The sequence below is a fragment of the Vipera berus genome, assembly GCF_964194415.1.
Source record: "Vipera berus genome assembly, chromosome: 2".
In the NCBI taxonomy this organism is placed as follows: domain Eukaryota; kingdom Metazoa; phylum Chordata; class Lepidosauria; order Squamata; family Viperidae; genus Vipera; species Vipera berus.
Genome location: NC_138203.1, coordinates 190,976,762 through 191,265,119, shown reverse-complemented (window position 1 = coordinate 191,265,119; position 288,358 = coordinate 190,976,762). Strand labels below are relative to the sequence as shown.

Here is a 288,358-nt window from a genome sequence, read left to right as displayed (position 1 = left end):
CATTATGTCACATTCTGGCATTATAACATCAAGCGTACTAACCCCACAGCATTTCTGGATATGCCTCACCTCTTCCAACATTGTTCAACAATGTGTTTCTTCTGTACTATTAGGGCCCAGCTCACATGAAAGCCAGCATGCATACAATACAAATGCTTTTCTCCTACACACATCTGAGCATAATCCATGCCTGCTGGAGCAATATTATAGAGGCAGGCGGCTGGGTGGGTTGAATAGGACTGGTGTGCATGTTCTCTTGTAGTCCGTAATCAGAACCCTGCATGTATTCAGTATTCAAAATATGAACATCTTCCAAACAGAGTGCCTGTATGTTTACATCCTACCGAATACACTAGTCTCAGCAGATGCCTGCCTTCCCTGGTGGATTTCCTTTACTGAACTGGGGTGGCCACATTTAGTTAAAGTTAATGAGACAAAGGAGAGATTAATTCAGATGTTAATTCCGCTGTTTCTCTCCAGGCTAGGCAAACTTGAACCGGCTTGTCATGATTGTTAATGCAGCACTTTCTCACTGGAAATTGAAAAGGCATAATCAGTATCAGAATAAAACCAAGTCTTCTTTTCTCCCTTCTGTATTTTCAATGTTTTGTTCTAATGCCATTGGGGGGGCATTCAACCCACATCCATGCCATATTATGTGTTGCATCTCTTCCTTTCTCTTTCTCTTCTTATAAAGGTAAAGGTAAAGGTTCCCTTGCACATGCGTGCTAGTCGTTTCCGACTCTAGGGGCCGGTGCTCATCTCCATTTCAAAGCCGAAGAGCCAGCGCTTGTCCGAGGACATCTCCATGGTCATGTGGCCGGCATGACTAGATGCCAAAGGCACACAGAACACTGTTACCTTCCCACCGGAGTGGTCCCTATTGTTCTACTTGCATTTTTAAGTGCTTTTGAACTGCTAGGTTGGCAGAAGCTGGGACGAGTAACAGGCGCTCACTCTGCTACGCGGCACTCGGGATTTGACCTGCCAAACTGCCGACCTTCTGATCAACAAGCTCAGCATCCTAACCCACTTGAGTTAATTCTGCAAGGAGTAAGAATGAGATGCTTAGGGAGATGAGAGACTTGGCACTTTGCAGGTTCAGCTCTTCGAGTCCTTCTCCCAAAGTCATAAGAAGTTGGAATGTTTTGGGACATTTTAAATTTCCAAAACCATCAGCAGCTTTCGCAAAAGGTGGCTTAAAGGTCCATGAAACTGTTTTATTAAACTGTATTTCAGGCACCGGTTGAATAATTATAATTCTATCAATAAGGTGACGAGCTCTAAGCTATTTTTTAGTTTAAGCAATCATGGGAAAGTTCTCCTCTGCCAACAGGCAGTATTAACTAAAAAACAAAGAGGTGTTAAATATTTACTTAGTTTTGCTCTCAATAATAAGCTGAATGTAATTCTCATACTGGGCCACTCTACGCCCATTTCATACCAAAGAATCACCTACCATATTTTACACCATCTACAAATCATTGCAGCAGGGGAGCCAGCATAGTACCGTGGATGCATCTGATGAAGTGGACTGCAGCTCACAAAAACTGCTTTTTAATAAAATGTGTACTTGTAAAAAGTGACCTTCTGACCATCTACAATCAAAATTCTTCCCAAGAAACAGAAGTATCAATAACCCCAACTGAAAGTGTTTTCCATATCTAAGTTAAGCTTGATATTGCAGTTATTCCTTCTGCTTTCCTTTCCATTATGAACTAGGCTATAGACAAATTCTAACAGCAGAGGGCAGCACTAAATCCCACCCTTGCTGAAGCAGAGAAATGAGCTGGAACTTAGTGTCTACCAGTGACTCTTATGTTTACATATATCTGTAGTATTCAGAGGGCTGGAAGAAATTGCACAGAGAAGGAAAAGCAGTCACTCTGACAGCGTGAAGTGAGGCTGACTGGCCCTATAATGTAAAGTAAGAAGATAAACTAAAACCTTAGGGCTGAGCAAAAGATTTTGTTATATCTTTTCCAGTCTATAGATACAAACTGGGGAGTTTACATCAGCACTGACACAGCAGGACAGCCTTAAAATGCTGGCTGGTTTTGAAGGATGAGGATTGTTCCCTCCTTCAGTTCTGCTGCAGTTTATCTGAAACAGAAGCAAAGCTGGTGCTTTCTTTGCAATGCTACAGCTCATTCTTGTCAGAGGTCCATTTTCTCTTTGGTGGGTGCTCTTGATTAATGTTCACTCCCTATTCCTGATCTCAAGCCAGCCTCTCCCCCATCCCTAGAGAGGTTCAACTGCTGAGGCATTGTGCTGAAATGTTACTATTTCTTTTAGGTGCAAAAGAAGGATAGTGCCGTGGCAACTTTGATGGCCCTGCTTGCAGCATCTGTCCTGTTTCGTGAAGAAAACCAAGTTGAGGTGGATGATAATTCAAGGCAGGCCAGAAATCGATTGTCTTTTAAAAACGTGCTGCTCATTTAAAGCATGTCACCCCTTCCAGGTAAACCTGACAGGAAACACAACCGTTAGATGAGCTAAGTCTACTTTATCGTAAGGCTACATTCACAGAACCTTGCCAGTCTGAAAATACAAGTCTGCCGCCCTCACATTCAACAATCTGATATGTTAAGGCAGATCCTTTTATAGTTTTGCCTCTCTTTTTTTGCCCCTTGAACATGTGTGGGCTCCTCCCTCTTTTATCTGATCGTTCCCTGGGTAGCATCTCTTCCCCTCCTCCCTCAAGGTTATCCCCATATTCCATTTCAGAGGGAATGGCTCAATGTTCTCAGCCATTTCCAGAGTTTCAAAGCTAACAAATACAAAGATGATAGCTGCTGGGCTTCAAAATGCTTGGCAGGGATAATTGAGTGGCCCTGATGGCAATGTGGACATTCATCTTGTTATGTATCCAGTTGAAGAGAACACATACCACTTACATAGCAGTCACCACCAGGGGGTGTTGAACTGTAACTGTTTTGGCGGGAACACAGTTTTGGCGGGAAACAGAGGTTCAAACCGATTGGCCGGCTGCTCACCTGGCCAGGTATAAAAGGAGGGCAGGTAACCCCTAGTCCCCAGTACAGTCACTTCCACCTAATAAAGATTTGCCATGCTGTACTCATCGTCTCAGCATCCTTCCTGCTCTCCAGAACCCACTACACAATACATCTCATCTGTAAAGAGTAGACTAGATTGGAGGTTATGGGCTAGCCTATGGGGAACAAGAGACTTGCCTTTCAAGAGAGAGGAAAGGTTAAGAGACTGGCTAGGAGAAATGTCACTGCTGTCCACCCCTGAGGTGCTTTACTTGATGACAGAGGCCTGGGAAATCCCAGAAAGCTGCATTTGAAGCTTCTGGGTGGCACACAAGATTAAAAAAAGCAGAAAGAACACTGTTGCTGCCTTTTCAAAATGGTCACGCATCAGTGAGAGGGGTTGTATGATCAGGGACAAAAGTGTTATTTAAAACTTAGTTTATACCCAAAAACAGACATAAACATTTGGGATGGATGGGATAAATGACCAATAAACAGGATATGTAACTGAAAATTAAGGTAATCATGGATAATTATGTACCAAGCAAGGATTTATCCTGGAGACCCCAGTCAGCCCTTCAGATTGTCCATAAAGGAAGAATTGTCTAGATCTATTATTTCATCCTTTACTCCTCTTTCCCTCCCCTCCCAGTTAATCCATTAACCCCTTTACCCCCTTCTCTCTGGCAAGCAAGATGTCAAGTTTGTCCAGCAAGAAACAAGAGCAGTGAAGAGAAAGGTTGGAGGCAGATGGGCTTTCTAGGATGGTTGGGGCGTTTCAGCATAGGGATGTTTGGATGATCTGGCAACCCTATTCCCATACTAGATCAGTTCATAGAAAACACTGCAATTGAGTGCTTTCTGCTTCTTGCAGGCTGTCCTAAAAATGACATTTAGAGAAGCACTGCACACTGAGTACAGACACAAAATACTGATGTCTTGGCCCTTGGCCAGGCAACACATTAACTCAGCATTTCTCACTGATTTGTAAACCACTTCCCTTTTCCTCATCTTTCCTCTGCTTGTGGTCGGGTGTAGGTGCTTGTCCAGCCACAGTCATCTTTCCTGAAGTTTAGATAAGCAAGTACCGGTAGCGGAGTCTGTCTGGTGCAGTATTTAGGTTGCATAACTGAGAGTGGAAACTGGGTTCAAGTCTCGATTGGGAAATTCACTACGTGAAAGTTTAATGGAAGCACGTATTCTATTCTTATCTCCTTGAACAAGTCAACATTACATTTTCTATGCATCCATCCAAGAATGATCCTTGTTCAACGTGTATCTTTCTAGGTGACTTTAGATCAGTCATCTTATTACAGGCTTTTATGTTGTTGGACTCCAGCTTTTCTCACTCCCGATTATGGCTCTGCTAGATGGAGCAACAGGATTTGTTGTTCAACATTACCAGGAGAATTTAGTTTATCTCTTCCTATAAACAATCCTGAAGGGTTATTGCAAATTAAAAATTGATAACACCACTTTCATGTTGTTCCAAGTCCTTGGGGACATTAAAAAAATGAATGTCACAAAATGTGAGAATGTATGTGTGCACGGATGTATCTATTTCTGGGTGAGATGCTATCTGATATAAAGGATACTGTCCTCATGTAATAAATTTGAATGAATGAATGAATTCTCTTGCCACACTCACAGGCATTTAAAAGGTTATCCCTGTAAAGGGAGGCATACTGTGATTTTCCCTTTCACACTAATCTTTGGAGACCCATCAACCCATGTAACAAGGAGATGCATTGGCACCACAGAGAGAAGCGTGCTTGCGGCTATTGAAATCAACAGAAGTAAGGTGGCCTAATTTGGCAGTGAAGAATGCCCTTTAGAAGGGATGCAATCCAATTTATTTTTGATGAACCTTCTAAGTAGGCTGATACATTTACCAAAAACTTTTTTTCCCTCTGCTTCCAATCACTTTATATGCTGTAGTCAATTTATCTTTGTATCCTATTTGGGAGATACTCCCTAGAGATAAATTCTTAAGGAGCATTTAATGCAGAATTTTAACAGCAGCAATACTTTGTGCCAATGATACAATGAAGCTGGACACATTCACGGACCTGCACTAGCTTCTTTGCTCTACATTGATCTGGGACTTCTTTGCTGTGGTACAGAAAATGATCACACATTTACATCTACGCAGGTGAATAATTCCTCCAGGCTCATGAGATAATAGACTCAGAAAAGGACTAGGGTGTGTAAAAGTAATTGATTCCTCTTGGCGGTGAATAGAAAAGCACTGCTGGGAAAATTTAAATGCGTTGAATGTGTGATCCAAGCAAAATGAGGAACTTTTTCTAAATTATGTAGAAAGCTTGAAAGTATAGATAAATGTAACTTTTAGAAGAGAAATAATAAAAGACCAATGAACACCACTTGGATTTAACTGTCTAACTCTCTAGGGTGATCATCAGAAAAGTGAACAAACAGATTCTCAAATGGGCTGTAAGGCATCTGATGAATAAGTAATCAGGTGTGGCTTAGTTGGGTGACAGGGCATCCATCAATGGAATGCAGGGTGAGGACACATTTCCATGTTGACAAAAAGTTAGGGAGGAATGAGAGGCAGAGAGAGGGGACTTGGAAAATGGGAACTGTAGAACTTTTATCTTTTTCAAGAGCCACAGCAAACATGAATTCTCCTATAAACATATGTACACAGATGTGACTTCAAAAATTAAATATCACCACGCTGAGCAAACTTCTCTCTCTTTTTATTGAATTGTTTGTGCTTATTTGCACAGCAGCTAGACTGGAAGAAGGCTCAGTTTGCAGAATCACTGGGAGAAAGAATATCGTCCTATGAAATTCAGTCAACAAATAGAAATTTCAAGTACATTCAAGGAAGCAGAAACCACTGCCAGTACCTATTGGACCACATCTTTTTTCCAAGGTGATATGTACTGTTTCTTTTTCCCAGGCCTGAAGGAAAGCTCCTTAATTTCCATGCAAGCATAAAGGTGGTCTCAGATAGGACCCAGTCCAAAATATTCTTTTACAATATATGGGCAGTGTTACTGTGAGTTGCCCATATTGCCACTGTTCTCCTCCTCCTCCTCCTCCTCCTCCTCCTCCTCCTCCTCCTCCTCCCTCTTCTGATAGATGATAGATATAGATTCACAAACACACACATACACACACACACACACACACACACACACCATAGGAGGAAGGTTGACCAATGGATTTTCTAACTTTGTAGGTCATGGAGTGACACCTCTGATTTTTCTCTATGCTCCCAATTTAATAAAATAACATGTTGGATATTTTTATTCCATACTCAGATGAGTTAGGAATGAAAGCATGAAAAACCTGCAAGTATTGTTAATTTAATGAGATTTGGGGTGATTTGGTTTGAGGGGAGATGAGAAAGCAGACCATCCAGCAAGGAAGGTTTCTGCTTTATGAACAACTGTGCATAGCTTCATGGAGCTGACTGATCTCTGATCACTGGAGCATTCTTTGCTTCAATGCAGTCTTGCTGTGGAAAAGCAACGCATTTGGCCTCAGCGTGAAGGCAGGCCACCGTCTTTGGCCAGATGCTTTGCTTGATGGAAATGTCTTTTGCATCTGGGTCTTCTGTTCCAAACACCTAGAACAGGGGTCTTCAAACTTGGCCCTTTTATGACTTGTGGACTTCAACTCACTGAATTTCTGAGCCAGGCATGCTGGCTGAGGAATTCTGGGAGTTGAAGTCCACAAGTCATAAAAGGGCCAAGTTTGAAGACCCCTGACCTAGTAGCAGGGAGCTGTTTTATAGAACCACATCAAAGGGAAACATCACTGAAGCTTTGATCTAAGTCAAGTGATCTTTTGAATAGACCTGGTAGCAGGCAAGCTATGTTAGTCTAAGGTAGCAATACATCAGAAGGATTTTGTTTGCTGCAGGTCATAAAAACTTAAGCCTTTTAATAACATTTGTTAGGCAGAAAAGTTCCTGATTTTTTTTTAATAGAAAGTGGCCTATTCTCCAGACTCTGACTATTTGTAGGCACTGCTGAAGTATACACTAGGTTTTCACATCTGTTTTTCATGATTTATAGCATTAGGAAACAGAGCTGAGGTAATCAGAACAACACAGCTAATAGCTAGGAGGCAGTCTGGCTACTGGCTGAGTAGATGAAGCCTGCCCAATGTGAGAGAACTTTGAATTGTGGTTTTAAAATGAAATAGAAAAAAGCATGCAGGGTGTAGCTTCCCAACTCTTTCCAGCTGTGGTCATTGCAAGTATCCCTATTTGATTCCATGTAGCAGAATAACGTGTTATGACTGTTTGGGTATTTTCCTGTTTCTTTTGAGGGAGTAATCTGGATATTTACATACCTGCACTGTGTATGTTGCCTCTATGTCTGTGGGTGTGGGTGTGAGGGAAGGGTGGGGTCCAAAAGGGGAAGGTACATATGAGTTTTTTTTCTGTGTCCCGGTTTCTGCTGGCCTTCCTGATGCATCTCTCTATAGTTTTGCACATCTGTGTATTGGGAAGCACAGGCAGGCCGTATAAACATCTCTCTCTGGGTTAGAAAACCAGGAAGAAGACAAGAAGAAGGCTTAGATCACATTTGTCAACCTTGGGGCAGTTCTCAGATGTGTGAACTTCAAGCAAGGGCTGGCTGGGGAATTCTGGGATTGAAGTCCACATATCTGAAAACTGCCAAGGTTGAGAAACATAGACTTAGACATTGCAAGCAGCTACCCACTATCTCCCTTTGGGATATGGGAGATTACTGTAGTTCCTTGTAGATTCAGCCCCTTTTCTAAGTACCGTATTATCTTACATTTACTGACTTCAGAACCATAGCAATTTTGGCCCCGTTAACAGATATGCTCTCGTTATACTGATGGACAGCCATTACAATTTCTTTCCAATATTTCATTGTGTAGGAAGGAATAGTATTGTACTGGAGACTGTTTTGTTCAAGCCCAGGAGTAGGTGGGAATCTCAGGAGCAAATTGTTCTTTTTGCTAAGATCATATCTATACAATATAAAAATGGTATATTTGAGAGATTTGTGATATAGAAAGCCTTTATCGATTTGGAGGTGGTAAAAAATTGTACATTCATTTCATCTATTCTATGGTAGCTTATTCGTTTATTTTGAATTAGAAGGCCATCCATTCAACGTATGACTCTTGATGATAAACAATTACAAATCAAGATAAAAACATAGATATCTGCCCCAAAAGAACATGTCATAGGAGGGTCAACACACATATCCACACCTACAATCTCCTGAAAACAGCCTCACTAAACATTTGGGTCCAATGCCTGGGGAAAACAAACAATAGTATGAAAATTATAGACGCTTTAGAACTATCATGGGTAAGTAGCCTGTCCAGTCTCAACATTATGATCCAAGAGGTTGCAGATAAGCTCTTACTGATTTTTAAAGGAATTGCCTATTTAATGAGTAGTAGTAGTAGTAGTAGTAGTAGTAATAGGTTTGGACAAAATAAGATCACTTTTTCACATTTATTTATTATACAAATATGACTCTAGGAAGCTTACAAACAGTTAAAATGCATATAAAAACAAGGGGAAAAAATCCAGTACAACAATTTAAAAACAAGGAAGAAGCAAAGTAAAAAGGATATAAAACGCCACCATAAACATGAATTAATTTATCAAAAGACTCAGAATAGCCACTGGCTATACTCTGCTCTGGCATACTCTCAGTCCCCAAGTCCATTGTTAAAACTATGCTTTGGGGGCCTTGCAAAAGGAAAAGAATAAGGATAACGTAATATCTCTTCCCAAAAAAAGCCCTCTGTGGCTGGGGAACCCCTGGTGAATTGTTTGTCTCAAATTCACTGTACTTCTTGCCCTGATATTTTGTGGAGAAATAAAATGTCTTTTTTTGTTTTACTAATATCTCTTATCTTTGTAGGGACACATGAAATGGCCAAATGGTAGCCCTTTTTCAAACAGCACCTCTTAGTTTCAGAGAGCTCCCTTAAATCAGGTCAAAGGGGTGATTGATTCAAAGAAGCACCTTAACTCCAACAAATGAAGACCGTTGTCTCAGAGACTCCGTGCAAAGCATCAAGCTACCTCATTGAGCTGCTCCAGCTTCAGGCATTGCTTCTCCAGAAATGCAGGTGGAAGTTTGTTAAAGGCCTGAGGAACAGTGTCTGAGCCACAGTGGACCTTGGTTTAAGTACCAGATGTCATTTCACTTTGGAATATAATCCCAAAGGGATGCTTGTGTGAAGCTTTGATCAAAGCAGGGTGACACTTTGAGCTTTGTGCAGCATGACAAATTGCACCCCAAATTTTGTGATCGCCCCAGTTCATGTTGGGTTTCTTTGATAGGAGACAACCATGTCTCAAAGGACCACAGAATAAATCTTAAGTGGTTCTGACTCTAAATACCTGATGGAAATAATGTTGGCTCCAAGATACCTCATCAGCCAATGGGAAAGCTGTGGCAAATAATAAGCTCCCAGTGTTCCAGCTTGCCCTCAGAAATGGTGGGCACTCCATCACTGGAGGTTTTTAAGAAGAGACTAGACCAGCGGTGGTGAACCTATGGCACGGGTGCCAGAGGTGGCACTCAGGGCTCTCTCTGTGGGCACCCGCACCATGCCCCTGGCCTCTTCAACCAGCCGCCTAATTCCCAGAGGTTTATTTATTTATTTATTTATTTATTTATTATTTATTTATTTATTTTTCTATACCGCCCTATTCCCGAAGGACTCAGGGCAGTTTACAGGGCAATATTTAAAAGACAATATAAAATTAAGATAAAAATAGAATTAAAAAGAATTAAATTAATAATAGCCCAACAATAAAACAATGTTAAAAACTTAAAACTAAAACCCTCCTCAGTCCAGGCCAGATAGATCGAAAAGCCAGGTTTTCAGGTCCCGGCGAAACGAGCGCAGGTTGGGGGCAGTCCGGAGTTCCACAGGTAAATCATTCCAAAGAGCAGGCGTGCCCACAGAGAATGCCCTCCCTCTGGGGATCACCCGCCACCACTCCCTAACCGGCGGCACCCTAAGGAGGGCCTCTCTATGGGAGCGCACAGGACGATGGGAAGTTGATGCTGGCAGCAGGTGTTCCCTTAGATAGTCCGGACCCAAGCCATTTAGGGCTTTATAGGTCATCACCAGCACCTTGAATCTCACCCGGAGGGCAACTGGAAGCCAATGCAGCTCGCGGAGAGTATCGGGAGACTCCCATCACAACTTGTGCGGCTGCATTCTGCACCAGCTGAAGCCTCTGAGTGGTCCTCAAGGGCAGCCCCATGTAGAGAGCATTGCAGTAGTCTAACCGGGAGGTCACGAGCACATGAGTGACTGTGCGTAGGGCATCTCGGTCCAGATAGGGGCGCAACTGGTGCACCAGGCGAACCTGGGCAAAAGCCCCCCTGGTCACGGCTCCTATATGATCTTCCAAACTGAGCCGTGAATCCAGGAGAACGCCCAAGTTGCGAGCCCTATCAACGGAGGGTAACACCTCACCCCCTATAGTTAACGATGGACAAAACTGGTTCTCCCGAGATGCCAGTATTCACAGCCACTCAGTCTTGGCGGGATTGAGTTGAAGTCTGTTTCTCCCCATCCAAACCCGGACTGCCTCCAGGCAATGGGACATCACGTCGAGGGCATCACTGGGTTGGTTCGGGGTGGAAAGAAAAAGCTGGGTATCATCAGCATACTGATGATACCCCACCCCGAAACCACGAATGAGCTCACCCAGCGGCTTCATATAGATGTTGAACAAGAGGGGAGAGAGAACTGACCCCTGAGGAACTCCACAAACGAGAGGCCTCGGGGCGGATCTCTGCCCTCCCGTCAACACCAACTGTGAGCGGCCCAGGAGGTAGGAGGAGAACCACTGTAAAACAGTGCCCCCCACTCCCAACCCCCTGAGACGCTGCAGTAGGATACCATGGTCGATGATATCAAAAGCCGCTGAGAGATCTAACAGGATTAGGACAGAGGAACATCCCCTGTCCCGAGCCCACCAGAGATCATTCACGAGCACGACCAATGCCGTCTCTGTGCTGTACCTGGGCCTGAAGCCCGATTGGTAAGGGTCTAGATAATCAGTTTCCTCCAGGAACAAAGGGAGCTGATGCGCCACCACGCTCTCAACAACCTTCGCTAAAAAGCAAAGGTTGGAGACCGGACGATAATTATTCAAAATAGCCGGGTCCAGAGCAGGCTTCTTGAGAAGGGACCTCACCACAGCCTCTTTCAAGGCAGAAGGGAAGGTACCCTCTCTCAAAGAAGCAGTTATTACTGCCTGGAAGCAGCCTCATGTCTCCTTCCGAGCTGAATACACCAGCCAGGAGGGGCACAGGTCCAATAAACATGTGGTGGAGCTCAGTCTCCTCATAGTCCTGTCCACCTCATTCGGGGTCACAGGATCGAATTCACTCCAAATGACATTCTCAAGACCGCTCGTTTCTTCCCCATCAGTCGCTGCCCAGTCAGAGTCCAGCCCAGCCCAAATCTGAGCAATTTTGTCCACAAGATGATGACTAAACTCCTCGGCCCACCCCTGCAAGGGGTCCTCCCTCATCTCCCGATTAAGGAGGAAGTGAGTCACCCTAAACAGGGCGGCCGGGCGATTATCTGCGGATGCGATGAGGGCAGCGAAGTAATTAGACTTCGCCATCCTCTTCGCCGCAAGGTAAGACCTCGTAACGGCTCTCAACCACAATCGGTCAGATTCGGATCGGCTGAATCTCCAACAGCTTTCCAGATGCTTCATCTCCCGGAGCTCCACAGAAAACCATGAAGCCCACCGGGATTTGCGCCAGATCAGGGGTCGCAAGGGTACAACACGGTCGAGTGCCTCGGTGGCAGCCCTCTCCCAGGCCTCCACCAAGGCGTCGGCCGAGTTGTGAGGGAGGTAGGTATAGACCCAAGTGCCGTCTGGAACCAATCTGGATCCATTAGGCACCTGGGGCGGAACCACCTGGTCGGTTCTGCAGCCCAGCAGCGAGGGGTGGCAAAGCGGAAGACCAACCGCAGGAGGAGATGATCGGACCATGACAGGGGGACAACAGTTGGCGAGCCCCCTCCCAGATCATCAAACTACTGTCCAGGTAGAAAAATTAGGTCGAGAGTGTGACCCCCCTCATGAGTCGGACCGTGAACTATTTGGGTCAGGTCCATGGCCGTCATGGAGGCCATGAACTCCTGAGCTAACTCTGATGATCCCCCCAGGGAAGGAAGGTTAAAGTCGCCCAAAACTATGAGTTTGGGAAACTCAACCACCAACCCTGAAAGGGCGTCAAGAAGCCTGGGCAGGGCCATTGCTACACTGCTGGGCACCAGGTATGTCAGCAACAAGCCCAACTGAGCCCCAGGGCCAAACCTCAGGAGGAGAGACTCACTCCCACCCATCTGTACAACAGTGGTTTCCCGCGGACATAAGGTCTCCCGTATAACCACCGCCACACCCCCACCCCTACCCTGAGCCCACGGCTGGTGAAGCACACAGAAACCTGGAGGGCAAAGCTCAGTCAGAGGAACACCTCCCTCTGAGCCCAACCAGGTTTCGGTAATGCATGCCAGATCTGCACATTCCTCCTCGATCAAGTCACAGATGAGGGGAGCTTTGTTTGCAACGGATCTGGCATTAAAATATACCAGCCTGAGCTCAGGGGCCTGATCCCCCTCACCCCCGGATAAGCGGGTACCAACCGGAGGGTCGGAGCGCGCCACTGCTTGAAGACAGTGGGGGCGTGATCCCAGATGTTGATATGGCCCTCTGTGTTACCATCTGCTGCCATTCCCAATCATCGTGCGGATTTGAGACCCCACCCCACTACTGGGAAATCCGGAAGTCCCCAACCCCAACCCCGTCTCGCCGGGAACCATCTCAGGCCTGGACTGACAACCGGTTGATAAAATACACCCCCTATCCCTCCCAACCCTACCATTCCTCCCACTCCCTAACCCCTTAAAACAACCAGCTAAAAAACATACCAGGGGCCTCTTAATATGTTTCCACCAATGGCCCCTGTCAATGCCCAACCACCTCTCAGGGTCCCAACAATTGGGCCCGTCCTTAAGGGAAGCAAAAGAAAGAGCAACAGGTCGTACCCAGGAGGGAGGAACCCTCCTGAGGGCATACAAGTCTGCGCTAGAATAACAGCCATACCATATACCAACAATGTCCGCATAGGGCAGTTATGAGCAGATAGATGGTCAATTAATATTACAATGATGTTAAAAATATGAAGTCCGGAGAGTGTCTCAGATCCACCAATCCGGCCCCTCTCTCACCCGAGCTGGCAACCAGACAAAGAAACCTCAACTGTCCTCCCACAACAGTTGAGGTATCAAATCTGGGGTAGACTGATCACGGAGTTCCGGGATAAACCCACCCCAACTGATCTCTCACATCAGTGGGGTGGGTTGATGGTCAATTCAACCGCCCTCTCACCACGGTCGATTCCCGGGTCCATTCCAGGCTATTCAAAAAAAAAGTCACAGGAGCAAGAATATATCAACCATGTCCATGTCCAGCCAAGCCAACCCAATGGGTGACAAGATGGTAATTGGCGGAGATGTTCCAGGGACATGCTTCCGGAGGGGGAGGGAGCCACACCATAAGGTGGTATTCATAAACAGTTACAAGGCATAAATTGGCCACAATCAGTCCTCAAGCCACCATGATATCCCGGCCATTGTCACTGTTCTAAAAGGAAGGACAGTAAAACAGCGACTGCCAGCTGTTCCAAGGTGCAAGATCCCAATCCCCAATCCATAGCTGCCACTCTGAGAAGGGAGAGAGGAGGTCTCCCAGCCACCGTTATCACTCTGGAAAAGAAGAGTCTCCGCGCCACAGAACTGCGCCTATCAGCTGATTCCAAGGCAGCAAAATCGATCTTAGCCGCCATAATCTTCTCGCTATCATTGCTACTCAGGGGGGGGGAGGCCACAGCATCATTTTTTATTTTTTTTTATTTTAATTCCATTTATATCCCGCCCTTCTCCGAAGACTCAGGGCGGCTTACAAGCTTAGCAGTAGCAACAGCATCCACCAGTTCTCCTAAGGTGGCAGTGTAAATCCACGACCGCCAAAGCCTCTCAACCCCCACCATTCCAGAGGGAAGGAGAAACCTCCACACCACTGAAAAATGGCATCCACAGCTGATCCGCGGCGGCGATGATCTTTATCAGCACAGCAGCTTCAGGGGGAAAAAGAAGACCTCCGCACCACAGAAAACGGCAACTGTTCCCCACTCTGAACCTTGATAGAGATGTCAAGCCCCCATGGAGCTTCTTAAACTGCCCAATTCATTGCAGCCCATTGCGGAGCTTATGGAGCTCAGCTCATGACCGCCGCCATCTTGGGCAAAAAAAAAAGCATCCCGGCATGGCTGGTTTCCCTCCCCTCCATCCCGTCCCTCCTGGCCTCTCCTTTTCATGGGCACGACCCACTGCATCACCTCCTCAGCTGTTGGCCGACCATCCATCTTGGAGGTGGCTTCTTTGAACTGCTGGCGACGGGCTGCGGAGCCCCAGAGTGTGCCTGTCGAGGGGCCAGCAGGCTGTGGCTACTGATGGACACTGTTGGCCCCCATGCACTCTCTGGCCTCTGTGTGCAGCAGCCGATGGTGTCAGGCAACAGCTGCCCCAGCCCTTGCCTTGCCCCATGGCAATGGCACCCCCACCCTGCCTCACCTCACCCCACAGGATGAGTCTCCTGCCTACCCTCCCACCTGCCAGAGACTCCCTGGAGCTCCCCCAACCCTACCCACCCCCACAGGTGTCCCTCCCCACGAGCAACATTGAGGTGACCACAGCCACCTTGGCCACACCCACCCAATCTTCCATGACCACCACAGCCACACCCACCCAGTGCACCACGCCCACCTGGCACCCAGTGATAAATAAGTGGGTTTTGGGTTTCAGTTTGGCCACGCGGTCTCTAAAAGGTTCACCACCACTGGACTAGACAATCACCTGTCTGAGATTGTATAGGTTCTCCTGCTTGAGCTGGGGGCTGGACTAGAAGACCTCCAAGGTCCCTTCCATATTCTATTCTATTCTATTCTATTCTAATTTTCTTTGATAGAGCCCTTCCTAATCTCCATTCAAGAACTCTGCAGGATTAATGTTTTCTTGAAGCATCACAGTCACGTTGTAGTGCATAGTGAGAGATTGCTGTTATTTATTTTATTTTATTTTATTTCATTCATCAAATAAAAATTACAAATTTGAATGAACAAAACAAAAAAAACCCCCACTAAAATTTGACAGGGATGATAGGCATGTTAGTGCACTTACACACTCCCCTTTAGGAACCTCTTGAATATGGGATGAGGTCCACAGAAGTTAAGTTGGAATTAAAATTGTGAAAGTTAGTAGCTGAGACAACTGAATTGGCTAAGATATTCCAGACTTTGACAATTTTGTTACAAAAATTAAACTTTTTACAGTTTTTTTTCTATTTTTTTCTATTAATAGATACTATGAAATATGATGCCTATAGAGGGTGGCTGCTGTGATGAACTCTAGTGAAGTGGCAATTTCCCAGGAAGGAGGGAGCACATTCCAAGGGGGGCGGTGAGATAAGAGGTAGCACAGCCTGGAGCTGGATATGAACTGGTGGAAGAGGGTAAGGGTAGCTACTAGCTACAATCTCCCTAAGTATATCCTTTAGAGTGAAAGCGGCAAATGTTTAATTAGGCAAAATTCTTTCTATTGTGCAAATGAAGAACTGACCTCTAGCTGGATTATTCTGCATCATTCTTGGGCTAAGCCTGACAGACACTTATAGATTTACGTTGGATTGGAATAGGCATTAGCAACAGTTGACTGTTTCCAAAAGCTCAGGATGTCTTCGTTTAAATTAGAGACAATAGCACTAAAGGTTTAGGAAAAGAACAGGCAGAGCTGGGGGTGGTGGAGTTAAATGTGTCATCAGTTTAGAATCCTTTCATTTTCACAAATGATCCAAGTCCACCTCCCTTGATTTCCTTTATCTAGAATCAATTTAGTGTTGACTAGATTCTTGTGCATAGGCTTGAACAAATCTTTTGTGCTGTAACTTAACATATGGTCTCAATCCTTTGTGACTGGCAAGAATGGATTTAAAGCAGATTTGAAGGTAGTGATTTCATCAGTGTTCAGACATTTCTTTCAGAAAACCAACTCTGTAGCCTTCAAATTCTCTTAAGAATACTGTCATGGTTCAGGTAGATGAGACCAATTAAAAGAACTTCAAGGCAAGGAATTCTTCCTCAAAGAACGTTTTCATTTGGCTACAAAATAATGGCACATACAAAGGTGAACCCAAGACTAAATTCCCCGCCCCTTGGTTATAAAGTTGCAAGTTGCAATTCCCACCCCAATTAGGTGTCATAAATCACATTCACCAATTATTAAAAAAATGTGGGCACTCCTCCCAGCTGTCCAGCCAAAATGTTATCAGCAATAACCTTGGTTCCCACACATTTGAATTGTTTTGGCTAACTGAGAACTACACCCCCTCCTTCTTCTAAACTAATTATGTGGCAATGAAGACAAAATGAAAATGGCTTCAGTTTAGTTTGTTACAGCATTGACACGTACTTTTTTCTTTTTTACTTTTGTACTGGTAGATACAGAAATTTCAGCATTTCATTCCGCTAAAAACTGAATTCTGGGTACTTTCTTTAAAAATGGGAATGGGAGTCAGGACAGTATTTTGACTGCCTAAGCCAGGGGTAGGCAACCTTGGCTCTTTTATGACTCGTGGACTTCAACTCCCAGAATTCCTGAGCCAGTCATAAAAGAGCCAAGGTTGCCTACCCCTGGCTTAAGCTATATATATAGGGAAGAAAGAAAGAAAGAAAGAAAGAAAGAAAGAAAGAAAGAAAGAAAGAAAGAAAGAAAGAAAGAAAGAAAGAAAGAAAGAAAGAAAGAAAGAAAGAAAGAAAGAAAGAAAGAAAGAAAGAAAGAAAGAAAGAAAGAAAGAAAGAAAGAAAGAAAGAAAGAAAGAAAGAAAGAAAGAAAGAAAGAAAGAAAGAAAGAAAGAAAGAAAGGAAAGACAAGATAATGCTCCTTTCCCTCGTCTGCCAATCTTATCTCTTGAAAGCTGGATGAGATATGAGGGCCCTCATGGGCTGCCAGTTGGTGAGAGGGATCTTGTGACCACCTACTGGCTCATTCATCTCAAGTTTGGGTGATGATCTGAGAATTTGCGCACAGTGATAGCTATTCAGAGACAGGTTCTTTTAAAAGCTGACCACAATGAGGAAAGAGGTGGGATGGAAGGAAGATATTACTGTTTTCAGGATTTGAGCAATTGGCACCTGAATTTGTTAATAAAGTGTGAAATTGGTTTTATGCTCTGCTACCCTCCTGGAGGCATCCTGCCATAATAATGCTCCCCCATCTCTCCTGGGGTGATCCAGCTGCTTCCCCGATCTTTTCTACTATTAAATCTTGCCAGATGAATAGGTCAGTTGCTCTTGTCTTTTGGACCGCTTTAAAAACATGCCAGGAGGCGAGCAGGATCTCTTCCAAAGAGATATGCTTGATTTTTCTGGGAAACATGGAAAATAAACGATTGCAAAAGCATTTTGTACAAAAGAGATACTTTGAAAGACAATGATCAACCAAGCATTCAAATACAATATTAAAGACTTTCAAGGTCTGCACTGAAGGAAAAGCAGAGATGGGTTTTTTTTTTCATCCTCATTTATCAAGCTGGCCTTGTTACAGGATAGATAAGAGAAGAATTCTGGGCATGGAAGGTCACCTTGTGGTGACATTTTCCAGAGCTCATGTGATTGCTGAGGTTCCTTCACAGATCCCAAAAAGGAGAACGCTCCTGCCAACATACCGTGTTCAACTGTGGATTATACAAGCCTTGTGAAGCATAAGACTCCTATATCTAAGGCAAAGGATTCAAAGGCATGGATCCCACAGGAAATGTTGGCACACCCTGCAACGTGCTTTTATACATTTAGAGCAAACGTAATTAGAACATTTTTCCCTAAGCTGTGTGGATGAACTCTCAGGATTCCAGAGCATGTGGTCCTCGATTTACAACAGTTCATTTAGTGACTGTTCAAAGTTACAACAGCACTGGAAAAAAAGTGACTTATGACCATTTTTCACACTTACAAACGTTGCAGCATCCCCATGGTCACGTGATCAAAATTCAGGATGCTTGGCAGTTCATTCGCATTTATGACGGGTTGCACTGTCCCAGGCTCACGTGATCCCCTTTCTGACAAGCAAAGTCAATGGGGGAAGCCACATTCACTTAACAACTGGGTTACTAACTTAACCAACTGCAGTGTTTCACTTAACAAAGGTGGCAAGAAAGGTGATAAAATGGGGCAAAACTAACCTAACAACTGTCTCACTTAGTAACATAAATTTGGGGCTTGATTATGGTTGTAAGTGGAGGATTACCTCCATGTGGAGCACCCCAACTTGGAAGATCCTTTTAGGCAAGACAACGCAACATGGTGGCCAATCCAATGAATGTTCTCACTGCATACAAGGCAGAGATTTGATGGCATATCAAAGATAATTGTAAAAAGGTCTCTTCCCCCTTTTTTTATTCATTTCTACCCATATTGGCTATTAGCAGCAGGGGGCCCCTCTCTTCAAGCAGATGTTGAGCTTGAGGTGATAATGACTGTGGATTATTATTATCAGGAAGTGTTAATGCTGACATATCTACAGAAATATACAGGTTTAGCTTCTGAAGAATGAGGGCAAAAGCTGGCGCATTGCAGCCCACCCGTATATTGGATTGTAATACTCAAGACAGTAGAACGAATAGTCAGTTTATACCTGTCCCCATTTTTCTTTTTCTTCTTTTTAAAAATTACTTGGTTGACGATAAAGGGAAATAAGCAACTTATTAAACATATGTTCAAAGTGTTAATTTGCCAGGAAAAGAGTGCCATCTGATCCATGAAGGGAAGACACAATATTAGAATGTAAAATGACTTCATTATTTTGTAGCCATTTGAAAATATAATCAGTTTTCTTTTTTTTAAAAAAAAAGAGAGAGAAAGAAATGAGGTAGAGATTGCAGTAGTCTGCATGTTATTGCTTGTACTCCATCCTAATTATTTTCCTGCAAAGGAAGGGGGGGGGGTTGTTTTGTTTTTTTGCAATCATTTCCAAGTTCCCCTTTATTTCTACTGGACCAAGATGATGCCTTTTCTCTGCTTGCTTTGGAAGGCAGAAACTGGCCCAAGACATTGTGTGCCCTGGAGCAGAGCAGCAGATGGTGTCTGAGTCAGAGTCAAAGCACATGAAAAGACAGGTAGTTCTTTTAAGGTATTGGAATGACCTTCAGTGTCTTCCCAACTGCTAGAGCAGGACATTCGTCATTCGAACAAGACTTTGCATATTTTAAACTCTCCCTGAAAACTGTATGAATGGCTACACTTCATACTGAATGAGGCAGCTGGTAGCTGGCTGGGCTACCTTACCTGCTGCAATTCTCTCCTCTCTTTTCCAACATATGTCAGTTGCTGCACATACCAATGTTACTGCTTTAATTGAATTAATTCAGAAAACAACAATAAGTAAAGAAGACCTGGTAAAGTTCTTCCGGTAAAGTTACACCAGAAGTCCTCAACTTATGACCGCAAGTGAGCCCAAATTTTCTGTTGCTAAGTGAGACATTAATTAGGTTAGTTTTGTCCCACTTTACAACCTTCCTTGCCACAGTTGTTAAGTGAATCACTGCAATTGTTAAGTTAGTAACATGGTGAATCTGGCTTCCCTGTTGACTTTGCTTGCCATAAGGTTACAAAAGGGGATCCCATGATCCCAGGACATTGAAACCATCGTAAATATGAGTCAGTTGCCAGGCATCCAAAGTTTAACCATGTGACCAGGGGGATGCTGCTACAGTCGTGTGAAAAACGGTCAGAGGTCACCTTTTTTTTAGTGCCATTGTAACATTAAAAGGTCACTAAAGGAATTGTTGTAAGTCGAGGACTACCTGTACTGATTGGGGTCACACATCATGATTAATGTAAATAAACCATAGTTGACTGACTGAGGGACGAATAGCTGGCCTTATACATTATGTCAAATCCTAAATCATGCTGTGGAAATCATGCCTTGGTTCATGGTGGGATTTTTTCCTAATGCCTTTATGTGTGAAGGGTCAAGTAGTACCTCATGACACAACTGTGTGACAGAGTCTTTCTTTAAGCAGTGTGTTTCCATATATTGAATCTGCGGAGCATATTGATTTCCTGGGTGAATGGAGGTGATACAAGCAGAGAAGAGCAAGAAAGATGATTAGGGGACTGGAGGCTAAAACCTATAAAGAAAGAACAGTTGCTGGAATTGGGCATTTCTAGTTTAAAGAATAGAAGGACTCGTGACATGATAGCACTGTTCTAATATCTCAGGGGCTGCCACAAAGAAGAGGAAGTCAAGCTATTCTCCAAAGCACCTGAAGCAGGACAAGAAGCAACGGATGGAAACTAACCAAAGACAGAAGCAACCTAGAACTAAGGACAGTTTCCTAACAGTTAGAATAATTAATCAGTGGAACAACCTTCCTCCAGAAGTTGTGAATGCTTCAACACTGGAAGTTGCTAAGAAGAGACTGGACAGCCATTTGTTTTGAAATGGTATAGGCCTGAGCATGGGGTTGGACTAGAAGACCTCCAAGGTCCCTTCCAACTATTCTATTCTATTCTATTCTATTCTATTCTATTCTATTCTATTCTATTCTATTCTATTCTATTCTATTCTATTCTATTCTATTCTATTCTATTCTATTCTATTCTATTCTATTCTATTCTATTCTATTCCTTATTTTGCTAGGCTAAATCCAAATGAACCACCAGTTATCATTTCTGTCTAGGGCAGTGGTATCACCAAGGAAGGGGAGGGGGCTGGACAAGTGACAACTCTGCCCCTTACATGCTTGTGTGCAATATTGCAGTGCAGGTATAAAAGGGGTGGGGATTGTGTGATATTGCACATTTCATTATCTTATCACCACAGATGCCCAAGATTACTGAATCAGGGGAAGCCCGTCTGGTTGTCTGGTTTATATAAATATCTGATCCTACGCAGGTAGCCCTTAGTTTATAACCATTTCTTTACTGACCACTCAAAGTTACAATGGCAATGAAAAAAGTGACTTACAACCAGGCTTCGCACCTACGAAAGTTGCAGCCCCATCGTGGTCATGTAATGAGGCACTTGGCAAGTGGCATGTATTTACAGGATATAGGTTGCAGGATCCTGGGGTCATGTGATAACCATTTGTGACCTTCCCAGTTGTCTTCTGACAAGCAAAGCCAATGGGTAAAGCTGGATTCACTTAACGACTGCATGATTCACTTAACAGTTGAAGTGACTTGCTCAGCAACCGTGGCAAAAAGTTCATAAAATTGGGTGTGGCTCATTAACTACTGCCTGGTTTGCTTAGCAATGAAAAATTCTGGTTCCAGTTGTGGCCATAAGTTGAGGACTACCTGTAGACCTAAGGCTTATTACACCACCACACTGGGGAAAAAAATTAAACCTTTCATCTGACATCCCCACATTCAGTCTTACCACCCCGTTTGTTAGTTTCTGCTTGAGTAAGAGGGGGAATCTTGGCCTCAGCAATGTCCCATAGGAGTATTCTTTCAGCAGTTATTTTCATAGAGATACCTAGGAACAGAGAGGTCAACAGCCAGGATTTTTCCCTAATGCCTTTATGTGTGAAGGGTCAAGTAGTACATCACGACACAACTGTGTGACAGAGTCTTTTTTTAAGCAGTGTATTTCCATATGTTGCATCTGCGAAGAATGTTGATTTCCTGGGTGAGTGGCTACGATACGAGTGGAGATAATGTTAGAAATATAGTGCCAACTAATTAAAACAGCAACATTGATCTTCTTAAAATGTGGTCGAAACAAGAAGCATTCCATTTTTACACTTAGTGGATATAAGCTCCATGTGACTCTTTCTGAAGTCCTTTGTTTTTAATAAAGACTAATTCCCAAATGGTGCAATTTGTCTTTTGGACTCAGAAATCTCTGAACTTTTCAAGGCAGATCAGGGAGCATGTAAGTGGGAAAATGAGTTCTTTCCCCAGCTATTTAATTCAAACTTTGAAGTTTCTTGCAATTAGGCTAAAAGAGCCAGCAGAATGCCTAGAACACCCCTTTGGAAAGACCCAGTACAGTACACTGCTTCTTAAAGGAAGTTTTATGTTCACATCCATTAAGCTGGATGCAGACAGCATATCCAATTCACAAAAGGCAAGGGAAGTTGCTATTTGTGATTACAATTCTTTTTCAGGTTCATGGCTTATTTCTTTTCCTTGTATTGTTGCATTTTTACGTGTACCTTTTTGTCTGGCTCTGATCCAATAGATACATATTTAGTGTTTTGGTTTTTTTAAAAGAAGAGATTTATATCTTCACCTTGTAAATAGTTTCCCCAACAAAATTATACATCATTACTATTTCTTGTCTGATGCAGGCTGTAGTTCCCAGGCATATTTGACAAATCAGCCTTGCCCAAGTGGTGCCTTTCAGATAGATTGGCCTCAATTCCCACAGTCCCAGCTTGCTCGTGTTATTAGCTTTGCTTTCAAAGTAGGAGATCTTTTTCTACAACAAAAGTAACCATGTTTAGCCGCAAGGCTGTGGAAGCAAACTCTTTTTTTTGTTTGTTTTATTCCTACAATGTAGATGGTTCCGTGATTTATGAAAGTTTAAAAGGCAAAACTGCACATGCTCAGAATAGTTTCCAATTATTGGGGCTTCATAAGGATTGGCAAGTAGATTTCTTTGCTGTAATGCCTCTGGAATATAGAAGCATATAGAAAGGAGTGTGAGAGAGGAGAGAAAGGTTTGCTAGGCACTTCACCATTGAAGAAGGCTATCGTGTGAGATGAGCAGTTATACAATAAATAAGTAGGACAGAATAGAATAACAGAGTTGGAAGGGACCTTGGAGATCTTCTAGTCCAACCCCCTGCTCAGGCAGGAAACTCTATACCATTTCAGAAAAATGATTGTCCAATCTCTTCTTAAAAACGTCCAGCGTTGGATCATTCACAACTTCTGGACGCAAGTTGTTCCACTGGTTAATTGTTCTAAATGTCAGAAAATTTCTTCTTACTTCTAGGTTGCTTCTCTGTTTGGTTAGTTTCCATCTGTTGCTTCTTGCTGTCATGTCACCCCTCACCCTTCTCTTCATTAAACTAGACATACCCAGTCTAGGCCAAGTAGAAAGTCTAAAACTACCTCGTTGCATTGTCAAATAGAAATAGAAATTAGACTTCAGTGTGGAAAAGAGTTTTAAGAAGAAAAACTATATGTTCCCTACATTTAGCAATAGTATACTGAACTTGTTCAACACTTGGTCCCATAGTGGTCCAAAAGATCACATTGGCAATAGTAGAATATGTGTGTCTGTCTGTACATACAGTATGTGTGTGATAGAGAAGAAGATAGGCAGATACACCTAGACACTCAACCATCCAGAATGCAGCACCAGTTTCCTGCATATATAATTCCCCTCTTTGACCTAGAACTTCACGTAAAAGTCACAGTGTGCAGGAGGCTAAAGCCATGTACTTCACAGCTTCTGTTTTCAGACATGGACAGGGTGGGACCTTCTCCAGGAGAAGTCATCCCTATGGGGCTCTGTCTATTTTGAAGAGGTAGATGGGAGCTCTGCACATGTTTGTGGTGGGCAACATACCACATCCAGACTCACTTCTAGCAACATTTTCAAAACCTTCCCTCCTGTTGAGAGAGGATTCCAAGGGGCACTTCATGCACAGCTGATCCCAGGACAACAATTTTCATCATGCCAGAGATATTAATCAGTTATCAGGCTGCATGCAGCTAAGGATAGGGCAGAGCAGAGCTTTGATCAGGAAATTATCCTGGGTTTTCTATTAGAATTCATAATCAAAATTACCTTTTATTCTTATCACTTCCTTCTTAAATCTTAGGAGAACCCAACTTGATCGAAGGACAACCTGAAAGGCTGCCCATGCTCCTCAGCTATTTATTGTTAACTGTAGTAACTGTAATTGTAATTTTTATTTAGTGTTGGCTGATAGATAAATGCATTACAGGCAAAGCAATAAAAAGGAGCACATTGTAAACTAATACTAGCAATAAAAGCATATAATAACCATTACAAGACATTTCCTGATATGAGTGAACCACAAGATATATTTATATCAAATAAAGTTATAGCTTCATAACAATTCTGCAGAAAGAAGCATTTAAGAGCCTTCTTGAACTTTAAGAGATTAAACTCCATGTGCAGGATTCCCAGAGATTTTTCCCCAAATGAGGGGAAAAAAATCCTAAAAAATGAGGTGGCCATTTTAATATTATAGTTAACACAATGGTGATTAGCAGCAATAGTTCAATCATCTCCTGCTTTTAAAACACTTCAAGAGTTCCCCCCTTCAAGAGAGTGGTTAGCAGCAATACTCTAAAACAGGGGTGTCAAACTGCCAGCTCACAGCTGGATACTCATGCCAAAACGACACTCACCCTATTGCTGGCAATGGGGGGGGGAAGTTGCGACACCTCACGTGACATTGCAAGTTTGACACCTCTGCTCTAGAACCACGTTTCTCAACCTTGGCAATTTTGTGTATGTGTGGACTTCAGCTCCCTATGATGTCTAAGGAATTCTGGGAGTTGAAGTTTGCACATCTTAAAGTTGCCAAGGTTGAGAAACTCTGCTAGATCATAGTTGTCCAAAATGTTGGCTTGCCTGAGCCACACTGAGTGAAGAGGAATTGTCTTGGGCCACATATAAAACATATAATAGATGTATAATGTTAATGTATATAAATAACAAACTTCCTTTATTTTTTAATAATTTTTATTATCTTGTGGCAACACATAGTTAGCTGTCCAGGACTGTATGTGGCTCATGGGCTGGGGGTTGGAGACACCTGCTCTAGATATGCTTATGTGACAGGTTTTCCATACTTGGATTAGTATTAGAGTATAAAATTAGAGATTGGAGGCAAATTTTCAAAGAAGAGGCACCAATCAGGTGATTTTTAATTTGTGGCAGCTCAGTTGATGTTGCATACCTTCATTTTGTTTGATAGAATGTTTCAGGGATGAGCAAGGGTAAAATACAAAACTCAGGATAAAATATATAACTCACATGTTAAAATGAAACTATAATACCATTATTTGACCAAGTACAAAAAAGACAGGAATGATCCCTAAATCTTTTTCTAATCTTCAGCCATGTCACAGTAGGCCTGGAAATGATCTTCCAAAGATAATCTCAAGAAATAGGAACAGAATTTGCCAGAACAAAATACTTGCTGAGGTCCATATCCCATTGGGAAGCTCATGGCCAACCCTGTTATTCTCTTCCTCTTCCTTCCTCACTTATTTCTTCATCTGTCTTTTCTAAGCACTATGAATAGATGAAATAGATGCTCTCCAAATTGAGTGGCAGATAGGATCCAAAGAGAGAAGACTCTATAGATGGCCCATAATGCCCCAGGGCCCCACAACACTGACACTGATGGCCACCATTCCCAAATCCTATATTTGAAAACAATCTTAAATCATGTCAGGAAAGCAGAGACCTATAGTAAGAGGGAATGCAAGGTTTACATGGGGATAGCCACAGAACAGGAAGCACCACTCTCTTAGCTTGGTTCTTAGCTTGTCACTTTATTCTTTAAACTACCTGAGCAGCTTAGGTGGCCAATTTTATACCACTATTTGCAGACTTAACAGTCAGAAGCAGGTTGGCATCAACCAGCAAATTCAATTCCACTAGAATCCCCCAATGGGTGGTGTTTTTAAATTAGTTCAAACCATGCAGTTGAACTCTGGATCTGAAACAAATGCTCCTGAATCAGTTTGGTTGTTTTGATTTTCAGAGTGTAGCATAGTGCAATGGACTTCATGATAACAACATTTATCTGAAGCCAAAGCACAGTGTTGACAGGTAGCCAAAAGTAACTTCCAGCAGACGGGGCCATCTGAGGATCTTCCGTTCCTCGCCTGGCTTCACTGCTATATCTTGGGCAAGGATCAGGCAACGCAATCATTCCAGGGCAACTTCAGTAATAAATGGGGGAAAATAAGGAAAGTGATTAGCTGGTTCTGAGATCCAAGCTGTGGCAGGGATTAGAAGTTAAAACTGAAACATGCAGTGATATAAGCAAGCTAGCTGCTAGGCATCTCTTGTAAGGCTGATGCAGCTGTGCAGTAACTGACCCAGCTGGCTCAAGCTCATTCATATAAACCCTATAAAGAGTATAGATTGGCTCAATCCTGTTTCTGTGCAGTGATGCACTGCTTATCTACCATTCCATAATCCTCAGATAATCTATGAATTGGACTGGTGGCCCAATCCTTCTCAAGGGGTCCAAAAAACAAGGTAAGTATTTTCCAATTGCTTCCATGGATTCAGTTCCATGAACTTTTGGAGTATAGCTCTGATGGCAGGTATTTAAAGTAGCACCTGGTTGGGCATCTTGAATTTTGAGCCACGGGATGGGCATGCTTCATGGTCCTGGCAATCTGTCTACTGTGCTTGTTTCTTTCAACCTGAAGCTTTCCAGAGGGCATTGCCACTCCAACAAATATTTTGAAACATACATTTTTCTTGACCATCTTATCCCAGAGATTTTAAAAGGCTTCTCCCTTGAGTTGACTTAGCATTAAATATTGAGCTTGGAAGTCCTTAACTGGGAAAAGACCTTTGTCAAAAATATGCTATTTCAGATATCCACAGTGCATAGGGAGTGGCGAATGGAGGACTACAAGAAAATGCTCAGTAGTAGGTGCTGGGATAGGGGTAAATTAGACAGGGAGCTTTGGAAGATGTCATATCGAATACACAAATTGGTGTGCAACAAAATAGTGGATTCTTATTTAATACAGTCTGTTCCTTCCTGTTCCTGTATCTCTATATCCTATATAAGGTAAAGGTAAAGGTTCCCCCGCACATTCGTGCTAGTCGTTTCCGACTCTAGGGGCCGGTGCTCATCTCCGTTTCAAAGCCGAAGAGCCAGCGCTTATCCGAGGATGCCTCCGTGGTCATGTGGCCAGCATGACTAGACGCCAAAGGCGCATGGAACGCTGTTACCTTCCCACCGTAGTGGTCCCTATTTTTCTACTTGCATTTTTATGTGCTTTCAAACTGCTAGGTTGGCAGAAGCTGGGACGAGTAACAGGCGCTCACTCTGTTACGCGGCACTCGGGATTCAACCCGCCAAACTGCCGACCTTCTGATTGACAAGCTCAGCGTCCTAACCCACTGAGCCACCGCGTCCCTATATCCTATATATGTGTGTGTAAATATATATATACACACAAAAAAACAGTATATATATAGAGAACTTGGTGGCTCCCTCTGTGGCATGGCTAGTGCTGAATTTGGCTTTGTAAAGCACTGGAAGAATCAAAATGACTTATTAAATACCCTTTGCTCTCAGGGAGTGGCTTTGTGTTTTTCCATCTCTTCAGCACATTAAACCTTTGATCTGGTTAAAGGCTAAAAATCGACCATTAAATCCTCTCCCATTTGAGCAAATGCTTAGGAAGGAAGAGCTCCCCTTTCGTTATTATGCCCCGAGAGGCCACAGAGATTGTGTATCAGGCTGCACACCAATACACAGTTAATAATAAAAGGGAAAAAAAAGTTCACCGAGCTTTGGGAGGGGTTAGAATGACAAAGCTGTTAGTGCTGGGTAATTGAGCACGTCTGCGTAGGCAGAAGCTTCTGGCTAATGCTACCCCTTGATCAGGCTGTCTCCAGGAAGACACAAAAGATGGAAAGCCTCCACCAGATCAGATGGTCCCACACAGAAATTATTTAGGGGAATTGCCAGGTCTTCTCCCAGGGACAGGTCTAAGGATGGATGGGAAGGCAAGCAGGTATCAGAATGACTAAACCCAGGACTCTTGCCCTTATTCTCCCTGCTACCTTGAGCATCTGCCCCATTTGGATTCTTCTCCGGCACTCTCCCCTAATAGTAGACCTGGCCCTAGTTTTTAGCATTCTCGTAACTATTCAACACTTGAAGGAAGACAAAGAAGTGTTCTTCCTTATCCCCACCAGCTTTCTGAAGCGTAAAGATTCGAAGCACAGGCCAGGGCTAAGCAAAACTTGCACACCTCAACTCCCATGCTGTGGACTGCAGAGTCCACAGAAGTCACACTGCTCAGTTGTGGTGCCAAAGTGATGAGAAACAGGTAGGATGACCTGCAGCTGATCAATGGATAGAGATTGAAAATGAGTATTTAAATCGGACTGGGGCACTCCCCCAAACCTTAACATGATAAGTTATTTTCTAGCCTAGCCCACTTTGATGAAGCTACTGCCTTAGCCATCTTCTCACCACAGCCCATCCCTGGCTTAGAATAAAATTATATCTTTCCCCGTTGTTCCATGCATTTTTTCCACCTCAAGCCTTTCTTTCTCACAAGAAAGAAAGCAAAGACTGGAGTAAAAACTCAGTGGTAACAACCCATCCAGTCCTATCTTCTCAGCTAATATAATCTGCTTCCAATCACACATAACTGCTTTTCTCTGTGAGATATAAAAGCAGACCAGTATCTTAGCTGTTGTGAAAGAAGCTGATGATCAGTAGGCAAAAAAAAATCCCCACCCCAAACCTGGGGAACAATGAGTTAAATATCTTCACAAAGTTCCCATTTTTCAGCATCAAGACACCAGCAGCTGATTTTATGATAAAAAGTGTTCCTTTTCTGAGTTCCCACAACCAAGAGATGAAGCCTGCAAGCCCGTTTCTTGATTGTGACATTTCCCATGACGGACGCTGGCATGGATTATGTTTAACAGTAACAGCACCAAAGTGGTAGCACACACACCCTACTATATTATAGAGAAGGCTGTTTTACAACCCCCTTTTTCTTCTGGGTGTGTTAGTTTCCTCTGTGCAGGATTTATCTGGGTTCAGCCAGGGACAAGAGGCAAGTAGCAATAGGTTTCACTCTTGAAGACTTGTAATGGTTGCTTTAGAGATACGTAAATAGTATTTAAGTCTTAATGCCACTTTTACACTTAACAATCTATCCCCTAGTTTCCTATATGCCTGTATTTATTTACAGAGTTTGCAGGTTTTCTCTTAGCTTGGTAGACAGAGTCCAAATAACATGTAGCTTCCACTTTTATTTCTGCCTTTTTTCCTTTAAGTGGTCTAGATTTTTTTAAACTTTTCTTAAACTGCTTTCGCTTTCATGGTCTCTTGATGCAATCTTTTCTTAGCTTCTTGATCACCCTGTCGAAGATCCCTTGTGTTCTCTCTTGAAGACTCCAGATGGTGAGTCACTGGAATTAAACTTCATCTTTATCTCTCAGCCAACTCTGCTTTTTTTCTGTCAGTTCCACAACAATTCCACTGTCCTACTCTCTGTCTCGCGTTGTTCTCACTGTTATGTCGTGGGCTCTGGTGAGCAGGAATGAAGACACACAGTTGAGTACAGAGAAACTCATTCTTTTATTCTTGTTGGAACTGTACATAAGATTGGGCCGCTCCCCAGCCCCAATATATAGCCAAACCCTATGGTAGCAGCCAACAGGATTGAACCCGCGTTTGCCGTCTGAGGCTGACCAATTGCAGGACCGGAGACGGCCTGTCTGGGTTGCTGGAGAGCCATTAGCTCTCCAGCAATGCACGTGGTGTGGACCCAAAAGCCCAGTACATAACACTCACGTTGTGACATTTATGTCATTTGTGTTGTTTAGAAAACTGATTAAGGTCTAGGCTCAAATATGCCAGCACCTTCTCCAGCACACTGCAGACTTCAGCACCATTAGTCATTTAGTAATCAGGCCATCAGCAATCACCACTGACCTGGTCTCTGTATGAGCTCTATTTATCAGTTAACAGGTGGCAGGAATGTGGAGAAGAGAGATTCTAGTTTCTTCTAGAACAATTGTGATTTGTTTTTACATGGATAAATAGATATCTACCAGGAGCTTAATGGCTTCTCTCCCAAACATTCAGAAGGGGGGAGGGCTGCATTTTTTCAATCAATTCATCCATCCATCCATCGATCCATTCATCCACAATGGAGGAGTTCACTTTCCAAATCTGTGCAAGCTTCTTTTCTCAACTCTTTTTATAACAATAGCAATAACACTTAAACGTACATACTGCCCTATAGTGCTCAACAGAACACTCTGGGCGGTTTACACTGTCAGCATATTGCCCCCAATAATCTGGGTCCTCATTTTACCAGCCTCAGAAGGATGAAAGGCTGAGTCAACCTTGAACCCAGCAGGATTAAACACCTGGCTGTGAGCAGAGTTAGCCTGCAATATTGCATTCAAACCAAGCCAACAAGGCTCTTTTCTTTTATTCTTGAATGCTGGTGCTTTCTTGAATGCTGATGTTTAAGGTCCACCACCATCACCTGCTGTAAAATGGGTAGACAATCCACTTGTGGTCCTCCAAGTATTGTGGAGGAAGAGAGGGGGCGGGGGCTCAACCTGAATGAAAAAATGATGTGGCCTTTTAAGGATCTATGAGTAGGACAGCATAAACTCCAGCTCAGAGCTCATTGCTGAGGCAAATTTTCCCACTTAAAAACTTATCTGCAAGAAGTTCTTCAAAGTATTCCTCTGGAGGAGAACATGATGTCCCTGTTAGAAGGTAGTTACAGTGGTATACTTTGCTTCTTCAAGTAAGCAAAGAAATATATAAATGAGAGAAGGGGACAGAGGGGGAAGAAGAGCAGTATAAACACTTAGCGTACATTGTACTGTAAATCATAACTTGACAATTCCCAGTAATCAGTAATAAAATAAGTTTGATACATTAAATAAAATCTTATTTTATTTATTTTATCTGAAATTATTTGAACAACCCTGCACTATAAAAATGATAACACATTGGCCGATGGTAAGTCTTTGCTTTGGGGACTATGTAGGAAAATTTCTAGATGGGCTGGCTCACTAGAGATAAATCTAAGCACTTAGTTTTCATTACAATGGGCTCAGAAATTATGGGAGTTGAAGTCCACAGGTCATAAAAGGGCCATCCTTCCCCACCCCTGGCCCAGATGTCTGCAAAAATCCCTTCCAGTACTATGAGTCTAATACACACACCTAGAATGACTTTATAATGCATTACTGCTGATGCAGTAATGCAGACATGTCAAACACAAGGCCCGGGGGCCAGATCCGGCCCGCGAAGTGGTTTCATGTGGCCCGCGAAGCCATCCTGGAAACAGTGAGGGAACGGCCCCCACTGCCTTGGCCCTGGCCCAGAGACCCTCCTTCTGCCAGAGACCCTCAGATCTGTCCCACTCCTGCCCAGGCCCCCATAGGCACCCTTGATGCAAATGATGTAGAGCTGGCCATGCCCACCCAGTAGGCCATACGCACTCTAGCCACTCCCACCCAGTAGGCCACACCCACCCAGGGCATACCCACCCGGCCCCCTGAGGGCAACCACAATGCTGATGCGGCCCTCAATGAAATTGAGTTTGACACCCCTGCAGTAATGTATATTCTAAAGAAACATCTGCCTTTTTGCTAATAATCTGATTGTCTTTTACAGCTGAGTGTGCCTATAATTATATCAGTCCTTAATGCTGGTGACTGAACGTGTTTGAATATTTATACATTTCCTCCTTTTTAAAAATGTACTCCCATATTTTTAAAAAATAGCATCCCAGAGTTGGTTTAAGAAAAGAGATTAGCTCTAAATAAATATTTTAAATGTACTTGTGCAGTGTTCTAGGTATTTTCGTATCATCTAAAAAAGCTACAGCACTGGATATTCCCAAGCTCAAGATCTTGCATCTGTTACTGTTCTTCGTACAAGCATCAGTGACCCCAAATATCTGAAGATTTCCACTTCTCCATTTAGGTGTCTAGTACATCACAGTGAGATTAGGCAGAATCGTTTTGTCTTTAACTTTCTGCTGAATAGTTCGTGAGAGAAATTTTTAAAAAGCATTGGGGAACAGGATTCCCCATTTGCATCTGTAATCTGCAGAACCAGGAGAAATGTTGCACCACATGTTTCCTTAGGAGTTGTTGCCAATTGGACTAGGAGTTGTCAGTGGGATCTGTAAAAAGCCTGCAGTCCATCCTAAAATGAAATCCAATTTTTGGACATCTGACCTTGTGGCCTAGTCTGCTTGCTCCCATTTCTTGCCTCTCTCCTAGAAGCACCCCTAAGGGAGGAGACACTGAGCCAAAAACATTATGTAGTTACTCTATTGGTTGTTTTTTTCCCCTGCTGCTTAGGATTTCTTTTTGTGGAAAGAAAAGGGGCAGAAGAAGAAGTATTTCTAGAGAAAAATAACTGTTTGGATATCCCTTCTCTTAAAATTCTGCAAATAAGGTTAAATTTGGTCAAACTTCTGTTATGAATTGGCTAGGATTATGGCCAATGGAGCACTTTTTTTGCAGATTTTCTAGGCAAAGGTGCCCACTCACACCTATTATTTTGGCCACAGAAATACTGACAAAAAAGGTGACCAACAAATAACTGCCTTCAAAGTCCCTGGAGAGCAATATAAGGTTACATATTATGGAAATGACATAGTAAAGGTAGTTCTCGACTTATCACAATTCTTTAAGTGACCGTTCAAAGTTACAACAATACTGGAAAAAGTGACTTATGACTGTTTTTCACATTTACGACCATTGCAACGTCCTCATGGTCACCTGATCAGAATTAACATGCCTGGTAACTGGCATATATTTATGATGGGTTGCAGTGTCCCGGGGTTACGTGATCATCTTTTGCAATCTTCTGGGGGGAAAAAAAGTCAGTGGGGAAGCCAGATTCACATAACAACTGTGTTACTAATTTAACAACTGCAATGATTCACTTAACAGCTGTGACAAGAAAGGTCGTAAAATGGGGCAAAATTCATGTAACAACTGTCTCACTTAGTAACAAAAATTCTGGGGATCAGTTGTGGTTGTAAGTCGAGGACTACTTCTATTAGCTCATTACAGAAACACAATGTGCAATAAGAGTGTCAATCAAAAAACCAAACCAAACCCAGGGCTTTGGACAATCCTCTGGACACAAAATCCGTGTTTAAAAAACAAAGATAATTGATTACAGGATTCTTAATGCAAGAAGGAATTCCTGCCAAATGACACACTCGGTGAAATATTCTAGTTTGTGCTTGACGGGCAACAATCTAGAAATGTATCAAAATAATTATATCAAACTATGGAAAGATTTTAAAAAAAAATCTTGAAAGGGACCAAAACGTAGAGGGTTTTTTTGGGTCAGGATAATACGTGATTAAAATGAAAGTCTTAGCCGGAATAACCTACTTGTTTCAAATGGCACCAATTTTGAACCCAGAAATTAAATGGCAAAAATTTTCAATACATTTATTTGGAATGAAAGAAACCTACAGATTCAAAATGTTACAAGAATTTTACAAGATAGATAATGGTCTTACCCTTCCAAACTTCAAACTATGTTGTAGAACAAGCAGTCTGCCATGGCTAATAGAATGGATAAGGAGAATATGTAGATGTTGGGAGAATATGTAGATTTTAAACCTGAACTTTTTTTATTAGGTATAATGCCAGAAAAGATTAACAGACAAAGCCTATATCTGATCTTACACGTCACAACAGCGGCAAGAATAATATTAGCGCAATATTGGAAAAAATGAAGGGATATCACCAGATGAAGAAATAATCAAAAAAAATATTGGAACGCGCTGAGATGGATAGATTGACCATGAGACTGAAAGAAAAAGAAGAAAGAGAATATTATCAAACTTGGGACTTACTTTACCGATGGTTAGAAGAAAGAATAAAGGATTAGGAATTTAATTTGTATTAGCGTATTTAGACTCAGACAGCACGTTGGTTGAAAAATTATTATCATGTGTATGGGAGAAAAACAAATAAAATCTTATAAAATTAAAAGAATGGATAAGGTATTTCAATAATAGAATGTCAACAATGGAAAAGCTGGCCTAGCTAATGGCCTTCATAAGCTTTTATGGCACAAGGACATGAAAGAGGACAAAAATGTAAAAAGACATATTAAAGACAAAACTCTATAAAATTATGAAAACCTACAATAAAAATAATCAGTCTGACAATTTCACTAGCTTCTCCTTTAAATGCTTTTTATGCTGGAAATAACTATAGTAAGAAAAATTTATCCATATAAATTATATATACAGATATGGTCCACTCAATACCATGATTAGACAGAGGACAATGCTAGAGTAAATTGGCAAAGGCTGAAATGCGCCATGATCGATGTATGTGCAAATTTTTGGAAGAATAAAAAACTAAAAAATGAAAAAAAGAGCTTCCATGAAAAATGACAGAATTTGAAATGCCCATCAAGATTTTGATTCTTTAGGGTATATGCATAAACTGTTCCTTGGGTATGATATAGAAACAGAACAAATCAAAAACTATATGATAAAATGGATGCAATTTTTTAAGGAAAGAGTCACAGCACAGCAATGTGAAGAAAGAAACATATAAAATTTATCCCAAGTTATAACTTCAGAGAAAATGATGTGAAATGTTTTATAATTGGTATACTCCATTGATAATTTCTAGGATAGATAACTAGTATGGTAATTAATGCTGGAAATGCCTTGAGAAAGATGGAATATTCTGTCATATGTGATGGCCAAGTAAAAAAAACCCCTCAAGTTACAAAAAAGAAATGTATAGCACCATTCAATAATATCTGCAATAATTTGACATATTAATATTAATAGAAACAATTTATTCAGACACACATTCACAGCCACAAGGATAAATTTAGCACAACATTGGAAAAGGGATACATTACCGATAATATCAGACTGAGAACATAAACTGAGAAAATATGCAGCAAATGCAATGGCAAATTTAGCAGCATATATTCATTCTTGACACATGTGGATTATTGAATAGATGATTCCACATTGAATCATAGCTTATGAAGGGCCATTCGCATATGTTCTGTTGGCCATCCTGTAACTAGAATAAGTACAAAAACCTCATGAGAGAAGTTTGCTTTAAAAAGGCAAAAGCATTTACGATTTCCATTAATATAGATTGAGAATGGTCAGGGGGACATTTAAAGCTCAGAACCAGTAAATCATCAAAAGGAAACAATAGATCTAGATCTAGATCATCTATATGTGTGTATGTGTATATGTATGTGTATGTGTATTTGAATATGAATATGACTAAAATCTTGGCTCAACTACAGGCTATATCTATCTCTAATCTTTAGCCATCCATATTAATATTCTTCCAGCATTTGTTTCCACCAGCTTCCACCTGCTTCCACTTTCTTCTGGGCTTTAGCTAGAATGCAGTTGGACTGTTTTATTTCTTAGGCTCACTAGAAATTTTCCCACATATTCTCTTCTTTGACGTGCACATTTCTTGAATGATGGAATCAATGTATTGTGGAATCAGAAGAATCACTCAATCCTTCACGTTTTGTGTAGGAAAGCAAATGAAAGCATTCCAGGGATGGGCAGTTCCACCATCTCTGACACTTCCACTGTGAAAATGCTCTTGCTGCTTCATTTTTCCTGACATTCAGCTGGAATCTCTCTTTATGTAACTTAAACCCATTGCCCTGGGTCCTTCTCTCCGGGATGGTAGGAAACATACAGTATGTTGTGCTCATGAGTAGCACCCCTTCAGCTACTTGAAGAGTGCTATTCCATCACATTTTATTTTTATTTATTTCAATTATGGCTTTTATATTTGACTCCATATGCACACTCAGCAATTTACATTACATCCGTAGATGTAATTTTAGATTTAGATTTTCTTTTAGATTTTCTTCCCCCATTTTCTTTGGAGGCTGATATTTGTCCAAATGACCAGATATTAGGGGAGATATTTGGGCTTGGGAACATACTACAGTCTCTTTCAAGATGGTTGACACCAGCTCCTCTACCAGTCAAATAGTCACCACTTTCAGAATCCAAAATCACATATTCCTAGATTCCCCCCCCCCCAAAAAAAAAAAATACCAGACTGGACCTGGCTCAAGCAAGCTGAAGTGAATCTCAGATAATCTTACTCACATTTCTACCATAAAAGAGGTCCGGTTACAGTGGTTCAAATGATGGAGAGATTGTTTTTGAGGGGGATAGTTCTTTGGGAGAGGGCAGTAGTCCCTATTAACCCACCTTCTTCAACATGATGCCCTGCAAATATATTGGAATGCAACCAGTTCAATGGTCCTTGGGAATTATGGAATCATAATCTAACATATCTGTGTCAGGGAAGGCTGATCCATTGATTTACAAGAAAGCTTTTCTTTATATATCATATGTGCTTTTGAAAAGTGCCAGCATTTTACTCAAAACCATTTAATGCTTGAAAGAATCAATATAAATGCTGTTGCTTTCACTGATGGTTCCATAAGAACATTACAGCGACTCAGCTCTATTAACGGTTACCTTTGTAAATAATTTCCTAACAAAATGGGGAATTATAGACTTACACATTGCTTTATGATGACAAATTATGTGCTTACAAAAAACTCCATCAAAGCAAGATGAGCCTTTGTGGCAAAAAACCCCCAAAACAGTATGGACTCTTGCTTTGTGCTGATCTTTTATCTATTATGGGCTACGTGGGAAATTTGAAATGATCTTGGTTATTGTTTTTCTTTGTTGCATTAAGCCTTGATGAATCTGGGGGTCCATCTCATCCAGCATTATTTTAACAGTGGTTAAAAGTGTTGTTAAAATGATAATTGTTTTGCTAGCTAGAAGCATCTAAGCATGGTATGCAAGTGACAATTACCTTTCTCTTGCATTAAGGGGCTTCCCATCCATCACTGGAGATGGAACAGAATTGCTGCATCTTATTCTGTGCTGCAGTTGCACAAAAGGCCACAAGGGTCCCCATTAACTTCATTCCACTGTGACCTTGAGTAGCTACAGTGACTTTGATTTTCACCTGCATCTGGCATAATGATCTATCTGTCACTCAGCTTGATCAAATATGGACAAGTACAGCGAGTGTACACACATCAAAGGAGCTTTTGATTGGCTCGATTGTTTTCAAATGGATTTGAGAGCACCGATATCACCTTCCTTAAACCTTTAAAAAACTGCTTCTGCTAGTATCCAAATCCATATCTGGTGTCAGTGAATGTCATACACTTATGAATAATAATAATCTTGCTTGACTGCTATGTTAGACACCGAGATCCAGCTTTAAGTCTTCGTTAACAGTACATTCAATCAGTGAATGCAAATAGACACGAAACGAAAGCAGGTCACTCCCCAACTAACCTGAGGAACTACATAGCATAGCTGGGGAAACTCCATGATTTGCAAGAAGGGAAGTAGGAATTACTCTATGCTAGCAGTGGAATATTTAATGTTGGAAAAGAAAACACAAAACAGGGATGGCAATATTGAAATATCCTAAAGGAGAGCATGGTTGTTTTGTTTAGAACTCTATCCAGGAGATGAGATACTCTAAAGCAGCATTTTATTCTGAGATTCCCTGGTTATAGCCCACTCAAAACTCCCAAATCCTTCTGTTGAAGTTGCTTCCTGAACACACATGCCATTTTCTTTTGTACATACTTCATCTCTGTGTAAGAAAAAAAAATACCGCCATAAAAGAACAGAATGGCTCCAAAGCCCACACACAGACCTGGTTCTCATGCCAAAAATGCCATATGGTTTCACATTGTTTTGCTCTGCTTCCAAATGTATGATTGCCATCTACTGCAGGGGGCAGCACGTAAGTGACTAGGCTAGTTTGCACAAGCTAAACAGAAGTGGTGTGTGTGTATGTGTGTGTACAGGGGAAAACAGGCTCACTTTTGAATCTAGATCAAGCCGTTGTATATGGAAGTTCTACTGAACTATTGTAGATGGGCTGCAGGTAGGCAGGAAAAAAAAACCAGAATAATTGTATGAAACTAAATCTGGAAGATCATTAAGACATTCTAGAATGATTTCAAGGGGGTAAAAACAACTCACACCCTGCCACCGACGTCCTTGGCATTTTCCTAAAACATTTCTGCCTGGAAACACTAGCTTTGGATCCAGAAGTCAACATTGTTGTATTCTATCCACCCAAACATCCAGAATACACGTGTTTCTGCATGGAGACGTCCCCAGATGTCCTGTGCGCACAATGCTATTTATTTATTATATATATTAATTAATTAAGATCATATACTGCTCATCTCACCGAAAGCTATGCTGGGTGGTTGCACAACAATCAAAACCATAAATTTTTAAAATAACAGATATAAAATATAAAAATCCATAGACAAAGGGAAGATAAGAATAGGCTCCTTCATAAAGGAACCATGTAAGCAAATCTCCAATTCCCTGGGAGCCCCAAGCCTACTAACAGAAGCAGGCTTTCAGAGCCTTTGGGAATATCAAAAGGGATGAAACTAATCTAATTTCAGGGGGAAAGATGTTCAGGTGTCATAGCAAAAAAGCCACATCTTTTGGGAGTCACCGAATGTAGGCTCCCAGCTGATAGTAGGGTTTTAAGGGAATGCATAAAAAGGGTGGACATTTATTTATTTATCACCTGTATACACTACCCATCTCATTGCTTAAGTGACTCTATCAATCAGGTTCAGAGCTGATAATTACTCTGAGAAGAGATCACTAGGAAAACCAAGAGCTGTAGGTTATACTGGGAAGTTTAAAAAAATATTCCTGGAAAGAGACAGGGTTAAATTACTATATTGTTGCCAAAAGAACAAGGGTAGTTACCAAGAACCAAGCTTGATTCAGGAAGTCTTTCCTCTTATTTTGTGATTCTCACAGATTTGCATATATGACTGCATTCCCATCTTACTATGCGTCTAGGTCACCGGTTTACTACAAACCAAACAAACCAGATTTGAAAAACAACAAAAGCGGTATGTATCTGGCAACTTTCCTTTAGTGTTGCCACAATTCTTGGCTATTTTTCCCTTTCCTGATTTGCGTTGGTTACATCTGGGCTTGCAGAAGCTGTTTCAAGGACTATTGACGCTTACTAAATTGTTTCTTGCACCTTCAGGCATTGAAACATCTGCATGTTTCTCTCTTTTCCTGGGAAACTTTGCTCCTTGCAGCCACATTATTCATCATTTTTCTCATTTATTGAAGAGGCAGATGAATAGAGAAAAAAATAACATACTTTGGGCATCGAGGCTGACGTTTGGCTCTAGGAAGTCACTTGAAGTTGAAGAGTTTCCTAGGAAGGGGGGGGGAACCCTCTTAAAGCACAATTTGTAAATTGGGAACTTGAGAATAAGAAGTGGGATTTCCACAATTTGTAATACGGAAATGAGGAAGGCCTTGTAGTGGTTTAGAAAGGTCCTTGTCTTTCTGAAGCAACATATTTTGGTAGCTGATTGATGATTTTATTTTTTTAGGAGGTCTGAACAGACCCACCCCTATTGGTATTTCAATTAGCCTAGAAGACCTGGTTCTTCACCCAAGGCTTTGGTGGGGATGACTGCAGCCACCTTTTTCCCAGAATGCTTTCTTTTACTGGTTTTTCTGCCATCATGACGCTTCTTTCTGTTTCTTGTTTTATTTAAAACCTTGCTTTCATGTTTTAAATAATCTGTAAAGCACCAAGTGTCTTAACAGTCTTATGTAGTAGAGCAGGGGTCCCCAACCCCAGGCCACAAACTTCTACCGGGCTAAAGCCTGTTAGGAATCAGGCCTCAAATCAGCAGGTGAGCGAGTCCCTGTTTCCAGAAAGATTGGAGACTGCTACTGTCTGCATTGTAGAGCACATTGTAGAGCAACTAACATTATCTGTGACCTTTCTTTTGGTGTCACTCTATATTTTTTTCATACATTAGAGCAATTTCCTACCTCCACACTCCTATAGATAGATTTTTTTCCCCCAACTGCTAACCCCCAAAATACACTGAATCTTTGTGGTGTGACATTTCAAGTTACTATGAATTTATGGCATCGTCATCATTAGAGGAATCAAGTAGCATATTTGTTTTGACATCTGTATCATGTTAAAAATACCTATAAGAAAATAACTACCTGTAACCGGGCATATGGCCAGTGAAGATATCTGACTACAAAGTACCCAAATATGATATTATCAATGATTTTTTAAAAATGATATGGTAAACAAATCACCACTATTGGGATCAAAGAAGCCCATGCTAAATGAAATGCTGGTGGGATTATCCTAGCAGCCATTTACTAGGTGATTCTTTGTGGTGGTGATAGTGAGGCTGTGCTGGGAGAGTCTGGATTTTGGCCATGAGATCCCATTTTGGCTGCAGCATTACATTTAGTAAGCCAGCATTAATGACAAAAGTGGATCAATGCTAAGAAAGCCACTGTCTCCAGCAGCCACATCCCTTTATCGTTAAATTGTTTATTAGCATCTTTTTGCCCCAAAATTTGAAAAATTGTGAAATAGGGTGATACTTCCATCTATTCTAATTTTCTTTCTTACTTTGCCTCTATGGATGGGATAACTGTTTTCTACTATTGACCTTCAGCGGGGAAAAACCCCCTACTCTCTGGGGTAGACTTAGTTGAGAATATAGGTAATCCTCAATTTATTACCACAATTGAGTCCAAAATCTCTATTGTTAAGTGAGACATTTGTTAAGTGAGTTTTGTCCCATTTTATGACCTTTCTTGCCACAGTTGTTTAGTGAATCACTGCAGTTGATTAGTTAGTAACCTGGTTGTTAAGTGAATCTGGCTTTCCCATTGATTTTGCTTGTCAGAAGGTCGCAAAAGGGGATCACATGATCTTGGAAACAGCAACCATCATAAATATGAATCAGTTGCCAAGCGTCTGAACTTTGATGATATGATCATGGGGAGGCTGCAAAGGCTGTAACTGTGAAAAATGGTCATGTCATTTTTTTCAGTACTGTTGTAACTTTGAATGGTCACTAAATGAACTGTTGTAAATCAAGGACTACCTGTAATCCATACCCATTTAATGATCAAGTTGGGAGTTGAACTTAGATCTTCCTAGCCTATGGTTCAATTATTCTGACTTTGAATTTTGGTTAGCACTATTGTAACAGTGGATACAAAACCACATGCACAAACAGCCACATGATTCAGCCACATTCAACAGATTCCTAACCCAACTTAGCCAACAACTTTGTCACCCAAAAGGTGGAGAAGGGAACTAAAGCTATACTTACAAATAGAGAAGAAGTGATAGAGGGAGATGAAGTTGCCGGAATCTTGGGCGAAAGTGACCACGTCATGCTGGAATTTAATATGATGCGAATACTAGCAATAGAAAACAATCCAACCAGTGTCTTAAACTTCAAAAGAGCTGAATTTAACAAACTCAGAGAGAACCTAGGAAAGATCCCATGGATAAAAATCCTAAAGGGGAAAACAACCCAAGAAGCATGGGAAACCCTGAAAAATGTGATCATAAAAGCCCAGACCAGCACAATACCATTGAGAAAGAAAAACAAGAAATTCAAGAAGGAACCAGCAAAGATCTCTCTGACAAACTGAAAGACAAAAAGGATAAATACAAAAAATGGAAAGAGGGGCACATAACTAAGACCAATTATCAGCAGACAGCCAGAACATGCAAAGATGAAGTCAGGAAAGCAAAGGATCAGAACGAACAAAGACTTGCAACAGAAATCAAGGACAATAAAAAAAAGTTTCTTCCAACATATTAACAACAAGAAAAAAGTCAAGGAAACTGTAGGCCCACTAAAGAGAGAAGATGGCAAGGAAATAACAGGCAACAGGGAGAAAGCAGAGTTGCTTCAGTCTTTACACAAAAAGAAACTATAGCCCAACATACCAAAAAAAAATCACTGCAAAAGACATACTAGAAACAAAAATTAAAATAAGCAAGAAAATGGTAAGAAAACACCTATCCAACCTTGATGAATATAAATTACTGGGACCCAACAGATTACATCCCAGAATTCTGAAGGAATTCAGATGGCAGATGTTATCTCAGAACCATTGCACCACATGTTTCTTTTTTTTTATTGAAAAGTTTTAAAATACATTTTATCTTTAACAATCCCCCCCTCCCCCTCCCCTACCTATCCCTCCCTACCCCTCCCCCCCCTTTCCCCCCTCCCCCCCAACTTCCCAGAGCTAAGTACAGGGTATAAAAACAAAAAAAAACAATCATAAACATCCATTTGCTACCAATAATAAATTCTTAAATCTATCACTCTCTAGCTCATATAAGATAACTACAAGCAATACTAATATTTCATATAGAAAAAAAAAAGAAAATAGAAAGGAAGACTTATTCAAATGCTAAATGAAACTTTTTAGTCCCATATTTGTTCTGGATATATTCAATCCATTTTTTCCACTCCATAATATAACGTTCTTGCGAATGATCTTTCAAATAAGCTGAGATCTTTGCCATTTCTGCCAGGTCAGAAACCTTTAAGGTCCATTCTTCTATAGTCGGCAGTTCCTCCTTCTTCCAATATTGACCTATTAAAAGTCTTGCTGCTGTGATTAAATTCAACATCAACTTAGTGTCCACAACAGTAGCATCTGTAATTATACCCAACAAAAAGAATTGCGGACAAAACTTTATCCTTTGCTTGAAGATCTTCTGCATATTCCACCAAATTTTTATCCAAAAAGCCTTGACCTTTTTACAGGTCCACCATATGTGAAAATATGTTGCATCTTCGCCGCCACACCTCCAGCATTTTGGCTGGTAATTCGGATACATACTTGCAAGCTTTTTAGGATCTAAATGCCATCTATAAAACATTTTATAAAAGTTCTCTCTTAGGTTTTGAGCTTGTGTAAATTTTACGTTCCTCACCCAGATCTTTCCCCACGTGTCCATTGTAATAACTTCTTGGATGTTCTGGGCCCATTTTATCATACAATCCTTAACAAGCTCTGTTTCTGAGTCAATTTCTGATCGGCGCTTCCGGGAGAGGGGAGGAGAGCCTGTGCGAGATGCCTGCGGACCATTCTGGCGGCAGCGGCAGCGGCGGCGATGGTGGCAGCGGCGGCGGAGACATTTTGTTATTGGACCTGCCTGTGCTGTTTCTTTGGCGGTTTCGGCGTCTTCGGGCCGTTTGGCGGCGGAGAAGACGGCCGCTTGCTACTTTATTGACAATGCTGCCCCCTGTGCTGGTTTCGAGCCGCTGCCAGCGACGGAGGCGGTTATGGCGACGGCGTCCTCGGGCTGCTCTGGGCAGTGGAGAGGACGACCATGGCGACAGCGACTCGTTTGGTTCCGGCTGCTTGAGGTGATGGCGGCGACGGTGATGGCGATGGTGGCGTCTTCGAGGCCCGCTGGCCTGTTTTACCGGCAGCGACGATGGTTGTGGCAACGGCGGCGACATAGCGGACTACCAACTTATTTATTAACTTATTTATTAATTTTCCAGCTGCCTCCTTTTTTCCCCTTTGGACTGGGACGGACCTGGGCACAAGCCACAGTGGGAGAGTGGCTTGTTTTACATCGGCAGCCCCATACAGGTGGGAGCTCTATGGGTGCTGCCCCACCCAGGGTGTGCATTTTGGACCATCCCCGGGAGCAGACTCGCGCCCCGTTGTGAGAGGACGGGTTGTGGGCTGCCCCTGGGAGTATCCAACCGAGTGGCAGTAGGTTGGTGGATGGCCCAAATGTTCCACTCCTTACCTTCGAACCTCCTGTTGGACTTTTTAACTATTGGACTGCCCTCTCTGGATTTGCTCGGACTGTATGTACCGATATTCCGATACGGACTTGCTCGCCCTCAGGGGTGCCCCCCTCTCCTGGGTGCATCCCGCCTTCTTTCCTATCCCCAGTCTCGATGAAGGGCCCAATTATTGGGACCCTGAGAGATGGCCGGGTAAGGCCAGGGGCTCTCGATATAAATTTAATAAGAGGCCCCTGGTTAATTTTTTAGTCAAATTTTTTAGGGGGTTGGGGAGGGGGGTGGGGGGTAGTGGTTGTCTGGCTGTGGGGAGTGGCCATACAACCGTGTTGCAGGCCAGGCCTGGGTCTGACGGCGTTCGGGGGGAGCGGGTTGTGGTTACATCTGGGGCTCGGGAGCGGGTCGTGGGATTACCAATTCCCACGACACTGGGGTATGGCAGCAGGCGTATGGACAGAAAGCCGTATTGTTACCGGGAGGGCCGTCTCCGCTGTTTGCAAGCGGTGAGGCGCTCCGACCCTCTGGTTCTTCCCCGAGGTGCCGGGAGCGAGGATGTGCAGCCTCCTGAGCTCCGGCTGGTGTACCTGAATGCCAGGTCCGTGGTTAATAAGGCTCCCCTTGTGCGGGATCTGGTGGAGGGTGAGCATGCGGACCTGGCTTGTATCACCGAGACCTGGTTGGGTCCAGAGGGTGGGGTCCCTTTGGTTGACCTTTGCCCACCAGGTTTCCGAGCGTTACACCGGCCTCGGGCTCAAGGTAGGGGCGGGGGAGTGGCGGTTGTTATTAGGGAGACCTTATGTCCGCGGGAGACCACCGTTCTTCAGATAGTCGGGTGTGAGTCTCTCTTTTTCAGGTTTGGTTCGGGGGCGCAGTTGGGTTTGCTGCTGGTGTACGTTTCGCCTAGTCACACAGCGGCAGCCCTGCCCGTACTACTCGATGTCCTCTCCGGTTTGGTGATTGAGTTCCCCAAACTCCTAGTTTTGGGTGACTTCAATCTACCATCCCTGGGAGGGTCATCTGAGTTAGCCTGGGAGTTCATGGCTTCCATGACGGCCATGGACCTGACGCAGGTAATTTCTGAACCAACTCATGAGGGAGGCCACACCCTTGACTTGGTTTTTTTATCTGGACGGTGGTTGGATGATCTTGGTGGGGGCTCTCTATTTATTATGCCCCTGTCATGGACCGATCATCACCTCCTGCGGCTGGTCTTCCGTCTTGCCACCCCCCACCGTGGGGATGTGGAACCAACTAGATGGTACCGCCCCAGACGCTTAATGGACCCTCTCGGGTTCCAGACAGCGCTGGGATCCCCACCTGCCTCCGTCGCTCACAGCTCGGCGGATGCCTTAGTGGAAGCCTGGGAAAGGGCAGCCACTGAGGCACTGGACCGAGTTGTACCCCTGCGGCCCCTGACCCGGTGCAGATCCCATCGAGCTCCATGGTTCTCCGCGGAGCTCCGGGAGATGAAGCGTCGGAAACGGGGCCTAGAGAGCTGCTGGAGGTCCAGCCGATCCGAATCCGACCGGTTGCGGTTAAGAACCTATATTAGGTCTTATCTCGCAGCGATGAGGGCAGCGAGGTGCAATTACTTCTCTGCCCTCATCGCGTCCGCAGATAATCGCCCGGCCGCCCTGTTTAGGGTGACTCGCTCCCTCCTTAATCAGGAGGTGAGGGAGGATCCCTTGCAGGGTCGTGCCGAGGAGTTTGGTCAACATCTGTCGGATAAAATCGCTCGGATTCGGACCGGTTTGGACTCCAGCTGGGCAGAGTCTGACGATCAGGACACGGGCGGTCTTGTCAATGTTATCTGGGAGGAGTTTGATTCTGTGACCCCTGATGAAGTGGACAGGATTATGGGGAGGTTGAGCTCCACCACATGTTTATTGGATCCGTGCCCTTCCTGGCTGGTTTATGCAGCCAGGGAGAGGACACGAGCCTGGTTCCAGGCGGTGATATCTGCTTCTTTGAGTGAGGGTATTTTCCCCACCGTCTTGAAGGAGGCGGTGGTGAGACCTCTCCTCAAGAAGCCTGCCTTGGACCCAGCTGTCTTGAACAACTTTCGTCCAGTCTCCAACCTTCGCTTTCTTGCGAAGGTTGTTGAGAGTGTGGTGGCGCATCAGCTCCCTCTGGTCCTGGATGAAGCGGATTATCTGGACCCGTACCAATCGGGTTTCAGGCCCGGGTACAGCACGGAGACGGCATTGGTCGCTCTGGTGAATGATCTCTGGAGGGCCCGGGATAAGGGATATTCCTCTGTCCTGGTCCTATTAGACCTCTCGGCGGCTTTCGATACCATCGACCATGGTATCCTGCTGCGGCGTCTCAGGGGATTGGGAGTGGGAGGCACAGTTCTTCGGTGGTTCTCCTCCTATCTCCTGGGACGTTCGCAGTCGGTGTTGGCAGGGGGGCAGAGATTGGCCCCTAGGTCTCTCATTTGTGGAGTTCCTCAGGTTTCGGTTCTCTCGCCTCTCCTGTTCAACATCTACATGAAACCGCTGGGTGAGATCATTCGTGGTTTTGGAGTTGGGTATCATCAATATGCTGATGATACCCAACTTTTCATTTCGACCCCAAACCACCCCAGTGATGCCCTCGCTGTGATGTCCCGTTGCCTGGAGGCGGTTCGGGTCTGGATGGGGAGGAACAGACTTCAACTCAACCCTGACAAGACTGAGTGGCTGTACATTCCGGCATCCCGGGACATTCAAAACGTTCCATCACTTTCTATGGGGGGTGAGTTTTTACCCCCCGTAGATAGGGCTCGCAACTTGGGAGTCCTCCTGGATGCACGGCTTACCTTAGAAGATCATGTAGTAGCCGTGACCAGGGGGGCTTTCGCACAGGTTCGCCTGGTGCGGCAGTTGCGGCCCTATCTAGACCGGATGCCCTGTGTACGGTCACTCATGCGCTCGTGACATCTCGTCTTGACTATTGCAATGCTCTCTACATGGGGCTTCCCTTGAAGACCACTCAGAGGCTCCAACTGGTACAGAATGCGGCCGCGAGAGTTGTCTTGGGAGTTTCCTGGTACTCCCATGTTACACCTTTGCTCCGTGAGCTGCATTGGTTACCAGTTGTCTTCCGGGTGAGGTTCAAGGTCTTAGTGATGGTTTTTAAGTCCTTACATGGCATGGGTCCGGAATACCTCGGGGACCACCTGCTGCCGGCGTCGACCCCCCTCCGCCCCGTGCGTTCCCACAGAGAGGGCCTCCTCAGGGTGCCTCCGGTCAGAGAATGTCGGCTGGTGGCCCCCAGGGGGAGTGCCTTCTCTGTGGGCGCTCCGGCTTTGTGGAATCAGCTGCCGGTTGAGCTCCGGATGGCACCGGATCTCCGCTCCTTCCGGTGCGGGTTAAAGACCCATTTATTTGAACAAGCTGGCCTGGCCTGATGGGGAATTACTTAGGGTTTTAATATTTATATATTTTTTATTGTTTTTATTGTGGGCAATAATTTAATTTAATTCTTTTTTAACTTTTGTACTTTTGAGTCCTTCGGGAGAAGGGCGGTATAAAAATTTAATTAAAAAAAAAATAATTCTATCAATGCAAGATATATCCGTTTGATATGTGCTGGACCCTGATTTCTAATTTGCTTTATCAAATTTTCATCAGTCATTGCAAAACCAATTTTCTGATCTTCTTTCCACCTGGCCCGTAGCTGAGTATATTGAAACCAAGTTTGAACAATCTTCTCATCTCGCAAGAGGTTGTACGGCTTCAAACACCAGACATTTCTTTCCAAGCTTAAAATCTCCTTATACGTAGTCACATCATGTTTGAAGCCAACATTTATGTTTTCTATTGTGTGCTTTGGGATTGCCCACAACGGCATCTTGTAATCTAACTTATGTCTATACTTCTTCCAAACTCTCAACAATGCCTGTCTTAAAATATGCACTTTAAACACATTATCTACCTTCTTATCATACAACAAATATGCATGCCAGCCAAATAACAAGTCATGGCCCTCAAGATTTAATAATCTCTCTTGTGTCAAATTAATCCAGTCACTTATTCCTGCTAACACAGCAGCTTCATAATATAATTTAAGATTGGGCATTTTAAGACCTCCTCTTTCACGAGTATCCTGCATAATCTTAAATTTAACTCGTGGCCTTTTCCCTGCCCAAACAAATTTATTGATACCCCGTTGCCATTCTTCCAAATTAGAATCTTTCTTAAGAACCGGTATCATTTGAAATAAGAATAAAAATTTAGGCAGGACATTCATTTTCACTGCTGCGATTCTTCCCAGCAAAGACAATTGCAATTTTTCCCAACTCTCCATTTCTTTTTGAATTTTTCCCCATAATTTTTCATAGTTATTTTTATATAACTTAGTATTAGAGGGTGACAAAAACACCCCCAAATATTTGGCCCTTTTAGCAATCTCAAATCCAGTTAATCCTTCTAAAAGAGCCTTTTGCGATACTGTCATATTTTTGGCCAGAATTTTAGTTTTTTGTGCATTAACTTTAAATCCAGAAACCCTCCCATATTGCATTATTATCTCCATCAGGTCCACAACAGAGTTTTCTGGCTGGGTCACTGTAACAACCAGATCGTCTGCAAACGCCCTCAATCTATAATCCTGATCTCTAATTTGTATACCCTTAATGTTTCATAAATCCTGGAGCACCAGGGAAGTGCCTGAGGATTGGAAAATGGCTAATGTGGTTCCCATCTTCAAGAAAGGGGGGAAAAAACTGGACCCATGAAACTACAGACCAATAAGTTTAAGATCACTACCTGGGAAGATCCTAGAAAAGATAATCAAAAAACAGATCTGCGAACAACTAGAAGCAAACAAAGTCATAACCAGTTAAAAACAGATCATGCCAAACCAATCTTATTTCATTCTTTGATAAAGTGACTAAACTAATAGATCAGTGACAATGAGGACAATCAACCAGTGGAACAGCTTGCCTCCAAAAATCGTGGGCGCTCCATCACTGGACATTTTTAAGAAGAGACTAGACAATGACCTGTCTGAGATGGTATAGGTTCTCCTACTTGAGCAGGGGGCTGGACTAGAAGACCTCCAAGGTCCCTTCTATTCTATTCTATTCTATTCTATTCTATTCTATTCTATTCTATTCTATTCTATTCTATTCTATTCTATTCTATTCTATTCTATTCTATTCTATTCTATTCTCCAGAAAGGTCTACTAGGGCCTGGACATTTCAAAAACAATTTTGAAGAGATGTTTTGGATTATGCATAAGCATAACATTTCCCTGCTATTTGTTGAATGTTTTTTTTAATCAGTTCCACGGAAAGCTGGAAAAAAAGCCCTCTGTGCTTTACAAGTTGCTTTATAGCAGCAGACTTGCTGCTGTGATGATTTGATTCATTAAAGTAGTGACATCTTTTCAGCAGAAAGGACAGAAGTCTGAAAACAGGCAGGTCTGTTATAATGAATACTAGAAAGAAACTGGACTTACTGGAGGTACAAAGCTATTTTTCCAAATCATTTTCAAAATGTGCATAGCTCTAATGTCTACTCTAAGAAAGAACTCTTAAAAGGCAGCTTGCCTTTCAAATGATTGTTGTAGCTTTCCCATATTCACATGAAAAATTGGCTCCCAGACTGTGTACAAAGTAGGGTGTAAACTGAAATCTTATGAATAAGGCTCACTGGGCCGTTGAAGAGCATGATTCTTCTGCTTGTTTACACTGTAAGCAAACCGACCTCTTGTTTGAACTGTGGAAAAGGAGAAGTGCATTGTAACAAGGTCCTTGAGAGTTAATTTTAACAATGTGAATGGAATCTGTGGTGGGTTTTTTTTGCTTCCTCCAGAAAAGGCAACAGGATGGGTATCTTGTGACTCAGAGTGGGGTACAGAAGAAAAAATGCACAGATTTTATAAACCAAATCTATTTGTTGATTCTACTGGAATAACTTCTTTGGTTATTAGGATTGAAGGCGAATAAGAAAAAAATATGTATTTATATTTAATGTTTGAAATAGTATCACTTTGACTGAAAACAGCATGCTTGCTCAGTTCTTGTGACATTTCACAAATGTAAAACTCAGCCGTCAAGAATCAAACTGAGTCTCACTTCTGCATCTTGCTGATAAGAGCAGGAATTTATTGTATTTGCTGCATTAAATATTTCACTGTTATCTAAATATCTATGTGCTTGGCTTTTCCACATGAGTTTCTGATGCAGATGTTGCTACTGAATCTATAATGAAGAGGTTAGAAACAGACCAGATGTGGATAAGCATCATGTTTCAAAAGCCCTAGGGCCACAATATGGCCAATGGTGAAGGATGCCAAAAAAGGATATGTAAAAGGAAAGAGCAGTTGAAATGCCCATCTCCCTCCTTCCCCTTTCATCTTTGAGGACCCCCATCCTTCCATATTACAATTATTCCCAATAAAAAGAGGGTGTTGACTGCAGAACAGTCTGAAGGGGCAGGTGGGAAAGTTGCAGGCAGGTGGGTATATGGAGCACAAGAAGGATGCAAGGAAGAGTATGGTGCTTAGAAGGAGGTTGTGTGTGTGGGGTGAGGAATATCGGCAGAAGCACAATACCTCAGAAGACTTTGGATCGAATTTTCAGAGTGGCTGAGAATACTAACTCTCAAGAATTGTGACTCAGAGTGTTGCCATTCAGAAAAGAAGGCCTAGACCAGGGGTAGGCAACCTCGGCTCTTTTATGACTCATGGACTTCAACTCCCAGAATTCCTGAGCCAGACCATAAGTCATAAAAGAGCCGAGGTTGCCTACCCCTGGCCTAGACTCTAGAAGAGCCTGGAGAGCTGGCAAATGGATAAAACCCAAAGGGCAGGCAGAGAAGCAAGCCTACATTACTAGCAGTTACTTTGAAGACCACCTAGTCTAGGAGGGCTTCAGTGAAACATTAAGTGCTGGCAAATGCTTAAAAGGCCTAATAGTGTAATGATATATGGGAATGGCCTTATGAGACAAGAAAAAAAGCCACAGACTGAATAAATGTTACACAGAAGCTATCTTAGGCCACCAAAACAGAAAGAACCTAGGAAGCATTTTTGTAATAGTATGTGGATATGACCTTGGGAGATAAGGGGAGAGATGCTGTCCAGAGAAGGATCAGATAAAAGCCTGACTAACAGGCAGAGAAAGAAACGTAGAAAGGATCTACCCTAACTTATCAGGCGGGGGAAAAAAGACAGCATGAGATTTATACTTTCAAGCTCGCAAGATTATATTAATGTAGCCTTACAGTAAAGTAAAGTACAATTAGCTCATCTTGTTACATTTCCTGGTCTACTTGGGAGGCTGGCAATTTCAGAAGGGACCCACCCTACTTTTCTGGAAAGTCCAAGGCAAGGAGGGGAAGAAATAGTTTCAGACTTGCAAGATTTTGTTACTATAACATTACAACAAAAGTAGCATTACAATTTATAGCTTGTGCTTCTTGTCTGAACTACCTTGAAAGGATAACAAGAAGGCTGAGAGTAGCAATCCAAGGCAGAGTGGGAGCGGGATTGCCCCAGCTTCCTCAACAAGCCTCCCAGTTACAGACCCCTGCAGTGGGCTGTACATAAAGGGACTTGGGGGCTTTAGAGGGCAAGAATGAAACAGAATAAAACAATAGATGGATAAGCAGTAAAGCAAGACTATTGCTGAAAATATAGCCTTAAGGATAAGACAATGTAAAGCAGACATGTCAAACACAAGGCCCGGGGGCCGGATCCAGCCCACAAAGTGGTTTCATGTGGCCCGCAAAGCCATCCTGGAAACCGTGAGGGAACGGCCCCCACAGCCTTGGCCCTGGCCCAGAGACCCTCCTTCTGTCAGAGACCCTCAGATCTGTCCCACTCCTGCCCAGGCCCCCATAGGCACCCTTGATGAGAACAATGTAGAGCTGGCCACACCCACCCAGTAGGCCATACACACTCTAGCCACACCCACCCACTAGGCCACGCCCACCCTGGCCATACCCACCCGGCCCCCTGAGGGCAACCGCAATGCTGATGCGGCCCTCAATGAAATTGAGTTTGACACCCCTGATGTAAAGGATAAGATTGAGCCTAATAATTTTTTTAAAAAAAAATACTATAGAAAGTAAACCACATTATTAGGCAACTAAGACAAAAGACTTCTCGTGAGGACATGGCAAACAGAAGATGTTCCTGAAGAAGCAGTGATGATGTCATAGCTGGAATTACTGGTCATATTCAGGATTCAGGCCAGTGAAATCTTCCAGAGAAAGGGTAGATTGTAAGATTGCCCACGCATACTCTGTACAGCAGTTCCTTGTAAGTCGATGGCAGGAACCAATATTTTTGTGATCTGCTTATGAGATGAATGGCTGGGAGTCGAGGATTATTTTAAAAAAAATCATAGTCATAATCGTTCTCTTATTTAAGAATAAAAGCTCAGCCAATCCTCATTTCTTAATCACTTTGGAATTAATATTTTATTGCTTTTTAAATATTGAGAACCTCTGGAATGGCAAGTTTATTGGTATTCGCCCTGCGGGTTTCCTTCAATCCCTTACAGAAGTTTTAAATAAAGCTTCAGGGATTTTTTTTTTGGTGGGGGGGATTAACAATCAAATCACTTTAGAAAGTCATAAATGGGTTAAGGATCCATATTGTTTTCATAGCATTCTGAAACTAAATAAAGAATCCTTCCTGTGAGAATTTCTTCATGCTTTTTTGCATTTGAAAATAATAATAATAATAATAATAATAATAATAATAATAATAATAATAATAATAATAATAATAATAATAATAATAATAATAATAATAATAATAATAATAATAATAATAATAAAAAAAATGGGACTTTGGAGGTTGGATACTAGAGGGCATCAGAAGGAAAGAAGATTACATTTAAGGGAAAGAATATTTAAACTCAATCAGATAATGCAGAATGGACAAAAATCTTTTAACAATGCATGCATTTAGAGATATTTGTGAACAATGGACTCAGAAGTTAATATTAAAGATCTCTGCTTTATTAATAGTCTAAATCACGGGTGTCAAACTCGCCACATCACGTGATGTGTCAGAACATATTGCGACTTTTTTTGCATTGCCGGAGCTGGGGTAGGCGCGGCCTCAGCATGATGCAACCAGCCCGTGTGCTGGCAGTTTGACACTCCTGGTCTAAATGATGTTATAAAAACTTGGATTTATTAGATTAAGTTTATGATGCATATATTATTTCTAGTAACGAACTTTTGCTGATTAGTATGGATGGTGAGGTTTTAAAGATTTGTTTATGGTGAATGAGGTGAGATATGGAATGAACATATTATTTGTTGTATTTGGTAAAAAGCTGTTAAGAGTTCTTTATGCTTTCTGGAATGAGTGGGAAAGTTCTTTTTTTCTTTCACTTTTTGATTTATTTTTTATTTTTTCTTTGCATTTTTTTACACTTTGTACTAGTTTTATCCGAATAATATAATCTTTAATAAAATTATTATTTAAAAAGTTTGGTGCAATTATGGATAAGAAAATAGACCTGAACTCTGGAAATTATAAACGCATGAAGACTAGTCTAGGAACAAACAAATCTGGAACCTCAAGTTTAGATTAACATTTTTGTAGAAAGCTTGTAATAAAAAGCTTGGATACAGAAGTGACCATGCCTGGGGTTTTTTTGAGTCTGTTTCCATCTCCCAACCCAAACTTCAAGGGCTGTTATTCATAAGATTTTGGATAGCTGCAAGTTCTCTCTGCCATAAACCTTTTGAGGAGAGTATCGTCAGAAGCAGATCTTCATAAAATGGCCAAAATGTTGGTATTATAGTACTTCTTGATTAGATATTTTGGACGTCTGTGTGTCAAGCATAGCTGCAGGTCATCCAGCCTCTGTTCATCTTCAAAAATTCCCTGAAATGAAAAGCAAGAGAACGAATGAACAGGTGTAGGTGAACTGAAAGGCATTCCCAGAAATCGAGAAGGAGTAGAATAAGCCACTTTTCCATCCAGTTTTGACTTGCTGGCATGTCAGCCTGAGGGTGTTTTTCGGTTGTGGCCTCTCCACCCTCCCTCCAGGACAGTGTTCCTGCCTCTCTCTAACAGCAAACTGCATCTCAAAGCAAGCAGAATAAATCTATCTAACTGAGCAGCTACTGCACGACATGCATAAGGCTTCTTCTGCTCACCTTTCTTTCACCTCTCTTCCGAACACTGCAGGGAGAAATGCAAGAAGATAACATTGTTTAAAAGTTGAAGGCGTTGGAGCCATGTAGATAAAATATGACTCCTGGGATTGAAAAAGGTAACTAGTGTTATTACATGAGAAATGTTAAACTCATCCGGAAGCCCAAGGGAATGAATTCTTGGCATCTTCTGGAATAGCTTCAGATACTTCTGGCTTAACTTGGTGTCTTCTATATGTATAGGGAATGCAGCACCCAACCTAGTTGGAGGATACCATATTGGAAAACTATTTGAGATATTGCTATTGTAGAGTCCATTCAATGTCCCGCTTGGCCTTTGCTATCACTGAATGATGGTAGACTTCAGATCTAAATATTGTAGGGATTTTTGACTACATCTTTGAAGACATCAATGGATCAGTCATGGAAGGTTTTTGAATGGTTCCACCCCGTGATCTTTTTAGTAAAGGATGTATTCCGTTGCAGCAGCAAAACACCCAGCAACACTTCAAGCATCAGTGTGTTTTCCTAGGAATGCAAAATTAGATATATGAATCTACAATTCAATTCTTAAAATTTATTCCAGTGTCTTTGTCTAAACTTGTCTAATGTATATGCAAAGCCATTTGTTTCTAGCAATGAGCTCACCATTCTGCAGCTATTGGGGAGTCCTGTGCCTCTGAGTCAGTTCTTTACCACAACAACTTCCAGATTTGATGGAAGAGCTGAGTGACAGAAAAATCAGGAAGCCTCTATTAATATCCAGCTATACTTCATCACCCAATATTTAGAACCAGGTTTGTTTGTTATTTGGCTGTTCACTAATAATAGTCTATCTATGGTCCTCCCGTAGTAATATTTTGAGGTGCCCTGAGTTCTTCTGTAGGTGGAATAAGGGCACTTCCACATGACACAACTTTTACTCTGTTTCCTTTTCCCAATCCCTCACAAAACAGTTTGAGGCGTACCTTCAATCATAAGCTATGCATTTTGTTTTAGGATTTTATGTAGATTTTTACTGTCCTTCTGTTTTTATTCATTGCACGGGTTTGCTCTTTTTATATTGTTTTTTATTGTTTATGAGGAAGGAAGGAAGGAAGGAAGGAAGGAAGGAAGGAAGGAAGGAAGGGAGGGAGGGAGGGAGGAAGGGAGGGAGGAAGAAAGAGAGAGAGAGAGAGAGAGAGAAAGAAAGAAAGAAAGAAAGAAAGAAAGAAAGAAAGAAAGAAAGAAAGAAAGAAAGAAAGAAAGAAAGAAAGAAAGAAAGAAAGAAAGTGTTGTGATTCAGGGTCAGCCTGTGGGTTCGGCAGTTGGATTGGACGACTCAGAGGAGGAGGAGGAGGGGGGTGTTGAAGAGCTTGCTGAGGGGATTGGACAGCTTGATGAGAGCCCTCAGCCAGGCCCCTCTCATCTGGTCACGACGCAGACCCAGCTGTGTGAGCCTGACAGCGTGGATGAAGATGACCCACAGCTGGCCCTGTTCAAGGATGCCCGACGCAGGAGGCAGTCAATCAGGAGTAAACAGAGGAAGGCAATGGGGCTCCTCAGAAGGAGGCAGAGAGAAGCCACGCCCTGAACTGTATTTAAGGGGGAATGTGTGGGAGGGTTGGTTTGCTGAAGGCAACCGCTTGAAAAGCTCCTGTTTCTTGGTTCGTGTCTTGTTCTATTTGTTTTTGTAGCAATAAATTTGGCAGGCGTAATTCCAGCCTCTTGCCTTCTTGTAAAAGGGGTTGTCCCTGCCTTTTCTGCAGGGCCGGTAGCAGGCTGGTACAGGAAAGAAAGAAAGAAAGAAAGAAAGAAAGAAAGAAAGAAAGAAAGAAAGAAAGAAAGAAAGAAAGAAAGAAAGAAAGAAAGAAAGAAAGAAAGAAAGAAAGAAAGAAAGAAAGATTCTGTCTCTCGATTCTAAAGCAGGGGTCTTCAAACTTGGCCCTTTTATGACTTGTGGACTTCAACTCCCAGAATTCCTCAGCCAGCATGAAGACCCCTGTTCCTACAGATTTCAGCTGAAAAATGTGTGCTACCTGTGTTGCTGGAGGAATGGGGATGTTTTGGAGCCAGCAGCTCCAACTATGGTTGTAGATTGCAGCACAGAGCCTTGGGATGGGTGTGGGAGGAAATGTAATGCCTACGTGAGTCCAGAAGCTGGGCAGCTGAGTGAGGTATGTAAGAGCTGGATAGATGCTGTTTGTGTAAGTTAAAAAAAAATCAAGGCAGCCTGTCTTCCCACCCCCCCATTGAACTACATTGTGAAACCAACCAACTACTGATTAGAAGGATTAAGATCAGATGGCCTGAAATGCCTTGTGTTATAATGAAAGCTGAGCAAGGATTTGCTGGTGCCCACAACTTGGGAGGCACGATGATGCAAGAACACCTCCAACAGGAACAAGCCCAGTGCGTGGTTGCCACGGGGACTAGTAGGTGCAAAGTCAGGGTGCGAGCAGTCCACAGTGTGTGACTGGAAGGATGATTTTTTTAAAAAGGGAGGGGGAGTCAGAGCTACTTTTCCTTTTTTCTCCTGGCATTCAGATTTTTTATTATTTTTTTTAAGTCCTCTCTGCAATCCATATTATTCACATCCACAGTATCATTTTACTCCTTTGTGTATAAGATCAAGGATCGAACAGTCCTGTGATCGATTAACTCAGTCTCTTGGTATTCCCTCTGATGAATCACTGCTTGCTTTAACTGATCACCCTTGCTCTGAATCACACTACTAGACTAGCTTCCTTCTGGAGAAATAAAATATGAAAGAGAGGAACTCTCCCATGCCAGAGGCTGCAATAGTGGAGCTTAGTTTTCTAATTCAGTGTAAACTAATCTTCTCTCTCTCCCCCACCCCTGGAAAAAAAAAAATCTGGTGCCCTTAAGAATAATTGGACTAAAATTCCCATTTCCTAGTTATAAACTTGGGATTTCAGGCACTGATGTTTATCCATCTTGAGGGCATCAGGTTGGGATTGCCTGCTTTATTAACCTGAAAAATGTATAGCTAGGAGACAGTTTAAAAAAGCCACTGATGTTTACAGGGTTTTGACCGGTACCCACAAAAAGTTCTTTAAAGAAGAAGAGATACATTTCACTTCTTGGAAATGTAGTTGCAGGCTTTTATTGCAGTGGTCACTGAAAAGTGCTGCCTTGGAAGTAGAACCAAGACATTTCTCTTGCTACTTACCCCTGTTAGAATATTGTACAAGACTTCAGATCTGTTCCCTGTAGAGCAGAGGTCCCCAACTTTTTAGGCACCAGGGACCGGCTCTATGGAGAGAGGTTTTTCTGTGGACTGAAGGGTATGTCATTTTGAATGCTGCCTGAATCCCACAGATGGGCTTTGCTTGTCTGTGCAGACCAGTTGCTGGCATGCTGCAGCCCAGTAACAGTCCACAGACTGGGGGTTGGAGACCCCTGCTGGAGGTAGACAGTGGTGGGATTCAGCCAGTTCGCACCAGTTTGGTGAAACCAGTAGCTAGCATTTTGTTGCCCAGGCCCAGAGTGGACTTCCGAAAGTGGCATCCTCACATACAGTATTTGAATCCCACCACTGGAGGTAGAGCTTCTGGGCATCTAGCCTCAGTTATGCCTTCCTGTCTCCTCTGCCAGGTCCCATTTCCGAATGCTCTACCAGCTGCTCTCCTTCTGCACCTGCTGCTTCCATCCTGCATGCCATTGCTAGGTTTGCCTATGCACAGATATGCATATGATGAAGCATATGCAAATGATGAAGCAAGAAGCCAGAAACTAAAGGGCAACTCCAAAGTGATGTGCATGAGAAGAGAGCAGCATGAGAAGAGAGCAGCAAATACAAGCATAAAGGTAAAGGTAAAGGTTCCCCTGCACACACGTGCTAGTCGTTTCCGACTCTAGGGGCCGGTGCTCATCTCCGTTTCAAAGCCGAAGAGCCAGCGCTTGTCGGAGGACGTCTCCATGGTCATGTGGCCAGCATGACTGGACACCAAAGGTGCACAGAATGCTGTTACCTTCCCACCGTAGTGGTCCCTATTTTTCTACTAGCATTTTTTACATGCTTTCGAACTGCTAGGTTGGCAGAAGCTGGGATGAGTAACAGGCACTCACTCTGTTACGTGGCACTCGGGATTCGACCCGGCAAACTGCCGACCTTCTGATCGACAAGCTCAGCATCCTAACCCACTGAGCCACCACGTCCCTTAAATACATGCATAGGATGGAGCAAATTATTTTACAAATCCAAACCTGTCTCAGATGTAGGGCTAAGATGAGAAGCTTTGCTGTAGTGTTATTGTGATTGGTGCCCTTCTGCCTGGGCAAAGTATCCTCCACACCACACCACCCGCACATGGGAGCCATAAGATTCCTTGACTGAAGAATGAAGGGGCTGGGTGCAACCAGAGTTTATCACCTGAAGACAGCTACTGTACATGCTTTTCTAAATTGGACAAATTTGATTAGCAGAACACTATTCTTTTGTTGTTGTTGTTCTTGTTGTTGCAATTTCTCCTGTTCAACTTTAAACTAATCTATTGAAGTCTCTCCTCGGTTGTTTCTACCCATCTGTATCTGTAGTCTGGCAAGAGGGGCATGCTTTGGGTCCCATTGCCTAAGGAGTGTCACCTGATGGGGCCCAGAAGAAGAGACTTTCTGCCATGTCACCTACCCTGTGGAAGATTCTTTCACCTGAGATTAGGTTGGCCCCAATCATGTTGGCCTTTTGTAAGGCCCTCAAAACTTGGTTTTGTGTCTCAGTCCCCAGATGTGCAATGGAGTCCAATTAACAACTTTGTTGATGGCTGTTTTTATGATACGGGTGCTAAATATTCATTTTTATATTGTGTATTTTATCTGTTTTATTGTAAGCCACTTAGAGTCACATATGTGAGAGGGGTGGCTGTATAAATCAAATAAATACGTAAATAAAGTGGGATTAGGGTAGAAAGGGAACAACTGGAATGGAAAGAACAAATGAGGGGAGTAAAGCTTTTGGCACCCAACAGCTGTATTTAGAGGTGGAGGCTTATGTTTTTAGCAGAACATCACACAACTTAAGGTTTTTGGATACCAAGAACGATCATCCTAAGCAACTCTGTCAGAAGTCTTCAATTTCATTGTACAGCTATTTTTAATTGCAGACTTGGGGTTTTCCATCATGTCTAGCAATATCCTTTTCTCTCTCTCCATATCCTTCCCACTTCCTCCTTTGCTTAATACCCAGCTTGACAAGCTTGTAGGCTTACTCACTTCTTAGCAACAGTGTAGCTGTCCCTAATAAAGCAATGTCCTGTTATTTTTCCTCACATATTGCTAGTTCCAATCTGAAAGTCTGCAGAGTCTTCCCATTGGTTCTCCCAAACAAGAAAACAGTAAGTGCACACATGCTCTCATAGCTGCCAAGTTCCTTGAGCATATGCTTCTTACTTAACTCAAATATTTCTGTTTTTCCTTTTTTAATCAGACTTCCCCCTCCCCATGCAAATAAGTACAGAAAATATCAAATAATTTCTGCACATGACATTTCACGGATGCATTGGATGGGTTTCTGTGTTGGTTTTAAAGGTGAGGCAAAGTGCTTGCTGCAGGATGACAGACTACTTAGCCATTCTGAGTAGGAACATACAATGTTATCCTTCACCTTGTATCAAGCAACTGGTGATCCCGTGTAATAATGGACTTTCTATTTTTGTTGTTTGTAACCATCCACTGATGAGCCAGTGAAACAATGCATTTTCCCTCCCCTCCCCCTTTACTTTTAAAATTGCCTGGAAGTAACTTAAAAGCAGGGAAACAATAAAAAGACAGAAAAATGGGGTAGTTTGTTGGGGTGGGGCGGGGGGAACCCGGGAAAAAAAAGGGGGTTGGAGAGGAAAGGATCCTCCATGTGCATAGCTGTTTAAGGTGGGAATGCCTTTGTGCAGGCAAGTACTGTACAGCAAGGAAGCAAGCAAACTCTCAATCTCCTCCTCAAAATCATAAAGAAAAGACAGAACTGCAGTGTATGCCTCCCAGCATACACAAAGGGACAGCACAGCAGGAGGCTGATGGTGCAGATCAGCTGAGGGGTTGGACAGCTCCGGGCGATAACTGCTCACTCAGGATAAGCCTAATGAGTTAAGCTGTTGACAGCCCCAGGCATGGTCAGCCTGGTGGGAAGCCAGGATCTACACTCATTGTCACCTGCACTGGCAGGAAGCCCAGGTTTGAACTGATTGGATGCCATCCACCTGGGCAGGTACAAATAGACGCCAGGCTTCCCTGTTACCCAGTTCGTTCTGTTCAGAATAAACTCATCTTTACCCCAGCTCTGTGTCCGTCTCTATGTGAAGCACGCAACTTTACAAGAACAAAATAATTCCACTTTTTTTCTCCAAGCATGAGTTTGCCTTCCAGTAGAACCCTATAATAGCACAGTTTGTGGAAGCTCTCCTAACAAGGGTTCCAAAGACATTTCTATGGACTGGCAACAAAGGCTGGGGTGAAACTGACCAATATTTGTCAATTTTCCCTTCAGGCTTAAGGGACAAGGAAATTTGTGAATTACTCTTTCACCCCACCCCACACCAGTGACCTAATAAAATTCCAAACACGAGCCAGCACTTCCTGCACTCTCTTCACAGACTCGTCCAACAAAAGGAAAGAGATTGGTGCTTGATTTCCTGACAGAAACAGGAGAAACAAACGATCAGGGAATCCATCAATTGGGGAATGCAGTGACTGATGTCTGGATACAGCACCTTGACCAAATAACAGAAAAATAGAGTTGGAAAGGGACCTTGGAAAACTTCTAGTCCAATCCCATGCTCAAGCAGGAAACCCTCTTCCATTTCAGACAAATGGCTATCTTTAAAACCTTCAGTGTTGAAGCACCCACAACCACTGGAGGCAAGTCATTCCACGGGTTAATTGTTCTAACTGTCAGGAAGTTTCTCCTTAGTTCTAGGTTGCTTCTCTCCTTGATTAGTTTCCATCCATTGCATCTTGTCCTGCTTTCAGGTGCTTTGGAGAATAGCTTGACTCCCTCTTCTTTGTGGCAGCCCCTGAGATACTGGAACACTGCTGTCAGATCACCCCTCGCCCTTCTCTTCGTTAAACTACACATACCCAATTCCAGCAACCGTTCCCTATATGTTTTAGCCTCCAGTCCCCCAATCATCTTTGTTGCTCTTCTCTGCACTTTTTCTAGAGTCTCAACATCTTTTTTTATGTTGTGGGAACGGAAACTGGATGAAAAATGTGGTCTTACTGAGGTCTTACTTTGGAAGTATCATTGTAAAATTTTGAAATTTGCATAGCAATGTCTTAAGTCAAACTTGCATTTCCAGCCAGTACCAGCCTGGGAGACAAATGTCTTGGGGTGCTGAAAGGATTGCCCTAGGTCCACCTCCCTAAATCACTGAAAGAAGCTACAGGCATTCCTGGAATGGGAGGTGGGGTGGAATCAAGTTTCTCCTTTTATATTTCACTGATCTGTGAAGATATGAAGGAGTCTTGCACCTGGTCAAACCATCCCGGGCAATAAAGGACTATTTATCAGAGTTATAGCTGTACTATGGCTTCATGCAAAATCAAAACACAAAATAGAAGAGAGGACAAACAGGAGACAACAACTAAAACTACTATTTAAAATTACAGGGATCCATTAGAAACCAGAAAGACCTTATTGATCCCCAAAATTAATTAGAATGGGAATCCATGTTAGGGACAAGCAGATTCGAGGCTCAGTTGAGCATGTGAGGTCAGTCTAGATTGAAGAAATGAGTAGGCACCCAGACATATGCAGCAAAGTGAGATACCATCAATTTAATGATGTGCAGTATATGCAGTGACATCATAAGGCAAGCTTCATCTTTCCATCTTTGTATTCCAGTATCTGATGTAAGTACAAAAGTCAAGGAGTTGCATCATCTGATGCAAACTAGTAAGTATGTATGCAGGTGCATCAAAACACAGATGCTTTCCCAGGACACCTAGAAAACAAAAGTAATGTTGCGACACTTCCTCTGGGCAAAAAGATGCTTCAAGAGACATGAGAACTAGGGTCAGAAAAAAATAGTTGACATAGTTACAGTAGATGCAGGCTGAGACTGGAGCTACACAGAAGCTGGACATAGCTGTTGGGGCTTTCTGCAAATGTAAGAGATATATCCTGGCAGCAGCAATGCTGTACAGAATCTAAACATATTTATCAGGCAATCAACATTTCTGCTCTTCCATCTATGACCAATTTTGAAATCTTTGGAAGGGTTTTGATTGCTGACAGCAAAGTGAAACTTCTTCCCACCAGCAGGCTTTCTATTTCTTTTTTTTTTTGCCTTCCTTTGCCATAACTGAGTAATCAGAGAGGAGAATATCAAATCACACATCACACTTGTGATGGCTTGCGAACAATCCAAAATATTTACCGAAAACCAGGACTGTTGGTTATTCCATCTTAATTCCTTCTTAGATGTAAGGCTGCCAAACCTGCATCTCTTTACTGCCATCTAGTGGTCATCCAGATTTTTGCTACCCAGAATAGGTGGCCCTACTTAGATATACTGTATCTGATGAAGGTGGCCACTTCAGGCCTGTGGCTTCAGATGAAGCTTTGCCTTTCATTTTTAATAAGTATTTGACATTCAAACCCTCTTTATGAATCTTTTTCAAAGGCACAATTTTAAAAACAATCTAGCCCATCATGTTAAAGTCAGAAAGTAAAAAAATGGACGTTCTTTTTTTTATTGAAAAGTTTTAAAATACATTTTAAAAACATAAACTCACTCCCTCCCCCTCCCCCCCACTTCCCCTCCCTCCCCTCCCCCCCCAACTTCCCAGAGCTGAATACAGGGTATAAAGTGGACGTTCTGATAAAAGGTTCCCACGCCCAGCTTAACCACCTCTTGCTTGTTCTGCTTCTGCCATCCAAGTCAGTTTCTATCATGGAATTACAAGAGGGTTTTTTTTTCTTCCATCAGGACGTACAGTGAATACATTTTTTCATGTGTATGTCCTAATCATCCACTCCTAACCGTCCTTGCTTCCTGTGACTAAATGGCAACCATCTGTGCTGTGGTTTCTTCCTTCCTTCCTTCCTTCCTTCCTTCCTTCCTTCCTTCCTTCCTTCCTTCCTTCCTTCCTTCCTTCCTCCTTCCTTCCTTCCTTCCTTCCTTCCTTCCTCCCACCCTCCTTCCTTCCTTCCTTCCTTCCTTCCTTCCTCCTTCCTTCCTTCCTTCCTTCCTTCCTTCCTTCCTTCCTCCCACCTTCCTTCCTTCCTTCCTTCCTTCCTTCCTTCCTTCCTTCCTTCCTTCCTTCCTTCCTTCCTTCCTTCCTTCCTTCTTCTTTCTTTCTTTCTTTCTTTTTCTTTCTTTCTTTCTTTCTTTCTTTCTTTCTTTCTTTCTTTCTTTCTTTCTTTCTTTCTTTCTCTCTCTCTCTCTCTCTCTCTCTCTCTCTCTCTCTCTCTTTCTCTCTCTCTCTCTTTCTTTCTTTCTCTCTTTCTTTCTTTGTTTCTTTCTTTCTTTCTTTCTTTCTTTCTTTCTTTCTTTCTTTCTTTCTTTCTTTCTTTCTTTCTTTCTTTCTTTCTTTCTTTCTTTCTGTAGCAAACAGGGAATCAAAGCCAGCCAGTTCATTTTTGACCTCAATTTATGCTGTCATAAGGTTTCACTGAGTGCTCGTCACAGCAGCTGTCGGTTTCTACTTGGAAAACGCTGACCGTTTCTCTCAATGTTGCTGCCTCTGCTTCTCCTGCATGCTTTTGCCTGCCAACTTGAAAGGGTTTTTGTGTTTCCAGAGTCCTTACGGAAAAGTACAAACAGATAATGACCTATGTGTTCACTTTTCTTGTTTATCTTCCTCCATCAGGAAAAACAGGACCAAAGGCTTGTTTCTCCATGCATTCCCTCCTCTTTCCCCGCAACCCCTGCAGTGGAAATCTGCTGACTCCAAATTTGTATTGGCATAATGCAGATCAAGATCTGACCTTGAGCACTTGGCTCAGACCAGCTTCTCAGAAAACCAGTGGCCCAGCTGGCTTGTGTGTATCCACTGGCAGTTGAGAGTTGGGTCAGGATGGCAGGCATGAAAATAAGCCCGATTCTGACAGAGGTAGAAGTACAATGCTCTCTTGCCACAAGGAATGTATTTTTTGTTTAAATTTCTTTGCTGAGACATAAGAACCAGCATGAAGAGCACCCATGATGTTGCTCATGCTAAATAGCAACACTCCTCAAATCCTTAAAGGCTGAGACTGGCCTAGGAGCTAATTTACGCAAGCTTAATAACAAACTCCTTGCTAGAAGCTTAATTTATATTTATACATGTTTATTATTATTATTTTTCCAAATGTGCATCCAGCAAAAGTTTGCTAAACGCAAGTCAGGACTTCCTGCTTGCAGGGAAACTTGGATTGGGATTCAGAGGTTTCAAGCTTCTATTTAGCCCCATTGGAATGACAATCAACTCTTCTTTTTCTGGGGACATGCTCAGGAATATGAGTGCGCGCATGCATGCACGAGACAAAGAAGCGGCACGATTATCTGCCATAATCTTACTTTTAAACCAAAGTAGATGCTGCACCACTGGTTTTGAATGGTGGCTTCCGGTTACCTTGTGGGCGTGAAAAAAACCCTACCAAATGGTTATTTGGGCTTGGTTTGACAACATAGTTTGTTTGTGCCCTAAGTCCAAAATTGATCAGCTGTTGCCCGGTCTTATTTCATAGAAGTCATTTGGATTCGGTAGCTAAGTTTGGCTATTAATGGGAAATTATTTCTCAACCCTCGACAAGAAGTGAATAATTTCTGTGGCAACTAAGATATTGCAGCTGGAAGCTCTGATTGATGCCAATTCATTAGTTCCCTTCCCTTTAGCTGTTGCCCAGATATAGACTCATTGTGGAGTCTCAAAAGCTTGATGTGTGAAGCGCAATATTAAGAGACAGAGAGAGAGAGACAGAGACAGAGACAGAGACAGAGACAGAGAGAGATTTAAATGCACTATTGGAAAAAGACTTTGGGTGGCTTGATTCAATAAGGCAACCTTTGCCTCAGGGTGAAAGAGATTGTATTGGCATTAAGAAGAGATGAATCTCACAGGAATGAAAAGGGTATCAGTGCCTTTTTTTTTGCAAGCAGAGCGTTTAAACACCCTTTTTGCATTTCTTCATACAGGCCTAAGATTCCATTTAGCCTAACAAAGGCAGACAAGTCTGCATGAAGGATTGCCCTGAAGAAAGAAAAGAGAATAGTCTGGTAAGCTGCTGATTGTCCGATGGAAGAGCTGAAGTGCCTTAAAACTATCCTACTTTAAATTAAGGACAGTTTATCTTTTATCTGCCAAACTGAATGTTGTTAATCCATACATTGATTTGAAGGAGTAAAGCATGGGCCATAGCAGTGGTGTGGTGACATATCTGCATTCTTGGACGGGGTGGGGTTGGAGCTTTGTTTTGGAAAATTTGGGGAATTATTCTCAATATCGATAGGTTAATTAACTGTTAACACACACATGTCCTTTTCCACTCTACCTAATGTTGATGGAAAATCACATCTCCAGAATTGAGGGATGTCTCACCCAAGGGCAACGTGAAAAAGGCTTCCATTACATAGTTCCCTCTTCGCCCTGAAAGACAGCAAGAAAAAGAGAAACACTTGGGTAACAGATTAGGGAGAGTGAGTGAATCATGTGCTTACCTACCCAGCAAGCTACCTGTGTAAGAGGTTGAAAACATGGAGGTGCCTCACGCAGGCAACCTGTTAGGTTATTTCTGAGCAAAAGTCTGGAGCTCTTTTGAAAGAAGAGAGGGAAATATTTATCAGGGGTGTTATCTGTGGAAAATGGGAAAGGCCAGCTGGAAAGACTGTGTGTGCAAGAATCTCACAAGGAGAATATAAAAACTGCAGAGCAGGTATGAAGAGAAAGTCACAGTAAAAGAGTTGCATTCTGATACGATTCCCCATGAATAAAGGGCCACTTCCAGAAAGGGCATCAAGAGGATTTTGCACATCGGGGACACTACAAAAATTCAAGCAGGAGGATAGCAAGGTAGAGGAATGGCTTGCAAGAAAAAGAAGCCAGCATGACCTAAGCAAACATCCTAAACAATGCTTCCCTCCCTCTCAGTGATCAGATATTGTTGGTGATTGCTTGGATTTCCACACTGGGATTCAACACACCACAAAGAGTTAAGCCTAGTGCTGCTTTCAATCCCCCTATCTCCAACTAAGAAAGATTGCCCCCAACAATGGTTCCCCCCCACACACAAATGCTCTCACAGAGCCGCATCATGGTTTCCCCAGATTAGTTCCATTTCCTGTCTTTTCTGCACCTGAAATCAACATGGCCACAGAAGACTGACCAACTCTTGGAGGAGACCCTGCCCCCAATAAGCCTCAAGTGGCCAATGGGGACTGTGCAGATCCCAACTCCCTACTATGTTATCAACTATATTGTTGATGGAAGCGTGGTAGATCAGATCCACAGCCAAACCTGGAGGAGAGGGAAAATACTTGTACTTTAACATTAGAATAGCTAAAAACAAGTTTAAGTTGCCTCCGGTGTGGACTGAGAATATGATAAAGGCAATGTGATGAAGAGATGTTGTATAAAACCAATTAGAAGGATGAATTTGTGTCACAATTTAGAAAATGTGAGTATAAGCCCAGACTTAGGGCTGGAATAAAAGAAAGTTCAACTTTATGCAGAATCAATGAGACAATATTGGGCTTTATCAAACAATAAATGAAAGCAAGAAATCATTGTCTGGAAGGCTGAACAAGTTATAAATTATTTAAATTAATAAAAGGAGCAAGTAAAAGTGCCAATCAAGTCCAGAGAGGGCCATTGTTACAAACAAAATTTGCAGTGCCATGCATTTCTTATGATAGTGCATCTTTGTAATAAATTTAACACAACCTATGGTATTCTTTGTATTAGTCACATTTTACTTAAGGCCTTTTGCAACAACAAGAAACAAGGTTTTAAAGTTTTAAAGCTGTAAAATAATGTTGGAAAGGAGAACATGACTTACTAGCTTATCTCTGTTTGAGTGTCATATGTCATGTTCAATAGTCACATGATTTATGAACTGGGTTTCACACCTCTTAAGTCAATAACTTCTCTGGGATCATAACTCTACAGCCATATATTCAGACATGGCAGCTCACCTACTGTACACATTGACCCAGTTATGTACAAATCAGCATTTATGCACAAACAGCAGAATGTCTGAAGTTGCACTGCACTAAAATTCAATGGAAACATCAGACTATATGCTTGAAGAATATTTGCTTCATTTACCTGCTTATTATTTACTGGCAAAGATTTAAATTTGATAAAAAAATCCCATTCTGGCTAGAATGTCCATCTGTTCAAAATCAACTATCTGTATTACATCAATCATATTTAAATGTTACATATAGAAGAATGGATTCCATATTTAGCATCACTTGTGAAAATACCACTTGAAGTTAGGGCATAAAGAATAAGAGACACTCTTTTCCTTCTTTCTTGTTGCCCAATTAACTTGTTTACACAACTTTTGTACTATTTGCACACTATAATAGTGTGTTTTTTTGTTGTTAAAGTTGCTAATTTTAACAACGGTACTGTTCATGCTCCATGAAACAGCTGTATGAATTGTTGGAGTGTCCATTTTTTTGTTGTGATTCAGGGTCAGCCTGTTGGTTCGGCAGTTGGGTCGGACGACTCAGAGGAGGAGGGGGGTGTTGAAGACCTTGCTGAGGGGGTTGAAGATCTTGCTGATGATAGCCCTCAGGCAGGCCCCTCCCACTTGGTCACCATGGAGACCCAGCTGTGTGAGCCTGACAGTGTGGATGAAGATGACCCACAGCTGGCCCTGTTCAAGGACGCCCGACGCAGGAGGCAGTCAAGTAGGAGTAAACAGAGGAAGGCTGTGGGGCTTCTCGGAAGGAGGCAGAGAGAGGCCACGCCCTGAACTCTTTATAAAGGGAATGTTTGGGGAGGGCTGGTTTGCTGAAAGCAACCGCTCAGATAGTGTTTCAAAGCTCCTGTATCTTGGTTCGTGTCTTGTTTGTTTTTTGTAGTAATAAATTTGGCAGACGTCATTCCAGCCTCTTGCCGTTTATAAAGGGGTTGCCTTTTCTGCAGGGCCGGTAGCAGGCTGGTACAGAACATTTTTGTTGCTGTTCTTACATCTGGCATTTTTATTGCTGTTCTTACATCTGCTAGTGAAGGAATGCTGGAGTATTGAAATCTTAGATCATTGTTTGATTAAACAATCTTCCTTTATTTACAGTCTTTGAGAAACTAATTCTACTTTATAGTTCATTTATTATTCATTTGATATGAATTTATTCAAACAACCAATATCATAAATGTAAGCTTTTTTTTTAAGTAGTAGCTGAAAATAATACAAATCTGAGTGTAATTAAAGGAAAATAATGAAACTTTTTTCTCTGGATAATATTGAATCTGCTTCAGATATGTTAATTTGTTTAGTGCGGAAAGCATATGTTAACTTGCTTTTATAGAAAGTATGGAAAAGAGGGAGCCCAGTGGTTGTAGAGAGCCACACAAGAAAATTAAGCATATATTTATTACTTTTAGTGCTAGTGTTGTTGTTTGTTGCACACTGAGCCAACTGTTCAGACTGGATTTGGCATTTTTATCCACCTATTGAGTTCTTCCCAAGGACCTGGGATAGGTAAATATTGCTGTTTGATGGTGTTAGAGGTATTGTCCTAGGACAGACATGTCAAACACAAGGCCCAGGGGCTGGATCCGGCCTGCGAAGTGGTTTCATGTGGCCCGCGAAGCCATCTTGGAAACAGTGAGAGAACGGCCCCTGGAGTGTCTTGAGGGACGACAGCGAGACAGCAGGCACGGTTCAACAACGATTTATTCGGGCAGAGGTCCCGGGCAAAACAGTGCCGGGAATCTCTTGTATTTATAGTAAAGAGGGATAACAACAACAACAATCAGAACCAATAAACAAGCAAGAATCTCCCGCCAGACTAGGACGCCCAATGAGAGAGAGACCGGCTAAAGGTAGGCGCGGCTGGGCGGCTTGTTGCCAGGGCCAGCTGGCAGCTTTGACAGCTCCGGCCGAGCTGCGCATGCGCGGTTCTCTGAAGTTTGACAGCTGTCAGTGCACTGCGCATGCGCGGCAGTTTGACAGCTGTCAGAGTCGGCCGGTTTGACAGCTGTCAGTGCACTGCGCATGTGCGGCAGTTTGACAGCTGTCAGAATCGGCCGCTAGCCGCTTGTGTGTGTGGGGGGAATGCCACGGCAGCCTTTTGACGACTGTCAACGGCTGCCGGGGATCCCTTATTAATTGTGAGGGGGTTAGCAGTGTGTGTGAATATGTAACACCCCTTCCCCCCTTGCCCCTGGAAGTTCAACTGGGTGCAGTTCCACTAGTCCTGCTGCCGGCCCATTCATAGTCCCTCAAGTACGTGGGGGCCTTCCGCGGTCTGGTGGAGCGGCGGAGGCTCGGGCTGGGCTGGTCTTCCCTTTCCACGGTGGGGGGAATTTCTGGGACGGTAGGTTGGGGGTTGTCGGCGACATCAGGAACGATCGGTACTGGGCTAGGTGGCGATGACGGTGCTGCTGGGGGAAATAGTGTGCCCGGCTGGGCTCGGGAACTGCGGTCCTGCGGTGTGCGGTTCCTTAGTTGGTCAGCGTGTCTCCGGATGAGCCTTCCGTCTCCTAAGTCGACGAGGTAGGAGACTGGGCCAGTTTGGTCGGAGATCACGCCTTGCAGCCACTTGTCGCCGACCCCGAAGTTCTTTGCCCAAACGGGCTGGCCGGGAGGGAAGACCCTGGCAGTCGGTGCGTCGGTTTGTTCGGCGGCTGCCCTGTCGGGGTGCAAACGGTCCAGTTTTGTGACTAGGCGGCGCCCCCAACGGAGTTCGGCCGGAGACTTGCCGGTGGTGGTGCATGGTGTGGAGTGCTGGGCCAGTAGGTATTTCGCCAGTCTGCAGTGCCAGTCGCCGGAGATGATTTTTCTTAGGGCATCTTTGGTCTCCTTCACCATGGCCTCTGCAAGACCGTTCGTGGAGGGGTGAAAAGGCGCGGAGGTGGCGTGCCTAATCAAGTTGGCCTTGATGAAAACCTGGAAGTCAGTAGAGGTGAATTGGGGCCCGTTGTCAGATACGATGACATCAGGCAACCCATGGGTGGCAAATACCCTCCTTAAACCCCTGATTGTGGCTGCTGAAGTTGTGCTGGAAACTGGGATGACCTCGAGCCATTTGGAAAAACTATCTACTATTATTAGGAAATTTTGTCCCTGGAAGGGGCTGGCGTAATCAACATGAATTCGGGACCAGGGGTTTTTTGTTACCTCCCACTTATGGACAGGAGCGTGAGGAAGCGGTGGCCTGGTCTGTTGGCACATGTTGCAGGTTGCGACATAGTGTTCGATGTCTGCATCGAGCCCTGGCCACCATAAGTAGCTGCGGGCGAGGGATTTCATCTTGACCACCCCTGGGTGGCCTTCGTGAAGGGAGGTTAAAACTTGTTGCCTGTGTGGGGCAGGTACGATGACCCGGCTGCCCCAAAGGACGCAGCCGAGGTGAGCTGACAGTTCCAGGCGCCTTAGGAAAAAGGGCTGAAATTCTGGCCCCGGGGATGTGGATTGCCAGCCGGTTTGGATCCAGGTCAGAACCCTGCCCAGGATTTTGTCCTTGGTGGTTGCTACAGCTATTTCTTTGGCTGATACGGGTTGGTCAGGCAATTCCTGGATCGCCAGGATTTGGCCGGCGGGTACGGGGTCTGGGTCGAGGTTGGGCAGGGGCAGTCTGCTAAGGCCATCTGCGTGGCCCATTTCCTTGCCAGGTTTATGTTCAATTTTGAAGGAGTATGCTGCCAGGAATGTTGTCCAGCGAAGCATTCTGGGGGATAGAATTTGCAGGGTCAATTTGTCCCAGGTGAAGAGCCCTAGCAGGGGTTTGTGGTCAGTGAAGATTGTAAAGTGGCGGCCGTATAAGTAATCGTGAAATTTCTTCACGCTCGCCACCAGTGCTAGGGCTTCCTTGTCAATTTGCGCGTAATTGCGCTCGGCTTTGGACAAGGTCCTAGAGTAATATGCGATGGGCGATTGAGTCCCATCGCTGTGGAGGTGGCTGAGGACAGCGCCTATGCCATAGGGGGAAGCGTCGCAAGCGACACAGAGGGGCATTTTTTCTTTGAAGTGGGTGACAGTAGACTTGCCTGAAAGGAGTTGTTTTAATTGGTTAAAACTGTTTTCGTGGGCTTGAGTCCAGAGCCACTGGGCTCCTTTGTCTAATAGCCTGTGGAGCGGCTCTGCTATGGATGCTTTGTGGGGGAGGAAAGCATGATAGAAGTTTATTAGTCCCAAAAAGGCTTGTAATTCTGCCTTGTTTTTGGGGGGTGGTGCTGCTCTGATGGCTTTGACTTTAGAATCCGTGGGGTGGATTCCGTTAGCGTCAATTTTGTACCCCAGGAATTCCGTAGAAGGAACTCCAATGGAGCACTTTTCCTTCTTTAATTTGAGGCCGGCGGTGCGGAATCTTTGAAGCACCTCCCGCAGCCTGTCAGCTAATGTGTCTTCCGTTTCCCCTGCGATGAGCACGTCATCGAAATAGGGGCAGACCCCAGGGATTCCCTTAAGAGTCCGCTCCATGGTCTCCTGGAATATTCCAGGTGCAACTGCTATCCCGAACTGCAGGCGGTTCACTTTGAACGCTCCGCGGTGGGTTACAATGGTTTGGGCATTGGCGGTTCGTTCTGAGACTGGTAGCTGCAAGAATGCATGGGCTAAGTCTAATTTGGCAAATATAGTGCCTGCCTGAATAGAAGAAAGCACGTCCCTGACAGCTGGGACTGGGTAGGCGTGGGGGTTCAAAGCCCGGTTCAGGGTGGCTTTATAGTCCGCGCAGAGGCGGACCTCCCCGTTGGGCTTGACAGGGGCGACTATGGGGGTCTCCCAAGTGCCCCCTTCTGTGGGTTCTATGACTCCCAGTCCGATTAGCCTGTCGAGCTCTGCCTCTATCTTAGATTTGAGCGCGAAGGGGACTCTCCTCGCCTTGATCCTGATGGGCATGACTTCTGGGTTTAATTTTAGGTCGATTGGCGGGCCATTGAATTTCCCCAATGACCCGTCAAACACGTCTGTGAATTGTTCGCAGACGGCTTGTAATTGGAGAGGCTGAAAGTGGTTCACGCCCAGGATTTTTATACCAAGGGGTTCGAACCAGTCGAGGCCAATGAGACTGGCTCGTTTACCAGTTGCGATTTGGGCTGTTAATTCCCCCTGGAAACGTTGGTAGCTAATGGAGAGCCTCGTTTCTCCTTTTAATTTGATGGGGGCGCCCTGGAAATCTGCTAGCAGAATTTTTGTGGGGGTAATAGGAAACCGGCGCCTGCATTGGCGCGCGATCCCTTGTAATGTGTCCCAGGACAGAATGGAGACTGAGGACCCAGAGTCCACCTCCATTTCGCAGGGGATGCCCTGAATCCTAACCTGAATTTTAATTTTGGGGCGGATGAAACTGGTGGTTAGGGGCCCCTGGTCCGTGTTGGTGGTCATGACAGATGACCGCAGGGCCTTCCCTGGCAATTTGGGGGTGGGGATATTACCTTCCGTGGCCGCCTCCAGGTCGTGAAGGGTCTCGCGGCCGGTGCTGCGGCAGGCGGAGCGAATGTGGCCGGTTTTGCCGCAGCCATGGCACTTGGCGTTACAAAATTTACAAGATGCCCTGGCATGGTTGCCACCGCAACTGGCGCACTTGGAGTGGTTGGTGGTCTCTCTTTGGCCTCCGGCCGGACGATCTGGCCCCTTGTCGCCCTCCCGGCGAGTCTGAGGGTTGGTGGGTCTCGGATGGATGGCGTCCACTTCAGACTTCTGCTCGGTCGTTCCTGGGTCGGCACTTCTAGGGCAGTCGTGGTGGACTGACCCCGTGAAGGGATTTCCAGGTGGCAGCGCATCTTCCTGATGGCTATCTTCATATGCCATAATTTCTATAGTTAATTCGGCCAGGTCCATCGTCGGCTTAGTAACGAGCTTCTTCTGGAGCTTCAGGTTCCGCAGACCGACGATGACCTGGTCCCTTATGCGGTCCTCGAGGTCCGGGAAACGGCAGCGTTGGGCCGCTTGTCGGACCGTGGCTATGAATGATTTGGCCGACTCGCCTGGTCGTTGGTACTGGCGGGCGAAGTACAATCGCCAGTACAGCTCAGACCGTCTCGGGGCGAAGTGACGGTTGAGGCGGTCGACCAGCTCGGCATAAGGCACAGAGGCCACCGGAGCAGGGTCGCAGAGCCCCACGGCGACATCATAGACCGCCGGGCCGCTGAGGCAAAGGAGCACTGCGGCTTTAGGGCGATCCTCGACAATGTTGTTGACGAGGAGGTACCCCTCAACTTGCCCGAGATGCGATTCCCAGCCCTCGGGCTGGGAGACATCAAATTCTCGGACATGCCCGAGATTTGCCATACTGTCAGGGTCCACGGGTCTGCTTGAGGTGGAGTGCGTGGAGGGCTCTCCCGACCAGCGAGTGACTTCAGCAGTGTCAGCTGGTGGGACGGCTTCCCTCCTTCACTTGTGGCTTCAGCTAGTGACTTCAGCTAACAAGCAGACCTGTATCCCATCCTCGTCGCCAGGTGGAGTGTCTTGAGGGACAACAGCGAGACAGCAGGCACGGTTCAACAACGATTTATTTGGGCAGAGGTCCCGGGCAAAACAGTGCCGGGAATCTCTTGTATTTATAGTAAAGAGGGATAACAACAACAACAATCAGAACCAATAAACAAGCAAGAATCTCCCGCCAGACTAGGACGCCCAATGAGAGAGAGACCGGCTAAAGGTAGGCGCGGCTGGGCGGCTTGTTGCCGGGGCCAGCTGGCAGCTTTGACAGCTCCGGCCGAGCTGCGCATGCGCGGTTCTCTGAAGTTTGACAGCTGTCAGTGCACTGCGCATGCGCGGCAGTTTGATAGCTGTCAGAGTCGGCCGGTTTGACAGCTGTCAGTGCACTGCGCATGCGCGGCAGTTTGACAGCTGTCAGAATCGGCCGCTAGCCGCTTGTGTGGGGGGGGAATGCCGCGGCAGCCTTTTGATGACTGTCAACGGCTGCCGGGGATCCCTTATTAATTGTGAGGGGGTTAGCAGTGTGTGTGAATATGTAACAGCCCCCACTGCCTTGGCCCTGGCCCAGAGACCCTCCTTCTGCCAGAGACCCTCAGATCTGTCCCACTCCTGCCCAGGCCCCCAAAGGCACCCTTGATGCGAACGATGTAGAGCTGGCCACGCCCATCCAGTAGGCCATACACACTCTAGCCACGCCCACCCAGTAGGCCACGCCCATCCTGGCCATACCCACCCAGCCCCCTGAGGGCAACCACAATGCTGATGCAGCCCTCAATGAAATTGAGTTTGACACCTCTGTCCTAGGATGTAACCTGTTTTGAGTTAAGCTGCCCTTTGCAATTGACTGATGGTGATTTTTTCAATGCTGATGGTGTTCACGTGGTGCTCCAATTGTTTTGGGATTACTGCTACTAGTGGTATTGCCTTTGCTTTCTTTTGCCACAGTAGTTCCATTTCCACTTACAGTTCTTTGTATTTTGTTGTTGTTAATTTTACTAAATTTATTTATTTATTTTATTTTATTTTAATTCCATTTATATTCCGCCCTTCTCCGAAGACTCAGGGCGGCTTACAAGCTTAGCAGTAGCCTTCATTCTATGTAAGCGAAGGTTGGAGACCGGACGATAGTTGTTTAAAATCGCTGGGTCTCGAAGGGGCCTCACCACCGCCTCCTTCAAAGCGGCAGGGAAGACACCCTCACTCAAAGAGGCAGATATTACTGCCTGGAACCAGCTTCGTGTCTCCTCCCGAGCCGCATAAATTAGCCAAGAGGGACACGGGTCCAATAAACAGGTGGTGGAACTCAGCCTCCCCATAATCCTGACATGGATTATGACATGGAAGCTGCAACCAGTATGTAAAAATGGAACCAAACATGCTCCCCCATTATTTATTTATTTATTTATTTATTTATTTTATTACATTTATATACCGCCCTTTCCCGAGGGACTCAGGGCGGTTTACAGGGTAATTAAAAACCAAAAATACAAAAGTTAAAAACCAAATTTTAAAAAAAATTAAATTTATCCCTGTATAAATAAAACCCCAATTAAAATAGATTAATCCTCAGCCTGGGCCAGAGAGCTCGAAGAGCCAACTCCTTTATGCATCAACTCCTTTTCACACCCTTTTCTACTATTATTACTATTGATATTAAGTAACTGCTTTGTGAAGTATTCTTCTGCTTATCCAACTAGATTATTCAGAAAGGTTCGTGCTGAGAATTCCTTTCCCATCTGCTAGACAGGATGTGTGGGCTAACCATCAGTCTTTCTCTGTAATAGCCCCCACATTCTAAACTACCTGAATAACTGCAGGTTTGAACCTAGGTCTCCCTTAGTCTCAGCACACTCACTGACCTCCTAACAGTCCAGTGAAATTGGTTAAACTGAGAGGTGATAATAGTCACAAATCACTCAGGAATCTTCATAGATGGACAGGTTACATTCCACATTTAAAAAGGGAAATAGCTGAAGTGTAATGTATTGGGCTCATTTCTCATGCTAGTAAAGTTATGCTTAAAATCCTACAAGCTAGACTCCAGCAATATGTGGATCGAGAACTACCAGAAGTACAGGCAGGATTTCGAAGAGTCAGAGGAACTAGAGATCAAATTGCCAATATATGCTGGATCATGGAGAAAGCTAGAGAGTTCCAGAAAAACATCTACTTCTGCTTCATTGACTATGCTAAAGCCTTTGATTGTGTGGATCATAACAAACTGTGGCAAGTTCTTAAAGAGATGGGCGTACCAGACCATCTTATTTGTCTCTTGAGAAACCTATATGTGGGCCAAGAAGTAACAGTGAGAACTAGACACGAAACCACTGATTGGTTCAAAATTGGGAAAGGAGTCCGGCAAGGCTGAATACTGTCACCCTGCCTATTTAATTTATATGCAGAGCACATCATGAGAAAGGCAGGGCTAGATGAAGCAAAAGTTGGAATTAAAATTGCCGAAAGAAATATCAACAGCCTAAGATATGCAGATGATACCACTCTAATGGCAGAAAGTGAAGAAGAACTAAAGAGCCTCGTGTTGCGGGTAAAGAAGGAGAGTGCAAAAGTTGGGTTGAAACTTAACATTAAGAAAACCAAGATCATGGCATCTGGCCCTCTCAATTCCTGGCAAATAGATGGGGAAGAAATGGAGGTAGTGACAGATTTTATTTTCCTGGGCTCCAAGATCACTGCAGATGGGGACTGTAGCCAAGAAATTAAAAGACGCTTGCTCCTTGGGAGGAAAGCCATGGCAAATCTAGACAGCACACTAAAAAGCAGAGACATCACCCTGTCAACAAAAGTGCGTATAGTCAAGGCTATGGTCTTCCCAGTTGCAATGTATGGCAGTGAAAGTTGGACCATAAAAAAGGCTGAGCGCAAAAGAATTGAGGCCTTTGAACTATGGTGCTGGAGAAGACTCCTGCGAGTCCCTTGGACTGCAAGGCGATCAAACCGGTCAGTCCTAGAGGAGATCAACCCTGACTGCCCTTTAGAAGGCCAGATTCTGAAGTTGAAACTCAAATACTTTGGCCACCTAATGAGAAGGAAGGACTCACTGGAGAGGAGCCTAATGTTGGGAAAGGTTGAGGGCAAGAGAAGAAGGGGATGACAGAGAATGAGGTGGCTGGATGGAGTCACTGAAGCAGTAGGCGTGAGCTTAAATGGACTCCAGAAGATGGTAGAGGACAGGAAGGCCTGGAGAAACATTGTCCATAGGGTCACGATGGGTCGGACACAACTTTGCAGCTAACAACAACAACAATGTATTGGGCTTTGTCTTACTAAGTGTTTCACGTGGGTTTGATTGCTGGAAGGTTGCTTAAGCAGGGACGCTGGCTAACGGCTCCCAGTTCCTCAGACAACCTGTCTCCAGCGCCGCCAATGGCTGCTTCTAGGGCGGCAATAGGTTGCTTTAAACCTATTGGCCGCCACCTAGAGGCCAGGGTATAAATAGCTGCACTTGCAGCCCTGTTCCCCAGTTCAGTTCCTACAAGCAAATAAAGAATGTTTCTTGCTGAACTCACTCGCCTCGTCTCTTCAATCAAGCACAGAACCCAGTACACAACATGAAGTACTATCATCTATTAGTGATTCTGTATCATCATTGCCTTTTACATTACAGGTAGTCTTTGACTTATGATTGTTTGTTTAACAATGGTTCAAAGTTATGACAGCCTTGGAAAGGGTGCATTACGGCCCGTAAAGCACTTCTGAACATCATAAAACATCACACTGCTCCCCCCATGATCATGTGATCTTGATCTGGATGCTTGACAACCTGTTCATACTTATGACCAGTTGCCAAGTGTCCTGTGATCAAGTGATCACCATTTGCAATGTTCTCTGCCTGCTTCCAACCCCTCAAAAAACAAAGGAGATGCCAGCAGGGAAAGTTGTAGGCTGCTGTTGCCCACTCAGAGGACTCCCTCTGGCTGAAAGAGCTGCCTGCTGAGGGGAGCTGAAATCCAATGGGTGGAAAAACAGAGCTCAAATCCTGAAGATTTGAACTCTATTTCTCCACCCTGTTGAAGAGGTAACATTCTTCCATAGGCAGCTCTTTCAGCCAGCCCCTAGAGATGAAGGGGAGGTGAAATCCAAGCATGATTTTCATCTCCTGAATAGAGAGGCAACACAGTAAATTAAGGAGCTTGAGGTATCTCAGGTGGATGGAAGAGGCCCTGGGATGCCCAATGCAGGCCCTGCACAAGTGTCTCTTTGCTCAGGAGCTGAAAATCATGCTTGGATTTTGGCAGGATTTTTCAGCTCCTGAGCAGAGCCTCCCAAGGCCTCCTATCCCCCAGAGGCATCTTACCTGGATTCCATCTACTTAATGACCTGTGCAATCATTTAATGACTACACCTGGAAGTTTGAGGTTTCCAATCACTGTGCAATCACATGGGCAATCATGTGATATTTCTCCTAACAGCAGCTTCACTCAATGATCAAGATTCTGGTCCCAATTGTGGTCATTAGACAAGGATTTCCAATGACACCCCCCCCCCAGGTCACATGAGCACATTTTGTGTACTTGACAACCTGTTCACTAACTGTATTATAACCAAAATTTTTAGCCTTTCTATCGGTGGCTCTTTCACTTGTTCTTCTGTTTCAAATTTCAGTAAAGGTTTATACACCATAGCAATGTCATGTTCGTCATTTGTACACAATTCTATTTCAAATTTAGTTTTACAAAGTTCAAAACCATAAATTATTTTATCTACTTTCTAATAATTGTAAATAAGAGAACAATTGACAACTATATCGCTCTGTCACCAGTTCTTTCCTTATTTTATTTTACATTCCTCTTGGAAAAAATCTAGTATCTCACAATAAGTTAACCATTTCCATTTATCTAATATTTCAAATTTATAAAATGTTTCTAGTGCTGAAATCGACAAAGATGTTTTGAGGAACAACCTGGATTAGTATCTATTCCATGTTTTCACCATGGAATGTCCAACATAATTTTTTAAAAAATCCACATTAACCTTGATTCTATTTATTTATTTATTTATTTATTGGATTTTTATACCGCCCTTCTTCCGAAGGACTCAGGGCGGTAACAACATTATTCACACCACCCAAATCCCAGGTCATGTCCTTCTAAATTACTTGACTAATGAAAAAAAAACCTTCTATTTCTCAGAACAATCACACTTTCATCCAAACTAAACAGCAAGTTGCAAAAAATAATTTCAGGTAAACCCAATCCTCTTCTTTCCCTTGTCTTTACACAAAGGGAAAAAACAGTCCAACCTACCAAAACCAGTGCCATAAAAAACAGAATAGAAACGCAAGTTAAGATAGGCAAAAAAAATGGTAAGTGAACACCTGTCCAGCCTAGACGAGTTCAAATCACCAGGGCCAGATGGATTACATCCCAAAGTTCTCAAGGAACTGGCAGACGTGATCTCAGAACCACTGAACTATATTTTTCATAGATCCTGGAGCACTGGGGAACTACCAGAGGACTGGAAGAGAGCTGATGTAGTTCCCATATTCAAAAAAGGGAAAAAAATAGATGCAGGAAACTACAGACCTATCAGCCTGACCTCAATACCTGGGAAGATTCTGGAAAAGATAATCAAACAACAAATCAGCGAACACCTTGATGCAAACAAAGTCATCACTAAAAGTCAACATGGGTTTGTCAAAAACAGATCATGCCAGACAAATATTTTTTTTTTATTGAAAAGTTTTACATACAATTTTTCCCTTAAAAAAATCCCCCCTCCCCCCCTTCTCCCTCCCCCCCTTCCTCCCCCCCCGACTTCCCAGAGCTAAATACAAGGTATATATAAAAAAAAACAATCATAAACAACCATATACTAACAACCATAAACTCTAAAATCTATCACTCTCTAGCTTATATAGGATAAAACAAACCTTAGTAATATTAAATATATATAAATATATATAAAAAAAACTAATATAGGAAAAAAAAAACAAAGAAAGAAGACTTATTCAAATATAAAACTTCTTAACCCTATACTTGTTCTGAATAAACCCAAGCCATTTTCTCCCTTCCATAATATAACGTTCCTGCGAGTAATCTTTCAAATAGGCCGAAATCTTCACCATTTCGACCAGGTCAGAAACCTTTAAAATCCACTCCTCTATAGTCGGCAGTTCCTCTTTCCAGTACTATCCCCGTAATTAAATTCAACATCAACTTAGTATATTCCATCAGGCTTTTATCCAAAAAGCCTTGACCTTTTTACAAGTCTACCATATATGAAAATATGAAAATATATTACATCTTTATCACCACACCTCCAACATTTAGGCTAATAATTCAGATACATGCTTAGCTTTTTAAAATCTAAATACCATCTATAAAACATTTTATAAAAATTCTCTCTTAGATTTCAAACTTGTATAAATTTTACATTCCTCACCCAAATCTTTTCCCACCTCCCACTACTTGACTGTAAGTACGTTGTGAAAGTTCCATAGACTTCTGCTGATCTTGTTCTTTTATCTTTTTTGATCGTTTTAAAGCAGCACGCGTCACCCTCTGTTCTCTGGGATCATCCAAAAGTGTTATAACTTGATCTCCTCCAGCACCATTCTCCTCTGTCTGTCCATCTTCAACCTCTTGATATTCTCCTTCTCCAGATCCCTTTGCAGCTTCCAGAAGTGTTAATGGGGTTGCTTTTAAAACATTATTGTAAAAATCACGCGCTTGCATCACAGTGACCAGACGGTACCTTTTACCTTCATGCATCACCATCAACCCCGCTGGAATCTCCCATCTGAACCTTATATCTTGTTGCTTGAGCTCTTGCACAAGAAATGTAAAATCCTTCCTTCTCCTTAAAATCTTTGGAGGAATTTCTTTTAGAACCAGAACTTCTTGATCAGCAATCACGACCTTAGTATCATAGGCAGCTTGTATAACTTCATCTCTAATTTCCCTTTTTGTAAAATAAACCACCACATCTCTAGGCAACTTTCTCTGTCTAGCAATCCATGAGTTCACACGATACACTTTATCCATGCCTCCTTTTATTTCAGATGCTGGCTGATTCAATACCACTTCGAGAGCCTCAGAAACCAGCTGCTTTAGATCTTCCTTAATATTCTCCTTTAAACCTCTGATTCTAATGGCAAACTGCATCTGGAAATATTGAGCAAGACTCAATTCTTTATCCATTTTGTGTCTTAAATCTTCATTCTCCAATACTTTTGCTTCTAATATGGCATTCTTTTGAGTCGAATCTTTAACTTTTTCATCCAAATCTTCCACACATTCAGCCACTTTATACACTGAAGACAAAATGTCTACCTTCATCACCCTGTACTTCTGTTCCATCCTCTCCTCCATTCTCTCCTCCAACTTCTTCAATTTCTCCTCCATCTGTGCAAATTTATCACCCATTGATTCCAAAATTGATTCCAAGGTTACCTGGGTATGTTTTTCAAGAGCAACTTGTAAGTCCTTCGATGTCACTACATCAGGAGGATGCAATGCCTGCAATGATGATTGTTGCAACGGGGAAGTTCCAGCACTCCGAAGAGTTTTAGGGGGAGGTTTAGCCGCCATCTTTTACTTTCAATTGTGACGCACTTTCACTTAGAGTTTAAAAAGTCCATCAAGCTCGAGAGTAGAATAAAATAATCCTCTTCACCTTTTCCTCTTGTACCGCTCTGCCTGCTCTTTTTATTCCATAGTCCTTCCTTCAGGCAGGGGTGGTCGCAGACGCCTGGCTCTGCTCCATAAAGTCAGGAGCAGAGGCGCTGGCCAGCTGGGAGCGACCCAGGCTACGGGGGAGTTCAATCCTTCGGCCGCCCAAGCTGCAAGCTCAGGCGGCCCCGGAGAACTCAACCCCTACCTGGGGCCTCACCCCCTCCTCTTCTCCCGAGGAGGGGGCTTCAAATTCGCCCGAACAGCTGATCGGCGCTGTTTCGGGCGAAAATCACTCAGCTGAGCCGCGGGCAGCCCGGGAAGGCTTCCTCCGTCGCCGCGGAGCCACCGGAAGTCCATGCCAGACAAATCTTATTACATTCTTTGACCAAGTGACAAAATTAGTGGACCAGAGGAATGCTGTAGTTATAATTTACTTGGACTTCAGTAAGGCATTTGATAAAGTAGATCACAACCTACTACTTGATAAGATAGAAAAATGTGGGTTAGACAGCATCACCACCAGATGGATTCATAGCTGGTTGACAGGCCGTACTCAGCGTGTGGTCCTCAATGGAACTGCATCTACATGGAAGGAAGTGTGTAGTGGGGTACCCCAGGGCTCTGTTCTGGGCCCAGTGCTCTTCAATATCTTCATTAACGACTTGGATGAGGGGATAGATGGGGAACTCATCAAATTTGCAGACGACACCAAGCTGGCAGGAATAGCCAATACTCCAGAAGATAGGCTTAAGATACAGAAGGATCTGGACAGACTCGAACACTGGGCACTATCTAACAAAATGAAATTCAATGGTGAAAAAAGTAAGGTTCTACATTTAGGCAGGAAAAATCAAATGCACAGGTATAGTATAGGTGGTACCTTGCTCGATAGTAGTAACTGTGAGAGGGATCTCGGAGTCCTAGTAGACAATCACTTAAATATGAGCCAGCAGTGTGCTGCAGCTGCCAAAAAAGCCAACACAGTGCTAGGCTGCATTAACAGAGGGATAGAATCAAGATCAATTGAAGTACTAATACCACTTTACAATGCTTTGGTAAGGCCACACCTGGAATACTGCATCCAGTTTTGGTCACCACGATGTAAAAAAGATGTCGAGACTCTAGAAAGGGTACAGAGAAGAGCAACAAAGATGATTAGGGGGCTGGAGGCCAAAACATATAGGGAATGGTTGCTGGAATTGGGTATGTGTAGTTTAACGAAGAGAAGGGTGAGGGGTGACATGATAGCAGTGTTCCAATATCTCAGGGGCTACCACAAAGAAGAGGGAGCCAAGCTATTCTCCAAAGCACCTGAAAGCAGGACAAGAAGCAACGGATGAAAACTAGTCAAGGAGAAAAGCAACCTAGAACTAAGAAGAAACTTCCTGACAGTTAGAACAATTAACCAGTGGAACAACCTGCCTCCAGAGGTGGTGAATGCTCCAACACTGGAGGTTTTTAAGAAGAGACTGGACAGCCATTTGCCTGAAATGGTATAAGGTTTCCTGCTTGAGCAGGGGGTTGGACTAGATGACCTCCAAGGTCCCTTCCAACTTCTTCTTCTTCTTCTTCTTCTTCTTCTTCTTCTTCTTCTTCTTCTTCTTCTTCTTCTTCTTCTTCTTATTATTATTATTATTATTATTATTATTATTATTATTATTATTATTATTATTATTATTTTATATGACCTTATATTTAACTTGTGTTTTTTCGCCCTGCCATACAGATTTAGATATATCCGTTTGCCAATATTTAAATGCTGCTTCAATTGTCAAAGCAGGTATTGTGTGAAACAAAAAAATTCCCCATCGTTCTAGGCAACAGATTCATTTTTGTCACAGAAATTCTTTCCTGTAATGACAATTGTCATTTTCCAAATCTTAACATGTCTTTTAATTTCATTCCATATCTTATCAAGTTGTTTTAAAAATAATATACAATTCGTATTTGCCACAGTGATACCAAAATATTTTATTAGTTAATAAAATAAAAACTTTCAAAATATTTTATCTGTTTCCCAATCTTAAATCCTGTTTTAGTCATCAATTCTATTCGATCTTCTGTTTTCACATATTTTGTTAACATCTTCATCTTCTCTTTATTAATCTTGAAACCTACTGATCACCACATCTTTTTATATTTACCCATTAATAGTTCAATTCCCTTTGAAGGATCTTCCAGAACCAACATCAAGTCAACTGCAAACTTAATTTATGTCTCTCTTGTACTGCCACAATTCTCTCAACTGCAAACTTAATTTATGTCTCTCTTGTACTGCCACAATTCTCTCAACTGCAAACTTAATTTATGTCTCTCTTGTACTGCCACAATTCTCTCATCTTGTCTAATATCTCTATTCAGTATTTCAAGAAACCAACATAAACAAGAAAGGAGACAGTGGGCATGCATATCTTGTTGCCTTTTGCATTTCACTGGGTTTTGTTAGTTTTTCATTAACAATTATTTCGGCTTTCTGTGAAGTGTAAATTAATGTTACCCATTTTATAAAGTTTTCTCCAAAATTCCTATCTTCTAAAATCTTGAACAAGAAAGTCCATTCAGATTGTCAAAGGCTTTCTCTGCATCTAATGTAAGAAAATCAACAAGGGTTGTTTTTCATTTTGTTGCTCCAAATAATCCAAAATGTCCAAAACATCTCTAACATTGTCCTTTAAACTATCCTTTAAATAAAAGCCCACATTGTTCCTCATGAATAAATTCTTGCAAAATTATTTTCAGTATCAGTTAGAATGGTTGTGAATAAGTTGTGGTATTTAATAAAGACCGTGGGTAATAATAATAATAATAATAATAATAAGAATAAGAATAAGAATAAGAATAAGAATAAGAATAAGAATAAGAATAAGAATAAGAATAAGAATAAGAATAAGAATAAGAATAAGAATAAGAATAAGTTGGAAGGGACCTTGGAGGTCATCTAGTCCAACCCCCTGCTCAGGCAGGAAACCCTATACCATTTCAGGCAAATGGCTGTCCAGTAGGCAAAGTCAAATCTTGTTCCTCATGTTATATTGCCCTTTTGTCAATTCTCTGGCATCTTTCCTCCCTCTAGTAAATAATTCATCACATAAAGGTTGTAAAATTTCATCTTCAAAATATTTATAATAAGAATTTGATGAGCCCCTCAATCCAGGCACTTTTTCTGTTTAATCTTTTTTTTATAGCTTCAGAAACTTCCCTTATTGTTTTGGATTTATTCATTATCGGTCTCCATTCCTCTGTAATCTTCAATAAATTTTGTATCTTTAAATATTCATCTACTTTCTCTAGAGCAGGGCTGTCAAACTTGTAACATCATGTGACGTGTCGTGACGTGTCGTGGCTTTTTTTCCATTGCCGGCAATGGGGTGGGCGTGGTTTTGCTATGATACATCCAGGGCTTTTTTTGTCATAGAACGCTCAGAACAGAGTTTCGGCACCTTTTTTTGGATGGAACCTTGTAGGGTAGGCAAGGCGGGTTGTATGACATGTGTGAGTTCTGGCACCTTTTTCTTTTACAAAAAAAGCACTGGATACATCCAACCTGCGGGCCGGCAGTTTGACACCCCAGCTGTAGAAAAATGTCATTTTATTTATATAAATCGGAGTACTATTGATGAAATGCTTTTGTATGGCTGTATTACCCATTAAGACAGTATATCCCTCTTGTAAGTCCAGTATCAAGTTATTTTCTTTTTCTTTTTGTAATTTATATGCTAGCCGCTTCTCTCTTTTATTTGCAAACTCACTTTTTTTTGCTTTATATAATTCATTTTTATTTTTTCCCATTGTCTTATTATTAACATTGATAATTGTCATTGCAATTATTGTGTAAAAACTTTTTTTTTACCTATCTTATAATCCTCTTAGGAAAATTCCATTATTCTTCTTTTCTCCTTATTGCATCCAAAATAGCTTGTATTTTCCCTTGACTCTTCTTTGTACGTTCACTATCATATTGAATAAATATAACTGTACTAGAAGCATTAGCTACATCTCAAACCGCTCTTAAATAAGTTCCTTAACTAAATTATTTTAAAAAATCTTTTGTTTCTTTTTACAATCCTCCACTATTGCTTCTTTCTGTAGCAACATTTCATTTAGTCTCCATCTAAAGAATTAGATTTTTTTTTTTTTAATCCCATTTATATCCTGCCCTTCTCCGAAGACTCAGGGCGGCTTACAATTTAAGCACAAATCAACGTGCTTAGCAATAGCCTTCATTCTATGTATATGCCTGCTTATTAGGGCTTTCGCCCCCCCCCCCAAGCGGCATTATTACAAAGTCAGCTTAATTGCCCCCAACAATCTGGGTCCTCATTTTACCTACCTCGGAAGGATGGAAGGCTGAGTCAACCTTGAGCCTGGTGGGATGCGAACCTATACTAATTGCAGGCAGCTGGTGTTACTTAAGGAGGCATTAGCTCACTGCTCCACCAAGGCTCCTGTACTAGATTTCCTTTTATAAACCAAATTTACAGGATTATGATCCAAAAAAGTCTTTGTTAATATCTCTACCTTAGAAACCTTAGTAGCAATGTTCTTTGAAGTCGAAATCATGCCTGTTTTTGAAAAAGATCTATCTTTCAGAAAAGTGGCTATATTCTCTTGAATAGCCATTTTTCCATCCCCATATTTCAACAGCCCCAGAAAAGAAAAGAAATTACGATTTATGATTTTGATAATTAGACATGATTATAGAAAGAAGAGAGCTATGTTTTAACCATAGAGTGAGAGGTTACCATAATTATACTGTTAACTGCTGAAAAGAATATTGGAAGCTTCTCACTTTTCACACATAGTTTTCTCTGAGTTCTTTCTTTTTCTTTTCATTTTCTTAGTATCTATTAGTTTTTAATCTTCCTTTTTTTAAAAAAAAAATCATTAATAATTTTTTTAAAGACTTCCATTGCATTCTAAGGCAAGTTGGCCTTAGGATGGCCTTTCCCAATTTGGCACTTTCATACTTGTATTTGCTGTTTTTATATCTTTGCTTTGTATCTATTGTTCTGTACCACCCAGTCGCCTTAGGTGAGATGGGCAGGCATATGAATTTGAGTAATAGCTAAATAAATAAACTTTCTGTATGAGTCTCACAAACCTATCAGTCCAGATTTGCATTAGGAAGCTGGTTCTAGTCCAATATTTCCCAGGTTAGAGACCTCCAGCCTTCTGGATTATAGCAATAGCAATAGCAATTAGACTTACACACAGCTTCATAGTGCCTTACAGTGATTTACAGAGTCAGCCTATTTTCCCCAACAATCTTGGTCCTCATTTTACTGACCTCGGAAGAATGGAAGGCTGAGTCAACTTGAGCCGGTGAGAATCAAACTGCTGGCAGTTGGCAGAGTTAGCCTGCAATACTGTGTATATAATGTGTGTTCTTATTTTGTATTTTTTACTTGTGTTTTACTTGTGCACTGTGGACAGCACTTAATTTCGTTGTGAGTTACACAATGACAATAAAGATATTCTATTCTATTCTATTCTATTCTATTCTATTCTATTCTATTCTATTCTATTCTATTCTATTCTATTCTATTCTATTCTATTCTATTCTATTCTATTCTATTCTATTCTATTCTAACCACTGCACCACTACTGCTCCTCTCTAATTCTCCTCTATAGCTCCTCCCTAATTCTCCTCTTTCCCAGTAAGCAGGTAATTGCAATTCCAAGGTATCTGAAGGACATTGTTTGGGGAAATTCTTACACCGTCAGAGACTTTCCAAAGATGCTGCCGGTGTGGGAGGGAATTCATCAATTGGGGAGCGAACCAGTTTTTCACATATCAGCAGAATGGCTTTTCCTAATGTATGGATTCAGTGGATACAAACTAATGCATCTCATTTTTCAAAAAAAAAGAGAAGAAATCAGCTGAGTATTTTTAAAGCTCTGCATGAAGGTGTCTTAGATTAAGTACAAATGAATAGCCTGAATTTATTATTGAGTTTATACATTTGCAAGTACAGTAAGTTAAATTTGGGTAGAGCCATGGTTTCCTTTGTAATTTAAGCAAGGTGGTCTTCACTTAGTAAATGCTTGCAGTTACAGCAATGATGAAAAAGAAACTTTAAGGCCATTATTTATTTTTATGACCTTTGCCGATCTATAAAGCAAAGGAAAGCTGAAATAAGATCATAAGCACAGAGACAGTTTCATTTAGCAACCGCTTCATTTAACAACCAAGTTGCCAGTTTCAGTTGTGGATGTTAAATGGGGACTACCTGTAAAAGGTAATTTAAAATCAGGGAGTGAGTCAGGGGAGAGAAATAAAAGCTTGTTCTTGGAAAATAGATCACGGTTTCCAAGTAAATCTGTTATGTCACAGAGCAGCTCTTTATTTTTTCCCCCCTTTTTGGTATTTAAAATACTGCTAGCCTTAAAAACGTGCACATGTCTAGCCACCAATAAACATCTGAGCGTATGATAAACAACAATCCAGTATCTAAGACAAGACAATAGAGAACTATCCTGGAATGGATGCCAGTTAATTCTCTCAGTTGGGTGAAAAATTCCTTGTTAAAGAGATATATTGTGGAGTGGAGAAGATGGATTGATTATATCCAGAATAAATATGGGACTAAAAAGTTTCATTTAGCATTTGAATAAGTATTGATGTGATATTTAAATTGCTTGTAGTTATTTTATAAGAGTTAAAGTGCAATAGATTTAATATTTTATTGTTGTTTGCATAAGGTAGATTATGATTGTTTGTATTTTTATACCCTGTATTGAGCTCTGGGAAGTTGGGGAAGGGGGAGGGGGAGGGGAGGGAGGTGTTGGGGAGGTTTGGGGAGAGGGGAGGGGGTTGGGAGGGGTTTTGTCTTTTTAAAAAAATGTATTGTAAAACTTTTCAATAAAAAAAGAGTTTCTTTTCTGCTATTACAATCCAGCCAGCATTTCACAACTAGCAGTTATGGCTCAAACACGCAGTCTAACTGTACCTCCTTGTGAAAGGTAGTACATTATCTCTTTCCTTTTCTTTCTTTTCTTCTTTTTTTCTTTGTAGAAATAAAGCATTACATTCTTATGATTCGACTTCCTGCATAGGATAATTTGCACGGCTGCTGCAGGCTGGCATCCTATTACATAAGATGACAGAACAAGCTGGTGGTTTCTGCTGATACTTCAGGAAATGCTTGTCTTCTCTTACACTATCAGTTCCATTTGATCTCCAGTGATCTCACTATAGTTGGTTTATAACTCATCAAATCAAACCGAGCCATGGATATCCTCTTTAGGGTAAAGAGACCATATCCTCTTGCGTTTGCCAGTCCAGGACTGAAAAAATAAAGGATGCTATTGTGTTTGACTTGAAATAATCCAAATTGATCATGTGTCCTTGAAAGCATCTACTGTAGATGGGGAAAGTTACCCTTGACTCCTTCCCTTTCCCTTCTTGATCTCTCGTCTCTAATTTCTCTAAATGTATGAAATCTTTTTTTTTTCTTCCCCAAACTTTCAGCTCGAAATTTTTTGGGTATCTGAGGTTAAAAAATAAAAAAGGTTGATTTATTACTGTTGATTTATATTACTGTTGTTTTGATAATTTTGATTAATACTCTTGTTGGTTTTTCACAATTTTAACTTCTTGCAACCTGCCCAAACTCTTTCGAGATGTGCAAGCTATCAGATCAATAAATTAAATAAGTATGATAAAATTCTCCCAACTACCTTTGGTTCTCTGGCTGGTGACAGAATTCGGAGTGCAAGTTCCTTCTGCAGGAGAGAAGACAATTAAGCCTGGCCCAAGTTTCTGTGTCCTTGCTTTCTCTTATTGCTGCATCAGTTTTAATGCTGATCATATTTGCTTCTTTGGGGATTGATTTACTTTACATGCTTATTTTCTCTTGTGAAATAAAGGCATTGCAAGCTGCTGCGTAGGCCCAAATTGTTCTATTTTGCAAGAGATGCCTCTTCCACTTGAGGAAGGGGAGAGGAGACAGCAGTTCAATATTGGCTTGTTATCTGTAGAGTGCTTATCACATTTTGCAGTCAGATGCCATAAATCCTGCAAAACAAGCCAATTGCTACCGAGCCTTTGAACATTCCTAGAAACTCAGAATAAACAAGGCCAGGACAAAGGCAGGCATGTTGAGTTGTTGAAAGAACTGCGGAGCAATGCCATTTGGGGTTTGATTACAGTAACCCAGAACGAGTCCCAAATTGGACACCAAGTGAAAGCACGAGAAAAATAGCAGAAGGACCTCGCTTCCTCGATTCCAGAATCATCTTTTTTTTTTGGCCAGCTTGTAGGGAAGATACACTTCTCTTGGAAGATTTGATAGAAAAATGGCTTTTTAACACAAGAGGTAGCAATAATACTTAGCCGTTTTAATAATACCTCTTCAAAGCCGATGCTGCAGAAATAATGTAAGGGAAACTTTGCTTTGAAAATGCCTAGAGTGAATTCTTCGCTCTCACCAGGGAAAAGATAGATACCTCATAAACTATGTCATCTAAAAGTGGACTGGACAAAGCCCCAAAATAATATCCTGTAGTAAACAACCTCTCCTTGCCTCTCAGGAGATTGACAACATGACAGCCTTAGTTGCTGTTTTAATTCCAGATCCTAAAAATAGGAGGAGAGGGGAAAAAAAACCTGTAAATTTTAAGCCACACACAAACTTTAAGAACTATTGAAGAACTGAGGAAAGCCAGCCAAAGGAAAGGCATTGTATGAAAACAGCTTTTTCTTACTAGGCCAGGGAATCATGGAAATAGAAAAGTAAACTAGGAATTAATTATTAGTCACTCTGACTATAATAAGGATCTCTAAAATTGTTTTCTTTTTTCTTTTAATCTAAATTCCAGAATAGCAAACAAAGAAAAAAGAGCAGATCCCTGCCCACATTGTGTAACAGACAAATGCATATTTATATGTAGAACTATTTTTTGCAGAATGCATACTAAACTGGAGGAATTCACCAAACATAATGCAATGATGGCTGCCAACTTTTATTTATTTACAAAAATGTATCTAAACTCCCCCCCCCATTCTCTAGTAGCTCTGCATGACTTGCTGTAATGTAATAAAAACTATCATGAGACCGTCACTGAAAATTAGAAATATTAAAACCCTAAAACTTAACACACTTGTAACATGGAGCCAATAAAGGCAAAAGACCTGAGTGAAAATATATGTTTTAGCACCTCCTAAGTTGTAGAAAGGGACATGGTGGCTCAGTGGGTTAAGACGCTGAGCCTGTCAATCAGAAGGTCGGCAGTTTGGTGGGTCGAATCCCGAGTGCCGCGTAACAGAGTGAGCGCCTGTTACTCGTCCCAGCTTCTGCCAACCTAGCAGTTCGAAAGCACGTAAAAATGCAAGTAGAAAAATAGGGGCCACTCTGGTGGGAAGGTAACAGCGCTCCGTGCACCTTTAGCGTCTAGTCATGCCGGCCACATGACCACGGAGACGTCCTCAGACAAGCACTGGCTCTTTGGCTTTGAAACGGAGATGAGCACCGGCCCCTAGAGTCGGAAACGACTAGCACGCATGTGCGGGGGAACCTTTACCTTTACTTTTAAGTTGTAGAAAGATGCCAAATTTAACTCTAAACCTAGATTGAAAAGAATCTCGGTAATGGTATCAGCTAGATTTGCATCATCATCACCTTGTTCATCAAGCTGGCTTAATATGAAATATTCTATATAAGCTATCAGATCCAAAAATGGCTTTTAAGTGAGGGCCTCACCACCATGTTGTGTTATGGAATTCAGAAAAACTTGCCTGCACCAAAGAAACAATGGTCTGGGTGATTATTAATAAAACGGAATCCTTTGAAACCCTCATAACTGAAACTGGGAAGGGATCCAGAATACAAGAGGTAAGACAAAGACATTCAAGAGCCTTATCTATTTCCCCAGGAGACAAACTATGAAACAAGTTAAGGTTACTAGGCAGTTTGGTGGATCTGTTGGATGCTATCACTCAAAATGACAAAAACTATCCATAACCATACCAGTGATGGAGTGCCCAAACTGTTCAAAGCAATTCTCACATGGGACCTGGCTGACAGCTAAAACCACTATAAACTGGGCCATCTGCCCAACAGCCCATGTTCCTCTTTGGATGCAGTTGGAAATGAGACCTGTTGCTTCTGATTTTAAAAGAGAATGAGACAAATTTATCAATAGTAAGTCAATCAATAATTGGTAGTTATAGCACTATATTTTACTTCAAAACATATAGAGAAATCACCTGCTGGGATGTATGCCTGGGATGGTGCTCTTGCTCAGATCTTGCTTCTTGATTTCTCAGAAGCCTTTGGATGGCCAGTTTGAAGGTGCAATTCTAAGAAGGGGGTACTTTTTATTTATTTATTTTTATTTGCTGATTATAGTTTTTCTGGAGCAAGAGGATTTGGCTACAGTGACTCATGCCCTCATTACACCACTATGCTCTATTTGGGTTTGCTTTTGAAGGCCACTGGAAATTGCAGTTAGCAATAGCACTTAGACTTATATACCACTTCATGGTACTTTACATGCCTCTCTAAGTGGTTTACAGAGTCAGCATATTGCCCTAACAATCTGGGTCCTCATTTTACTGAACTCAGAAGGATGGAGGAAGGATGGATGGAAGGATGAATCAACCTTAAGCCGCTAAGAATTGAACTCCAGGAGTGAGCAGTGTGTTAGCCTGCAGTACTGCATTCTAACCACTGTGCCACCACGGCTCTTTGTTAGTGCAAAATGCAACTTCTCCCTTGCTGTATGTCACTGATTGCTACAATCACATTACACATGTCTTCTGGCTTTGCATTAGATTTCTGGGTGCAGGTCAAAATGTGTGGTTTGATTGTCATGGCTTAAAACCAAAATACTTGCAAGACTGCTTACTACGACAGTGCCAACTCCAACCTACCCCCCCCCCAGGAGACATGGTGGTGGTCTCCATTTTTATCGGTGAGGGAGGCTAAGCTACAAAATATTTTTCAGCCATGGAGTCTATACTTTAGCAAGTTTCCCTGTATATCTTAGATGGTTCCCTTGGTAACAGCCTTCCTGGAAGCTAACAAAAGCTGATCTGAAGGATTTGGGGATATGATTGTTCATCATGATTATTATGTTTTATTATGATTTATTTTAACTGTTACTATTATTGTAGCATTTTGATTTATGAGCTGCCTTAGAGTTTTGGCATTATAGGGACTGTAGGCTAAATTCATTTACTTACATGTATGTGTACATTTATAACACTACCGTAGATCCTTTATTGTATTTTTTTCCCATTGGAAGCTGCCACAAGTCACAATGATTCAGTGGCATACAAGTGTAGTAAGTAAGTAAGTAAATGAATAAAATGTCTCTAAACTACTTACTCTGGCCAATTTGAAGAGGTTTAGAAATATAGAAAACACATAAAAACAGTAAAATAAGCTCCACAACAGAACATCACAGGCATGATATCTGAGCATTATAGACAACATCATCCATATGAATTTGACAAACTTCAAGAATATGGAAAGGGTGACAATAACAAAACACATACCTCCAAAACCCAGCACTTCCTAGCACCTTACTTCTGATGTTGTTTGGTTCTGGAGAGTCAAAATTCACTTAGCCCTGCCCATACTGGACAGTTGCTTTCTGGTATAAGTGGTCCTGGAGATATTTAGATGCCAAGCAATATGTTTTGTTTGTTTATATGCTGTCTTTATTATTTTTACAAATAACTCAAGGTGGTGAACATGCTCAACACATCTTCTTCCTTCTATTTGCCCCACAACAGCAACCCTACAAAGTGAGTTAGACTCAGAGACTGGATTTTATGACTAAGGTGGGACTTGATCTCATGATCTCCCACTTTCAAGGCTGCTACACTCTAAATGAATTGCAGCTTTCAAGTATTTATTCAAAGGCAGCCCCAAGTAAAGCACAGTGAAGTAGTTGATCTGTGAAATTCTTATGTTTTTAGTACTGGAAAAATAGTATACAGTACACAGATGGTGTGCACCACATTAATACAGCTGCCATGTGAAGCAATCTGAATTGCAAAACTGACATTTTGATGGATAGGTGTGCTCATTTTTGTTGGAACTGCAATGGAAGGAAGTAACATTAAGGAATAATGGAAGGATTATGTTTGGCTGAACATCTTAATATCTTTGCACTAGCAAAGGTTGATTCAGGTTGATTCAAACTGCAATCCTAATCAGGAGCCAGGTTTTCATCTTTTCTAGCTACCAAGTAGTATTGAGCTTCTTCAAATATATCGTGTGTAAGTTGGTACACTGATGTTGTTACCTAGTTTGGGTAATGAAACGTCTGCAAGAAAAAAAAGCAAGCTCAGAGAGCACCAAGGAGCCCTCATTTCAATCCTGACCTATAAATATTCTCCTTTATAAGTTGGTTTTGTTCAGGATCAACATTCATCTGTTGTGGTATCCAAGATTTTGTAGAAAAACAGTTTCCAGTATTTTGCATTGAATGAGTCTGAGTTGCTTTTGAACCAACCAAGTAAAGTTTGTCAAGTTCTTAATTCAGCTGAGCCATCCAGTACTCTTCCTTCCTAGGAAGGAAGGTGAAATTACAACCCAACAAAGATTTCATCTTTAACACCCCTAGTGCACAAATAATTCATAGATAGATGGGTAACACTGCTAAGTCATAGTGGAGTTACACTTGGATTCAGCTTTCGTATTTTTATATACTGGAGTTATTTTTATGTAAAAACTTAACTTGTCGCCATGCAATGGCTCTTTCTCTATTTGGTTGTTTTGATACTTAAGTAAAGCAGCATGCTATCAGAAGTAACATACTGCTCATTACCTTGCTAAGCTAAAAAGAATAGTTCAAATTCATAATTTGTATACTAAATCTCAGATTTTCTCTTCTCTCATATAAGATCTAAAGCAACATGACATGTAGCATGTAAAGGGTCCAGATCCAAAGGACTACTCAGTGAGCGTCCTATATTTGTGGCAGATTTGAACTACAGCGCCTTGGTGAATGTATAGTACAAAATATAATTGTTATACTTAAATAAATCTGGTGCTTTTGAAACAGCATCAGTCCTTCTCATTGTCACAAAGCAAATGTCTTTTGAAAATTATTTATTTATTTATTTATTTTATTAAATTTATATACCGCCCTATTCCCGGAGGACTCAGGGCGGTGTACAGGGAAGATTAAAACAAACATACAAAAATTAAAATCAGATTGAAACAATCAATTAAATAAAGTCCCCGAAATTTAAAACTAAAGCCTAATAAAAATTAAAACCCCTCAGCCTGGGCCAGACCGCTCAAAGAGCCAAGTTTTCAGGTCCCTGTGGAATGAGCAAAGGTCGGGGGCAGTCCTAAGTTCCATGGGGAGCTGGTTCCATAGGGCCGGCGTGCCCACAGAGAACGCTCTTCCCCTGGGAATAACCCGCCGGCATTCCCTAACCAGCGGTATCCTGAGAAGGCCCTCCCTGTGGGAGCGCACGGGACAAAGGGAGCTTGATGCCGGCAGCAGGTGTTCCCTCAGATAACCCGGACCCAAGCCATTTAGGGCTTTATAGGTCATCACCAGCACCTTGAATCTCACCCGAAGGGCAACCGGAAGCCAATGCAGCTCGCGGAGTAGAGGTGTTACATGGGAGTATCGGGAAGCCCCCATCACAACTCGTGCGGCCGCATTCTGCACCAGGTGAAGCCTCCGAGTGGTCCTCAAGGGCAGCCCCATGTAGAGAGCGTTGCAGTAGCCTAAACGGGAGGTCACGAGCGCATGAGTGACTGTGCATAGGGCATCTCAGTCCAGATAGGGTCGCAACTGGCGCACCAGGTGAACCTGGGCAAAAGCCCCCCTGGTCACGGCTCCTATGTGATCTTCAAAATTGAGCCGTGAATCGAGGATGCCCAAGTTGCGAGCCCTATCAACGGGGGGTAACACCTCACCCCCCATTGTTAAAGATGGAATAGTCTGGGTAACCCGAGATGCCGGTATGCACAGCCACTCAGTCTTGGCAGGATTGAGACGAAGCCTGTTTCTCCCCATCCAGACCCGGACTGCCTCCAGGCAACGGGACATCACGGCGAGGGCATCACTGGGTTGGTTTGGGGTGGAGAAGAAAAGTTGGGTATCATCAGCATACTGATCATACCCCACCCCGAAACCACGAATGATCTCACCCAGCGGCTTCATATAGATGTTGAACAGGAGGGGAGAGAGAACCGACCCCTGAGGAACTCCACAAACGAGAGGCCTCGGGGCGGACCTCTGCCCTCCCGTCAACACCGACTGCGAGTGGCCCAGGAGATAGGAGTAGAACCACTGCAAAACAGTGCCTCCCACTCCCAACCCCCTGAGACGCCGCAGTAGGATACCATGGTCGATGGTATCGAAAGCCGCTGAGAGATCTAATAGGACTAGGACAGAGGAACAACCCCTGTCCCAAGCCCGCCAGACATCATTCACCAGCGCAACCAATGCCGTCTCCGTGCTGCTGTGCCCGGGCCTGAAACCCGATTGGTACTGGTCCAGATAATCAGCTTCATCCAGGAACAGAGGAAGCTGATCCGCCACCACATTCTCAACAACCTTCGCCAAAAAGCGAAGGTTGGAGACCGGACGATAGTTATTTAAAACAGCCGGGTCCAGGGCAAACGTCTTGAGGAGGGGTCTCACCACCACCTCCTTCAGGGCGGCGGGGAAGATACCCTCCTTCAAGGAAGCAGTTATTCCTGCCTGGAACCAGCCTCGTGTCTCCTCCCGAGCCGCATAAACCAGCCAGGAGGGGCACGGGTCCAACAAACAGGTGGTGGAGCTCAGCCTCCTCATCATCCTGTCCACATCATCAGGGGAAACAGGATCGAACTCAGTCCAGATAACACGCTCAAGACCGTCCGATTCCTCCACGTCAGACTCTGCCCAGTCAGAGTCCAAACCAGTCCGGATCTGAGTGATTTTGTCCATCAGATGATGACTAAACTCCTCGGCCCGCCCCTGTAAGGGTTCCTCCCTCACCTCCCGGTTGAGAAGGGAGCGAGTCATCCTAAACAGGGCGGCCGGGCGATTATCTGCGGACGCGATGAGGTCAGCAAAGTAATTAGCCCTTGCTGTCCTCATCGCTGCAAGATAAGACCTTATAAAGATTCTTAACTGCAATCGGTCAGATTCGGATCGGCTGGATCTCCAACAGCTCTCTAGACCCCATCTCCTACGCTTCATCTCCCGGAGCTCCACAGAAAACCATGGAGCCCATCGGGATCTGCGCCAGGTCAGGGGTCGCAAGGGTACAACACGGTCGAGCGCCTCGGTGGCAGCCCTTTCCCAGGCCTCCACCAAGGCGTCGACCGGGCTATGAGTGAGGAGGGTCATGATAACTGGGTAGTAATCTACCAGCTTGCTGTGCTGTTCAATATGCAAGTCCCCTGAATATTGCTAGTGAGCATATCTAAAGTTGTTCGTTGGGTTCTGGAGTTAAAACTGAGATGGCAAACATGGTGGGAAATAAAAAACAAGGCTTATAATAATCAGCCCTTTTTTGAGATTTAATATTAACTCATTCTTAGCCCAGCTGCGATTTGCCAGGCCTTTTTAAAAATGCATCTGCAATAGCTCCATTGATTCCTGGGGAAAATAATCTGGAAAAAAGCAGATGGTTAATGAGAAGCCATCACAAGTTTCCAAGGCCTTGTTATAAATAATAAGAGTCATGCAGCTTCTCAGCATAGAAGATAGTGATCATCTGTGCTTATGTACAAGCTTCAGGTTGGTCCCACCCCACCATCTGAAAAGAATAACATCTGTGCATGCAAGCTATGGAATTTCATTAAACCGAGCAAGCCCTGAACAACTTAGTAAAAGAAACTCTATTTTTCTGGATTGTGCAAACACACCAAGAGCAGATTTTTGCCTGCCCTTGGCTATGGACTCTACAAAGAAATTGAAAACATATTTTCATGAGTCTCCTGCATGTTTTGGACAACACATAGTGTGACTTTCTAAGTGTCCATAAATCACTAGTGATTTTTTGCAGAGGGGAGGAAAGTTCCTGATTAACATACTCTATTATCATACTTCTTGGTTTCATTTATACTTAATGCCAAGCCAGTGTTTTAAAATCATGGTTTGTTGAACAGACTTGGTGACACTAAGCCTAAACCAAAGCAATGATATGGTGGCTTTGTCTTAAACAAGAACCAGAGCTTTTTGTTAAGAGAACTACATCAAATCAGACTGCAGCACTGACTTTTCTAATGGCTGCTAGAAATTTTCAGTATAAGCTCCATCAGCAGCTTTAACTTGCTCATATAGTGGGGTGAGATTTGTCCTGCTTTGTATTTCCCCCCCCCAAAAAAACTGTAGCAAATTTCACTCTCAGAAACAACAGTGGTTAACTGCTTTGTACTTGGCCCTGAAATACATAAGCCAGTGTTGTTGTTACTAAGTGTATGCTACAATTTTCTATTATGAATATGATTGTGGAGATACATGATAAAGAAGTATCATGATGATATCATAATGATGATCAAGAACAAGAAAGAGGAGGGGATGTGAAAACAGCTGCCTAATGTCAATCAAGTTTTACCTTCTACTTGTCCTGCAAACTGGGGATTTCAGGCAGAATGTGTGTTGGGGATTAAAGTTTCAAAGTGAAAATTCTACTTTTTCTTTGAAGAGTTCAAGAGTTCAAGGTGGCATATATAGGATCAGCCCTCATTTTATACTTGCAACAAGTCAGCTGTTATAAGGGAAAGATATAAGCTGAATTTCATCTGAGGAGCTTCATGGCCAAATGTGGACTCAAATATTGTAATCACTACAGAACAATAGTTCCTATATATGGACTTCATGACTAGTAGGGTTTCTCTCTCTCTCTCTCTCTCTCTCTCTCTCTCTCTCTCTCTCTCTCTCTCTCTCACACACACACACACACACACACACACACTTTAATATCCAGTGAACATTATGCACTCATTGAATTAATTTTTGAGTGGACATTTGGAACTGGATAAAATATAACTTGAGCCTTTCCTTATAATGAAATTCCTGATAACAATTTTATACACCCTTTGCGCTGGAGAAGAGTTTTGATAATTTTCCTGAAGAGTCAAAGGAAATCAAAAGTCTTCCATTAATTCTTGACAATGCATCCTGTTGAGCCAACAGACTACTTTGTTCTCCAGCTAAGCACTATAATAACTTATTTATTAGAAATAAGGAAATTATTCCAGACTTTCAGGTACTGCTGGATTCTTCAGAGATAGCTTTTTCTTAATGACTCTTTGAGTCTCCTTGGCTTTTCATCTGAGATTCAAAGTTTACCAAATATTTTTTCATTTGTTTATGATCATAACAGTGTAATACACATTATTTGGAGTTGTCTTTGAAAACAATTTGGAAATTCCAGCTAGTACAAAACAAGCAGCATGAAGCTTAAAAGGACTGATGAAGCAGTCTTCCAATAATTGCTGGGTTATCTTTAACAATATGAAAATAAAGGAATTTAGAGGCAATGACATCCCATTAGCATTTTCACAACAGTTTGAATGGGATGGATAAGTTTCTGTAAATAAACTAATGCATTCTGAAAAGAGTCAATATCTATATATCTACATATCCATCTCTTATCTCTCTATCTCTATCTCTACTTATCATCTATTTGATAAATAAAGGCTCTTTTCTAACACTACATTATCAGGGTTCTGAGGTTCAGGAAGCTGTTCTTAAGACACAGTTAATATTATCATGTAGAAAATAATATCATGTAGAGAAATCCACAGTTGCTCAGAGAATATGGAAGAAAGTCAGCATCTTTCTCTTCATCAACATTTTTAAAACTCTGTCAGTGTTTTACTAACAGGAGTGTCTTACTGGAGGAATTCCATTACTTGAAATCTCAGCATGAAATATACTTTGTATATGATCCTTAATGTGCTGATTTTGGATCCCTGAAGCGTTAACCCTTACGACCAAATTGTTATGTATTTGACTATATGAAATACTCATGATAGGCACAATCTGGCCACAGTGAACAGGTTGAGTTTTGCTGATTAGAGCTGAAGAGATTTGTGCAAGTATTTAATTCTTAAGAGAATTAAATTTTAAAAATCCACATGTCTCTGTATAAATTATTTGTGTTCCTTGAGTTTTATTGTTTTTCATGCACTGTAGGGGGAAAAATATTACAAAATGAAGAAAATATTAGCTTATATAAAAATCACCTTTCTAAATTAGGGTCATCTTTCAATTAAGGATGACCGTTTATCCTATATTTTATCTAATCCCCTTCCCACTGCCATCTCTGAGAAACTGAAAAGAGAAAAGAAAAAGGAGAGACCCATTATACCTCCTGTTTTTAGATTCTGGATGAGTGCAGTTTTCTTTATATGAGAATAATCTTATTTTGCTTTTTGCAAATATACATTTTTACATAGTAAACAGTTGTAAGGGTAATGTAATAAATCAAAACTATGGAAACACTCGCACTTCAACATACGACTTCATGACATTTCTGTGTCAGGACATTTGTTTGCTTGTAGAAGTACTCCTGTCGATGTGCCTACTCCCTGGCAAATTTCCATGTGAATTAGGTGTGGAATTATCTTAACATTTTGATAACCCGATGTAGCATCAACAAGGAGAAGCACGGATTATTATACAGACGTGGCCACATACTGCAGTGATGCTGTTTCTGGAACAAAACACTGCACTTGAATGAGTCATCCCCAATTCCACCCTAACCCACTGTGCTCACCCACTCATGCAGTTTTGTGTTGAATGGCAAAATGAGATTGCTTGGAATCTAACTTCTGATATTTTCTCTGTTATACAGCAGTACTAATATTTCTGAAGGTCCAAAAATTGGGCATTTGATTTTTTTAAAAAATAAACAGAATTTGACAATCCCACGAAGAGTTACAGGAAAAAAAGGCACTCTGGATGAATGTCTTTCCTATGAATATTGTACGAACTATGTGTTAAATTGTGAAAACTTCACAATCATAGGCATTATAGTGCTAAAATAACTTGGTTTCAGCAGGAAATGCCCTTTACTAAAAATACTATACTGAATTGGTTATCTACTACTGCAAATTCTAGTTATCAATGATTTACTTCCATGCTTCAGGGCCACTAATGACGCACAAGGTGCCCTTGTGCAGAATTCCACTTAGCTATTCTCAAACATTTTTTAATGTTCAAAAATATTAAATATAATTCTAATTATGTGAAGCCTTGCTATATCATGATACAAGAGCAAAGTGTTCATGCATGAAGTTGGAGAACCTGTATTGTTCATATTGTATCTCCTCTCTCTTTTTTTACTTCCAACTGGAGCCCCACTCAGGGAGCACACTTGTGTGGTGCACAACTAGCACATCAGATTGTGATGCCCTTAGCATGGTTGATTGCTTAAATGCTTAGATTTCTTTTGTTTTGGATGAGAACATTAAATATTAATTGCATCCTTACAGCATTTCAAAAAGCAGGTCACGCTGGAAGAAAATAAAGACCTAATATTTGACAGCATAAAAATGATTCTTGCTTCGGATTGCTTCATTTTTAGCCACCTCTAATAAAGCACCCAATTTGCTTTTAAGATACGTCTTCAGTTTCCAGAATAAAGCAAAATAGAAATGCATAGAGCAGAATAGAGATGCTACTGAGTCCAAAGCCATCCATTTCACATATTCTAGGTGCATAGCTAAAATAACAAAAGCCAAACAGTTAAAAATAAAACTGTTAAAATACAACCAAAATGGTTAAAAACTATATCCAAAACAAAATAGCAGAAAAAGACCTAGGATAGTATATTTCAAAGCTTGCAAGCAGTATAACCATTTCACAGTCTCTATACTTCCATAGAGTGCCCAGGAAGTATAAGCTTAAGGCCCTTGCTTCCACTATGGAATGATGGCTAAAGTATTAGACAAGAACTATAGGGCATCAAGTTCAAATCCACCCCCAATTTTGGAAACCCACAGGGCTATTTTGAGCCACACAATACATATCAGACCAACCTACCTCACATGGTTACAGCTATGAGGAAGAAATAGCATTTTATTGATTTCATCATGAGCTTCAGGAGGAAAGGCTAGAGAGAAAATTAATTAATATATAAATAAATAAATTAGTGTAGAATCATAAAATTGAAAGATTCCATTTAGATTATTAAATATAACCCCTTGTTAAGTGCAGTACAAAGCAAACAAAATTACCTATTTCTTTAATTTTATTTAACCCCTAACACAAATTTATTAACTGCATTGAAGGTAAATATTATTTGAAGAACTAGGAGAATGCTAGCTCCTCCACCTACAGCTTAGCATCTGTCTGTCTGTCTGTCTGTCTGTCTGTCTGTCTGTCTGTCTGTCTATCTATCTATCTATCTATCTATCTATCTATCTATCTATCTATCTATCTATCTATCTATCTATCTATCTATCTACCTACCTTGTCCTGTCCTGTCCTGTCCTGTCCTATGTATTTGTGTGTGAGTGTGTACATACACAGAAAAGATACAGTACGTGCAGCCATTTGCTTTCACAAAATGCCCACATCTTCATAATAGTGAGTGAATTTATGGATTTATGATCAAATTCTATAGCATTTGCCTGGGAGAGTGTCTTTATTCAGACAAATGTCAAATGGGGGGGGAAGGGGGGAGGATCCTAGCACCACTAGTCTTTGATTTTCTCTGTATGCCAAAACTCTGTAATGGCTCCACCTATATTGCAGAAGTAATTACCTAATCAATGAACATAGGATCAATCCCCATCTGACATGACATACACAGACATTGCTTGAGCACCTCCTGTTCTGTGTAAGCATCCTGTCTGTGCTATACAGACACTGTTTAAGCCCACTGCTCATTTTCTCCAGCTCAGCTTTAATCTTCACCTCTGTCTCAGTTTGCCTGTTTACTAGTGCTTTCCTGCTTTGGGACCCAACATTGACTCATTGCTACATGGCAGCTTTTGGCTTTTAGCCAACTTTCAGGAGTCCTAGAACTTGTCCTTTCTAAGGCCGGAGGAGGAAAGAGAGTTGAAACAGGGACTCATTTGCTCTCCCTGTACACAACTGGGGGTATTGTTAGTACATAAACTATAGACAATCAATAGATTTTGAATTCTTACATATGTGCAATTAATTAGGAAGCTCACAGACATTGGTGATACCCAAATCAAAATACAATCCACCCACCTCCATCAAATGGATTTTAATTGCAACTTAGAGTTGCAATGAGACGATTGCAAAGCTGAGACACGAATGTTGCTAGGTTTCACATTTTCAGTCTCTTAGGTTAGATTTAGATTGTGCTTCCAATGATTGAAGTTGCCTTTATTTAAATGTTCACTTTACCAATTTTCCACATTACACATATTTTTATATCAGAAAATAGTAGTTTGAAAATGGCATACATCATTATTTTCTTACCTTTTTATTCAAGAGATTTCTGGCACCTTAAAACACAGGGAGTGGATAATATAAAGAAGGCACTTGCAGACAGATTGACTTAACCTGGACATTTGGTACATGTTTTGGCTTCAACTCCTAAAGTTTCCAACAATAGCAAAGCTTAGAGAAATTCTGGGAACTGAAATCTCCACTTTTAGAGGATATCCACACTGGAGAAAGATACACTGGAATATTTGGAGCCTATGTAGAGGTCTTCACCATGCTTCCACCACAAGAAGACACAGAAAAGTTGAGTTTTCTAAGGGCTCCAAATGAGGAGCAACTAACAGCCACATCTGGCAACTGGCTGGAGAAAATTTTAGAATGCTTTGTGGTGCTATTTTGACCTCTTGAAATTATGATTCTCTTCAGATATGGCTCCTGCAGCTTAAAAGATTATTTGATAGCCAGAAACTCAAAAAGTACACCTTTTTTTTTTAGTATGGAGATGAAGCTGGAGCAGCTCCTCCTCAACATTTTAAATGATGCTTGAACCAAATATATATTCCTGGGTATAGATCTCTTGACATTACAAGTCAACCCAGCAAGAAGATTTTGCGGATCTTCATATAATCAGCATACGGCAGGACATATGAAGGAAAAAAGAACTGATATACAGGGCTTTGGGTATAAGTATCTGTTGCACCTCTCTGTGGTTGTGTACACATAACTTGAGGTTTGATGAATTGTCTGTTGTGCTTTCTGTAATATATTCATTTTTCTTTGTGTATGTTTGCTACATTCTGTTTTTGCTTTCGTTTGTGGTTTTATTTTTGAGGAGGTGGGGTTTTGTGGGGGGAGGGGCCTCATATGTATCTATACTATTTTTTCTCCAATATTCATATTTTAGCAAGTTCTTTTGCATAACAAATTCCCTTTTCTATACAATTTGTTAGTGAGGTATACATTTCTAAGTGTGGTGGTGTGGGGAAAAAAGCAGTTTCATTGATGAATGAATTGTTCCATTCTATCTTTTCCCATAATATGCTCAGATAACATAACAGCAGATTCATATGCTGTGCACTGCAATAACACAAGCAGTTTAGGAGTGCTGTAGTTGTTTAAGAAGAACTGGAAACCTTCCATTGATGTTAAGGCAAGTAGAGACTAAAGATCTGCATTTGGCACTATTAATTCTCATTTGGGAGAATTCCTTAGCATGATGTCCTCCATGATTCCATGATGATTCCATGATTCCTTAGCATGTGTCCTCCATGAAGGGTGCCCCAGGGCTCTATTCTAGGCCCAGTCCTCTTCAACATCTTTAACAATGATTTGGATGAGGGGATAGATGGGGAACTCATGAAATTTACAGATGACACCAAGCTGGCAGGAATAGCCAGCACTCCAGAATAGTAGTGTTCCAATATCTCATGGGCTGCTACATAGAAGAGGGAGCCAAGCTATTCTCTAAAGCACCTGAAGGCAGGACAAGAAGCAATGGATGGAAACTAGTCAAGGAGAGAAACAGCCTAGAACTAAGGAGAAACTTCCTGACAGTTAGAACAATTAACCAGTGGAGCAACCTACGTCCAGAAGTGGTGAATGCTCCAACACTGGAAGTTTTTAAGAAAGGGACTGGACAGCCATTTGTCTGAAATGGTAAAGGGTTTCCTGCCTGAGCAGGGGGTTGGACTAGATGACCTCTGAAGTCCCTTCCAACATCATCATCATCATCATCAACATCATCATCATTATTATTGATCATCGCACAGTCAGCCAGATGTTCAGATTGGATTTGGCATTTTTGCCTACCTATCGAGTCCTTACCAAGGACCTGGGATAGGCAGATGTGGATGTTTGATGGTATTATAGATATTGCCGCAGGATGGAAGCAGTTCCTAGTAAGGCCGCCTTTTGCAATTGACTAATGGCGAATTTGTCAATGCCAATGGTGTTCAAGTGGTGCTCCAGATGTTTTGAGATTGCACCCAAGGTGCCTGTTACTATTGGTACTACCCTTGCTTGCCTTTGCCACAGTCTTTGTATTTCTATTTGTAGATCTTTGTATTTTGTTATCTTCTCCAGTTCTTTCTCATCTATTTTGCTGTCACCAGGCACTGCCATGTCCAGTATCCAGACTTGTTTGTCTTTCTTATCGACAATTGTTGAGTCTGGGGTGTTATGTTGCAGGTGCTTGTCTGTTTGCATTCTGAAGTCCCAGAGCAGTTTAACTTTATCATTTTCTATGACTTTCTCTATTTTATCATCCCACCAGTTCTTGCTTACAGGCAAATGATATTTTTTCCAGATCTTCCAATGCACTGCTATGTATTTACATGTTTTAAACATACACACAAGTCATTAATATAGTTCAACGGGGCTGAGGTAAAAGCCACGGCAGCTTTTGACAGCTGTCAAAAGCTGCCGGTGATCAACCACGCAAGCGCAAGCCGGCTGACAGCTCTCGGCTGTCAAAGTCGCCGGCTACCGCGCACGCGCCACCAGTTTGACAGCTCCGAGCTGTCAAACCGGCCCGACACCGATTGGCTGAGACAAACAAGCGGGAAACCGGCACAGCCCCGATTGGTTAAATATCTGACAGCTGTAAGTATAAATAGGAGCGCTGTTTACTTGTTCTTTGCCTGGTTCCAGAATAAAAGTTGAGTTCTGTTTAAGCCTGCTGTCCTGCCTGCTCCTTTAAAGCACTGGCGACGAAGGTGGGATCCTCTGCTTCGCGTAGCTGAAGTCACCATCTAAGGGGAGAAGAGATTTTTTCCCTTAGTCTCGAGCTAAGTCACTAGCTGAAGTCACTAACGGGAAGCACAGCTTCCTCTATAACGCGAGCAGAACCCACGATCGGACAGCATGACGAACCACGGCCATATCCGCGAATTCAACACCCACCACCCAGAGTGCTGGGAATCACACTTAGGCCAGGTGGAAGGGCACCTGGTGGTAAAGAAGATAACCGACGACCGGGCCAAAGCAGCAGCACTTCTCTGGCTCAGCGGGCCGGCCGTATATGATGCAGCTGTGGGTCTATTCAGCCCGGAACCCATCGCGACCATATCATACGCGGAACTCACCGAGGGACTGAGCAAACATTTTATGCCAACAAAGTCTGAGCTGTTTTGGAGAGTGAACTTCGCCCAGCGCGTACAACTCCCCGACGAACCTGCCAACGACTTCATAACGCGAGTCAGGCACGCTGCACGGCGATGCCAGTTCCCTGACCTGGAGGACCGGATCCGTGACCAGATTGTCATCGGGCTGAAGGACGAGCGCCTGCGAAGAAAACTAATAGCCAAACCCACTCTAACGCTGGCAGAAGTAGCCATGGAAGTGGTGGCCTACGAAGATAGTCACAGCGACAACCCCCGACCCCCTGATAGCGGACCCAGCGGGTCCGTGCACCAGGAGGACGGTGCCTACAGCGCCCCAGAGGACGACGATGTCTCCATGGACATCGATGCCGTTCAACACCGATTCGAGAAGCTCAAGTCCCAGCGCAACAGCCGAGGGGGTTCCTTCAACAACAAAAGCCCCAGCTATCAGCCCAGCAGAGCCAAATGTGCCAGTTGCGGTGGGAACCACCCGAGGGCATCGTGCCGGTTCCGCAGTGCCAAATGCCACGGCTGTGGAAAAACAGGTCACCTCAAAGCCGTATGCCGTAGCCTGAGCCGAGAAAACCTACACGAATTGGAGGTGACGTCTGCAGGTACGAACCGACCCACACCCAGGGAAAAACAAACTCTTAAACCCCTAGTACTAAATGTTAAGGGAAACACAAGGAAAAATACGATCCACACAATCCTTAAGCCCAAAGTTAAGGTGGACGTCCGAATCCACGGAGTTCCTTGCGAGATGGAGGTTGACTTGGGGTCCTCCGTCTCCCTCATCTCATGGCAAACTTACAAAAACATTTGCAGCCGTAGTCAGCAGCAACCTGTTTTGCGACCCACTAACCTCCGCCTGGCGGATTTCCAAAAAACCCCCATTAAGCTCAAGGGTAAAGCCTCAGTCCCAACGGAATTTAGACAATTTAAGGGACCCCTCACAATATTAGTCACACAAGAAAACAGGACCAGCCTGCTGGGGCTGGACTGGTTCGAAGCATTAGGAATAGCTCTAACAGGCGTCAACGCCACTCAGCTGTCAAACTTAGACACCGTCTGCCATCAGTTTGCGGACGTGTTTGATGGCTCGTTAGGAAAGTATACAGGACCCCCGGTGTCACTAAAACTGAATCCTAACGTAATGCCCATAAGAATTAAGGCTAGGATGGTCCCATTTGCACTAAGAGACAAAATAGAAAACGAACTGGACAGGCTAGTTAAACTGGGAGTTTTAGAACCAGTCGAAGGGGCCGAATGGGAAACACCTATAGTGACCCCAATCAAGCCCAATGGACAAATTAGACTCTGCGCTGATTATAAGGCCACCCTGAACCGCGCATTAAATGCCCACGCTTACCCGGTTCCGGCTGTCAAAGACATCCTCGCGGCCATTAAGTCAGGCGCCATTTTCGCTAAATTAGACTTGGCGCAGGCGTACTTACAGCTGCCTGTCACCCCTGACACCGCCCTAGCGCAGACAATTGTCACCCACAAGGGAGCCTTCAAAATTAACCGCCTACAATTCGGCATATCTGCAGCCCCTGGGATTTTTCAGGAAATTATGGAGAAAACACTCAAAGGAATCCCTGGGGTCTGCCCATATTTTGACGATGTTCTGATTGCAGGGGAATCCGAAAGGGACTTAGCGACCAAGCTGGCAAAAGTGCTCCATAGATTCAGAGCAGCAGGGCTTAAATTAAGACGGGACAAATGCTCCATAGGGGTACCTTCAGCGGAATTCCTTGGCTTCAAAATTGATGCAAAGGGGATACACCCCACTGAGTCTAAAATAAAAGCCATCAAAACAGCCCCTATCCCAAAAAACAAACAAGAACTGCAAGCCTTCCTAGGGTTAGTTAATTTTTACCACACCTTCCTGCCACATAAGGCTACCATAGCAGAACCCCTCCATAGGCTTTTAGACAAGGGCACCCCGTGGTCCTGGTCCCCGCAGCACGATTCAAGTTTCAGACTCCTAAAAAACTTACTGTCCAGCAACGCCACCGTAGCACTGTTCAATGAACAGTTACCCCTTTGTCTGGCATGCGATGCCTCCCCCTACGGCATCGGAGCAGTCCTAAGTCACTTAACGAAAGAAGGAACCCAAACTCCTATAGCATTCTATTCCAGAATGCTGTCAAAACCTGAGCGCAATTACACTCAAATCGACAAAGAGACTTTAGCCATAGTGGCCAGCGTGAAGAAGTTTCACGACTACCTCTATGGACGCCAATTTACCATTTTTACAGATCACAAGCCTCTGTTAGGAATTTTTACAGTCGATAAACAAACGCCCCAAATTTTGTCTCCCCGCATCCTCAGATGGTCTACCTTTTTGTCAGCCTATTCTTTTACACTAGAACACAAGCCAGGGAGAAGCATGGGTCACGCTGACGGGCTTAGCAGGCTTCCCCTACCCGAGATAGACCCTGACCCTGCCCCAGCTGGAAAAATACTAGCCATTTCGGAATTACCAGAATGCCCCTTATCAGTCAGGGACATATCTTCTGCCACAGCAGCAGACAAAATCCTGGGCAGAGTCCTAGGCTACGTGACTTCAGGGTGGCAACCCACATCCCCAGGGCCTGAATTCCAGCCCTACTTTTTAAAACAAAAAGAACTATCCTCCCACCAAGGGTGCATATTATGGGGCAGCAGAGTAATAATTCCTGAGAAACACAGGACCAAAGTCCTAGCAAGCCTGCACGAGGGTCACCCAGGAACTGTTAAAATGAAAGCTTTAGCCAGAAGCTACGTCTGGTGGCCTGGCCTCGACAAGCAAATAGAAACACATGTGGCTGGTTGTTACCCCTGCCAACTTGTCAGAGCTGCCCAGCCCCAAGCTCCTGTGCACAGGTGGGAAACGACAAAAAAACCCTGGTCCCGCGTCCATTTAGACTTTGCAGGTCCCTTCCATGGACAAATGTTCTTAATCATGGTAGATAGTTATTCCAAGTGGTTGGAGGTGGCCCCAGTCACAAGCACAACCTCCGCAGCCACAATACAGGTGTTAAGGGACTTGTTTGCCACACATGGGCTTCCGGATGTGTTAGTCTCCGATAATGGCCCCCAATTTACTTCCCACGAATTCCAGAGTTTCACAACGGCAAACTCTATTAGACACACCACCACGGCTCCGTTTCATCCCTCGACGAACGGCTTGGCTGAGGTGATGGTAAAGTCAACCAAAGAGGCACTGTGGAAAATCATCACCGGCAATTGGCACCACAGACTTGCACAATTTCTGTTAGCGCAACATACCACCCCCTGCACGACCACTGGGAAGTCCCCAGCTGAACTCTGCTGGGGCAAACGACTTACGACCAGACTAGATCGCTTACATCCAGATAGAACCCCCGCGGACCCAGAACTACCCATCCGGCACAGAACTCTCAATACCGGGCAAGCCGTCTGGGCAAGAAACTACGGAGGTGGGAATAAGTGGATACAAGGGGTTATCATAGAACAGACTGGACCCTTGTCATACATCGTCGATACCGGAAACAACACCCACCTCCGTAGACACATCGATCAGTTACGGCAATGCAGCCCGCAAAACATGGGGGAAAGGGGGAGCAACGAAATGCCATCAACCCCCCCTGAGCAAATACCATCACGTCAAAACCCCGAGCATAATGACTTTTCCCCACAACACGCATCCAACGAGAGGGACCCGAAAATCGAGGAGCCAACCCTCCTGCCTCCCGAGCCAGACTCTAACAGGGACACAACACCAAGGGAGGAAAATCGGGCAGATGAAACACCCCCCCCGACGTTCTGGAAGAGCAAGGAAACCCCCCGCCTACCTAAAAGACTTTGAATGGGGAAAACCGCAAAGAAACAACCGGGGAAACTTTCGACCCAATCAGAGGGAGGGGTAAGAGGTGCTATGTATTTACATGTTTTAAACATACACACAAGTCATTAATATAGTTCAACGGGGCTGAGGTAAAAGCCGCGGCAGCTTTTGACAGCTGTCAAAAGCTGCCGGTGATCAACCACGCAAGCGCAACCCGGCTGACAGCTCTCAGCTGTCAAAGTCGCCACTACCGCGCACGCGCCACCAGTTTGACAGCTCCGAGCTGTCAAACCGGCCCGACACCGATTGGCTGAGACAAACAAGCGGGAAACCGGCACAGCCCCGATTGGTTAAATATCTGACAGCTGTAAGTATAAATAGGAGCGCTGTTTACTTGTTCTTTGCCTGGTTCCAGAATAAAAGTTGAGTTCTGTTTAAGCCTGCTGTCCTGCCTGCTCCTTTAAAGCATGCACCATTGTTGCTACTTTGTCATGCCGCTGCTTATAGTCAGTCTGTGAGATCTTCTTGCAGCTGCTTACCAGGTGGTCCACTGTTTCTTCAGCTTCTTTGCATAGGCGGCACTTACTGTCTGTTGCTGTCTTCTCAATTTTGACTTTGTATGCGTTTGTCCTTAAGGCTTGGTCTTGTGGAGCCAGAATTATTCCATCTGTCTGTTTCTTCAACTTTCGTGCTCTTAGCCATTGCCAGGTCTTGTTATTATCTGCTTTCCCAGCTATTTTTTTTAATGTACTGGCCATGTAGTGCTTTGTCTTCCCATGCCTCTATTCTGTTCTTCATTTGGTCTTTCTTGTAGGCCAGTTTGGTCTCTCCAGTAGTCAGTAAGCCTTCCTGATATACTAATTTCAGTGCATTTTCATCATTGTCCTTCAGATATTCTTCCAAAGCCATTTTTTTCTTTTTCAACCATCTGATGTACTTGCAGCATTCCACATCCACCTATTTGCCTTGATAGATAGAGTCTGTCAATGTCACTGCGTGGATGAAGGGCATGATTCATTGTCATTATTTTTCTGGTCTTCCTATCCATTGCTTTTAGTTCTGCTTGAGTCCAGTCCACTATTCCAGCTGTGTATCTAATGACTGGAATTGACCAGGTGTTGATTGCCTTCATGGTATTTCCTCCATTGAGTTTGGACTTTAAGATCTTCTTCACTCTCGTGATGTATTCACCTCTTCAGTGTGCTTGATGTTGTCAGCTTGAAGGATACCCAAGTATTTGTAGTAATCTTCCTCATCCAGACTCTTAATGTTATTTTTGTGGGGCATCTTTATTCCTTCAGTTTTCACTATTTTTCATTATTATTATTATTATTATTATTATTATTATTATTATTATTATTATTATTATTATTATTATTATTATTATTATTATTATTATTATTGTTGTTGTTGTTGTTGTTGTTGTTGTTGTTGTTGTTATTCTTATTATTCTTATTATTCTTATTATTCTTATTATTTTAAAACTTTTATTCTTAAAACATGAAACTCAGCCAACTGAACACTCAAATTGACTGGCACTAATGGTTGACACGGGTTGCTGCCAGAATCCTAGGTATCAACCAGGTATCTCCTTAAAATGTAAGATGTTCTGAGTAGCGCAGTTTTTTGTAGCTTTGCTGGAGTTATTACAGGAAGCTGCAATTTCTTGATATGTTTTGCAAAGTTTTTGGACATAGTTCCCAGTGCCCCGATGACAATGGGTATCACTGTTACACGTTTCATCCATAATTGCGCAGTTTTGATGGCCAGGTCGTGGTATTTCGTAATTTTTTTCTCCCCAGTTCTTTTTCTTCAACTCTGCTTTCTCCTGGTACAGCGATATTAATCAACTGTACGCTTCGGTTCTCTACAACTGCGATATCTGGCGTGTTGTGTTACAAATGGCGATTGTTGTTGTTGTTGTTGTTGTTGTTGTTATTATTATTATTATTATTATTATTATTATTATTATTATTATTATTATTATTATTATTATTATCCCCTCTTCCTGCCATTATCACTGCCATTTGCTTTATGTTTCTCCCCTGCTCTGTTTGGTTTCATGCTGAGGAGACCCATGGTATTAAGCAGAAGCTACTGATCTTTTTCTTTGCTGTTCCTGTTCATATGCACACATATAGATGAGATGACCAGCCAACAAAAGTAGAAAAAGGTAGCAGGATTACAGGACTATATGGGTCCACATGCTAGCTTGCAGGCCTTGTCAGGTGCTGGATAATGCTGATCTCTGACAGCCCCTTCCTCTGCTGCATCTATTATCAATCATAGCAAAGCAAGAGAGATTCAGCAAAAATCTTACAGTAACAAACATTTGGTCAAGACTGTTTACTCGGGCTTATTATAGATAACAAGGTGGCCTCGTGAATGTTGCAATGTATATATGCACATGAGACACAAAGACAATGTTATCAAAGCACAATGTAGGAAAACCTTTTTGATGTGGTGAGGAAAAGACCCATTTCAAAAATTCTGTTAGAAATTGCAGTGATTAGAGGCTGTATTTTCTATTTGCTATTGTGCAAGACTGTTTCAATATAACACAGACTGGTAAAAAAATAATAATCTCAGAATTGCTTTTGCACCCCAAAATCCATAATCAGCTGAATGAAGAATGTGCAGCAGGAGAACAGCAGACAACAGAGAAGGACTTCAGAAGAGCTCAATTGTCTGCTAAATTCACATATCAAAGGCAGGAAAATCACTAAAATCAATTGGAAAAGCCACTTACCAGGAGAGGAAAGTAGTATTTATTTAGGGAGAGAGCTTATGTCATTTCCTATATTCAGGCAGAACACTTCCACTCAGCATGAGGCAGTTGTACAACCTTAGGGGATCTGTTTAAGATCAGTACAACAGACATTTGGGTTGAAATGTCACATATTTTCAAAACCTGTGCTGTAGTTTTAACACTGCTTGCACTGGGTGGTTGCCATGAAATGAGGCGTTGCCTCTTGGTACTAGCCAATTAAACTATCCTGGGTAAGAACATGTACCATAGTTTGTTTCCATTTATTGCCTAACCAATTTCCCAAATGCCTTCCCTTGACAATGGGGGAGGATTCCGTGGATGATTTCAGGATGTACTGTATGAGTTTTTGATGATTATAGTGTATTAAGAGACAAATTCTTATATTATTATGTTTCCAGCACCAAGAGTGGCATGGGCTCTTCCAAATGGATCCTGGATTAGGCACAGAAATCCTTGCCTTTGAGGGAAAACAAGGAGGGAGAGTGGGCAGGCCTGCAGGCAGGCAGAGAAGAAGCATATGCAATATGGCATACACCAGTCATGTCTTACCTGTAGTCTTTTAAATGAACAGGGCTAAATCCATATGATTTAAGGTAAAGGTAAAGGTTCCCCCGCACATGCGTGCTAGTCAATTATGACTCTAGGGGCCGGTGCTCATCTCCGTTTCAAAGCCGAAGAGCCAGCGTTTGTCCAAGGACGTCTCCGTGGTCATGTGGCCAGCATGACTAGACGCCAAAGGCGCACGGAATGCGGTTACCTTCCCACCGTAGTGGTCCCTATTTTTCTACTTGCATTTTTACGTGCTTTCGAACTGCTAGGTTGGCAGAAGCTGGGACGAGTAACAGGCGCTCACTCAGCTATGCAGCACTTGGGATTCGACCCGCCAAACTGCCGACCTTCTGATCGACAAGCTCAGCATCCTAACCCACTGAGCCACTGCATCCCTCATGCATATGATTTATCCAAACACAAAAGTTTGGGATAAATTGGTTGGGCATTTTGGAAACTGTAATCTGAATGCATCTGGAAGGGACCAAGTTGTGGATTGATGTTATAAACTGGGCTGAACTGGAATAAATGCTGTATAATAGCAAGGAGGAGGGGGAGAGGAGGAGGAGGAGGAGGAGGAGGAGGAGGAGGAGGAGGAGGAGGAGGCGGAGGGGAATGCTATGACAAGAAGATTTTTCAGGTCAAGTTTCCCTTTAGCCAAAATAATTCTGCAATCCTATACATAGCAAAAAGTCTTCATGAATTGGGATTCACATCTAAGTTAATGTGTATAGGATTGTCACGAAAACCCATTCTGCTTTATGGAAGATGCTTTTACCGTAACTGATAAATGCTAGCAGTATTAAGACTATGGTACAAAGTTTGAAAATGCTATTTCTCTTAGCAGGATTGTCATAGGTCTTCTTGGGGTGATGTATAATGCAAACCTACTCAAAGAACAATAAATAAATTATTGTCCATTATCTACAAATATTATTTATTAATATGTATTTGTATGTGTATATATTATTACTGAGAGCCAGTTCAGTGTAGAAGTTAAGGCTTTGGGCCTTAGAGAACATGAGTTCTGGTCCCGCCTTAGGCACAAAGCCAGTTGGGTGACCTTGGCCTAGTCCCTCTCTCTCTCAGCACTAGGAAGGAGGCAAACCACCTCTGAAAAAGCTTGCCAAGAAAACTGCAGGGATGTGCCCAGGCAGTCTGCAAGAATTTGACATGACTGAATAGAAGAAATATATATATATATTCCTATTATTAATCCATAGGACTAGAAGCAGAATTTTGCTTTTGCGATAGACCTTTCTTGCATGGCAAGCAATTAAGAATACTCTTTTTCCCCCAACAGTACTACTACTACTACTACTACTACTACTACTACTACTACTACTTATTATTATTATTATTATTATTATTATTATTATTATTATTATTATTATTATTATTATTATTATTATCCTTTTGAACTTTCATTTTGTACTACAGTGTGGCAGGTGTTATTTATTTATTTATTTATTTATTCATTCATTCATTCTAGTGAAGGTTTCTCTCTCTTTTCAGCTAAAAAGAGTTCTCAAAGTACTTTAAAAGATCTAAGATAAGATATAACCCCCAAAGCTTAGAAGGAAGACGATAAAAGCAAATGCAGGCACTAGTTCTTAGTTACAAAGATCTTACAATGACGCACTTGGAATGAAACAGTTCAAGGAAAGGAGCCAAAAGTTGATGACTTTCTCTCTGCTCAGCTAATGCAGCAGTTCTCTTTCTTTTCATTATCCTAACATGAAGACTGCTTCCCAGTGTGCTTGATGGTGAGAGAAGCCTGTTTCTGCTTCATGGAAATGGTAGGGAAAAGTGCCCGGATGTCATTCTGTCATTACATAGGATGAACATCCAGCTTGGAATCCATAGTTTTGTTTGTCCATACCTTTTCCTATCTGCACATTTGAGGAAGTAATTGCAATTGCAATGGAGATGCCGTTATGTTATTTCTGCATTAGCAGACCAATGTGTCTTCTTGTCAGGCCCCAATTTAGTTTTTCTGATAGGATGATGCTCGGGGCTGTACTGGAGGAAGGAGGAGGCAACCCTAGACTTTGCTTTGTTTTTTTTGTAATGTAGACTTAGCACTTCACTCCTAGCTGCATCCATCTACAGTAAATTGAAAAGCGTAGAGAAGAAAACTTAATAAAACTTCCAGAATGGGCCAAATTTCAAGCCTGTAAAGGCTGGATCTTCCATTTAATAGAGGAATGGGAGGAACGTCCATCCATCCATCCATCCATCCATCCATCCATCCATCCATCCATTCATCATTCCACTGTAAACTCCGCATTCTGATTCCTGATCTGCTCTGTGGGGCTTTGGATAGAGGGAAGACAATGTGGGTCAGCAATATTTCTTTCCAGTTCTGATGGAACGTTTACTTAGATCTACTCAAAGGATGCATTGCCAGAGATGAAATGATGAAATGATATCCTGGGGGCTTGGATAGTAGTGTGTTCCATTTCAGCACTTTTAAAGCAACTCACTGTGCAGCTATGGACATTGTTATTTTGGGAGGTGGGCAGTGCTTTTTTTGTAAAAGAAAAAGGTGCCGGAATTCACACGCGTCATACAACCCACCTTACCTACCCTACAAGGTTCCGTCCAAAAAAGGTGCCGGAACTCCGTTCTGAGCGTTCTATGACAAAAAAAGCCCTGGAGGAGGGCTTTGTGAAATCACAGCCTAGAATCTGATAACTTACCCTGACAACTGAAGGCACTGCATACTTTCCCCCAACCTTCTACCATGGAAAGTTGATTCCTAGAAGTCTGACGTGCCACCAGATCTGATGGTCTCTATTACATCCGAAAGAGAATGATGCAAGCAACCGAGAGAAATCAGTTGGTTGTTTTGTCCTCACTTTTGTGTGGCAGTAGTCTTAATTGTATTGATTCCCAATCAGTTGGGTGTGGTTACCAGATCTCTCTTAAAGTGTTCAGGTTATTGGAGTATCCATTGGAAAAGGAAAAGAAGGCAATAAGACAAGAGGAGCCAATGCTAATATATGTATTCAAGTTTAAGGAGAGAGCATTATCATTGTGAATGGCAAGGAATGGAGCTGGGGAAAAGTACAAGATATTGATTCTCTGTGGTGGTGGGAATTCACATAATAAATAGCAAAAACAGTGATCAGTTGTTTTCATGAACTTGTTCATATGCTTCAGTATGCTACCACTGAGCAATGGAGCAAATTAAACTGAAATAGTAAATGCAGAGTAGAAACATTGGTTAAGGGGAAAAAAACCAGTCTGTCAACTCTGGTTGAACTCTTTCCTTTGTGGGGAATACTCTCATCAAGGATTACAAGGAATGGCTGGCTTGCTAGAATTATAAATATAAGCTGCTGGTAGCAATTTGTCTCTTGAGAAACCTATATGTGAGCCAAGAAGCAACAGTGAGAACTGGACACGGAACCACTGATTGGTTCAAAATTGGGAAAGGAGTCCGGCAAGGCTGTATACTGTCACCCTGCCTATTTAACTTATATGCAGAGCACATCATGAGAAAGGCAGGGCTAGATGAATCAAAAGTTGGAATTAAGATTGCGGAAGAAACATCAACAACCTAAGATATGCAGATGATACCACTCTAATGGCAGAAAGTTAAGAAGAACTAAAGAGCCTCTTGTTGCGGGTGAAGAAGGAGAGTGCAAAACTTGGGTTGAAACTTAACATTAAGAAAACCAAGATCATGGCATCCGGCCCTCTCAATTCCTGGCAAATAAATGGGGAAGAAATGGAGGTAGTGACAGATTTTATTTTCCTGGGCTCCAAGATCACTGCAGATGGGGAGTGTAGTCAAGAAATTAAAAGATGCTTGCTCCTCGGGAGGAAAGCCATGGCAAATCTAGACAGCACACTAAAAAGCAGAGACATCACCCTGTCAACAAAAGTGTGTATAGTCAAGGCTATGGTCTTCCCAGTTGCAATGTATGGCAGTGAAAGCTGGACCATAAGAAAGGCTGAGCGCCAAAGAATTGAGGCCTTTGAACTATGGTACTGGAGAAGACTCCTGCAAGTCCCTTAGACTGCAAGGCATTCAAACCAGTTAGTCCTAGAGGAGATCAACCCTGACTGCTCTTTAGAAGGCCAGATCCTGAAGTTGAAACTCAAATATGTTGGCCACCTAATGAGAAGGAAGGACTCACTGGAGAAGAGCCTAATGGTGGGAAAGGTTGAGGGCAAGAGAAGAAAGGGACGACAGAGAATGAGGTGGCTGGATGGAGTCACTGAAGCAGTAGGCATGAGCTTAAATGAACTCCAGAAGATGGTAGAGGACAGGAAGGCCTGGAGGAACGTTGTCCATAGGATCGTGATGGGTCGGACACAACTTTGCAACTAACAACAGCAATATTATAGCTACTGTCAATAGCAAACACTGATGGCTTCAGAGGGAACAAAATGAAGGTAGCAAAAAAGAGAGAGAGAGATAAACCTGATTTGCTTAGCAGCTAGGCGTATATGCATCTGAGGTATTCTCCAACACATAACTGCAACCACACAAAATAGTAGCTGGCCTTTCCTTGCACGTACGGCAAACCACTGCCAGCAACATAGCATATGACACAAAGTGCATGTACATCAAGGCAAGTTAATTCATATATTGTATGCTATATGATACAGAAGAAGGGGACGACAGAGAATGAGGTGGCTGGATGGAGTCACTGAAGTAGTAGGCGTGAGCTTAAATGGACTCCAGAAGATGGTAGAGGACAGGAAGGCCTGGAGGAGCATTGTCCATAGGGTCGTGATGGGTCGGACACGACTTCGCAACTAACAACAACAACAACAACATATGATACAGATAAATAGATCACCAACCATCAAACCTATTTTGTGTAGAGGAGAAGACGGATGAGAAAGCACAACTGCAGAATCTGCGCAACAGTAGCAAACCAAGTCTATACCTTTGTTTTATAATCATTCCCGCCTACTGTCTATAAAAGTCAACTTCAGGGGCCCCAACTGAATCTCTGCTTTGAGTTGATTCCATACTTAGGCAGAAGAAACATCATGAGGCTATGTCTGCACTGCTTGAAGATTTTCTGAGGATTGCTCCCAAGGATCCTGTGAAGCTGCTTACAGCAAGGACACAATGTTAAACTGTTCATGGATACTCAAGATGGGGTATTTTTCATTTTTCTTTAGTATTCAACTGAGATATGGCCACATTACAAGGGAGTTTCTCTTCCTTGTCCCAATATCACTTATACCAAAGCTCTTCTTGAACTTTGTTTCTTTTCATATCTTCAGAGGAACAAAGATTTTATCTTCTGGAGAACTTATTCTGGTCTACCATCCAGCAATGGAGAATTGAATAGTGAGGGTCCCCACTAAGACCAATACTCAAAGGTTGATGTTCTGATTGGACCATAACTTTACTAAACCTTCATCTATGCATGCACTCAGCAGTACACTCATGACCACACAGCTAATCAGCATAATCACAAAGATGGCCTGGACAGTGTCACTTCAATCTCAATCCTATCCATTGGCAGAGAACAGACTCTGTGTATCTTAATGCTGCACCAAATTGACCTCATTTTTTCTATGGGGAAATTTAAGTTTTATGAACAAATGTGTATGAATTCTGCTGTACAGAAAGCCCACACTGAAAGCCCCAGATTCATCTAATTAAAACCAGCATTTTGTGCTCTGCTGACAAATATGATATTTGTTTCCCTATGATCCAGTTCTGTCCCTTTATTTTAATCAGAGCACACTTCAACTGCTTTTATAATTACAGTATTTCAGTGTCCTTGGGCTTTTTTGGCATTATTATATCACTAACAATACGGTGTCAATTCAACTCTTCCCCACTCCACCTTGTCAATTTCTTCTGCAGTAAAGAAAAATTGAATGGGGTGGGGAGAGACAAGTATTTATTATCTATTTGACACATTTATATGGCCACCCAACTCACACAGACTGACTCCAAGTAGTGTATAGCAATGAAAAGCTACAATTTAAAACCCCCAAATTTCCCCACCTGCTCTCCCTTGAAGCAGCAACAAACACAATCCAACAAGGCACTTGATCGGATGGATCCCAAGACTGCTGACAGAACCAGGTCTTCATAGTTCCAAGGCCCTTTTTGAAAAATAACAAGCTGGAGGCCAATGCTATTTCAGGGGACTGATGTTCCAGAGGGAGGGAGCCACTACAAAGAAGGCCCTTTCCTTGACCTCAGCAATGTATTTTCTCAATAGGCGGGACTTGTAACATGCCTTCCCTTCCTACTGTTAGTGGATGGATAGATGTAACAGGGGAGAGGTGGTCCTTCAAATAAGGTGGCCCCAAAATTCAGCTTCTGCAGTAGGGGTGACACATGTGCAACTTGGGGCTTGCACAAAGCTATGTGGGCTGCTATGTTTTGAACCAATGAAACTTCCCTATACTCTTCAAGACAATCCCGTGTAGAGTACATTACAATAGTCTGAATGAAAGATGACCACGACATGGGTAATAGTTGGTCTAGAAATGGACATAAATATATTTATGTTTATATTTCAACTGGAAAAGTGGAGGGTTGAATAGAGAAGACACTTGGCCCTACATGAGAGAATAAACACTGAAAGTGCAGATGACCACCTCTTAGAACGCATCCATAGGTAGCAACAGCCACAGTGGTTTTTCAGTACTGTATTGCTGCACCAAAATGAGGCAACCTTCTTTTCACACGGTCTTGCCATGGGGGGACCTGTCAGTTTAAGCAGAACTATGAAGTGGTCAAAAAGACTGTTTTAATTCTGAGCTAGCAATTTAATAAGGCCAATGTTTTGTAATCAAGGAGGAATATCAGAGCTTGCCAGGGTACACTGGTGCTGATTCAAACTGCAAGTGAGAAAAGGGCTTTAAATCTGCATGTCCAAGGTAGCCCTTTGTCATTGCTCCTTATGGGCAGTCATGTCATTCAAATGACATTCCTGCAGCTGTGCCTGGAAACTGCAGCAACTGCTGTTGCTAAGAGGCACTTTAAGCAGGAAACCAATTATCCAAGCATGATGTGTTCATTTTAAATAAATGAGAAGGGATTCTTGGGAGTGCATGATAGATTGCAAAAGGCTTCATGGACAGAGCTGCTGGATAGGCCACTTTTTACTGGTCACCCAGAGGAGTTCTCATACTCAGAAAAGAGAAACTAGCTATTTACATCAATGCAAAAGTGACATTGTTGTCTCTTGGCTGCAAGTATCTATGGAGGGTGATGGAGTATAGTCATTTAATTGCCAGCATACACAGTGTTTCATATATCATTGTAAGCATAATTCAGACCTTTCTCTCCAAGTTGAAGATTCAATTTTGTGTGAAGCCCTTACAGTTTAATACCACTCCTTTTGAGAACTGCTCCCACGGATCAATTTGAATGAGTTAAAATGCAGGTGCCTAGTAACACCTTAACAGCTTCAAGGTAAAATAAAACTTACAGCTCTGTTCATTTTTCATATTCATCTGCTAGCAGCTGAAGAACTGAGAATAGTTCCTGGTTCCATTCTCTAAGGCATTTATATTTAAATAAACAAAGAACGGGGGGGGGGGGAACGGTTGTCTCAGCACTTAGGAAGGGAAGCTATACCACTACATCCCACAACAATCAGTTTTGAATGTAATCCAATACAGGTAGTCCTCAGCTTATGACCACAGCTGAATCCCAAATTTCTGTTGTTAAGTGAGACATTTGTTAAGTGAGTTTTGTCCCATTTTACGACTTTTCTTGCCATAGTTGTTAAGTGAATCACTGCAGTTGATAAGTTAGTAACATGGTTGTGAAGTGAATCTGACTTCCTTACTGATTTTACTGGTCAAAAGGTGATCATATGACCTTGGGACACAGCAACAGTCATAAGTATGATCCACTTGCCAAGTATCTGAATTTTGATCACATGATTATGGGACTTCTACAAAGGTCGTGTGAAAAACGGTCATATAAGTCACTTTTTTCAGTGCCGTTGTAATTTTGAACAGTTGCTAAATGAACTGTTGTAAGTCAAGAACTACCTGTAACTCAATATATTTTTGAAATCATATTTTTTTTTATTTCATAATGCCACTGAATAATTATTTATTTATTTACCTATCACATTACTATACTGCCCATCTCACCTAAATGGACGGTTTACAATAAAATCCAGTTCAGGTCCTGCAAAACAGGAAACAGGAAGATTAGGTTCACACCAATAGCTACATACAAGTGGCTCAGCAGAGAAACACAAAAGTACAGCCTAGTCTGAAAGTGTACTTGTTACACAGGACTAGCATCTGTTCCTACATGAAATTCTCCATTACTGAACTGAGAAAATCAAAGTTAGTTAAACACCTGTTCTGCTGATGCAAAAGAGGAAGAGAAGTAAAGAATTAATGGTACAGAAGATATATCGATATGTTCTGCCTAAGCAGGTATTTGAACCAAAACGGAAAATGATTTCCACATCTTAGACCAGTGTTTCTCAACCTTAGCCATTTTAAGATATGAGGGCTTCAACACCTAGGACAGGGCTTTTCAACCAGTGGTACGGGTACCACCTGTGGTACATTGGCACCTGGCAGGTGGTACGCGATCATCCTAGAAAAGTGGTAGCGGGAGAGGGGAATAAGCTGAACCAGTGGCAGCACCGCACAAGCCTGAGCAAAAAATGGCTGGAGCTGCAGGGCTATCAGGGCTCAGTGGAAGCGCCAGGATCAGCGCCAGACTCCAGCTGGGCACTGATCCTGGCCCTTCTGAGCCCAGAAGAAGCACCAATCAGCTGGAATGTTGCAGCATCTCCAGGGTCTTGTGATTTACATTCAGATGCTTGGCAACTGATTCATATTTATGATGGTCACAATGTCCCAGGATCATGTGAAGTGACCAAAACCTGCTGCAACCACCCAGCAGATGGGGGGAATAAAAACCAAACACCCCCCCCCACCCTACCCCCACTGTCAATCCTCAACAGAAATGCTCACAACAATGAAAACCTCAGACAGGAGGAAGAGTGCCACCAGGCGGGCAGGCAGGTGTCTTGCTTGGCTGTGGCTCGGGGGGCACTTTTTTCAGTGCCATTGTAACTTCGAACAGTCACTAAGCAAACTATTGTAAGTCGAGGACTACCTGTACTTCATCACTTTTTTCCCTTTTTTTTTTTTTGGTCATCAAGTTTTTGACACCTTGATAGGCGACTGGTGGCACTCGGATGTTGCCATATCCTAAAAGTGGTACAATGGGTGAAAAAGTTGAAAAGCCCTGTCCTAGGCTACTCCAGCCAGTGGTATTCTAGGTGTTGAAATCCACACATCTTAAAATGGCTAAGGTTGAGAAACACTATCATAACCAAGTCCTGCAGAAACCTTGAAAAAGCAAGGTTTCTTTGAAACTTTCATTAAAACAAAATAATTTTATGTAAGAGGAGCTCATCTCCAACTGAAAACTATTTTAACTGAATGACAGAATTGTTCAATAAGACTAATAACACGACCATGGTGTGTTGGTGCTATTAAAGTTAATTATATAGTTCTCCAAATGAATTGTGGAACAATAAGAATATTAATCATGCAATACCTCTAATTAGGATTAACCTATGCTCAAAATGTACTAAGGAAACATACATAATGATGTACCACATTGCTGATTTAAATATGCACACGCATACAGAGAGAAAGGAGGGGGGGAAGATATAATAAGAAAACAGCTTGCAAGTTAAAACACTTTATACGTTTTCCAGGGTGATTATATGGACATGTGAATTAAATATTTTGCCATCTGATGGTCTCCCTGTAACAAAAAGTGAAGTTAGGGCTTGTGATATGCCTGAACAATGGCTTTTTTGCGTTTCTGGCTGGGTGATGTATAGCTGATGGGCTGCTAGATCTGGATTGCAAAACTCCAGATCAACACTAGATGCCAGTATATGATACAGAAAAAACTGAATCCTTGATGTCGTCTAATGGTTCTCTGGATGTTTGCCTCTTAGATCTGCATTTATGTACCTATTTCTGGAAAAAATGACATTAGACACTTTAATGATCTTAAAGCTGGAAACTTGCCTTTACAGAGTCTACTAATGCTGCATTGTTCCCTGTGAATTATACAGAGGACAGTAAATGGAGTCAGTGAAAGAAATGTAGCCATATGAACATGTACCTTGAGGTACTGTAATATTAAGAATGCCATAGGAGATTTTAATAGGAATACTGGCCTCTTTACACCCAAGTGGCAAATAGCACTGCTCTTTCTGTCTCACGTAGTTCCCTGTACAAATATATCTAGCCTGAGCATTTTCTATCCTAATGAAGATTTTGACACAAAAATTGCAGAAAGAATCCACTGTTCTGGTAGATGTTACACTACCAGTGAATATGAAAAAAATTGGATTTCTTTCTCCCATAAGAATTGCAGGGATCATATCAATGATTTAATGACCTGTATTTTATTATTATTATTATTTAATGTTGCCCAATTCCAGAAAGATTCTGGATGGCTTACAATATGTCCAGTATTGCAGAAGGAGTCGCAGAATCTAGAGCTAAAGTCAAAAAAGAATCAGCCTAGAGTCTAGGTAGCCACAAATGGACAAAGTCCATTCCATTGGCTCTTATCTAGCACTTAAATAGTGTTATCTGTTAGTTGAGTAGATTCCTATGCATAGACATGAGTAGTAATAATTGGAACAGTTTAATTGGAACTTCATGTGTAGCCCTGGTCTTTTACATACCTGACAAATATGTAACTTAAACTCAACTAAAACAACATGACCATTGAGGATCCCTGCAGTTTTTGTCATAATCTTCCTTTTGGAATCAAATCAAAGGGTGATTTGAAGTCCACAAAGACTGCAAAAAGGGAGACTTTGAGTGGTAAAGTATATTTTTCAATTAAATGGTGCAGGGCCAGTGAGTGGTCCAAGGTTGAACAATCCCTTCTAAATCCTCCCTGAAAATATCCTCTGAAAGAATATTTTCACTCTGTATCCAACCCAATAGTTTTAAATAAACATATTTTGCACATAGCTTGCTTATTGTGTTAAGCAAGTTAATAGGTCTGTAATTGTAAGGGTTAAGTTTGTCTTATAGAGAGGGATGACTATGGCCTCATTCTACTCACATGAAAAATGTGCTGTGCTCTTAATATAGATAAATAGGGCAGCCAACACTGGAGCCCACCATTTTTTATTTTCTCTTAGAAATTCTGGAAGGATGAAATCACCTCCAGGGACTTAAGCAGGTTTCACCTGTGTAATGAGATCTTAAAGCTTAGCTGTTGACACAGGCATTAGGAAGTACATTACAATAGGGGACCATCATTGGCTTTTTAATAATTCTGAGTTGAACATGGATTGAAAGCAATTCTCCTAAACATTTGCTTCAAATCTGAGGAAATGGACCGGGTCCTCTTTGGAATGAATTTAGCCACTTGTAAATTAGTTTCTTGTACCTCTTGGCTGCTACAAGTGGAAAGAGAGGGAATGACAATCTGGCTGCAGGACATATGTTGTGGGAGTTATCCTGCCAGTCTTGAAGGAAGTAATAGTTTGCTATCTCCTCAAGAAACCATCATGTGGCCTTGTTATCTTAATGAATTATCAACTTGTTTTCAGCCTTCCATTTTTAGGCAGGTTGGTTGGGCAGTGTGTTCAAGGAAAACAATTATCTGGATTCCTTCTGGTTAGGACTCATGCTTTTGTGCATACCTTGCAATGGGATCACATGAAAGAGACAGATTAGCAGCATCCAGTACCATCAACGATGGTATCCCTTCAAATGTTGGCAATTGAGGCAACTGCTCTACAATAGATCCTGCCATTCCTGACTGGGAAATCCCATCAATACCAACTGATGTGAGCCCTTGAAAATTTCAATGCAAGGTGACCTAAAATTGGTCATCTCACCTGTATTTTTCAAAATCTATATGAAAACATAAACAGACTTCTTCATTAAATGTTTGATACCATTCCATACTTTGGATAAAATCAAAACTAAATCATCAGCAAAAGCCCTTAGTTTGTAAGTCTCTTTTTTTAAATTTTCAGACCCAGAGGACATCCTTGTCTTGTTCCCTTCTGTATCTCACATAGTTTATTTAAATGTCCATTGACAATAATATGTGACTTCTGCTTATGGCCATTTATGTCATTTACTTCTTGTTCCTCACCTTTGCCATTCAAGAAAATTAGTGATGTATTACAACATATACTGATGGTGATTGGGTTTGACAGTGGCTTCTATTCATCCCAATCAGAAAAAAATAGATAAAAAGATGTATTAAAACATGGCACCACCTGGCTCACTTTGAGCTTGAAGTTGGTCTGGTCCTGGTTAAAAAGTGTAGAGCAGGCATGTCAAAGTGGCAGCCTGCAGTCTGGATGCATCACGCTGAAATCGTGCCCACCCCATTGCTGGCAATGGGGGGAAAGTCGGGATACGTCATGCAATGTCACATGACGTCGCAAGTTTGACATGCCTGGTGTAGAGGAAACCTCTTGGGAATAATACCCAAAGTTAAACTTGACTGAGAAGTAAAAAAACAAAGCAAATCACTTACACATTCTTACCAAGAAAGCCAAATAAATGTGTTCATAAAGTCATCAAGAGCTGAATTTAGCTTGAAAGAAAATGTATTGTATTTCACTGATTTTAAATCACATTCTCAGGTGATAATCCAAAGCAACAAATCCAATTTGTTCTATTCAAAGGATGAGGGGAAACCCAAATAATTTCTCTGCAGGACCCAAAGCACTGTTGTTGAGCATGACTAAAAGTTGTTTTCTTACACTTAACATGTCCTACAAATAGATGTATGCATGACCCATCCCCTGCTGTGGCCACCTGCATGGAGAATGCAAAACTAAACATGCTCTGAGAAGGAATAGCGATATTTTTATTGCTCTGATTAGTTAATGTTTATAAAGTATTCAGTGGGGATCTTGATACAGAACAATTAATATATAAATCATGAAGCCAAGACCTGGCATGGAAACATTAAGTTTTGAAGTCTGATAAAGTGTTGAATATTTTGGAGTTGCGTTGACTTTGGAATTCATTGAATGTTTTAGTGCCTCATGTGATCACTTCAACAGCCTATAATGTTTTTACACCAGAAAATTCCTGTAAAAATTTCTCATTAGTAGCCTTGCGTAGGAAGCAGGGGTAGAGCATTGCAATTTGAATTTAGATTTCTGGATTTGTAAGTTCAAAGATCATTAAGGAGAATGATGGCTCATTGTCCCATGGACAAAGATATAAAGTAAGGAAGCAAGTGCCCCTTGCTCCATTTTTGAATTGCCACAATTGTTTTGTGAAGTGTATGTGTGTGTGTGCATGTGCAGACACACACACACCTGTGAACATGCTAGATGACATTAAGACACTCTACTGATCATCTCCAACTAGAAGCAAACTCTAAAAGCTTAAAGCACAGATTTTTCCACATCTGTACATATGAAGGCCATATATATTATCCTCTTAAGGATATATAGCCAGATGGGAAGAATGCATAAATTAAATATGAAAGATTCAATGCTTCTCTCTCCAACATTACAATCTATGTTCTACTCATCTTGGAGGTCTTCAGTAAATTGAAACTGGCCTATAGCAATTAGAGTATGTAATTTGTTCTAATTACATACAAACAAAAATTACTAACTTTGTAGAGCATAAGCAAAATCTCCCCAAAACAGATCAGTTTGCTTCAGTTACTTACCTTAAACACTGCACAACTGTCTCATCAGGGTGTTTACCGAAACCAGGAAAGCAATCTGATGGGAAAGTAGACAGAGAACATCACCCAGCCAAATGAAATAAGAACACAGGTTTTAGTCTCAATTGAATTCTCATTCGAGACTAGAGTATAAAGTTGCTTTCTGGTATGATCAGTAAAGTTATGCTTAAAATCCTACAAGCTAGACTCCAGCAGTATGTGGATCGAGAACTACCAGAAGTACAGGCAGGATTTCGAAGAGGCAGAGGAACTAGAGATCAAATAGCCAACATACGCTGGATCATGGAGAAAGCTAGAGAGTTCCAGAAAAACATCTACTTCTGCTTCATTGACTATGCTAAAGCCTTTGATTGTGTGGATCATAACAAACTGTGGCAAGTTCTTAAAGAGATGGGAGTACCAGAACATCTTATTTGTCTCTTGAGAAACCTATATGCGGGCCAAGAAGCAACAGTGAGAACTGGACACGGAACCACTGATTGGTTCCAAATTGGGAAAGGTGTCCGGCAAGGCTGTATACTGTCACCTTGCCTATTTAACTTATATGCAGAGCACATCATGAGAAAGGCAGGGCTAGAGGAGTCAAAAGTTGGAATTAAGATTGCTGGAAGAAATATCAACAACCTAAGATATGCAGATGATACCACTCTAATGGCAGAAAGTGAAGAGGAACTGAAGAGTCTCTTGTTGCGAGTGAAGAAGGAGAGTGCAAAAGTTGGGTTGAAACTAAACATTAAGAAAACCAAGATCATGGCATCCGGCCCTCTCAATTCCTGGCAAATAGATGGGGAAGAAATGGAGGTAGTGACAGATTTTATTTTCCTGGGCTCCAAGATCACTGCAGATGGGGACTGTAGTCAAGAAATTAAAAGACGCTTGCTCCTCGGGAGGAAAGCCATGGCAAATCTAGACAGCACACTAAAAAGTAGAGACATCACCCTGTCAACAAAAGTGCGTATAGTCAAGGCTATGGTCTTCCCAGTTGCAATGTATGGCAGTGAAAGTTGGACCATAAGAAAGGCTGAGCGCAAAAGAATTGAGGCCTTTGAACTCTGGTGCTGGAGAAGACTCCTGCGAGTCCCTTGGACTGCAAGGCGATCAAACCGGTCAGTCCTAGAGGAGATCAACCCTGACTGCTCTTTAGAAGGCCAGATCCTGAAGCTAAAACTCAGATACTTTGGCCACCTAATGAGGAGGAAGGACTCACTGGAGAAGAGCCTAATGCTGGGAAAGATTGAGGGCAATAGAAGAAGGGGACGACAGAGAATGAGGTGGCTGAAGCAGTAGGCGTGAGCTTAAATGGACTCCAGAAGATGGTAGAGGACAGGAAGGCCTGGAGGAACATTGTCCATAGGGTCGCGATGGGTCGGACACGACTTCGCAACTAACAACAACAACATGATCAGTGTAATGAGAGTAAGGGGGGGCATCCCTTAGAATGTTCAAGCATCTGTCTCAGACAAGGATCAGAAGTATGTCTTTCTGTAGGTCTCATTCATGTTCAGACTTCATGACCCCTTCTTCCCAACTACACCACCTTTCCTTCTTGAATTCCTTTTGAGAAATTGCTTTATGAAATGCTTTTTCTAAGCTGGGTTCATATAATGTAATTCAGTTTGCTGTAGCCACCTCTGGATTCAATCATAAAACATTACAGTGCATTATATGGCTACATTAACTTCAATACAAACATAGCACATTATGGTTTATAGAGTGGATGAGCGCTGCCTAAAAGGCCTCATGTTGAAATCTCAGGGGACTAGTATAAATCAGGGTAGACAATATTGTATGAGATGTATCAATCGTCTGCCTTAGGACTGGCTGGTTTCAAGCATTCATATCACTTCTTTGGTCTAGTTTTTCGTTAATCAAGCTTGATTTGTCTGAGCAAGCATTGTTCTTGAAACATAAGGATAATATAGATACTTGTGGGACCATTGAAGTGACCAATTCTTTTTTCATGCCAAAGCTTTTGCACTGGAATCATACACCATATATCAAAGCAAAGCAAATTCTGTGACAGAGTCAAATGCACACCTACTTTAAAAGAACAAAATTTGTAAAAATAGCATGTACACAGCGTCAGAAGAGAATTGTATTAGCCATTAAGAGCAGATGGCTAAGTAAACTGATTGCTTAAGAAGCCAAGGGACCAGGGTTAGGAGAGGAAAAGATATGGCAGCATCATCAAATATTGCATGGCAGCACATTTAACACTGTAGCACAATGACATCAATGCAATATGACAAGCAACGTAAGCTGAGTGTAATAGCCTGCAGTGGTTGCATGCAGCAGAATAATCAGAGTTCATTTGAAGGTTGTGAGACTGACTGACGGAATGTTTGGGTAAGATACTCTGGGACGTGGCTAAGTTTGGTCACTTAAAAGTAAATAGCTTTCCAGCCCTATCTACCTAGATCTCCTTCAAGTCACTTTATAGAAGGATTAGGGGAGAGATAGAAAGGAAAAATGAAAAGGATTGGTGCTTTTAAAGTGAGACAAGGACACAACAGATTCTCCAGATGAAGCCTCAAGTCTCCCCCTAATTAGAAGTAACATAAACCTCCTGATTGCATCTGAAATAAGGAAAAATACAAAGCATGGAGTCAAATACATTTATGACCCTAAGACAACGTACACAGTAAAACAAGAGGAATCTATATGGTACTAACAAATCATGGGGGATGGGGCGGGGGCAGAGCATTTGAATCCTCTCATTTCAGGGCTAAAGTCTTGCAAGTTACAAGAAGGTAGCAATGGACCCATTCATGCTTGTCTTGTGCTGTAGTTACTAATCCTTTCCACTATCCCCTTCTGTTAGCAACAGTACTTAGGCTTATATACTGCTTCACAGTGCTTTACAGCCCTCTCTAAGCGGTTTACAGAGTCAGCATATTGCCCCCCCACACACACACACAACAATCTGGGTCCTCATTTTACCGACCTTGGAAGGATGGAAGGCTGAGTCAACCTTGAGCTGCTCAGGATCGAACTCCTGGAAAGAGCAGTGAGTTAGCCTGCAGTACTGCATTCTAACCACTGTGCCACAATGGCTCTCTCCTGAAAAACTCTCCTGAAAAAGTAAAATAACACAAACTGTAAATATGTTTGTGTTATTTATCTTGGATCTGGCTGTGAATCAACACTTTCCCAAAAATTAAAAAAAAACACCTCAAAGACCACTTCTTAGCATGGGCCATAGGAAGCATAAAGTTGGACCTCCATTTGGTTGTGGAAAAGAGGAAAGAAAAATCAGCAAAATTATGCTCGAGATTATAAGGTGGGAAAACAGCTTCACAGGCAGTCAACTGCTGGAAATGGCTCCATTTCTGGTGTTATAGTAAAAATTCATTCACAGCTGAGTTTTGTTGACGTTCCAGGAAGCTTCAGTCAAGTTTTAGCCTGCCAAGGAGAACCTGGCAATTACTTCTCAACCTAGCCTACAGTCCTGGAAACCTGACCATGATTTGTTTCCATGGGCAGACAAAGTTGTGTCTAAATATATGAACCCCTTTGAGCTTGAGGTTTAGACTGAATGGTTCTTCAGGAACTTCCTGATTGGGTCTGAAATGACCATATCTACTATAAGGGGACACAATACAAAAAGTTTTCAAATCATAGATAGGCCTCTATTTGTGATCCAAGTAGAACCTATGGAAACATTTTGATACTTCCTCTTAAATTTTAACGATGTAAACCAGTTTGAACTGAATTGCTATTAGAATTAAGGTTCTAATGCTGTGGTTATTGCACATATGCCATATATATATACTGGAAAATGTTTTAATTATGAACCTCTTTGTTTAATTTTGGCTATTTATTTCTTTAATTTCATAGGTAAGTCATAAAAGTTCCTGCGCCAGGTTTTCTCCCTCACTTCCATTTGCCTCAAGCTGTTTGAATCAAATGCCCTGAATGACTTTTTCTTAGGCACTCTACTAAACATGCTGAAAATTCAGTTTGAACACTCATGGGTGTTCTCATTTCTTGCAAACTCATTCCAATTTAAACATTTTGAGTGCACTGCTATGACTTCTGGTTTTTTTCCGATTTTCCATTTTCTATGACTTTAGCAGCTGGACAAAACATGTTCAGACCCTGAGTGATAGCAAAATTTATGTACTAAAGTAAACTTGATTAGATATATTTCTAGCTTTCAGATGTGGCCGCTGCCTTCTCTGTGTCGAAGGGTTGAACGGGAGGCACTGTCATCTACAAAATCATTTATCCTGGCTCCACAATATGTGCAATATGGTCCCCCAGTCGATAGATTTCCATCATGTTATCATTATATTCTAATAAATCCGGTTACATGCTGTTTAACATCCATGGAATAATATAAAAAATAATTATCCAGCAGTGGCTAATCCTTTCCCCCAAGGAAAGTAGGGCAGGACTGTAATTATTACTCGCAAGCAAACTTAAGATAAATAACATTTAGACCAGAGGAAATATTTATTAAGGAGGTTTTTCAGGTAAGCGAATAAAAAAATGCTTTTGTTTTGTTTTAGCAAAATCAGAGTATATCAAATCTTTAGCAAAACGACAACGTATTAAAAATCAGATTATGACGGATGTTTAAAGTACGGATGTTATAATTTTAAAGAGGCCACTAAACATTTCTGCCTTTCATCACATGTCATCTGTTATTACAACATCAACTTCACAAGTATCAGTGATATCTGAAATCCGAAACCAAAGCTGTAGAGTTTACATAGTATTTGGGGTGTCTCCTGCTTAAGTGGTTTTCATTGGTTCCTTTTTCTGTGTTGTACATTCAGGCTTCGGTAGGCTAAGGGCAGAGATAAACTCTACTGATTTCTCCTGACCAGTGGCCTAGTGACATGAGGTGGTCTCTGAACTTTATTATTTTGAAAGGAAGCTGGCAGACTTCCTCTATTACATTTCAAATTGTTAACTTTATACCCAGTCTCCCTGAGCCTAGATCACATCACAACAGCTGGCTATAAAGCTACTGAATCTCTTGGAAATTGCTCTGGTTATAATCTATGAGTCACAACCGTATAAAATTATAGCCAGGCAAGATGTTCTGAACACTTTCTCTAACACATAAAAGACCAGGCAACACCTGACTCAGTATGTCTTATCATCTTCCCAGGACTATGGTGCTGGATTAATTCATCACAGGAAAGATCACTGGACTCAGAACTATCTGAGATCGGTGTCAAAGGTATTTATAGTTAAAAATTCATTATCCTTTTATTTTCAGATGCCTGGAAGCAGCTTGGCTTTTCCACAAAGGCAGGAGATAAACATCTTTACAGGACTTTCCTTCTTTAATTTTTTTTTTCAAACTGGCACTGTCGCCTCAAGTCACGTGCACATCTTTTTCTGGATATTGCAATTATTCCCTACTATTACCTTGATAGGCAGTTAATTTAGAATGGAAGGCCATGAAAATTCTCTCTCTAGAAAGTCCCTAAAGTCAATCTGAACATTTTTGTGAGCTATAAAAAGACGAACGTAAGAATAATCTCGTGGCACTTTCGTTGCTCACATTTCAATGAGATGTGGCAAGCAGCTAATTAAAAAGTTCATTGTACAATTCTACATGCAGTAATCACTACTGTTTCTGTATCTCTTCACTGACATCTCTATTCTAACATCCACCCGCTAAGAACATTTAGATAGATGAACTCAAATTAGGGTGAAAACTTTGCATTTTCTAGAAAACGTGATTCACTATAGAACAAACTGATAAAAAAGAAAGGGGATCATCTGGTGCCAGTGGAATCTTTGCTCTTGGAAGTAACATAAACTTTGGGTAGTGAGTAATCAAAGATTTAAGTGTCTCCCCAGTTTTTTTCCATTTTACTCATCTAGATTCTTTTAAATAAAAGAAACATTTCATGTAATATAGGTACAGTAGTCCTCGACTTATGACCACAATTGAGCCCAAAATTTCTGTTGCTAAATGAGACAGTTGTTAGGTGAATTTTCTTCCATTTTACGACCTTTCTTGGCACAGTTGTTAAGTGAACTGCAGTTGTTAAGTAAAAACACAATTGTTAGGTGAATCTGGTTTCTCCATTGACTTTGCTTGTCGGAAGTTTGCAAAAGGAAATCACACGACCCTGGGACACCGCAACCGTCATAAATATGAGTCTGCTAAGTGTCTGAATTTTGATCACGTCATCATGAGGAGGTCGTAAGCATGAAAGTGTAAAAAACGGTCATAAGCCACTTTATGTGGTGCCATTGCAATTTCAAACAGTCACTAAATGAACTGTTGTAAGTCGAGAACTACTGTATTCAGTTTGGCCTTTTGTTTTGCATGCTACATTTGCCCATCCCACAGATCCAGAGACAGAACACGCTACAGGTCCCACTGGCAAGAGAGCTTCACTTGCTGAGTCCTAGGTGGTGTGCCTTTTCTGTGGCAACCCACACTTTATGGAACATTTTTTACCTCCAGAAGGGAGGTTGGCTTCATTCCTTTTAACTTTCTGAAAGTCTCTCCAGATCCGATTGTGGCATGAGAACTGGGAACCCCAGGGGACTGGTGGTATTTTGAGATGGCTCCGATGTAATTAATATCTGCTCTTTGCCCAATACTTTTTTTTTTTTTTAGTTTTGTGCCTTTTATAATTTTTTTTAATAATAACTTTAATGCTTCTTTGTATATGTTTTTAGTTTTGTTGTATCTGCCCACAGTCACCTGTTTGTGAGATGGGCGGCCACATAAATAAGACAAATAAATAAATATATTTTGGTAAGCAAAATAATCATACTTAAAATAATAAAAAACGTATTAAGGGAAGCCAACTTTGGTTAACACACACACACACACAATCAAAAAGCCACATTTGGGCTGTTTCATATTAGATTTGGGTTTTTTTACACCATGCTTTGTTCATTGGCTCATGGTGTTTAGAACAGTTCACAATAGCATAGATTCATATATTGTGGTAAGAAATAAAACACGGTTTGAAAATTGCAGTGGTTGAATTGATAAGTCAAAACCAAGCAAACCCCATTATAGTTTACTATGCTATGTGAAGACTTATGTAACAATATAAACACTGCTTGACTCATCACACTGTAGCCTTATAAGAAATGATATGAAAAGCAAAACCCATATTATATGTACTGTATATGAGTGAACCCCAGCATCACTGGTGACATTCAGGCATCAAACTACACTGTGGTTTCATTTTATTAAGCAATCAAAACTCTGAAATATAGTTATCACCTGTTGATAGGTGAAAGGTCATTAACCACAATCTGTAGTTAAGTTTGTTTATAGAGTCATTAATCCTCTGAAGAAGTACTCTTGGACCCACAGCAGCATCTTTACAAATTCAAATTCATTTTTCAGCCCCTACAGAAAACTGAAAAAGGTTGTTTTGAAAAATTAAGGGACCAGGGCATAAACGGAGCCTTTTCTCTACCCCATTCAGATAGCAGAATGCTTGTCAGCTCTGGCTGAACTTGAAAACTAAACTAGATCATCTCTACTTTGCAACTGAATTCGGAAAGACAAAAAATGTGCCCAGGCAATAGGCTAGATGAGGAAGTTAAAAAAAAAATGTTGGAAGAAGTTTGTTTGTCTGAAAAAAGCATTGATCAGAGGAAATGGTTTGTTGTTGTTAGCTGCGAAGTCGTGTCCGACCCATCGCGACCCTATGGACAACGTTCCTCCAGGCCTTCTGTCCTCTACTATCTTCTGGAGTCCATTTAAGCTCACGCCTACTGCTTCAGTGACTCCATCCAGCCACCTCATTCTCTGTCGTCCCCTTCTTCTATTGCCCTCAACCTTTCCCACCATTAGGCTCTTCTCCAGTGAGTCCTTCCTTCTCATTAGGTGGCCAACGTCTTTGAGTTTCAACTTCAGGATCTGGCCTTCTAAAGAGCAGTCAGGGTTGATCTCCTCTAGCACTGACCGGTTTGATCGCCTTGCAGTCTAAGGGACTCGCAGGAGTCTTCTCCAGTACCATAGTTCAAAGGCCTCAATTTTTTGGCGCTTAGCCTTTCTTATGGTCCAACTTTCACTGCCATACATTGCAACTGGGAAGACCATAGTCTTGACTGTACACACTTTTGTTGACAGGGTGATGTCTCTGCTTTTTAGTGTGCTGTCTAGATTTGCCATGGCTTTCCTCCCGAGGAGCAAGCGTCTTTTAATTTCTTGGCTACATTCCCCATCTGCAGTGATCTTGGAGCCCAGGAAAATAAAATCTGTCACTACCTCCATTTCTTCCCCATGTATTTGCCAGGAATTGAGAGGGCCAGATGTCATGATCTTGGTTTTCTTAATGTTAAGTTTCAACCCAAGTTTTGCACTCTCCTTCTTCACCCGCAACAAGAGGCTCTTTAGTTCTTCTTCACTTTCTGCCATTAGAGTGGTATCATCTGCATATCTTAGGTTGTTGATATTTCTTCCGGCAATCTTAATTCCAACTTTTGATTCATCTAGCCCTGCCTTTCTCATGATGTGCTCTGCATATAGGTTAAGTAGGCAGGGTGACAGTATACAGCCTTGCTGGACTCCTTTCCCAATTTTGAACCAATCAGTGGTTCCGTGTCCAGTTCTCACTGTTGCTTCTTGGCCCACATATAGGTTTCTCAAGAGACAAATAAGATGGTCTGGTACGCCCATCTCTTTAAGAACTTGCCACAGTTTGTTATGATCCACACAATCAAAGGCTTTAGCATAGTCAATGAAGCAGAAGTAGACGTTTTTCTGGAACTCTCTAGCTTTCTCCATGATCCAGCGTATGTTGGCAATTTGATCTCTAGTTCCTCTGCCTCTTCGAAATCCTGCCTGTACTTCTGGTAGTTCTCGATTCACATACTGCTGGAGTCTAGCTTGTAGGATTTTAAGCATAACTTTACTAGCATGTGAAATGAGTGCAATGGTGCGATAGTTTGAACATTCTTTGGCACAGCCTTTCTTTGGAATTGGAATGTAAACTGATCTTTTCCATTCCTGTGGCCACTGTTGAGTTTTCCAAATTTGCTGGCAAATTGAGTGTAGCACTTTTACTGCATCGTCTTTTAAGATTTTGTATAGCTCAGCTGGAATACTGTCACCTCCACTAGCTTTGTTGTTGCTCAGCTTTTCTAAGGCCCACTTCACTTCACATTCTACGATGTCTGGCTCGAGGTCAGCGACCACCTCATTGTGATTATCAGGGACGTTAAGCTCGTTCTTGTATAGTTCTTCTGTGAAATTTTGCCATCTCTTCTTAATCACTTCTGCCTGCCATGGTCCCTGCCATTTTGGTCCTTTATCATGCCCATTTTTGCATGAAACGTTCCCTTCATCTCTCCAATTTTCTTGAAAAGATCTCTAGTCCTCCCTATTCTATTGTTTTCTTCTATTTCTTTGCACTGTTCATTTAAGAAGGCATTCTTATCTCTTCTAGCTGTTCTCTGGAATTCTGCATTCAGTTGGGCGTATCTTTCTTTTTCTCCCTTGCCTTTCACTTCCCTCCTTCCCTCAGCTATTTGCAAAGCTTCCTCAGACAGCCATTTTGCTTTCTTGCATTTCTTTTTCTTTGGGATGGTTTTAGTTGCTACCTCTTGTACAATGTTGCGAACCTCCAACCATAGTTCTTCAAGCACTCTGTCTATCAGATCTAATTCCTTAAATGTATTTGTCACCTCTACTGTATATTCAACAGGGATATGATTTAATTCATACCTGAGTGGCCTAGTGCTTTTCCCTACTTTCTTCAGTTTAAGCCTAAACTTTGCAATGAGAAGCTCATGGTCTGAGCCACAGTCAGCTCCTGGTCTTGTTTTTACTGACTGTATAGAGCTTCTCCATCTTTGGCTGCAGAGCACATAGTCAATCTGATTTCTGTGTTGACCGTCTGGTGATGTCCATGTGTAGAGCCATCTCTTGGGTTGTTGGAAAAGAGTGTTTGCTATGACCATTGTATTCTCTTGACAAAATTCTATCAGCCTGTGCCCTGTTTCATTTTGTACTCCAAGGCCAAACATGCCTGTTATTCCGGTTATCTTTTGGCTTCCTACTTTAGCATTCCAATCCCCCATGATGATAAGGACATCATTTTTTGGTGTTAGTTCTATAAGGTGCTGTAGGGCTTCGTAGAACCAGTCAATTTCATCCTCTTCAGCACTGGTGGTTGGGGCATAGACTTGGACTACTGTGATATTGAATGGTTTGCCTTGGATTCAAACTGAGATCATTCTGTCATTTTGAGGATTGTATCCCAGTATTGCTTTTCCTACTCTTTTATTGACTATGAAGGCTACTCCATTTCTTCTGAGGGATTCTTGCCCGCAGTAGTATACCTGATGGTCATCTGAATTAAATTCACCCATTCCTGATTCCTAAGGTGTCGATGTTCAGTCTTGTCATCTCTTGTTTGACCACGTCCAGCTTGCCTTGATTCATGGATCTTACATTCCAGGTTCCTATGGAGAAAAAAATCTTTACAGCATCGGATTTTCCTTTCACCACGACACATCCACAGCTGAGCATCCTTTCGGCTTTGGCCCAGTTGCTTCATTCTTTCTGGCACTACTAGTACCCTCTGCTCTTCCCCAGTAGCATATTGGACACCTTCCGACCTGAGGGGGTCATCTTCCAGCGTCATATCGTTTTGCCTTTTGGTACTGTACATAGGGTTTTCATGGCAAAGATACTGGAGTGGGTTGCCATTTCCTTCTCCAGTGGATCACGTTTTGTCAGAACTCTCTGCTATGACCTTGAGTGACCCTGCACAGCATAGCTTCATTGAATTAGGAAAGCCCCTTCGCCACGACAAGGCAGTAATCCATGAAGGGGGAGGAAATGGTGCTTTGGTACAAACAAACAAAAAAAAAGGAGAAAGAAAATCATGGCTGACTATGATCGGCCACATTTTCTAATGCGCATTCACTGGATAAGGGTAACTACAGTAGCCACGTGCTTCACCTTAATGACAAACTAGAATATGAAGCCCTGAAAGTCTACTTAAACAATATCTGACTCCCCAATTATTTCCACCCAAGTCCCTTGGAGTAACATTGGACAGGATTCTTTCCTATAAGATGAGAATATGGTGGCAAAAATAAATACTAGGAACAACATACTGTAGAAATTATGTGGAACTAAATAGGGAGCTTCAGCTGCCACCTTCAGGTCATCAGTGAGTTAGATGCCAGATTCAAGGATGCCATGAGGATTATAAGTGGATGACACGCCGACTTGCTGGCTTTCTGTACTGAGCCACATAGGCCATCAGCTTAACAAAAGAAAGATGCACCAGTGAGACAATACAGAAAAATTATGAACAGCTCACTCCTAGTGGTGCATGATGACCTTCCTCATTTATCAGCCAGAAGTTTCAAATCCAGGAATCCCCCGTTGGCACTTGCACAACGTCTGCCCATCAATTTCCAATGGGAAGCCAAATGGGTTGCTGAATGCTCAGACATAGGTAGACATAAAAATGACCCCACAAAAACGATGCCAGGCATTGAACTAACAATGGACAACCCTGAATAGGATTTGGACCTCACATGGCATCTATTGGGACTCGCTGTGTAAATGGAGCATAGTATCCCCTCCCCTCATGCGGCATCCCATGTCAAACTGTAGATCACATCATCACCGGCTCTAAGCTGAGGGCATATAGAGGTCCAGTATCTGATTTTTTTAAAATATAAACAGTGTGTAAAGACAGATGCAAAAAATGAGTTAAATAGTTCTGCTTTCTTCCTGTTGCTTGTCACCTTTTTGCCACTTTCCTCCACTAATGGACCAATCATTTCCTTAACTTTTTTCTTGTTTTTTATATGTTGAAAGAAGCTTTTTTTCTTATTTTTGACTTTGGTCACAAGCCTTAGTTCATTTTGCGCCTTAGCTTCCCTCACTTCATCTTTGCAGGCACGGGATATTTGCTGATATTCTGCCTTAGTTATGTGCCCCTCTTTCCACTTCTTATACTTGTCCTTTTTATCTTTCAATTTATCAGAGTTCTTTATGCAGCCATGCTGATTTCTTTTGAGAGCTGTTATTTTTCTTCTTTGTTGGTATTGTGCTAGACTGGGCCTTTATTATCTCACTTTTCAAAATTTCCCAAGCTTCTTGAGTTGTTTTCCCCTTTAGGATTCGCATCCATGGAATTCTTCCCAAGGTCTCTCTAAGTTTATTGAATGCTGCACTTCAATGATTAGATGGTTAGACATTGTTATTCAAACATAGATCTTTTTAACATTTATATTTTATTGTGTTCTACTAATCTAGGAGAAATATCAATATATATTTCTAGTCCATGTATGATATGCCATACACTTAATAACTAATAATACTGGATGAGGGTTTTAACCATGGTTAATGCCTGTCTGGGGAATGTAGAAAGTATATGGATTTAGGCTAAGAAAAAGTTCATGATATGTACTGTCTTCTTCCCAGTCTGAGTTCCTGCCAGTGTAATGCTATTATTTTAAATAAAGAAGGCAATTTGTTACTGGTTTGAACTCTATGTGAGCATCTGCTCCAGAAAGAGAGAGTCTAGTTAGAAAGTAGGCCTGTTAGTGAATCCATTTTGCACTTGGCATTTAAACAATGCCTGTAAGAAATCTCAGCGGTCAGTTCTGCAAGTAGTGTTGTCAGAAGACATTTACACCCATTTAAGTTCCTCGGTGCCTCCAATGATTTTCTTCTTCTGATTTGCCTATCTGCTGTTTTACTGTCGCAGGATGGCAAGTAACAAGAGGGGTGAAGCAGATAATAAACAGGAGAGAAATGGGTGAGGGGACAATGTGGTAACTCTTGGCTCTTGCAGCAGAGATGATTTAAATTTATAGTATATTTTTTTCATACACTGTTTTATGTTCTTACAGCATTGGCTGTTCTTAGTTCCAAAGAGGGTATTTCTCATCTATGATACCTGTGCCAACTCTGTTAAAGGATTCATACATCTCCCAAAACACGAATAACTGTCAAAGGTCATTTCTTTTACCAGATTACTGGGAAATGGTCCCCATTTTTATCTACTGAAAAACTATACATACACATGCCAACAAACTTTTTTTTAACCAGACTTCCACATGCTTAGTTTAATGCAGGAGTCTTCAAACCTGGCCCTTTTATGACTTGTGGACTTCAACTACCAGAATTCCTCAGCCAGCATGTCTGGCTGAAGAATTCTGGGAGTTGAAGCCCACAAGTCAAAAAAGGGCCAAGTTTGAAAACCCCTGGTTTAATGTAAAAGTTGAACTGATGAAACTCAATAATTGGGGACATTTCCTTTGGGAGTATTTTTCTCAAGTTTACAAGGTTTCCTTGACTATTTAAACATTTTCCAAAAAGTAATTGATGTATGCAATCTGGATTTGGTCCATATCTCTGAATTAGAAAAAAAAAATCCTCTCTCTTGACTGTGATTATAGTTTTTATTCTGCATCTATGGCCTACTCATCAAAGTGACTTTAGAGATGAGATTTATAATCCTACAGATTATTCCTTTTTAAGGAAAAGTTTAAAGTATTAATATGAGACGCTTGAACCTAGAAATCAAATGGAAGCCAGTACATGGTGACATAACATCCAGACTTCAAAACTTAATTTTGTTGTCAAGTTTGAGTTTTCATCCCCAAGGCATGTCAACAGGATTTGACACTGGGAATGAAACGTATCTGTGATATGGTTCTCTGTGTCAGGCAAGTTATGCTAATAAAGACTTTTTTATGCCCTTGACTCCCTCAGATTGATTCCCTGAGACTGTCTGGGCAAGTCCATGCAGTTTTTGGCCAAGAGTTTTGTGCTGAGAGAGAATGACTAGTCCAAAATCATGCAATTGGTTTTGGGTCTAAGACAGAAGTAGAACACTCAGTCTCCTGGTTTCTAGCCTGGCGCTTTTAACCACTGCATCAGCCTGGCTCAAAAAGGGTTTAACCTCTTTAATATAATTGACCGATACACATAATTGGCATTAAGGAAATAGAGTCTACTGTAGCTGAAATTCAGAGGAATCGGGATGGGTTTTTGAATACATTTACATTTATTATAGTTTCAAAATATAGAAGCCAGGTGAGAAACTACTTCTAGTCATCATCTCATCATCATCATTATCATCCACAAAGTGTTTGACTTTACTATCCCAAGCAGTTATGAAACTCTGAGGTTATACACAACCAGATTGTTTTGCTTGGTGGGTTACAACTCTTTACAGCTAATATAAATTAATTGTGTTGGTGATATTACATTTCTGGTCCTTTTTGTCTGTTCAGAATACCAAATATCCATTTCTAACCAGCAGCTGCCCTTTATTCAGTGCTGAACTAAAACTTGTTGAATGATTTCTCTAGATCTTTCAAGATGATTAAATGCACATATTGCTTCCATTCTGAGTTTCTTCCCATGGCAGAAAGACAACATTTAGGTCACTGCAAGATACACTATATGAAAACCTTGTCAAAAGAAATTTGTGCAATGTTAATGTTGTTATATCTTTTAGTAACTTGAATAGATTGGTAACTGGATAGGGGCCTGACACATCTTCATAATGTGATAATATTTATAGGAAGACTGTTTTAGCAAGTTTTTTTGTGTTAAGTTTCCAGATGGAGGGCTTGAACACTAGTAATCAAAAGGAGCTCCTAGAATTTTATCTTTTCTTCATTAATGGATTTTTTTTCTTATTAAGAAAAAAGGTCAGAAGAAACCATGCCAAAAAACAGCAGACCTACAAATGGAAAGCAGGAGGGACAAAGATTAGATACTGCACTAAGATACTGTTCAATGTTGGTTTAACATGTTGCATAAATCCAACCAATTGCAACTTAATAATGTCATGGTTAAATCATACTTTAATGCAAGGTATGAACCCAGCAAGGAATCATTGCAATAATACAGCATGATGATTGCACAGTAAAGATTTCATATAAAAGTCAACAAAGATCAGGAGATGCTGCTGCTGTTGATTCATTTTAAAACATTTATACATTCCCTCAATCCATCTAGACTGGGCAGTAACTAGCAAAGAAAAAAAAATCCCTAATAATTTGTCAAAACTCCATTAAAGCATTACCAATTCACTACAGACCAAATTAAGTCAATTTCTTCCTTGTGGAATCGTACTAGGCTCAGAGCTTTGCCCATTCAACATATACGATGAAGAATAATTTGAAGAGCTATCAAGGGTGTTTTAGAAAGTGCCTAGTTCTTTTTCCAGTAATCTTAGAATTTATTGAGTACTGCAGTCTCACTGAAGAATTGGAAGCTGAAATTGACTGTAGCGTATCAGGAGACTTAAGTGATAATAGCTGGCATATCTTGCAACAGCAGAAAGAAAGAAGAGAGACTATGATGGCACTAACCTTGGTTTAGTAAAAGTTAGACAGCTTAAAAAAACTGGTTCCACAGTTATGTCCAGAATTGAAGATTATCTGAATTCATCAAATAAAATGGGCCATAAAACATGAAATACTAGATGGGCATATTTTTGTTTATTATGAACACTTCCCCCCCGATAAAACTCTGAGATGTTTTACTATGCTTGTTTTAAAATGTGGGTATCTATCTTCACTTACAGAACTCTTAAGGTGCTATTTAGGCACCAAATGTCAGTTAAAATACTGCTACAGAGTGAAAACCTGGGTCCATAAATCTTCAAAGGAACAACCACAGACAGTCTTAAAATGGCTGGTAACAAAGAATACTATTGTACTATGACTATAAAACATTTCAGTAAAGAACTTCCAAGCACAGTACACATATCTTTTTTTAAATAATATAATCCTTTATGTACATCAGTATCTTGGGGAGAAGGTAATCTAGCTTCAGTTGCTTATATTGGCTATTGTTCAGGATAGTTGTATATTGATAAATTAAATTATTGAGGTGCCTACATTGTCAGTGCTGGCTTAATTTTATTTGCTTGGGATAAGTAAATGAATACGAATTAAAAGTGGTTTCATTCCTACAAATTAAAGATGATTTCATTCCAGTCATTAACTCCTTTAGAGGGGGAAAAAAATCTTACTATTTACATGGATCAAAACAGGAGAACTGAGTCTGAAAGATGAAAGAACTGTCTGGCCTACAGACAGACAGCTACTAGTCAGTGAAAGCCTTGTTCTTTGCTGCTTTAGTTTAGCTCTGCATACCCTCTGTTCAGCTTTACATTATATTCAACAGCCATTTTTCCTGCAGTTATTGGCACAGTATGATTACGGTGTGCTTTTATATGCTAACAAGTAACAAGCTTCTGGCTGTGTACCAACAGCTAGAAAATTTGATCTCTTCAGAAGGACCAGCTCTGTCTATGTTTATGGGTCTGCATTTTATTTATACGGTAGTTCTACCCAATGAGGGGAAAGACAGAAATCAAAGAGATGTCTTGGAAAACTTTAAAGAACAATCAATAGGAAGAAGAACATGTGCAATCATCTGTCCCTTACAGCTAATACATGCAGAGTGAAGTCTTCCCTCTGTGAGTGTCTGTGGAAGGGATTGACGGTGCAAAATTAAGCCAGAAGTCAAAATTCTGTTTGTGCCCTAACAGCACTAAATACCTTATGAAAGAGCTGTATAATTAGCTTCCAGGCAATGGTAGAAATAAATATGAAAAACCAAATAAGAAGAGCAGCAAAGGACAAAAGGGGAGAGGGGAGGCTGTAAAAAAAATGTAAAACTTGCAATGAATGTAAGCATTTTAACAATCCAAATGAATGCTTTTATATAAAAGCAGCAATGTACATTTGTTTTTATTGTAATAATTACTTTTTTTCTGTGTGCACATGACTAAAAAATGTAAGACAAAATTTGAAGACCATTCTTGAACTACTACAGTATATCTAAATGCTTGGTCCAAAAGCAAAGTGGCACATTTCTAAAAAGAGAACAGCAGATGAAACTTGATTGCTTGGGAATAAAGATGGGGAAACTGTGCTATGAGTGAATGACTGAGCAGTAGACAGCACAGGAAATACAGTGCCATTACTCAACTTAAAAGAGTTCCCTTTCTAGAACCGGTCCCCAATTTGACTAAGGGCTAGTTCTTCTATTATATGAAATGAGGAGATTGTGTCAGATGTCAGGGTGGCAGATTCTGCATCTTGTAGTCCCCTTTACTAAAAGAAAGAACTCTTTATGCCAACTGATCTGTCCTAGACCTCTTACTTTAGCTTGCTGCCCCAAGTGCTGCAAAGAAGCTATGGCTAGTTCAGCTGTCCATATGGAATACAGAGGGGATGCCATCTTGTTTTTTTTGCTCAAGATGAATACAATAACAGTAACAATAGTTAAGCCACATAATGTGCACAAAATGAAGCAATTACTTAACAATTGTCGATAAGAAAGACTGGATAGTAGACATGGCAGTACTTGGAGACAGCATAATAGAAGAGAAAGAACTAGAAAAGTTAACAAAATACAAAGACCTACAAATGGAAGGATTGTTGCAAAAGCAAGCAAAAGTAGTACTAATAGTAATAGACAGCTTGAGTGCAATCCCAAAACAATTGAAGTACCACTTGAACACCATCAGCATTGACAAACTAATCATCATTTAATTGCAATGGGCAGCTTTACTCAGAACAGCTTACATCCTGTGACAATACCTCTAACACCATCAAACATTGACATCTGCCTATCCCAGTTACTTGGGAAGGACTCGATACGTAGACAAAACTGCCAAAAAACAGTCTGAATATCTGGCTGACTGTGCAACGAACTATAATAATAAAAAGACTAGCTCTGCCCTGAACTGCAGGCAATGTTGCAGATGTAATGTAATGACATGTAACATGTCTACGAATCCCATCCGTCATCCTCAGGCTGGTGGCTTCAGCTTCCTTCTTCTGGGAGAAGCATGTGGTAGTGGCTGTTTGTTCCTCTTTTTTAAACTGCCAGAGGGGGTGTGCTCTGTGGGTGGAGGTGTGCTCTGATTGGGTGGGGGATTAGGTGTGTTCTGATTGGGTGGGAGTGTGTTTTGAATGGTGGGTGTGTTCTGATTGGGTGGGGGTGTTTTTGAGTGGATGGGCTGGTCTCAGCTGCCAGCCTTAGACCTGAGCTGGTGAGTTGTGCTGCTTTTGTTCGGCTTCGTGTTTGTGGTGGTGCCATGTTTTTATAGTGGGTGTCAGTTTGCTTATTGTGTGGTTTGGAGGGGTTTAAAGTGGCTGATGTTGCAGCTGTAGTTAGGTTTCTGTTTTGTGGTTGTGCATCGTTATCATTGTGGGTTCGGATTTGCTTTTTGAATGGTTGTGTGGTGGTGATGTCATGTGATGTTATCATGAGTTTGGGTCTGGTATCATTCTTGGTGGTTGGGACTCGTCTGTCAATCAAGGCGGGTTTCCAAATGGCTGGTAGGCGAGAGGTATCATCTCATTTGTTCATGCTGTGGGGGCGTTTTTCTATCTCAATGGCTTCTCTGATTATTCTGTTGTTAAAATGTTCGATTTTGGCGATAGTTTTGTTTTTTTTTAAATCAATTTCATGTCCCGTGGCTTCAAAGTGTTGGACCAGGGATGAAGTTTGTTCTCCCTTTCTGAGTGAGTTTTTGTGCTCTTCAATGCGTGCACTTATTCTTCTGTTGGTCTGTCCGATGTATGTGGTGGAGCAGGTGGTGCATGGGATTTCGTATACTCCTTGGTTTTCTAACCCAATTATGTCTTTGGGGTTTCTTAGGATGGTGGATATTTTTCTGTCTGTGTAGAATGCTGTTTTGATGTTGTGTTTTTGGAGGATCTTGCTGATTCTGTCTGTGGTCCCTTTTAAGTATGGGAGGAGGGCTTTGCCATTTTCTTGTTCTCTGTCTTGGGTTTTTGTGGGTGTCTCTCTTCGGATTAAGTTGGTAATCGTGTTTCTTTGGAATCCATTGGCTGTTAGTACATTAGTGAGAGTGTGTAGTTCGGTTTTTAGGTGTTGTTCGTCAGCTAGGTGTTTTGTTCCCGTGGCTTCAAATCTTATTTCCTGTTTCAGCCTAACCCAAGGCCATCTACAGGCAGTAGCCACAGCAGTGGCAGCTCATATTTGTGTAAATTTTTTTGGCTTGCTAACAAAGAATAAAGGGAGACAGATATGATCATTTCAAACTTATTTGTTCTCATCAGTCAGCTATGTATACACACACACACACACACACACACACACACAAGCACAGTGTCTCAAATACTGCTTTATACTTGCTTTAACCACAGTGATATAGTTTGACAGCTACAATATTATTCAGGGCTTATGTGTCCTTCCTTCCTTCCTTCTTCCCTCCCTCCCTCCCTCCCTCCAGGTTCCAAAGCAGCATGCTTGAATGGATTTTTTCTTTTTTAGTGCTGTCTTCCTTTTCCTTGTTCTCATCTAATACATTGATTGAGAAGAGATACGCTGATCACATTCCAGACCCAAGAATCACAATATGTCAGTTCAGCAGGAGTCTGAAATTCAGTTACTGGGGAACATACAATGTATGAAAGTAGGAGGAGAGTGCATACTGAATAGAAACATTACCTGCAGACTTCACTTTCACATCATCTGCGTGAACAATATTTACAACAGGTTCATTTTATATTATGAGGGAAATTAGGAGCAACATCTGTTAACTGGCTAATATGACACTTGATGCTTTTGACTTTCTCAGCGTTAACAGATGTTTATTTTGTGGCTGAGTGAAAATGGTAACACTCTGAAGAGATTTAACTCCAACCTCTACCTCAAGCTTATTGACTCACTGTGACGGTAACCCGGGATAAAATTGAGAAAGTCAAGGTGAAGGTTTAAAAATGTTACAAAGAACCCGCCAGACGGAATTACTTAAGGAAACAGTGACTTAGGTAATTTTAGTCTCTGAACTTCACGATCTTATTGAAGCAATCTCTTTCAATGAAATCTCTCTCTCTTTGCTTGCTTCAGTCCTGCGTATTCTTCCTAAGCTTTGCTAGGACTGTGACCCAGGGTAATTCTCAGAAAGAAAAAAAAACCAGCCGAGTTGCTAAAGACTCGGAAACAAATCCCGTAACGTGGAAAGCTAACGTTGCTTCTTCTTCTTCTTCAGGGGAAAAGCGGAATGTCTCCGAGGCACCAGGGAAGTCACCAGGAATGGAAGAAGACCGCAGCTCTTTCCTGAGCATCTATCTACCCAACCCACAACTTCTTCGGTGATAAGAGCGGAATTCGGACCGCCACAAGAGCCGCCCAGGACTTCAAGGCATGTGCGCAGGGCTTTCTCCTCCCGCTCTAGTAGATAAGTAGCGATAAGCGTCGGGTCAGGGAAGTGGCATTGCCGGACTGGTTTACTGACCCGGCTCCTCTTCCCCTTTTGAGGAGACGGGGAGAGGAAATCTCTACAGCAGGGATCTTCAAACTTGGCCCTTTTATTATGACTTGTGGACTTCAACTCCCAGAATTCCTCAGCCAGGCACACTGGCTGAGGAATTCTGGGAGCTGAAGTCCACAAGTCATAAAAGGGCCAAGTTTGAAGACCCCTGCTCTACAGTCCTAGCCCTCGAGGAGCCGAGAGGGCTTCCCGCGCTGGCCCCGAGATATCAGAGACCCTAAAGCACTTTGGGCGACCTCGAGGCGGCGGCGGCGGCGACGCGCGCGCTTCCTGCGCTTCTTCCTTCCTCCTCGAAATCCGCGCGGACCCGGCCCTGAGAAACGCAGGCCGCAAGCCCCTCTCCCCGGGCGGGAGCTCTGGCCGCCCAAAGCGCGCGAAAGAAGCGGCGCCGCCGCCGCCGCCGCCGCCGCCAATCTGTCCTCCCGCTCCCGCGAAGAGCCAGCCCAGCCCAGACGAGCCTCCCGCCTGCGGCTCCTCCTCTGACCCGACGCCGCCCCATTTCCAACCGGCGGGCTCCAGGCTCCGCCTCGCCCCGCCGGCTGCCCGGTTTGGCTGGTTTCTGACTCTGCTCGCCGTTGCCGTTGCCGCATGCTGTTTCGTGCCGTTGCCGGAGGAGCAGGAAGATGGCGGAACCGGAGCCGGATTGCGGCGCGCTTTTGGATGAAGAGCTTTCCTCCTTCGTCTTCAACTATCTCTCCGACAGCCAGGTAGGGCTTCGGAGCGCCGGCTTAGTCTCGGGCAGGGGGGGGGACAAACCCGGCACGTTCGGAGCAGGCGCTGGGATTCTAATGGACCGCGGAGTCGCCAGGAGGGGAGAGCCTGGAGCGACGGGGGGGGGGCTAAGCTTTTGGGGTTCAGAGTATTCCGATCCTTCCCCCCCCGTGCACCGGTACGTCTCGGCTACAGGGACTTCGGAACCCATGAGTCATTCGGGACCCCGGCTCTGCGATCTGTCGGGTGTTCAAAATGCCGTGCACCGTGAAATTTGGGGCTGGGGGGGATTCCGATCCTGTCACGCTTCGCTGGGATGTTTTACGCAGCGGCTGCTTGAGCTGACATGCCTTAAGAGTTTCGGGCATAAAAGACGCCGCATGCCCGCATTTACTCTGCAGAGAATCTGGGGCGCCGAGAATGAGGGGTGTGTGGTTGCATTCAGACGCAACTTAGAAGTCTGGTGCAGAAGATCCCGGGAACAGCCATGCTTTTTTTTTTCTTTTTTCTTTTTTTTAAAGTGCTAACGTGCGGACTTAGATCTGCGAGGCAGGAGTAAATCCCCTTAGAGAGCGGGAAATGTGCGTCGTGTGTATATGTGTCTGCTTGCGTAAGCGTAAGGACTTTTGATTTTTCCGTAGCGGATCTTTTCCTCTCTCGGGCACGGGGAGAGGAAAATGGAGAGAGCTCGCTAGTTGCCCGGCGATCTGACACATTCCAATGCATCCAAGGGCTGGAGAGCCGGGAACGCGGCCCTTTCGGATGCCTGGATTCGTTCAAACAGCAGACGGAATGGACGAAAATAAGGGAGGGAGGTTGGTTGTATGCTGCCAACCCCCCGCGGAAGGTTGCTGGTCCTCTGCTCGCTGCAGTTAGATAGGATCCGGCGGAAAAGAAGAAGAAAGAGCGGGCTCTTGGAGAGACTTAAGTTGAGGATGGCTCTGCGCACCCCTCTTTCCCATCCATATTGCTCTGGAAACCCATCCGAACACTTTTCAGCACCACTCACACGTGGACGAGTGGTGGTGTGTCCCAGATAACGAGTCTTTTTGGCTTTTGCAGTGCTGCAGAGCTGCTCCTAACCCTTAGCTTCCCCCAAACCTGGACGCCGTTCGTTCCCCCCCACCCCCGAATTATAAACTCTGGATGGAGGGACGGGAGAGGCTGAGGGTGCTATCCATGGGAAATGAAGGGAGCAGGGTACAATGTTTATTTACTCCCACTCCCTTCCTTTGGGCTTGCTGTTGCTTTTTCTTTTTATCGTGGGGAGGCAAGATTGGCAGCAATTCAGTTTGACTGTGGGAAAACAAGGACAAATGGATGCTGACCCCCCCTCCCTCCCTCCCTCCCTCCCTCTCTCTTCCCTTGTCTCTTAGGGATTTGCTGGTGGGAGCACTTAATGTCTTAGGGTTGTATGTGTGAGTCATTGCTGATTATATACCCGCAGCTTTAGGGTGAGGGTGGCGGTGGTGATCTTAAGTGGCTTCAAATAAGCAATTTTGCAGATTGCTGCCCCTTTTGGGCCGAGTTGCATGTCAAAATCAGATTAAGGCTTTTTTGGCAGCCCCGGCTGATCACGAGCGGGTTCCTGCTTGGAAGGGCAGCAGGCTGCATTCCTTTCCATGAGGAGAAGCAGAAGAGCTCTAGAGCAAATGCTTCAAGACCATCATACATAGCTCAAGTCATAAGCTGTTGCAGAGTTTTCTATGGTTACAATTCCATGCCTCCCTTGTCTTCCAGCTTTTTTTTTCTCCATAAGTAGAAATGGCCTTAATTTGGGAAGTGGCATATAATAATAGTCCTTCTTTTCTCCTGCCCTCTCTCAGGGTTCTTCATTTAGTTGATTAGAAGAAAGCTGGGGGAAATTTGCTCCGGTTTGGTCCTAGACAAGCAGGAATGGCTTTATCTCAGTCACACCAATTCATCCAAAACATATTTGTGTTGATCTGGGAGATAGAACCAGGCTGGACCAGCTCCAAGCTTAGACTTCTCTAGTCTGAACACTTCTGTTCCAGGGCCAGTACTGGAGCTTTCCAGTTTGTCATGCAACAGTGTTGGCTGGGGGGGAGGGGGAGGTGGCGAAGAGCAGGGTGCAGATGAACTTTTCACAGAATTAGATACAAAATGGTGACATCTGGATTAGAGAAACAGGAATGAAATATTTTTTAAGTAGGGATTTTTGCCTTGCAAGGGGTTATTTAGCTGATGCCAGATAAAGAACTAGGAAACACTCCTGGATCAATACAAAGATGTGCTTGCTTTCGGAAAATACCAGCAACAAAACCCTCAGGCAGAAAAGTTCAGAGGATTGTACAAAAAACCCTCTGGTTGTGTTCTTACAGATGAAGGATCTGACATTCTGCAGCTAGTAATATAGTCGGTACTCTTAACAGTGCAACTTTTTTGTATAGTGATAAAAAAAACCTGAGCTGCCTGGCCTTGTATATTCTAAATTTGCAAATGTAAATGGAGGTACAAGCAGTCCTGTATTTTTGCATGTTGGAGATGAAAAAGCCAAGTGACTGAGCATTTCCTGAAAATCTGAACCATGTACAAAAACAATTTTTGCAATCTCTGATGTAATAAACAGCTATTTGTACCTAAGTAGCATCAGTGCAAATATGTAATTTAGAAGCTCTATCCCCAAAACACTTCTGGTAGGTTAATGCTTGCTTTTGGTGCATTTATTAGAAGGTGTTGTTAATCTCTGGATTACGTTTTCCTCTTCCGTTGAATGTGCACAAGGCTAAAGTCTGAAACTGAAGTGGCGTGTGATTGCTTTGGAAATGATTGAAGTTGTAAGTGTGGTTTGCACTTGTACTTTAACCTCTGACGAAACTGCAGTGAAGGCTCCAGCCTTGACTGCTGTCACATGCTTTGCTTGTAACTAGAAGTGGGAGGTGGTTCCTATTCTTGCCTCTTGACGTCACTCTCCATTACTACAATACTGTACTGAACTTGCCTCTGCTTACGGATGGTCTGCTGAATTCTCAATGAAGTTGGAAAGCTGCACAAGATCAGATTATTTTACGAGGCCAAAGTGTCAGGCAGCTAGGAGAGAATGAGTGTTGTTCCTCTCTTTCACTGAGTCTCTGAATTATTTCAGTACTTTTCTGTTACTTACCATGAATACCTTCTTCCCTTTTTTCCTTCTGCAGCAGACGTTGCAGTAATGTATCTCAAAGTCTTGTGAATGTTGATTATAGTTACAGGGACCTGGAAGCTCATAAATTTCAAAGAATTTAATTTTACTTATCTAAATACCTTTTATGTCTTGTTGGAGAGGATATTTCCCAAAATGACTGCATTGCAACACTTAGATAATAAAGCCTGCAGGCTGGTTTCTCATTGGAATGGGCCTGCTGAGCACCAGGCTGATTCAGTTATGCATTAACCCAGCAGGTTGCATTTCTGTGCTGCTAGTTCTGAGTTTGTGTCTATTGCTGATACACCAGATATTGCAATATTTCTAGAATTCCTCTGTCTTAGAAGAGTAAGAAAGGGGGGTTCCTTTTCTATATATTATTATTTAAAAGAAAAATCCCAATACACGCTGCCCTGGAGAGTATTTCTTCTTTCTGCAACATCTTGATAACAGCTCCATTAATTCATAGTTGGAAATAAATAAACTATGTTTGATAAAAAATAAACTGCTTTAGCTTTTGATTGCACAGGCTGTTGCTATTGGAATGACTGTCTTCATCAGTTGAATGAATGAAAAATTGTAGGATTTTTTTTGACAAATGCTATAAAGTTTTCTTTAGGAGAACAATGTGATTTTAAAAAAAAGCTTGATTCATTAGGGTGGGGAATAATTTAAGAGGAAGATGAGTGGTATCAGGTTGTTCACCTGTTTTACATATTTCAGCTCTGAACAAAAATGTGGGGAAGCCAGCAGATCAAATTCTAGACTTTCATAATCACATTTAGTGAAGCATTCTATTTTTTTCTCTCTTCTTTTTCTCTTTTTTTTGGTGCCCTAGATCTTTTACCTGCATTCTTGGGAGTGACAGAGTTGACTTTTATTATTGTTCTTATCAGTGTTTCATTTTTTTAAAAAAAAACATACTATGGATTTAAACTATATTTTCTTCCATTGTATCATAACATTTTTTGCTACTGTATCCCTCTCATTTCCTGATCAACAATTTTATTTTGTCATTCCAAAATAAAGCATAAATTAACAAATAAAGGAAGTAGGATTGATCAAATACAAATATATATTTTGTACTGACTTAATATTTTCTTACTGACTGAAAACTGAAAAATCACTCTACAGTATGTATCCAACCTCACGTGGTCCAAAGAGATCCAACTCATATAAATTTCCATAAAACTTTCTGGATTCTCTCAAACTAATGCAGCCTTCTTCGTCTTGAGTAGTTATTCTAAAATTGCCTTTTCCAATTTTTATTGAACTCTTTTTATATAATAAATTAGGACTTGCATCTTTGGTGATTTTGAAGGGGGTTGGAATTACCGTATTTCATTTTTTTATTCACTTCTACTTTACATTCCAGACAGGAAAGCAAGCAGCATTATATTCTTAACACTGCTTGCTTTCCTGTCTTTGGCAAATGTCATGCACAAATTGAAACTAACAGGAAAACAGCATATTCAGAAAACTTCATAGAAAGAAAACTATTTTGGAGCTATATCACTTCAGGTCCAAGGTTAAATCCTGTTGAAACTAGTGGGATTTATTTTCAGTTAAAAGTGTACACACTTTGAATATAAGTGATTATGGCAAGAGGCAGAATGTTTAAGCTGTGGAAATAATGCCTTTGTGTGGCATTATATTTTAAGTGAAAGTTAATGCAAATTTCTTTTCAACATAGATTCCACTCAGAGAGGTGTAAATTTAGTGCCAGACAGCTGTATAGATTGGATCCATTTGTTTATTTTGAGAGTCTATAAAGTGTGGGCAGTAGGCAGCAGGCATCTTTCTCCACAGCAAAGTTATGCCAAGTTTTGCTGAAGCAGGAATCTCAGCAGAATAATACTGTGAACTTAATCTTGGCAAGCTTGGCTCCTGGACTTCTTTTTATCAGAATATTTAATAAATGATCCTAATATATGCACCAGATTGCTATTGGCTAGGAACTGATCATGACACATGGCCTTAATGATAATGATGATTTGGCAGTTTACCAAACCATGGATCTGGAAATACATTGTGTCTAACTGTAGAAAAATTTGACAGCAGTGTTCTCAAATGCCTGTATCCTTCAATTGGGTAACCAAGAACCAGAAAATCTCCACAAAGTTCATCAGATTGTAATAAATGCAGATAGTATCATAAGATAAACTAAGCATAAGCCTCATACCATGCATTTTTCATGATAGACAATCATTTGCAAGGGGAAAAAATCTTTTAAAATGACCTAGTCATTTCACTGTTCTGGAGTTAGTTTCTGGAATTGAACACCAGTATGTGGAGAAAAGCAAGATTTTACACCTGGGCAGGAAAAAATAAAGGTACAAGTACAGATTAGGTGAAACCGGGCTCAAAAACAGTAACTGTGAGAGGGACCTTCAAGTCCTACTGGATGATCACTTAAACATATGTCAGCTGTGTGCGGCAGCAGTCGAAAAAACTAATATAATGCTTGGTTGTATAAACAGAGACATAGAATCAAAATCATGTGAATCACGCTTTATAAAGCCTTAGTAAGGCCACACCTGGAATACTGCAACCAGTTTTGGTCACCACATTACAAAAAAGAGGTAGAGATTTTGGGGAAAAAAGTGCAGAGAAGAGCAACTAAGATGATTAAAGGCCTGGAGACTAAAACATATGAAGAACGGTTGCAGGATTTGGGTTTTGCTAGTCTAAAGTAAAGAAGGACAGGTGGGGGGAGGCATGATAGCAGTATTCCAATATTTGGGAGACTGCCACAAAAAAGGAGGGGGTCTATTTATTTTCCAAAGCACCAGAGGGCAGGACAAGAAACAACGGATGGAAATTAATCAAGGAGAGAAGCAACTTGAAATTTATTTTATTTTATTTTTTTTACTATTTTAATCCCATTTATATCCCGCCCTTCTCCGAAGATTCAGGGCGGCTTACAATTTAAGCACAAACCAATGTGCTTAGCAATAGCCTTCATTCTATGTATATGTCTGCTTATTAGGGCTTTCAACCCCCCCCAAGCGGCATTATTACAAAGTCAGCTTATTGCCCCCAACAATCTGGGTCCTCATTTTACCTACCTCGGAAGGATGGAAGGCTGAGTCAACCTTGAGCCTGGTGGGACTCGAACCTGCACTAATTGCAGGCAGCTGGTGTTACTTAAGGAGGCATTAGCCCACTGCTCCACCAAGGCTCAAATTAAGGAGAAACTTCCTAACAGCGAGGACACTTAACGAGTGGTACAGCTTGCCTTCAGAAATCGTGGGTGCTTCATCACTGGAGGTTTTTAAGAAGACACTGGACAGTCACTTGTCTGAAATGGCATAGGATCTCCTGCTTGAGCAGGGGGCTGGATAGAAGACCTCCAAAGTCTCTTCTAGCTCTATTCTGATTCTGAAAAATAAAAAAAAAATCTGATTCTGATTCTAGAGCAGGTGTTCATAACTCTTCATTTGGAATTTTGATGGAATATGTGATACGCCTCAATGGACAGTTGGTGGGTCTGGAGCCACTACTCTTGAGAAGAAACCATTCACCATAGATGTCTCCAAGGGGCTTTTTCCCCCCAAAAGGCAACTGGACTAGTTTATTTCCTTGAGGAAGAAGAAGACATTTTGCTTCTCATCCAAGAAGCTTCATCAGTTGTGATCGTGGGCGGCATGGAAGGATCACCACCACAATTGATGAAGCTTCTTGGTTGAGAAGCAAAATGTCTTCTTCTTCCTCAAGGAAATAAACTAGTCCAACTGCCTTTTGGGGGGTGGGAAAGCATCTTTGGGACAACTATGACCCAGGCGACTGAGAATCTCCGTTGACATTCACCATAGAACTTTACAAACGGGATTGTGAGGATTCAGAATTGTCACCATTTAATTATCAGAAGGCATTTTCTACCTCCAAGACTAGGGATTGACTGCACTGGAATGACTCCAATTTAACTGTTTTGTACTTGCAATGATTGTTGACAGGCATTTATGAACATGTCCATGAGGAACAGTATCTGAATGAATGATAAGAACTGAAAAAGGGTGGTTAATATTGGTCTAAGAACATAGCCTTATATGATGTGGAAAACAATATGGCACTTTCACATCATATGAAGAGAGTATGGACCAATTGTATTAACTGATGTTTTATGTTCATAGCTTTCATTCAGTGAAACTATTGCTTGAAAAGTAAGAGGACAGTTTTACAGAGAATGGATATGAAATGGATTTCTGTTAACCAAGGCATTTTAAACTCTCTTGCTTAGAAACAACGTAGTACCAAATGTTGTATGTTCATAATCTATATTAACTGCCAAGAGTTGCAGGGAGTTGTATGGCATAGTGTTATATATACCATGATGTGAAATCATAAATGTCAGTTTAGTTCATTGGTTTATATTTTGTTTCAATCTGGTAAGATTTATTTATTTGGGGTCTTTGTCTGTGCACGTATCTTACATTCTTCTTTTTTGTTTCCATAATTAATATGCATATGTTTAGTAAGGGACCATGACCTTCCAGACCAAAGATTTAGGTGGGATGTAGGAATAATGCTAATCTGGTTAAAACCCTGCCATGGACTCAGTCAGAATGTGGGGAAAGGTACTGGTACCTGTCAGAAGCAAACCTGGATATCTATAGTCTCACTCTTTTTCTGACTTATCTGCCTTTCTTGTCATAAACCTCAAAATGGAAAGTGAAAAAGAAGTGAGGACAATGGGTACATATTGATTGGCTTATTAGGTCTTCAGATTTATGGAATATAGACATCTAAAGTATTATAAGAAAAGTTACATATACATTGATTTAGTTTCTCACTCCTTTTTCTTTGTTCTGCATATGACCCATTTCTTTTGAATCTACGTGACTATTCACATTAGGGTTGTAGGCCTACTTGAATTGGTGCAAATTTAAGAAGGACTTCAAAAGCCAAGTATATTGATTAAAATGTTGGGCTTAAAGAAGGGGATCCAGGATCAAGTCTGTCCTCAGCTGTGGAAATTCACTAAGTCAGGGCTTTTCAACCAGTGGTACGGGTACCACCTGTAGTACATTGGCACCTGGCAGGTGGTACGTGACCATCCTAGAAAAGTGGCAGTGGGGAAGGGGAATGAGCTGAACCGGTGGCACGACTGCACAAGCCTGAGCGAGAGATGGCTGGAGCTGCAGGGCTGTCAGGGCTCAGCGGAAGCACCAGGATCAGCACTTTCTGAGCCCAGAAGAAGCACCGATCAGCTGGAATGTTGCAGCATCTCCAGGGTCTTGTGATTTACATTCAGATGCTTGGCAACTGATTTATATTTATGACGGTCACAATGTCCCAGGATCATGTGAAGTGACCAAAACCTGCTGCAACCACCCAGCAGACGAGGGGAATAAAAACCAAACACCCCCCCACCCTACCCCCACTGTCAATCCTCAACAGAAATGCTCACAACAATGAAAACCTCAGACAGGAGGAAGAGCGCTGCCGGGCAGGCAGGCAGGTGTCTTGCTCGGCTGTGGGTGGGGGGGCACTTTTTTCAGTGCCATTGTAACTTCATACAGTCACTAAGCGAACTGTTGTAAGTTGAGGACTACTTGTACTTCATCCCTTTTTTTCTTTTTGGTCAAGTTTTTGACACCTTGCTAGGAGAGTGGTGGTACTTGGATGTTGCCATATCCTAAAAGTGGTACAATGGGTGAAAAGGTTGAAAAGCCCTGCACTAGGTGACTTTGGGTCAGTCACTCGTTCTCATGGGGTTGTTGTTGGGGAAAATGGGAAGAGGAAGCACTGTGAATTCCCGTGTAAAGAGGGGATATAAATGTAATAAATTTTATAAATAAAATCCCAGTTGGTTTCCTTAGAGATTCTGACTGCAGAGCTTTAAAAGTAAAAAATGGAACATTTTCTTGTAAATTCCAGTAAAACAATGTATTGAAGGCAAACAACTCAGCAATGGTATTGATAGCCTGGAATAATACACATGCACATATATACATACATAATGGACAAAAAGCAAGATAAACAGAATGGGTCACTAGCAGGGAGAAAAACAATCCAGCACAAGCAGCAACAACTTTCTTGCATGCTTGACTTACTTGTTTCTATGTGCGTCTCAGAGGCAGCTTGCAGCCATGGTTTGAAATAGTTTGCAACCTAACATAAACATGTGGCCAAAGGTATTGGTCCCAATTACTTTTTCCCAAATAATCTCAATTTGTAGTGAAATAAGTAACCTCAGTATAGACCATCTGCTATTCTGTATTCCATAGTCTATCGAGCAAACACTTTTTAAAAAATCTATAACTTAACATATTCTTGTATCTGCCTGGCCGATCTGATTTGGCAGGATTGGCAGGCTCAGATTCCTTCAGTTAAATAATGCCAAAAGACCTTGGAAGTGTGCTTTTTTGTGTGGAATGAGGTTCATTCCAGTATTGGAATGGCCCTCACTCTATAGGTGTTTCAAAAGTCTTTGAAGACCTTTTCACCAGGCCTTTGGTGAATATGATTGAAGAACACTGTAATTCTTTTTCTTTGTTCCATCTGGAAAATTAAAAAAAAAGAAAGTTTGTTTTTTCTATCACTCTTGTTTCTTTTTGTGTGTGTTGCTTTCTTGTTTTTTTATTAGTTGTAAATGTTTTTAATAATTTTTAAATTATTAAAATAAATTATTATTATTATAATAAAACTTTTATTCATAAAACATGAAACTCAGTTAACTGAACACTCAAATTGACTGGCACTAATGGATGACACGGGCTGCTGCCAGCATCCTAGGTATCAACCAGGTATCTCCTTAAAATGTAAGATGTTCCGAATAGCAATATTATTATTATTATTATTATTATTATTATTATTATTATTATTATTAGAATTACATCAGTCTAATAAATAACATAACCAGGATGACGACAAGCTTCATACCACTTCAACAAAGGTTGGGCAAGATGCTGTAAGTTGCAAACATAGAAATCATCCTCTTCATTCTTGTATGCCCTTCCCTAATGATAACGTGTTTTTCATATGTTGCTGTTCATGTTCTCTCACCAGGATATATTGTACCTTTGCCTCACCAGAAATAAATGGACCTGTTTATGATAAGCAAAAAGTTGAAAATGGTGGAAGGAAGTGATAGGAAGGTTCAAGTGAGATGCACTGTTAAACTTGGCAATCTCTAAAATTATGCAATTAAGATAGGATGACTGAGATGGGATGATGAGAAGCCTCATTTGGAAAGATCAAATCTGGAATGTAATGCATATGCATCCTTATGCATATCAATGAGCCACTTATATACTCCATGAAAAACCAACATCTGTACCATCTTTGCTGAGCAGTTCTGAAATCAATTGTTTTAGGTAGTAAATATGTGTAGGCATTTGAACTATAAAGTCCTCAATGAAGCCTCTATGGAGGAGCAATCATTATATTGGACTTTCCCAGTGGAATATCGGGAAGGCTTGTATCTGCTTTCCAAGAATGAAATATTCCCTGCAGTCTACTGAAATTTCTACCCCTATAATAATAAGGATGGTATAGGTAAAAATCAAATCCTATCATTCCCATAATTATATCAGATATAAAGTAGCTCCAATAGGCCTACTGCAATTTGTTCTGAAGAAAGAAAAATCTGACAAATTATAGTTGTAGCTCTTCCAAAGACACTTCTGTGATTTTTCTGCCCTGATACGGGGACAATATACATCCTTGTCCCACTCTCTTTCTATACTAAACAAATCTGTTTCTCTAAATTCACTTCTTGCAACAGCCCTTTTTTACTTTAAAGGTTTCTCAGAAAAATAATCAAGCATTCTGACATATCCATGAGTCTTAATACATTCCATTGTCTGGCCAGATCTGCATGATCAAAGATTGCTGTACTATAGTCAATAAATGATGGTTCTTCTTTTGATACTCACTTGGTCTTTTCACTATCCATTTTCTGCTAGCTAACTGGTCTTGTATTCCTTTGCTTATTCTGAAATTGCCTGCTCGCTTGACATTTCTCATTTCATTTCTCTTAGTTTCTCTTTGTGAGAGGTTAAGCAAAATGTTAAGCAAACTGAACTGATTAGGTATGCCAAAGGGGTTACTGAATGCGTATGTACCTGAAATCAAATCAAATCAGAATAACTTCCATTCCAGTTGAACTTGAACAGCTAAAATATTCTTTTTGTCCCCTCTTTCAGAGGACAGAAATGAGTGTTCACCGACGTACTTCAGCCTCCATTAATTATTTGCATTTTCTCAACCCATGAGATGGTCTAAAACTCAGCACAATGAGTTTTTGATGCTAAAAGCTAGGAATGTAGTCCACACTCAAATTTGGGTTTCTCTTGTGATTAGAGACTAAAGACGCCCCTTGCATATGGAAGTTTTATAAAACTGGAAATACATTATCACGCAAGACTCTTAGTTACTTCAGAGCATTTCAATGCACTTTATCTGACATGAAGCCTAAATGATTTAAGAAGATGCCACTACTGTATATAAAACAAGGTCAGAAGAAAATATCAGTAACTGGGAAAAACTTTTAATGTCAAAATAGGTAAGAACCTTTATAAATCAAGTTATCTTCATTCAGAATTACTAATTCTTTAATAAATGATGTTACTAATGGTGCTATTGAAGAACACAATAAATGCATAAATACAGGTTTTCTTTGCCATTCGGTTCAGTGAAAATGTTTCCACTATGATCTTACTCAGGCAGGGGTCCCCAACCCCCAGTCCGTGGACCAGTACCAGGCTGTGTCATGCCAGCAACCGATCCTCACAAACAAGGAAAACTCCATCCACAGGATGTAGGCAGCACACAAAACCATACCCCCTTCGGTTCATGGAAAAACCTCTCTCCATGTAACCGGTCCTTGGTGCCCAAAAGGTTGGAGACCTCTGTACTAAGGCATTACTTATCTGAAATGGATGAAAGTTCCTTTAGGTAGTCAGGTGGCTCAAGAATTTTCCCATAGAAGGGATTATTTATTAATACTATCAGATGCATGTATAGCTAATTACTTTAACATGCATTTTTTTAAAAAAAGTATAATTTGCTCCTAGGAAGCTACTTAATTGAGACCATTATGATTAACTCAAAGGAGTTTGCTCTTGTGCTTCAGTTTGTTCATCTCTAGCCTAATTGATATGGCCTAATTGGCCTATTCTCTCTGAGGCAAACGCTAGTGAGAACAAGAGCTCATCACAGAATCACCCTTGCTGGTAAGGCCAAAGGAGAGAGATGAGGCCATGTATGTAATCTATAACCAAGGTGAAAGAAGGTGAGGCTGTACAGATGCAAGAAAATCTAACCCCTCAGATGAAAGAGGAGCAAAATCAATTTTAGAGGAAGTCACTGGCAAAATTCCATTATTGTAGAGAAAACTATAAGGACCTGGCTGACGTCAAAAAGTAAAGTTGTTGAATAGAATTGTAACATGGCTGGATGGTCATGCAAAGATGGAGAAGTGCAGTTCAGTTGCCCAGACACTTCTAGGCATAGACTATGGAGTTACAAAGCCCCACTGTCTCACAGGAACAGATCATGAAATACTGGTGTCAAATATATAGGTTAAACTTAGAAAATTGAAGAAGTTGATGTGCCAGCTAAATCCGATCTGGAAGAAATAGTCAGAATATAAAATCAAGATAATGAACAGATTCCGTACATTTGATTTATGTGGAAGGAAATGTCAGGAGCTATAGGAAAAGAAATAGACATCATGAAAACTGAAGCAAAATAAAAAAATAAAAAAGTAGCTTTAAATAACAAATACACGATAGTAAAAGATTAAAACCTTGAGGTACATGAAGGACATATGATAAGTGAACACAGACTTCCAATATCAAATGAAAAAGAACAAAGAAAGATATCAAGAATGTCAACAAATAGAGTCCCTAAGAACGTAAGGGGAAAAAAATCACACTAATATTCAAGAATAATCACATAAGACAGAGGTCCCCAAGTTTTTGGGCACCAGGGACCAGTTTCACGGAGAAAGGTTTTTCCATGGACCGGAGAGTACATGGTTTTGTGTGCTGCCTGCATCCCATGGATGGGGCTTTGCTTGTTTGTGTGGACTGGTTACTGGCATGCCACAGCCCGGTACCAGTCCACAGCCCGGGTTGGGGACCCCTGACATAAGAGATGTAAAAAAGCCAATGAGGTTTTAAAAAATAGAAAGTCTACCTAATCCCTTTACAAAAGGTTATTAGAGAATAACAGAAACAGTTGCAAAGAGAATATGTTCAGAAACCCACTCCTCTAGAAAATAGTCCAACAGACAATAGAACAAGATTGAAAATTGTTAAAGTGCTAATAGCTCTATATTTATTATAGCGAAAGACTGATTTAGAGAGTAAAAAAGATACAGCTATACTGAAGAAGTGAGTTGCACTTGAATCATTGCACTAATTCTTCATGCACACAGAGACACAGATACAGACAGAAACACATACTCCATATATTCTTCTGACGTTTCACAGCAACCTGCAGCATGTTAGAAATTAGCTAAATATGCAAAAACAAAGCAACCCAGTATTAGTGTTTTACAAATAAGTCCTTTATTTGTATAGTTTAATTTCAATTCTTAAATTAGAGCTAGGTGTAGAACTAAGCCCCTGTCATAAAGAAGAAGTAACTCTACTTCAGCTTAATGTTTTCCAGGCCCAAATCTTGGTTATTGTGATAGTAAGAGTACAGAAGCCTGTCTAAACTGTCAAAAATAATTTCTTGGAGACATTGCTTTTCTTTTTTATTTTATTTTTCAGATTGTGATATTGGTTCTTGCAGAGCCATTTATCAGATTAGTTATTTGTTGTTTGGATGAAGTATTACTGTAAATTAAGAATGTGATTTTTCTTCCCTCACAGTTATATGTTAGCTCAGATGCAACAAATGCTTTCTGACAATGAATCTCTTTCTGTTCTGGCTGAAAAACAAAACCAAAACATTTGTGCTGCTTTTCTTGATTCAGTTTCTGTTTGACTTTCAGGTTGTAGGAAGGCAGAGTTGATTATTAGAAATTTGAAGTTTTTTTTAACTAAAATCCCCACTAATTTAGATTCTGCATTCTTTCCAAGAAAATTTAGTGCTTTCTAATAGTGCTTTTGCAGCTTTAGCAATTAACGAATGAGAAGAGTGAAAGAGAAATTGGAATCAAAATCAGAATTTTATTTTCTTTTTATTATATCTGTGTACTTTTCTCCAGCTTGCAGTCATCACTAAATAATTCACTCATCAGATGAATGACATTTTGTTTGATCCAGTTATACAGGTATTGATATAGGTATTAATGGAAAAAATAACACCCAAAAGTTCTTGCCTAAAGATATATACATATACATATATATATGACATTTTGCGGAAAACTAATATACAGTTGCAATTGGAAGGCTAAAACATTATCGGCACCTCGTTTCCTTTCCACAACTTCCAGTAAATAATGGAGATTTGAAGATTGCTAGATGGGAAATCACCTTCAAATGTGGAAAAATAATTTTTATGAAAATTGTCTGAGACTATGTGGTAGGCTTTGTCCCATTCCTGAATCTGAAAAAGAAAAACCCCAAACAAGGTAGATAATGATTGTTGAGTCTTTACCAGTAACTCTTTTTAGAGTGCAGACAATGCTCTACTTATGAATAAACCTATTTTGTTCACAATTTCAAACAAGCATATATGCATGCAGCACACTGTAAACTAATGTTCTTCTGACTTCCAGGAGGACTGTCTAAGTTTGTTAATACTGGTGAATGTTCATAGCTTGAAAATTTGTAAGTAATGTCTGAAGCAGTGCTTGATTGACAGGATTTGACTTCAATGATCCTTGGTCTCCTTCATTTTTTTCAGTTTGACTGAGTAGTTCAAAACATTTCCACCAGGCCATGATCAGAGAGGGCTAGGAAAGTGTGTGAAGAAAAACTGTTCTTTCCGTTTAACAGACGAAACAGAAGCATTTTGAGGCAATTGTGAAGCATCTGAAAGGAAACATTCCCCCTTTATCAAATGTTCCAACTGATTCTTTGTGGCTTTTTTTTTGCTCTGTCTGCCTCTGTCTGTTATGAATGATTCACTACTGTTCCCCATTAGTCCATTTTGGTTTATTTTTTGAGGACTGAACTGGCAGCATCTTTATTTGTTCATTGCTCTGACTTTTGCGGCAAGGTTTTAGTGGTGTCACTTTCTCACTTCCCAATGTCTACGTCAGTTACTTAGTTTATATATATACGTATCCTCAGCTTACGACCACAATTGAGCCCAAAATTTATATTGTTAAGTGAGAAATTTGTTAAATGAGTTTTTGCCCCATTTTACAACTTTTCTTGTCATATTTGTTAAGCGAACACAGTTGTGAAGTGAATCTGTTTTCCCCATTGACTTTGCTTGTGAGAAGGTTGCAAAAGATAATCACATGACCCTGAGTCACTGAAACCATCATAAATGTGAGTCAGTTGTCACGAATGTAAATCACATGATCATGGGGATGCTGCAATGGTCATAAGTGTGAAAAAAATGGTTATAAGTCACTTTTTTCAGGGCTGTTGTAACTTTGAGCGGTCACTAAGCGAACTGTTATAAGTCAAGGACTTCCTGTATAACACTAAAGTTTAGTATAAAAGCTGGCATTGGGATACAAAGATATGTGTATGACTAAGAAGAAACAGGTCATGGGCATCCCCTGTCCAATACTCTATTTTCAGCCCTAAGAGTTCTGATTCTTTTCAAGAAGGTTATATATTGCTGCTTGTACCAGCTGCTCATACCCTGCCACTAGTGATCTGAATACTGCTTTTTGTGTTCTTACAGTTAATCCTGTTCTCCTAATGTGCCAGGATATTGGTGGCCCGCAGCTCCAACCACTGATTCTCAGCCTGGATATTGCATTCATGTCTGGCTTCTCCATCAGTGTTGTGAGACTATGTTGACCAGGTATACCCTGACTCATACAGAGAGAAACATATACCTTACCTCACCAAACTTTGAGATTCAAGATCAAAACCCATTAGTTTTGAAGGAGAACAGGATTAAATATAAGGACACAAAAAGCAGCATTCAGCTCATAATGGAAGCTCATAGGCAGGGTATGAACAGCTGGTACAAGCAACAATATATAACCTTCTTGAAAAGAATCAGTAATCCACCATGAACATATCTGGTTTTCCTTTAATGCTCAAAGTAGTAGTATACCTTGTGGTAGTAAATTCTATAGTTTACCAATTCCAGAGGTGAGCAATATTTGACCCCCAAGGCTGCATTTTGTTGCAGATTATACAAGATGATTAAACATCCTGTACCAAAAATAATCTGTTTAGACCATCATCAAAGCCTAAATTGGGTTTTAGAGTTGTTGGTTTTTCTTTTGGCTCAACCTGGTTTGCATTGGGAAAAGTGGTATCATATACTTGGTGCGATCCTAAAAGTGGCAGTTCATCTTAATATGATGAATTTGGATGCACTGAATAACCAGAAAATATTACAATTGAAAATAAGAAGAAAACAAGGCAAAATGAGTGCCTTGTAACACCCTGATAATTGGGACACTGAATACATTAAAATATGTTTAATTCATTTCAGCTCAAGGTTGACAGCCTTCCATTCTTCTGAGGTTGGCAAAATGAAGACCCAGATTATAGGGAGCAATATGCTGATTCTGTAAACTGCTTAGAGAGGGTTGTAAAGCAAACCTGTGAAGTGGTATATAATCTAAGTGCTATTGCTATTTAATGAAGAGACTAAAATTCATTTTGTTCTCAAAGTCCCCTGATTGATTGATATAAATAAATAAATAAATACATACATACATACATACATAATGTGCAATAGTAAGCTCAATAATCAACTTAAAGGAGTATAATTTCTATTAATTAGGGATGGCTTCCCAGGGCTGTTTGCAGACATTCCATTTTTCAGTTGTTTGGCTGAGTAGTTTAGTGGTGACAGCACGTGGAAAAAGCTTATCTGTGAACAAAAACAGTTTGCTTCTTTGTTTATAAAGTATTTTTTCTTTATAGTAATTTAAGTAGACATAGCCATTGATATTTCAGTTTATGAGATCTGTTAAATAGTGGGCTCTTCGGTGCAGGAATGACAACACGAGGCTGAGTACAGGATAACTCATACTTTATTTCTTGCTAGAACTGTACTGAAGCATGGGCTGCAACCAGCCGCAATATATAGTCTAGCCCCTAGGCGGCAGCCAATAGGTTTGAACCAACTCTTGCCGCCTGGAGCTAGCCAATTGCAGGACAGTAGACAGTTAGTCTGGGTTGTTGGAGAGCCGTTAGCTGTTCCAGCAACCCACATGGTGTATCACCAAAACCCAGTACATAACAAGATTATTCACTACCTAATTACTTTCCAAAAACTTGATTAAGAAAGTCTACAAATATTGTAAATAAATAAATAAATAAATAAATATTAATAAATAGAAAAAATAAAATAAAATAGTGTCATCTTAAATAAGTAAAATCACTACCAATAAAAGATCAATAAAGTAGATTTCAAGATAATAAAAGTTCTTAGAATTATGATGGAAAGAATACAATCTTTATCTGAGTATCAGACAGATTATTGCAGGCTTGTTTGGAATGACAATTTACAACTGAAGTATTACGACTGAAAATGCCTATCCCTATTATTTATTACACTGTCACTTCAATGGGGCACCTGAGAAGAAGGCTACTTAGTCAAATACTCCAATCTTGATTTATTCAGTTTCCTCTACAGATTATAACACTAATTCTATTACTCTTTTCTCCTTTTGCAGCAAACTCTGCAGGTAGAACATATAGAACAAGGTTTGCGCAACACTATATAAGCTTCTCTAAAGAGAAAGAGATTCTGTGGTATAAAGCACATAAACACCATACGCCATAAATCAGGAAGTTATTTTAGCTGAAGGGTAGTCTTGTACTTGCAGGCTCTTGAGTTAATCACAGTGAGTAGGTGTGTAAATCTGGCAAACATATCTGTGAATAATGTGCAGAGGCTTACAATGCTTACTTTTCTGTGAAGTTAAAGCAAATGGACTTTGGAGCCCTTAGAAGTATTTGTTGGATTTCTTGTGCAATGGCTTTATCTGCAGAGGCTGCCCCATAGTACCAAATCACGACTTGAGGGTTGTGTTACTCCATCACAGTGGGGCCTTTTTCAGAGATGTGCAACAGAAAGTCAGAAGCGATGGTTAGAACTTTTTCTGCCTCTAGATTTTTCAGAATTACCTCAGGAAAAAAGGCCCAATTCAACAATTCCTTCAAAACTCAGGAAATAACTGACTTTGATCTCTCTCACAACCTGTCATGATTTTCCAGATCTACTATTTCTCTCTCCCACTGTCCTTTACCCTGTTGTAAGCTGGAGAAAATCTTGGGAGTTATAATATTTATTTAATAACAGAGGCAAGCATGACTATTTGCCACATTTCATATTATAAGCCAAAGAATGATAAAGCTTGATGACACTACTAATAGTAAGGATATATCAATAAGAAACTACAACTACAACAAACTATAAAGCCGCCTCATGAAATCTGAATTAAATGGAGAATGAATTTATTTTGAAATACCCAAAGTCCTGCCCATTTTATTGTTTCTCATATTTTCATTTTGTTGTTTGATTATGTTTCCTGACTTTCTCCAATCTTAAGAATAGGAGCAAATAGTTGTTACTTCTTTGGCTGTGCTCAAAGTCTACAAAGGTCAAAGTGCCCCTTTCCCCTCTGGGCTTGGTATATGATAAGGCTTCTGAAAACTCAGAAAAACAATAGTTTGTTATCTCAGCTCACAATGTTTTTTTAGACACTCAGAAATGGTGTGAGAGATTCTGGACATTTCTCTCTCAGTAAGAATCAAGAAGCAAGAGATTCTTCAACCAATTATTCTGCATGTCTTAGATAATCAGGGAAGTGTGCATAATGATCTCAAATATTAATTTACCACAAAATTTATAGGCCTTTGCTGTTAAAGGCAGATAATACTTGAATAGAGAATTTTAAACTTTCACACAAATGAATGTTTGTTTACTAGTTCACAGTTTTATCAAAATTGTAGTATTAAAATAGAAGCAGAAGGAAAGTAGAAACCAATCAGTATTAAAATGGAAAATTTGACAGTTTGGGGATAGTCCAACATTTGTCATAAGCTATAAAAATATAATTACTACCATGAATTTAAAACAATCCTGCTCTGTGTTTTAATTGCTGTATACATTACCTGTGAATTATTATTTGCCCCTCTGTTCTCCATTTTCCATACTTTGCATAACTAGAAATTACAGTTGTTATTTTGGATATTTCTTCTCTATAGAAGATATCATTGATTATTATTCAAAGGTGTGGTTCCTTGTCTTTCTATTTTCTGTGGCTATTGGTGTTTGAAAAAATGGCCATTTTCTTCTGTTCTTAATGACATTGGTGAGGCTTTTTATGATTGGTGGACTTCAACTTCCAGAATTCCTCAGCCAGGCACACTGGCTGAGGAATTCTGGGAGTTGAAGTCCACAAGTCATAAAAGGGCCAAGTTTGAAGACCCCTTGTATACACAGTCAGTTAATTGGAGACCAGAAATGGGAAATCATGAAGCTAGGCCAGGGCTATGTAAAACAAATAAAACATTCAATATATGGCCTTGAAGCACTTGAAAATGTCCATGAGATTTCAATTTCATTTGCCAAAGATAATTCAACATCTTTCTCTCAGATAGTATGTCTCTTTGGAGCAGTTTCATTTTGCTAATATTCAGAAGAGCAGTATTTTCTTACTGGAAAAATATATTGCTCTCCTTCCAATGCCTTGTTTACTTCTTTAACGAGCACAGCTTTTACTATGGATAGTTGAGTAGAAAAAGGTATTTTCTTAGGGGGGGGGCTGAACCAAATGTGAGTTGTAAATAAGGGATGAAGTTATGACTTGGGTGAATTTCATTTGACATTTTGGGCAAGGAATGTTATTGATTGATGTCCAATGCTAGAAATTGAACGTTAGGGGAATATAGCTTTGCTATTTCTTTAAAACCTCAGTCTCCTTCTCCTCTCTGGTAGGATTAGGCATTGACCACAGTATTTTGCAATGGTCTGGGCCTCTCTTAAATTATGTTCAGAAGATGATATTAGGGGAATTGCTGATTGGTAACTAGTCAGACAGCTTATCCCTCACACTGTTCAAATCTGCATGAAACATCCACATGGGAGGTATTAAGGAGTTTTGAAATGGGATTTTATCAATATGCTGATAATCTCCAGTTCTGTTGCACTTTATTACCCAGTTCTAACGAGTTAGTTGGTACTCTTGAATATTATTCATGTTTAACAATAAACTATATGAAATAGAAAAAGCTGCAGTTATATTCAGACAAGACGGGGTGGGGTGGGGGGTGTCTTGATTCATGGATTAAGTTTAGCTTGTTTTGAAGAAGATTGCATTCCTGATATTAGGAGCTCCCAACTGCTTAATTGTAAGAGAAGTTGCTTCCTGATATGCAGCCGTTGCTGAATTTAAAGATGATAGTTATGGTGAGGAGTGGTTTTCTGCAGTTATGGCTTGCATGTTGATGTGGCCCTTTCAGAGATAATTGGGATTGGCAATTAGTCAATGGTTAGTCATATCTTGGTTGTATCCTGCCTTGATTATTGCAGTATGCTCTGTGAGACTTTCTTTATAAAATATCTGGAATTTGAAATTGATGCAAAATGCAGAACTAATTAATTGCTAATTAATATATTTCATGATGTCTTTACTGAAATCTGCAGTGGATGCCAATTGCTTCCTGGGCACAATTTTAAATATAGGTGCAAGACCACATAGTTTTGGCCTGATTATCTGAGTGATTGCTTTGTGATGAATTTATGTAGCATTAAGAGCTGCAGAGAAGGATTATCTGAAGATGCCCCTGATCAGCAACTTGGTTTTTTACTTGTATAAGATTTTCTTCTGTGTTTCTAACAGCCTATGGAATATACGTCCACAGGAGCTGATTTTGACTCTCACTCTGTCAACAGTTAGAAAATCTGTAGCAATTTAATTCATAGATTTTTAGAGATAATCATTTTGAAATTAATGTTAATCTTAACCACCTGAAATATTCACTTTAGTAGCAAAGTGCCTAAAATTGAATAATAATGAATGACCAATCAGTCAATAAATTGAAGCAGCATCTTTTCTTTTGTGAATCAATTAGCATCTTGTAGCAGAGATGACTTTATTTGCAAAATACTCATTCAACATTTATGATGCTGGTTGCCTTTTGTATATTAAAAAGATCACATTGGGTTTTTTCATTTACCGCATGGTATGTTTTTCCTTCAGTGCTATTTATTTATTTATTGCTGGAGGAACTATTCCATAAATGCCACAGAAAGCATATTATTGCAGTTGGGTGGTACCAGTATTAATTTAACAGATCTGCCCTTAATTTTGGCCCAAGACCTTTGAATAACCTTTTTCTCTGGAGAAAAACTTCATTTAATTTTGCATCTGTGCCAATGCAGAGAGAGCAATTGGTAAACGACACACTTTTTGCTCTCTGCAACTCTACAACTATCTGCATGTGTGTGTGTGTATATATAGAGAGAGAGATACCTTCCTTTGTGGCGCAGATATTCCGGCTCAGGCTTTCCTGATTTAGATTTTGTTCTTCAGCCAAGCTGCTTGAAGTGCTAGCTGATAGGTCTTGTGATTTGGTCTCTGGCTGACTGGAGTGTGCACAGGATAAGGTTTGCTCTGTGTTTTCCATAGGGATGCAGAAGATCCCTTGGTTACTTGACTATTTAGCTATGTGATGTTCCTGTTGTTGCCTTTTAAAGGCATTGGTCTATTAGTAAAGGAAAATATATTCAGAGTTTTGATTTGCATGGCCTGTTGGCCTCTGTGAAGCATTCTTTCTACACACAAACACACTATCCTCTTTTTCTGTTTATGGCCTGATTACACCCATAAGGAATTGCTGCAGCACATTTATCAGCAGCATCATGTACCAGTGCTGCTGAACTACATAGCTTGTGTGTGTGAAAAAACAGATTGAAATCACTGTCTTTATTAACCTATGATTCTGTTTGAGGCGAGTCTCAGACAGTCATTCTATTCAGTGACTTGTTGACTTTTGTCCTTTTCCCGAATGTATTCATATAAATAAAATAGTTTTTCTTAGTTTTGTGAGAAATTTTTATTTTGTTAAAGACAGAAAAAAAACCCAATTATGGATGCAATAATGGATAAATGAATAAAATCAGTTATCTTTTGACATTACAGAAATGTAAACTTATCATATGGTCTAAATCAGACATGTCAAACACAAGGCCCGGGGGCTGGATCTGGCCCGCAAAGTGGTTTCATGTGGCCCGCGAACCCATCCTGGAAATAGTGAGGGAACGGCCCCCGCTGCCTTGGCCCTGGCCCAGGCCGGCCGGGGGCCAATGTACAATTTCATGGTGGCCATCTATGCTGAAATACATTCAGTCTTAGCTCCACAAGGCCGTCTGGAAACAGCGAGGGACCAGCCCCTGCCGCTTCGGCACTGCTCCCTGGGCGCATGCTGGGGAGGTATCACCCTTTGTGAGGAATGAAGAAATGCACCATCGTCTGGAAGTGGCCAGCACATGACCCTGCCTACTTCGGGCAGGCTAGGGGCTGGGGATTTTTGCGCTTCTCTTCAGATTCATGCCACCCGACTCAGCCTCTCGGCCCTGTGTGGAGAGCGCCCCGCTGCCTGCCAAAATCGGGCAGGCTGGAGACTGGGCAGCATTGCACAAGTAACATCGACTCTCATGCTGTTCATGGCATCCCCTCCCCAAGAGCCCACCAAGCCGGATATGTGAAGTAGGCGAGGGCCATGTGCTGGCCACTTCCAGGCGATGGTGCATTTCTTCATTTCTCACGAAGGATGACACTTCCCCAGGTGCGTTTCTTGCCTGTTTTTCTCCCTCCCTCATCTCAAATATTTTCCCACCAAGGAAGGAAGGAAGGAAGGAAGGAAGGAAGGAAGGAAGGAAGGAAGGAAGGAAGGAAGGAAGGAAGGAAGGAAGGAAGGAAAGAGTCTGAGGGAAGTCCTGCCTTAGACCTTCCCTGCTGACCTTTCACCATCCCCTTGCCCCTTCCTCTTGGCCTATCTTGGGGGGTCTCCCATCCTATTGCTAAGGAAGCTTTGGATACAAAGCCAGGTCTCCTCACATGGAGAGGGAGTGGGCTTCCCTCTTGACTTTGCCCTCGTACCAATCATGAGCAACCTGGCTAAGGAGAGCAAGAACAACAGCAGCAGCCTTGAGGAGGAGGTAAGTGCAGCTGGGCACCCCCTTGGGAAAGTGGTGCTGGGCTTAGTGCCGCTGGTGTTTGAGGGCTGGGCTGGGCATTTCATCTCCATGCCACCATCCAGCCCACCCACCCCCTACCACTATGGCCTGAGAGGAACAGTGAGGCTCCTCCAGTAGACCATGCCTTGGCACTTGCCCCGGTCCCATCTCCTTCTGCCAGAGATCCTCAGATCTGTCCCACTCCTGCCCAAGCCCCCACAGGCACCCTTGACACGAACGATGTAGAGCTGGCCGTGCCCACCCAGTAGGCCACACCCACTCCAGCCACGCCCACCCAGTATGCCGTGCCCACCCTGGCCACACCCACCCAGCCCCCCAAGGGCAACCGCAATGCTGATGTGGCCTTCAATGAAATTGAGTTTGACACCCCTGGTCTAAATTAATAATAAGCTGTATAATGTAAATAATGTAAAATAATAGCAATAAATGCCTGAAAGGTGAAATTTAATTTTTTAAAAAATGAGATTGGGTAAGTTCTTTCTCTTGAAAAAAGGCCAGTTCAAAACAAAGTAGGAAGCATACATCATAGCAATTCACTATTGCATTTTACTTGTAATTTTGGCCTTTCAGTGTTGTACAATAGTTCTTTTGGCTATTACAGTGCACAATAAATTATTTTTTACTTTTTGATAAATTCCAAAGTCTGGATATACAATTAAGTAGAACATACATATTTCTGACAAGTGATCAGAATATCGCCACAATACTATCCCTTTGTCACAGTTTTGTGACAAAAATATCATAATAGTAGAAGAATACAATTTATATGAATTGATGTTCTAGTTCCTAAATTTCATTTTTAGTAACTTGAAGTGACACTCCAAGATACTAGTATTTACAAACAAAAGGTTCTATTTGCTACATTTTAAGGCAAAAAGACTAGTTTAATAGTTTTTTAAAAAAATAAAATACCACTGGTTTATGTAATAGGATATTTCAGCTTGTTATTCCAAAGGTCACATAGATAACTAATATCAATTTCATCTATTTTAACTTCTTAGCCTCAGTTAATTCTCCTAAGACTTTTAACAAATATAGAATTTCAGAGGCAGCAATGATATCAGGATCAAAGAGACCAAATAACTAATACTTAAAATTCAATTAACAGTTTCAGAAGCACTCTTCCTGAGCTTTGAGATCTACTAAAGGTTTAAAAAAAGCTTTCATAAGTTCAGAAGTGTTCAGGGTAATTTTATAAAACCCAATTTACTTCCCACCAAGATTTATCAGTTATTTATAAATTGGGGCTGGCTTAAAAGATATTCATACAGGGAGTGCAGAATTATTAGGCAAGTTGTATTTTTGAGGATTAATTTTATTATTGAACAACAACCATGTTCTCAATGAACCCAAAAAACTCATTAATATCAAAGCTGAATATTTTTGGAAGTAGTTTTTAGTTTGTTTTTAGTTATAGCTATTTTAGGGGGATATCTGTGTGTGCAGGTGACTATTACTGTGCATAATTATTAGGCAACTTAACAAAAAACAAATATATACCCATTTCAATTATTTATTTTTACCAGTGAAACCAATATAACATCTCAACATTCACAAATATACATGTCTGACATTCAAAAACATAACAAAAACAAATCAGTGACCAATATAGCCACCTTTCTTTGCAAGGACACTCAAAACCCTGCCATCCATGGATTCTGTCAGTGTTTTGATCTGTTCACCATCAACATTGCGTGCAGCAGCAACCACAGCCTCCCAGACACTGTTCAGAGAGGTGTACTGTTTTCCCTCCTTGTAAATCTCACATTTGATGATGGACCACAGGTTCTCAATGGGGTTCAGATCAGGTGAACAAGGAGGCCATGTCATTAGATTTCCTTCTTTTATACCCTTTCTTGCCAGCCACGCTGTGGAGTACTTGGACGCGTGTGATGGAGCATTGTCCTGCATGAAAATCATGTTTTTCTTGAAGGATGCAGACTTCTTCCTGTACCACTGCTTGAAGAAGGTGTCTTCCAGAAACTGGCAGTAGGACTGGGAGTTGAGCTTGACTCCATCCTCAACCCGAAAAGGCCCCACAAGCTCATCTTTGATGATACCAGCCCAAACCAGTACTCCACCTCCACCTTGCTGGCGTCTGAGTCGGACTGGAGCTCTCTGCCCTTTACCAATCCAGCCACGGGCCCATCCATCTGGCCCATCAAGACTCACTCTCATTTCATCAGTCCATAAAACCTTAGAAAAATCAGTCTTGAGATATTTCTTGGCCCAGTCTTGACGTTTCAGCTTGTGTGTCTTGTTCAGTGGTGGTCGTCTTTCAGCCTTTCTTACCTTGGCCATGTCTCTGAGTATTGCACACCTTGTGCTTTTGGGCACTCCAGTGATGTTGCAGCTCTGAAATATGGCCAAACTGGTGGCAAGTGGCATCTTGGCAGCTGCACGCTTGACTTTTCTCAGTTCATGGGCAGTTATTTTGCGCCTTGGTTTCTCCACACGCTTCTTGCGACCCTGTTGACTATTTTGAATGAAACGCTTGATTGTTCGATGATCACGCTTCAGAAGCTTTGCAATTTTAAGAGTGCTGCATCCCTCTGCAAGATATCTCACTATTTTTGACTTTTCTGAGCCTGTCAAGTCCTTCTTTTGACCCATTTTGCCAAAGGAAAGGAAGTTGCCTAATAATTATGCACACCTGATACAGGGTGTTGATGTCATTAGACCACACCCCTTCTCATTACAGAGATGCACATCACCTAATATGCTTAATTGGTAGTAGGCTTTCGAGCCTATACAGCTTGGAGTAAGACAACATGCATAAAGAGGATGATGTGGTCAAAATACTCATTTGCCTAATAATTCTGCACTCCCTGTAGGTAAAGGTGTCTGTTCTGTGAAATGTTAATACCTTTGTTATATTGTTTGGTGGTTATAGAAATTTCTGACAGAACCGGTGGGCACTGAGTTTCAAGAAGGCCGATCTAGGGTATTTGCCATAAAAACACATCACGCAGAATTTAATTTATGCTATGGCTCAGCTCCAGCATCCATTGTCAAGAGCAGGGGTCAGATCAGAAATTGTCAAATAAATATGGATGAAAATGTTCCTGAGTTAGAACAGAGGGAATTTTTCTCACTACTCACTACTTTTCTCACATTTCATACATTCCCTCATACTGAGGGAAAACCTACTAGCTCAGATGGATATGCCCCTGGCTTTTTACAGTTACCTTAGAAATTAAGTCATATGATCATAATGTCTTAGACCCTGTTTTCTTATGCTGTGTTCTCTTCCATATGTAGCACCTTAGCAGATGTAAACGCTGAGGATATACCTTCGTTCTGAGTAGACTGAGGAGAGAGGCTAGGTAACTCTTATGCAATCAGAATCCATCATGCGTATAATGCATTAAATAGGGCAATAAGCTTTTGATGAAGTCTATTTCCACACTTGAATCTGGGATTTAATGCATGGTTGCTTAGAGAGACTGAGGATTTCAGAGGTCAGCAGGGCTAATTGCAAGGCTGAGAGCTGCTCAGGACAAGTGAGGCCAGAGGTTACCACATATGCTAAGGGAAGTAAGCCAATCAACTGATGAACCAGTTGGAATCTCTCCTGCAGGGATCAGACAATAAGCTTTTAGCTGTATGAACTTACAGTGAACAGGGACGTCTCTATTGTATCATTCAGAAGGTGATCAGAAGGATGAAGTTTGAGAGGAAGTGCCTTTCACATCAATTCTAGATTGTATTCAGTAGATTGTGCAGCCTTTGGAGTGGTGGTATAGGACTGTGGCATTTTCTGCAGCCATAGATTGTGGAGAAAATACCACATAGTGTGATTTTTGCTTGAAGGCAAGTGTGTCTGAATATCAGGTTGTTAAAAAGTTTGTGAGGATGGCCATAGGTTAATGTAAGGAAATAGGGTACGTATGTGAAACTAAGACCTACTTTAGCACCCTAACATTTGGAGATTCTGAACTAGCAACTATATATAACATATCAACTTTATATCTGGTGAATTATGGATATGGATTATCTCATAAACATTTCTTGTGTAAAAATAATCAGGTTCTGGTATACTTTATTTGATTTTATCCAGATTGGATTTCTTTTTGAAGAAATCTTTTCCCAAGGATAAGTATGTTGGGTTATCTATTGTGAATAGTGAATAGTCATATACTGAAAATTAAGCAGGAATTCTGATTTGGGATTACCTTGTCCAAGTATTGGGTAATAGAATTGTCACATTATTATCTATTGTACAGTTCCAAGAATCATGTTTACTGTAAATATGTAATTTATAGGCTGTATAAATATGTAGCATTCCTTGCTCAAACCCATTTCTGTGCTAAGACCAAACACAGTAAAGAGTAACTCTTGAACATCACTTATGTCAGTTCCATGATGTGCTTTGTGGTCAAAGAAGCACCACTGAAGCTATTTTCTTGAGGGCAGAGTAAGTATGTTTGGTTTATCAGGAAACGGATTGACTTTAAAAAACACAGGGGGGGGGCACAATGACTCAGTGGTTAAAGACACTGAGCTTGTCAGCTGGAAAGCTGACAGCCCGGCTGTGAGACTCCAGTTGTGTCCAACGGGGTGAGCTCTTGTTACTTGCTTTACGAAACTAGCTGTTCGAGAGCATGCAAATGTGAGTAGATATATAGGTGGGAAGATAAGCATGGAAAATGAACTTATTACCATCATATTTGTGAATGGCCGCTATCCAAGGCAGTTGCTAAACGAGGATTACCTGTACATGGTTTTCAGTTTCCAAATTTACTGCTCAGCAATCTTATGAGGTGATTGGACCTAGCACAAATATCAGTCTACTGCATGTCTAACCCCATATTCTGTCACAGTCATGCAAGCTGTCACTTAGCTCAAAAGAATGTTGAGGTTAGCGCTTCTTCGAAATAAATATAAAAACAACAAGGATGGTGCCCTGAAAGCCAGATACAACCTTCTTTTCAGTGAACTGTTTTAAAAATTCAGAATAACTCCCAGTAGAGAGACTGATAAAGAGATTGCTCCATGATCCACTAAGTATAGACTCTTCGGTATATCCCAGTCACATTTTTCCTCCAATTTTTTCTCTTTCCTTATTTTACTTGACAATCCTCAGCTGTCTTGTGAGAAGTGATGATGTTGTCATAGCAACCAACATGGCTGCAATCTTGTTATGCTGCTCCCATGCAAGACACAACCATAATCTAAAAATAATAATCCCTGCTCATTTCTATGAAGAACTGGTCTAGATTTTTGTCACAGGGTATGAAAAGCAGATGTTTAGAAAAATATTTTTAAATGTTCAGTTGAATATTAGAACCTGTAATTTTGGCAATATTTTAGAATGCCAACTTCAACTCAAGACAAAGTGGTAAAATAATAATAAATATATACCTGCCCCATAACACCTTAGACTTAACAATTGTTGATAAAAAAGGCAAAAAAAAGTCTGGGTAGTGGATGTGGCATTGTGGCAATACCTGGAGACAGCCCAGACTTAACAATTATCAATAAAAAAGGCAAAAAAAAGTCTGGATAGTGGATGTGGCAATACATGGAGATAGCAGAAGAGAAGAAAAAGAACTGGAAAAGTAACAAAATACAAAGACCTGCAAATAGAAATAGAACAGCTATGGCAAAAGAAAACAAAGATAGTACCAATAGTAATAGGTGCCTTTAGCGCAGTCCAAAAGACCTGGAACACCACTTGAATAGCATCAGCATTGATAAAATCACTGTCAGTCAATTGCTAAAGGCAACTTTACTTGGAACAGCTTGTATCCTTATGCCACCAAACAACATCATCTGCTATTCCAGATCCTTCGGAAGAATCCGATAGGTGGATGAAAACGCAAAATCCAGTCTAAACATCTGGCTGACTATCTGATGAGCCATAATAATAATACACAGTACATTTCCTCATTTAAATTAATAGTAGTGGCATTCCTTCCACCTAACATTAACACTGACATTAACACCTATACAAGTATCTCAAGAAAGCGACTATTCCTTTTTGGACAGAATGTATAAGGACTTTGCTACTACTACAATTGGGTGTTTCGTGAAGTCAAAGCAGGAAGTTCATAATTCATATGCTTGAATATATTAAATAGACTCTGTGGTCTTCATGTATTGTTTATTTAGGGATATGTTTGTAGATGGTCAAATTATCTGTATATTTTCACTTTCTCTTGTTGCTGTATTGACTATAAAATATTTATATTGTTGTGTCAATCTAAAGTAAGTCCATCAGTATCTAGAATTTGCAAAAGAATTATCTTTCTTGCCTCCCATCTCACTTGTCAGACTAAGTTTTCTCTTTGCCAACATTTTTTCCCCCTTAAGCGTGGGAAGCAATTGCTTTAAAAAAACAAACAAAAAAAACCCTCTTTATCCAAGTGGGAGCAAAACTGTGTTTTTCAAAATAGGTTTTCTATAAATGATTAATCACATGGTTTTGTTTTAGTCTTCATTCTCTCCTGGATGGTGCCATACTTTACTTTTCCTGAGAGAATCATAGTGCTAGGAGCATTTTCTGAACTCGTAGGAAGATCAGTGCAGCAGAACTAGAGCTTTTAAAAATATCTCTAGTTGATGTCTTTGTTAGACTAGAACTTCCCATGCGCTAGAGTATGATCATGCAAGTCTCTAATTTTGGAACACCTGAAAGCAAAAATACCATGTATTGGCAAGAGAGCGTCTGCAGGTGCAGAGACTGAAACAATCCACTCCAAATTGGTTTATCTCACTGCTGTTCCAAAATCATGAGTTATATTTCCTACTCCCATTTGAGACATAGGCAGTATTTGGGAGGTTGATTGACAGATTTGGAATTTTAAGGACATCTTGTTTTCTTGGTCACAAATGACTACCAAAGGGCCTCCACATTCATCAAATGCTAGTTGTGATGAGGTGATCAGAAAAGTCTGTTTACTTTAATACAAAGCGGTGAAGTTTTTCTTACCATCTTTAGTTCCTTCCAATTTGTCTCTACAAACCCAATTTAAGCTTTGTTTTTTGTTCCGGTGGATTTTCCAAACAAAGATCTGAACACTAGTCTTTTTTTAAAAAAAATAATAATACTGTAAATATATTAATGAAAAATTGTGGTTTCAAATTAAATTTTCGTTTTATAAAAGATTCTTAGATATTTGCAGGGATTTGGTTGATCTGTAATTGAAATGAGCTCTTAAGTTTACATTCAATTCCATTATTCTGTTTCTTTCTCTTGGATCATCAATTTTACAGCATACAAAGATCTTGGCAGGTTAACAGGTACATCCAAGAAACAAAAGTTTTTCTTAGTTATAACCAACAGTCGACATGTGCCATTTTTGTTTCTATTGCTCTACAGTTCCTATGGCCAGGAGCTGAGCATATTCATCTATAAATGAATCCCAAGTTTGCATAGAATTACAACATAAAGGCTGTATGTTTTTCTTTAAAAAAAAAACCTTTGCATCACCTTTCTTTGTGCTATTAGATGTCAGAGGGAAAGTATTTTCCCATCATGAATCATGCAAATGGTTGTACTGTAGTAATATAAGAAAAGCAGGAGTACTTTGAGAAGAAAAGTAAAAGGAGGTTAGACTGTGATAAACATATGGCATAGCTGTGTCTTCCAATACAGGAATGGCCCAAGCAAGACAGGAGGGAATGCCTTGCAGATATATTTGTTGATGTCCTCAAAATTTTCTGTCTGAGGCATTTACTTTATCTGTCAAATGTGAGGTCAGATATGCTAGTAGTAGAAAAGATTCTTATAAAAGGAAGCATGTCTATGCATATATGTATGTAGTGATCTGTCATATGGCAATACTATAATATAAAATTTGCAAGCACAATTAGAACGCAGATGCACTACTTTGTTAAACATCAGATTTATCGGGACTCATTTAGGCAGAACTTTCTGCAATACAAGCGCATGAAAGTATTTGTATTTATGCAAAGTATACACACACACACACACACACACACGCACATATATGGAATATGAGTACTTTGCCTGTTGAAGAACATGTGCACAGAGATATGCAAGCAGCAGCATGTATATATATTGTCCTCTTTCTATCTATGTGTGTTGTAATGTTCTTGCTGTTGCCAGTGCCATAATAGTTTGCAGCATGATTTAATGAACAGCTTTGGGAATTGGTTCCAATTCCATCTTCAATCTGACACTGTAATTAGTGCCACCTGCCTTCTTTCCTTATTCCTTTTCTGTTATTTAGCAATTGAACAAGCAGAGGAGAGTGTAGGGTTCTTAGGCAGACTTTTAAAACTGAGGTTCCCGTAGGGCTAAGAAAGGAAATGTGCCTACAGATAACATGGAAGAACTACAGCACTCATGAGTAGTTTGATAATATAAATATGGGCTATGCTGAAAAAGCTCTGAAGATATATGTATGGATTCTTCGGTACTCTCTGCAATTTTCTTTTGGTGAACTTAAGTTAATGTAAAGTTCGCATTTTAAAAAGCAAGCCCTACTTTTGGTTGGAGTTCCCCAAAAATCTTTGTTGCAATCCCCAGACCTTTTCCAAATTTTCTATCAAAATCATTTTTTAATGTTATTGAAGGGATCTTTAAAAAAAATACTTGGGGCAGCATCACATTAAATATATTTTATACATGTTAATTTTTAATAATGTCAGTTAAACTTAATTTTTACCTGTCCAAAATGTTTTCTAATTCTGGCCTTGCGTACTATTTGGAAGAGTCCCCCAAAGTGTCTTCAGTTCACTAAGTATGACCCCTGGCCAAAAACAAGTAACAAATCTGTCTTTGAGTTTGTTGTTGTTAGTTGTGAAGTAGTGTTCCTCCAGGCCTTCCTGTTCTCTACCATTTTCTGGAGTCCATTTAAGCTCACGCCTACTGCTTCAGTGACTCCATCCAGCCACCTCATTCTCTGTCGTCCCCTTCTTCTCTTGCCCTCAATCTTTCCCAGCATTAGGCTCTTCTCCAGTGAGTCCTTCCTTCTCATTAGGTGGCCAAAGTATTTGAGTTTCAACTTCAGGATCTGGCCTTCTAAAGAGCAGTCAGAGTTGATCTCCTCTAGGACTGACCAGTTTGATTGCCTTGCAGTCCAAGGGACTCGCAGGAGTCTTCTCCAGCACCATAGTTCAAAGGCCTCAATTCTTTGGTGCTCAGCCTTTTTTATCGTCCAGCTTTCACTGCCATACATTGCAACTGGGAAGACCATGGCCTTGACTATACGCACTTTTGTTGACAGGGTGATGTCTCTGCTTTTTAGCGTGCTGTCTAGATTTGCTATGGCTTTCCTCCCCAGGAGCAAGCGTCTTTTAATTTCTTGGCTGCAGTCCCCGTCTGCAGTGATCTTGGAGCCCAGGAAAATAAAATCTGTCACAGGAGCCTTGGTGGAGCAGTGGGCTGATGCCTCCTTAAGTAACACCAGCTGCCTGCAATTAGTGCAGGTTCACATCCCACCAGGCTCAAGGTTGACTCAGCCTTCCATCCTTCCGAGGTAGGTAAAATGAGGACCCAGACTGTTGGGGGCAATAAGCTGACTTTGTAATAATGCCGCTTGGTGTGTGTGTGTGAAAGCCCTAACAAGCAGGCATATACATAGAATGAAGGCTACTGCTAAGCTTGTAAGCTGCCCTGAGTCTTCGGAGAAGGGCGGGATATAAATGTAATAAAAAAAAAATATGTGACTTGCAAAATGAGTGACATTGCTCAAAATTTGTTCCCGGGGACACCAAGTCTTTATGATAAGATGGGTAACTCTATAAATTTAAATAAATAAATATAAATAAGCAAACTTTTCATACTAAGGTTATTGTTAATGTCAAACGTGACATGAACAAGGAAAACATGAAGGGGGCTTCAGTGCTGGTAGGAAGAGCTGAGAACGTTAGTAGGATTATACTTCAATCCCTGTGGAAACATTTTGAGCATGCTAAGTTTTTAATAAATTTTGGGTAGGGCTAACAGCTCTTAGCATTGGTTTCTTGCATTGAGGCACTTGTGAATTCCATAGAATGAGGTTCTCCTTTTCTGGGGATCTTCAAACAGAACTGGGCAGCAATCTTGTATGAGTGCCCTACTTAGAATTTTCTACATTTGGGATGGGTGGGTGGACTAAACAGGTAAGTCTTCTCTCCACGATCTTGTAAAGCTCGATATAAAACAGAAGAAAACAAAACAGCTAAGCAAAGCTATATTTAAATCAGACATTTATTCAAAAATTGAGTTATTAGTTTTTTATTAGCTTTGCTCCTGCGTCTTTAAAAACTGCAACACGCAGAAATCGAGCTTATGACCCATCCTTGAAGGTATAGCAACAAACTCACAGTCATGTGATTGCAATTTGGGCCCTTGGCAAACAGCTCACATTTGTGACGGTTGCAGCGCCTCGTGGTCATGTGATCATGATTTGCAAACAGATAGCTTTGGAAAAGCAAGGCCAATTGAGGAAGCTGAATTCACTTAATGACTCTGTGATCCACTTAATGACTGTGTTGATTAGTTTTAATGGCAAAAGTAGTCATAAAATTAGGTTTGCTCATGCGATGACTTGCTTTACAACCACAAAGACTTACAGTGGACACTCTAGTCCAGGGGTGTCAAACTGCCAGCCCATAGGCCGGATGCATCCTAAGCCTACCCCATTGTCGGCAATGGCAACAAAAGTTGTGATACATTGCAACACGTCATGTGCCGTTGCAAGTTTGACACCCCTGCTCTAGTCCAAGTAAGAGTCGTAAGCTGAGACCTATCTATACAGGATACACAGGTACTTTAAAAAAGTATTACCGCATATACTTGTGGATAAGCCCATCCACAAATAAGCTTAACCCAATGTTTGCGGTACATTTTGGCACCTAAAATTATTGGCTTAACTGTAAGAATATGCAGTAAATTATTATAATAAGCTGTGATCAAAACCTTACATATGGCTGCCAGCCTTTGGTGTGGGGAAGTGGGTTACTACTGGCATCTAAATATAGAGATCCATGCACAGAAATTTAATATCTTCTGCTGTGTATGTGTGTTTGTGTGAGTATGTAAACATGTAGTCCTCATGATCACAATTGGAACTGGAAAATTCATTGTTAAGTGGTGTGGTCATTAAGCGAGACATCACATAGACTTTCCCTAGTGGCTTCCCCATCGATTTTGCTCGTTGAAAGGTTGCAAATGGCAGTCATGTGACCACAGGATGCTGCGATTCTCATAAATGTGAGCCTGCTGCCATGGTGGCACAGTAGTTAGAATGCAGTACTGCAGCTCACTCCAGGAGTTTGATTCTGAACAGCTCAAGGTTGACTCAGCCTTCCATCCTTCCGAGGTCGGTAAAATGAGGACCCAGATTGTTGGGACCAATAGGCTGACTCTGTAAACCACTTAGAGAGAGGGCTGTAAAGCACTGTGAAGTGGTATAGAAGCCTATTGCTATCGCTAAGTACCTGGATTGCAATCATGTCACTGTGACAGTTATTAAGTGTGAGAAATGGTCATAAGACATTTTTCAGCACCGTCGTAACTTTGAATGGTCACTGAACAAATGGCTATAAGTTGACGACTCCCTGTATCGAAATGGGTTTAGGATGTTGCTCTGGTTTGAGCCCCCTAATTGCCAGGTGTTTGTCTTGATAATTCTGTGCCATGTAGAATTTCAGTTTTTCACAGATATAAAATGCATTTTATCAGAGTAACTCCTAGTTAAGGTATAATAAGTATTCAAGTAGGGCTGCCAGGTTGTACCCGTGCTTTCCTTCCCTGTTTCCTTGATCAGAAATATTTGGAAATTTGGGTGTGTGTATATGAATGAGTGAGGACAAGCAGGGACAAGGTCAGACAGGTCCTGAATAGTAGCTAGTCATGTGAGGCCAACTGTAGTCTTGTTACAACCTAGTAAAATATTAGCACTGTACAATGTAAAACTCTTGAACTTTCACCTAGAACTAGTTGCTCTTTACTCTGTAGGAACAAGCAAAACTCAAAACTATGGCAGAGTTTGAAAAACAAGTAAAAACAAATAGAAGATGAAAGATTTGCATGTTGGGAAGCTGTTTTCTTTGTAATGTGTTCTGTTCCTTCCATGATTGACATTTGGACATGTGGATATATGATTGTGACATCTCTTTCAGAAGCCTTGCTGTTTGAACAATCTGAGAATTTGTAGACAGTGAATGAAAAAGCAGACATGCTGAAGGTATAAAAATAATTCATTATTTCTGCAGTGGACAAATTTTTTCATCCGATGTGACTATGCCTTCCAAGATAGAAGTGTTTGTTTACAATTTCAGCTTATAGAATAAGGATGTGATAGCTTCAAAGATTAACCAATGATAAAAATCTGGATAGTGTTTGGGATTGCCTTTAGTATTCCTTGTGTTTGTAGGTACAAATCTCCCCTCTTTTTTTTTTTTTTAAAAGCATGCTTTCTGATTCTAGTTGGAACAATCTGACCACCACAGAGGTGATCTCTTTGGAGACTTCAAGAGCTGTTCCCAAGGAACTTCTCTTTGTCCCCTGTCTGCTCTGCTCTTAGAAACTCATCGCTGTTTAAATACAGCTTGACCTAAGCTGTTCATTCTTGTTCCTATTCCTTTTACAGTATGGGCTGCTTGTATAAGGAAGTTCAGTAATCTCTTCTGTCCTATTTCTTTCCTTCTTTGGTTGTCCTGATGGCTTGATGCTCTGGCACCTATTCTCTCTTTCCATTGTCTGCATCTTAAGGCTGTTCCTTCCATTCCAGACACAAATAAAAGCAGTAAGAGAAGAACAAGCGCTTAGCAACTGTGTAGTTCTGCCTGTCTCCTGAAGTATAACTGGAGACCAAGGAAGGAAGGCAGAGGATTCCTCTATTATTGATATAAGCTTGGTTGCCAGCACTTAAGATAGATGCCAAGTTGCAACCTATTTGGCATTTCAGAGTCAGAAAACAGATTTTTTTTTAAAATTGCGATATTATACCATCCCCGCCCCCCGTCCCTTTCCTGACACCATTAAAAAAGATTTGGCTTGAAGCTTAGAGTAACTGGAAACTACCTTCCATTGTGACATCATCAGCAGAAAAATGAATTAGGACTCAAAGTGTCCTTTTTTTGTTTTGTTTTGGCAGAACTAAATGCAGAATTGCATATAAACATGGCTTTAAGTAAATCCTATCGAAGAGAGCAATGCTTCTGAATAAAAATACAGGTATATAGATTTCGGCTTGTGAGGTATCTTTTTATTTCCCAAAGCCTACAGAATAAATAAATTACTTGCCTGCATTTTACACACATCACTTCATCTCAGAAGTAGTAGTCTTATCTTCTGTCTGAGCAAGAGAAAGAAACCTTTATCATCTTGCTGAATTACATGGCAAGAATTAATTTCATGTGCTCATCTACTTGGAATTTCTAGTGTTTAGTTTTTTTAATTTCTAGATCATAGTTTAGGTTAAACTTAAGTTCCCAGAATTTGCATAAGCAAGCATCTAGTGTGGCAGAATGACGGATCAGATAGCTGGCCTTTTTTGAGGTTCCCCTCTGCTCTCTGGAGCACTCTTCTCATATGGCCCATTGACTCCTAACCGCCCAGAATCACTCGGGTGAGATGGCCAGTGTATAAATTTAATAAATAAATAATAATAAAATATAATATAATACACTCAATTAAAATCAGTGTTATTCCTACAAGCCTTCGGCTCAAGTTGATTCATATAGTGCCTCAATCTTTTGTACCTTTAATTAGTTACATTTTATTTATTTTGTTCAGTGTTTTTACTTTTTCTGTTTTGTTGTTACACATTTTTGTTTCTGAGTTGTGTACTGCCCAAAAGCCTTTGGGATTGGAATAAGTTACAAATGCAATTAAATACATAAATGGATGGATGAATAAATAAATTCGTATCAAGCAAAAACTATTTCATCTTCTTGTGAAACAAGCTTTGTCTCTTGATTCATAAAATCATAAATATCCGTATATCTTATGAAAATTGAACACATCAGATGGATGGAGAGGTTAAAATAGAGAAACAAAGTAATTTGTCAGTTTGGAGAATAGACTGACAATAAGTAAGATGTTATTACTACATTCCAATTCCTGGTATCCCAATGACTTTCTAGTGGCTCACTCAGCCTGAAGTTCAGCAATTATAATCTTTTCTGCATCAGGAAGTTATTCAGTGAGATGTACACAGAGTTTGATGTAATGGTTAAGGTATCTATCCTAGAAATCAGGAGGCTATGAGTTTTAGGCCTCCCTTAGACATGAAAGCCAGCTGGGTGAAAAATGCTATAAACATTTAAACCAGGTCAAGAACTATGGAAATGATACTTTCACCTCAGAAAATAGGACAGCAGATTCTGTTTCTTCTCAATTTTACACTGCCAATCTGCACCTGGAAAGGTTTTAAGAACAGTCAGAATGTTCTGACCCTAAATAATAGGATCGGCCTATGCATGTTGAAAAAAGAGAAGACATTGCTGTGTTGAGCTTCTCCTCAGTGGCTATATTTACATATCCATGGTCTCTTCTTGGCTATAGTGAAAAGATGATTTGCCCTAATTTCTTCCATTTTTAAAAACTCTCCCAGTCTAGTTTACAGCTTGGGCATTTCTTAGTGATGTCCCATTTATGCAATAACCACATCCAAGCCTACATATTTCTTTTATCTCAAGCAATGCTTGTGCTACTGAGATTACTCATCCCTTTACTCAAACATATATCCATTTGGACATAGAGTTTATGATCTACAAAACCAGTTTAGGTTTTTAGCTTTATTGTGGTATTTACACTGACTGTCTCAAAAAGTCGATATTTTGGAGTGGTTTTTTTTAAACATTAAAATCAGCCTTGAACACAAAGTGATTGCTGAGTAATCCTAATTTGCTGGCCTTCAACAGGTTCCCTTATAGATATTTTAGTAACTTAAGTATAGGTAGTCCTCGACGTACAACAGTTCATTTAGTGACAATTTGAACTTGAATAAAATGTCTTATGACCATTTTCGCACTTACAACCATTGCAGCATTCCCATGGTCACATGATCAAAATTCAGATGCTTGGCAAATGGCTCATTTTTGATGGCTGCAGGGTCCTGGGGTCATGTAATCACCTTTTGTAACCTTCTGACAAGCAAAGTTAATAGAGAAGCCAGATTCACTCAACTGTTGTGATTCCTTACCAGCCAGTGGATCCGGCAACTGAGTCTGAGAAATCAGATGAGGAGGAGGGGCCTGGAGTGACATTAGAGTTAGAGGAAGGCTCTGAGGAGCTCCAAGATTTACAGTCGGACGAGGAGCCTGGCCCCTCTACTCGCGCTCAGGCTGAGACACAGCTGTGCTGGGAGCCTGAGTTGGACAGTGATGAAGAACAGTTGGGACAAATCTAGGATGCACACAAGTGCAGGCAAGAGAAGCGAGTAGGGCAGAGGAATGCAATGGGGTGGCTCCAAAGGCAAAGGAGAAGGCATTAGGAAGCCACGCCTTGGCTGAATTATAAAAGGGAAGGTGTGGGAGGTGCTGGTTGCCGAAGGCAACCGTTCATGTTGAGAATCGAGTTTCTATGGACTGTGTTTGTTTGCCTTGGACATTGACTCAGGTCTGTGAGAATAAAAGGGGTTGGTTTTTTCCTGTGGTTCCTGCCTGTTTCTTGGAAGAGTGGTTTCTCCTTGTGACCATAACAAGGACAGAACATTAACAACCATGTTACTAAGATAACAACCGGAGTGGTTCACTTAACAACTGTGGCAAGAAAGGTCCTAAAATGGGGTAAAGCTCACTTGACAAATGTCTCACTTAGTGACAGAAATTTTGGGCTCAGTTGCGGTGGTAAGTCGAGGAATACCTCTAATTTTGTTTTAAGAGATCCCTTTATTTTTTAAAAAAAAAAATTAAAAATCTGCTCACAAACATAGCGAGGCTTGTTCTGCACCTTGTTAGTTGGTGATATAAGTTGCAAGCGGCTCAGGAATGTGCTGCCCAGCAGGAAGTCTGCGACCTTTTGAGAATCTTTCAAAAGTCTTACCACCACCTGGAACTAGCCAGTGGTGTGAAACTAGCCTAAACTCCAGTAGGGAAGGCTGCCTTGGGTTGTTGGGGTTCATTTTGAACTCAGGCTGCTTTGGTGTCTCTGAGGGAGTTGCATTTCAGTGGAGGAGGAAAGCAGTTTGTGTTCATGCTTCAGAACTGAAGTGTCCCCTTCTGAAATAACAGAAGATCAGGTTTAGTTTCAGGTTGGACTTTTAGCTGAAGCTCATATCTCAGTTTGCCCTGTAGTACATTCTTGAAAGTGAAAGCAACCATAGTTGTAAAAAGGGGCTTGGCTTCTATTATCTGCCTGTTGCCTTCCCCTAAGATAGGGAACATGCCCCTTAAACTGTTACGTGCTGTGGATTTTTAACATCCATTTTCCATTTTCATTTTAGAAGAAAATAGCGTCAAGAGCATGTGACTTTTTCCAAAATGGTCTTGTCGACACAGGGTGGACCAGAACTGCAAAATCTTGGGCTGTGTTTGCATTTGTCAGCGTATACATATTTCATCCTTCTAGCTCTCCTCGGGCTATCCATCAAATCCTTTTTCCTCCTGAAACATCTGGATCCCCATGTAACCAACATTGTTTACTTGGAGCCATGGGAGAATTTTTGGAGTGGGAAAATTTTGGGAGCATGCGTAGCTGCATCTTTGCTTCGAGACGGGAGGAAAGGTTGCTAAACAAAATGCAAAGTTTAGCCGATTACAGATTACTAATTAAATGTAATTTAATTTTGTAAGCTCTACAAATTATTATTTATATTTGGAAGTTTTCTTCTCATCCTACAGAGACAGATGAATATTGTTTGTTGTAGCAATTTGGAAACAAGAGAGCTCTTGTGGTATTTGCAGCAGTGGTATTTATCTCATTGTAAGCACAGTAAGATTCTTCCGGGAAGAGGTGGGACAGGTTAGTTGGAACTGACAGTGCCACAGATGTTTAAGCACTGCTTGTTAAAGCCAAATGGCTATTCCTATTCTCTCTCTGTGTCCCTGGACTTCCAAAAAAACAACTGCTCTGCCAATTCTTAATCTGGTTATTATCTTGTCATTTTTATCTGTCATATGTATATAACAGAGTTGAATAGAATAATAGAGTTGGAAGGGAGCTTGGAGTTATTCTACTCAAATCCATTGCTCAAGCAGGAAACCCCATACCATTTCAGACAGATGGTTATTCAATCTCTTCTTGTTTGAGTATTCACAACTTTGGAGGCAAGCTGTTTCACTGATTAATTGTTCTAACTGTCAGGAAATTTCTCCTTAGTTCTAGGCTGGTTCTCTGATTAGCTTCCGTCCATTGCTTCTTGTCCTGCTCTCAGGTGCTTTGGAGATTTGTTTGACCCCCTCTTCTTTGTAGCCCTTTAGAAGTTGGAACACTGCTATCATGTCATCCCAAGTCCTTCTTTTCATTAGACTAGACCAGGGGTCAGCAACCTGAAACAGTGAAAGAGCCACTCAGAACTGTTTCCATCACAAAAGGAAAAACTGCGAGCCGCAAAAAATGTGTGTGCATGCGCGTACATGCATGCATGTGCAGAACAGGGTTTGACTGAAGAGTGGACACAAGGCGAGATATGCACCTACCCTGCATATTTGAATTGATTGGTTGAACTTTTTTAGTCCCACTTTTTTGGGGGGGGACTGCACATGGCAGAGGACTGGGAGCCGCAGGAGACGGCTGAAAGAGCCGCATGCGGCTCCAGAGCCGCGGGTTGCAGACCTGTGGACTAGACATACTCAATTCCTGCAGCCGTTCTTTATACATTTTAGCTTCCAGACCCCTAATGATCTTTGTTGCTTTCAAAGCTCACTCTTTCATTACGAATGTGAAATTGTCTCTCTTGATGACCCAACTACAATGATCGTTTTCTCCCATATCCAAGATTTTGATTCAGATTTCATATATGTCTTTTGTTCTGGTGAATAGTACACATAACATCTGTGTTGGCTATCTTAATTTCTTTGCCTCAATTTATATACCTGTCCCTATTTTTACTTGCATTCAATTCTCAGAAAGCTTGTACAACAACATAGATTTAATATGACTTTAGATTTTAATGATAACTAAAGGAAACTTTCCACATTTTTTTAAAAAAGAAAATATGGAAACAATTCTCCATTCCACTCACTAAAAATGTGAAAGGGTTAATATTTTTAATTCAAACTTTTGAACAACACTGTCTGCTTAAGTATATTGCATGCATATTAACACTAGAACTTTATATGCATACTGTTGAAGAGTTCACTCTGTAAGTCTTGCTTTTACAGTATGTCTTGTTATCAGCTATAATATAATAAAAATATGAGTATTATGTGCTCATAAACCCATATTTTGGGAGGACACCCATAATAGTTACATGCTAACTTGCTATTGACTATTTTGGAAATAAATGTTTCTGCAAATGACTTTCTTTGCAATCTTAGACAGTTGTATATTAACATGCCAGTGGTCAAGATCCTAAACTATAACATTAAGCTTTGTAGGGGAGTGGTTTATAGGAGGCAGAAGGGCAACAACTGAAAGTTTCTTTATTACTGTACCTCTGTGCAATTTCTGCTTGTCATGCAAGTATTAAAGGCATGGCATGCCTTTCCAGAAAACAAGGAATTGATATTGAAGGTGTAAATGTAATGAGACACAGATTAAGACCCGTATTTAGAATTATACTGAATTAATATAAGAATTTTAATCTCTTAACAGTTACAGGTTATAAAAAAATTAAGAAGCACTCTATAAACTTTCACTGTCTTGCAGCATCAGCTCTGAAATTATTCTTTCCCAAAGTACTTTTCCTCAGGAGAAATATAGATTTCCTATTTTGCATTTTAATCCTCCTTCCTCTTGTTAGGGGTCCCTTGACCTTACACCAGAGACTAAGAATGTTGACTCTTAAACAATGTCATGTGCCATCGGTCAAGGAATGTCGACTGGTGGCCCCCAGGGGGAGAGCATTCTCTGTGGGCGCGCCTGCCCTCTGGAATCAGCTTCCGGTTGAGCTCCGGATGGCTCCCGACCTTCGCTCGTTTCGCTGCAACCTGAAGACTTGGTTGTTTGGACAGGCCGGCCTGGACTGAGGGATTGGATTTTAGTGTTTAAATTTTTTTAAAAAATTAAATTTTAGATTGTATTTATTACTTAGGGCTATTGATTTAATCTTATTTTAATTTTTATACCTTGCGTGTTGTTACTGTTTTAATTGCCCTGTACACTGCCCCGAGTCCTTGGAGAGGGGTGGTATATAAATCTAATAAAATAAAAAATAAAAAAAATAAATGTTGAGAAAAGGATTTCTGGCATAGAAGTACCATATTTTCCGGCGTATAAGACGACTTTTTAACCCATGAAAATCATCTCAAAAGTTGGGGGGTCGTCTTATACGCCCAGTCGTCTTATACGCCGGAAAATCAGCGAGCCCGGGAAGGCATGCCCTCCCCTCTCACTGTGGAGGAAGCAGGGCAGGCTGGCATCTGGCGGGAGCCGGCAGGGCAGTCCTGCGCACGCGCGCGCTCCCCAGCTGTTAAGGAGCACTCCTTAGCAGCTGGGGAGCGCGCGCGTGCACAGGACTACCCTGCCGGCTCCCGCCCGACGCTCTTCCCTCTTGAGGTAGCATCGCTCCCCGGCTCCTAAGGAGTCCTCGGGGATGCTGCCTCAAGAGGGAAGAGCGTCGGGTCCTGCCGGCTCCCGTCCGGGCTCACTGATTTTCCGGCATATAAGACGAAAAATCTTGAAAATCATCTCAAAAGTTGGGGGGTCGTCTTATACGCCCAGTCGTCTTATACGCCGGAAAATACGGTAGACGCATAAGATGGACTTTTGTTATGAAATGCTGTGTGAGCCTGTAACTTACACATAGAAATTCCTTGTGGAAAATGGGTGTGTCCTGTACAGTATATGCAGGAAAATATCTGTGAACTTTATTTCTAGATAAGAGAACAGGTGCCAAAATATTGAGATGTGAATCATATACATATCTGCTTTTTAATCATGTGGGATAATGTGTGGGATAATGGGGAAAAAAACCTATCCTTGTGCTGATTTTGTAGTTGGTTTCTTGTGCAATGGCCATTGTTACCTTTTTAAAACTTGCTTTTAATTACAAACAATTATTAGTGATTTCTAGAGTGTTTGAAGTTAAGCTGGTATATTCAGAGCACCAACTTTTCCGGTCTTCCTTGCTTCTTTTTTCCTTTTCTTCTTCTCTGTTCCTTTTCATTTGGTCTATGTGATCCAAATAGGAGAGCTAACTATATCTGTCTTTGGCTTGTTGTTTCGCTGGCATCCATGTCATGAGATAAGAGAATTCAGAACAAAGATACCACTATGGGATAGCAATTTTGCTTAGAAGCAGCCAGTTAGAATCCAGGTTTCCTTAGCCTGTAGTCTAGCAGGTGTCCTAAATTGAACCAATGTGCTGGAAGTGTTGGCACTATGAGGCAGTGTGCCTGGAGTTCCCATCCTCTGGCTCTGCCTCAATTGGATTCCATGCCAAATGCTAAAAAGTGTTTGGGCTAAACATTCAACTGAGTCCTGTTTAAGAGCTGAACATATTATTTGGTGGTGGTGGAAGAGCTTGGCCAAGTATTGAAAAAAAATGTAAAAGCTTTGGAGAGAAATGTTTACTACTGTGTCTTATTAAAAAACATACAGATCTATTTGGCTGTTGTAAAAGATTCCAAAGAGTCCAAGTAGTTAGTGAAATTGTACATCTATGGTTGGTTTCCCTGCAGTGCATGGCTAAATGTAGATTTGAAGTCTATGTGTGGGTGGGGTGGGGGTGGGGTTCTTGTACTATTTATGGGGAAAATATTGAATAACAACAGAGTAACAGAGTTGGAAGGGATCTTGGAGGTCTTCTAGTCCAACCCTCTGCTCAAGCAGAAACCCTATAACATTTGAGACAAATGATTGTCTCTAACCTCTTCTTAAAAACCTCCAGTGTTGGAGCCTTCACAACTTCTGGAGGCAAGCCATCCCACTGATTAATTGTTCTAACTGTCAGGAAATCTCTTCTTAGTTGTAGATTGGTTCTCTCCTTGATTATTTTCCATCCATTGTTTCTTGTCTTGCCTTCTGATGCTTTGAAAAATAGATTGACCCCCTTTTCTTTGTGGAAATCCCTCAGATATTGGAACATTGCTATCATGTCACCCCTAGTCCTTCTTTTCACTAAACCAGATATATACAATTCCTGCAACTGTTCTTTGTTTTAGTTTCTAGTCCCCTAATTATCTTTGTTGCTCTTCTCTGCAGTCTTTCTAGAGTCTCTGCAGTCTTTTTAGAGTCTCTGTTTTACATTGTGGTGACCAAAACTGGATGCAATATTCCAAGTGTGGTCCTACTAAGGCATTATAAAGTAGCACTAACACTTCATGCGATCTTGAGTCTATCCTTTTGTTAATGCAATCTAGAACTGTTTTAGGTTTTTCTGGCACACAGCTAGCTCATATTTAAATAATTGTCCACTAGGACTTCAAGATCCCTATTGATTTGGCTGCATTGAAATCTTACTGGAGAGAAAAGCTGCAGCACAGATTGTATCTCCAATTAAGGTGATAGCACATGCAACAAAGTACAAACACTAAGAAAAGAATTGAGGGCTTAGCAATCCATATAGAATGAACAGTCCATCCCCAGTGTGTAACTTCTGAACCAGTAACACAACCTATGAATTTTGTGTTTAAAAATTATTGGCAGGAGTCAGACGTGTATTTAGTTGCTGACTATTATAACTCATACAAAATTTTGCCAATCTAGTATTACCGCACATACTACTCTAGTTGGCAAATCTGGAAGTCATTATCCAGTTCTTGTGGATGTACCACCTTGGGATGTTATACATCTTTGGATTTGCTTATGTCTTTATTTCACTGTGTTTGAAAATATTTATAGACCGTCCACTTCTAAAGGACTCTAGGCAAAGTTCATGTAATTGTGTTCCAAAACATATAGAATGCATCAGTTAACCTACTTTAAAGTTATGGTTAGGAAGGTAAGGAGTCCCTGTGGATTTACTCTGCTAGTTATTGCTGACTATAAGGGGCGGTGCTCATCTCTGTTCAAGGCCATTGAGCCAGCGCTGTCTGAAGACATTTCTGTGATCATGTGGCCAGCATGCTATCACGGAGCTTTGTTACTTTCCCACAAACTGTGGTACCTGTTTATCTACTTGCATTTGCATGCTCTCGAACTTTTCCTTAGCATAGTAGTTACATCTCTTTATCCTTAAGAGGGTTCCAATTGGGTTCCAATGGCCAGTGAGATGAGTAAAATGCAAATCACTGATAAGCCTATAATTTGACTTTTAATGTGACCAAAGGAACCTGTTTTTTATAAATACTTTTCAGTACCTTAAGTTCCAGCTCAGTTTACTACAGATAAGGTATTCTCTGTTTTAAAGTCTCCATATTTAAGCAATCAGAATAAGTGCTATTCAAATGCTACGCATATAATCACTAATGTAGATTATAATCCCTGCCTCTTTCCAATTTATTAAAAATTATGATTGAAAGGCATTAAAATAATCACCCATCCATGTTAAATGCATTTGAATATTTGGATCATGTGAAAATAACATTATAGAATTTCTGAACTTTGGGTCTTTTAATCTAAAACAGGGGTCCCCAATCCCTGGTCCGTGGACCAGCACCGGTTCACGGTCTGCCAGAAACTGGTCCATGCAAACAAGCAAAGCCCCATCCGTGGGATGCAGGCAGTACATGAAACCACACCCCCTCCAGTCTATGGAAAAATCTCTCTCCATGGAACCAGTCCCTGGTACTCAAAAGGTTGGGACCTCTGATCTAAAAGGCATGATTCTTTGGTATTAAGTTGCAATGAACTCAGTGAATCAGAGGGCCAGATAAACATGCACAGGACATTCCTGAATAAGTATACCACAACTGTATGCCTTTTTCTGCTGAAAAATCTCTTTCAGTCCCTCAGGACAAATTACATTCTACAGGAAGCTCTAAAAAATGTCCACATTACAATGGCTATTGTTTTTTTTAAAGTCAAATATCCCTCAAAAACTCATCTAGGTGCCTCTATCAGCTTCAAAAGGTTGTTTGTTTGTTCCTATTCATTGAATTAAGAACTCTGAAAGTTGTTTTAGGTAGTCTGTAATATTTAAATTACGGCTTTTAAATAGGGTTCCAAATTTTGTATGATGAGAACTCTGCCTAAGGCAGGGGTCTTCAAACTTGGCCCTTTTATGACTTGTGGATTTCAACTCCCAGAATTCTTCAGCCAGGCATGCTGGCCAAGGAACTCTGGGAGTTGAAGTCCATAAGTCATAAAAGGGCCACGTTTGAATACCCCTGGCTTAAGGGATTGAGATCTGACTCATTACTACATGTGGCTCTAATGAATTTCTACCAGTGTCCTTGTCAGTCTCTTACCTTGGTCAATTTGTAGCTTAATTTATCCTTTGCTTCCAAGCTGTTGTTTTAAAATATAGTACATTACTTTCGATACCTTCCCTCCATACTGCCACAATAGTTCGGCAGCACTAGTTCGTACATGCATTTGGTGATTTCCCTGAATTAAAAGAAACAGCCAAGTTCCTGCTAATTATGAAATTTACTGCAATACTTAATCTGTGTATCTGTATCTTTGGGTTCAACAGCCTTGCGTGCTGGCAAAACCTCCTAAGAAATACGTTGAGTATAATAAAGCTCTACAATGTAAAGATGCAGTAGAGGTTGCTTGCTTGCTCAATATAAAAGGTCCCACCTCCAACAAATATCAACCAGATATGCATCAAAGTAACTATAGAAACTTTGTCATGCTCTTTATTTCTGGGTAAACTTTGGAAGGGAGTGTTTTATAATGGTTGTGTCTATAGTGAAAGATTCTTTATTTCTGTGACTGGAAAGTCAGTTGTGGAACAATTGAAGGTGCTGAAGAACTTAATCTTCCCCATCAAGGAGTAATGACATCTTATGAAATACTATAACAATGTTAGTGAAGGAAAGAACAATATGATTATTGAATTTGAAATAAATAAATTCAGAATCATGTCAATATGTATACTGTATAAATCATTTTGAATTAGGGGTCTCAGCTGTATGAACTCCTCAGATCCTATGCCCCAACATTTCTAGGTATTCTTACTTATTTTCTCATTATTGTTTGATTCTCATTACAGCCCAGAAAACCCCCAGTTTCCAATTAATTTTGCTTTGCACCTTAATTAATATGATATACTGTATCTATCCTTCGTGCTGCTCATTTTGTTGTAGAATTTGCAATATTGTCTAACATACTTTTTTCTTCTCTTTCCACTTCCTTTTCTTTAAATCCATTTTCGTTCTTTTATCCTGTATCTGGTTCAGCGCTCTGGATTAGAGCAATATATTGTATTTAAACCAAGCTAATGTTTATCTTCTCTCTCTCTCTCTCTCTCTCTCTCTCTCTCTCTCTCTCTCTCTCTCTCTCTCTCTCTCTCTCTCTCTCTCTCTCTCTCTCTCTCTCTCTCTCTCTCTCTCTCTCTCTCTCTCTCTCTCTCTCTTTTGTAGTTAAGGCAAATGTATCCACTTAGCGAACACTAAATAATGGGCTCAGTAAGAATGTAGTGGCAGAGAAAAGGAGCAGAATTAATAATTAATTAATTAAGCAGTATAGATGCATGGAGATTCAAAAGAATGGGAAGAAGAAAAAAATCAGGAACCATCAAGATCAATAGTAATCTAGTAAAGGAATAGAAGTAAGAGAGGGTTCAGAGTATGTATTTGCGTAATACTGTGTGGTAAGTTCAGAATGTAGCTCCCATCTCTGTCATATTATGTAAATTCCTCCTTGTTTTCACGATAGACGAAATTTTCTGACTTGATAATTTATTCTGTATTGCCTCAAGGAGTCAATTACAAGAAATATTCATTGCTCTAATAAAAGTATTATTTAGAAGTACAAATGGGAAGCTGTGCTTTTATTTGGCCTTTCCTGTAGTACATAAAAATGGCTTTTTAAAGGGATTTTCTTTGAACCCATATCACAGTAATGAATAATATTTATAATATATACATGTATGTGCGTAACTCCTTGGTCCATTGCATTTCAGGTTTGGTAAGTATTTATGTAACAAACTCAGCATAAGTTTTCAAATGTTTCTTAAGATTTACCAATGGCAAGATGCAGGTATTCTAACCTGCTATTGTATTTGTGGTTTAGGTTTCTAGAGCTCTCTGTTTACAGAAATCAGCTCTGAAACAATGGAGGCTCTGTACCTTACAAATGCAAGTATTTGGTATTTGGTATTTTCTCAAAACACATGGTTTAACTATTTTTGCACCACAACCTCTGTATACTTTATGTTGACACCCATAAGTGTCAACATATACACCCATAAGTGTAAAATCCATGTAATTTGTAATTGTGTACCCATAAGTGTAAAATCCATATAATTTACTACACAAAAACAATCAAGTAGTATATCATTAGGACCAGTGGTGGGATTCAGCCGGTTCGCACCACTTTGTCAGAACTGGTAGCTAATTTTTTGTTGCCCAGGCCCAGAATGGACGTCTGGAAGCAGCATCCACACAGAGAACCGGTTGTTCACATATTTGAATCTCACCACTGATTAGGACCTATACCAGAATGGTATGATAGTTTTATACTCACTGTACCTTAAATTAAAATTCTTGAGCTGTAGCGGAGCCATATATAAGCGATTTCCTCAGCAGCTGTGTTCATATATAACACTAATCCAAACTCATAATCATATTATGACTTAAAAAAATGTAAGAGCTCAGCCAATCTTCGTTGTTAACAAAGGTTTTTAAAGGTAACTGCTGATAACTCCTGAACCTTACTATTTATGGTGTTCTCTTTATAAATCTTACGTTTATGGGATTTGATTTATGATTACTGTACTTCTGTGTTATTAAAATTATATTTTCTTTTACAATATTTACTGTATTTTTGTTTCTTGTATTTTGAGCTACTTATGGTTGGAACGAATGAAGCAACATAAAAGCATTCATAAAAAAATGGATTTCTTTAGTGACTGTATTTAAAGAGGTGAGGTATTCCAAGTTTCCTCTTGGTTTAGGAAGCATGTAACATATTTCCACACTTTAGGTTTTAGATGGGCTGTGAAGGATGGGTAGGTCTCCCCAAGAGTCATCTACTCATTTGTAATATTTATGGTTATAAATACTAATGCTCCAAATCAGTGACTTTAAGTTTTCACATCTTAATACACTTTACTAATTCACCAGTCACTCTGTCCAAGAATCTAGTCCCACCATGATAGAAACAAAAAAAACCCACTCCTCGATCCCCATTAATCCAGAATATTTATACATTTTGAGGCATTCTATTACAACAATAGTCAATTACAAGTTTTAAAGACTTAATTAAATAGAGACCTAATATTCCAAAGACTTTCATACATGGGTGTGAAAGACTCTCAATAGTTTTATTATTGCATATCTACTGATTGTGTGTACATAGGATTTGATTTTTATGTTTTTTTTTCTTTTCTGTGTGCTTTTGTTTCTTTGAAACATTTTTTTCTCCAGCTAAAATTAAGTATGTTTTGTCCTTGAGGTTTAAAGGACAGGTCTTTTAGCCTAGAAAGAATACTGATATGGCAGTGTTCCTCTATACTCCCAAACAGATTCTATCAAATATATTCCCCCGAATTCTGAAGGTGGTTTGGAAGCCTTTCAGATTAACAGATAAGGTCTACAACTTGGCCCATTTGGTTTTATTTTGTGACTTTATACGTGTGTGTTTTTGTAATAGCTTTCCTCCTTTATTAGATACAACATGTATCTTGGAATGTATATGTTACTGAGCTAAACAGGAAAAATGTTCTGTTCAGGATAAGCAAGAGCACTGCTGATTTTTAATGTTTTTATATAACAGGTTAGATACAATATCAATTTTTAATCTTGATAATCACAGAGACCTCAATGAGGGTCTTATTGAAAAATTAATGATGGAAACCTTGGGTTTGACGGGGACAGCTCAACCCCCACCCACCCCAGTCTGTAATCTACTTTTGCATAATCTAAGTAAATCACTTGGTTAGTTGAGTAACTTTATGTAAGCAGAAAGTTTGCTGCTTCATCCTGATTTTATGATATGAAATATCTCTTCCCATTCCATGAGTCTCCCTCCCCCCCAAGAAAATTATGCAATGATTGTACAGTATATCATATACCAGGGGTAGGCAACCTTGGCTCTTTTATGACTCAGGAATTCTGGGAGTTGAAGTCCATGGGTCATAAAAGAGCCAAGGTTGCCTACCCGTCATATACAGTTATGAATGCTTGGGTATTGTATTCTCTTTTTCCTACTTTATCAGGCAGGGTAAACGTTCCTCTTTCAAAAATATTGTTGGCTGAAGTGGGTTTTGTGACACTGACCCTAAATAAGGCAAATATGGAGCCAAATGTTTTGTCCTTGTAATTAATAAATTTATCTGTTTTCAATAGTCTTTGATCTAATAAGTATATTGCCTTGCCAAAAAAGTCTTCCCAGGCTAAAAACTGAAACTTATTCTCTGATTCATTCTCTTTTGTTCCCATCTGTTCCTCCATTTAATAACAATATCCAGAATGATCCCGATATAGTGGATATATATATTTGAAAAAAAAAATCTCTTGGTTGCTAGGTAAGTGGGACTGATCCAAGAAAATGTATCTTGCTAGATTTGAAAATATGTCCCTGACATATGATTTATTTCTGAGTGCAATTTAAAGTGGTGATGCTTAGGAATTGGATAACTTGAGGAATTGGCTTTCTCTTTTACAGAAATCTAGATACTTTTTATAATAAGTATAGGTTGGCTGTTAGGAGAAGTGTGTTGGGGGAGGAAATATTTGGCTATAGTGCTTTAGTTCTGAAATGCTTTCTGCAGAAATAAATTGCTTGGCATCTACTGTTATGTTTTGTGTAATCTATACTGTGATTTTACTTTTTCAGATGTTTTACAATGCTTTTATCAAACTATTAGCTATCCTAAGATCTTATGGTGGTAAGGCAGGATTTTCATTTTGAAGTAACTATCCTTAAATAAAATATGTTTCATGGTTGCCATGTCATTATCACCTGGTAAACAGGGTTTTTTGTGGATGTTAAAATATCATTTTATAAATATATTTCTCTTAAGAATTTTATATAATTTATCCTGGAATCTAAAAATTCCAGTATAATTAGCACTGTACTTCAGCATTAAAATGGGATGCATAAATGTAGCAGGGAAGTATATAATGTATTAAAGACACTGTTTGCAGAATACTTATTCTTGTAAAAAAGAATTCTGGATTCTTTCTTCAAATAATAAATTAGATCAGTTATTTTTTTCTATTCCAAGGAAATAATCAGAATGTTCACACAAAACTTTATACCTTGGCAGGATTTTCAGATTTGTGCTTCAATCTGAAAGTATATCTGTGTGTGAACTCAGAATGTCATTGAAACATTTTCCATTGAAAAGTGCCAGATACACTTCCTTGACAAACAATGTGACTAAAATGGCTGGTTATATTTTTTTTAAAAGTACAGTATAATTAACCTAAAAGGTTAGATGTATTCAAATCCTTAAATGGAGCAGTGTTTAGAATGAATTATTTGTGTTGCATTACAGTTAAACCAGTCACTTTTAAGTCAGTGTACTTAACTATAAAAAACAAAAAACAAAATGAGCAGTCAAACATAGAAGTGAATGTACAATCCAGATTTCTGGATAGTCTTCCAATTGAAATTCTCATGTTATCATGCATGTTCAAATATAGAAAGAGAGATAAGTTCTTCAGACCATTGAATATCTGATATAGAATGGATGTCCTTCCAACCTTGTAGTATCAGGAATTGGGTTTTTTTTAATCGTGAAAGTATACAATGTACGTAGGTTGTCTTCACCTAATGACCTTAATTGGCACCATTGCAAAGCAAGGTGGTTATTAAGGAAAATGTCACATGACTGCTCTGTTTAGGGATGGCAGTTCCAACATTCTTAGTTATAATTGTTAAGCAAGATATCATGTGGCCTTGCAACTTCATCCTAGCTTTCCCATTGACCCCTGCTTGTCAGAAGCTAACTGGAAAGGTCGCAAATGACAATCCTGTGATTGCAGGACGGTGCAACTGTTGTAAATATCCGACAGTTGCTAAGCACCCAAATCATGATCATGTGGCCTTGGGAGCATTGATAGTCATAATTGTGAGGACTGCTCGTAAGTCACTTTTTTAGCATCATTGCAACTTCGAAGAGTCACTAAACAAATGGTCGTTAAACAAGGACTACCTGTATCTACTTCACCTTCTTACTGTTAATATCAAAAGAACATGACTATGTATGAAGCAAATGACTTTTTCCAGAATGCAATAAGTGAAATGTCTGTCCAAAACGGAACCATTGTAATTCAAGGCCAAACCATTTTAACCAATGTCACATTTTAAACATCATATAATCGTTAATTAGTTCGACTCTCTTAATTTCATTCAAAAAGGCGCACAGATATCAATTGTTGAATTAAACATAAATTTTCATCAATAGAATTGTGATATATAGTTCTCAACCAAGACATATAGTTTTCCCTTAATTTTAATATATTCTGAATACCAGTTTATTATTATATGCCTCTGTTTATGCTGTAAATGTATAATATAGTATATTAATGGAATTGTTTATAAATACCTATTATAGACTTAATATTTTGTAAAGCACATATTAAATCCTCTAATACTATCAGGGATTTGAGCTGCTTAGGGTTGTTGGTTGTATTTCAGAACCATTATCTAATCATATTACAGGTAGTCCTCATTTAGAGACCACTTCTTCAGCAACCATTCAAAGTTATGATGGTGATCAATAAGGGTGGACTTATGACTGGTCCTCTAAGTTGTGGCTGCCACAAGGTCTCTGTGGTCATGTGATTGCAATTTGGCTGCTTGGCCACTGGCTTGCATTTTTGATTATTGCAGCATCTTGCAATTATGTGTGTCAGGCACAAGTAACCAGGAACAGCAGTTGAGTTCAAAGCACTAAAAGTTTATTACATGCTACCTATACACAAGAATCTGATCTACTAAAGGTCAAGGCAAATTGGCACTAGATAACAGCCAATGGAATTTACAAGAGGGTTTAAGTCTGTTATGGCTGCATAAGGATTCCATGCTATTGATACATTTGATTCTGCCTTCGGGCTCTGCCTGATCATCTCCTACACTATGGTCCCCATTTGTGACCTTCCATGCCAGCTTCCCATAAGCAAAGTCAGTGGGGAAGGGAAGGTCATACCTTACTCCCATAAGTTGCCCCTGCCACTTTTTTCTCAAGGAGCCCCCGAGAAATGCAGCACCCAGCCTTTCACCTACCCCTCTGCCCACTTGCTGCACCCACCCCTCACCTGCTCCCACCTGCTGGCCTGCTTGCAAGTTGCCCAAGGAAAGGCTTGTCATGACTGGGATTTGTGACCTCCTGCTGGCTTCCCTATCGATTTGGCTTCTTAGAAACCAATGGGAACTTGCAAGTTTAGAGTCATTTATTCCCTTAATGACTTGTGATCTTCACTTAACAGCAGCAACAGGGACTGCTGGGATTGTTGTTCCTAAGTAAAACAGCCATGTGAAATCACACTTTACAACTGCATCGGTTAATGATGAAAGTTCCGGTCCAGTTACCGTTCATTAAGTGAGGACTATCTGTATTTAACTCGAGTTGTAAATTCCACATTCCGCCTAGTTTCTCTTAAGAAAAGGCAATTCTCTTTATCTAGCACAAATATAAATTAAGAGCTGGTGGGCAATATAAGGCTAGTTTTGATTAGTATATGAGAGAGGTCGGCCTTGTTTTGCTTTGCCTTATCATTCCCTTCATCTCTTCTTCTTTTCTTCCTTTCTCCCCTTCCCTCCTTTCTCTGTTTACCCTTTATCACAATTGGAAAAAGAGTGATTCCAGGAAAAAAAATGTAGCAACTTGGAGAAAACAGAATATTCTGAGTCCATATTCTGTTCGTATAGCTAGTTCTTTACAACCAATCATTTAGTGACCATTCAAAGTTACAACCTCACCCAAAAAAAAGACTTAGGACTATTTTTCACACTTACAACAGTTGTAACATCCCCATGGTCTCATCAAAATGCTTGGCAAATCACTCATATTAATGATGATGATGAAGATGATGATGATGATGATGGGGTGGATCTTGGAGTCCAACCCTCTGCCCAGGCAGGAAACCCTATACCATTTTAGACAAATGGTTGTCCTGTCTCTTTTTAAAAACTTCCAGTGTTGGAGCATTCACAGCTTCTGGAGGCAGGTTGTTCCACTGATTAATTGTTCTGTCAGGAAACTGTCCTTAGTGCTAGGTTGCTTCTCTGGTTAGTTTTCATCCGTTGTTTGTTGTCCTGCTTTCAGGTGCTTTGGAGAATAGCTTGACTCCCTCTTCTTTGTGCCAGCCCCTGAGATATTGGAACACTGCTATCATGTCACCCCTCACTCTTCTCTTCGTTAAACTACACATACCCAATTCCAGCAGCCGTTCCCTATATGTTTTAGCCTCAAGTCCCCCAATAATCTTTGTTGCTCTTCTCTGTACTCTTTCTAGAGTCTCAATATCTTTTTTACATTGTGGTGACCAAAACTGGATACAGTATTCCAAGTGTGGCCTTACCAAGGCGTTATTAAAGTGGTATTAACACTTCACGTGATCTTGTTTTATGATGGCTGTGGCATCCATAGATTATGTGATTGCCTTTTGTGATCTTCCGACAAGCAAAGTCAATGAGGAAGCCAGATTCACTTAACAACCGTGTAACTTAACAACTGCAGCAATTGACTAAACAACTGTGGCAAAAAAATTATAAAATGGGGCAAAATTTGCTTATTATCTAGCTCAGGGGTCTTCAAACTTGGCCCTTTTATGACTTGTGGACTTCAACTCCCAGAATTCCTCAGCCAGGCATGCTGGCTGAGGAATTCTGGGAGTTGAAGTCCACAAGTCATAAAAGGGTCAAGTTTGAAGAACCCTGATCTAGCTTATGTAGTAAGACTTGGTTTTACCAGCTAAGATGAATAATTTGTCCTTAATACTGTTCCTTTGATACTCTAATCACGCACCATGTTCATACTGAAATGATTCAGTTGTTGAGCTCAGCATGCAAGGCTTTGTACCAACTTTCAGCAGTGGGCTCTGCATTACACAAATCCTATCTTTGCTGTCTTGGAGCCAATTCATGTGACTGCTGTCTCTCTCCAAGGTGACTTTTGCAGTGAGAGGGAGAGTAATCTGGTTAATAAATCCAGCACACCATCATATCACTCACCATCATTTAGTACTGTATAGAAAATATATTACAGTGAAGCAGAACGCAATAAGAGAGGAGAGCGAAATGCAGTTGAAAGGCTAGCTTGGAGTCCATTTTTTCAGGAAAGAAGGCCCAGCACAACCTGCTTTTGTCTGTCAGCTCATTTCTGCTGGTGCTTTTAGCTGATTCCTTGAAAAACCCCTAAGTCTTCTGAGTAATTATTCACTGGGTATTAGATTCAGCATCAGATTGCTTTTTGTATCGGTCACGATGCAAGTGCTCACTGTAAGTTCAATCTATCTTTACATGGTCTATCTTGGAATTGAATATCACGTTTTTGTCTCACCACAGTGCTGCAGCACCACTAGCCCCTACAGCAAAAAAGCTCCCACAGTTGATGTGTTCTTGGTTTCCTGTTTGTCTCATGTCTCTAGTAATTATAATGTTAAGACTTTATTGAAGGTGTTGTAGATAGAACAATCTGTGTGACTAATGTTTGAGGGTTTTTTTTTAATGGTATATAATGAGGTTTCTCATCCTGCTGTTGCTTTACTTGTTCCTGGTTCTTTTATATAATTCAGATTGGGTAATATCTGTTGTATAAAATAGCTGACAGAAAGTATGAATCAACTTTTTCATAACCACAGTCATGTGTTTTTTTTCATTCTTTTTTTCAAGCACAAAAACTCCAGTCCACTACTGCATTTCTTGAAATAGGTTGCCATTGAAATCATTGTCAAGAGACTTTTTAAAAGCTCAACAAACAATAAATTTGAAATCGCTTCTGAGTCAAATTTTGTACTGCAAGGTGTTTTTTTTCTTGCTTGCAGTTCAGCTAGAATCTAAAGACAACGCAATTTTGTACACATATATAAGGGATTTAAAAAGGACTCTCTTCTCTGTCTGTCTGTCTCTCCCCCGGTTGTCTCTCTCTCTCTCTCTCTCTCTCACACACACACACACACACAGCAATCCATATTTATTCCAGCCAGGGATGGGCATATATCTTGAAGATCGACTTGTTATTTTTGTTGTAGTATTTCCTGTTACTGGTTTTTTTTTTAAATCCTGAAGAATGTAGAGACTCTTTAGCAGTAGGATTTGCTGTGTAGAAGCCTGCAAATAAAACTGTGGCTCTGCATAGTCAGTAAACATTGTTCTTTGGACTACAACTCTAGACGTTTGAGCAGGCATCTCAGTTTCTGTAATTCCAGTTGGCTTTTCTCTCTCTCCTGTCTTTTATTACATTGGCTCTTGAGATCGACTGACTGAACACTCAGATAAGATGGTACTGTAGCCTATATGGTGCTGTTGAAACTTGGAATTTAGTCTGCAAATTTTGGAGTGTGATATAACATTCTCCAATTTTTTTTAATGAAATGTTCATAATCCATTGCCACTGTCCATATAGTGATGATGAGAAAAAGTTAAAAAAAAGTGTAAAAAGTATTCCTATAGGAAGATTAAAATACTGTGGCACAAAAAGTAAGGAAAATGAACTGTAGAGCAGCTGGGGTCTTTTTCCAGCCCCACTTTGTCACCTAGTACCTACAATCCTAATATTGTCATCTGCCTAATATTTTTTTTAGCTTAGATGTATAGCTGTTCCAAGATCCAGGGGGCTTGGCATAATGAATCTTCTAGATATAATACAATGAGGGATCCTTGGTGCTCTGTGAGCTTGCTTGTTTTCCTGCAGACATTTCATTACCCAAACTAGGTAACACCATCAGTGGTAGCACTGATCTGACACTGATGTTACCTAGCCAGGGTAATGAACGTCTGCAAGAAACAAGCAAGAGAGCACCAAGGACCCCTCATGTCAACTCTGAGTTACAAATATTCTCCTTTATTAGATATAATACTAGCCTAACGAGTAGTAATGAATGTTTGCAGTTTGATCCAATGGCTTGATATCTCAAAATGCCCAGACAAATCACTCTTAGGGGTAGAAGAGAATAGATGCTAGGCATCAACAAGGTAGTTACCAAAGAATTTCAGGTGCTGACATGAAATCTAATTTCTTCTGGAAAATGTCCTGTTTCCAGATCTGGATCAATGAAGCAATACAGTCTTGTAGGCACAAGCCTCTCAGGTATCTGCCTTGATTATGAAAACTTCAAGGCAAAGGTAGGTGCTTAGTAAAACAGATATGACCAGCTGTCATTATTGTGATAGTTCTGTATCTCAGAATAATGAATGAAAATCCTAGATGTACACATATTCATAACATTGCATTTAATAGATTATTGGAGCTCACAGTTGAGGTGTATGTTTCAATTTCCTAAGCTAGCTTCATGCTTCATCCTCATAAGGGAGTTTCCTTTTGTAGCAGGGCATTGAAGATGAAGATTCCTGTGGCTGGTGGTGACATCTTGCAACAAGCTGTGGCTGTAGTTGGATGGCAGAGGAGTTTGACTGAATAGTTTGTAGCAATCTTTTCACCCTGAACCATGCATAAAATAAAGTTGTTGGCATCCAGAAACTCCAGGAAGCAACTATCTAGTAGTTTGTGTGTATATGTGTGTGAGTGTGCCTTCAAATCAGTGTTGACTCCTGGCAATTGTCTGCAGTTTTCTTAGTTATTTTTTTCAGAAGTGGTTGGCTATTGTCTTGTTCTTAGGGCTGAAAGAGAAGGAGTGACTGGCAAGATCTCCCAGCTGGCTTCATGCCTTAAGGCTGGACCGGAACTCGATTTCCTGGTTTCTAGCCTAGTGCCTTAACCACTGTACCAAGCTAGCTCTAGTAGTTACTAGACAGGAAAGAGTTACTCCATGAGATGAAATGTAGATGTCCATGAGATGAAATGTAGATGTCCATGAGTAATCAGCACATAGCAAAGGAGATTGTTAGGATAAAATAAATATAGAAAAACATCCATATAATCCTATGGTTTGCATTTTATTCTTGAGCCATTTGTATTGGAATGGGGAAATTGTTTTTTTTTACAATAGTACCGTAGCTTTAGGGGGAAAATGGAAAAGATTAGCATGTGATAAGCTATATTTTTTAAAAAATTCTGGAAACTACTAAAAGGGTTAGGGTTCAGGTTAGGGAACAGGAGCCCAAATCCAAGTGGATTTGGTTCTTAGACCACTTGATTTAGAGGAATTTCAACCTCTGCTCCAAATTGTGGTTGCACTGCCCTACTCAGGACTGGTGTGTAATGTGGGGGTCTACCTGGAGCCCATTCTGGGATCAGGTGGCAGCACAGGTTTTGCACAGGTTCAGTTTCTCTGCCTTTGTGCCCTTTCCTGATTGGTGGGTCCTTTTGGGTGGACTGCTGCAATGGTTTCCACATGGAGTTGCCACCTGGAAACTGCAGCTGGGTCCAAAATGCAGTGGTAAGAGTTATGGAAGCTCCCTGGATGACTGGATAATTTGAACCAGTTATTCTCTTCCAATCTATGTTATTGCCCAACATTATCCTGGAAATAACATTGGAGGAAGAGGTCTTGTACTCCTGAAGGAAAGTGAAATAAAAATCCAAGAAATAAAGTGAGTTAAAAGAATGAACAACTGGCTTTGTGAATGATCCTGCATCAAACAGAAGTATGGAATCTTCTGGGTTGTGGTCCATTTTATTGCCTTGCTAATTTCTAGAGCTGATAAAATGTCCACAAAAATAAACACAATATATAATTTATGATATAAGTTATAATGCATCTAGCTGAACTCAGTAGAACTTTATTTGGATAAAGCCTACAGTGTTCAATAAGGTTCAGGCCTTAGTGTTTAGGATTGGCTTAGCTTCAGGCAGTTTCTGCTTTATCTGTGGTCCCTCTTTGTATTACAATATATTTAATGCATTTTGCTTAATAGATATTATATAGTCTGCAGTTGATTTGTTTGTATTAAGGTTTTATAGTAAATCAAGTTATTTTTCAAAGGTTTGACTGTCAAAACTGCTTTAAATACGAAAACCTATTTATAGCCATTTTTTTCTTTAGAAAACATAAATATTTATCATCTTTTGCAGCTTATTTTCTGCTTGTAATTATATTTGAGGGCACCTAGTGGGAGATCCATTCAGGATTTTCATTTTGGCTTATGTGTGCATCATTGCTCATACATATTTAAACTCTTAAGGGCTTTGTCTATGTCAGTTGCAAACTCCTTTTCTCTTTCCCTTTTGTGAGTTTGTCTGAGATGCCCCCACCAGCTGCTTGCTTTTATCTATGCATACTTAATTTTGCATTATTACTGGTGTCATTGGAACTCTTACCGAAGCATCTTGCTTCATTTGGTCCCACGTCCAGTAGCAAGTATGTTAATTAATTTGGATCCTATATTTAGATCCACAGACTAAGAAAAGGTCACTGTTCTGCTAGTAGAATTTGCTACAGAATAATGCTGGAGATTTTTTTTCCCCTTTCTTGCTTTTCTTCTTGGAGCCACTATTCAAAGCAGCTTGTAGAAAAGTTCCATCATGGTCCACAATATATACACTGAAAGTTTGGTATTCAGGAAAGTAGAACCAGAGAAGAAGCCTATCCAAGTGTTTGAAACACTTTGGCTGAGGGATCGTTCGGTTTGCAAATTCTTCATTTACTTCCATGAAAACGTATAATAAAGCTTGTTGTAAATATCTCTTTGTCTGGTACATCTCCATTTTCTGTATTGCTTTTGCCAAGTTTTGGAAGGATTGCCAGTTTTATTGCATGTTCAAAGTCAGAGTTTGTCAAAAGATACAGTGCCATCCTCACAGAGATATTCTTCAGTGAAACAGTGCAATGAATACTTAGCAAAAGCCAAAACCTGGGTCAATTATCTCTAAACTAAGGAACTTTTGCATCTTTAAAATGAGTCATATCATGCGGCTTAACCCCACCTCTCCATGGATCAACCCAAAGAAGTTATACTTTGATCAAGCTTCTGACTTCCAGTGACATTGTAGTACAGCCCGAGAGTCAACATAGCCTAGAGCTACTCTCAATCTGTATTGAATTTAGTTTAGCATTTCTCTGATGTCAAGTGGCATGGGGAAGGTCAACTGAGGTATAGTAATTACAGGTTGCCATATCTTTCAGACAATTGTTGGTGGGAATATGTGAGCATAATAAGAACAGAATAGCAGTCATGGTGTACTCCAGTTCATGCAGTGAAGGGTGAGTAGAACAAAGAGAAGCATAAATCATGGGTTGAAGGTCCAGTGGCCAATTGCTACAGGTTGCCTCCTTTGTTAGCCTTTGCTACTTCTGAAATATCACTTACCGGTAGTTCCATGAAGAAGTCTGATGAGTTTTGATTGAGAACCATAATATAACATGCTGTAAAATTCTTGTGAATTTTTAATTGACATATCTTATTGGGAATTTAAACACTTGGAATCTGGACAGATACTTTATGGACCTTTACTAGTTATGTGGTGTAACAGACGATCAACACTGTTATCTTGTGCTGTTATCATTCACGTTGGGTCAAAATAGGGCACTGCTGTTAGCTGTCTCATGGTGAGGTTGAGGGTAAATAATTTGGCAGGATGGTAATTAATTAATTAGTTAATTATGCAGATTTATATAGTCACCCTTCTTGCAACTAACTCCAGGCAACAAGCATGAAACCCATACACAAAAACAATACAAAAACATTAAAAACAGTAAAGAAGTCAGCTAAAAACTCCTTAATCGAGCAGACCAAACACGGATTGGGTTCTATTAACATCTTGGTTCTATGCCTGAGGAGAGAACCAAGTTATTAAAGCCTTTTGAAAGGCCTACACTTTCAGGGCAGTCTGAAGCTTGAAGGAGGAGGTTGTTCTACAGGGCAGATGCTATGATAGAGAAGGCCTAGCTCAGGGGTAGGCAACCTTGGCTCTTTTATGACTCGTGGACTTCAACTCCCAGAATTCCTGAGCCAGCACGGCTCAGCTTGGAAACCTCTCCCTTTCCCCTCAGTATGGCTGGCTCAGGAATTCTGGGAGTTGAAGTCCATAAGTCATAAAAGAACCAAGGTTGCCTACCCCTGGCCTAGCTCCAAGGTCCCACAGGATGAGATTGTTTCATAGAAGGGTTACTTTAGGACAGGCCTGGGCATTTTACAGCCCCTGGGCAACATCCGGCACTTTGGCTGTCCCTGTCAGGCCCACGTGAGGTCAATCGGAAATTAGAAACCAAATGGAAATAAGCGTGTGCCCTGCACACAATACAACTGTATTGTTTTTTATTTTGAAAGTGACTTTTTCCCCCAGTTTATATATATGCATTCATGTCCATGCCTCTTCACAGCCCAATTGGTTCAGCCCTTCACAAACGTCCCTGTTTCTGATGTGGGCCCCTTGGGAAAATTAACTGTCCACTCTTGCTTTAGGAACTAGTAAATCACCATAAACACTTCCTGGTAAATAAATTTTGAGATAGTAATCTTTTTCATAGGGATATCTGTAGCAGTTTCTGAAGCTACATTTGGTATCACACAGGTAAATATGGAAGGACAAGTAACTGTTTCCAAAGTACATTAAGAATGTGGCATAATTATAAGATGATTAAAGCAGTATGACAGAAAGAATTAAATACTCCCCCCTTAAACATTTTCTAGATCACTAGCTGCTCCATTTCTCCCTTGATTACTTTGAAGTAAAGAAAAAAAAATAGATGAGCAAATCTCAGGTCACATGCAATTAAGTTTGCAGAAGCATGTATGTGAACAAGAGACACTTGGAAATATATGCTATTATATTGCCATAGATGCAGGCCATTTTGTTCTGATTCACAGACACCTGTCCCCATTTTCTTGCATATAAGGTTTGCGGTCCCCAGCCTGCTAGCAGCGTTGTAAGGAAAATGACTTAATATCAGCTTTTTCTTCAATCAACCTTGTTCAGTGCCTGCTTTGCATCATTAGTACAGCAGTTTTAAAGAACACTTCAAGGTCTGAGAATCTGCTGATATGCAGTTATCAGGCGCTCAGCTATGTTCTGTATCCTGTTCATATTGCCAAAAAGGGACAGTATCAATAATCCAGCTTCCAGCAATAGTAGAATAGAATAGCAGAGTTGGAAGGGACCTTGTAGGTCATCTAGTCCAACCCCCTGCCCAATCAGGAGTCCCTGCACCATTTCTGACAGATGGCGGTCCAGTCTCTTCTTGAAAGCCTCCAGTGATCAAGCACCAACAACATCTGAAGGCAGTCTGTTCCATTGGTTGATTATTCTCACTGTCAGGAAATTCCTCCTTATTTCCAGGTTGAATCTCTCCTTGATCAGTTTCCATCTGTTATTCCTTGTCTGACCTTCACGTTGCTTTGGAAAATAGGTTGACCCCTTCCTCTCTGTGACAGCCCCTCAAATATCGGAACACTGCTATCATGTCTCCCCTGGTCCTTCTCTTCACTAGATTAGCCACGCCCAGTTCCTGTAACTGTTCTTCATATGTTTTAGCCTCCAGTCCCCTAACCATCTTTGTTGGTCTTCTCTGCACTTTTTCTAGAGTCTCAACATGTTTCTTATAGTCTGGTGGTACTAGTACCTCATGTGATCTTAATTGTATCCCTCTGTTAATGCAACTTAGGATTGCATTGGCTTTTTTGGCTGCCGCCGCACACTGTTGTCTCATATTTAATTGACTGTCCACCAAGACTCCAAGATCCATCTCACAGATGCTTCTATTAAGCCTGCTTTCACCCAATCTATATGTGCACCTTTGGTGTACTTTACTTTTCTCTACGTTGAATTTCATTTTGTTAGATAGGGCCCTGTGTTCAAGTCTGTCAAGATCCCTCTGGAATCTGGATCTTTGAGTGCGGTTTGTCAGCCAGTTAAAAACCCATCTGATGGTAATGCTGTCTATCCCATTTTTTTAAGCTTTCCAAGAAGTAGGTTGTGGTCTACTTTGTTGAATGCCTTGCTGAAGTATAATACTGTACCAAAAAATCAGATGAACGTTCCACAGTTTTGCACTGGCACAAATCAAAATTGAAGTGAATTTAGGAAAAGATGTTTAAAAAAGTTAATCTGTTTTTCTGCGAGACTTCCTTAGCAATGAGTAATGGCAAGGAGTCAGAAGTTGGTATTTGGGGGTGAAGAGTGATTGGATGAAAGCAGTCTTCATTCTGGTTAAACCGTTTCATCTCACTTGACTTGACTTTCCTCTGCCACTAAAGGGTTTATGAAACTACGTAGCATATTAAGTGGATTCCTTAACATTTTCCATTTTTGGCGAGCATATAAATCTATTTCAGCAAATGTTTTCTCCAATCTAGAATCTAGTATCTCTAGTTCTCTTCTAAACACAGTGAATTCAGATACTAATGTGAAATGCTTGATGTGTATATATTTATGCATATATGTTGTGCTTTTCCTTTTTCAGAGAAAAAAGTAGTCATTCAGATATTTGTGGTTGTGAAGAACCTGAACAAATGACGAAGGAGAAGGAAGAGGAGGAGGAGCAGGAGAAATAATAATAGAAGCAGTAGTAGTAAAGAGATATTCTGATGGATTCCACCAGTTTCATCTGTTGATATACTGACCACATTTTAGTTACATATGGTCTTGCGAACAGAAGCAATATATTCAGTACTGTGAAAATTTTGACCCATGCAAAAGTGGTTTTGAGACAAGATTCAGCCTTTCCGAAAACAGCAAAGCCATTTTCCCCCTTCCCCTTTTATCCCTGCAATGTAGTACATGTACTTTTTAATGAATAGATCTATAGTGCATTACCCAGCATCTGCTACTTGTCATTTAAATTTACACTCCAGGCTCAAGGGGTTCTGGAAATATTTTCTGTGTGATTTTTTTTCCATAACTTGGAAGGCGAAAGTTTCTAAAAAATTAAATTTCTGCTGTCTAATCAATTTCAAGAAGACATTTAATGACTACAAGGAATCTAGCTTCCCTAAGAATAAAATAAGCACACTTTAGTTAGAACCATTTGGTACAGTGTGTTATTTAGACATCTATTGTATGAATAGCTTTATCTCCAGACAGTTTTGGAAGGCAAGATGAATTGATATGTTTGTTTGTATGCATACTTTGTTTATACATATTTAAACTGGGTCACATTCTAAAAAATTTCTAGAAATAAATCATGCTGCTGTTTTTTGTGCTGAAATACTGTGGTGTACTTAGGGGAAATATTTTTTAATAGTTTGATAATGTTATCCTTCATAATCAAATGAATAATAATCACTTATAGGTTTTTTTTTAGAACTGTATATAATTATCACTGATATTTCAAGCACATTTCAAAGATAGCAATAGCGCTTAGACTTATACCGCTTCACAGCATTTTGCAGCCCTCTCTAAGCAGTTTACAGAGTCAGCATGTTGCCCCCAACAATCTGGGTCCTCATTTTACTGACCTCAGAAGGATAGAAGGCTGCATCAACCTTGAGCTGGTCAGGATCAAACTCCCAGCAGTGGAATGTAGAGTTAGCCTGCAATGCTGCATTTTAACCACTGTGCCACCATGGCTCAAGATGGCCTGATAGCTTAATAATGCTTTATATCCTAGCTTCAGTTTTTAATTTAAAAATTATTGTAACAGTGTGATTGGATTAGTATATTTTTCCATTTGAAATTAAGTGATACAGGTTGTCCTCGACTTATGATCACATTTGGGACTGGAATTTCAATTTTAAGTCATTGTGGTTATAAGTCGACACCATGTGACCGGACTCAATTTTAGAAACCACCTTACAATGGTCATTAAACAAGTCACCATTTTAAACAAACTGCATGGTCATGAGTATAAACCAATTTTATCCAATGGCCATTTTTGCCAAAGTACAAAAAAATAATAGTGCAAATGTGATTGTGTGACTGTGGCCTGCTGCAGCTGTAATAAATGTGAGCCAGTTGCCAAATACCCAAATGCAATTACGTGATCACGCGGGTCATGCTACAGTTGTAGCATAAGTCATAAGTAACTTTTTTGAGTTAGTTGTAATTTGAAATGATTATTAAGTGACCAGTCATAAATTGAGGACTACCTGCATTTAAACAGGATGACTAGGACCATATTCTTGTGCAAGTTTTTCCCCAATTATATATTTTCTCAAAGTGATTAGAAACTTCTGTAAGAACTTCCATATTCATTTTTTCTCCCACTTCCCTCCCATTGTTTTGTATTCCGTCCTCATCCTTCAAACGGATGAGTAAAAAGGAAGGAAATCATACCTGATAAGGGATATGTGGTAGGTATGTGGAGGTCATACTTCTAATCAACAGAGATGTCTCTTAATTATTAATAGCAGTTCAAGCACCTATGTATATGTGTATTTCCCATTTGTTTTTCTTCAAAAGTAAAAAACTGCTCAAAAAGTGTACAAAGAGAGCAAGAACTGATAATTAAAAGACATCTGTCAACTTTTGAGCTGAAAACTACCATCATATCTTATCAGGTGTTGCAGATTACACTGTATCTCATTTGTTTCACGATTTTTACCCTTAGGCCTGTGGTAATTCAATTCTATTCCAATTCACATTCTTCTCATATTTATTTATTCTGGAGTTGTGAATGATTAACTTTCAGTATGGTGTATCTTTTCACAAAAATATTATGAAGAAAGGCAATAAACGTGGGAAAGACAAATGGTTGTGAGGAATAGGGTAGACTATATGAAGGTTTGCTTAAATCCAGTTAGATTTTCTTACTTTCTCATTTTTATTACCCCAACGTCTTCTAGATATTGGTACTTAAAAATAACAAGCCAGGGTTTTATAATTTTAAAAACATTTTTATTTCCTTCTGTAGCCTTGATACCTAACTAAATCTCTAAATCAATGTGTTACTCATCATGAAATTCACTGTTTTTCCTTATCCACTTTCAGAGGAGGGTTGTATCTTTATGTGATGTCAGTGCTTGGTAATTCAAATAGTATATTGTGGGGAGAGTATTACAAGAATCCATCTAACACAGGGGTGTCAAACTGTGGGCCCACGGGCTGGATGTATCATGCGGAAGCCGCGCCCACCCCATTGCTGGCAATGGCAAAATTGTCCCGATACGTGTTTTTTTAAAAATCCCATTTATATCCCACCCTTCTCCGAAGACTCAGGGTGGCTTACAATCTAAAGCACAAATCAATGTGCTTAGCAATAGCCTTCATTCTATGTATATGCCTGCTTATTAGGGTTTTCGCCCCCCCCCCAAAGCGGCAATTATTACAAAGTCCGCTTATTGCCCCCAACAATCTGGGTCCTCATTTTACCTACCTCGGAAGGATGGAAGGCTGAGTCAACCTTGAGCCTGGTGGGACTCGAACCTGCACTAATTGCAGGCAGCTGGTGTTACTTAAGGAGGCATTAGCCCACTGCTCCACCAAGGCTCTTGCACGACATCGTGTGATGTCACGAGTTTGACATGTCTGATCTAACACATATTCTTTTAAAGGAAGGCAATGATTTTATGTATCTTACACATCACACATTTTTGGGGAAATAAAGTATTCTGGCCTATAGGGAATAATGCCTACTCTGTGCTTGCTCCTGGGCATGTTTCCCTAAATCTTGCAATAATTGAGTTGAAAGAATAAGTGCCATGATGGAGAATGTGTTTGGTCATGCAAAAAAATCTACAGAGATTTTCCACTGGGATGGAGTAAAATAGGTTGCAGCATGTTAAGTAATTGAAGTAAAGAGGGAACTATGAATTTATCTTCTTTGATAGCAATATTAGAGGTAGGACTGTACAGTGTTTCATGTTTGAATTGGAATATGTAAGGTGTAATTATCATATTAAAAAAGTAAGGATGATGCTTTAGAAGTTATAGAGCTGCATATATAACACCTGCTTGCAGTTTGTTTTTTAAAATAAAATCATATTGAAGAAAAGTTTAACCAAAGAAAAACAATTCAAATTTTACAAAAGAAACAAGGAAATTAAGAAAGAATAGTGACTAGCAAAGAAAATAGAAAAAGAATGTGTTGTTGCTTCATGGCAAGATGGCAGCATATAAATTTAAGAAATAAAAATCACATATTTTTTATTTGTATATACAGTAGTATAGTTGTACAATAGTATAACTTCAAATTCTGTCATGTTCTGCTCAATTTTAAATGTTCTATTATCTACCATAAATCTTTCTCTTAACTGTTCATATGAAAACTACTGAACACAAAATCCCTCTGCAGCCAATTGCTCTTTTGATTTCATCTTATATTCTCTATGTTTCTGCTTTAACAACTCCTGAGTTTCCTTGACCTATTGTTTATTTCCAGTAAAATGCTTCTTGTGCTGAGATTCATGAAAGCATTTTTTGGGTATAGACTGGGTTTACATCTGTTCCGTATTCTCCATATGACACATTAGTGTAATGATTCTTAAAATCTAGATTAACATTATCGGACTATAGAAAACATGCCGTCTGATTAACAAATTCTCATATTTCTTAGCAAAATCTATTTTAGTAAGTAAAATGAATTATGCAAAACAAGAATTTTGCATTTGCAAATAAGCCAGAAAAATGGTTGACTTATAAATTGAAGAAAGAAAAAGAGAAAAGAATGATGCTTGCAGTTTTTTTAAAGCGGCCATATCAGGATGGAATTATTTTAAGAGTTTCAAACAGGAATCACATAATGTACCTCTTTTCTTGCTAAAAGTGTTTGAATTTCAATTTGTCGGCCAAATAAAATGAAAATAGTTTTACCATTTCTCCCAAAGATAGGTGAGAAATTTCAAAACTAGGTGGCTCATATCCATTTGACAATTTCAGTGTTCAGTGTCTGTGTTATAACGAGCGCCCACGGGATAATCATAGCTCTGTTATTACATAGGTAGGTTATTATAACCAATTATTAGAGTAATTTATGAAAAGTGTTTTTCCATTCCCATTTTAAAGGTGGAATGAGATATCTTAAATGTATTTCAGTTGGGGGAAGAACCAAAAGTTACCAGAAATTTAATATAGGGATAAGTGCACAATTTTCCTGAAAACATGCATTAAAAGAGTCAGAAAATCTAAATGAATAAAACAAGCCGAGAAAAATAGAATAAGTATTAATGAAAAGATTGGGAGATCACATGTATTTTGGAGAAATTTATCTGACCTAACAAAATACTCAGTTCTGGAATGTAGATCCTGTGCAATTTTTAATGAATTGACTATTAGGCCTGTTAGGAATAGAGATAGTGAGCAGCAAAATCTCCCTATACCCTAGTGAATAAAGTAGAGCATTAGAACTTGGATTGCCTCAATATTTTTTCTACAGATATGATATTAAGAACAATTACATTTATTAGTGTGGAGACCAAAATTAAGTGACTCACACAAATGTGTAGTTTGCAAATATATAAATGTTCTCTTGAGAGACATTAACATGATTATTGTCAGGTCTACTCCATTATTCACAATGTGTAAATAAACTGTTCCCTTATGGTTAGGGAAATTCTCTCACAAAATATACAGATTAAAATAAACAATAAGCAATATATGCTGTCGGTAAATGTTGTGGTAGTACCCCCCTTTACAGGTTTATAATAAAATTTTAATAATACCCAGCAACAGGTGTTCCATTGAGGAACACCTGCTCTACTTTTTTATCTGTCTTAAAACAGCATCTGATTTTTAAGACTACTTTCATGACCGTCCATATTGTCTGATATTTTCATACATGTGTGAGAGTATTTCCTGAGAAGAATAGATGCAATGAAACCAGAAGAGTGTTTTTATAATTTTGGGGCTTTGTAATCTGGAGCTAAGAGTAATATGCCAGTATTCTGCAGTTCTTGGCTCCCCCAATGGTAGATGTTCACATATGAACTACAGGTTCTCTATTGTGATAGTTTTTTTGTGTTTTTTTTTTCATTTCATTGGTTCAGTGTATGATAAGATTGGGAATAAGATACATAAAGTATGTGAGGTTTTGGGTACTCTTATTGTGTTGTATTTTGTTTTCAATTTGCCATTAATGGACACAATGCATGTATTATAAGGCAAGATGCCTATGTTTTGTTTGCTGAAGAAGGCCAAGATTGCACTAGCTACCTTGGATCTATTGAGTTGCTGGACTTGAATTGTCCACGTTAAAAAAAAACATGCCTTTCTGTAAATGTACCTGCTTATTAAAGAAATAATTAGACGTTAGAAGCTTTTTTCCCCTGGAATAGTAAGTTTTGATATGAAGGTAATTTTTATGTGGGGGGCATTTTCAAAAGCAATACTTCACAGTTGGAAGCTACACATTCAACTCAATAAATTATTTGCCTCAGTGATGAACATTTGAATTAGCTCTAAAAAGAGAACTTAATTAAAGCCAGGTTAGGGAGAGTCCACAGATGCCGTCAAAGGGTTGTATTGGACTCAGTAGAGCAGCAAACTGTAGCCTGTTGATCTGATAAGAAACTGGTGTCAACCACTTCTGTAATACAGAAAGAATGTTAGACTCTCAATATATATCAGATCAATCTTTGCCGCCTTTACCCTTAATTTTCTGCCTTCTTCCATCCATGTAATGGAAGGGGGAGGGCAGGATTTTTTGTAGAGAAAAAGATTAATATACTGGAAGAAAGGAAAACACAGTTCAGGCTGCCTGAGATGTTGGCTGTTTTAAATTTGTTAGGAATCCTTGCCATTTATAACAGTGTGTTGCTTGGCAGTTTGATGGGATGTAGATATTTCAAGACATTTACCTGTATTACTGAGTCTCAGCTATAGTAGTTGCCTTCATCTTGGATTGTAAGGATAATTGACATTATATACATACAAAAGTGCTTTGACTCCTATCTAAAGTTACTATTAATGTGCAAGACTAAGGATACTAATAGCTTACTTGTCCATTCTTAACGATGTTGAACTTTTCAGTCACCTTAATTGTCCTTTGGGATTACTAGGATGGTATTCCCCCCCACCCTCTAGACTTTCTTAATATATCTATTACAACTATTAGGGTCACGTTTACTGTATGTGAAAAGGATTGCTCAATTCTTAAAGACTTGGGAATTTCTGCCAAGTTTTTAAAGTTAGCTTCAGGCATCCAGAGTACATTTAGAGGCATAATTTTTCTTATTATATGTATAGATCTGCAAACACTGAGCAAGGATTGTTCTAGCTATTGTGCAAAGATTGAGAGATTTGACTTCTCAGATGCTGAAGCTTCAGTTAGGAGCGGTTGGACTTGTATAGAGCTGCCCCACGTGGTGAGTCATTGAACTGCATATTTCCGCCTCTGGAAAGGCAATTTAGGACACTCAGTCCTGAGGCTCCGTTGTCAAGCAAAATTTGGAAGCTTCTATTAGGAGCAGTGCCTTTTCATTTCACTTTGTAGGATGCCTTCCCATAGTTAGAGAAGACATTTGGTGTCAACTGCAGAATCAGCCCAATACAGTTCGTTGCTTGAGCTGAAGGAGAAAAATTCCCCTCTGCTATAGCTCCAGAAACCAGACTGGCAGTTGAGTCTTATTTCAGCACCAGTGGTGAAAATCAGGGGCAGCAGAATATCACAGAACTGCAGACAGACTGTTAAAAAAAAACAGAGGGGAAAAAAAAGGTAGACTGCCAAGATTATTGTCCTTCAAATGACACCACTGTAGTATTTGGCACTGAGACAAGCGCGTCAGTTTGGCTAATGATAGAACTAGCTAGCCTTAGTCAAGTGAAATTATTTTGGCTACTATCTTTTTTTTCTTAAATTTTTTTAATTCAATGATTATTGTTGTTTAGTAATTTTTTCCATGCTTCAGCTCCTGTAAACTTGGTGGATTTCCCATCTTTATGTACTTTATTTCCATGTTTACATCATCTTTTTAAAGTATATTTTATTATTTTACGGGATAATTGAACTGAACTGCAATTCATAAAAATAAAAAGAACATTGATGATGATAATTTATTCCCCTCACTTCATTCCATTCTGTCTGTGGCACTTGCCATCTTTTATATACTGCTCAAAAAAATAAAGGGAACACTTAAGCAACACAATGTACTGTATTTAATAGTAGGATGTCTTATCTTGTCTTCCCTTTATTTTTTGAGCAGTATATTTTATTTATTTTATTACAATTTCTTTGATTGTTAGAAGCTTCCCGAAGTCAGGTGGCATACAAATTAAATAAATTAACATTATCCTCATATCATCATCATGATCATTGCCATCATTATCCAATACATCTAATATATTGACAAAACAATTTTTGATTTAGTTTAGAAAATAAAACTAGAAATGTTTGATGAATAAACATTTCATTCCATTTAATATATTATAATTTCTTCAGTTGGAGGCTAACCTTCTATATTTAAAAACCTGAAATTGCCAATCACAAATTTTTTAAATAGGTGTCTAGAAAGCCAGATTTATTTCATGATATTTTTAGAAATGCTATATGATTTACATATATGTAAACATACACATGTACAGTTGAAGTTGAGAAGATGCTTCAGAGCATGAGGGCGCACATATATATGGGTTTGCAGCTAATTAAAGCAGCTGTATCCTTTCCCAGAATTGTTTGACTTCTGCAGTTGCTTTACAGTCCTAGGAAAGGATATGTTTGGTTTAAGGAGTTGAAGACAAATGCTATCTGTATAATCTAAAGCACTTTTTTGACTTTGCATCTAAAATGCTATACTACTCTAAAATATATATTCACGCATAGAGATTTTCTGTTAACCTCTTTTCACCTTTTTGTTGCCATTATAGTTTGTAGCGATAGACTGTAATGCCTCACTGATTTAAAGGGTCATTAAAAGTTCATAGATGGTTAGATGATTAGTTCGTCATAAGCTTAATGAGGTTCATTGCAGATGTGCAGTACAATAACCAGTTGCAAATATTTTTTTTCCAGATCGGTTTTGTTGGTCACTTGTGTTTGTGTTTTGACTGCCCTGTTAAAATCAGTGTGAGTTGGGCTTAAATTTGTCACAGTTTAATTTTATCCATAGCTTTCAATTCAATTGTGAGTAACCTTTGCTGAAATTATGTCCTTGGTGTCCTTTATTTTATCTGGCAATTTGTAATAAGTTTGTGTAAACTATGACATAAATCTGTAGTATTTGGACCAAGAGCTCTGATAAATACTTCAGTAGTACTACAACTATTTAAAATCTATGTACTATTGTAATCTAAAGATGTAAAGCTCAGAGCAATGAACATGCTGTTTTTAGAATGCATTTTCCTTGTTTGGAGTGAGAAAACTGAACAGGATATGCAACTGTTGGACTTTTAGGCACAGTTTTCCCAGCCTTTCTTGAGAATGGGATTTTAAGGGACTGGGAAGAGATCATATGACAGGATAAAAATACTCTGAACGTGGAGCAAAAGCCCTGGAGCTCAGTGCATGCTTGAGAGACTGACCTTGTTGTTAGCTTCAGTTCTTGACTTTTCACCCTATATGTTCAAGGCATTTTTTACAACTCCAAACAATTTCACATGGTTTTACTGAGAACTAGCATCATCTCTGAAAAGCATTTCTGAGAATTAGCACACCTGGGTTAACACTGAGATAATGATATACCTACTATATTTGATTCCAGCAAAGATTTGGCGAAGTAGTCTATGATATTCTGATTAGTAAGCTAGTTAAATGTGGATTAAATTACCTTGAAAGTCAAACAACACCCATCAACAGTTTCTCATCAAACTGGAAAAAAAGTATCAGTTGGGATACTACTAAATTAAGTCCTGGCCCTTGCATTCATCAACATTTTCATTAATGACTTGCATGAGGAAATTGAATGTCTCAGATTGCAGAAGATTTTTAAAAATGGTTGAAATATTAAATACCCTAAAACAGAGACCGGTTCCATGGAGAAAGGTTTTTTCGTGGATTGGAGGGGGTGTGGTTTTGCGTGCTGCCTGCATCCTGCGGATGGAGCTTCACTTGTTTGCACAGACCGGTTTCTGGTATGCCGCGAACCATTGCCGGTCCATGGACTGGGGTTTGGGGCCCCCTGCCCTAAAAGGAAGAACTAAAACATTCTTGACAGGTTAGAAAAATGGGCTGAATATAATGAATTGAAATTTAATAGACAAGTGTAAATTTCTTAATTAAGGAGACAGAAACCAAATGTAGGATACAAAAGAAAAGGAGTATTTGACTTGTGAATAATACTTGTGAAAAATGTATTGAAATAGTAGTTTGTTATGAACTGAGTATCAAGTCAATTGCTGAAGAAAGAGACAAATAAAATTTTAAGCAGCCTTAAAAGAAACATAGATGCTAAGCCACAGAAAGGATTTTTTAAATGTTATTCTGGCTTGATCAAACCCATATATCGATGGATGGATGGATGGATTGATTGACTGATTGCCCATCTTATCACAGGATAACTCTGGGTGGCTTACAATTATAAAACATAAAAATTGTATACACTAAAGATATAGATAAGTTAATACAAAGCCAAAACACTATAGTCCAATTAAAGATGGGGAGGGTGGGAGAAGAAGTGGGATCTGGAGTATTTAGAACAGGGGTCTTCAAACTTGGCCCTTTTATGACTCATGGACTTCAACTCCCAGAATTCCTCAGCCAGCATGCCTGGCTGAGAAATTCTGGGAGTTGAAGTCCATGAGTCATAAAAGGGCCGAGTTTGAAGACCTCTGATTTAGAAGGTCCTGAAGTTCAGTTCTGGTCATTAGAAATTCAAGCCAAATGAACAGAAAACTACTGAAATGATCGTGGGAGTTAAAACTACTAACCCTAGGAAGAGAGACTGAAATAGCTGGGGATGTTAACTTTAAGAACAAAAGAGGTAGAGGGGCAGATTAGAAAATGTCATCAGGCAAAACTCAGGAGATATGCTTCTCTATTGCCAGCCTTTTGGACCTGTATTCCCTCCCCACCCCTGAGATTCCATTGGTTCTGACCTTGCTTACCTTTTGAAAGACATTAAAAATTTTGCTCTTTCTCCAGGGGTCAGGGAATGGTATGAGAATGGACTTACGCAAGAGAATTGCTAGTATATGGAGTTAGGCTACCAATGAACAGGTTAAAAAAAATAATCATGTAACCAAGCAAATTTTTGCTTCATTCTTCTGCCTTTTAAGAACTAGAGCTGAGTTGAAGAGCTGCATTGAATGGTTTATTTATTCATTTGTTTGAACTGAAATTATCTGGGAGATTATTGGCTTTATTCCTTCCAGCCTGCTGCTAGGCTTCTAGTTGGCATCCTTTGCAGCTTTCCAGGCATGCTGGTTAGATCCGTGAATGGGAACAGAGTTATCCATCATTCATCCAGGTGCAGGAAACAGAGAAAAATTTGAGAAACCAGAGAATAAATATCCTTGTGGGATGTAAGTGTTGCTGACTCTACCTTTGTACAGTTAACCAATTTTCAGGTGTTGGTGGGTTGTTTTTTTTAAAAAAATCCTTATTTTAATGTTTTTGTGGCAGATCTGACATGCACTAATATGCTGATAGGTTTGGATTATTACAAGATAGGCCTCACTTCTGCATATTTCATTCTTAGTTAAAAATGCTAGCAGGTTAAGCCTAGGAAAACCAGGAGCTGTTATGCATAATCACTGATGGGACTTTGAAGCCTCCCCCCTACGCTGCCCATTTCACCTTAGGTTTTGTATTCTATCATTAGAAAATAAGTTCCACAAATCTCCTTATCCAAATTGATTCTATCCTCTCCTTTAATGCAGGATCTCGTGAGTGCCACCTAAAATGCCCTTGCTGGGATTGTATCACAGCATTTTCCCATAACCTTCTACTCCGTATGCATATTAAGTATAGGTAATTGTCCACTTACAAACACAATTGGGACCAGAATGTCTACTGCTAAACAAGGTAGCTAAGTGAGTCACACCTGATTTTACAATCTTTTTTGGGCCAGAGATGTTAAGCGAATCACTGCAGCTATGAAGTGAATCTTGCCGTTGTTTACTAAATCCAATTTCCCTCACTGACTTTGCTTATCAGAAGCTGTGCTGGGAAGATCGCAAATGGGAATCACACGGCCCAAGAACGCTGGAAGTAATGTAAATATATGCCAGTTGCTAAGTATCCAAATTTTGATCACTTGACCATGGGAATGCTGTGACAGTGTAAGTGCAAGGGTCAGTTGTAAGTCACCTTTTTCAGCCGTTGTAATTTCAAACAATCATTCATAAATGGTTGTAAGTCAAGGACTATCTGTAGTACAAAGAAGAGACTGTGTAACAGGCTGTGCTTGTAATCATCATCATCATCATCAAAAAGTTGGAAGGCACCTTGGAGGTCATCTAGTCCAACCCACTGCTCAGACAGGAAACCCTGTACCATTACAGACAAATGGCTGTCCAGTCTCTTAAAAATTTCCAATGTTGCAGCATTCACCACTTCTGGAGGCAAGTTGTTCCATTAGTTAATTATTCCAACTCTCAGGAAATTTCTCCTTAGTTCTAGGTTGCTTCTCACCTTGATTAGTTTCCATCCGTTGCTTCTTGTCCTGCCTTCAGGTGCTTTGGAGAATAGCTTGACTCTCTCTTCTTTGTGGTAGCCCCTGAGATATTGGAACACTGCCATCATGTCACCCCTCGTCCTTCTCTTCGTTAAACTAGACATACCCAATTCCAGCAACCGTTCCTTATATGTTTTAGCCCCCAGTAATGAGATTTCTCCAACTTTAGTCTCTTTGGCTAGTACTATTAACTATTAAATATCTAACTTCTGTTATACAGACTGATACCAGCTTGTTCATCCGATTTGGAAATCAGTTCAACAATGTTTGCTTGTGACAGGTTTCCATATATTTCTGAAACTTTTCTTTATCCCTAAAATAAGGACCCTAGAATACTATATAAACATATAGGAGACCTAAGCTTTCTGGCTAAGGGAAGGATAGGAACTCAAAATGGAAACCCGACGTGCCACTTGTGCTTCTTAACACTGCTGAAATATGATGGCAGAATGACTACTTTTTAGTTTCATGATTTGGGCTTTCAGTATTCCACACATAAAGGGAGATAATGGGAATAAAAGCTTCTGGGGCATCTTCTCTTTGCAGCTGTAATATGTCATCTACCAATTACTCCTGAAGTATTCTTAGGCATTCCCCAAAACAAACAAACGAAGCTGAGATGATAAACATACTTGACTTTTGATACCAAACCTTTGCCTCCATAATATATTTGCAAAACACCTAAAGACCTGAATGAAATTCTGATCGGTATGTGATTTGTTTTCCTTTCCTTTTTAAAATTTAAAATTACATGGATACATGAGGTCAAATATACAGTATTGCTTTAGGTAGCCTTTTTCTTAGAAAGTTTGTCATCTAGAAGAAGCAAGCAGTGATCCTATAGCACAGTGTTGGACCAGTAATGAAGTTTAAAGTGAAATTATGGATCAAGATCTGGAGGTTTTCTAGGTCATTAAATCTGTCACCTGCTAATTGCTGTATGTGCCACATTGGAATGTTTGATAGTTGTTTAACTGCTTTTTATTTTACTGGGGCCTTTGCAAGTAAAGCTACTGATCAATTTGTTATGGCATGCATTGGAATCACCAGCCCAAATATAAAGATTTTCATGCAAGGTAAGGATTATTCTTCAGACTTTAGCAGAACAATAAAAGAAAGCTGGATAATAAAGATGATCCTTTAATAGATTTATATGAATATATCTTAACAGCTGAAAAGTTAGCTAAACTTCTGGTTATTTCTTTAGGTGGCATGGCCATTCTCTTATAAGTTCACTGGAGAGTTGTGGATTAGATTTGTTTTACCAAAACCATTGTATCTTTATTTTTTCACAAACCTATATAGTGTTCATTTCAGAGGTGAAAGGATTATAAACTCAAATAAATGTTTGAAAATCTGTTTTTAATCAAATATTACCTGATGATTTTCCTTAATAGTCATAAAAGTGGTTCTGGTTTTACTTTGTTATATCTGAAGTCTTCTTCCCACTCAGATTGTTCTGTCACACTGTATATTATTGCTGTTCATTTATTGTGTACCTCATTGCTGTGTGATGAAAGATAACATCAAGTTAGAAAATATTGCTAGGGTTTAAAGACACTTCTGAGATTTCAGCTGGATAATCTTAAAGCAGTTCTTTGTACTGTGTTTGTTGTTACTTTTCTAACAAGGCAATAAGTTTAGGATTGTCAGATGCTGCCTGACAGGAGAAGAACAGATCATTTGCAAGATACTATACGTGTATAGGTACTTCATAAGTATATAGTAGCCTAATATAACACACGTTCTCTGCTGGATGTAAATATTAGATTTTGTTAAATTTGCGTTAGAAGTGAAAAGTTAAATGGTGTATTTTAGTGTGTGTATACACACACACACATATACATACATACATACACACACACATATTAATAATTTTATAGCAATTATATTCTGACTTTCATAGTTTTTAAATGTGCAAAACAAAGACACTGCTTGATTTAAATCAAACTCAGTGTAGAGTAATGATACTTTTCAGAGTTGGAAATATTTTAGGTTCTATATTTTAGTGTATCATTTTTGCCTTGCTAAACCAGTGATTTTCTTAATGCAAAACACCATTAGTTTAGACTAAGAACATCAACTGTCATGATAAGAATGAAAAGAACATAATGTCAACAGATAATTCTAGACCTTGTTCTAAACTGGTGGATGAGTTTTTAAGAAAGGAGTGTGTATTATTTTATTTACATATAAAATATGTTAAAACCACTACATTTGGAGGCTCTTTCTTGTTGAGTAGACTTTGGACTTCTTCCTGCAATTCTTCTTCGTGATGGAACAATTAACTAAGATCTGAATTAACTGAGCCTATGATATGGGAGTAAAGCAAGAATATCAGACATTTTAGTAAAATACATTAACTGTATATAAAAGTAATTCCTGTTCATATATAAACGTCTTTTGTTGCTTTTATTCTGAGCCCAATTTTTATTTTCTTGAAACTAGAGTTCTTGAAAGGAATACACCACGAGAAAACAATTAGAGAAAGCTAATTTAGTGGATAAGGCATCAAACTAGAAACTGGGAGACTATGAGTTCTAGTCACACCTTAGACACAAAGCCAGCCGGGTGACCTTGGGCCAGTCACTCTCTCTCAGCTCTAGGAAGGTGGCAATGGTAAACCAGTTCTGAAATCTTGCCAGACCTGTCCAGGCAGTCTCCACAAGTCAATATTATCAGGCACTAAAGATCAGGTCCATGCATGGTCTAATTAAACTGATTTATTGCTACCCATGCCTATGCATAGGAATATTCTCAACTAATGGTTAGCACCTGCTAGGAGTTAGATAAGGTGTAGTGGAATTCAGGGGGGAAGTGGGACTTAATCCACTTGTGGCAACTTAGAGATTCTAGGCTGATCTCTCTTTTGACTCCACTCGAGGTTCTGCCACTCCTTTCCATGCAATATTGCACAATCAATCAGTAACACTTATGCTTCATAGGCTCAGATCATTTTGTGTTATGTAATATATACAATGTTATTTTTTTTAATTTCCAATCAATCATTAAAATTGATTAGAACTCAAGTATATGTTTTTAACATATATTATTCTAGGCAGCTTGTGTGATTTTGTAAGCCTAGTTTTTAATGTGCATTTATATATATAATGTGCAGTATATTCTTTTTCTATGCAACTTGTCCTAATAAACAGGAATTTTCTCCTATAAAACATGAGTTTCATATTGTTTTTCAGTCTCTTTTGACTCTACTGGACATAGTTTTTCTAGGACTGTAAGTGCTACTTTGTGTTGTAACTAGCATCTAGCCATATTTGCCTTCTTAACTTTTGTATATGTGGAATATTTCTATTTGCTTCATCTTTAATGATTTGACAAATTTCAATTCAGAGCATTCTTTTTTTTTATCAAATCTAATTTGATAAAAATATGTTATCCCAATTATAAAGATTCCAGATAATCTGCTTCATCCAGAATTGTCTGAAGCTGCTGTGTGACCACCTTTTCAATTACCTTTCCCCCAAAGGGGAAGTTAGATACTAGATGAAAATTGTCCAGTATGACAGAATCCAAAGATGGCTTCTTGAGCAGGGGGCACAGGATAGCTTCCCTAAGGAGTGGAGGTTTATAAGTTTTTAAGAAGAGACTGGACAGCCATTTGTCTGAAATGGTATAGGGTTTCCTGGCTAAGCAGGGGGTTGGACTAGATGACCTCCAAGGTCCCTTCAAACTTTATTATTATTGTTGTTATTGTTGTTGTTGTTGTTGTTTTCCTGGCAGTTCTAGTTAGCTAAGAGGGACATGAATCAAAAAAGCAGGTGAATCATAAGAACTCTGTCCATTTCCTCAGATCAAAAAAATTCATACTATTCTGAGATAATAGGGCAAAATTCTTCAGAAAAAAACAGCATCCAGCTAAGAATAAATCAACTTTGTCCAACAGATGCTATAATTTTTTTTTTCACCTGGGCCAGTAGTGGGATATCTGAGCCATCTCTACCCAAGAGGGTACATGTCACCTGAAAGAAGGCTGCAGGATGTTTATATGTAGATGCAATATTGTTGGAGAAGTATTGTTGCTTCATCACCCTTGAACACCACAAAGTAGATCTTAGTAGTGGCGTAACACGTGTTCAGTCAAGTCCTAGCAATGCTCTAGATAAGTCTCCTCTGATTTCATTTCCTTCATTTCCTCCATGAATACAGGACAGAGAAGAAGTTGCCTTCCTGGTAACCAAGACCAGGGATCCTTCACCTGTCTTTTTATAGACAGTAAATAATACATAGGCACATGACCCTTTTTAAAAATTCAACTTTTTCAAATATATACTGATTTATACACAACTTTTGTAATGGGGAGTAGCACATTTCATTCATCGCTGTCTTCCATGTTGTATTAATGGTATTGTATGGATACCATTAAAGGGACGCGGCGGCTCAGTGGGTTAGGACACTGAGCTTGTCGATCTGAAGGTTGGCAGTTTGGCGGGTCGAATCCCGAGTGCCGCACAACAGAGTGAGTGCCTGTTACTCGTCCCAGCTTCTGCCAACCTAGCAGTTCGAAAGCACGTAAAAATGCAAGTAGAAAAATAGGGGCCACTATGTTGGGAAGGTAACAGCGCTCTGTGCGCCTTTGGCATCTAGTCATGCTGGCCACATGACCACAGAGACGTCCTCGGACAAGCGCTGGCTCTTCAGCTTTGAAACGGAGATGAGCCCCGGCCCCTAGAGTCAAAAAGCAAATCCGAAACCACAACGATAATGACACACAACCACAAAACAGAAACCTAACTGCAGCTGCAACATTAGCCACTTTAAACCCCTCCAAACCACACAATAAGCAAACTGACATCCACTATAAAAACATGGCACCACCACAAACACGGAGCCGAACAAAAGCAGCACAACTCACCAGTTCAGGTTAGGACACTGAGCTTGTCGATCAGAAGGTCGGCAGTTTAGCGGGTTGAATCCCGAGTGCTGCGTAACAGAGTGGGCGCCTGTTACTCGTCCCAGCTTCTGCCAACCTAGCAGTTCGAAAGCACGTAAAAATGCAAGTAGAAAAATAGGGACCACTCCGGTGGGAAGGTAACAGCGTTCCGTGCGCCTTTGGCGTCTAGTCATGCCGGCCACATGACCATGGAGACGTCCTTGGACAAGCGCTGGCTCTTCGGCTTTCAAACGGAGATGAGCCCCGGCCCCTAGAGTCGGAAACGACTAGCACGCATGTGCAGGGGAACCTTTACCTTTACCTATGGATACCATTACCAGTACCAGTTCTGGCTGCACTTCTGAGTTGTAGTTATTTTTGATCTTCTAGGAGTGTCTATTCATTTATGAGGCAGAACACCGCCACATTTGGCTACATCTTTGTTCATACTTAACTTTATTTAACACAAAGGAATCAGAAGGATTTTGAAATTTATTATGGGAAATTTCCTCTCTCCGCCAGGCTTATATCAACAGTATCAGATTAAACTGCAGATAGATGTATGGGTGTGAAAGAAGCCTCAGAGACAAACACTGAAACTAATTAATCATTGGTAACACATTATTTTTTCCTCCAGATGATTCCCATGTTTGTTTAAAATGCTTTGATTTAACTTTGTTTACTTTTCAGCTACGCTTCATTCCATTTCTTATTTCTTGAGGTATATTTCCATTCCCTTTCCTCCCCATCAGTGCTGCAGGTATTAGTTACCCAACAAGTTCTTTCAAGTTTGATAATTAATTGTAACGTCAATATTTTGTTCTTTATAACAAAAATATTAACTTATTTCCAAGTTAATGGAAATGTTTCCTTGCACTGATATTTTGATGTGTTTTTACAGCAATTCTATAGCGATGGTAGGGGTAGGCCCACTGTGTCTTCGTTTCTCATCATTAGTTCAAGATTAATTACAACTTCTTGCCTGTAATTGTTGCTAACTTATTTCAACTTTGTTAATTAATGTTTTCTAAAGAACAAAATCCTGATATTATTATTTATATTACTAGAAAGACCAAATATTCTGATGGTTTGGTTATCGTATGAATCACAACAAAAATGTTTTCTTTGTTATACAATTATCTACCTGTCAGTTGTAATAGGTGTAGGAGAAGTAGGAGTAGCAATGGTATTTATCACTGGTTTGTATCAGTAGGACTTAATAAGTTGTAGCATCAAACAAATTTCTGTAAGCTGTAGCAAGAGTCATATTTCAATCACGTAAGGATCTGTTACTACCGTGAAGCCAAATTTATGTAAAATTGTAAAGTATTTGTAGTCAAATATGCTGCATGTATACAGGTAGTTCTCAATTTACAACAGTTCATTTAGTGACCATTCAAATTTACAATGGCACTGGGAAAAAGGGAGCTATGACAGTTCAAAGTTACAACCTTTGCAGCATCCCCATGATTGTGTGACCAAAATTCAGATGCTTGGCAACTGACTCATATTTATGACTGTAGTTGTGTCCCAAGGTCATGTGATCCCCTTTTGCAACCTTCTGGCAAGCAAAGTCAACGGAGAAGCCAGATTCATTTAACAGCCGGGTTGCTAACTTATCAGCTGCGGTGATTCACTTAACAAATGAGGCAAGAAAGGTCATAAAACGGGGCAAAACTCACTTAACAAATGTCTCCCTTAACAGCAGAAATTTTGGGCTCAATGGCGGTCGTAAGTTGTATTGCTTCTAGTAGTATCATCAGAAACCATCACATGCTTATTTGTTAACAGAAAGGAAACTATACACACATTTGTTTCTGATGTTCTTTCTAAGTGTAGCCTGGTTTCCTGAGACCAGTAACTAAGCTGAGTGAAGGCCTTAAGGAGACCTTGATGGCTCTCAGAAATGGTTTGTTTTTAAATTCTAATCCCTTTTGGAAACTTTTGTTACAGACTATGGATGTTTTACCTGTCTACAGATGAATATGCAATGGGAACCCATATAGGAGCTTTCTTGGCACCCAGGGAACCTTTATTCCTTTCCATAGCCCAGTAGGATATCACCCATCTCACCTCCCTCCACCATGTCAAATATTTATGTTTGCCATTGCAAGCTGGGCTGCCTCTCCAGTCACAACTCCTGGGGAGTACTAGTCACCTCTTCCGAGGCCTTGGCTATAAATATCACACTGTCAAGAGGAGTAGCCTGACAAAAACACGAATCAGCACAACACTTATCCATTTAAAATGACATTTTGTCAAATGCCATCACAGGGGTTGGCATATTTCCTGGCAGCATTGACCTTCATGCTGACTGCCACATGCTTTGCTCTCTCCTTCTCTCTTTCTCTCTTGCTTTTCCAAAGTGTTCTTCAGAACGTCTTTTATTTAGCTACTGTTCGACAGCATCAAAATACTGCAATCCCCATTTCTGTCCCTCTAATTTTTACTCTCTCAATTAAGAATAATTGTCTTGTAGACAGCATGCACATTGCACGAAGAAATTAACTTTTCCCAGAACTTAACAGATTTCCCAGTAAAACTCCTGAATTGGGCCTGCAGATTCCCAAAATAAGCTTGGCCTAGATTACTAGATAATCACTGGAGGCTACTACTAAGACTGAAGGAGGCAAAGAAGCAGTAAAGATATACATATGTTTCAAGAATCACATATTTTATGATATCAAACAACTTTAATCAGAGATGTTTTCCTCCCAGAGAAAACATACGAAGAAAGAGCAGTCTTCATTTGGATAGCTCAGTGACAGAATTTTCCAGAGAGAGAGAGAGAGAGAGAGAGAGAGAGAGAGAGAGAGAGAGAGAGAGAGAGAGAGAGAGAGAGAGAGAGAGAGAGAGAGAGAGAGAGAGAGAGAGAGAGAGAAATTTGTTCAGTTCACTTTGCCATGATATTGTAAGGAGATATTAAGAAATGCTGGAAAGCCCAGTTGGGGAAATCCATATCACTTTGGGTATTGCTAAACAATCACAGCAACCCTAGCCTGCATGGACAATTAGAGATCATTAGAGATTAGAGCACAGTAGTTCAGCAATATCTGGAAGGCTACTCTGTGCTGAGTAGAATAATGTTTCCACCAGGAGAGAGGAGTGACTTTTTTGGATATCGAAAATATTTTGTTCCATACTGTTCGGCACATTCAGAACTAGCTATGTGGAACTGCTATTGAATGCTGGTAGTGAGGGAATCACTCATCAGAAAACCATTATTTCAAGACTCAGTTGCAGCTGCCAGTACAATAACATGCTTGTGAAGAACATGGTTTGAGGTTTTTCTGTCACACACACACACATAGTATTATATACATATCCAATGTAGGTAGCGGGTAGTTTAGTATAGAGGAAATAGGCTTTAGGTACTATAGTAATGATTGGGTGAGATAATGATGATAACTTTATTGTCACTTTGAATGTACACCAATCGGCATACATCAAAATGAAATTTCGTTGCATACAGCTCTCAAAGGGTCACCACCTCCGATATATACTTCTTGTTAGATGTAGTAAGGGCAAGTAATTAAGATAAAACTTTAAAAGGAGTAGGACAACATATATCACATAACTATTATTAATAGTTATTAGCACAGACTTGTTCAAAGGAAATGTGCTTTGGTATCAAATGTAGGAATCAAATAGCAAGGGATGTGTATCATCTTTACATCTTCTTTATAAGTTTCCTAGAAATATTTATTTATTTATTTTTATTTATTTAATTAAATTTTTATACTGCCCTTCTCCCGAAGGACTCAGGGCAAATGAGTCCTAGTTGCAAATGTAAAAAATTTTGTTTTGTTCCAGGTCAAATCTCATTTTGTAGTCATATTTCAGCCGTGTTGCACTTAAGGGAGGATTATTAGTTGTTGTTTTAAAAATCTACATAACATTTTTTCAGACCCTAAAACTAGTACCAATATAGCTGTACGGCTAGTAGTGAGACCAGCCAAATTAGAGAAACCAAAAGCAAAATCAGCCAGTTTGGTTGACCATGCTTAGTAGAAGCCCCTGAGGAAATGTAGCCATTGAGAGCAGTGGGTGCTTGGTGACCACAGAATCTGAGAGTTTGCTGAAGGAGACGGGCTAAGGGGAACCAGGAGACTATACTAGTGTTTCTTATATAAGAACATGGCCGGCTGAGACTGTAAACAGGAACACTGCTGCCTTTCAAGTATTTCTCCAAAATGTTACAGTAACAGAGATCCTACTGTCTTCTATTTTTATTTTTTTATATTTTTTTTAAAAAGAAGACTTTGGCTCCAGCAAGACATTTCTGTTCAGTTATAGGTATGGGAACTCTTATGATCCCATTGGTTACCTCTGCTGAATGTAAACACTGTGTCCCTCGAGTGGTTGAAATATCCATAATTGAATTGATGCACTCTATGAAGAGATTGTCCCATCAGAAAGGTCAGTAATTCATGATAACAATAATAAAAAAAATTCTCTCAGCACACCCATAATCTGGGTCGCTTATATAGTGTGTAATTACAGATTCCTCTGATTAATCCAGATGGTTCTCATAAAATCTCCTTGCATGGGGATTGTTTTTTGCTGGGAGGGAGGGAGGCATCAATTTTCTTCGACTTTAAAAGATACAAACCTGCTTTCATTTCTCTGCCCATCTTTCCTATGAGATTTGAAGGGTCTCCCCTCACCTAACATACGTACAGATGAAATGGCATCCCTTTCCTCTCTGAAACTTCTTTGTAAATCACTTCACCTTGCTCTGCTTTGTGATCCAGCTACAGTTCCCAAATACGACTTGCTAATTTGGAGCTTTCTTGACAAGGCTGATGCTGAAGTTATTTTTATCCCTTAATGCCATTGATGGGGGGACTTACTCATGAGTGGGAGACTCTGAATCAATTAGGATGAATCATTTGCAGGAGCCATGTTTTTAATGAGTGGCCTAATTGGTTGTGTTTTCTGTTTTATGTCCCTGGCGAAATTGAATGCTCTCTCGCCATTCCAATAGAACAATCCTAACTTACCATCATGACCGAGAATAGCAAAAGAAATGTTTGAATCGCAAGCCCTTTGCGAAGCATCTTAGTAGCATTTATGCAAATGACAACATAAATCTAGTCTTCAAGGTTTAAAATGGGATTAGGTTACTGAAAAGCTGCTATGGTCTGTCTTTCCGGCAGCAATTTTTTTTAGCTGCTGCAGCAGCTGTTTAGAAGAAGCTTACTGCTTCACAGTCTAACCTCCCATTTGTTCTCTATTTTCTGCTGCACTGCCAAAAATATTTTAAGATGCTACCATAACCAAGGACCAGTTTCAGAAAAGTGCAAATTTAGCTTTATTCATGCTGTACAGTCTGCTTCGATTTTGTGATAAGCTCCATTTCTTCTGCATTCAATATTCATATAGGTCATTTTCAGAATTTGGAAAGCAAACTCAGTTTGCACTGATGTGAATCATCCTTTGTAATGGCAGGCAACCTTTTTATGATTGGTGTAGTACAATTCCCCCCCCCCCTTCCTGGGGAAGGGCAACAGTAATTTGCAAATCAATATCACGTGGGATGAATCTTGAGTTTGCCATTAATGATGGGATATTTGGGAGATTCCTTCCCATTTTTGTGTTTAAATTACTCTCAGGGATGTTCTACAATTTTTGTGCACTTTGCTTTTTTAAACCGAGCATGTTCAGATTAAAAGACTTTGAGCAAAACTAGGCCTCAGGACCCACAACTTATTCAACCCAACTTTATCTTAAAGTTAAAAAACCTCTACCCATGAGCCATAGAGAGCCTGCAAGAGTTCCCCATCTGCTCACTAAGATAGATATTTTTAAAAGTTTCTATTGAAATCTATTGGTCTCTTTGTAGAAGGGTGGATATTTTCAAGGTCATCTCTGCTGATGGCAGTAAGGAAAGGCCTTCCTCGTCAAGACATACCTTAATCTAGAAAATTAGGTTTTAAAATCTGTTCTCTTGATGGTGAAGGATAGTTTCAAGGTTGTTTGTTACACTGGAAAAAGGGTGTTTTGTGGAGGCTTTGCTGCTTAGAGGGTAATCACAGAAACAAAAACAGAAATTGGGAAAAGTATGAGGAATTATGTTTTTTTCTATTTCATTATGCATAGAAATCACACATGAGGGTTTTAAAATTCAAGAATTAGATCGACTGTCTAATAATAGTTCTAGTATAAAACATACTGTATTCCAAATACTGTACATTAAAATGGCTGCAAATTACACATGCACATATTCATTAGTCTGTATTTAAAGACAAATATGTTTACATACATAGGGATCTAGTCTACATATTGACAGTAAACCAGAAACACTTCTTGCAGATTAAGTGCAACCCCAGCAAGAGGGTAGGGTTCACGGTGCTTCTCGAATTTTGGAGCCTGTGGGTCAGATATGGCTGAGAAAGATAGTGTCACAGCAGTGCTTCAGTCATTCCATGATGGCTTCATTTAGCCTCTCCAAAAGTCCCTCTGGGTCTTATGCAAGTAAGGCTGTCTGGGTGAATGAGGTCTATAAGAAAGCAAGAAGAAGCCATCACTGAGCAATGAAGCAAACAAACAGCAGAAAATCCCATGTTCAGTTTGCAAGAGCTTTAGTTAGTAACATCTTTGTGTTAAAGCCATGAATGACCCTTCGGAGGCTTGAATGCTATAATTATCCTGAGTTTTAAAAGCCAAGTTGAAATAGTTCTTGACTAGACATTTTCATTTTCTAATTTAATATGTTCTAAATATTCATGTATCCAAATTACTATGGAACATTGTGTGTGTGTATAAACATTATATATATATATATATATATATATATATATATATATATATATATATATATATATATATATATATATATATATATATATATATATATATATATATAATGGATCTTTGGTTATTCGGGTTTTTCCCCGCGTAGAACTAAAGGTGTAGGCGCAACGTTTCCGTCATCATCAGGCTGGTGGCTTTAGCTTCCTTCTTCTGGGAGAAGCATGCTTTCAAGCATGTTTTCTGAGGTTTTCGCTGGTGTTTGTATGTAGATCTTTGGTCATTCGGGTTTTTTCCCACGTAGAATTGGAGGTATCAGGGCAAGCCATCGAGATAGAAAAACGCCCTCACAGCATGAACAAACGAGATGATACCTCTCGCCTACCAGCCATTTGGAAACCCGCCTTGATTGACAGACGAGTCCCAACCACCAAGAATGATACCAGACCCAAACTCATGATAACATCACATGACATCACCACCACACAACCATTCAAAAAGCAAATCCGAACCCACAACGATAATGACACACAACCACAAAACAGAAACCTAACTACAGCTGCAACATTAGCCACTTTAAACCCCTCCAAACCACACAATAAGCAAACTGACACCCACTATAAAAACATGGCACCACCACAAACACGGAGCCGAACAAAAGCAGCACAACTCACCAGTTCAGGTTAGGACGCTGAGCTTGTCGATCAGAAGGTCGGCAGTTTGGCGGGTTGAATCCCGAGTGCTGCGTAACAGAGTGGGCGCCTGTTATTCGTCCCAGCTTCTGCCAACCTAGCAGTTCAAAAGCACGTAAAAATGCAAGTAGAAAAATAGGGACCACTACGGTGGGAAGGTAACAGCGTTCCGTGCGCCTTTGGCGTCTAGTCATGCTGGCCACATGACCATGGAGACGTCCTCGGACAAGCGCTGGCTTTTCGGCTTTGAAACGGAGATGAGCACCGGCCCCTACAGTTGGAAACGACTAGCACACATGTGCGGGGGTACCTTTACCATATATATATATTGCTCAAAAAAATAAAGGGAACACTTAAACAACACAACTGTATTTAATAGTAGGACGTCTTATCTTGTGTTCCCTTTATTTTTTTGAGATATATATATATATATATATACAACTTTCTGAAGATGAAAGGAATGCGGGAAGAAACCCGAGACTCTAGACCTACATATATATATATATATATATATATATATATATATATATATATATATATATATGTATGTATGTATGTATGTATGTATGTATGTATGTATGTATATATATATATATATATATATATATACATACATACATACATATATATATATATATATATATATATATATATATATATGTAGGTCTAGAGTCTCGGGTTTCTTCCCGCATTCCTTTCATCTTCAGAAAGTTGTGGCGACGTTTCGACGTGGTCTCGCATTGCTCCTGAAAGCAGCAGGAGGAATACTCCGGCCTGATGATGACGGATGGGATTTCGTCGAAACGTCGCCACAACTTTCTGAAGATGAAATCAACGCGGGAAGAAACCCGAGACTCTAGACCTACACATACAGACACCCGCGAGAATCTACGAAAACATATATATATATATATATATATATATATATATATATATATATATATATATATATATATATATATATATATATATATCAAATGCTTGTTAACTATTTTAGATTACCTTGCTAGGCCCTAAACATGGGACAAATCTTTATTTCCTGTGTCAGCCTAACCTGAAGGCCATCGACAGGCAGTAGTCACACCGATGACAGCTCATATTTGTGTAAATTTTAAATTGCTAACAAAGAATTAAGGGAGACTGATATATATATATACACATACATACACACACACACACACACACACAATTTACCAACCTCGGAGGATGGAAGCTGAATCAGCCTTGAGCTGCTGAGAATCAAACCGCCGAGCTGCTGGCAGTGAGCAGTTAACAGAATTAGCTTGCAATACTGCATTCTAACCACTGCGCCACCACGGCTCTTAACCAGAGTAACAGCTCTTCCTGACTTTTTCTACTGTTTTTCTATTTCTGAAGTTTTGATTTTTAACAAAAAATTAAATATGCATTTGGGTACTTGGAACCCTACCTGCAGTCCTGTGTTACACAGTTTGACAGCCAATATTAATGGAAATTTGTAGATAGAACCTAATAGCTCTTAATTAGGTCAGTAGTCCAAGTGGTGCAGCATGATCTGAGATGTATAACAGTCAGCTATTCATAAGAAACATAGGAGAGTTAGAAAGAAGATTGTTCTGTTGCTGGTGCTGGTGTGTTTCATGCATATACTTCAGTGTGAACTAACCCAGCATTCATTCTATACTCAAGGTGATGAGAGATGGAAATACATGCTAAAATTTCGCTTCTGTAATGATCTAGCTGTCTGTCACTGAGGACGACTGTGCGTTAGCAGAGTGCATTGGATTTCAAAGTGAATCTGAGAGTTAAAGTATTACAAATTTAGAGCAAGGATCAGTACAACCTTTCATCTTTCTCACACAAAATCTCTAGTGGGGAGAGCTCTATTTTTCTGATCTGATCCTAAAGTTCATAGGGGCTGTCTTGCATCTGTTAAGGTATCATCCACTAGCCTATGTTAAAGTTAGAAATTACCAGTAAATTCAGAAAGAAAACTTCCCAAGAGGAAGCTGGTACATTCTGCCTTTTCTATTCAGATCTTGTTCCTCGTGTCAGAAATCTCAAAAACAGAATTGTAATTTCAGTGCTACATCTAGCTAGACATTGTCTGCCTGTCTCCTGTGGAAAAGGCTTTGCTGCTCACCGATCAATTTCTTGATTATTTTTTCTGTAATTCAATCGACAATTTTCATGACTGTTTATCAGTTACAGGAAATGCATGTTTAAAGGAAGGCTAATATCGTGGTGACTTCATTGAAGATGAATTGCCCAACTGCTGTGCAAACAGACAGAAATGTAGATGTGTTTGTGGCTTTATTAATAAATCACAGTTTGAAACTTAGACTATTTTATCATGGCTAGATTTGCCATTTGACAAAAGCAGATCCAACGTTGGGCTGTTCCTGAAAAGGACTCGGCAACACCATATCAGTACATAACATTTCTATTATATTTGAATGATCTGTCTTCATGGCATTGCAGTAGAAAAGCACACTTTCATTCCCTGTTCTTTTGCAGAGGAAGCTGTGTACTGTATACCATTTGATTGTTGATTTATTTATGCAAGAATAAGTTACTATTTCTAACATAGCTCTCCAGTCTGTGTAAGGTCTTTTTAATCTGAATTATCTGAGATTCTTTGAAATGATTTTGAGAGAATTAACATTTATTAAAATATTTATAAACCATGCTGATCTCATGATGTCAGGTCCTGGATGTTTTTCATTTTCTGTCTCCTTTCCAAATAAGAGTGGCATGAGGATCCAATCCAGCAAATGCCATTTAGGTTTCCTTAGTCGATTAAAATAAGGGGGGGGGGAAATGATCTGATTTTACTGAACTCCCAGGCTGTTGGTTTTTGTTTTTTGTTTTTTGCTCCAGTGCACATGAATGAAATGTCTGGAATGAAAGATGGTTCAGAATTCCCAACCATTATTCTGGCCGCCTTCCAAGGCCCAGTGGCTGCTTTTCTTGCAATCTCCTGGGTAAAATTAGAACAAAGTTCACTTCTTTCACAAGCAGTAAAAGGAAATGATGAACAGTGGACCACTCAATTCAGAGTGGAGTCCGTACCATCTACCTTCCTATGGCTCTAGATAGAAAGAAGAATCGGAAATATCACTTGTCCTGCATTTTGTTAAGTGTTTTATTCATCCAAGGCATGTGGCCAAAGATGTGTATTTCTTTATATTTTTAAAGCACTGAAGGAATAAAACTGTACTCAGAAATAAAATATACTTTGCTGACAGAAGCAGTCAAGCACAATTTAGTCCAGTTCTTGGCTGTTATTACAGGTGAATGAGGCTCAGCACTGGTTTGGACAAAATTCTCGAGCCTGAGGCCTTTAGTGTGATGGATCATGATTCACTATTTATCCTTTACATGACCTGGGTCATATTAGTGACAGCAACCTAATTTCCTTTTTAAAAAATGATGTTCAAAGCAGTGGAGAGAAAACACAAAGGATATACAGAATGAGGGCAGACAGGAAATGCATGCAGTAAAACATGGCTACTGTCTTGCAGGACAGGGCTAAGATGGTGATTAAGTTTGAACTTGTCACATTTAAAGAGCTAATTCTGTTGTAATTATGAATTATGCTACTAAACGATTGGATGGATGCATTCTTATTGTCAGTAGCAAAGAATCCTGGGTTGTTGTTTTTTTTTCCATTTCCTAGGTGATTGCTGTACTGGACTTAAACAACATGGCATTGCCAGGACACCAGCTGAATCTTGCAGCTGATCTCAGCATGCAGTAGCCCAAAGAGGCATTGGATTGCAGGAGTTTATTTATACCCAATTCTATTGGCAGTGAGAACACATCATGACTGTAGAGATTATCAAAGGACATCCTAAGTGCTGGTGTCAGCTGTGCCTTGTGATTGCAATTTAGGATTTCTTTCCTTGTGACATATCAAAGACAACTGAAGAACTCACATATTTGTAGAAGTCTTCATACATATAAAATAATAGCAGTGTATATGAAAATCTATTTATGTATTAAATTTATATCCTGCCACAAGCACAAAGATTTTTGGTGGTTCATTAGAAAAAGCAAACATAATATAACAGTATAGTATCTTCTAAACCAGCACATGTGTCTTCTACAGTATTCTAAAATAAGATTAGATGGTAGGTAGGTAGGTAGGTAGGTAGGTAGGTAGATAGATAGATAGATAGATAGATAGATAGATAGATAGATAGATAGATGATAGATAGATAGATAGATAGATAGATAGATAGATAGTTAGATAGATAGATAGATCTGTTCTTAAGGAAAGCAAAGTATATTATGAAAACATACATGTTCCACAGTGCAGAAAAAAGAAATAATGAAACAAAAATGGTCTTAAGTACTACAATAGGTGTTGAACAAATGGGAAAATCTCAAGGGTTGGATTAAGTATCAAGTTAAACAAAATATAGTGTAATCTATCCTAATCAAAGTGGGACCACTTTTGAATTCTTACTGTTTTCAATAATTTTCTAATTGGGATTAAGTGCTTATCTTACCCTTCATTATAAGTCAAAAATTGGTTGCAGCTCCTTCATTTTTTTTTAGGGAAAACAAATATTTCTATTAGAGGCTATGGACCAACAATTTATTTATTTATTTATTTATTTATTTTATTACATTTATATACTGCCCTTTCCCGAAGGACTCAGGGCGGTTTACAGGGTGATTAAAAAACAGAGATACAAAAGTTAAAAACAGATTAAAAAATTATATTCGTCCCTGCATAAGTAAAACCCCAGTTAAAATTAAGATTAAAACTAAAATTAAAATTATCAGCCTGGGCCAGAGAGCTCGAAGAGCCAGGTCTTCAGGTCCCGGCGGAATGAACGGAGGTCGGGGGCAGTCCTCAGCTCCACTGGCAGCTGGTTCCAAAGGGCAGGCGCACCCACTGAGAAGGCCCTATCCCTGGGTGTCATCCGCCGGCAATCTCTTACCGGTGGCACCCTGAGAAGACCCTCCCTGTGGGAGCGCACTGGACGAAGGGAGCTTGATGCTGGCAGCAGGTGTTCCCTCAGATATCCCGGACCCAAGCCATTTAGGGCTTTATAGGTCATCACCAGCACCTTGAATCTCACCCGGAGGGCAACCGGGAGCCAATGCAGCTCGCGGAGTAGAGGTGTTACATGGGAGTATCGGGAAACCCCCATCACGACTCACGCGGCCGCATTCTGCACCAGCTGAAACCTCCGAGTGGTCCTCAAGGGCAGCCCCATGTAGAGAGCGTTGCAGTAGTCTAAACGGGAGGTCACGAGCGCATGAGTGACTGTGCGTAGGGCATCTCGGTCCAGATAGGGTCGCAACTGGCGCACCAGGCGAATTCAAGAGAGTGACAGTGACTAGGCCCAGACAGTTTGTACGTTGGCAAATTCGACAGTCTCTGTGCATGATTGTTGCACGCATGCCTTATGTTATATCGTAACAAGAATACAAATAAATTTCCCTTTAAACCACCATAGTTTGATTAATGGTAATTGAGAAATTACATTGCTTTTAAACTAGACTTTGTTCAGTATTATGGTATTTACTTCCATGTTGTAAAAAAAAAAGATTCAATTGCTTTTCTTTCCTATTGAGGCTCTATTAAAGCACAAGAGCAAGCTAAGCTGCTTTCCTTACTCGGCTTGCAATGTTGCTTGCCTAATCTTCAGTGTATTAGAGAGCTTCCGAAATTACCCTCAAGTTCAGTGATGAGGAACTAGTAGTGAGACGTCAAGGCTATTTTAATCAGGTAGGTATGCATTTTGGTGATTATCTCTCCTGCACTGGGCAGACTTCAGGTGCAACATTTTTTTTTCCACGCTGATTTCAGTTTTTCTTTATCTTCAGTTTTTCTTCTTCCTCCAAGATCTTCCTTCCTCATCTTCTGATCAAATGCTTTGATCATAATCATAGAGAAGAAGAGGACTAATGGTTTACTATTATGGGACACTGCGTCATGGGACACTTGCATTCCAAACTAAAATTGGAAACCAGTGACAGTCCCATTTTTTGCAAGAAGCCAACTGTAATCTAAGGTTATCCTAGACAAGAGAAGCAAGATGCTGATGGGGAAGAATAGTATTCTGTCTCTTGCATTTCTGCAGATAACAAAAATTGATCGTCGGTTTTTTTAGAGATACTTGGAAAAACTCAAAACAGTTGGTTTTTCATATGCTCACTTGATCTTATGATTAGACAGTACAAAATAAGTACATTTGCTTTCTCTCTGGTTTAGAATATTGCATCTGTGGGGGGGTGTATGTATGTGTGTGTTCATGAATGTTAATTGATTGGGCAGTGATTTAAATGCTACTACTGATTATTACAGAAACAAAGAATGCAGATTACTTACTGATAAAAAAAACAAACAAACGCTGAACCTTCCTTGCTGAAGTCACTGAATGTGGAAGGAGTACTATACAAGTTGTGATCAGGAACAGTTATTGCTTGTTATGTTTTGTAAACCTCAACATGAACAAAAGAGCTTCACTGTTGAAATAAGAATTGGACATCATTTTCCAGTCTGGACAAGTGAGCTGAGTTAGAATGAAGGTTTGGGGATTCAGGTTTCCCCTTGTAAGGATTAAAATTACTTTAACAATTAGCAGTAAAGCTACACAAACTATGTTTAAATACCACTCTATATAGCTAGCTTCATATAATTTTAAAAATATTCATATGCTCTCCCAGAATCAAATAATATTCAGCTATTAGCAGTGCTATATAGCACCAGTTTGCATGAACAATTATTTAGGCAGGCCTTAATGTTAAAACGTAAAAATGCAAGTAGAAAAATAGGGACCACTACGGTGGGAAGGTAACAGCGTTCCGTGCGCCTTTGGCGTCTAGTCATGCCGGCCACATGACCACGGAGACGTCCTCGGACAAGCGCTGGCTCTTCGGCTTTGAAACGGAGATGAGCACCGGCCCCTAGAGTCGGAAACGACTAGCATGCATGTGCGGGGGAACCTTTACCTTTACCTTTAATGTTAAAACAGTTCTCGTCTCCCTGCTTTCTCTTCATTCTGAATCCTTAAAGGTAGAAATCTCCAACATAACCCATGACTTATCATAAGCTTAGCACTAATGGTGCAGTGCCGCGTTACTCTGACCTTGGTTAGTTGCTTTGTGTTGAACGTTAATGCAGTTGTGTATCCCTTGAGAATGTAGTAGAAGTAGGGCTGGGTCTCAGCTGCTGTCTGTGATTGACTGGATATTTTTAGCTCAGTTCTTAGAGTGTAGATTGCCTTATGTGCGCCAGCCATTGATTTTGCTCTATTATTCTTGTGTTTTGGCTAGGTTTGAGGAGAAGGAAAAATTACAATGGATTGTTAGAGCCTTTATTGACTAGGTGTCTAGAGAAACCTGTTTCTGTACAAAGAGATTGTCACCAGGGATAAGGAAATATTGAAGTTTGAAGGGATTGCCTTTTAATACCTTGAGTGTGGCAGAGCTACATTTAGGTGAAGGATGGAGCTTTGGGGTGAAAGGTCTCAGGAGGAAAAGAAAAGCTAAAAAAAATAAAAGCCAGAAAGAATGGAAACAATTGTTATGTCTATTGAATCAAAGTCATGAACTTCAAATGCTTCCATGCTTCTGTTCTGACTGGGCTTATACAGTGCTATTTAAAAGTTTATGAACCATTTTGAAATTTCAATATTTCTACCTAAATATGACCAAAAGCGGATCTTTTTTTCTACACAAATCCTATAACTAGATAAAGAGAACTAAATTAAACAAATGAGTCCAAAACATTATATTTGTTCATTTATTTATTGAGGAAAATTATCCAAAGTTACATATTTGTGTGCAGCAAAAATATGTAAATCTTTGCTTTCAGTAAGTAGGGCACCTTCCTTGACCAGCAATGAATGCATCAAAACATTTCCAATAATTGTTGATCACCCCTGTACATCACCTTGAAGGAATTTTAGCCCATTCTTCCTTACAGAACAACTTTAACTCAGAAACATTGATGTGCTTCATTGCTTGAGCTGCCCACTTCAGGATCTTCCACAACATTTTTATAGGATTAAGGTCAGGACTTTGACTTGGCCCTTCCAAAATATTATTTTTCTTCTGCTTTAGCCATTTTTTGGTCATACAACTTGGGTCTTGTGGATTGTTGCCTTGCTGTGTGACCCACTTGCTCTTGAGCTACTGTTCATAAAAACATACATGTCTTTGAATTTGCTAGTACCATTCAGAATTCATAGTTCCAGCAACGTTGACAAGCGATCCTGGTCCATAGGCAGCAAATCAGGCCCAAATCATGATATTGCCACCATCATGTTCACAGACAGGATAAGGTTCTTATGGTGGGATGCAGTGATTATCTTTCACCAGTGCAATATTTTTCATTCAGAAAATTACATTTTCTATTCTTTCAGTAGCCTTCTGGCTTAGCCATATGGTTAACCCTGACAATTGCCAATGCAATAGAGGCCTTTAATTCCTTAGATGTTACCCTGTAGTTCAATGAGACCTCCTGGTGTATTGCACCTTTTGCTCTGGGTATAATTTTGGTTGGTCAACCACTCCAGGAGAGGATAACAGTGGTGTTGAAATGCCTCTGTTTGTGCACTTTTTGTCTGGCAGTGAACTAGTGAAGAACAAACTCTTTGGAAATAGTTTTGTAACCTTTTCCAGCCTGGTGAGCATCAACAACTTTTTCAGAATCCTCAGGAATTTCCTTTGTTCAGGCCATGACATAGTTCCCCATACCTGTGTTGTGAAGATCATAATTTGAAAGTGAAGTTTGAGAACTCTTTAAATAAAGTTGAACCTCCCACATTCACACCTGATTGTGATGTCTTTGATTGAAACAGCTAAGTCAATTTAATTTTTCAAATGAACTACTGATCCTTAGAGGTTCACATACTTTTTGCATACGGATATAGGTAACTTTGAATCATTTTCCTCATTAATTGAACAAATATAATGTCTTTGATTCATTTCTTTATCTACGTTTAGAACTTGTGTGGAAAACATATCATGTTTAGGTCATCTTTATGCAGAAATATCTGCATAAAATGGGATTATCAACTTTTAAACACTACTGTAACTACGTGGACCCTCTAAGATTTTCCCTTTTTCCTTACTGTTGTGGTAAGATTATTTGTTTGTTTGTTTGTATTGTGCAAATTATTGTACAATAATTTGTAAAAATTATTGGCCACCCATCTTAACCTCAAGGTAATTCTTACTATTCTTTTAGGGCCACATTGTGCTTTTGAAGACTGGAGTGGTTTCTCTTAAGAAATAAAAACTGATCTGGAACTCTACTTTTTGTGGAGCAGTAGTTCACAACCACCATTTCACTTTCCCTAGTTGTTTATACTGGGAGTTCTAGTCCAACACATCTGGAAACATCAATTTGGGGAAGACTATTCTAACACATGTCTTTGTGGCCAAGGGAATTTCCTATGTATTATTTATGTTATTTAATTAAATCTCCTCCTCCTCCTCCACTACCACCACACACATTTCTTTTCAGCTTGAAAGCTATCCAAAGCATCTACCATTCAGCCAATGAAATCAATGCTGTTCCTGCCCACAGAGTTAACCATTGAAAATGATGTGGTGTAGACGGTTCTTTGCAGGCAATAAGGGAGACGGAAGGTTCCAAACAGAAACATGCTTTATTGGAGTCAAGCAGAACAGAACTGAAACAGAGGGTGCTGTGCAGCTACTTATACGGTTGGCCACTAGGCGGTGGCCAATAGGTTTAAAGTAACCCGTTCCCGCTCCAAATCTACCAATGATCTTCCTGGAGACAAGAAGTCTGGCTTGATCCGTAGCCGTTAGACAGACACGCCATTGAGTAACCGTTAAGCAGCATTTAAACAGACACGTGAATCAGTACAAGCAAAAAACCCCAATACATTACAAGTGGTATGATAGAAGATGAGGGAAAGCAAAAGAATTTTTTTTAAAAAATGGAGCCAATTCTTGAATCACAATTTTTTAAAACATCCAGTTGAAAAAATATCTCAGGAAAAAGAGGATCAGAATCTTTTATTGCCACCTGCTGCAATTTCTCCTTTTCACTTAGGAGTAACTCTTTTTTTTGGGGGGGGGGAGGGACATGTAATTCTGTTTAATGTATAATGTAACATTGAAAGCCCTTTTTAATTTGAAAGATTATGCTAAAAGGTGATTGGAGGCGGTTCTGTTTCTGTGAGCAGGCACAGACTTTAAAATGTCATGCTATCTGTCACTAATAACTCCTCCCTCTGTTTCCCCCCCCCCCCCCGCTGAAAAAGAAAGAAAACATCAGAATTGTTTTCAGGAAGTCTTGGCCTCCTGAGACTAGGAAACAGTGGGAATGTATTTCTAAGAACAAAAAATTGTTAAATTTTGAATCTCCATAATGTTATAGCCATGTAAATGTAGGAAATACAAAACTAATATATTTTTGAAAAAATTGGCCAATTCTGCAGCATTATTCCCAAATGGAAATACTAGTAGCAAGCATTTTATTTAGCTTTATTGTAGATTTCTTTTTAGAATCTACACATGCATTTAAAGTAAATAATCAGTAGTAGTCATATTTTTCCATGTATCTAACTGCCAATAATCTGGAGATAATCTAGGAAAACATAATTATAGTAAAAAAAATCTGAAACCCCATGATTTTTTTTTTAAAAAAAGAGGGGTGGCAATGCCCTAATTCAGCACATTGCTGGCCTATTTAAATTTGCATTCAAAGTGACCTGGAAAAAGACTTTTGATAGTTTGCAAAATAATAATTCTTCCTTTTTACTCCATTACTCATGTATTTGACCTGAAATATGCCTGGACTATATTTTATGTTACTGTATTTTTAGTTGCAAAATTACTGGGTTTCTCAATTACATATGCATTAGCAATATGTGTCTCCTATGGATATAACAGGTAGAAAACAATCTATTTGCCTCTGGCCTAAAAAGTAAGTCTAACACTAGGCAACTTCTCAAAAGCTCTACTTGGCAGCTAAATGATTCAGTTTCTGTAAAGCAGTGCTATTATATGTTGTCCTTGCTCTACTGCATGTTGCCCTTTTCAACCCCCCAAAACATGTCTAATGTCAAGACATGCGATGGAGGCTGCACATGTGTGAATACATACTGAACTTTCCCCAACATATACTGTATATGCACATGAAACCTCTCTCATCCAGCAGTTTTAAGAAAAGGTTTCTCTACTGCTTTTAGCAAGTGAGAAAATGTTATGCAGCGTGGATTGACCAAATGCACTGTTTCATAACAAGATCAAGCTTTTGTAAATCCAAAGGTTGTGGTAAGATATTTGTCCTCACGTGTCCTCTTTCTCAGCCTAGCTAGAGAAAAGGGTAGCAGCATGGTTGTCAAATGCAGGAGAGGTCTTTGAAAGTTGGCATATACCACAAATTGCTCATCTCTGTTTAAAGCTTGCTTAGAAATACCTTTGTTTTTCTAGGGCTGTCATTTGTGGCTTCTCTGCCACTTATGAGATATTAGTGTGATATTGCCTGTTTCTATTTTTACATTTTTATTGATCACATTTTTATGTTGTTAAACTGTTTTTTAAAATAAAAAAATAAAAAATGAAAGAGCAGGCTAAGCAGACCTACATAAGGAAAGGCAAAAATACTACATTTTCAGAACTTAAAAAAGAGCCAATAATAGCTTATAGTTATTTAAAGGCTTCTTTTGTTCTGGGAAGGCTTGTTCTTTTTGCACTTTTGAGGGTGGGAGTGGTGAATTGAGCACCCCAAAACTTTTAAGGTCTTATATGTACAGCAGCAAGTGTACAGTAATACAATATAATGCAGTAATGCAAGTGTATTATTTGGCATGAAGAAATCAAGAATTTGTAGGCAGGATAAAGTGGGCTCAGAATTTTCAAGAAGTTATAACAATGGATACTTGGGAAAAGATCTGGGTTAGAAATGTAAAATTTACACAGGCCCAAAATTTAAGAGAGAATTTTTACAAAATGTTTTATAGGTGGCACTTAGATCCTAAAAAATTAGCAAGTATGTATCCGAACTGCCAGCCCAAATGTTGGAGGTGTGGTTGTGAGGATGCAACGTATTTTCATATATGGTGGACTTGTAAAAAGGTTAAAGCTTTTTGGATTAAAATTTGGTGGAATATGCAAAAGATATTTAAGAAGAGGATAAAGTTTTCTCCGCAATTGTTTTTATTGGGTATTATTACAGATACTACTGTTATAGATACTAAGTTGATGTTGAATTTAATTACGGCAGCGAGACTTTTAGTAGCGCAATATTGGAAGAAGGAAGAACTACCGACTATAGAAGAGTGGACTTTAAAAGTTTCTAACTTGGCGGAAATGGCAAAGATTTCAGCGTATTTGGAAGACCAGTCGCAACAGAGATACATTGTGGAATGGAGGAGATGGATTGAATATATTCAGAATAAATATGGGACTAAAAAGTTTCATTTAGCATTTGAATAAGTAGTGGATCTATATGATGTATAACTAGTTAGTAGTTATTTTATTAATATTTTGACGATGGAGAGTTAAAGTGCGACAGAATTTAATGTTTTATTGTTATTAGCATATTTTAGATTATGCTTGTTTGTATTTTTATACCCTGTATTCAGCTCTGGGAAGTCGGGGAGGGGGGAGGGGAGGGGAGGGGAGGGAGGGATTGGGGAGAGGGGAGGGGGAGGAGGGGTTTTTTTTGTATTTAAAAATGTATTGTAAAACTTTTCAATAAAAAAATAAAAAAAGAATCTGTAGGCAGGCACCATAAATTGCAAAACTCACTGTTCTTTTTCTTTCTTTCTTTCCTTCATAGTATGAAGTCTCTGGTGAAGAACACCTTTATTCTGATTTCCCAGAGATTGATTTGTCTCCGCTGGATACCAGTGACTTTGACTCAGCCAATTGCTTCAGCGAGTTCCAGTGGTGGTGTGAGCACTCTGAAACAGAATCCAGTCAGTACAGCACAGATGACTCTGAGCTCTTTCAGGTACCCTATTATCAAGAGATCCTCTATTACAGAGAGGAGTCTGCTTTCCCTTCTTTTAAGAAGTGTGTCGCCTGAGATCCCAGAGTGCATTCAGCTCCTGAAAACGTTGGGTGCATGCAAAAAATTGCTACCAAATTGTAATTTTAAGTGTGACAGAAGTGGAGAATGATTAAATACAAGGGAAATAATCGTGTTAACTGCATTTACTTTAATCTCAATTGAGTTAAATATCCATTCCAAGTTGCTGATTACCCCTGCAGGAAAAGCTGCTAAGGGACAAAATACAAGTAGTCCTCACTTAACAAGGGCAGTTTGGGACCAGCAACTATGCGCAGCGCAGTTGTAAAGTAAAACATCACAAGACCATTCCTGGCTTAACAGCCATTTGTTTAGTGACCTTTTCAAGTTACAGTGGCATTGAAAAAGTTACTTACGACGGGTTCTCAGGCTTTCAACCATTGCAGCATTCCTGTGGTCACATTATCAAAATTCAGACACTTGGCAACTGACATGTATTTATGATGGTTGCAGTATCCATGATCATGTGATCACCATTTGCAACCTTCCCAGATGGCTTCCAATAAGCAAAATCAATAAGGAGCAGCGGGATTTCCTTAACGATTTTTGTTATTCATTTAACAACTACAGTGATTCACTTAATAATCGTGCCAAAAAAGTTCATAAAATCCAGCATTAACTCATTCAACAACCGCCTTGTTTAGCAGTAGAAATTCTGGTCCCAATTGTAGTCATAAGTCAAGGGCTACTTGTATTTAAATCAATTTAAGTGCAATTAAGCTGGGGTTTGATATTTAACTTTCTGAGGTGAAAGGAAGATCATAACTTACAGTGTATTGGTTCTCTCTGGTTTACTTATATCAGGGGTGTCAAACTGGCAGCCTGTGGGCCAGATGCGTCATGCGCAGGCCACGCCCACCCCGGCTGCAAAGGCAAAAAAACTTCATGATACATCATGGGACGCAATCAAGTTTGACACCCGTGATTTATATATTTTAAATTGCTGTCCATATTTTCTTACTCAGATAGACCTGGGAGTTGGAGCTAGGAGTTTCATTTGCAGGAGTGTTTTCAGAGAGAAGATTCAACATGTTTGTTCAACTTATTGTTTTAGACCTTTGGTGTCTGCGACAATCTATCTTATATACATAATCTTTATAAAGGTACCAGGTAAAGTCATCTGAAATTTTGTAGTAAAGGAATTCCATAGGGTTTTTGTTTTTTTCATGTTATTTCATAGAGTGGAGATGCCTATTTCCATCATGGGCTTGGGAGATGTGTAGAAAACTGGAAGGGAATCCTTATAAAATGAGGATTGCTGAGTAAAGGACCTTGGTGTATCTCTTTTTTTTTTTGATAGAGCTCTGTGTCCTTTGTAAAGAAAGGTACACAATGTAAGACATAATTTTGGATCCAGTATTTTGCATCTTTGGTGCATGCTCTGTGCTCTTTTATTTATTTCAAAACCATTAAGCGCTTGCTGTGTCACCATCCTTCTTCGTTCAGAGCATCAGGTGATGCCTTTAATTAGAGGAATAGACTAGATCAGGGGTAGGCAACCTTGGCTCTTTTATGACTTGTGGACTTCAATACCCAGAATTCCTGAACCAGCCATGCTGACTCAGGAATTCTGGGAGTTGAAGTCCACAAGTCATAAAAGACAAGGTTGCCTACCCCTGGACTAGATGGAGGACAGACTTCCTTGACAGAGATCTGACTTCAGAACATACTCTAAGGACAAAGGTGACTTGTGCTAACCATGTCTACTTTTGAGTATCAAGTTAAAATATTTCTGTGTCTGGATATTTCAAACTTGACTGCAGCTGTCCTGGGTGACTTCAGCTGTTTGGTGAATTTTGGTTTAATTCCTTGAATGAGAATATACAGTATAATGTTATAACTGTAATCTTACCATATATGTAATTACATGCTTATATATCAGTGTACAAACCCAGCTGTTTTAGGAATTCTTGCAAATATCTTTTTTCACTCAACCAAATTTAAAGAAAAGAAACCCCCTTATCTGCCTATATATAGCTTACTCCTAGCTTAGTTATGCATCTCTTTTAACAGAAGCACCAGGGAAACTCGACTTAATGGCTTCATAACCCTATTAATTCCTTATTGTACAGGCTGGTGTTTTGTTTTTTTTCCCTAGATCAGTATGAGGAAAATGAGGAAAAGTGGCTGTGGATGGGGAGGGGATCCAGGCTATTAATATCTTTTCTAGACATGATTAGTGCTCCATTAATTTTCACATGGTTTCTAAATGGAGCAAGTGTAGTAAAGCTAATGAGGAGGTGGAAGAGTAGGAGAGGGCTACCGAGCCAATCCTCTTGTGATCTATTATTGAAGGGAAATTACAGGATGGTGCCTGGTGCATCCAGCTTGTTGGTTTTGTTTTTTTTTTAAAGCTGAGGGATTATTCTGTTGTAGGTGGGGAAAACTAAAGGGAGAAGGATGCAGAGAAGGCTGGTGCAGGGGGAGCACTTATGTGGGGGGAGCATAAGTTATATGACCCAACAATGTTAATTTCCATCCTGCAGAAATCTGCTTTATTTGATTCCCCAGCTTCAGCATTACCTTTACGTCTCTGTGCATGTGGATATTTATAGATGAGGCTCTCTGTGTGTGTTGCTTCCACAGTACTTTCTAAATATATGTGGTCCCATTATACAAGTAATGAGTTAAGATGTGGTGCTGGGTAGATGGAGCAATAATGAGCCAGTGAAGATTAAAACCATATTACATACCTAGGGTTATGAGAGGTTGTTTTTTTTTACAGAACCCATAGCGTCCCCTTCCTTTGCTGGCTTTCACAAAGTGGTGCAATATTTCACATTTGGATGTACTGTATTCACACTACAATTAGTACTTCTATAATCAGGGTGTGTTGTGAGTGATTGCAATAGGAGTCAGATGAAAAGTAATGCTTCTACCACAATAACTCAGGTTTAAATAGGGATGTTTTAATATACGAAAGGGAAATAATCCCTGAAATGAGCTATTTTGTTACCTTATATTTACTTCTTCACATAATCACCACTGTTTGCTATACATTTCTGCCAATCATAAGCAAACTTCATAAAGCCATCATGAAAAAACTCTACATGTTTTCTCTTCCACCACATCCAGATAGTTCCTTCAACCTCACTGAGTCACATTCCCAAACATAGTGTTTCTTAAATTTTGGGAAAAGATAGAAGTTGTATGACACTATCTTGGATTGCATGCCGGATGGTGTAAGATAAGATGCAACTTCATAATTGCCTCTTGACTGGTGAGGTGTGAAGCATAGGATTGTCATGTTGCAGCAAAAAAAAATGTTTGTGTTTCCAAATTTTGTTTGTTTCAAAGCTTTGAATGTTGCAATATAGCACTATGAGTTAATAGTGGCCGTAGGTTCAAGGAAATCCATAGAAATAGCCCTCTCTGCCAGATTTTGACTGTTTTTCTGATGATATTCTGTAGATTAATGCTTCATTTCTGGGTCATAACAATGGGCCCCATGTTTTGTCAGATATCAAGCTGTGAAGTGTTTCTTCATTTTCATTCTTGTAGCATGACAACAGCAGCTGGCAAATTTCAACTCTTAAAGCTTTCTCTACCATCACCCTGTGAGGAACCTACCTTGCTGCAAACTTTCTGATTTTAAAGAACATCAATAATGTGACCCCACACATTCCTGTGAATTGTCAAACTTGACAGCCCTTTCCCTTTGAATGATATGCCAATTGCCCTTAATCAGTTAATCAAACTTTCTCATGTGAAATTTGGTTGCTGTCATAAGTTGTCCACTTGGTACTTGATATGCATATCAGCTCTTTCTAGTTCACCATATTTACAGCATATTTTTGACCCAATGATGCATTTTATTTATGCATTTATTTGATTGAATTTTTGATGTCAAACAGCTCCGACTCTGGGCAGATCACACACACACACACACACACACACATATGTATGTATGTATGTATGTATGTATGTATGTATGTATATATAATATGTATGTAAATTTTTTGGCTTGCTTACAAAGAATAAAGCCAAAAAATTTACACAAATATGAGCTGCCACTGCTGTGGTTACTGCCTGTAGATGGCCTTGGTCTAGGCTGTCCCGTGTCTGGGACCAAGCAAGTGTATGCTGAATGCTTAACAAACATTTAACATATTATATATATATATATATATATATATATATATATATATATATATATATATATATATATATATATATATATATATATATGTGTGTGTGTGTGTGTGTGTGTGTGTGTGTGTGTGTGTGTGTGTGTGAAATGTTTGTTAAGTATTTAGATTACCTTGCTAGGCCCCAAACATGGGACAAATCTTATTTCCTGTTTCAGCCTAACCCAAGGCCATCCATAGGCAGTGGTCACAGTAGTGACAGCTCATATTTGTGTAATTTTTTTTTATTGCTAACAAAGAATTAAAGGGAGACTGATATGCATTTCAAACTTATTTGTTCTCATCAGTCAGCCATACCCTTCTGAGATTCGAACCTGGGCTGATTGCACATTAGGGAATTGTTTTAACCCCTAGGCCACAGGCTCTCTCTCTCTTTGTTAGCTGAGAAGCAAGGGAGATATGTGTTAAATGTTTGTTAAGTATTTAGATTACTTTGCTAGGCCCCAAACATGGGACAAAACTATACAGTATATATATATATCTCAGCACATAATAAATATGAATTGGGGGAATCCACCCACCCTTTCCCCAAGGCCAGGGCAAATTACCAGTGCACATGTCAGCACAGTCATCAATATAAACAACCTGCATTTGCTGATGAATTTTAATTGGGGGGTGGGGGACTCTTTCAGCAGACTAATAACCAATCATGATTAAAGTACACTGAGTATTTAATACAGGATTCCATTTCATGAATAAATAGCAAGATAACCTTTTCTCACAGCAACTTCCCACCGACTGAAAAGAGCAGATGCTAAAGAACACGTCACAACTTCTAACGTGTCATTATTGCCATCTGTTGGTGACCTACAACATTGGAACCATTACTTTTCATTTGCTCCTCCTACCTTCAGTTTTCCTGTGGTTAAATCCTGTACGGTTTAATGTGTTGTGAGAACATCAAAATGTGTCACTTGACTTAGTAAATGTCATAAAGAGGTTGTATATTATAAATATTTATTACACAAGTTTATGTGGTTTCCCAACTCAAACCCAGGTGACTCCGGATGGCTCACAACATTAAAAATCTACAACATTAAAACCTCACCCCCAGCCCCATAGCAGCAACAACACTATCAAACCAACTATTTACTTATTAAACAAATTTATGTGGCTATCTACTCCTCCAAGGAAAAGTGTTGAAATTAAAAGGAAATCTCTCCACTACCGAATATATTTCAAAGACCTGGGAGTAAGGAACATTTCCTGCTACACTGAGTGACCGCCATGGCCAAACCAGGCCATATCTATGATTGCCTCGCTGGTCATTGGGGAAGAACTTTAGTGATAGAATGAAGCCTTGCCAATACTCTCTCCTGTTGCAAGAGCTTTTGGAATACTGGGCATTTTCTAATGAAAATTGATGGGTCTTTATGTTCCCCAAATAGGGTTATCAGTTGGTATAATTTTATGATCCACTGACTGAATTTGGGGTTGCCAAAGTTAAGTGTTCTATGGAAAAGTTCCTCACACAATATCTTAAAGTTGCACGGCTGACACAGTACCTTCAAGTTGTAGTCAAACTCATTGCCAAGCTGCTTTCCTTGAGCCAGGCTTCTGTTAGGACCCAGGGGTCTTCAAACTTGGCCCTTTTATGATTTGTGGACTTCAATTCCCAGAATTCCTCAGCCAGCATGCCTGGCTGAGGAATTCTGGGAGTTGAAGTCCACAAGTCATAAAAGGACCAAGTTTGAAGACCCCTGGGTTAGGCATTCACTAGCTCAGGGGTAGGCAACCTCGGCTCTTTTATGACTCATGGACTTCAACTCCCAGATTTCCTGAGTCAGCAGGAGGAATTCTGGGAGTTGGAATCCATGAGTCATAAAAGAGCCGAGGTTGCCTACCCCTGCATTAGCTCCATGCAAGCAAATGTTTGGTTTTGTCCTCTTGCCATGATAGAAGTGATGCCTCTTTCTCCCACATGAAAGCTAAACTAGACAATGAAATAAAAGCAGAGTTCCTGATTCCCCTTTGCTACTTCACCATATTTTTAGTCTGCAAAGGGTTGATTAATCAGACTGCACATTGCTGGTACACAAATTACAGGTCAGTTATTTTTGTGTAGGAACAACCTGGAAAGGCTGTTGCTTTCTTTTCCAGAATATCATCATTTTCTACAAATCGCAATGAGTATGTTACAAACACTCTTCAGCTCAGTCGTTTTGGAGTGGGGGGGGGGGCGGTGAGGAGAAGGTACTTCTGCTGTAGTAAGAGCCATTGCTGGATTCTACTGTAGCATCCAGAAATTTTTTTTTGTGGGTTTTTTTTGATGTAAAAGAGAGTTTTAGTCAGCCCTTCTCAGGGAATAGCAATTCTAAAAATGCATCAAATAAAAACAGCATAGAAATGTGGTAATTGGAGCCCCTCTGGTTACTGCTGAGTGTAATTACAGTAGGAGGCCTGACCAGCTGCAGTGAAGCTTATCCAAGCAACCTCTAAATGATCTGCTGCAGAAGCCGACTGTATGTGCAAACAAGGAATGCAGTTTTAATTTCCTGAAATGGCTGAAAGTTGTGGAGGAATGAATGAACAACTTACACTCCCACAACATAAATACACATGGTAAGAACAACAGTCTTGCTCTGGATAAGTGCAACAAAGCTGGTCTGGATAGCTACAGGGAAAAATAACCTTAAATTGGCATATTAACAAAATAGTGCAAATACATGGGTGCTGATTCACTCATTAATGCTCAAAGGGCATTCCACAGTTTGAAATACCCAAACCTGCCAATTACCTATTAGTCCAGCACATGTCAAGCCATAGGGCTTGGGCAGAAGCTTTGTCTAACCCAGGGGTCTTCGAACTTGGCCCTTTTGTGACTTCTGGACTTCAACTCCCAGAATTCCTCAGCCAGGCATGCTGGCTGAGGAATTCTGGGAGTTGAAGTCCACAAGTCATAAAAGGGCTAGGTTTGAAGAACCCTGGTCTAACCCCACCAGAATCTTCCAGGTAGGTTTTCCTGCTTTATGCTGACAGGAAAAGGGGTTACTGACTCTACCGTCATACAATCCTTGCTTATATTGTTTTGTTCAGTATCCCACTCAATCCCTCCTTGATTTGACTTAATAAGAGCCAAGCCTAGCAGGATGTTGCAAAAGGACCTAGCAGGGTGTGTAAAAAGCTAATATTGCTATTTAGTTCCTACAGTAAAAGAATCTATTTTATACACTGTTTCCTGTAACAATTTTTTATGGTGATATGGGTATTTTCACTTTCTAGGATAGAGTCTCCTAGAAGTAACTGAGTGTGGTAGAAGTGCTTATGTTTGGGCAAGTTGTGTTGCATCCTGTAAGGGTTATTTAATATACATACTTCTTTCTATTATATAGCATAAAGAAAATGGCAGGAAAAAAAACCACACATCATTTGATTACTTGGATAAGCATTTTGTCATAGTTCAAAAAGTGATGTATATTAGTGGATACATATAAACATGACTTTAGTTCTTTTCTGTTCCTTCTTTTAATATAAATATCACCTTAGATTTCAGGACCTGCTGGACTAGTTGTACTATAACGGCTCATTCATTAAGAACTTTAAAAGAGATGTAGTGCCTTCACTTTGCAGCTTTATGCTATTGTTCTAAAAGTCCAAAATGACTGACAGACCATCATTGCAGGATGTGTATTTTCCACCCAAGAAAATATAAACAGAGCAAGCCTTTGTGTTTCATAAAGAATGAATGCACAGAACACCATGAAAATGTCCTGCTGATGTCCTCTCTAAAGATGTATTTTGCCAATATTAGAAGGAAAATATCAAAGAATACTGCATTCTTGGTAGTTTTCTTCTTGGTGCTGTCAGGGGTGTGTGTGTGTGTGTGTGTGTGAAATGTCTTCACTGTTATGGAGTAATAAAGGCTGCAGAGAGCAAAAGATATGCCTAGAGTCATTGAAGATGTTTTACTTCTTTAAATTCAAACTACATATCTAAATATCTGAAAATCAGTTATATGTTTGGCTACTAGAAAGACCCACAGGTGATTATACAATATCTACAGTATGATGGTAAATATTATGCTATATACACAATGCATAGCTTGTTGAAAACAATCCTATATCAGCCCCATAATAAATTAATAAATGTATTTATCAGCAAGAAGGTTATACAGTAAATCCAACTACCTTGCATATAAATTTTGAATTAATAACATCAGTGGGCAAGGCTGTGCCATGTATTTGAATTAGCTTTAACTGGATTAGACTAGGGTATCTAATGTTTTAGACAGCTAAGCTTTTCCCCTGTGCAAATCAGTGCATGTGATATCAGTGCTTCTAGCATTCAGGTTTCAACACTTAATGTGTTGTGTCTCTAGAGCATTCTTTCCATTACTTAGTCTGGTAGGCTGAGGGTCAACTACATATAACTTGAACATGTGATTATCAGCTATGTCCAAATCAGGACCAGAACAAAGGTTAGGACAGAATTGTTCATTCTTTGCCTCTTCTGCAGTTCCATATAAGAATGCAGGAACAATTTACATTGTTGAAAATTATTAATTTGTTTGATTTGATAATGAATGGGATGACAACAGAGGCTGAGAATCTGAAGAGGGTATAGAAGCAACTGCATTTCTTTTGGTAGACCCCTGATCTGGATCAGATTTGATTATTTGCTTATATTTGGTATAATATTGTTATTTGTTGTGTTTTTAAGCAAACTTACTATCTAAGCATGACTCACACATAGTGAATTTAATCACAGTTGACTCTGTTGACCCATTTTCATGTTTGTACAATACACTGAATTTTAAATATCAAACAGTCTGGGTTTTTGCCCCAACTAAGCTAATATGTAATTGGCTACTTTATCTCTCAGGGTCTCATGTGAGCACACCTATAGCTTTAAAGGCAGTATAGGAATTACATGCAAGGGTAGGGTGTACTGTACTTGAATTAGATGTTTTCTTTAAGTATCCTTAAATAATGAAGCACCTTGGTGGCTGTACCTCATTGCAGCATAGAGTCCTGCATATACAGTCATGCAGGTATGTTAAACCAGTGGTTCTCAATCTTTTCTTCACCACCTCTTAAATACCTTTTGTGGCCACAGACCATGGCCACGGAACCCCAATACTTAACTTAGGATTTAAATCATAACATTTCTTCAAGCCTTCGTGGACCCCCTGATGACATCGCGGACCTCCAGGGGCCCGCAGACTACAGGTTGAGAACCACTGTGTTAAGCAATGAAATGCTAGGTAGGTATTGCAATGTGACAAGGCAATCATGTCATAAGCATAGGGTTAGATACATTGTTACTTACTAACTTCCAGTTCGATAACACTCCACAATATAATGAAACAGCTCCAGAATTTTTAATTGCTTTGGATAAATTCATTTTTTTTGGTAAGATCCACAAGTTCCTAATCAGATATACAGCAGGGGTCTTCAAACTTGGCCCTTTTATGACTTGTGGACTTCAACTCCCAGAATTCCTCAGCCAGGCACACTGGCTGAGGAATTCTGGGAGTTGAAGTCCAGAAGCCATAAAAGGGCCAAGTTTGAAGACCCCTGTTATACATGTATCATATTTGGATAGCCACTATGCGGTAGCAAAGATGCAGAGAAAATTCTAATTCATTGTTATGTTCCATGGATTGTTCAGATTTTCGCAGCCCAAATATGGCACCTTTAGTAGCCTGAGCTCATCTTGATTGGAAATTCAGGGTTACCAGTCCTTTCCTTGACCTGCATCAATTCTAAATAACTTCTGTCAGAGATACTTGGAAGCTGCTGCATCGTGCTGCATCCATTTGCTCTTTACTTCAGTTGAATTTGAACATTTGCCTGATTCTCCCATTGAAAGTGGGAGTTAAAAGTGCCTGACTTTGACTAGATTTTCTGCATTGATTTAAAATGAATACTTTAGTAGCCTCCAATTTTATGGCTATGTGAAAGATTTGTCCAGAAGTGAAAAATATTATGTTTCAATGCTATCTAGGTACAAAGACTAGAAAAACCTCCAAAGTCCCTTCCAGCTCCTGTCCTGTCTTGTCCTGTCCTGTCCTGTCCTATCCTATCCTACCCTACCCTATTCTACTCTACTCTACTGCAATTTGTATTTTTTAAAATATCAATGAGAGAAGAAAGAGTAGCAGATTGAGATGTCCTCAATTAATTGGGGTGTAATGTTTTCTTTGATATTAAAGAGATGTTAATGTAATCCTAAGAAATTTTAATTAGAAAAGTATCCCATTGTGCTCAGTGAGAATTAAAGCTCATTAAATTGCTTAGGACAGCATATGTTTTTTTTCATATTTTCAAAAATGATACTATGTAATGTTTTACAGATAGACCAGAATTTTTTTTTTACTCCTAATGTTATGTCATTAATAATGCATGTATTTGGGATCTTATCTGGGGTTTATAATAAACTGGAACATCAGATTCGTTGCCAATATGTCACATATTTTATGTTCTGATTTCTTTGTTTATCTCAGCATAAGATTTGTGGTAACTATCTGGAATAAGAAACTTCAACACAGCTCCTCTTTGAATTCAAACTGAGTTATGGCTGACCCTGTCAAATCCTGTCAATACAAGGAACCTTGTTTCTGCAGGTCTTATTACAAGACATTAAGTCTATGATTTGGCTTCTCCTATTATTGTTGTGTTTTGGGCTACTGTCAGTGGAATTGTAAATACAGTGTGTGATCAATCACTGTATTTTAAAGATACACACATACACACATTCTTCTTGGCTCTATCCCCAGTATTTGGTATCTATTGAAATATCAAGAATTGTGATTGGGCCAAGGGCATAGCTAAAAGAATGACTATAGAACACTGGAAATAGAAATCTACTCCTGAATTACAGTATTGTTTGTTGATATGCGATGTTTATCAGCATTTGAATCATTTTATTTACTTGTTTGTTTGTTTATTGGACAAAGTGCCAAAGAAAACTTAAGAGCCGTATGATCATACTTTCTGTTTACTGCATTACATATGTTTAATGTTAGGCATGTATTGACTATAAATATGCCATGGTATTACCAGTTTCTCTGCCTGCTTTTAAAAGAATATAAAGTCATCTGGCTACTCTGCTGTATAAATAACTGGCATGTGATTATAAGTGAGTTTGTATGTTGTAAGAAACACTGTATTTGGCAAACATCTCTTCTTAATTTCTCTTTTTCTCCCATGTCCGCCTGACTCCTCCCAGCAGATTATTGACAGTGAGAATGAAGCTTTGCTGGCAGCTCTCACTGAGACACTGGATGACATTCAGGAAGACGACATGGGTCTGGCTGCCTTCAAAAATATAGACGAGGGGGACATGCCCAACAGCGGCTACGCATCACCTATCCCCTCTCCCAATCCTGCTGCACCAGCCACGAGGGGGCCTCCTGGGGCCCAAGAGGTTGATGAGCTGTCTCTAGTAAGAACCACTTCCTACTGTTTAAGGTGGATTTGGATGCGCCTCTGATAATCCGGCTGCATGGGTATGATAGGAAGCAAAGGTCTGAATTTTTTTCATTATAGGCTTACACTTATTACAGTACAAAAGCATTATATCTATTATTGTATACGTATACATGTGCCACGTCGTTGCTCTCATTTGATCTGCTCCATAGTAATCCTCATCGGGAAGAATATGATTGTGATGGAAAAGGAAGGTGGGCCCGTGCATGAAAGGCTTAAGCACACCACAGTACACAGCACATCTGGTCCTCGACTTACGACTGGTTGCTTATCCATTTGAAATTACAACTGGTGTGGTGGAATGAGTGCTTTACACCCACAAAGCACTTCTGGCCATCATAAAATGTGCCACATATCCCACTCCCCATATCACATGAGTCCATTTTAGCTGCTTGACAACCGGCTTGCCCTTACAACAAGTTGCATTGTCCCACAATCACGTGACTGCGATTTGCAATGGTTTTTTTTTGCTGGTTTCTGGCATTTTTTGCTGGTCTCTGGCAAGCCCATTCAGAAAAATGGGTTTGCACTTATGACCATGGCATTTGTTTAATGACTGTTGAGTCACTTAGCAGTCACAGTGATTTGCTTCATGACCACCACAGAAAATGTCATAAAATCATGCCTTGTCGCATGGGTACCTTAACTTACAACTGGAGTGACATACAACTAGAAATCCGATCCCAATTGTGATTGTAAGTCGAGGACTACCTGTATTCATTTCAAATACTATCTACTCTAGGGATGCCCATTATTCAACATTTTCTCTCGTGTCTTAAATGTTTCCTTATGTCACACTTTCACGTCTGTTAAGGAGATGCACATGATTTTGTAAAATGTGACATTTACTTTGCATGAGTAGTCGTGATATAGGGCAAGCTGCTATGCAGTGTTTTCTCTACAACCACCCGTTCTAGTACAATAATTTAATAAATTGTTCTGAGATTTTATAGTCTCAGCTAATAGTTGCCTCTGGCCAATCTTGGCTGGTCTTGGAAGCCAAATGAGATAAAATTGAACTAATTAATATTTGGATGAGAGACCATCAGATATCACTAGGAAGTACAAGATACCACTACTGGTGTTGCATGGTTTTGTCCATGTAGTCATCAGAAATTGAGGTTAACTCAGAGATGTCTTTAGCTCACATAATGCCTAATTTCCAAGGGTCTTGAAGTTTGCTTCCTGTAAAGGAACTTGTTTTCCCAAGAAAAATTGAGTTGAGTTCTGGATTGAGGTATGCACCCCAGTCTTCTGTCTAGAGGTAGCAGCACCCAGAACTGTATAGGGAATTTATCTAGACAGTGGTCCTTCTGCAGTTGCTTTTCTGTGGTTTATATTCCTCATTACATGGCATTATTAGCCAACCAGCAGGTAAGAGCAAAGAAAAGAGCATTTATGGATGGCAGCCTCTCTGCTAATAGAAAATATTGCTGCTTGTAGTCCAGGTTTCACTTAATAAGGAAAGACCATTGTGGAACACCAAAGCTTCAATGCTTCTTAATGTCCTTTCCCAAAATATGCTTTTACAGGACAGGGGCATTCTTCACTTCAGGCAGAACCTTTGCACAGGAGAGCAGGAACATAGCTGTAGACCAGCCATCCCACTTCCCCTATTATCTACCATTAATGAATTTTGTGATTTCTAAAAGTATTATAGTGGCATCTAGTGGTAAGAACTACACATTTCCATGTCACAAAATTCCCTGTGTATTTCTCTACATATCACATATATTGCACAAATCTTTATATATGATGTATACATTGCACAAGGGAGGAAATAACTTTTTAATGTTTTATCATTGTAGAAAGTTTACAACTAGAGGATCAGATTAGTATTGCACTACACCATTTTAAAAAAAAGTTTTAAAATTTTGATTAGAGGAACTAATTGAATATTTGTCATTTGGCCAATCCTTAAAAAATTTGCTTTCCTGACACATCCCCACCAGAGACGATGGTTGGTTAAGGTTCTCATGTTGCCCTCAGTGAGAGAGTGGGGAATGTGAATTTCTGTTTTTTAAAAACAGATATTCTGGTCGTGTAATCTGAAAAAAATAGGTTATGTTATCAGTTATTTAAAATATTTTTTTTCACATTTGGGATTTTTTTTTGATGGAATATAATATCTGTTTGATAGACATCTTAAACTCACCTCAAACTAAGGGGAAAAAAATCTATCTTCTGATTGCCTTATGAGCTGTTGAATTAATTAATTGAAACCCTTGTTAGACTGTTACATTCAATTGATTTATTTGGCAGGAGTTTATGCCTACTTCCTGATTCATAGTAAAATTAGCATCTGAAAATAAATCACAAATTAGGATAAAGAGGAAGGAGAATATTCCAATTTTTCAGAAACCAATTTAATACCATCAGCCATGAGTCTGGAAACTTACCAGCAGCCTTTTTAAACTTGATTCCTCTGAATGTGACAACAGCATCTTTTCACAAACTGCTATTGAACATGAGCTTTGGCTATAGCTTTGGCTCAGCATATCAAAATATGCTAAACTTGAGAGGCTAAATTTGCTTTAAACTATAAATGCATGTTTTTTCTCCCTTTGTGACTTAAAAAAGGAGTCGGAAATTTGAAACTTTCACACTGGAAAATATTCATTCTCCAACCCCACTTTTGTTTGTCTCTAGGCTGAAGAAAATAATATGCTGCATACTTGTATTTAGCTTAACATTCAGATTGGCTAGTATTCATCTTAAAGGTACCATGAGGTCAATATTGAAACATAATTCTACCTCAACTACTATGGCTGGCCCAGAGCATACCATCCCTATGTTGGCTTTTTAGGAACAATTTCCAAAAAATTTAGGAAGTTTTTTTGGAAAGGACTTGCGTGACTTCTAGTACATTTAAAAGTAGTAGGAGAAACTGCCTTCCTTGTAAGGCAGAGGTGGGGAACTATGGCCCTTTTATGACATGTGGACTTCAACTCCCAGAAGGAATTCTGGGAGTTGAAGTCCACAAGTCATAAAAGGGCCATAGTTCCCCACCCATTATAAGGTGTAACTTCCAATTCTGGCAGTTAAGCTGTTTTCAAAACGTTGCATGATGTTTATATTGTAAACATTTTTTCAGGGCTTATTGAGATAATATTTATTTATTTATTTTAATTCCATTTATATCCCGCCCTTCTCCGAAGACTCAGGGCGGCTTACAAGCTTAGCAGTAGCCTTCATTCTATGTATATGCCTGCTTGTTAGGGCTTTCACACACACACCCCAAGCGGCATTATTACAAAGTCAGCTTAATTGCCCCCAACAATCTGGGTCCTCATTTTACCTACCTCGGAAGGATGGAAGGCTGAGTCAACCTTGAGCCTGGTGGGACTCGAACCTGCACTAATTGCAGGCAGCTGGTGTTACTTAAGGAGGCATCAGCCCACTGCTCCACCAAGGCAGTATAATTCCTATCTTTATACAATTATGTAAAATAAATTTTATTTCTTGCACCCATCAGTGAAAGCTTGCTATGACTTTGAATTATTATTATATACATAAAAATGTATGTAACGTGAAGGTGAAATCACTGTTGCCAGTTCTTTAGCTGGTGTCAGCCTCTATATCCATTGGGTTCTTCCTAAGAATTTGGGAGACCATAATGTACCGGGGTTACTATTTTTATTATTTTCATGGGATGGCAAGTCAGATTAATTGCAGCAATAAATTCAGGGTTGTTGTTTTTTTAAAATTTGGCTTTGCCAAGTTATTGCTGGCCTTTGGTCTTCCTGTGATGCATCTTCCTCATGATCTTGATTCACATGATCCTTTATCTTTTTTCTGGGTGTTAAGGAAAATTATGAAATTCTACTCACGTTCAGGGGAAGGGGACTTCTTTCTTCTCTGTTACTTTCTATAATGGGGAATATCCATGGAACCATTCCAAACCTTTTGAGAATTTTCATTTTATATGGAAGAAATGAGATGCTGTTTGCTACTGAAAGCTGCCTCCTAAACATAGCAACTCAACTACCAAGTCTCTTCCATCCTCTTACCTTTCCCTGACAGCCATGAGCATGATTTTGATATTTTGACTTTCATATTCTCTCTAATATATGAAGAAAGGGAAGGTTGTATGAATAATGCTAAATAATTGGGGAGGGGAGAGAAGATAGGCTGTTAAAGTATTTAACTAACACTGTGGCTTTTAGTTTGGATCTCTACCTCGCTTATCCTATGAATGTGTTTGAGTGTAGGAATTTAGGGAACTTAAAAAGAAGTGACTACTGTTCATTTATGTAGAAATTTCTACTCTTTCTTTCACCATTTCCTTTTCTAGCTAAAGAAGTTGCTTCTCTCGCCATCCAATGTGCCTCCAAGCTATGAGGTTCAAAGAGAGGGGAATATATGGCGTCAAGGAACTCCTAAATCCAGACCTCAGCGCTCCTGTACAAAGGTATTGTTCTTCTTGGCAGCTATACATAACAGTGGACTATGTTTATGTGTGATGATGCCAGGAATATTACAAAGTTGTCATATCTTCAGATTATTGGCAGTGACTCTCCAGAGTCACGTTCCAGGTGATGTTTTTCTTCTTCATTTCACCTTTATACCTTCCAGTGAAAACAGACCAAATAATTTCTGCCACCGAGAGCTCCTATGAAGGTTGGGTAGTTGTTCCCTCTGTAATTTGTAGATCTCCTTCCCCTATGTTTCTTCTCATAGGCAAACCATCACAACAACCAATTGCTTATTTCTTTCAAAATCTTTAAGAATGGTGCTGGGAATCTTGTTCTGCAAGATAGTTCCATTCTGTCTATTTGATCCACCTGAAGATTAAGGGGCATTAGAAAGGTAGACTTTGGATAAGCCATGCCAAAAAGATAGAACTTGGATTCCTTCTGCATATAACAGATACGTCATTTATTAGGAACACAATGTACAAAGTGATAGAACCATCCAGTTGTTAAAATCAATTGTTTAAAATCACACAAGGGGCAATTAAAAGTTTTTCACTTGGATAAAGAAAATTGCGCAGTGTATTAAATAAATGAATTTGGATTGCACAGGGAAAGATAAGGAACATGGGAAGACAGAGCGTAATGAAAACTGGGGTGGGGATAGATATTAAGCCTCCAGTGCTTAATATGTCATGTTTTATTATATATATCACATGGACAGAAAACTGACTGAAGAATCTCTGCATACCATACCTCTGAAATCTTTAAAAGTAGCTTTTTTAAACCATTCTTTTCCCTCTTGTTTCCCCTGCTAGTTCCTTTGAAAATCTTCTGGCCTCTACTCTTGATTTCTGAATAAATTTAATGTATCTCCACAGCTTATACCTTTCAGGTTTTTCTGCTTCCTGATATAGACAGACAGATAGATAAGAAACAAAGATAAGGACATTTTTCAAAGTAAATTTCTATCTATCCTGTATTGTGCACAGATGATCAAAGGTCTTTTAGGGAATCTGGAATAGCATCAAAACATTAATCCTGATACTGGTTTGTCCATATTTCCAAAGACATATAACACATTACAGTTCAAAAAATAATCTGATTTCCCCCACAAAGCTAATGTTTCTTTTTTTTCTTATTGCTGTATTAAAGTATAAAAAATTGGCTGACATATTAGTATAGAAAAAAAGCTTGGAAGAATCCTATAATTAAGGATCCCCTACTGCAGGGGTGTCAAACTCAATTTCATTGAGGGCCGCATCAGCATTGCGGTTGCCCTCAGGGGCCGGGTGGGCGTGGCCTGGGTGGGCATGGCCTACTGGGTGGGTGTGGCTAGAGTGTGTATGGCCTACTGGGTGGGCGTGGCCAGCTCTACATCGTTCACATCAAGGGTGCCTATGGGGGCCTGGGCAGGAGTGGGACAGATCTGAGGGTCTCTGGCAGGAGGAGGGTCTCTGGGCCAGGGCCAAGGCTGTGGGGGCCGTTCCCTCACTGTTTCCAGGATGGCTTCGCGGGCCACATGAAACCACTTCGCGGGCCGCATCCGGCCCCCGGGCCTTGTGTTTGACATGTCTGCCCTACTGTAATTCATTCTCAATGTCTTAGGTATATTAACCTGTTTTTTGTATAGATTACATTCATCTATACAAATACCTCTTTTATGAGGGGAAATATTGAATATGGATGTTTAAGTGTATTTCTCTTTAAGATTACATACATTTTGTCTTTTTCTTCATATTATTTTAAGTCATTTTCATTTTTATTGATAGTTTCAATTAAAATGAACTGAAAAGAGTGGCTAGAAGGACCAAAAGTATATGGAATTTCAGAAACTGGAAATTAGCACTCACAGCACAGGGGTTACTTGCTGGGTTAATGTGATTCTCCTCTACCTTATATCTTTTTAGCTGCTGAAATTGGTATGTATATACAGTATGTAGCTGAGCTGCAACTACTGAATTATGCATCACAGCTAAATGATTTGTTTCTTGCCATTGCCATCATGTCTGGGCAGCTTGGGAGATACCTACTATACACACACGCATACACACACACATAAATGTGTGTGTGTGTTGTGAAATGTAAAGGTTGATGCTAGGCATGTTGCCAAACAATCCCAAACAAGCCCTAAGTCCTCTAGTAACGCTATTGCATCCCCACTGATCCACCTTTCAGACAGTATATTTATGCACACATCTTTCACTGCTTTAATTTTCTAGAAATGAAAGTAAAGGAACTTTGCCCCTGCAGCAAGAGTCTTCCCACATTGCAGCTGTGTTTCCACTCCCCTCCATTTTCTGCAACCACTTATGCCATCCAAATTGCAGGATTGGAACATAGGCAATGAAAACAGTGAAAGGGAAAGTACTCCCATCGCTTGGCACTTTATCAGCTGTGCCCGGTCTCAAAAGGCAAAGAAAAGAATCAAAAGAAGCCAGCCTGCATATACAATGCTATGGAACTAAGCCCATGATGAAAGATAAGAGATTCCTGCAGAGATGGGTGGATAATGACCTAATATCTTCTCTGATTCAGGGTATAAAACACCTCCTTAGGAATCAGAATGAAAATCCAGCCCATACTGTGCATAAATGCTTATAAAAACTATACTTTTCAAATATGGCTAACAAGTTCAAAATACTATAACACACAAATGTGCAAAAAGGGAAAAACTGTTATTCCCAGTAACGAAACAAGATGCACAATAAAATACAATTCTTACACAATTAAGTACAGTTAAGAAACAAGACAATTATCCACTGTAGTTACAGAGTTTTTAGGCAAAATCAGCTTATATGATTTAATCGTGGGAGCTATGAGTTACATTTGTTGGTATATAATGGTTATACAGGGTGAAACTATAGTACTAGTATACAAGGGCAGTTATGATATAGTTGCCACTATTGAAACTTGGTGGGATGAAACTCAAGACTGGAATGTAGTGATGGAAGGATATAAAGTGCTCAAAAGAAACCAACCTAACAAAAGAGGAGGTGCAGTCGCATTGTATATGAGAGATCACTACATCTCTACAGAAATGCATTAAAGCAAGGATGAAAGCCTCCTAAACTGCATATGGGTTAATATAAAGAAAAAAAGAATGACATTGCCATAGGTGTATACTACGGGCCATCCAACCAAGCCGGAAAAAATAGATGAACTTTTTGTTAGTCAGTTAATAAATGTATGTAGAAAACACACCAAAGTAGTAATGGGGGGGGATTTAACTACCCTGTCATCAACAGGGAGACAAACTCTGCACCAAGCAGAAAATCAAACACGGTCCTGATCCCTCCAGCTGACAATTTAGTCATCCAAAAGTAGAAGAGGGAACTAGAGGGACAACTATACTGGACCTAATTCTTACTAACAGAGAAGAACTGATAAAGGGAGTTGAAGTTGCAGGAAGTTTGGGGAGAGTGACCATGTCATATTGGAATTCAATATAATGCAGACACAAATAATAGAATATAATCAAACCAGTGTCTTGGACTTTAAAAGGGCTTATTTCAACAAACTTAGAGCTTGGGAAGTATTCCATGGATGAAAATTGTAAAGAGGGAAACAATTTGACGTTGGGAAACTCTTGAATATATGATTATAAAAGCCCAGCCCAGCACAATACCACTGAAAACCTTATACCATTTCAGACAAGTGGCTGTCCAGTCTCTTTTTAAAATCTCCAGTGATAGTGCATGCACAGCTTCTGAATGCAAGCTGTTCTGCTAGTTTAATTGTTCTCACTGTTAGGAAATTTCTCATTAGTTCTAGGTTATTTCTCTCCTTGATTAATTTCCATCCATTGCTTCTTGTCTTGCCTTCTGATACTTTGGAAAATGGGTTGACCCCATCTTCTTTGTGGTAGCCCTTCAAATACTGGAACACTGATATCATGTCACCCATAGTCCTTCTTTTCACAAGACATACCCAATTCCTGAAACTGTTCTTCATATGTTTTAGCCTCCAGCCATCTAATCGTTGTTGTTGTTCTCTGCACTCTTTCCAGAGTCTCAACATGTAGATGTAGTTCCATTAACGACTACACGTTGAGTGTGGTTTGTCATCCAGTTATAAACCCATCTGGGGGTGAAGTATCCATCCCAAATTTTCTAGCTTACTAGAAGTAGGTTGTGGTCTACTTTGTCAACTGTCTTACTGAAATCTAAGTATACTACGTCCACAGCATTTTGCAGGTCCATTAATTTAGTCAATTTGTCAAAGAAAGATACTTGTTAGTTGTGTTAAATGCTTGTGCAAGCTGCAATTTCACTCTGTTCCTTTTTGACACTTGTTTTATGGATCAGAAATCAATATTCCTTTTTTGTTGTTGTTGAGAAGAGCTCCCTGGCTATGGTGGTGAGAATTGGTCATAAACCAACGGCATTTGCACAATAATATCCACAATATTATATAAAACATAAACATCTCAGTGGGAATAGAAGCCAAGTTTAGAGAAATAATAAGCAGCCACCAGAAAATCAGCTTCCGCAAATTCTCTGGAAATAGAATAGAGCAGGGATACCCAATCCCCAGTCCGTGGACCAGTTCCGGGCTGTGGCATGCCAGCAACTGGTCTTCACAAACAAGCAAAAACCCATCCGTGAGATGCAGGCAGCATATAAAACCCTGTGGTCCGTGGAAAAACCTGTCTCCACAGAACCGGTCCCTGGTGCCCAAAAGGTTGGGGACTCTGGAATAGCGCATATTACTTGTATCAATGATTCTGTCTCTTAAATTACTTGTTTTTGAGTTAAAGCCAGAACCTTCTGTCATTTAAGTGATAGAGAAATGTCATTAAGAATGATTCTTCCATTGTTTTATTACCTAATATGAATCTGTGATGTTCGATATGGATTGTTGAAAAAAAATCATACAATGTTATCTTACTAGCTTGCCAGCAATTAAGTCTTGAAACAGCCATTCTTAGTGATACGAAATATGTAAAGATTTGAATGATCTCTGCTGTAATATCCTCAGCCGCCTAAAATAAAGAAATGGATAAGTTTGGGATGTCTTTTTGATGTAGCTTAGCTTCCTTTTTTCTTTGCCTTTGAAGGTGGAAGGAGTCCAAGAGAGAAAGTCAACTTTTCCCCAGGCTCAGAGTCGGAACTGCACTGAGCTTCATAAACATCTTACCACGACCACCAGCAAACACTGCCTACACAGAAAAAACAGTGGGCCACTAGACGAGTGTCAGGCTGACAACATTAGCGCCTGCTCTGTACCCCAGAGACATTATAGCCAAAACAAAGAAGGCAGCAATTTAAGTAAAGATGCGTTGAATTGTGGCAACATTGCAATGCCTCCTCTCTCTTCCTCCGAGAAAAGCACTGGAGACAAGGAACTTCATGCTGCAGTGGAGCTTATCCACTACATGCATACTTACTGCCTTCCTCCAAGAAAGCTGCCCCCCATGCATCCTGCTGAGGGGAAACACCAGCCTTTTCACAGCCCTTCCAAAAGAGCAAAGCCAGATTCCCCACTGCAGCAGCCTCCGCTCTGTGGGAATGACAGTTGCCCATCCGGTCCTTGGTACTTCTCCATGCACTGCAAACAATCCCGAACTCCGCTTTCTGAATTTTCCATCCTGAAAGAACTGCTTGCCAGAGAACTCCCCTGTGATGTGAGTAAGCCATATCGGTTAGCAAAACCTGTGTACGCCTCCTTGGCCAGGTCACAGCTTCACAAATCTTCAAGAACTTCACTTCACAATGCTGGGAGGGACTCTTCGGATGGATACAATAAGCCCGCAACCAAAACAATACCAGAAATGAAAACGGAGCTGAGACAGATTCTCAAAGTAGAGCCCGAGGCTGAAAAAGTAACTGGGGAAGAGGATAGTGCAAAACAAGGGGCTCACACGGGTCAGGGATCCTATGGGAAGTCGAGCCGCAAGCAGGACACCTCTATTTATGCAGTTCGTCGCTCTAAAAGGCTCAACCCTGAGCTCAGCATTTGGCAGTCTTTCTTTGATGAACCTCCCTCAGAACCTGCAGCGTCCTCGGTGACCACAGCAAACACATTCACTTCAGTAGAGCCTGCCCTCTGCTCACCTTTGCCAAACTTTGAGACAGACGCACCAGCAGCAGAAGTAGAAGTGAGTGGTGCTGATGAGATGGATGGGGGATTCCAGAGTTTCCCAATGGAATTGCAGACCCCTTCGCCGGAAAGTTCTAGGGAGAGTCAGTGCTTCACCCCCTGTCATCAAACAGGTATGTCGGAGAGGAGAGGAGAGCCCTGCCATTCTGCACCAGCATTTCTGGAAGAGAAAAATATGCCTTAGACAATAACAGATCACCAGTCCTAGCATTCTTCAAGGATTCTGCCTGGTATGCCACAATCCCATATCCTCCTAGATTGACTGAATATCTTAAATGTTGTTGAAGAGAAATTTCTTTCCCCAGACCAGATACATAGATCATCTCCTGTAAAATTGCGTATTGAAAAAAAAATGATGGGAAGGTAGCAAAGTGGTGGCAAAGAAAAGAGTCTGGTTAATTGAATTGACCCAGGTCTGACAAGAAATAGATTATAGAAGCCCAGTATGAGTCACACATTGAGGGAGAAACAAGAAGGCTCTGAACTGTTGTGTTCCAGTTGTGTCACAATCCATCCACTCAGGACTCAGTCACATAGGGTAGGAAAATAATTCCTCTGTGTCTGTTGCTAAATTGGGGACAGACACGGGGAAAACTGAATCAGATTACTATTTCAGCATTGAGAGAGATGATTTATTCTTTTCCATATGATGTTTCCCAAAGCACCTCTCCTCTCTATTAATCATAGAGTGGCAAGCAGACAATAAAATTCAGTGTGGTGTGGTGGATCATTTCAATATGAAAAACTGCATGAAAGAAGAATTAATCTCTTCTTCATCTCCAATACAATTCATCTACCCTGCTCTGGTTTCAAGTTTACAAAATAGAAGATAAACCATGTATCTTCCAATGGCTCACCTCATTTGACCATAATCTGCTTTCTCTCTTACTAATCCAGTTTGTGGGCAGAGATATGGCCAATTGAATCATTCTGCTTTTCTCTGTTCTTTGTTTCAGAAGCACCACGGTGTCTGTCATTGCCCTTGGCACAAACGTAAGTGCAATACCCAAAATATATCTTGTGAAAGGATGATCTCTCTAAGTGTCAGAAGCCAGAAAATCTGGCAAATGGCAGTCTCAGAATTTTGCAATCCTGATAACCAAGCTGTGCCTTCAGTATTGTCTGGTTGATAACTATCCTTATACTAAGCTGCTTGTATACTAAGAGGACTTCTGGTGCAGGAGCTTAATGTCAAAATAATCCACTACCGGGTAAGAACTTCATAGTTCAGCTAAACATTTTATAGAAAGAGATATGCAACTCACCCAAGAAAGACTCAAAATGCCTTGTCTGGAGCATAAAGCCCCATTAAGGATACTGGAACTACTGATATTATACATATGCATAACTGAATATTTACGATAAAAGACACATCAAACTTGGGATGTTCATCACAGGCTGCATATCATAGCAAGACTCCATCATTGCTAGATTGTTTTCCTATAGTAGGGAGATTTTAAGGGGAGGAAATGCATGGACAGATAGACATTAACCTGGCAGTGATATGTCAGTGTTTATATAAAACTGTATTTCTGTATATTTCAATAACCCAAGCTAAGGAAGAATGAGATGTTTGGATGGATGCAGACTAAACATTGAAGAATTTAAATTACACAGGATTACTCCGTACAGAGGCAGTTTTCTTTATGCAGAAAATCTCTCTGTTTCTGCTTTCAGAAACTTGTCCATTGGTGTGCCAAAAGGCTTTATTGTGGAGACTAGATGTTAACTAGAATGAACCTGAAAGTATAATTTGCTTTCTTCTAGTTGTTCATGAGGATAACATTAGCTGAAAAAATGTGCCATGTTAGTAATAAGATCTCTGCTATGATGCAAATATTTATTTGCAGGAATGTCTTTGGGATTAGTTTGCTTGCAGATAAATGGATGTTTTTTTTCCGTTTGTCATTTGTGAATAAGTAAGTCTCTCCTGGCAACCATTTTGTGACTATATCAGCCACATGTTCATAAAATTTCAAATGTGCCCCTGACTTTCAAAATCTGTTTACTTGTAAATCCTTGTAATACACTGTGAGCACAGTTATTAGGCAAGTTGTATTTTTGAGGATTAATTTTCTTATTAAACAACTACAGTGCTCTTGGTCAATCCAAATGTTAATCATCTAAAACCTGAATATTGAAGAAAGTAAAAGTGAGGTTTTGGCTATCGTAGGATAATATCTATGTGCGCACAATTATTGGACAACTAGTAGTGTGCAGAATTAGTATGCAACTAAATGAAAAATGAAAATGTGCCCACCTCACTCGTTTATTTGCATCTGTTAAAGTACAACTCAAAATGTACAAATAAACATTTCTGACATTTCAACAAAAAAAATCAGTGACCAATATAGCCACCCTTCTTTTCAACAACAGTCATAAGCCTTCCATTCATAGTCTGTCAGTGTCTCTATCTGTTGACGATCAACAGTTTGTGCAGCAGCAACCACAGTATCCCAGACAGTGTCCAGAGAGGTATACTGTTTTCCTTCAGCGTAAATCTCCCATTTAAGAAGGGCCCACAAGTTCTCAATAGGGTGTAGGTCAGGTGAGGAAGGGGTCCATGTCATTATTTGTTCATCTTTAAGGCTTTTGCTGACTAGCCATGCAGTGGAGTGCTTCGATGCATGCGATGGAGCATTGTCCTGCATAAAAATCATGGTCTTCTTGAAAGATGCAGACTTTTCCCTGTACCACTGTTTGAAGAAGGTGTCTTCTAAAAACTGGCAGTAGGTTTGGGAGTTGATTTTGAGTCCATTTTCAACCCCAAAAGGTCCAAGCAGCTCATCTTTAATAATAGCCCATACCCCACCTCCACCTTGCTGGAGTCTGAGTCGAAGTGGTCAGGTTTCAAGCTTCCTTACCTTGGCCATGTCTCTAAGCACTGAACACCTTGTACTTCTGGGCACTCCAGGTAGGTTGTAGTTCTGGAATATGACAGCACTGGAGGATAATGAGTTCCTGGTAGCTTCATGTTTGATTCTTGTCAAATCTTTGGCCGTTAATGTGTGTCTTTTTCTCAACATGTTTCTTGTGACCCTGTTGACTATTTGCAACAAAACGCTTGATGGTTCTGTGATCATGCCCCAATATCTTAGCAATTTCAAGAGTGCTTCATCCGTCAGAAAGACTTGTTAGAATTTTTTTTTAACTTCAGAGTCAGTTAAATCACTTTTTTGGCCCATTTTGTCTGAGGAAAAGAAGCTGCCTAATAATTATGCACACCTTGATATAGGGTGTTGATCTCCTTAGGCCACACCTTCCCTCATTACACAAATACACATCACCTGATATGCTTATATCCATTAAGTCAGGGGTCCTCAACCTTGGCAACTTTGCTGGCTGAGGAATTCTGGGAGTTGAAGTCCACAAGTCTTAAAGTTGCCAAGGTTGAGGACCCCTGTATTAAGCATTTACATTTCTACAGCTTGGCAGTGGAAAATATGCAGGAAAATGATGATATGGTCAAAATACTCGCTTTCCTAATAATTGTTCACACAGTGTAGAAGTTTGAGCTTCCATGTATAAAAATGTAACGGGTATCTGAACAGACTGTATAAGTTTTCAGGTTGGGTTTTATTAGTATATGTTGGTTATTTGAGACCTTTTGGTTGTTTATGTGGAAGTTAAAAGAGTGCCTTTCAAGCTTGTCAACTTTCCTACATAGTTATCTGGAGATAATCCCAGTTCATTAGCTACTACCAGATGAGTGCCCATTTATCTAAACTTATTAAAAAGTTTGCCATTTAAATGACAGCCATGAGGTGTCCTCCCCATGTGACATTTTATTTTTAAACCTCCTTTCTATTTCATTGTGTGAATTCCTCATTTTTAATGGATGCCTTGGCTTTTCTATAACCATTTCATTCTACTCTTCTCGTTTTTAGAGAATCAACACTCGGGAAGCGCAACTTTGATCAAGTTCTGACTGTAGAGCTGTGTGGCACTGCAGGTAAGGGCAGAATTTAGATTTAAGTGTTCATTATTTTTCAAGATGCAAATATAGAGAAAAGACTGTACCCCAAACCAGATTATCATATATTCCTGTATTTAATCATTAACACAAAGGACAAGGATTCTAGGCACCCCTAAACCCTATTTGATTTTCCCTTCCTTAAAAAACAACAACTGCGGAACAGCACATCTTTGAGTGACAGGTATTTTGGAACACTTATAAAGGCAAAAGACTGAATATAAATAGCAGTGCATATCCCCAGTTCAACTGTGTGATTTGAAGGCTCAACAAAGGGGTGGGAATGGTTTAAAAAATAGACCTAACTCCTAATACAGTAATGTCTCTTTATTCTCCTGGTCCTATACTGAAAGAGTTTTATCCTTTTGCTTCCTTGGGGGAGATAAGGTCTCACACCACCAACTACTCCTCCATACAAGCCTTCAGAAGAGGACCTATATAAGCCAGACATCCACCAGAGGCCAGCACAGAAGACTGCTGCCATCACCAGCTCTGAGCCACAACCAATGATCAGTCATAGGCCAATTTCCAGAAAACATCAGAAAAAGCAACCAGTGCGGACAGAGCTGTATGCCCACCTGAGTCGGTCTGCAATTCACCCTGTTCACTCTGAGCAGCATGGGGTGTTGAAACGCCCGTTCTCACGGTCTTTTGGTGATCATGATTATTGCCAAGTCTTGAAACCTGAGTATTCGCTCCAGAGGAAGGTGCTAAGATCGTGGGAGCCCCTGAGCCACATAGAAAGCCAATGCAAGAGGCAAGTGCCTGATGTTCCCTATCAGGAGGAAAGCAACCAGAGTTTTGATAAAAGCTCAGTGAAGGAGGGCAGCAAACAGCTGAGGGACCAAGAAATCAGAGCCAGTTTGACCAAACACTTTGGTCTTTTGGACAGTGCCCTGGATGATGGGGAGGCCCTGTTCTTCAAAACTCCTGAATATGATACTGTCTTTGAAGACAGCTGCAGTGAGATTGGTTCTCCCCTGGAAGAGGAAGAAGAGGAGGAAGAGGAGGAGGAATGCTACTACATGAGTCCATTGGGTTCCAACAGATGTCTACACAGTAGTGCTCTTTCTAGGACCAATTTGCACTATTGCTCCCGAAGTAGATCTGATTCAGAGTCTTCATGCTGCAGAAGTAGGTCTCCAGTCAGCCAGCAGGCTTTCAGGTAAACTCATTTGCAATCAGTACTGTTTTGGGGAAAGGTCTGAATGGTCGTAGTCAATTGCATTGGATTGCATTGTTGATTGCATTGTTGATTGCATTGATTCAGACTATTGCACATTAAAACTTCATACACTTTAGTTACATTTTAAAATAATGCAGTGCTGTATGAATGGTGACCCTTCAGTTGGCCAGGGGGAGTATAAGACTAATTTTTTATAAATTTCTCAGCAAGGTTATATATTTTCCTTATTCTTGATTTGCCATGCAGTGGGGCTATGTCTGATAAGGCTAATTTAAAAGACACTGGGCTGAATTCAAAAATCCTGTGAGCAAAGAACAGAAGTGGGAGGAATAATTTTTACTGAATTAGTTCCTCCTCCAGACCTGGAAAATCTACTCCAGAAGATTGATGGACCTATTAGAACTGCATCAAAAATTGCCATGGCAGCTGCAAGGGAAATTGGGGAAATTTGCCTTTATTCCCTGATTCCAGATAGATAGCATTCCTGAATTGGAAGGAGACTCTCCATGCATAGGTTTTTGAGAACCAATAGGAAAGAAGAGATATCCTGTTCAGATGCATAGAAATAAATGTAAGATTATTTGTAATGTTAAATTAAGGCCAAAACCACAGTATGACTGTGCCTAAAAAGATTATATCTTCAGATTTTCAAAATGTATCGTGTTCAATCATTTACTTTAATTTACTTCTTTGCTCCAATATTTAGTGGTTGTCTGGCCACCTTTAAAAAAAATTCTAAATATTTATGAATCTATAGTATCCCATAGCATTCTGTATTTATTGTAAAATAGGTGAGACTGTTCCTGCAAGCAAAGAGTAGGTTTCTAGGAGTATTTTTCTGATTAAGGTTCTGATGTCTAAGATTCAGAAGAATTAGAATCCATTTAGGTCTGTATTTCTTGTTTTCTAATAGACGGGAAAATGGCAAGCGTTGTCAAGATGGAAATGTGAGCAGCCAGAGATTGATGGAGAAAAAAAGAGAAAAAGCCATTGTAAGTGACCTGTGACCTCTCAGTGAGATTTGGGATGAATGAACTGGAAGTGGGCGGGTTTCCAGTCTGCTCAGATGATTCCTCTTTCTGGAACACATTTAAATTTTGGGAGACAGGAGTTTCTACTCAAGAGGGGGTAATACGGGATGTTAGCTAGTTTTCCAAACTCTTATTACTTGGTGGAAGTGCAGGCTGATAAATGATAGTTTTCCCTCTGCCAGGAACTCAATCTGTTGCCAGTTTCTTCGTTTTATTCCTTTTCAATATGTTCCTATTAGCTAGTCTTGGCATAGGGAGAACTATTCTTCATCAGCCTGAACTACCACCTAGTAATAGAGTTTGGAATCTTGAAAAACACATATCATTTTTAAAAACCATACAAATAAGAGGAGAAATAAAGTTGCTGAAGTAGAAAAAAAAGCTGCACTTGAGGCTGGTGGCTTTATATTCTGTATATCTTTTAATCAGCCAGACACCGATTTATTTAAGATAACCTTTATTGTCATTTTTTTTCTGTGAGCACACTGGCACACATTAAAAATGAAAATCTGCTGCCTGCTCTCAAAAGACAGCATACGTTAGCCCATGCACATACACAACACACATATACATGCTATATACATATCTAGATATATATGTTCTGCTTTGGATATCACAAAGCCTCCTCTCAGAAGGTAACAAGGAAAACAGGTCATGAAGAAGATGTGTAGCGTCCCAGACAATCCCGCGGACCCTGCTCAAGCATTGCTTATATGCTATGTCCTAAATAGAAGAGGGTGAACTGCCAATAATCTTTTATGCCATCTTCACTCCATCCTCATTTAACATATTTAGAGCTCGTCTTTCTTCTGTTGGGAAGTTTAAAGATGTTTAGGTGAGAAAACCACCTCCTTTCAAGATACTTAGTCGACTGGTTAAATAAGTTGTCTACTTCACGTCCTCTTGAACATAGTTTCCTAGTATTAGTCTTCCCACATGGTCATCCTTCTTGTAATTTATAATGTTAGGAGATGGTTCTTAGATGAATGGTTTGACGTCCATAAACAATTGATGCCTGTGCAGCATAGGAATCTTTTCAGCCAATCTGCTGGTGAACAGGAGGCCTCCTCCCGAGAAATGCTCAGAAATGCTTCAGAGATTTGCTGTGGTATGATTTCCTACTCATACAGCAAACCTGGTCTCCTTGTTCTGAAAAACTCTTTTTTTTCTTTTCTTTAAAGGAAAACGTGTGTTAGATTTAGTTTTAGTTTTTTAGGCCAATTTAAAGCTTCCAAGAAAAAGAAGTGACCAGCATTTTTAAGCCAATAATATAATTTAGTAGTTTGTACCAAAGGCCAGAAACTTCCATCAGACATCCATTAGTGTGACTGGCTTGGCAAGCTTTAAAAAAAATCAACAACGAAAAATTACTTGTGAATTAAATCCTTCTAAACTATTCCTGTGCATTCCTTCTTTTTTACAACTTACATTTCCTCTTTCTTGGATTTTCCATCCATTCTTTTCAGGTTCTTTGAAAACTTGGGTTGATAGTAAAAATAATAATATGAGTTCAAAACCAAATGGAACAAAAGCGCTTTGGCTCTTGTCTAAAATATAAAAGGGTACTATTTAATATTAAAGTGGAACTGGAGATATCAAGAATTTATCAGTTTAATACATTGTGTCAGGACAATTGCGCAGGCAATTTACTCTTGTCTTTAAGAGCCGTGGTGGCACAGTGGTTAGAATGCAGTATTGCAGGCTAATTCTGCCGACTGTCAGCAGTTTGATCCTGAAAGGCTTGAGGTTGATTCAGCCTTCCATCCTTCCATCTGTAAAATGAGAACCCAGATTGTTTGGGGCAACATGCTGACACTGCAAACTGCTTAGAGAGGGCTGTATAGCACTGTGAAGCAGTATATAAGTCTAAGTGCTGTTGCTATTAAACAGGGAGAAGGCCGTGTAGTATACATCCAAAATCTTGCCAGCAGTATGAGCTGTAGTGAACTGAAGAAGCAGTTTGAAGTGTTTGGAGAGATTGTTGAGTGTTGCATTTTGACCAAGAATAAAAGGTGAGTTTTCATTATCTCGTTATTAACCCTGGCAGCAACATTTTTTTTTAAATCATGACTATTTGTAAATTAGCTGTGTTATTCTATAATTAAAATTAAAATCAGACTCCAAAGTTTAATAGCTGGATAAATTTTTTTTCTTTGGAGAAACATCTGCTCTGAGTACCCTGTGAATGCAAAGGTTGAGAATTAATTGAAATAGTGTACCTATTAAGAAGTAAGTTAAATAAGTTAAACCTTTTGCTGAATAAATATGTATAAGGATTGCAGTGTGAAACTCATTTTTCCCCTCAACTGTATTATTATATTTGTTTTGGCTAAGAAACTGCCATTAAATTCCCTCGTCATTTAATTCTGTAAGGACTAACACTGCTGTGTTGCATAGAGCAGCGTTCCCCAACCTTAGGAACTTGAAGATGCGTGGACTTCAACTCCCAGAATTCCCCAGCCAGCTATGCTGGCTGGGGAATTCTGGGAGTTGAAGTCCACGCATCTTCAAGTTCCTAAGGTTGGGAAACGCTGGCATAGAGGATGCAGCACTTCTTTGATGCAGCACAATGTATTACTGTTACTTAGCATATGTACAGTATATGTAATTTAATTGTGCTATATGCAGAAGCAGAAATAATTTGGAACAGTTCCACCCAAGCTTGAAAGTTTTGAGCTCAGAACTCTTCCAGAATGATCAGAATAGCACTGGTGCCTTTCTAATAATGTTTCAAGTGAAAAACAGGGCATTTAAGTTAAAAAAATATTCTTTGTGTGTGTGTGTGTGTGTGTGTGTGTGTGTGTGTACACACAAGTTGCAACAGTTCATTTAATGACTGTTTTAAGTTACAACGGCACTGGGAAAAGTGACTTATGGCCATTTTTTTACACTTACGACCGTTCAAGCATCCCCATAGTCACATGATCAGAATTTGGCTGCTTAGGAAATGACTCATATTTATGACAAGTGTCCTAGGGTCACATGATCACCTTTTGCGGCCTTCTTACAAGCAAAGAATGGGGAAGCCAGATTCACTTAACAACCATGTTACTAACTGAACAACTGCAGTGATTCACACAACAATTGTGGCAAGAAAAGTCATAAAATGGGGCAAAACCTACTTAACAACTGTCTCACTTAGCAACAGAAATTTTGGGCTGAATTATGGTCATAAGTCAATGACTGTATACTGTCATTACGCACATGCATAAAATTTTAGTGGGTAAATCATTTTTACTCAGTGCCTCTTGGCTGTTGCAGATTTATATTATATAAATAGTCAATATAAACAATGTATATAACATTGCCTAACGGAAGGTCAATGTTTTGTAGTCTAATAGCTGTTAACTATCCTGAGTGGTGTGTAAGTGGAAATAAAAATAATAAATAGCCTGGCTGGAGTGTTCTTTTCCAAGGCAGCTGGGAGATGCCAATGTAATCATTGCAGTTTGATTAATAGACTCTTGGATCCTAATTCCTATAAAGTTTGCATGAGATTTAAACGAGGTGCTCTGAGCTCCTGTTGGAGAGACATGGAATAAAAATAATGACAAATAAATAATGCTGCTCTGTTGGCTATGCTGGCATTCCCTCTTTTATTATCCAGGGGAGATAAATATGGTGTCATCACATACCGGTGTTCTGAGCATGCTGCCTTGTCCTTGAAGAATGGTGCTTCTCTGTGGAAAAGAAATGAGCCGTTGTTCCAGCTGGCTTATGGTGGCTTTGGACACTTCTTTTGGACCAGATTTACTGATTTGGGTAAGTCAGCAATCATCATGTCCAGTTTCATCATAATAGACCAGATTTGGGTGGTTGTACTGAATTAATTCATATACTGCAGGGTTTCTAAAACCTTGGCAGCTTCAAGCTATGTGGACTTCAACTCCCAGAATTCCCCAGCCAGCATCCCTCACTTTATTTATTATTAAACAAAATTATTTGGCAATCCAACTTACACACGGTGATCCTGGTACGGATATTAATGATGGTGGACACTAAAAAATCCAAAGCATAAAATCTACACACTCCCAACAATCCTCATTTACACATTTTATTATCAATATTTAATATTTATTTACTATCTGATACATTTAATTCTATTTATTAGCATTGTGCTTTCTTTATACAATCAAAGATAAACAAGGTTTTTTTTCACCTCCAGAAATGACTGAATCAGAGTACGGTAGTTATCTTGAATCACTCACATACACTAATCATACTAATCCACTGATCATTTAACTGCAGATACTGAATTAACCAGAATTGATTAGATATATGCAGTGCATTAAGCCATGAATCAGTGTTTGCAAATAATAATAGCTGGGTTTGTGCCTATACTTTATTAAAATGAAAGAAATCAGATTAAACATTCCAAGGGTTTTTTTATATTTGCTCATTTTCACAGACCACAAGTGATTTTAATTTATTTTCTTTCATTTTAATTAAAGCCCGCCTCCCCTGAAAGGGGAAGATAGCAACTATTGTAATTCAAGAAAATTTAACTTAATCAACCATAACGATAAAAAATAGTTAAATAGCACCCAGTTATGAAAGCAAATACAATGCTGTCACCCAAAATAGCAATCTGTATTAGGGAGAATGAATTATCCAATGCTGGCAGTTTATAACAGCTTCCAGACAGATTGTGGCCATTTTTTTCTCTTGAGGGACAGTTTGGTTTCCTCAGCCAAATGCTGATCGGTCTCTTCAGAGAAGAGCACAGGAGATATCTCAACAAGCTACTCGTGATCATTAAATCCTGCCATTTCAGAGGAAGTGGAGATTTAGAGGTTTTCTATATGGCTTGGAAACATTATATGTAATATACCCTATGTCTTAGCTGATCTCCTTGGGACCGTATAACAAGTCCCTCCCTCCCTCCCTCCCTCCCTCTGTTTGACAGCATTTATCTTTTCTCTATTAGCAGATTCCAACACGGAAGAGTCCTCTCCAACTCCAGTAAAAAGCAAATATGAGACCATGGATTTTGACAGCCTGCTGCAGGAGGCCCAGGAAAGTTTGCATCGGTAACAGCCTTAACCTTTGAGGAATACCTTAATACCTCAGTCAAGGCACTTCCAATATGTTTACGTTTTCAAGAAATGATTAAATATATAATGAGAGAGAGAGACTGCTGACCCTTTAAATTGATGTTTACATTGAACAAGCTGCTTCTGTCTGTGAGTTCCCATGGTGTTGATGTTCCACTGCCACAAGTTAGTATCTCTGCTTCTGGTTGGTTGTGTTAGGATGAGCCTGCAAAAGCCTTCTGTCCTCTTCTTGTCCAAACCCCTTTCTCTGACTGGCCCCATTTCCGCCGTGGAGTGGCAGCTGTGTTCACCATAACTTTTATTTCATTTTTGGTCTGTAGTGTGTGATTATGAAATTGTTAATTGTGAATAGAATCAAGATTGTAAACTAATTTTTAATAGAAGAAAGAAATATATACTTATAATGTATTTATGGCTCAGATGTACTGTAATTCAGATTTATTGTACCGCTTCCTTGATTTTTAACTATGCACTGTAATGAGGCACTTGCCCCTCAGCAGATGCAGCCTTTCCAGAATGGTTCCCTTCAGTGAGTGGCTCTTCTGAAAATCATAAAGAATCCACTTTGTCCTTGATTAGCTGAGGGGGTTAATTGAATGGCAGTGTGGAATTGCTGTATAAACCATTCTTTCCGTTTGTCTGGACTGGATGCTGGGATCGCCACTCCTTAATCATTGACTGCACAAGACATGACAAACTTGTGATTCCACAGTCCAAAGCGGACTCCGGGTATTTTGGCAGCTGAGCCCTCAGATGCCAAAAGATAAAATCAAGTGACAAATGAGAAGGTGACAGGGTATGTTTTCCCCTCTTCCTTCATGCTGAAGTGATAACCTGTCCTCCCAGCCAAGTAAATGACACATGAGAAAAGCCTTGCTAAAGTCCTTTCTGATCAGCATCTTGTTTCCATGGGGCCACCAGATACTTCTGAGAAACTCAGAAGCTGCCCAAGAATGCAATTAATTTGCTACAGGTGGTGATCTAATGTCCATTGCTGCTGAATTGAGAGGTACATAACAGCCATTATAACTAATAGCCATTGGCCTACTCATCCTACATGTGAAATCTCTTGTGAGGCAAAGAAAGTTGAAAAGTGAGCTAAACAAGTTAAGGCTCCTAAGCATTAGACCCCAACATCAGAATAGCCATTGTTTCATGACATCATGACATAAAGTCACAAATGTAGAACAGTTTATTTTAAGTCAGATCCCCAGTAGCCTCAGGAACAAATTTCTGGCCATCTGGTCATTCAACCAAAGCAAAATCTCTTGGCTGATGCATAGCCTGGGTTTGTTTGCAAGACCTAACAGAAAAATGGTCAAAAGCATCCTTGTACCTTGACCCAGCACTCAGCAGCGTATCTCTGTCCCATGTTAAATACTGCTCTCTGTCTGAGCAAATTTGAATAAGCCATACCATACAATATATAGCCAGTCGCAGATGGTAACTATTTTTTTTATTCTACATGTCTGTTTGCCTGCATCTTCCTTCCTTTTGAATTTCCCAGAGCTTAGAATTCTTGCTGTCTACTCATCATCATCATCATCATAAGTTGGAAGGGACCTTGGAGGTCATCTAGTCCAACCCCCTGCTCAGGCAGGAAACCCTATACTATTTCAGGCAAATGGCTGTCCAGTCTCTTCTTAAAAACTTCCAGTGTTGGAGCATTCACCACTTCTGGAGGCAGGTTGTTCCACTAGTTAGTTGTTCTAACTGTCAGAAAGTTTCTCCTTAGTTCTAGGTTGCTTTCTCCTTGACTAGTTTCCATCCGTTGCTTCTTGTCCTGCTTTCAGGTGCTTTGGAGAATAGCTTGGCTCCTTCTTCTTTGTGGCAGCCCCTGAGATATTGGAACACTGCTATCATGTCACCCCTCACTCTTCTCTTCGTTAAACTACACATACCCAATTCCAGCAGCCGTTCCCTATATGTTTTAGCCTCCAGTCCCCTAATCATCTTTGTTGCTCTTCTCTGTACCCTTCCTAGAGTCTCAACATCTTTTTTACATCGTGGTGACCAAAACTGGATGCAGTATTCCAGGTGTGGCCTTACCAAAGCATTGTAAAGTGGTATTAGTACTTCACTTGATCCTATCCCTCTGTTAATGCAGCCTAGCACTGTGTTGGCTTTTTTGGCAGCTGCAGCACACTGCTGGCTCATATTGAAGGACTCCGAGATCCCTCTCACAGCTGCTACTATTGAGGAAGGTACCACCTGTACTATACCTGTGTATTTGATTTTTCCTGCCTAAATGTAGAACCTTACTTTTTTCACCATTGAATTTCATTTTGTTAGATAGCGCCCAGTGTTCGAGTCTGTCCAGATCCTCCTGTATTTTAAACCTATCTTCTGGAGTATTGGTATTCCTGCCAGCTTGGTGTCGTCTGCAAATTTGATGAGTTCCCCATCTATCCCCTCATCCAAATCGTTAATGAAGATGTTGAAGAGCACTGGGCCCAGAACAGAGCCCTGGGGCACCCCACTACACACTTCCTTCCTTGTCGCTGCGGTTCCATTGAGGACCACACGCTGAGTACAGCCTGTCAGCCAGCTACGAATCCATCTGGTGGTGATGCTATCTAACCCACATTTTTCTATCTTATCAAGTAGTAGGTTGTGATCTACTTTATCAAATGCCTTACTGAAGTCCAAGTAAATTATATCTACAGCATTCCTCTGGTCCACTAATTTTGTCACTTGGTCAAAGAATGCAATAAGATTTGTCTGGCATGATCTGTTTTTGACAAACCCATGTTGGCTTTTAGTGATGACTTTGTTTGCATCAAGGTGATCGCTGATTTGTTTGATTATCTTTTCCAGAATCTTCCCAGGTATTGAGGTCAGGCTGACAGGTCTGTAGTTTCCAGGTTCTATTTTTTTCCCTTTTTTGAAGATGGGAACTACATCAGCTCTCTTCCAGTCCTCTGGTAGTTCCCCAGTGCTCCAGGATCTTTGAAAAATATGAGTTCAGATCAGCTTTTCCTCAATTCAAACCCTGAGATGTCCATGGGAAGGGAATCAGCCTTGTGTAGATTTAGACAAATGGTTTCTGGAGAAAGAGGCCGTCTGATGAGGGAAAATACATGTGGAGACCTCATTCTCATACACTACACTGTACCAAATGCATCATTTGCCGGATGCAATGTGGCTGCTCTTGTGCTAATTGACCTCCAGCAAAGGATAGGGAGACACTAAATAAGCAATAGGAATATCAAGAGAGCACTTTCGAGTGGGGACCAAATATCATTGCTAAGTCCTCCATCACGCACCGTATCTTTATTCTGTTCTTCACAAAGATGAGACCGATGGGGTTCAGCCATCCATGTAGATAAAATACAACAGCCTTAATTCTGTCAGTAGTTAGATTCTCTTCCCTTAAGGTCTCTTGAGCATCAGCATGTATTTCATTTGGAACCAAAGGACAAAAACATCCCGATTGTGTCCTAATTCATGTTGTCCCAAAGATAGTTTGTCTGAATAGTCCCCCGTTCTCTTGATAAGGACTGTACATATCAAAGGCACCATAAGATCAAGGAATTCCTTATCCCATGCCGAATATTTTATTTCTGGGATGTGAGTGGTGATCTGGAGCTTTCATAACAATCCTGATTTCGTACGGCAGCTAATATAATTTCTGTGCTACTTGCAAAATTCACTGTCACAATGTTTTGGCTAACGTGTCACTTTTAACATCTCTGTTTAGGAACTTATTAAAGGATTACAAGGCCATTAGATCTTCTTGGGATCAGACCAGAACAAAGTCTGGCCAAGATGAAGTATCTGCTATAGACAAGTGCCTCATTGTAGCTTTGCCTTTTCTGTCCTAGTATTTCCTTACCACAATGATGTTTACATGTGATTGCTATAGAGCTTACCGTAGAATGTACATAGTGACACATTTAGGGTGGGTAGGACTGTCCTGTCCTGTGCTGTACTGACGTTTTCAGAGAACAATCCAACAACAACAAAATAATATTAATAATAACCACCCCAACAACTAGTAAGTGGAATTCTTCCATCTCCTGGCTTGGTTACAAGAGATATCAAAAAGTTCAGAACTAGGATCGGTCAGAGAGATGGAAAATGCATCAAATTTTAAGCGTGTTGAAAGTGTTGAATGCAGCTGGAAAGAAAGAGTTAGAACAGCCCTCCTGCTATTTGGAAGGCAATGCTTCTAGCTCAAACTTGCTTGCAAACGTGGCTTTTATCTGCTTTTATATCTCGAGTTATTTTTTTCAGAAGCTGGACTTGCCAGTGATACCAGGGCATGCAAGACATGCTCCTTGAAGGGAAGGAAGATCCTGTAATGCACATAGCCTCTCGATCCTAGCTGTAGGGAGAGGTGCAATAAGTGATCTTTGTTTTGCCTGAAGCCTATAAAAATGTATATTTTTTGTGCGAGAAACTTCACTAGGACTTTATGCAATATGCACGTATGTGCACAAACGCACAGATGAATGAGAGGAAGACAATGGGCATTGAGCCCTTCAGCATCTACAAATTCAGTAGTGTTGAATGTAGAACCTGAGTGGGATGGTTTGCAAAGGACGCACATTTCTCCCGGTTACAGCATATCAATACCCGCAGCTTATGCTAAATTTGCTATTGGAAGCACAGCTAGTTTGCATCACCCACACAGGGAGCAATTTGTGAAAATCCTTTGTTCGTATTTATTCTTATAGAGACTTGGGAATTTGTAGTGTATGACAGAAGAATTTTAGGCAAACGCCTGGATCAGAGAACAGGGAGAACAAAGGTGGTCCCAGATCTTTTAAACCAGAGAGGTACACCAATGTTTCTATGAGTAAATAATGATGCATCAAACTTTTGCTATGTAGAGCACTCAACTGCAGCGCTACATAAATATTGTAAAGAGTAATTATGGAAGGCTGTTGAAGAATGGCCAAGTTCCATATGACAAAGGAAGCAATAAGATCGAGTGGATAAAATACCCAGCTTCTTTACTCCTATCTCCGAATATTAGAGTATCCAAACAATAGACTTGTGATCCACTAAAACCAAACTCAGACTGTCATCCTGTCTCCTGATTTTGCTCCTTGCCTAGGAGTGTGAGAGATCTCATAGGCTTGGATAGGCAGCTGATATTCCATGGTTACATTGGTGGGTCAACGAATCTACAACATGAGCCTTTTCTCACGCAGTAAGAGAACTGTTTGTTTTCCTTAGGATAAGGAATTAAAATGAGCTTTATATCTTGCTCCAGCCATCCTTGCTGCTAATGTGTTCTGCCAGATTCCTCCTAAGGGCAGTTATATTCAGCACATTTTGATTCTCCTAGGATAGTATAAAGAGGCCCACTGGCTGAAGATGACTGTGCGCTGCCGCTTAGCTTAGGGGGATTCATTTCTGAAGGGATCATGTTCTTTGCCCCTTTTGTAAAGAGGGTGCTAGCGAGGTCCTTTCTGCAAAGTTTGCCTAAATTTCTTCTGTACTTGTTTTAATTATATGCATAATGCCAACACCCCCATGTTCATGGGGCAGGCCTAGCCATAATGACGAGCAACAGAACAAATGAAGATCTTGTGAGGACCCATGAAAAACCAAATAAAGAGAATTAATCGTCCAGGGTTTTTCGGAACAAAAGGGTGTATTAAGAGAGGCAATCATGAGGGAGACATTTATTTTTTTAAACAAAATTATATATGTTTGTAGATGTGTGTATGTGTGTGTATAAGAGAGAGAAAGAGAGAGAGAAATCCCTCCTAATTTTCTTTTATAGTTTTTTATTATTATTATTATTATTTTGGAAAATCAGGAGAAATACCTTAAGGATAGGAATAAGTCACAAGCCATTTATTTTCTCTCGACCCTTTAATAACGATCGCTTTATTGTAAAACACAAGTCAATATTGTCAAGTCAACTGAAAACTTTGGCAGAAGTAAAACAGCCGTGTGGTAAAGGGACTGCACAAAGAAGAACTGGGTTCTGTATCTTATTTTCACTGCCAGTTATTCAAACAGTTGTCTTGTTTTCCCTCTGACCTATTCTACCTCCATAAAACTGATAACAGCTTTGTCTTTGTTTTTGTGATGAACGCTCAGTTTTCTCAGCAGCCCATTCAAAAAAGCCATACAAGAGTCCGTATGAGTGTGTGCATGGCTGGGTTTAATATGGCATTAATTTACTATATGGAAATAGGAAGCAGTTTAGCATTTCCTAAGTTTATGTTCACAAGAGGATAGTCCATGTGTGATATTCTTTACCAATGTAAGCATACCAAGCCTTTTTCATTTCCATGTTTTCTGAATTTTTTGCAAAGAGCTTTTTCTTTCTCATTTGTGTAATTTGACTTTATATATATATATAATTCCCTATAGTATGTCACTGATTCCCATATAGCATTTGGGAGGGCCCCTTCCACGACATTTTTGTGTATGATTTCAGGTACCTCATTGTTCTAAAAAGAGTGGTCACCCTCCTTATCAAAAACAACTAGGAGCTTATGCATTTTGCATTGTATTTATGATTAGTTGAAGAACATGGCCTAACAGTGAGCAGCTGCAATTAATTTATTTGAAGACAAATGCTATAAGAATGTAATATATAAAAAAAGATGTTAATTTAGGGCATATTTTGAGCATAAAATGGCTTAGATGTCAAAGCCTGTGTGGGAGTTAACATATAAGTTGAACTTCCCTATAATCCTTATA

The 288,358-nt window shown here is 40.3% G+C and overlaps 1 protein-coding gene across 1 annotated transcript; it reads left to right on the top strand.

The window, feature by feature from the left end:
* Positions 1–146,931: 146,931 nt before the first annotated feature.
* PPARGC1B (PPARG coactivator 1 beta) lies at positions 146,932–281,774 on the top strand. The gene is made up of 12 exons (XM_081321251.1): positions 146,932–147,042; positions 248,102–248,275; positions 259,672–259,887; positions 264,226–264,342; positions 269,403–270,558; positions 271,402–271,438; positions 274,333–274,397; positions 274,806–275,583; positions 276,518–276,596; positions 278,526–278,647; positions 280,243–280,397; positions 281,563–281,774. The coding sequence occupies exons 1-12, from the start codon at positions 146,959–146,961 to the stop codon at positions 281,667–281,669; spliced, it is 3,090 nt and encodes a 1,029-aa protein (XP_081177377.1). The 5' UTR covers positions 146,932–146,958; the 3' UTR covers positions 281,670–281,774.
* The last annotated feature ends 6,584 nt before the right edge of the window (positions 281,775–288,358 follow it).

Bases quoted from the DNA above. Each gene is read 5' to 3' on its own strand.
- PPARGC1B (XM_081321251.1), top strand. From the start codon at position 146,959: ATGGCGGAACCGGAGCCGGATTGCGGCGCGCTTTTGGATGAAGAGCTT. The intron at 248,276-259,671 runs GTACCCTATTAT...GACTCCTCCCAG, and splicing joins ATGACTCTGAGCTCTTTCAG to CAGATTATTGACAGTGAGAA. The intron at 280,398-281,562 runs GTAAGTCAGCAA...TTTCTCTATTAG, and splicing joins GACCAGATTTACTGATTTGG to CAGATTCCAACACGGAAGAG.